Here is a 282,928-nt window from a genome sequence, read left to right on the forward strand (position 1 = left end):
TTTTCAGGTGCCCCCTGATTATTTCCAGAGACTGTTTCCTCTATCCCTATGTCTACCGCACCTATCAAAGCCTGTCCTTCTCCCCTCTTTCCCTCTACCTCCCCATATTTCTTCTAACTGCAGGTATCCATGTCTCTCAAGTAGCTGGGACTTGTGCATATGCCACTGTGCCCAGCTTGCAAAGCACATTCTAGAATCTGTGTGCCATTCACCCTCTCATTCTCAACTTGCTGTATCTAGCTTCAGCTAAGTAAAGGCTTGTGAATGTTGTGGGGATGGTGTTCTAACTATGCTTTCTTAGAGTCTGTGTTCATCTACCTGGCATCCATTAACTACAGGGCCAAACTAAGCCAAGGTTGCTTCCACCTCCCTTGTGATCCAGAGCCCACACTCTGAACCACTTCCTTATCTAACTCACACGCCACCCAATACTCCCCCTGCCCTAAATCAGCCAGGGCCAGGCACTAGACAACTGGAGACTACTCCCATAACCCAGAGCCCACTGATGCTATTCAAACTAGATAGTCCTCAGCTGTTTCCCCTGCCCTGCCTTGCCTTTCCCATGGAAATTCCATTAAGGGTCTGGCCTAGTTCTTCCCCTTACATCGGTTCTGTCTCCTAACCAAACCTTGGTGCTGCCCTAGGTGGCCCTGTGTGGCATGGCATGCCCCTTCCTCTCGGGGAATGTAAGTAGTACCAGTCTTCTTTCAATGGCATTGGCCTCTCTGTTGTCACTCAGTCACCTCCATAAGTTAAAACCCTGCAGGTACAAATGAGACACAATGGCGCAATTTCCTGGGGCGTTTCTCTCTGTCAAGTGCACCTGCATTCTTTATTACATCTCACCAGCAGCTGTTCTTGTCTCATGCTCTTAGAAGCCTGATGCCCAAGGCTTAAAAGCTATCTCAGGCCAGATGCGGTGGCTCACGTATGGAATCCCAGCACTTTGGGAGGCTGAGACAGGCAGGTCACCTGAGGTCAGGAGTTCTGCCTGTCTATTCACCGCTGCAAACATAGTGCACTTGGGCTCAAGAGCTCCACACTGTAGCGCGCTATGTTTGCACCGGTGAGTAGATACCACGCTCCCATCTGGGCAACATAGTGAGACTCATGGCTTTAAAAAAGGTTTTAAACAGACTTTGTGCCATCTATTAATTTCTGTCAGCACCAAAAATAACCTTGAAAAACATTCACTGGCATTAACAAGTACAAATATTTTATAATTCATATCTTTAAAATTTCTTTAACAAAAGCAAATGTACTATAAAACTCATAAGAGTCAAAAACTATACTATAGACTGCAGGGAAGTGTAAAAAATCTAAAGTAAGATGCTCTTTAGAAATTGATGGAATTCAGGCCAGATACAGTGGCTCATGCCTATAATCCCAACTGCTCAGGAGGCCGAGGTGGGAGGATTTCTTGAGACCAGGTGTTTCAGGTTGGCCCGGGCAACATAATGAGACCCCATCTCTAAAAAAAGTAATTTTTTAAGAAATTGGAGGAATTTTATTTCACAAAGAGCATTAGAAACATCCCTTTTAAAATCTGAATAAATAATTGTATCAAATTAGTAACAATTAACGATCCCAAATCATAAATAGGCAATTAGGCCCTGCTCTAATTAACATGGGTCATATCAATATAGACTGTGAAATACAAAAAAAAAAAAAAGCAATAATGAACTTGGTTTTACATACTTTGGTTTAAAAATGAAGGTTACTCTGTCACTCCCTGATGATGTTAAAATATTTTTAGGAAAACAACATCTTTGAGACTGAGTATCTCTGTTCTTGGTGGTCTCAGCAATGCTCAGAGACGTCCACTGAGTCTCATTACTATCCCAATGTTACTTCCCATTTGTGAAAACTGATGCCCAATAAACCAACAGGCATTTATTGGGCTGCACTGGGGTCATCTTGAAGGTTATTCATCTTTTGGCCCCTTGGACTTTAGGAAACACAATGGAGCTCTAAGATGATACGATCTGGATGAAGAACAGGTATGAAATTATGAAAGAAAAATTAAGATCTTAGCTGGGTTTAAGTAACTTATCTAGGGATCAGGTGGGCTGCAATCCTAGGACAGAGTTTCACAGGAAATGAGTCTCAGGCCAGGACCCAGTGACTGGACAGGTCTTAGGGAATGGGCGACCGAGTCTGTCATTTTCCCAGGAGGGAAAAAGGATGCTTGAAAGGGAGAGGGATGGGCATGAGCTGGTGGCCTGGGTGGGAGAGGCCAGAACACACTGGGTCAGATGAGGCCTTTGGCTTGTTATGATAGGTAATAGGGAGTTCTAGAGGGATCTGGGTGGAGGAATGGCCTAAAAAAGCAGCATTTGACCCAGACTGCTGTGAGGTCTGTGTCATTTACAGAGAAGGCTCTTAGAAGAGTCCAGGCATAAGACTAGAGGCCACAGGGAAAAGGACAACTCATGGACACGTTTTAAAGAACAGCTCAATATTCTAAGTGACGAGATTGGGGGTTGGGGCAGGGCGTGTGTACCAGATAGTGGTTAACACCATGGGTCATGGGTTCTGGGAGACCTAAGAATCCCTGCCCCACCACTTACAACTGAGTGACCTTAGGCACACTGATTCATTCTTTCACCTGAGAACTGGAACAACGGCACCTGCCTCATGGGGTGGGAGGTTGGGGGAGGGTGGCGGTTGTGAGGGCTAAAAGAGGGACCTGTGTTAGCAGAGGGTCTGATGCATAGTAAGAAACCAATAAGTGGATAATAATATCTTTGATTATTTAAAATTTAAAAATTAGTATTAAGAGAGAAGATTCACTATAATTTTCACATTTCTGGGTGAGGAGATTGGGGCACGACAGACAGAACGGGGAGAGAAATTCCTTAGTGAGCTGGGCAGTGAGTCCCAACGAACTGAGACCCCAGTCAGGCCCCAGCATTTGCGAAGAGGCTCCTAGGCAATGAAAACACCACAGTTTAGATCTGGGCACAGGAAGAGAGTTCAGAAATGAAAGGTACTCTTCAGGAAATAAAATATTAGGGAAATTGTTCAATTTTACTTCTAACCTGTGTCTTGCAAGACGTTGCTGAAAAGAATTCTATGGAAAGCGTGTTTTGCTCTGTGGATTAAACTTAAAGAGTCCTGTAATTTAAATTAAAAAATAAAAAACAGGAAAGAAACATTTCTGAAACTTGATCATACGGTCCTGAAACTGACCATAGTTAGAATAGATGATTGAATAATTTCTGATTTTTTCTGGAGGTGTTTTTCTGTCTCTGGCCTTCTCTAATAAAAGTTTGCAATAGTCAGTTCTCAATTAGCTTTGTTAATGGAAAGGAGCAGTGACATAGATAAAAACAAACTACAGATAACACAAAAAATGATTTACTGCCACTCAGTTTCCCTCAACCCCCAACCTCTCCCCTTCTCAAATCCCTCCAATCAGCATCTGCAGACCCCCAACGTGTGGTGTCAGAAGGAGACTGTGGGTCACATAGATAATCTACTCAAGGGTAATGGATTTGACTACAATTTAGCATTGATTAATTATAGTGTCCAATTTTAATTCAGTGCTATTCACTAACTAATTAGATAAGGATTTTCTACGTTCTATTTTTGCCTCAGAAAATTCTAAGCATAGGTACTTTAAAATTAGCAGTGCTGTTGAAATTTAATAATTATTTATCCCCCACCTGACAATGAACGCTGCTGTATGAGGGTCAGGAGACCTAGCTTCTTCCCAGCCCTACCCATGGCAGGGACACTGTGGCACCAAGTAATCAACTGCACCCCTCTGTGTTGTTTCCTCGCTTATAAAGTGAAGGTTGGGCAACGGGCTGGCTGAGGTTGTTTCCAGGGCTACCATTCCCATCTAGGTCATAGTTATGATGCATATCTTGTTTTTAACATTTGCCCTTAGACTTGTACTCATAAATTTATGGCAGTGGGTGTTAGCCAGGGGCAATTTTGTCCCTAGGGGACATTTGGAAATGTCTGGAGATTTTTTTTGTTGTTTTGACTTGGGGTTGCAGGGAGTCAGAGTGGTGTGTGATATCGGTATCTAGTGGGTAGAGGCCAGGGATATTGTTAAACATCCTACAATGCCCAAGACCGTCCTCCACAACAAAGAATTATCTGGTCCAAAATGTCAATAGTGCTGAGACTGAGAAACCCTAATATATAAGAAGGTATTTGACGTAGGTCAGTAGTCTAGGAATTATCCTATTTGAGAAGATAAGTAGAAATTTAAATTATGGGGATCAAATATTAAATTTGAACTTACAACTGAAGTACCAAAAATACCATAAATATAAAATTTCTAAAGTGAGGCACCAGACCACCAGGTGGAAATTTCAAAGAGTTATAAAAACTGAGCAGCCCTCAAACCAGCAAGGAGGATATAAAAGGGTTGAAAGCATGAATATTGAGAAAGGATCAATCAAAAGTATCTTTCGGCAGAGGGCTGCTGCCCTATGTGACCCCTAATCCCACTGAACAAGTGAAAGAGTTCCCTGGGGATATTTTGAATTCTGCTCCTGAGAGTCTCCTGGGAGCGAGGGAACTCCAAAGTCTTTGTGGAGGGGAAGTTCTAGAAAACAAGGGATGAAAAGAATGCAGCAGCTAGAGGAAGAGTCTTACTTGGTCCACCTCCCGGGCCTAAAGTTGGAGAAACCCTCAGGGGAACTTCTGAAGGGCCCAGCAACAGCCCCACAAGAGAAAGATTCACCTGTGAGCATCGGCCAGACCCAGACAGTGCAAAGCCATCTCTCAACCACGCCATTCACATCAGAGCTTTGCTCTATCCTTTTTCTTCTGCCCTTCGGGGCTCTGGCCCCACAGGAACAAGGAAGAATGTAGAAAAGCAGAAAGAAAAGGCACCATCTTTCCTTCTACAAAGGCGGGTGGCCTGTAAAAAACAGGCTATAGCTGGGGCAGGGAAAGGAGGTCTTACTTTTAAATATATATTGAAACATTGCTTATATATTAGACTGGAATTCTATTTCTAATTCAAGACTGCGTTTTGGCTTAAGTGGTTAGTAGGACTTGCTACTCCTTAAGTGACTAGAACATTCCTGAAATCTATCCGGGCTTTCATCCAACAGAAAAACCCCCGCACTGAATACATTTTAAAGATCACTGGAAGTCAAAAATAAGTTTCATTCAAATTACATCTTACTCCTTATGCTTGTCAACATACCAGTTATATTTTCATTCCAGAAATGTAATCAAGGTTCCTTGTGAGCTATTTGCCTAAAGCAAAGAAAGAAAAAAAAAACTTGTTAAATATTCTATTTAAACAAGATGCTAAAACATAAAAACTTCTGAGTTCACAAAATATAATTTTTTGGTTCCTAAGAATTTTTATTATTATTATTTTTAAGGCTAGCCAACTTAAAAATTTTTAATCAACTTTATTGAACTTTGCACTCTGAGGAAGAAACAATATCTCACGTCTCTGTCATTAGAGTCGAAGCTCTCCAAAATTATAAACTCCGCTGTGAGCTCCCAGCACTTATGGCCTGACTTTGGTTATCTCAATCGTCAAAATTTGACATTAATAACATTGCCATATTGTTTGAGATGATGTATTTTCAGCTATTGACATATATTAAGTATTTCAACTATTTTGTTAACTATAGAATCCTCGTACACTTAAAAACAATGAAACCCAGAATCTCATATTTCATGCTCCTGGAGTGATTTCTCCTAGGTGTCCTCAAAGGCACAATCGAGAGGTTTGAGATTAGTAGAAATGTCATTCACAGATGGAAAAATGATTTTGTATTTATTTCATCTGCAACCATATGTAAGTCTTCACCTAGAGATTTTTTTGAAATTAAATGTTACTATTGTTTCTTTTTTTATGATTCCCCCTAAATGATCATAATTGAAGAGGAGAATAATAAGTGACTTTTGAATATTTCCTAGGGCCCCAGGATCCTATGTTAAATGTGTGGTCCATGAACCAGCAGCTTCAGCATGACCTGAGAGCTCATAACTTTGTCTCTACAAAAAATACAAAAAAAAGTTAGCCAGGCATGGTGGTGTACGCCTATGGTCTCAGCTACTTGGAAGGCTGAGGTGAGTGGATAGCTAGAACCTAGGGGGTGAAGGTTGCAATGAGTTGAGCAACTACTGCACTCTGGCCTGGGAGATGAGCCAGACACTCTCAAAAGAAAAAAAAAGAAGAAATGCAGAACCTCAGGCTGTTCCTCAGACCTACTTAATCCAAATCTGCATTTAAACAAGATTCTTAGGTGATTCTCAAAAAGCATTCACATTTGAGAAACACTGATGTAGACCACAAATGAAGGTCTGCAACAATGCTAGATAACAATTTAACCCAAGACAATTTGGTGGAAATAATATAGGTAGGATGAATTTATTAGCATCAATAAATAAATCCACAGCAGAAACAAAGTAAACCCATAACAACGAAAATCACTTTTAATGCAAAGAGAGTGCAAGAGACTTTTTAGAAAGTGCCATCCATAACCATAATCAATTTTCCATGGAAACGGAACTAGAATTCAGTGTGTAACTCACAGAACTGTGCTGGCCAACTACTGTATAGGACACACAGTTTTTCTAATAATCCCAACTGACTGATCATTGTCAACACTTTGTGTCCCTTTTTATGAGCTCCTAAACCCATGGACAAGGTCAGGAAGAATATTTTTCTTTTTATGCTGGTGGGTGATACCCACAGCTGTGGTTCTTAATCTTTCCTACACATTTTAGATTCAGTTGACAAACTTCCCACAGTCCTATGCCTAGGCTGTAGGCCATACCAGTTAAATCAGAATCTCCAAGGTTAGGACCCAGGCATCAGCAGCTTTTAAAAGTCTCCAAGAGATTACAATGTGCAGCCTAATTGGGGGACCAAAGACCTATACAAATCAAACTGAAGGAGTTGTTTGACAATTATAGGGTGTATTTATCAAAAGAAATAACTGGCCGGGCACAGTGGCTCACGCCTGTAATCCTAACACTTTGGAAGGCCAAGGCGGAATTCAGGAGTTCAAGATCAGGCTGGGCAACATAGGGAGACCTCATCTCTACAAAAAAAAAAAAAAAAAAAAAAAATTTAAATAGTCGGACATGGTTACACACACCATGTGGTCCCAGCTACTTAGGAGGCTGAGGTAGGAGAATGGCTCTGGCCCAGAAAATCAAAGATGCAGTGAGCCATAATTGTGCCCCTGCACTCCAGCCTGAGTAACAAAGCAAGGCCCTGTCAAGAAAGAAGAGAGAAAGAGAGAGAGAAAAGAGAGGAGAGAGAGAGAGAGAGAAAGAAAAAGAAGGAAGGAAGGGAGGGAGGGAGGGAGGGAGGGAGGGAGGAAGGAAGGAAGGAAGGAAGGAAGGAAGGAAGGAAGGAAGGAAGGAAGGAAGGAAGGAAGGAAGGAAGGAAGGAGGGAGGGAAGAAAAGAAAGAAAGAAAGAAAGAAGGAAAGAAAGAAAGAAAGAAAGAAAGAGAGAAAGAGAGAAAGAGAGAAAGAAAGAAAGAAAGAAAGAAAGAAAGAAAGAAAGAAAGAAAGAAAGAAAGAAAGAAAGAAAGAAAGAAAGAAAGAAAGAAAGAAAGAAAGAAAGAAAGAAAGCAAGCAAGCAGGCTAATATTCAGAACTTATGCCCTCTATTAGACTTGGCAGGGATGGAGTAGGCATAGCTGTCTACACTAACATAGTAACTCCCTCTCCCTGCACTTATCACCCTTACTCAGATCTTCATCATCTCTGACCTAGACTACATCTTGGCCAATCATACTCTATGTTACCCATCTCTCTACACTGCTTCCCCAACCAGGGGATGGGGGTAACAGACCATGCCCCTCCCCTACTTAAAACCCATCAAAGGCTCACCATGGCCTACCTATAAGTTCCAAGCCCCTTAACCTGGCAACACAGGCCTTCCATGGTTTATCCCATGCCAACACCTCCACCTCCATCTCCTGCTCTCCTCACCTCCAGGCTCCAGCCACTCTAGCCAATAGCACACTCCGCTTCGTCAAGCCACTACATGCCCCTGGGCCTTGGTCCATGGCTTCTCCTCATTTCTTGAACTGGCTGCTTCCTCACATCTCAAGGTCCCAGCTCAGGGATCACTCCTCCAGGAAGCCTCCACTGTCCCCACCCAACTCCCTTTAAAAGCTGCTTTCGACAGCCCTCCTTGGTGCTACTAAGTTAAGGGGATAGCACATGAACAGTGGTGAGAAAGGATGATAGGTTCTGAAAAAGCAAATGAGCTCATGATTTCAGGGGCAGGTGAGAGATTGGTGCAAAAGAAATGGGAGTCTCAAGTAATAACCACCTTGTGTCTATTATAAAGCAGGTGCACACAGTCAGGTGGCGGTGGGCTTTCTAAATCATGAGAGCTTGGATTGAAAAACAGGCCCAAGTCACTTAAAGGGAGAATTTCCTCTGCTAAAACAACAAAAACGACATTACTCAATTTTTGAAAAACTAACTGAAGGGAGATGAATTCCTAAACTTTGGATGATAATTAGACTCTATATGACTCTACTATATATATATAACCACCATCTAACCATCTTCACAACTCTCAGACTGTGACGAAGTTTTAGAAACATGTTGGTTTGGGTTGCCATCTGTGTTAACTGTCCAGGAATCTCCTAGCATGGGGGATTCTTACCAAGGCCTGTAGAATAGGAAAAGAGGGCTATCATAGTAATCTGCTACCTAAAACAACAACAATGAAACTACCCAGCTAGATAACAATGCTACCAGAGCCACATGGACTATTTCCAGAGCTCTGTGTGTGTGTGTGTGTGTATGTGTGCATGTGTATGTGTGTGTGTGTGCATGTGTATGTGTGTGTGTGCGCATGTGTGTGTGTATGTGTGCATGTGTATGTGTGTGTGTGTGCATGTGTATGTGTGTGTGCGCGTGTGTGCATGTGTATGTGTGTGTGTGTGTGTGCGCGTGTGCATGCCTCATTAATCACAGTATTTTTTTTAGTCCCTCTTCCAGTTGTTTCAGTTGAAGGATAGGAAATAACTAATGTTTATTGTGCACATATTTATACACTAAGTACTATGTTTGGAGTATTTTCTTGTGTCATTTTTACAACAACCTTGTGAAATAAGCATGATTATCTACTTCTTGCAAACGAAGAAACTGAAGCTCAGATAGCTCAACTAGGGATGGGAGGTGGGTAAATGATGAGAAATCACTTAAGGGTACAATGGACATTATTTGAGTGATGGATACACTAAATGTCCAGATTTCACTATATCCATGTATCAAAGTTGCACTTGTACCCCTTAAATTTATACAAATGAAAAGAAAGAAAAATATAGTTTAAATAAGTTGCCCAAGATCACAGTGAGATACTAATAAGTTCCATAAAGCTACATCTTTATTGACAAAATAACCATGATAATAATATAATAAAAGAGAAAAAAGGACACAAACTCCTCCAAAAATTTATGCCAACTTCCAAGCAAACATGGCAACACATATACAAGTAGCTAACAGTGTGAGCTTCTCTCAACAGAGTGTGAGTTCACAAACAGCTCTTAAAGACACCAGCGAACCTCTGACTGCCCATACTCAACCAACAGAAGGTTCCCATGTTCCTATTTCCTATCAGGGAATGTAATTTCTAACAGAGAGCAGAGCCTGAAAAATAAATACAAAGCCAAGGATATTCTAGGTAAGCACTAAAACATAACTTTTTAAATGTCAATTATATAGATATGTATCCTTCAGAGATCAGATGTTTCTCCTCATCTAAACATGTCATTATCAGACTTCTTTTCTAGAAATTGCCTTTTCCCTGGAAAACGTGAACTTACAAGTTGCCGCAGAAGAGTGTGCGTAGGATTCAGACCACAATATTTCAATAAAATCCCTCCTCGTCAACCAAGCCCGTTTCAATATACAGGTTTTTCAAAAGCAGGTGTCTCATACCTCTTAGATACACTTTGAAAAATGGAGGAAAATCTCATTTGGATCTAGTTTTTATTTTATTTTATTTTATTTTTATTTTTATTTATTTATTTTGAGACAGAGTTTCTCTCTGCTGCCCAAGCTGGAGTGCAATGGGGCAATCTTGGCTCACTGCAACCTCCATCTCCTGGGTTCAAGCAATTCTCCTGCCTCAGCTGGGACTACAGGCATGTGCCACCACATCTGGTTCATTTTTGTATTTTTAGCAGAGACAGGGTTTTGCCATGTTGGCCAAGCTGGTCTCGAACTCCTGACCTCAAGTGATCTGCCCACCTCAGCCTCTCAAAGTGTTGGAATTACAGGCATGAGCTACTATGCCTGACCTGGACCTAGTTTTTTAAAAAGAAATTACTAGTGAAAAACAAAATAAGTAAAAATTAATAAATAAACGTGCATCTCAACCTGTAGTTTGAGCGCAGGTTGACGTTTCAGGGCTGACGTGGCCTATGTGTGGTGATGACTGTATTATGCGCATGAACCCATTCATGTCTTCTGGATATGGTATCGTATCCCATTCATCACATTAAGAATTTAGCAGCTGAAAACTCCAGATACACTGAAATTGTCTGGCCAAAGAACACTGGTCTTACAGGATTAAAATGATAATCACACCCCAGAGACAGCTAACAGTGAACTCAGATTAAAAATAATCTCTTGACAATGGAAACCATGCCAAGATTCAAGAGAAGATCAATCAAGGAGCTACCTGCCCCTAATCTGAGGTCTGTATTTGTTCACCAAGGTTCACAGTTATCTGTTTCCATCCTGGCTTTAAGGAAAATGAACTATTAAAAAATAAAGTAAAATAAAACAAAATGTTCCTGAATAACCCCTGATACCCGAGAAGACCACCACCCTTCCATGTTGTGTGAAAGGAGCTTTTTCCAAGGTCAATCTGAGCTTTACTATACAGATTGTGTTTATATATAAGACATAAGCACTTTTTAAACTGTCTGAAAATACTGGTAATCTGAAAACTATGACTTGCTTAAAATCATACACTCTGTGATGTCTTTTCAATAGTCCCTGTGATCTTCTAATATGGGGAAGTGGTTTTTACCAAGCTAACCACCAGCCTTGAAATACCTAATGATGCCCTGAGACTGGAGGGAATCATTCCAAATTGCTCTAAATTGAACTTCCCATGGTAGGAACAAAGGGTGACACTTAACTCAAGGCCAACAGCCATGGACCTTGGGGGGTCTAATTTTCCACTCAGGATTCCAGTCTTGGGAACTTCAGGATTTTAAAGTACAGTGTCTCAATCTGGCATGCAGAGTGAACTTGCCCGTTTACCCACAGAAAGAGCCCGTGTGGTGGTTTTGTGATTTCCCTGAGATTCCCCATCTTTGCTGGAAGCTGGAGAGCTCCAGTCTGGAGATGGAGCTAACTGGGGAAATGTCAAGTCGCTTTCCCCCGGTGTCATCATTTATTTACACAGACTCACCCTAGATGTCAAAGTGTTCTCCTTAAAGATAAGCTACCTCATTCTCAAAACGCATGTCAGCCCTCTACACCAGACCTATTACAGTAAATCATGAATAATAGAGCAAATCGACTCCCCTCTGGGAAGAATCACGCTTTATTAGGATATTTTTTGGTTGCAAAAAGTAGAACTCCATTTGAGCTAGCTTAAGCAAAGGAAAGGTATATTATAAGAATTCTGGGAGCATCTTAAAGAATACAAGAGCAGGTAAACAGCCAAGCTTCAGGAAGAGCAAGAAGCAGGAGTTGAGACATTGTTGAGAACTCTTCAAGTCTTCTTATCTCAGCATCTGCTTCATTCTTTCCCAGTCTTCCCGGTGGAAAACAGCCACTGCCAACACTTGAATCACTGCTGAGCTCTCCATTTAAGACAGCATCCCAGCTGACTTGTGTGCAGAAGTACAGGTTCTGACCCGTAAATCAGAATTCCATTTTCCCAAAGAAAGAATATGACCAACTTAGCCTGGATCAGATGCCCACCACTCAACTGATCAATTGTGGCTAGAGGCAAGGGTCATTCATTCAAACATGACTGCCCCCACTGAAACAATGGGATGGGAAGATGAAGAAGGAATAAGGTGGACAGACTTAGCAGACAAAAATACAGGAGGCCAGTCAAATGTAAACGTCACGTGAACAACTAATCATTTTTAAGTATCAGTATGTCCTCTGCAGGGCCCTGCTGAGCCATCAGATATTAACTAATATAGCATAGAAAAGGTTTCCATGATTTAAAAGGCTCAGGAAACACTGGGTAACATCTATGCATTCATCGAATATTCAAATTTGTGCCTATATGAGCCAGCCTCAAAATGCAACAGAAGACTTCCCAGAACTTTTAATGGTTCCGTGTGTGCTTTGACTCTCTGAGGGGGAAAATGGAGTAGACAGGGCTTCCCAAACTCATCTGACCAAATGCCTAGTGTTGCTTAGAACCCAGTCTAGGAAATGCTGACATAAGGCAAAAGAATAATAATAATTATTATTGGCTGGGCACAGAGGCTCACGCTGTAATCCCAGCACTTTAGGGGAATCACTTGAGACCAGGAGTTTGAGATCAGCCAGGAAAACAAAACAACATCCCGTCTCTACAAAAAAATGAAAAAATTATTAGGTTGGTGCAAAAGAAATTGTGGTTTTGCCATTATGGCTACTCAGGAGGCTGAGGCAGGAGGATCACTCAGTCCCGGAAGTTCAAGGCTGTAGTGAGCCATGATCACATCACTGCACCTCACCCTGGGAGACAGAACAAGACCCTGACTCTTCAAAAAAAACTTATTATTATAATTATCGTAGATTTTACATACATAGAGAGAGAAACAGACAACAAGAGAGAAGAATTATTTCAATTGGCAACCAGCTCCCAACAATTCTGGAGGTAGCCGAGTGGAAATGCACATTCAGGAAGATCTTGGTATGAGCATTCTCGATGAAACTCTAAGGCCTCGAGCCTGCATCTACCAGTTCCAGACCTGATATTTTGGTTATCCAATAGACATAAGCTAACCCCAAATTTTACAGAAGCTATTTGATTATTTTATTGAGGCCATTTTAGCCGCTTTTCATAGGACTTCTAGCCCCTTTCTGATACCTGCATCCCCTACCAAAATCACTATTTGCATATTGCCATATGAACCAGAAAGGAAGTTCCGATTGTGGCCAGTGACACTGCCTATAAGAAATGGCAACAAATAGTACCAGCAGCATGAGTAACTAATGGCTAAGCATTTCCCAGTCATAAAAATCACCTTCTTGAAACTGCTGTCTCTTCAATACCTTTGACTTCACCCTGAAGTGCCTCCCCTGCTGTCTCTGGTTTTGGGCTTTCCCCACTGCCCACTCTCACTCAGCACTGTCTGTCCCTTTAATATGTCAACTTATACTTCCGTGACTGTTCCTTCTGAGGGCTCTGAAATGCCTCCAAAGACATAAAAGTACAAATACAATCCAGTTTGAAACAACTGTACCATGTATCCCTTCTTGAATCTGGATATACCCGTTTTCAAAATGTACACGTATCATGACAAGTATGCAAATAATCAAAACATGAAATTTGATCCAGTTTATAAGATTCACAAGGATTAGGTATTAGTGAGTTCGACATAGTTCACTGAAAATTTGAAGATTGGATGTTTGAATTTTTTAAATTATTGTGAATGTTTATAAATGTGTTAATGGTTTTTTGGTTAAGTTAAAAACAAAGAAAGGGAAGAAAGAAAGAAAAGAAAGAAACATGTATGTGTGGGGGTCCTTAACTTCTGTGAAAAGTTATGATGTCCAGAATTTGCTTCGAGATAACCCAGGTGGGTGAGTGAATGGATGGGAGCGTAGATGGGGCAGGATGGGCTGGAGGTTAATAATTGTTTCTGTTGAATGTTGGTTCCATGGGGGGTTTAGGTGTTATTCATTATATTACTTCTGTTAATTTTTGTGTGTATTTCAAAATGCTTTTCTGAGATATAGAAAAAAAAAGTGCTTTTTCTATCCCCACTCACCCGTCAACACAACAATGTGACACCAGATGTGGGGAGGAGATGTCCCCACACACTAACAAAGCAATTCTGCAGGGGACACCAGCTAGGGATCACCTAGCACAATTCAGTTCTGACACCATCTACCTAGAAATAGTGTCAGATCCCACAGGTTGAGGGCTCAGTCCCACAAGATTGTTCCCACTTTAAATACCAATCGCAAGTAGTAGGTTGTGGCCTGAACTTCTGACCCACCAGCATTAAATTGGGATTCCCATGATCCCCCACCTCTAGTTTGATTAATTTGCTAGAAAGGCTAACAGATCTCAGGAAGACACTTTACGTACATTTATCCATTTATTTAAAGGATATTACAGAAGACACAGATGAACAGTCAGATGGAATAGATAGATGCATAGGACAAGGTATGGGGGAAGGGGTGTGGAGTTTCCATGCCATCTCCAGGCATGCTGTCCTCCAGGAACTTCCAAGTGTTCAGTAATTTGGAAGCTTTCTGAACCCACTCCTTTTGGGTTTTTATGGAGGCTTCACTAGGTAGGGCATGATTAATTACATCATTGGTCATTGGTGATCAACTCAACCTTCAGCTTCTCTCCTCTTCCAGGAGGTCGAAAGATGGAGCTGAAAGTTCCAATCCTTTAATCACATGGTTGGTTCCCCTGGCAACCAGCCCCCATCCTGAGGCTACCCAGGAGCCCACCAGGTCACCTCATTAGAGCAAAAGATGCTCCTATTACCCAGGAAATTCCAAAGGATTTAGGAGCTGTGTGTCAGATGCTTATACCACTAAGAAAATTACAAAGGAAAGGTCTTAGGAGCACTTTTTTTTTGAGGGTGACAAACCAAATATCAGAACAAAAGATTCCTCTAGCGCCCCTATCTACGAGGCCTTTAGGATTCTGTGCCAGGAACAGGGTGGTGGGTGGGGAGGGAAGGACAGAGACCAAATAAATATATGTTTTGCATTGTATCACAATATCATCGCTCCATAATAAAATATTTAAAGTAAATAAACAGGTGGGGTTCACTGATCAGAAGAACTTGGAGCTAGAGACTGGAAGTTCTGATACAACAGCTCTGCCATTGTCCTAGATGAAATCTGAGCTACCAAGTTGAAAGAAAGCTTGGGAGGTTATCTTTTCCCCATTGTTCCAAGCTGTATCCTGTAGTGCTCTCATTTAAGTATTTCTGCTCTGGTGAGATCCTCTTTGCTCTGACTCCACACCAGCTGAGCACAGATGTTCACTCCCTGTGTTAGGGAATGCGCCCCAGGTCTTGGTTTCTGCTTATGCAGTCACTCAAGAAATAGACATCAAGTACTGAGTCTTTTTCCATTGCTGTCTGTGGAAACCTTTGTTCCCCTCTGCTGGACGTGACAAATCCTAGCTGTTGCGCTGAGGCTGAGCTTTCTGTCATTCTCACACGAGCTCTCTCTCTGGGTTGCTGCAATCTCCATTTTCTCATGCTGAGGTGACAAGAGGTGCTCTTCAAACTCTTGTGGCAGAGCAAGTGCCTTTCTGAGAAGAGCACAAACTTGAAGCAGAGCCATCCCTCAGAAACCACAGACGCAGTGACGGTTCCTATGGGACAGTTTAAACATCTGACAGCAGCGGCCCAGGAACGCCGAGCCCAGCACCACTCACTCCACCAAAACAAGGTTTGAAGGCAATTCTGGTTCATGATTAGGTCTAATTTACTACCTGTCTGTAAGGTAGGTGTTTGGGAGACATTAAGCTTTAATGGAAAGAGAGTACATCCTGTATCGATCCAGTTTCTTGCTTTCAAACCATAGGCACCGATTCTGACTGATTTAAGCAAGGTTAGAATTTACTGGAAGGATGTCTTGGTAGCTTACAGATTCTCCAAAAAAGCTGGGAAACCAAGTTAACAAAACAGGCAGGAACAGAGAAGCAAAGGTTCCTGGGACCCACCTAAAATTAACTGCCCCCTGCATTTAAATACCAAAACCTCCGGCACTGTTGCAGACACTGGTCCTCGGTCTTGTCATGGTCCCTGCTTCATCATTTCACTCACTCCTGATTCAAGTCCAAGTCATGGGCATCTGAGAGACTAAGCCCTGCCTTCCAAGTAGGATGGCAAAGGAGTGTCAGGCCTTTTCTTCCTCCATGCTGGCTTCTACACACAGGTGTCAGTCCAGTGAAGTACTAATTTCACATGTGTTTTCCTATGATGCTGAGCAGCTGATATCCCATGCCCTTTAGATGTAGATCAGACTCCCAGACTAATGCAGAAGAAGCTACGCTGGAGGTTCTGTAGAAGACTATCTGCGGTGTGGAGGGAAAGCCTCCTTCTTAGGGCAAAATTAGGGCATATGAGCAAGAAGAATGCTAAATTGTTATGCTTCAGACCCTCAAAGGGGCTGCCTTCTGTAGTCATCACTTGTCCCCTCCTCACCTGTGAACTTCTAACATTTGCATTCAATGTTTATTACGCAATCATTTTTTATTGTAATTTTTCTTTCATTGACAAGAAAATGATGAAAGAGAAGAGGAAGGGGACCATGGTGATAACCTACCTTTTTCAATCCTTCTCCAAAATAAAGAAGAAATGAAAGATATTTGCTCCCCCCAAAAACAGTTCAAGAGCCTAGATCCATGGGCAACTGCCTTTCCCGATTTGGGAAGAAGATCCCTGCCACTCGCCAATGTGGCCAGAGAGCACAGTGGCAACACAGGCTCCTGGCTGCACACATGTGAATTCTCAGTCACCTTTGCTGCCATTCCGGCAGACACCACACTCACACACAGCCTGGACACAGGTATTACAATGAGCCCGTGCTTACTTTGTAAGATCATCAAGAGTTAAACCAAGTCTGAACTCTTCATTTGCAATATCGCACAGTTCACAGATGGAATAATCCATGATTGTGTCTTGGACTACTTTAGAATTAAACTTGCAAGTTTGGAATACTGAAGCAAACCTGAACTGCCTGTTTCCAGTTCCCTTCCTCATTCATATCAATGATCAATGCCTCTGTGTCTGCATTTATAGCTCTGCTTGACCCCCTGCCCGACATGTGTAATTTGCCATGTGGTATATTGCCTTAGTGCAGCTCAAGGCTGTGATGGGTAATCTCACTTCCCATAATTGAGGGCGCTTGTTTTCCCCTTTGGCAATGAGGAGAGCAACTGGAAATCCTGCTGAATCCACAGTTCCTCCTAGAACCTGAGCTGAAAGTTACAGCCACTTACTTTTTTAACCTATGCTTTTCAGGGATAAGTCAGGTGCCTTAAAATATAAAGCAATATCCAAATAGGCCCAGACCCACACTAATGTTAAACAAAACATCTGATCAGACTCAAAAACCAGGAAGCTATCAAACACTACTTGGGTCATGTCAGAAAGACTCAGGACTGGGCATGGTGACTTACACCTGTAATCCCAGCACTTTAGGGGGCCAAGGTGGGAGGATTGCTTGAGCCCTGAAGTTTGAGATCAGCCTGGGCAACATGGCAAAACCCCTATCTCTACCAAAAAAAAAAAAAATTAAGTTAGCTAGACATGGTGGCACATACTTGTGGTCCCAGGTACTTGGGAGGTGGAGGTGGAAGAATCCCCCGAACCCGGGAGTTGGAGTGAGCTGTGATTATACCACTGGACGCCAGCCTGGGTAACAGAGTGATAGACTGTCTCAAAACAAAAACAAAAACAAAAAAGACTCAGGCGCTAACTTGAATAGGCTCTCACTGATCAAAGCTGACACAATTTGAGTATAAGAAAAAATAATAACAGCAAGAGATTGAATATTTAAATCCATGAGTTACAATGATAGGAAAAAATCACCATCACTAATTGATCACATGCGGGGGATGCTAGGAAACCAACTCACTATTTTTAAAATTGATAAACACAAAGGTAAATAATTGAGCATTTATGTCTCTTTTCCCATTTAAACAGTACCACTGACAACCAAACAAGTCAGTGAAGGAAAATTCCTCTTTACAGAAGTAGTCTACCTAAAAAATAAAGGATATGTGAAAGGAAAATTATCACTTTGGAACTTCTAGTAAATAAAGGCATCAAGGCAATGATCATCGGAGGCTGCTCAGGTCACAGAAACACAGCCACACATCACGTGCCTCCTGATGGAGGAACCCATTGTTATCTATGAAGTAGTCTTGCCCAAAAAAATTAAACACAAGTTTGCTCAAGTTTGCTTCAATTTTCCAACTTATAGAAAATAAACAAGTAGGCCAGGCACAGTGGTTCACGCCTGTAATCCTAGCACATTGGGAGGCCAAGGCGGGCAGATCACGAGGTCAAGAGATCGAGACCATTCTGGCCAACACGGTGAAACCATCTCTACTAAAAATACAAAAGTTATCTGGGTGTGGTGGCGGGCACCTGTACTCCCAGCTACTAGGGAAGCTGAGGCAGGAGAATCACTTGAACCTGGGAGGCGGAGGTTGCAATGAGCCAAGATCGTGCCATTGCACTTCAGGTTGGGTGACAGAGAGACACTCTGTCTCAAAAAAAAAAAAAAAAGAGAAAAGAAACAATTAAGAGGAACATGTTAAATGACATCTTAAAGATACAATCAGTAAAACTCAGACTTTGGGAAATACCACAGACCAAGCAACTGTATTTCTTCAATAATAGCAACAAAAGTTGCAGATAAAAAAAGAAACCCAGAGGGACCTACAGAACAAACTTGCACTTGTCCATTTACCACCAAAATTGGACAAGGAGTGTCCCAAGAGCCACCCCAGCAGACCACCTGGGTGCCAGACACATCCTCCTCGGTCCCCATGTGTAACAGCATCTGTATAACCTTCTCCTGAAGATCAGGGCCAATTCTCAGGATAATGACCCTTCTTCTTGCTTGCTGGTCCCTTAGCACAAGTAGCTACAAATGTTCAAGCAGCAGTTGCAGTCTATAATTCAATAGGACTCTTTCCGTGTCCCCTGGAGGAAGTGTTTCCCATTCAGGAATCTGAAATTCTAAACCAACAGAGCCCAGAGTTGCAAGTTCAGGAAGCACAAATTCCCCAAGTGAATAAGTAGGAGTGGCAGTGAGTGAAACCAGCTCCTGATTCCTCCCTTTGGTTTCCAAATCCATGTGTTCCTCCTGTTGGAACAAGGAAGCATATCACATGTACTACATCCTCAAGGATGATGCCCAATTTTCACAAAGCATCATCTCTGAGCTGGCACTTCAGCTGTGCCTTTTAAAGGCTATTCTAAAATGTTATTAGACCAGCAGTTTCCAGGGAATGAAATACAAGATACAACCAGAGGACATCACAGTCCTCTGGGACCTTGTGATCATGTGTTAATATTTAATAAACTTTAATATATGTGAACCAATGTGTATATATCTATAAATAGATATATAATATATACAATATATTATATACAATATATTATATATTATATTATATTATATATAAATAGATATATAATATATAATATATTGTATATAATATATAAATACACTCTCTATATTTTATATATAATATATTATATATAATTTATATATAATATATAATTTTTATATATATAATTTATATATAATATATTATACATTATACTCTATATTATATACTATATATAATTATAAATATATATAAATATATATAATTAAAAATAAACTCCCAGATGGGAGTTTATTAAATATTATATATAATTATATATATAATTATAAATATATATAAATATATATAATTTTTAAAAACCTAAAAATTAAAAAAATAATTTAAAAAAACCTCCCAGATGGGAGTTTATTAAATATTATATACAATTATATATATATATATTTTTTTTACTTCAGAAAGCATAATATTTAATGCCAATAAAATATATTCTTCCATTCACTATACTAACTTGTAAAAAACAATTTTAATATAAATTGATAAATTTTAATATAAATCCATAAATTCTATTTTCTTTTTTTTATTTTATTTTATTTTTTTTTTAATTTATTTATTATTATTATACTTTAAGTTGTAGGGTACATGTGCATAACGTGCAGGTTTGTTACATATGTATACTTGTGCCATGTTGCTGTGCTGCACCCATCAACTCGTCATTTACATCAGGTATAACTCCCAATGCAATCCCTCCCCCCTCCCCCCTCCCCATGATAGGCCCCTGTGTGTGATGTTCCCCTTCCTGAGTCCAAGTGATCTCATTGTTCAGTTCCCACCTATGAGTGAGAACATGCGGTGTTTGGTTTTCTGTTCTTGTGATAGTTTGCTAAGAATGATGGTTTCCAGCTGCATCCATGTCCCTACAAAGGACACAAACTCATCCTTTTTGATGGCTGCATAGTATTCCATGGTGTATATGTGCCACATTTTCTTAATCCAATCTGTCACTGATGGACATTTGGGTTGATTCCAAGTCTTTGCTATTGTGAATAGTGCTGCAATAAACATACGTGTGCATGTGTCTTTATAGCAGCATAATTTATAATCCTTTGGGTATATACCCAGTAATGGGATGGCTGGGTCATATGGTACATCTAGTTCTAGATCCTTGAGGAATCGCCATACTGTTTTCCATAATGGTTGAACTAGTTTACAATCCCACCAACAGTGTAAAAGTGTTCCTATTTCTCCACATCCTCTCCAGCACCTGTTGTTTCCTGACTTTTTAATGATCGCCATTCTAACTGGTGTGAGATGGTATCTCATTGTGGTTTTGATTTGCATTTCTCTGATGGCCAGTGATGATGAGCATTTTTTCATGTGTCTGTTGGCTGTATGAATGTCTTCTTTTGAGAAATGTCTGTTTATATCCTTTGCCCACTTTTCGATGGGGTTGTTTGTTTTTTTCTTGTAAATTTGTTTGAGTTCTTTGTAGGTTCTGGATATTAGCCCTTTGTCAGATGAGTAGATTGCAAAAATTTTCTCCCATTCTGTAGGTTGCCTGTTCACTCTGATGGTAGTTTCTTTTGCTGTGCAGAAGCTCTTTAGTTTAATGAGATCCCATTTGTCAATTTTGGCTTTTGCTGCCGTTGCTTTTGGTGTTTTAGACATGAAGTCTTTGCCCATGCCTATGTCCTGAATGGTACTACCTAGGTTTTCCTCTAGGATTTTTATGGTATTAGGTCTAACATTTAAGTCTCTAATCCATCTTGAATTAATTTTCATATAAGGAGTAAGGAAAGGATCCAGTTTCAGCTTTCTACTTATGGCTAGCCAATTTTCCCAGCACCATTTATTAAATAGGGAATCCTTTCCCCATTTCTTGTTTCTCTCAGGTTTGTCAAAGATCAAATGGCTGTAGATGTGTGGTATTATTTCTGAGGACTCTGTTCTGTTCCATTGGTCTATATATCTGTTTTGGTACCAGTACCATGCTGTTTTGGTTACTGTAGCCTTGTAGTATAGTTTGAAGTCAGGTAGCGTGATGCCTCCAGCTTTGTTCTTTTGACTTAGGATTGTCTTGGAGATGCGGGCTCTTTTTTGGTTCCATATGAACTTTAAAGCAGTTTTTTCCAATTCTGTGAAGAAACTCATTGGTAGCTTGATGGGGATGGCATTGAATCTATAAATTACCTTGGGCAGTATGGCCATTTTCACGATATTGATTCTTCCTATCCATGAGCATGGTATGTTCTTCCATTTGTTTGTGTCCTCTTTTATTTCACTGAGCAGTGGTTTGTAGTTCTCCTTGAAGAGGTCCTTTACATCCCTTGTAAGTTGGATTCCTAGGTATTTTATTCTCTTTGAAGCAATTGTGAATGGAAGTTCATTCCTGATTTGGCTCTCTGTTTGTCTGTTACTGGTGTATAAGAATGCTTGTGATTTTTGCACATTAATTTTGTATCCTGAGACTTTGCTGAAGTTGCTTATCAGCTTAAGGAGATTTTGGGCTGAGACAATGGGGTTTTCTAAATATACAATCATGTCATCTGCAAACAGGGACAATTTGACTTCTTCTTTTCCTAACTGAATACCCTTGATTTCTTTCTCTTGCCTGATTGCCCTAGCCAGAACTTCCAACACTATGTTGAATAGGAGTGGTGAGAGAGGGCATCCCTGTCTTGTGCCAGTTTTCAAAGGGAATTTTTCTAGTTTTTGCCCATTCAGTATGATATTGGCTGTGGGTTTGTCATAAATAGCTCTTATTATTTTGAGGTATGTTCCATCAATACCGAATTTATTGAGCATTTTTAGCATGAAGGGCTGTTGAATTTTGTCAAAAGCCTTTTCTGCATCAATTGAGATAATCATGTGGTTCTTGTCTTTGGTTCTGTTTATATGCTGGATTATGTTTATTGATTTGCGAATGTTGAACCAGCCTTGCATCCCAGGGATGAAGCCCACTTGATCATGGTGGATAAGCTTTTTGATGTGTTGCTGAATCCGGTTTGCCAGTATTTTATTGAGGATTTTTGCATCGATGTTCATCAGGGATATTGGTCTAAAATTCTCTTTTTTTGTTGTGTCTCTGCCAGGCTTTGGTATCAGGATGATGTTGGCCTCATAAAATGAGTTAGGGAGGATTCCCTCTTTTTCTATTGATTGGAATAGTTTCAGAAGGAATGGTACCAACTCCTCCTTGTACGGTAGAATTCAGCTGTGAATCCATCTGGTCCTGGACTTTTTTTGGTTGGTAGGCTATTAATTGTTGCCTCAATTTCAGAGCCTGCTATTGGTCTATTCAGGGATTCAACTTCTTCCTGGTTTAGTCTTGGAAGAGTGTAAGTGTCCAGGAAATTATCCATTTCTTCTAGATTTTCCAGTTTATTTGCGTAGAGGTGTTTATAGTATTCTCTGATGGTAGTTTGTATTTCTGTGGGGTCGGTGGTGATATCCCCTTTATCATTTTTTATTGCATCTATTTGATTCTTCTCTCTTTTCTTCTTTATTAGTCTTGCTAGTGGTCTGTCAATTTTGTTGATCTTTTCAAAAAACCAACTCCTGGATTCATTGATTTTTTGGAGGGTTTTTTTGTGTCTCTGTCTCCTTCAGTTCTGCTCTGATCTTAGTTATTTCTTGCCTTCTGCTAGCTTTCGAATGTGTTTGCTCTTGCTTCTCTAGTTCTTTTAATTGCGATGTTAGAGTGTCAATTTTAGATCTTTCCTGCTTTCTCTTGTGGGCATTTAGTGCTATAAATTTCCCTCTACACACTGCTTTAAATGTGTCCCAGAGATTCTGGTATGTTGTATCTTTGTTCTCATTGGTTTCAAAGAACATCTTTATTTCTGCCTTCATTTCGTTATGTACCCAGTAGTCATTCAGGAGCAGATTGTTCAGTTTCCATGTAGTTGAGCGGTTTTGATTGAGTTTCTTAGTCCTGAGTTCTAGTTTGATTGCACTGTGGTCTGAGAGACAGTTTGTTATAATTTCTGTTCTTGTACATTTGCTGAGGAGTGCTTTACTTCCAATTACATGGTCAATTTTGGAGTAAGTACGATGTGGTGCTGAGAAGAATGTATATTCTGTTGATTTGGGGTGGAGAGTTCTATAGATGTCTATTAGGTCTGCTTGCTGCAGAGATGAGTTCAATTCCTGGATATCCTTGTTAACTTTCTGTCTCGTTGATCTGTCTAATGTTGACAGTGGAGTGTTGAAGTCTCCCATTATTATTGTGTGGGAGTCTAAGTCTCTTTGTAAGTCTCTAAGGACTTGCTTTATGAATCTGGGTGCTCCTGTATTGGGTGCATATATATTTAGGATAGTTAGCTCTTCCTGTTGAATTGATCCCTTTACCATTATATAATGGCCTTCTTTGTCTCTTTTGATCTTTGATGGTTTAAAGTCTGTTTTATCAGAGACTAGTATTGCCACCCCTGCTTTTTTGTGTTCTCCATTTGCTTGGTAAATCTTCCTCCATCCCTTTATTTTGAGCCTATGTATGTCTCTGCGTGTGAGATGGGTCTCCTGAATACAGCAGACTGATGGGTCTTGACTCTTTATCCAGTTTGCCAGTCTGTGTCTTTTCTGTCTAATTTTCTGACACTGCTTTTCAGATTGTTTAAGATATTCATTAACTCTCTACTACTTGAGAATAATCATTCCCACATGAAACCTGTGCCCCCAAATCAGACTATTTTTAATCCTATTTTTATCCAAATGATGTGTTTCTGCAATATGTTAATAGATGTGCTATAAAAAAGGATTTTATAACCAAACAAATCTTTGGGAAATGCTGGGTTAAATAGAGTTAAATAGGTTTTTACTGCAGGACTTCTCAGAGCCTTTAATGTACCAATATGTCCTTTGAAGCGACCCCCTTCCCAAACCTTTTCACCCAAACACCTGTGTAACATCTAGTGAAGCAGTAGCCAATGAAATATAATTTAGAAAAGGCTGCCCTGGGCTTCTTTGATACATACCTTGTGCTCCAATGTAGAATTGTATTAAAACTAACAAAGGAGGATAAAGGGATAGCTTTTGAGATTTTTCTATGTGTCTGCCTTTGCCCAATCTCTGAAGTGGTTAGATTCTCATCCTGACCATGCCTCTGGGGGTTCCTTCCAAGTGCTGCTTTTTTCTTTACTGTTGTAATTATACCTATGAAGACAGGGAGGATTGTGAGGAAGACGAGGAGGAAGTAAATAAGAGAAAACGCTTTAACCAAGTTCCTTTGATGTTAAAAGTGATGTTGAAAACCAGGTTAGTATCATAAGTAAATACTTTTTATTTAAGGAAGCATTTATGAGTCTTTTTCCCCTCTTAAAGGCTAAGCTTATTAGTGAAAATGATCATAAAATGATTTTAAAGGCTACTAAGTGGATTTGGAACAGTTGATGAATATTCCTCTTTTAAAAACCGGGATGTTCTCCAAGTTTTCATAAGACATAATTTCATTAAGCTTTCCTTTCATGTGCTGCGTCTTTCAGCATTTCCACATTGCACACATGCAGTCTTACGGCCTGAGAAGAGCTAACACTCAGCTCTTCTCACCCCACACCTCTTCTGACATTCCAGAGGCAGCGCAGCTTACTTGGGAAGACGTAGAATGGTTCCTCAGGCTCCCAACATCTAATTGTCTCTGAAGCTAGATTTCTCTTAACAATTGGCAGTCATTGTTCATTCAGTCAACACACAAGAATAGACAGATGATTTAAAACAGTTGCTGCTCTCAAGGAACGTGGAGTTCAGCTACAGAAGGCCAACTGGGAGCGAAAGGGTATATAAAAGGAGAATAGTCAGTTTTACTGAGTAAGGGTTCCCAAGAGGGCTTCTTGGAGGAGGTGGTACCTGAGCTGAATCTTAACAGTATTTGCTTCGTAGACAAAGTAAGGCAGATGCATTCATGGGAGGGAGTGCAGCCTGAGAAATCTCACAGAAGCACATGGCAACCTGGCACTGTTTGGGAACAGCAAGTTGTTTGGATGGCCGAGGCATAGAGCCACAGTCGGAGTGAGAGACAGGTGGGACTACAAGAGGTAGGTTCTCGACTTCATTCTAAAAACAATAGGGGGCCATTCAAGCACGCAAAGCAGGAAGAGACAAGTAAGTTTTGCATGCAGAAGAGTTACTGTGGCGCACAGATCTGAAGGCGGCCCTGTAGAGGCAGGGAGGGCCATGGGAGGTAGCGGGAACCCAGCAGGGGGATGGCAAGGACCTTAGTTATGGCGGCAACAGTGGGACTGAAGAGGAAGAGAGAGGGACTTACCAAGGAGGGAAAGTAGAGGACACCCATGCTCTGCTTTAATCAGCCTGTGGAGAGAGGCCTGGGGGTTCTAGCGTGGCTGAGGGGGAAGACAGTGGTGTCTTTCACCAAGATAAGGAACACAGGGGGAACAGTCAGTGTCATGGGGGCAGCAGAGAGGGAAAAGAGCAGAAAGATGTCTGCATTTCTGAGTGTGAGGGGCTAGTGACACCTCCAGATGAAAGAGACAAAGAACTGGATGTGTGGAACTGATACTTGAGAAAGCTCTGGGCTGGAAATTGTGATTCTCAGATAGTCGTTGTGTGGATGAGTGGCTGGGTGAGGTAGCATGAGGCAGTGGTGCACTCTTGAGCCATTTCTCTATCACCAGCATGATCTCCTTTCACAGTCACTTACTACTTATTCCATTATATGACCAATGCTTTTCTGTAAATAATCTCCCATTTCACTTAATAAAATTTATTTTTTAAGGAAACTGTATACCATTACTATAAATTTTTAAATATCATTTGCCATTAACAGAAAGTAAATATAAAAATAAATACATAACATTTATGTAATAATATAACCTCCCTTACGTATAAAACACACAATGTGGCCAAATTACAAAAAGAAACAAACAAACCCCCAATCACAGTGAGAAATGTTGGCATATTTCCCTCAGTAATTGATAAATCAAATGGATGTAAAAGTAGTTAAGACATAGATCTGAATGCCAGTCATTATTTTCAAGCAAACATAGACCATTGTTTAATAAAATCACCACATACTAAGCCACAAAGCAAGTCTCAACTCATTATCTAAGAATCTCTACCCTACTGACCATATATCCCAACTACAATGTAATAAAGTTAGAAATAAATAACAAAAAAGATTTAGAGTTTTTTTCAATTTCAAAATAATTTATGGACCAAAAATGATATCATAACGGAAATTAGAACTGAAAGACAATTATAAAATTTATGGGATAATGCTAAAGCAGTATTTACACAGAAATACATTCTATTAAACTAAAACTATAAAAGAAGAAAGATTAAGAGCCTGCACTAAGAATCTCATTGAGAAGTTAGGTGGAAGAAAAAGGAACGAACAAAAACAAAACCCCAAAAAACCCTCAACTCAGAGAAAGTAGAAGAAAGTAACAAAGATATGGGCAAAACTTAAGGAAACAGACAACAACAAAAACAAAGAAATCAAAAGCTGGACAACTCACAGACTAATAAAATTGAAAGTTACTTGAAAGATGAATAAGAAAAGAGTTCTGCTACAAATAAAGGCATTAGGAATGGAGGCGGGGAAGGACATACCTGTATACAGAGAGACTTGAAAATATAACTTTATACCAATATCATTGAAAAATTAGACAAAATGGATAATTTTCCAGAAAAAAAAGATATAAAATAGACAAAAAGAAGGAAAACCATGAATGAACCTAGAACAATTACATAATTTTAATTAATAGTTTAAACGTACACACCAAATCATACACAAATATAGTTCCTATACATCACCAACAATCACCTAGACAAAGCAAATTTTCAAAAGATGGATTACAATAGCAACAAAGCACTTAAGATATTCAGGTAAATCTAACGAAAGAAATACAAGGGAGAGTTATCTAACTTTAACAAGGGATATAAAGAAAAGCTATGTAACATACATCAAGCTCACAAGAAAGAAGACTAGATACATAAAGATGATGATTCTCCCCAAATCATTCTATAAGCTCAATGCACTTCTCATCAAAATCCTAAAGGAACATTTCACATAACTTGACAAGGTGATCTTGAAATTCAGGAAGAAGAGGAAAGAACAAAAAATTGCCAAGAAAAAATTAACTAAGAAGGGTAGTTTCATCATGCAGGAAAGATTATTGTAAAATCGCATTTAAATCAATGCAGATAAAGACAAACAAAAAGATGGAAAGCCTAGAAACAGCCTCACGTATGAAGAAGAACGTGGTATAAGCCCAAAGTGGCACCACAAGTCAGTGGTAACAGGATGAACTGCTCTATAAATGATGCTGGACTGTGGTCTATAAAACTAGATTCTTACCTCATCCCATAGATTCAATCAAGGGTAAAAAACAAAACCGGAACTTTTAGATGCAAACTCGTGATTCATTTATGACATCAGGAAAGGAAAAGATTTTTTAAACGTAAGGCCAAATCACAATTCATAAAAAAGCTATTGTTATATTTGACTACCTTTTCTATTTCTATTTCTAAGGTTTTAAAAAAAAAAAAAAAAAAAAGCCATAATCAAGGTGAAAAGCCACAGAACAGAAAAAGACATTTGTCTCCCATACACAGCTAACAAAGTATTAATGTCCAGAATACATACAGAACTTCTACAAATCACTTAGAAAACACAACATTTAAAAAAATACTGGAGGCTGGGCGCGGTGCTTCAGGCCTGTAATTCCAGCACTTTGGGAGGCCGAGGCGGGCGGATCATGAGGTCAGGAGATCAAGTCCATCCTGGCTAACACACTGAAACCCCGTCTCTACTAAAAATACAAAATATTAGCCGGGCGTGGTGACGGGCGCTTGTAGTCCCAGCTACTCCGGAGGCTGAGGCAGGAGAATGGCGTGAACCCAGGAGGCGGAGCTTGCAGTGAGTGGAGATCGCGCCACTGCACTCCAGCCTGGGCGACAGAGCGAGACTCCGTTTAAAAAAAAAAAAAAAAAGACACTGGAGATGAACAGGAAATTCACAAAAGAGGATGTCCAGATGCCCAGTAAACATAAGAAAATGTGCTTAACTTTTCCATAATAAAGGAAATTAAAACCTAATAATAATAAAATACCATTTCAATTCATCATGTTGGTATAAATTAATACATTTGTATCAGCCGTGTGAACATAGACGTGGGGACAATTAAGTTCTTCTGTATTGCTTCAGGGAGTATAAATTGGCACAAAGACTTTGTAAAACAATTTGATAATACTTAGTAAAACTGACAATGTGACTACCTCGTAACCAGGAATCTACTCTTCAGGAATCTCGGAGAAAACATGCACTCAGGTGAGTGTGAGGACACTAGTTATATAAGTTTGTTATAAGAACCGAAAAAGTGGAAGTAAACTATCACTGGAACTCAGAGCATGACACTCCAAAGTACGGCGCCTTGCCATACTGAATATTTTAAGCTGGAGGAATTTGAGAAAACTGCAGAAGCAAGAAGGTCACCACTTTCTAACCTTCTTCCGCCTTTCTCTCTTGAAGCAGACCATAAAAAATTTTCTGCCCTACCTTCCCCAAAAGTAGGTCCTAAGACCCTCATTCCAGAGAGGTCTTGCCCTATACCTAAGACTCCGAACAAACAGGCCTTGCTAACTTCTCCACAGTTTGTTACCACGAGATCAAATCCTTCTGCCCTCCAATTACACTTCTGCACTTCTGTCCACAAAAATAGGCAGTTACCTCAAGGTCTGTGGCTCTTCATTTCTAAAGGCTCCTGTGTCACACAAAACACTAGAGAAATTTGTATGCTTTTCTCTTGTTAATCTGTTTTTTTGTTACAGGGGCCTCAGCCATGACCCCTGTGATGGGTGAAGGAAAGATATTCTTTCTCCTCCCCTGCACTGTTATTGGACAAATGAACAAATCAATTGGTGTAATCAAACATTTGAACACAATAGCGCTGTTAAAAGAAATTATCTCTCGCTGTATATTTCAATATGGAAAAATCTCAAGTATATTTGGAGATTTTTTGAAGGAAAAAGAAAAGCAAGTTGTTCAAGAATGTGTTCAATATGTTGCCATTTATTTAAAACTTCAAACCCCACAGGAAATACTGTCTCTACTTTTCAGTATATAGCAATGTAGCAGGTACATCATGTAGGAGGATACTGGCTATGGCTGGTGCTGTTGAGCCCCCACCCAGACTCTCTCCAGACTCACTGTTTCTGGATACCCCAGTTCCTCGCCTCAAACACCTTCCATTCTGCCTGCAGGCTGCAGGCAAGGGCTCAGCACCCTCACAGGGTAGCCTGAACTCCCAGGGAGTTTACAGCCAATTACAGCGGGAGTTGGCAGGTCAATTTCCCAAAACCTCCCCAGCTCTCAAGTAGAACAACACTGAGGTCCTTCTACACAGCACCCCAAAGTCTCTTGTGGACTGAACTCGTTGCCCACAAAAATAACCAGCCCGTTACCGCACTCTGCACTGGTCTCCTGCCCCGCTCGGCGCCATGATAGGTCTTCCTGGGGTCAACTCTCAAATCGGCTTCTTGCACTCAAATCCTTACCTCAGGATCTGCTTCTGGTAAATCTAAATCGAAGACATGTACCAACATCAGAAGAGGGGCTACCTCTACAAAGGGCAGAAGGGGAATGAATCAAGAGTACATTTTTGCCGTATTTATATGTTTTACTTATTTAAAAACAGAGAAATATGAAGCAAATATTAGTAAAATGTTAGGATAGTGGATTCTTGTGTGTTATTTTTAAGTTGAGAATAAAAAATTTTTAATAAAGTAAAAGCTTGAATCAATTAAAAAAACAAAACAAAACACAGAGACCCTGCCGGGATCACCTCTAGGGTGTCTGAGACCTTCAGTGACTTTTTTTTTTTTTTGCGTTTTAATTTAAAAATATTATTAAATACATGAGCCATGTGACGCAAAGTGAGTTATCAATGAAGATTTAGAATACTAGGTAGAGAAGATGTGTGTGTGTGTGTATATGTGTGTGTGTGTGTGTATGTTATTGTTCAATCAGGGCCTGAAGAGATTAATGATAGTGTCCAGGCACCATTTCTTTTCTTTTTTTTGGAGGAGGGACAGAGTCTCACTCTGTCACCTAGGTTGGAGTACAGTGGCACGATCTCAACTCACTGCAACCTCTGCCTCCCAGGTTCAAGTGATTCTCGTGCCCCCAGCCTCCCGAATAGCTGGAACTGCGGGCGTGCACCACAACATCTGGCTAATTTTTGTATTTTTAGGAGAAACAGGATTTTACAATGTTGGCCAGACTGGTTTCGAACTCCTGACCTCATATGATCCACCCGCCTGGCTCCCAAAGTGCTGGGATTACAAGCATGAACCACTGTGCCTGGCCCAGGCACCTTTTTTTTGTAATTTTTATTGTCAATCGCACCAATCTTAGACAGTTTTGTATCTCCCATGCATTAAGAAAGATAGCAATGGTGTTATTACTCAAAATGCATGGCTCTTCAGAACCTGTTTGTGGTTTGCAGTTCTCTCATACCACTTTAAAAATTCCGAGTGCAGCATTTAAGAAACTGCATGACCTGCAACATCTACCACAGAGACCATGAATACCGGTTTCCAATAACTCCTTCAAAAGCTGTCACAGTGCTTCATTGACCATGACCACAAATGAAGTCTTACCCAGAGTATGTAGGAAAATGCAAACAATCATTCATTTTCGGGTGGAGTCAATTTACCATTGGAATTCTAGAGCATAAAGGTAGAACATTACATCCTACAGCCTCATCTTCTCTTGTACTCCTTAGGCCAAATCGCAGTGAGAAGGATAAGTCAGAGATGTGACCGTGGGCAAGAAGAGCTGTCCTACTAGTGCAATGAATGTCCATTCCTGGCCAGCACGGCTTAGATCAGCCAGGGGGAAGATGACTTCACCCCATCCATATGAGGCAAGAGACAACACAACATTGGTTGGAAGAGTCCACTGGTTTTAGAGAACAAGTCTCAGAACCCTTGGAGCTAAGCACAGCCACCCCAGAGACTACCTGGTATGCGGCACAGAGCCTCTGGAGGAGTTGGGGTGATCAGCAGCAGGGGCCACATAGAGTAAAAGATACCTGCGACCACGCCTGTGGGTGCCAAGGGGCAGAAGAAGCACCACAGCTAGAGCCAACACACACAGCAGAAGTCCAAGAAGTCCACAACAAGGGACCATCAGTGATCCAGAGCCCAAAACACATCCTCACTCAATGTGATGTTATCTTGTAGACCAGGATGTTATGTTCGACTGTCACCCAGGCTGGAGTGCAGACTAGAATATGACTAGAATATGGATGTTATCTTTTTATAAACTACGATCTTTTTAATGTGTGAGGATGTCCCTATATCAGCATGTCAGGGTCATTCTGGCAGCCAATCACATATGACCCAATGAAAGAACAGCTACTGCACTAATAAGCAAGAGCAACCTGTTTGCCAGCATGACCTCCTGTAACATGAGACCGGCCATAGGACCACAGGCATGAGGCCTGGAGCCCCTCAGGGCATCTGGTCAACCCCACAGAAAGGGTAGAGGGTCAGAGAGAAACAGAGGCCCATGCAATCCTGGTCGTGGTTCATGGCAGTCCTGCTGGCCGATTGGTCTCAGGCACCACAGCAGACTTCGAAATTTTTGAGGAAAATACCCAAGACACAAGCCCCACTAAGGTGAGAGGCATGAGACAAGGGCACTTGTCCCTGTCTAGGGGTAGAACTGTGCCCTATTTTGTTCTCTGTACTTGCTTTAGTCATATCCATTTGGTATTACACCTTGATTGGGAATTATTTATAAAGAAGGATTACATCATAAACTCTTTCTGTATCAGCCACAGACCCCAGTATGGTGCTAGATTCATTCCAGATGCCCAGGGGGTAACTACTGACCCAAGGACTGGCCAGGGTCTTTCCCTGTAGGCAAAGAATCAGAGAATTGCTGATTTAAGGGTGAGATGTGTGAAAACACCACACAAGAAACTGATGTTGAATCAACATTTCCCCTTTGCACATAAGCCTCTGGTCCATTGCACAATCATCAAACAGCTCCCCCACTTTTTTAATCATTTTTTTTTTTAGATGGAGTCTTGCTCTGTGGCCCAGGCTGGAGTGCAGTGCCTTGATCTCGGCTCACTGCAACCTCCACCTCCTGGGTTCAAGCAATTCTCCTGCCTCAGCCTCCCAAGTAGCTGGGATTACAGGTGCCCACCACCACACTGGCTAATTTTTTGCATTTTTAGTTGAGGCAGGGTTTCACCATGTTTGCCAGCCTGGTCTCAAACTCCTGACCTCAAGTGATCCATTCGCCTTGGCCTCCCAAAGTGCTAGGATTATAAGCATGAGCCACTGAGCCTGGCCAAACAGCCCCTTTTATAGCAACTAGGACTCCAGCTCTTTCATCTACCTGCTTCTGCACATTCTAAAATATCTTCTTAGCAACACCAAAGCATATGGATATTATCTTGTAGAGTAGGATCTTTTTAATATTCTGAAAAATCATTTTCTGTATTTTTGTACAAATAACATACTCCTCATCCTTTTGCAGTGTGTGTGTGTTTTCTTTTCCACTAGCCTTTAGCAGGAAAGCATTAGCACAATTATTCCTTTATCCAGCCCTCTAATTCTGTCTTCTACTCTCAGTCTTCTGGCCAATTTAGCCTTTGCCTCCCATTTTGCCTTTTCTCCATGAAACAGAAATGTTTCCACTTTCTGAGTGTCATTTCATTAAATTTCTAAAGCAGGCATTCTGCATCCCCAAATTAACTCTTGTCTGGGGAGAAGTGTAAATGGCTTATCAGTGCATAATGTACTTTGTCAAAAAAAAAAATTCCTCACCGTAATGTATATTTCCTCCTTGTTGTGCTTGGGGGCATCAATTAATGTCAGCAGCCTGACAATTCCCTGAACACATTCCTTTGACTACAGATGCTAGGGTGACATTTTCTGACATCTGGGCAACGTTTTCTGCACGTGGCTCACTCCTCTTGCCCTTGATTTCCATGACATTCTTGTACTTCCTTCCTCATTCGCTTCTCCTTCTGGGCACAAAGAGTATAGCAGGAGCAGATCCTCAGCAGACTGGAAGCCCCGTGGTGCACCTTCCTGTGTTTCTTTCTCTCTCTTCCTGGCCTATAAGAAACTTGCTCAAGCTTGAAAAATGGTAAAACAATACTATTTTAACCCTTTCTCTTACATTCTTATAGTTGCACAATGATTAGGCTTTTAAAGAAAGCCTTCAACCACCTAAGTTTCCAAAAATGACAACTTCAGAATTAGAGGTTGAGATTTTCATCAGGGCTTTCTTTTTTCTTTTTTTTAAATAAGGACTACATGATACCAAAAGGACTTCCATTTTCAAAGGAAACACATGAGATACTCTCCAAGAACAGGAATTGGGACGAGACAGATCTACCCTGAATGAGTTAGAAGGGATAGGTTGACCTTCAGGAAAATAAGTCTGATTCACTTTCTTATATTCCATAGACAGAAACTGTGCTGAGGCCAAAACTGAGAAAGGAGTTCAGAGGTGGGCTGTGGAGAAACAGTATAACCTAAGCTCATGGGGGACCTCAGGTAGCATTTCCTGACTCTAAACTCCCCACTGGCCCCAAGCATTCCAAAACCGCCTCCCGGGAGCCTGCCGCCGAATGCCACATAGGCAGGTACTCTGCCCTCATCCTGTATCCTCACTGTCTCCTTCTATTTGGGATGGCAGTGGCAACCCAAGTTACAAAGGCATAAGTGATGCCCAGTGGGAAAACCTAACATCCTTTTCAGAACATAAAATTGTTTCCTCACTGCACAGCCCTATGTGTCTTGAGATGGATAGAAAAACATAAACCAGCCAGAAAGAAACTAAAGGGAAATGTCACCAGAAATAAATGGAGAGAATTGTCTTGCATTCCTACAGAGTTTGAGTGAGAAAAAAAAATATTGCTTGTGTATAGGAATTTGACCTTAAGCTATTGAAAAGAAAGATGCAATGGGGGTCATGAGTGAAGGAAATGACTTTTTCTTAGATTTTTAGTGTCAGTTTTGTAAATGGGTCAAGCCAAAGTGAGCTAAGAGATCAGTAATTTGACTTTTTTTCTGCCCAGGAATCAGCTTAGTCTCACTGTTTTTTATCATGCTAAAGTCTCACCCCAGATAAAAATATTGCTGCTCTTAAGATAAACTTGGAGAAGGAGGAGAATGGGGACCTGGGAGGATTATGGTGTTAAATTTTCAAAGCCTTTCCCTTTTAGGCACAAATCTAGTTAACATTTAAAGGATGCTTCAGAACAATCCTTCCAAAACCAAACCAGGAGAGACACCGAAAGCAGCCCCTTAGGTTGCCAGTCCTAAAGGGATTAGAAGCAAACCCAACAAAAATCTCCGTGGTGATAAATTGCACCAATGCCTTCACCTTTAAGCCCCAGTTTAACTTAACTCCTGACTATGAAATAGCAATTTTGTAATACAGAAACATAAATATGGTCTGAACGCTAATCAAACATTTCTTCCATGCTTTCCCTAACTTCATAAACCCAGGAAGAGACCTCAGAAATTTTACCAGGGTAGTATACCTACGAATACAACCTTGACACCAGTTCCTCAGGTCCCAGGTCGAACAATGTCCAATATTATCTCCGAATATGTTTTTGCTTTGATATTCCAGAGTGCTCGGATACCTGGAGCACATCTACATAGATGAGCAGAGAAAAAAAAAAAGAATTCTAATAACAATAACAACTGCATCCTATTCAGTGATTGAAAACTGCAACTATGTTTTCCAATCTCCTCTCAGTGATGGAAGTGTCATCATGTGGAATGAAAAACCATGGATTGTAGTCCCTGTGCCCATATGCTTATGAGATCCTGTTTGCATCAAGCCCAAAGATGACTTGATTTTCAAATTGGTTTCTGAACTCCTGCCTGTAAAGCTGAAAGACACAATATATTTATTCAAGGAGAGCGCTGTAAAGGTGAGGCAGGTGATCCATACAGACTCTACCATAACTTCTCCCGAACTGCCTGCCCTTCATTAAACATGTTCCATCTCATGAACCGTGAATCATTTCATTTTTAAGTACTCTTTTATTCCCTTTAAATTTATCTAAAACTTTATTAGATTCAACTGGCACAGTCCTGACAGACAGCCTGCATACATTTTAAACCTTCCCAGCGGAGAAGCATAAAACATTTACAATCTATATTTGATCTGACAACAGCAGCACAGTGTTTGAATTAGAAACAGATTAGACATAATTGAAGATAAAGAGGACGCAAGCACCACTCCCATTTTGGTGAAGTGGGCTTTAAATTATCAGATTCATCCAGGATACATTACCGAGAAACATTGAATTGTTATCTTTAGACAGCCTTTTCTAAGAGTTTACAATTTATCAGTTCAGTGAAGCTTACCGCCAGCTTGTTATCAGAACAAAAAATGAAAAATCATTCGGTTCAGAGCACAGAACCGATCTCACCTCAAAAAGTACACATTTCCTTCTGATAACAGACACTTCATTGGACAGCCAAGGGGCCACTTCATGCACAACATTTTCAGGTCCTTCCACTTCCCAGGTCATTCCTGAGTAGTCTGCAAACAGGCATCGTTTACCAACAGGATTCCCTGCCATGCCCCGCCTCCATTATTTAATTAAACAGGACAATGTCACCCACATGGTCACAGTCACACCCATGGGAGCTCACACACACACACACACACACACACACACACACACCCCTTGGCTTTGCCAGAGTCCTCTTCCACCTTTCTCATTAGTAATGGAGCTGAACTCATTATGCAAAGCAAATTTACAAAATTTAATTAATGAAACTTAAATAAATTTGATACAACAGCATGCCATATTTTTGTTTGTTTGTACAAGGAAATCAGACTTTGGAACAAAAATTAGGGCTAGGCATGGTATTTCACGCCTGTAATCCCAGCACTTTGGGAGGCCAAGGTGGACAGATCACCTGAGGTCAGGAGTTCAAGACCAACCTGGCTAACATGGCAAAAACCCATCTTTACTAAAAATACAAAAAATAGCTGGGCGTGGCGGCACTTGTCTGTAATCCTAGTACTCAGGAGGCTGAGGCACGAGAATCGCTTGAACCCAGGAGGTGGAGGTTGCAGTGAGCCGAGATAGCGCGACTGCACTCCAGCCTGGGTGACAGAGTGAGACCCTGTCTCAAAAAAATAAATAAATAAATAAAATCAGACTTTAACAAGACCAGATAATTTCATTAGGAAGCAAGCTACAGTGCATGAACCTGTCTAAGGTTACTTTCTTCTTATTACTCTTTTTTTTTTTTTTTTGAGTATTTTTATTCTCAAGAGTATTTTTACTCATTTTCAATGTTAAGACATATAAATACTTTTATAAGGCATTGAATCTCAAGTTTTCTAAGGGCAAAAATAATGAGGAAAAGAGGGGAGACATTGAATTATTTTGGAAAAATTGAGGGTCTAGCTAAATCATGGAAAGCCCAAAATCCTTTCAGTTAAGCCCATTTTGAACTTTAGTTTTCAATCCAAAAGTTCCTGGTGTAGGAGAGCAATAATTTTTACAGCAACTAGAAGCCTAGTCTCTCTTTTTCTATCTTTCTTTCTGGGGGCGTCTTGTTTTCATTCTGCCAAGTTTTAAAGATTGAAAGAGGATCTAAGGCACTTTAGAAACCTGCTTTCCGACAAATATTAGACCTGGCACAGTAGGTATTGAAGAGGTATTGGTGGAATTCAATGCTTAGTTTAATGGCTATCAGGCTTTGATTTTACCATCTCCTATTCATACTTTAATCTTTCTCTAAAGCACATTGTTTTGTTTTCCATGTTACTTTGCTCCCTGGGAATATTTTCTAATTAGAAAAACCTTGAAGCACTTTGTGATTCCCAAATAATTCAAATTAAATAATCAAGATTTAAATCAGGGAAAATCTTCAAGACATCAGAGTTAGACTGCGTGTGCAAGAGGCCGGGGTGTGGGTGTGTGTGTGTGTTATTAGGATAGTCACTTGAGTTGAAAGTCAGAAAGAATTTTTTTTAACCATGTAAGTCCTAGAAAGCAGCTTTCTTGGCAGGGAAAGAGCACAGATTTGGGAGCCAGACAAACCTATATTTAAATATTCATGCTCAGCCTTTACCCAGCTGGGCGACTGTAGGCAAATTACTAGGCTTGGTTTCCTCTTTACCTGGGAAAAATACCTTCCTCCAGACCTGTCCTGAGGTTTAAATGAGGTCACATCTGTTAAAAAGCTTGGTGCTATGTAAACTCTAAAACACACAGATAATTTAGAGCCTTATGTCCTATGCATACAATGTTAAAAATTGGGGTTGTATTCCCCAAATGCCTTTGAATAATAAAAATATCAAAGTGATCAAACAAAGAAACACAAACACTTTAAAATGTTCACATAACACAAATGATTTTATAAACGTGTATTTAAAATGTAAAAACAAACTCAGATATCAAACTCCTGAAATCACCATTGCAAAATAAATAGCTGAGACAGTGTAAGAAATCTGACTTAACCAGCTCCATCTTGCTTCTAACCACCAAGCTCTCCTTCTTCATTTTTGGACATAGGCTGAACTCACTTTGGAAGGAACTTAGTTTATAGTTTAAACCAAAGTGATAGCAGCCATTTCCCAAAACAAATCCCCTTCTTGCCTGGGGACTAAACTGCCTTTGTAGGACTAATAAATTAGCCAAAAGATTAGAAATTATGGTTTAGGAGTCATGCAGCTGGAGGCTACAAGATTCCAACTCTCCCCAAATTGCTCCTGGGGATAACATCACTATTATAAAACCTAAGATCAGTGCTTGAGATATTTCTCAGACTGGGCACTTGACGGATCAGCTGGCACCACACGGGATGGATAAACTGGCTCATCTGATCTTGTGGCCTCCGCCCAGGAACTGATTCAGCACAAGAAGACAGCTTTGAATCCTTACGATTTCATCTCACCCAACAGTCACCCAGCAGATCAGCACTCCAGATTCACTGTTCCCTATCTACCAAATTATGCTTAAAAACTCTGATCCCTGGATGCTCAGGGTAACTGATTTGAGTAATAATAAAACTCTGGTCTCCCACACAGCTGGTTCTGCATCAATTACTCTTTCTCTATTGCAATTCCCCTGTCTCAATAAATTGACTCTGTCTAGGCAGTGGGCAAGGTGAACCTTTTGGATGGTTACACTCCCATTATAACTTTTCCTTTTCAGGGAGTTTTCCAGGTAAGCTGAAATGGGGGATTTTATACAATACAGTGAGTTTGGAAAGTTGCAGTCTTCTTCCATTTCTGGAAATCCTAAGATTCTCAATGGCTCTAATGACTTTGGGACTGCATTTAACTTAGAATCAATAATCTGAAATGTTTTCTAAACCTATCCTATATGCATGAGTGATTATAAAAGTCTTTGATGAATGGTGGTAAATACTGGAAGAAGAGTGTCCTTGGCAAATTCATATTCTTCAAGGATCTCTCACTCTTCCATTTCAGTAGGTTCTTATTGCTATACCACTGATTCTAACCACTTCCTTTTTCAAGGATGCTGAAGGTACAGAAAGTTCTTTTCCTACAGGAATCAAAATATTCTTTGTTATCGCTGAAAACACATTCGTTTGCTGTCTCTGGGACTTTGTGCTTCAACATAGAAAAAAATACGCTCGCCAAATTTGATACTTAATTCCTTAGACATACAGACAATTTGCTGTATCCAGTCACAAATCCATGATTTCTGATCACTCCCTCAACCTAAGCTCTCTTCACTTCCTTCAGATGTTTTCCCCCGCCCTTCAAAAGCACATTCCCAGGCAAATGCAACAATTGGAAATTGCAGGCTAGCTCATCAGCTTCCAAAGCCAACTCAGGGTGATGAAACTATCTCGCTTTGTTTCCACAGGAATGGATTCTCTTGATGTTTTCAGTTTATCTTTTTTGTACATATTTTCTCTTCTTAAATATACTGAAGAGTATAAATAATCCCAAATATGAAGCAAAAAAAAAAAAAAAAAATACAGAGAGAGAGAGAAATACTCAGACACAGATTCCCTCTGTGAAGGCAGGCTCAGACTGCAGGCTGTATCTTCAGAATCACTTCCAACTGGCATGCACCCTTTGAGTTTTTATTGGAGTCAAAGCAGCCCTGATTATGAGGTACTAATTAAGTAGCCATAATCTAAGCGCAGCCCAACCTTACTTATTTTAAGGTAATAACTTGCTTTTTTGTGAGTGGCAAGCTTAAGGGACCATTTTAATGAGTCTTTAGTCATGCATACATGATGCATAAGTAGACCCATTGTTCTCAGGAAGACTCTGAGGTAGAATAGAAACCCAAAAACCCAGACTTCAGGGTGGGTGGTTTAGTATCCTATTCATAGTGTCAGTTGGGCTTCTTAGCAGGACTCTTCTATGGAGTCTCAGCAGGGCTATCCTCCTATATCCAGGTTTAGACTGCCTAGAGCCTGGGACATATTGGTGTCTTTTGTGTCCAGTCATGTTCTTATGGGAAGCTGAGACTTGAGGCTGAACTATCAGGGATCTTGTAGGCCAAATCCCCTGTTCCCCTGACTCTGGGGACACAGTGAATCCCCTGGGCTAGCCTCGGTACCCGCCTGCCCTGGACTGGATGAATGGTGTCTGTGACAGGATGTTATCCAAGCCTGAACAAGCTGAATTTAGGGAACTGTACGGTGAACTGTATCTGGACCACTGGAGATTCCCTCTGAAGGGAACGGATCCATCACCACTGTCTGTCACCCAGAGGCAGGAAATGAATGGACGGATGTTGGAGGAGGAGAGGACAGGTCCTTCCTAGGACTGCAAGTTAATTGGACTCTAGTTCTAAGTCTCTGGGAGTGCCCATTGGCGGAAGGGGTTGAGTTGCTCCCACCATTGGGAAACCTGTGAGGATTATGAAGGAAGATTTTGGCTTGTGAACTTTCAGAGTGTCATATTCTAGTGTCAGCTGTGACCCACTCTGTTGTCTGCTACCCCAAGCCTTCAGGGAAAGAGCCAAAAACCATGGCCCAACCTGAGGTACTCAGTGGAATGATGGAGGGCAGGAGGTCCTCCCCAGGGCTGGAGTAGCTGGGTGCTGGACATGAGCCCATCTAGAGTGGCTGCCATGCCACCAGTAGTATGCTTAGCCTTCAGGCTAAGAAGGCTACGTAGAAAGATGAATAAAGGGATGGTTCCCAGGAACACTCTGTATGGTTATCAGGGGCCTAGGTTCCCGCCAATTTACAGTGATAACTGAGAGGACACTTTGAGGGGGCTTCCTTTCTGGAAAGGAGGCCAGTGGCAGCTCATCCTGTGTTAGTCTGGGTATTAAAAGGATGAGTTATTTCATTTTGTCATCACAAAATGGTTAAGTATGACTTGGGTTCTGATGGTTACTGTGGTGTCTTATTTGTGACTTAAAATGTACTAAAATCAGGAGATCACCTATAAAAGGCATACAACAAATATTTGTTCTTTTTTTCCCTTTCTCCAAATTCAGATAGATCTCCTTTTCTGAGATTAAGGAGTAGAACCAAAAGGTCTCTATCCAAAAGAATGTTTATAAGATAGTTATATCAAGATAAATAATTACTTACAGCCTAGCACACATATTAGAAAATTTATCACTTATATTTTTGTTGGTATTTCTCATCCCTGGAAATAAGATGCCCTTGCCTTGGGTTAGCCACTTGCAAAGGAAAGTGTGTCTGTGCATCACAGAATACTGTCTATTCACAGATCTTGCTTTTCACAGTAGAAAACTAGCTCCACCAAACAATTTTTTGTGCATGCCAATGCTTTTCATCAATATAGAAGAGCTCAGTGGAATATTTAGCCTGAGGATGAAAATATGAACAGTACGTTCAGCCACAAAAGATATATGCCTTCTCAGAGGCCAGAGAAATAAGGAAGATGACCTTCTATATCCCTCCCTTTTCCATAACTCCAGGAATCTATTGCCGATTTTACAGCATCTCTGCTTAATTCTGATTTCACGCAGTTTTACAAGGTCAGGTGTCAATCAGTAGCAGCCAGAAACCAAATTTGCTTGAAATCAGGCCTTCAATCTAGAGGCACACATCTGTCTATTTCCCCTTGCATTTCCTCAATTTCAACAAAGTTTTGCCCAGATCTCAAGTTCTGTTGTATTTACCCCTGCGTGATAGTAAGGCTTATTCAAAGTGAGCTACAGTTTTCTAATAGATTCTTTTTTAGCCATTTCAGAGTGAGCTTTTCGTAATACAGGAATAATAAAGCCAACTTATTTAGCAAGTTTCATAAACTGGACACATAGGTTGATTTCATTTTTGTCTTTTTAGTTTCATGGCTTTCTTGAGGTCTAAGTGGCATAGAATAAACTGCACTTATTTTAAATGTACAATTTAATAAAATGTAAGATATGTATACACCCATGAAACCACCATTACAACCAAGATAATGAACATATTCATCACCCCCAAAGTTTCCTCAGATCCCTTTGTTTGACCTCATTTTTAACTAAGGAGAATATATCCATAAGCTCCTATTAGACTCTCTGCCTCAGAAACTCAAATTGCTGAGAAACCTATTTCTGAGCCTTATTTGACTTTTATTTTCACAAGTTGAATAAATACACATAATTCGTTGACAATGCATTCATAAATGAGGGTATGTGAAATCTGTCTTCCAATTGCATCTTAAAAGAACATATTTTCATAATAAAGTCTATTTGTCCCAGGAAGCATTAGACTATTTGAAAGATGGAAATGGAAAAGTGAGCAATCATACTTAGAAAAGTCCCTGGATTTTATCTCTTACAGGTCTGCAAATTTCTCAGAAGCTAAGCTTTAGAAAAATTATAGATTCCTGATGTCAGAATTGTATCCTCCATCCTCCCTTAGTCTCAGTGACAGAAGTGAAGCCCAAACCTCAGTTTTTACTCTGGGGAACCACATTTTATAAGAGGTCTCTAATTGAATGTTATTTAAGAATTGCTTGATAAAAATTCTAACATTCCAGATAAAGTCATGTCAACAGCACTGTTAATACTATGGTACAAAGATTTTCCCTTCTGTGGTCTCTGTGGCAACTGGATTCCTCAGTTCCCAGTTCTGCTGCTTACTAACTGTGAGAGCCCATGGCTAAAACATTGAACAGCTCCTCAGTTTCCTCAACGATTAAATGGGACTAATGATAACAATAAGGCTTCTAGGAAGATGAAATCGTAGGCACTCCTTTAATGTTCATTGCCATTATTGCACCTGCATTGCTTTTTCTAGTCATACTACATGCTAGAAGTGAGAGATAAAAGCCTCAAATTTCAGTATTACTGACCTTCTGGAGCAAGTATTTAATACACATTAATCTTTAGTGGAGCTAGCCATCTTCTTACGCATCTGGACATCTGCCTACAGCCAAGCGGTATGTACTCTTCCAGCTCATTTTAATTTGGGACTAGAAGAAAGGACACTCATCTGCCAAAGAGGAAAGTTCCTTCACAGCCTTAGCTTTTGAAGCTAAAGAGAAGGAGCTGGTTGTACAAGTGGCCCCACCCTCCGCTGGAAGGCTTCTGTTCTGGACACTTGAGTTCTCCTGCAGGACCCCAGGCAGGCAGTTTTCTATCTGCCTTTGAAATGTCCCCATGGGGTCCAGCGCATCCTCTGTAGGTAGCCCTGGAAAAACAGAAAAGCCTCCCAGTTGGAGCAGCTCTCTTGGAATGTTTTTCACATTGTATATTATACTGGTAAAAAGTTTAATCCATCTTAGTTCCTGGAATTTATCCTAAGGAAATCATTCAAAAAGAAACAATTGGGCTGGCACTGTGGCTCATGCCTGTAATCCCAGCACTTTGGGAGGCCAAGGCAGGAGGATCAGTTGAAGTCAGGAGTTCAAGACCAGCCTGGACAACATAGTGAAACCCCTGTCTCTATAAAATAAAAATTTAAAAAGTTGGCTAGGCATGGTGGTACATGCCTATAATTCTAACCACTCAGGAGGTTGAGGAAGGAAGATCACTTGGGCCCAGGAGATCAAGGCTGCAGTGAGCTATGATTGCACCACTACATACCAGCCTGGGCAACAGAGTGAGACCCTGTCTATTTTTTTTTTTTTTTTAAGACAGAGAGAGAGAAAGAAGCAGTGAAAAACAGCATACATTAGAAGGTATACATAACATTGATGCTAATAGTAAAACATTCTCAACAACCTCATGCAACATCTAAATTTTGGTACATTCATGGGCTGGAATATAAGGCAGGGATTTTAAATTATAAATATAAAGACTACGTAGAAAGAGAAAATGTTTCAGCTGCAATATTAAGTAAAATAATAGCTTGATTATTGCGCATGCAATCTAACTTCATAAAAATAAATATAATATGACAAAGATGGAAATAAATAATTTTTTTAAAATCTATTTTTATGTTCCAGTAGGTGACTATTTTGGGAAAACTCTGAAACCGGGTTTTTCCTCTGCTCTCACACCACCACCACAATGATCATCAACGCACAAAAAGGACTTCCGTGACCAAATGTCCGCAGGGTTTTCCCCACACACCAAGCAGCAGACCCCAGCTGGGTGTACTCCAATTCAATTTTGACACTATCCACCTGGCGATAGTGTCAGATCCCACAGGTTGAGGTCTCAGTCTCCAAGACCAACTCGCTTCAAGTTGGGGCACCCATGATCCCCTCTTTGGGTTTGATTAATTTGCTGGAGCGGCTTACAGAGCTGAAGGAAACAGGTTACTGGTTTAGTCTAGAGGATATTCGGATACAGATGAAGAGGTGAACAGGGTGAGGTATGGGAGAAGGGGTGTGGAGCTTCCATGACCTCCCTGTTCGAGCCACCCTCCAGGAACCTCCACATGGTCAGCTATCCAGAAGCTCCCAAACTCTATCCTCTTGGGTTTTTATGGAGGCTTCATTACACAGGCATGATTGACAACTGTGTAGAAATGTGACTGGACAAAAAACACGTGATCTAAACCCAGCAGGCCTTGTCTGTTCAGACTTTTCTTGGCCTCTCTGTGTAGCATCCCTTCCTCTAGGGTATGGGGCAGGACCCTCTCTGAGATGAGGGTCTTACGAGCCACAATCAGATTGGAGTCCTGCCTTGGGCAGGTGCAAGGAAGGCAAGAGAAGATCAAAGAGAAAGAGATTTTGTTTCCTGAGGCCTGCTTTTGAGGCCTACAGAGCCCCAGTATTATAACAAAAGACTCTAACAAGGGTTATAGGAGTTATGAGCTAGGAACCATGGACAAAAAGCAATATATATAATAATACCACAGTGACATTTTTCTCTTATTTTCCAGATTTTCTGTATTGTTTTAATGTATTTTTTAATGGTAAAAAAGATGGCTTGCCACGTAGCTTTAAAAGAAATCATCAAGTCCAAGATGCTTTCTATAGGAAAGAAAACTGTGTACTATTGTATGGAGTTTTTGCTTCCTCATTTAGCTAGGTATCTGATGGATGGCGGTACCCCTACACCAGAGTTTGCCTGTTAACTCACAAGAATCCTTCACAGGAATAATCTCAATTGTGAGAGATTCATAAGTGTAGATGGGGCAGTTAAATGGCAGCCAACTTGGCCCCTGGAAAAAGGGAAGCCTGGCAGATCTGGCTCTAGGCATAAATGGAAGTCGTTCTGCAGGGTGTAGTAAAAACAAAATGATTTGGGGGCATTGCAGACTGTGTTCAACTTTGTCTCCTTGGGATAATCAATTCTGGTTCAGTTCAAGTCAGTTTACTTTTCTGACCCTCAATTTCTTCATCTGTGAAATGGGAGTAACTATGATTATGACTTCCTCCTCAGAAAGTCCCAGTGAGAATTTTAGTGAGTTCACTATACTAGTTGCTGGAGATAAAATGATGAGTAAGACACCAGGCTCAAGAAATATACTGGGGAAGAGCATTATTAGCAAAGGGTGCAGACAGGAGAAACATCCCATGCTGGGGGCAATTACTAGCAGATCTGTATCAGGGCACAGCAGATTGTAGCAAAACTAGAGAGGCGGGCAAGAGACAGACCCATAAATCCCATACCATTAAACTTCACCCTGCAGATAACAGAGCCACTGAAATATTTTATGCAGAAGAGTGGTGATATGGTTTGGATTTGTGTCCCCGTGCAAATCTCATGTCTAATTGTAATCCCAGGTGTTGGAGGAGGGGCTGGTGGGAGGTGATTGGATCATAGGGGCAGATTTCCCCCTTGCTGTTCTGGTGATAGTGAGTGAGTTCTCATGAGACCTGGTTGTTTAAAGGTGTGTGGCACCTTCCTCTTCTCTCTCTCTCACTCTCCTGCTCTGCCATGTGAAGATGTGCCTGCTTTCCTTTCCCCTTCCACCATGATTGTAAGTTTCCTGAGGTCTTCCCAGCCATGCTTCCTATATAGCCTGTGGTACTGTCAGTCAATTAAACTTCTTTTCTTCCTAAATTACCCAATCTCAGGTAGTTTCTTATAGCAATGCCAGAGTGAACTAATGCAAGTGGAAATTTCATTTTGCATTTTGTCGACAACACTCTGGCAGCTCCATGAAGGATAAGGCTCAAGGAATAGAAATCAATTAAGAGACCACTGGGTGCTCCAGTGAGAGAGGATGGAGCTAACAGATTCAAAACTGAGCCCTTGGCCAGACACAGTGACTCAGGCTCATAATCCCAACACGTTGGGAGGCCAAGGTGGGAGGATCACTTAAGTCCAGGAGTTCAAGACCAGCCTGGTGAGACCTCATCTCTACAAAAAATTTAGAAAAAATTGGCTGGGCATGGTAGTGCACACTTGTGGCCCCAGCTACTTGGGAGGCTGAGGTGAGAGGATTGCTTCAGCCCAGGAGGTTGGGGCTGCAATGAGTCATGTCTGCCCCACTGCACTCCAGCCTAGGCAACAAAGCAAGACCCTGTTTCAAAAACAAAAAACAAACAGAAACCCTTAATCTCCTCCCTGTCCCTTCCCACTGCAAACCTAGTCCTCAAGCAACCTTCCCCACCTTGGTGGCAGTGATACCCTTCCAACCACTCCCTGTCCACTCACCTCTCATATCTCGCAGCCCCTCCCTCAGCAAATGCTCTGATTGGTTCTACCTTCAGGTTATAGGCAGAATCCAGTGACTTCTCATCATGTCCACTGTAAGCCAGCCCTATTTCTTGCCTGGGATGTGGAATAGCATTCTGACCATTCTCGCTGTTTCTGCCTCTTTGTCTTCAGTTCACCTTCAACACAGTGGACAGGGAGATCCTTTTAGGACTTGGCAGTCATGCCATTCCTCTCCCCAAACTGTCCACCTTCCCCTTCACCCTCCTTGCTCCATTTTTTTCTGAGAACTGATTACCTAGTATCACACTAGGTACTTGGCAGATATATATTTGTTAAAAGAATGATTAAATGATTAGGATCATGGTCCAAGGTAGTAGAAGAGGGAAACAGTGGGAGAAGACTTGTTAAGAATGACTTGGGAGGTGAAATTGACCAGATTCAGTAACTGATGAAATAGTTAGAATGGGGAGTCAAGACGACCCCAGGTCTGTCACTGGGCACTGGGATGGGTTGGTGGTGTCATATCCTGGTGGAGGGAGCAGAGGCAGCAGAGCAGGGATGAGATATGGGGCATCCTGAGTAAGGGGACTCCGTAGGCTGTTCAAATGCAAACATCTGGGTACAGAGGTCACAAGGGCTCCCTCTGCCCAGCTTGACTTCCCCTTGCCTGGTTTCCAGATGATGTCTGGAGAAAGGCAAACTCTAGATCAAAAACTAGGGTACCTAAGAATGCCCCAAGCCTACTATAAGGCTGTCATTACTTTTAATGGTAAAACCCATAATTTACTTCTGCATCAACCTAATAATTAAAAGTCCAGATTTCCCACCCTGTTGACTCTGATTCTGTAAGAGCTGCAGGGAGCCTAAGAATCTTCATTTTAACTAGGGCCCAGGGGATTCTGACGCTGATAATCCACAGGCCTCACTTTGAGAAACACTGACCTCAGCCTCTCTCACTTTGGCCCCATTGATTACTTCTAGCTGTCTGTAAAACGTATTTACATTCCTATCATTTTGTTAAGTCAGGACATTGTCAGGTGGAAACACCGACACTGGTTAACATGTAAACTGTATTCCTTGCATGTATCTGATAAAGAATTTTATAACATTATATGTCATAATTATAGAATGCAATAGCATGTTCCAGTGAGTTACACATAATTATATTAAAGCAGTATTTAGGGCAATTATATCATTTGTTGAACTGTCATTTCATTAAGTGTAGAAACCTATAATGGATTAAATTGAGAAACACTGAAGTTTTACAGTGGCTCCCCTTGAAAATATTAAGGAGATATGGGGTTTGTATCGTTCTGCCAAGTCCCAATTTGGGCCTAAACACAATAGGGAATGAGATGCAATTTGCCTTGCACAACCCTTCGGTTTTGTCCCATCCCTCCCCCAACTCCATAACTCACACCTCCCCTTCTGTCGCCATCAGTCATGAGCTCCAGTCTCCCTGGACCTAAACCCCCCAGCTCCCAGACACCCACAGCCTCTCTCTGCCACACTCTTCATTCAAAGAAAAATACAGTATTTCATTCTCTCAGAGACTCAGAGGTCAAATTTTGGTTTTTTTTTTTTAATAGATTCATAGCAAGTGAAACATTCCAGATGTTAAAAGCGTGGACAGTGAGGCCCATGGACCGGCAGGATCAGCAGCCCCAGAAGCTCCTTGGACCTGCCAGACCCTCTGGCCCCACCACAGCCCTACTGAACCAGGATCAGCCTTTTAAAAAGAACTCCATGCAAATTTGAGAAGCCCAATTCAAAAATCTAGACCAACAACCTGGTCTACCTTCCTGATGAGGAAACCAAGCCCCAAAGGCATGAGCTCCCTGGCCTAGGGTCCCATAGCTGGTGGTTAGCAGAACCATGTCAGAGCAAGAATAAAGGTTTTACTATTTTACTAACTATTGTATTTTACTAATAGCTGCACTTGGGCACCAAACTATGTGCTTTACGTACAGTATCTCTTTTAAGCCACTCAGTAGCCCTACAAGGAAACTATTCATGTTCTCACTTTGCAAAGCAAAAACCAAGTCAGAGATGGAAATTTATTTGAGGTTATAGTTAACCTCAATACCAGATCTTTTCAACTCCAACATCTATGTTCCCGAAACAGTGCTTTTTATTTCTAACCCATGGGAAAACAATGGTTGGAATATGAGCTCATGAGTCATTTCTCTGCCTTCAGAATCTATGCATGGCCCTCCCAGACCAAGGCCAGAGGGCTAAAAAGCTCTTTCTCCTGAAGGTGAACTGTTACCTCTTCTTACACCCACCCTCTATTATTTTCCAAATAATTTACATTGTTTCCTCACGTTGCTAAGCCTTCACTGAGCTGAGATGCAGATGCTCCAGTTTTCTTCAGACTGATTCGGCTGCAACTTCCATGTGAATACAGAGTTCCATCTTAGGACCAATGGGAACCCCATGCACCTGTCACTTTCCTACTACCCAAAGGAGGTGTGGAGACCCTGCAGAGAGATTGAGATCTGCAGTTGAAGATAATTCCACATTTGTCTTAGTTTATTCAGGCTGCTATAACAAAGTACCATAAACCGCATCCCTATGGCTTATAAGCAACAGATATTTATTTCTTACAGTTCTGAAGCCTGGGAAGTCCAAGATCAAGGCACCAGCAGATTTGGTGTCTGGTGAGGACCCATTTTCTGGTTCATATAGATGCCTTTGCACTGTGTCTTCACATGGTAAAAGGAGTGAGGTCACTCTCTTGGGGCTCTTTTGTAATGGTGCTAATCCCATTCATGAGGGCTCCATCCTCATTACCTTATCTCCCAAAGATCCCACCTCCTAATACTATTACCTTGGGGGTTAGGATTTCAACACATGAATTTTGGAGAGATAATTTTTTTTTTTTTTTTTTGAGACAGAGTTTTACTCTGTTACCCAGGCTAGAGTGTAATGGCACAATCTCGCCTCACTGCAACCTCTGCCTCCTGGGTTCATGCCATTCTCCTGCCTCAGCCTCCTTCAGTAGCTGGGATTACAGGTGCTTGCCACCACACCTGGCTAATTTTGTATTTTTAGTAAAGATGGGGTTTTACCATGTTGGGCAGGCTGGTCTCAAACTCCTGATCTCATATGATCCACCTACCTCGGCTGCCCAAAGTGCTGGGATTACAGGCATGGGCCACCACATCCGGCCTGGAGAGATACAAATAAATTCAGATCATATCACCTTCCATGTTGCTTTGGCAATGGGTTCTCCCATCCACATTTCCATGCTGGAAGTCCTTGAAACAATCAGCACAACTTCTTCTTGAATAGGCAGTCTTAGTTTCTGTTTTTATACTGAACTACTTAACCCCTTTCTTTCCCATGTGTATTAGTCAAGGAAAGAGAAAGAGAACCAATAGGAAGGATGGCTAGATAGGTGATAGATACATATATACAAACAGAGGTGATCTATTGGAAGAATTAGCTCATGTTTTTATGGGGGCTGAGAAGTCCCATGACAGGCTGTCTGCAGACTGGAGAAGTAGGGAAGCCATTAGTGTAGCTCAATCCAAGTGCAAAGGCCTGAGAATCAAGGAAGTCAATGGTGTTGATCTGAGGCTGAAGACCTGAGAACCTGGGTGTGTTGCTGGTACAAGTCCCAGAGTTCAAAAGCTGGACAACCTGGGATTCCGATGTCCAAGGACAGAAGAAGAAGGATGTTCCAGCTCCAGGAGAGTGAATTTGCCTTTCCCCTTTCTTTTTGTTCTGTCTGGGCCCTCAGCCAATTGGAAGGTTCCCATCCACATCGGGTGAGGCAGATCTTTCTATTCAGCCCACTGATTCAAATGCAAATTTCTTGTGGAAACACCCTCATAGGCATACCCAGAAATAATGCTTCACCAGCCATCTGGGCATCCCTTAGCCCACTCAGGTTGACACACATCCCTCAGCATTCTACATCAGCTTTGGTTAAAATTTCTGATACCAAAGGGCCTATGGTTTCTATCTTTACCTTTTCTCCCCACTATAAGTCTTCTTGTGGTTCTATTTCTTGGTAATCCGAACTCATTCACATTCGTTATCTCATGTGAAGCAATACTTAAGAACTAGCAATTTCAGGTTCTATAATTGCACAGCTTTTGCTCCTGTGAATCTGAGGCCAGCAAACTTGATGAATAAACTAAAATAAAAAACAGAAAGAAAAAACATTCAGTTCCTTCCAATAATCTCCAGATTCAAGAACTGATTTGAGGATCAGGCACAGTGGCTCATGCCGGTAATCCCAGCACTTTGGGAGGCTGAGGTGGGTGGATCACTTGAGGTCAGGAGCTCGAGACCAGCCTGGCCAACATGGCAAAACCCCATCTCCATTAAAAATACAAAGATTAATCAGGCCTGGTGGCACATGTCCATAATTCCAGCTACTCAGGAGGCTGAGGCAGGAGAATCTCTTGAACCCAGGAGGCAGAGGTTGCAGTGAACCGAGATCATGCCACTGCACTCCATCCAGGTGGACAGAGCAAGACTTTGTCTCAAAAAAAAAAAAAAAAAAAAAAGAATTGAGCTTGAATTCCTGAATAATCCATAATATTCCATAATATTCTGCAACCTAGCCTACTATTTTTAATTTACTATCAACCTTTGCCTTCCTCTGGGCTTTTTTTTTCTTCCCACAGTAATTTTTTTCTTTTTTTTTTTTTTTTTTGAGACAGAGTCTCACCCTTTGCCCAGGCTAGAGTGCAGTGGCATGATCTCAGCTCACAGCAACCTCTACCTCCCAGGTTCAAGCAATTCTCCTGTCTCAGTCTCCCAAGTAGCTGGGACTACAGGCACATGCTACCATGCCCAGCTAATTTTTGTATTTTTAGTAGAGATGGGGTTTCACCATATGGGTCAGGCTGGTCTCGAACTCCTGACCTCAGGTGATCCACCCACCTCAGCCTTCCAGAATAAATATTTAATTTGATGTAGTTTACATGAAACAGTTACTGGAGATAAATAAAGTGAGAAAAATATGAGGGTAATTGGAGGGGCCAACCAAGAGTGAATGTTTGTTGTTCGTTATTTCCAAAAATATTTGCGTAAGTACCCATGTCGCCCCCCAACTCTTAGTGTGACTCCTTCCCAGGCTTGAGCTATTTTGCTTGTCCCTCTGACTTCCTTCAAACGCCCTGTGCTACAGTTCAAATGCAGACCTTAAAACACATTTCTAAATTATAGATAACAGTTGATTGTAAATATAACAAGAGATTTATTTGTTGTTTGTGATATACTTAAGCATATAGAGAAGAATTACTTAATTTATGCTGTGTCTGCAAGATACCAAAGCAGGTAAAATCCTCAAGTTGAGTAAAACAGTCAAGTTGATCACTGAGTGTTGTACAGATGCACAATAGTTTACTTAGCTGAATTCAACTCTTTTATCTATAACTTATCTGAGTGAAAAAGCTAGTAGTCTAGTGATGTTTTCCAGGGTAAAAGTGACACCACATAATGGAAAGCTCAGTTTTTTTAGCCTTGGCATTTGTTTCTTTCTCTTTGTTTCCTTCCTTCCTTCCTTCCTTCCTTCCTTCCTTCCTTCCTTCCTTCCTTCCTTCCTTCCTTCCTTCCTTCCTTCCTTTTCTTCCTTTGAGACAGGGTCTCACTCCGTTGCCTAGGCTGGAATGCAGTGATGCAATCATAGCTCACTGCAACCACAATCTCCAGGGTTCAAGTGATTCTCCAACCTGAGCCTCCTGAGTATCTGGGACTGCAGGTGTGTGTCACCACAGCTGGCCAAATTTTTTAAATTTTTTTGTAAAGACAGTGTCTTGCTATGTAGCCAAGGTTGGTCTTGAAATCCTGGGCTCAAGTGATCCACCCATCTCTGCCTCCCGAAGTGCTGGGATTACAGGTGTGAACCACTGCACCCAGTCTAGCCTTGGCTTTTCACAAGGCGGGGCAACTCCTCCTGGGAGAGCAGAGCTACTCCAAAGATCTCTGCTGCTTCCATTGTAGATTTTCAATGACTTCAGATCTACATAAGAATGTAGTTACTGTTTAGGAGAAGCCAGCTCTCATGGAGGAAACTGTGTTTGTGATCCTCATGATTTTCCTTGAACAGGCCCAGTCTCGCCACATGGCATCATTTCCTCCTCACCTGCAGAATCGCTGTGACTTATGGCTCCTCTGATTGCACCTGCTTTCACCAGCAGCCCTGGAAGAGAGCTCTTCTGCGTGGATGAGAGTTGAGAGACATTGGTTTCATTACTTGTTTAAATTGGACCCTCTCAAATGAATGTAAGCACATAATGGGGGAACTACGCTATAAGATTAAAAGGAATCCAGCTGTTACCAGAAATGGGTGACTGCCAGGTTTATCCACCAAATTCTTTTCACTTGATGTCATTAAAATAAAATTTGAGTTTTAAAATGAAAATTTCTCGGATTGATATGAATTTGTTTCATTGATTTTACTAGTATAGCCAGTTAACATAACAATTCTAGCATACAATTAAATGAGAATAATCCAAAAGCAAAAATAAGGGTAGAGGCTGGGCACAGTGGCTCACACCTGCAATCCCAGCACTTTGGGAGGCCAAGGTGGGCAGATTACTTGAGGTCAGGAGTTCAAGACCACCCTGGCCGACATGGTGAAACTTCATCTCTATTAAAAATACAACAAAAAAATTGGCCGGGCATGGTGGTGGGCACCTGTAATCCCAGCTACTCAAGAGGGTGAGGCAGGAGAATCGCTTGAACTCAAGAGGTGTAGACTGTAGTGAGTCGAGATGACACCACTGCACTCCAGCCTGGGTGTCAGAGAAAGTCTCCATCTCAAAAAATAAATAAATAATAAAGATAGGGGTTTCTTAATTATTTCAGTCAGATATCCTCACATTAATCTGTAAAGGACAAAAAATAGGACTTCACTTAATTTGAAAAGTTATCTCCATTTAAATCTCCTTTGTTTATTTTATTGACCACCTCCTTTGTGCATTTCATTTCCTATCTTTGATTTAAAAAAAGGTTAAGGGCTGGGCGCGGTGGCTCAGGCCTGTAATCCCAGCCCTTTGAGAGGCAGAGGCAGGCGGATCACGAGGTCAGGAGATCGAGACCATCCTGGCTAACACGGTGAAACCCCATCTCTACTAAAAATACAAAAAACTAGCCGGGCGTGGTGGCGGGCGCCTGTAGTCCCAGTTACTCGGGGGCTGAGGCAGGAGAATGGCGTGAACCCGGGAAGCGGAGCTTGCAGTGAGCCGAGATCACGCCACTGCACTCCAGCCTGGGCAACAGAGCAAGACTCCGTCGAAAGAAAGAAAGAAGCGGGGGGAGGGGGGGAGAAAGAGAGAGAGAGAGAGAGAGAGAGAGTAAACATATACCGATTGGCTACCTCAAGGCAGCCTGCATAACTATTACATTTACACCCCACAAGAGCACTGTGAAGAAATGCGCTCAGGTTAACTCACTCATGCAAGATCACAGTGCTCAAAAGTGCTGAGCAAGGATTAGAACCTCTATTTTCTCCTTCCAAGTTCACAGACCATTCTATTAAATCTTTAAATCTTTTTTAAATATCCTGTAAATACACAGAACATACTTAGAAGACCATGAGTCTCCCTTGCCTTGTGGTTCAGGGCCCCGTTGGGGGAAAGTAATACGGACTATCTCCTGGAGATAACCTCTCTTTTTTGAGTCCCTATCACTTATGACCATATAAATCTCTTCTGGATGCTTTAGTAAAGCAGTTAAAATAGAAGAGATTTTAGGGCCATTGCCTGGCATTGTCCAGCTGCCCACAGTCCCCCAATCAGTACTCAATGGGCTGAATTCCCACTTCACGTCCTCCGCTCAATCTTTTCCTATTTAATCAATAAATTGCTCTAACTCAGTTATACTAACATGTAATATGAGAAAATGCCAACAGTTAATTAGGGATGAGCCTGTGAAAACTTGGGGGAAGCTACATGTTTCAATTATATTAAAGAACACGTAAATGCAATCAAATCAAATGGATAAGCATTGTGTCAAGTTTTTACAAGAAGAGAATTGCATTTCACATGCATGAAAGCAACTCTCTTGTAACTTACAGAATACGAGATTAAAAATAAGCACATAAGAGAACCATTAAAATACCTATTATTTGAGTTAAATTAGAATTCTGTGAGGATAGTTTCATCAAATGATTTGTGTTATTTTAATTTCCTTTCACAATCAAATTCAAATTACTCTACCTGCAGGTTACATGGTTAAGCAGAGATCCTTAAACATCAAATCCCATTTTTTGTAACATTCATCATGTATTTTTAAAAGGTTTAATATCAACTTGAAACTAGCCACTAAATATCTTCTGATTTGTAAAGTTATCAATTCCCTCACATAATATTTCATAGATGTTGATCTTAAAGGAAAAAGGGGAAAAAAAGGAAAGATCTCTCAGAGGCAAGAGCTTTATAGCTCAAAGTATTTTATGATTTAACAGCTGTCCTGGGAATTGAAAAAGATGATGCTAGACTCAGCTAAAATTCAATACCTGTTCTGTAAAGTATGCTAACTGCAGTATGGAGTTCTGACACTCATAGTCTGCACACAATTCTAGTTCTTCAGCACTAAGAAATCGCTCATGGAAAAGGAACTGCTTCATGAATTCAATTTTATCATCCATCCATAAGTAGCTGTATTTCTTCAAGTAGCTTTGATACTTGTGAGCATTAATGGTGACTGATTGCACCCTGCTCGGGATTTCCTGGTGCATTTCCTCTGGCACATCCATCTGAGCCATGTTCTTTCCTAATGGAAAAATAAATAAGTGGAGCCAATGATTTTTCATTTAAAACCATGAAGAATTAGAGGTAGACTACTTCAAGCCAGACTGCCGCCGTCCAAATTCCAACCAGTACCCCGTTAAGTTTGAGAGTTTATTTTTTACAAGAGTTCTCAACGTGCTGTATGTTAACTAAGTCTTTGTAAAGATAATCACACTCTAAGTACAACAGAGGATCTTGTTATTTAAGGGAATAGATTGTGAATCACTTGGTAAAGCAGAGAATTCTTTTGGAAAGTGAAAAATCACCAACTTACTTTATCCTTCACAGACTCTGTTGGTTTTCTTAAGACCAGAAAAATATGCAACTGAGTCTCTGTATAAGTGGAAAGTGGATTTTTTCACCATGAACGCTCAGGAACCAGCAGAACTAGACATCAACCAGTGATCAATAGAAAAGGTGAAGGTGAAGATTTCCCTCTGACGGTGTCATCTCCTTACCACCTAAGGAACTCAAGGAAGGCAGAAGAACCCCATTGTCACTGTTTCCAAAGACCTCTCTGATGTCTTTACTATAAGCACCTCTGCCTTCAAGCAGCTAGGGACTGATTTTACGAGGAAGATGAAGCCAAATAAAGGTGATTGCTCATGGGTGTGTTGGCCATGGGATCATTGCCTTATAGTTCCTACTTCTTCTCTTGGCTAGATACATACCAAACCAATCAATGCCTATAATCAATTTGTATACTTTAGGCCTCCATTTTCATGTTTGGTTCAACATTATGTCATCTTTATGAAATAAATAGAGAGAAAAAAGTTATGAGAGAGACTCAAGTATGTTCCAAAAAATATGCCATTTACCCTAGAGGCTGAAATATAATCAGTTATTCAAAACTTGCATGCTATGTATCCAAGACACTGTGCCAGACTCTGGAGATTTAAAAAAAAAAAAAAAAAAAAATGAGACTGGGTGTGGTGGCTCACACCTGTAATTCCAACAATTTGGGAGTCTGATGAGGGAGGATTGCTTGAGTCTGGGCAACACAGTGAGACCTCGTCACCACAAAAAATAAAAAAATTAGCTGGGCATGGGGATGGACACCTGTGGTCCCAGCTACTCAGGAGGCTGAGGTGGCAGGATTGCATGAGCCTAGGAGGATACAACTGCAGTGCAGTGAGCTATGATCATGATCATTCCATTGCACTCAAGCCTGAGTGACAGTGTCAGACCCTGTCTCAAAAAAAATAAATAAATAAATAAAGCAAATTAGAAAGGTACAAATAGCATGGTGAAAATTTAGAAGACAGAGATAACCTTCAACTAGTGAGGTATGGAAAGAAAGCAGGTGAAATTCATGATGGCTTCATGGAGAAGGCAACATTTTAAAAATGGGTAGTATTTGGACATGTGAACATGAAGGAATATAAACAGGAATGTAAATTATACCCCAAGAGTTTTACAGTGCTTTTATACATATTATTTCACTAAATCCTTACCTCGCTCCCATGAAAAAGTTTGAGCAGATGTGGCCAAGACTGGCTAGATTCCCCTAAATCCATTTTTTTCTTCCTTGCAGTTGGGTTGGAGCCATGTTAGTCTGGTCAATAGGATATGGACAGTAGTGAAAGATGCCACTTTCAAGCCTTGTCAGCAAATGCTATGTGATCCTCCACACTTCCTCATCACTTACCAGCCAACCTAATGCAAAGAATCAGCACCAGAGAACTACAAGTAGACCTTGTAATATTGCTGCACCACAAACGAAATGTACCTGGGAATCGCAAGGCAGTGCTAACAGTAGACTTACTCTCCTTACCACACACACAGCCCTGCTCCCACTGACAACTTTAGGAAACAAATCTCTATTGCGCTAAGGAAACAGGATTTGGGAGGAGTTGGCTATCATACCAGCATTAAGTACCCTGACTGACAGAGGAATTTCACTTTATGGTGAAAATTCACTTTATACATGAGAAAAAGGAGGCTCACGGAGAAAAGAGCATGCACAACATGAAAGTAGGAAAGTGGCCGGGCACGGTGGCTCAAGCCTGTAATTCCAGCAATTTGGGAGGCCGAGACGGGCGGATCACGAGGTCAGGAAATCGAGACCATCCTGGCTGACATGGTGAAACCCCGTCTCTACTAAAAAAAAAAAAATACAAAAAAAAAAAAACTAGCCGGGCGAGGTGGCGGGCGCCTGTAGTCCCAGCTACTCGGGAGGCTGAGGCAGGAGAATGGCGTGAACCCGGGAGGCGGAGCTTGCAGTGAGCCGAGATCGCGCCACTGCACTCCAGCCTGGGCGGCAAAGCTCGACTCCGTCTCAAAAAAAAAAAAAAAAAGAAAGTAGGAAAGTGGCCGGCATGGTGGCTCATGCCTGTAATCACAACACTTTGGGAGGCTAAGGCAGTTGGATCACTTGAGCACCACGAGCTCGAGACCAGCCTGGGAAACATGCCAAAATCCCGTCTCTACTACATATACAGAAACTAGCAAGGCGTGGTGGTGTGTGCCTGCAGTTCCAGCTACTTGGGAGGCTGAGGTGGGAGGATCACTTGAACCTGGGAGGTGAAGGCTACAGTGAGCCAAGATTGCACCACTGCACTGCAGCCTTGGTGACAGAGTGAGACTCTGTCTCAAAGAAAAGAAAGAAAGAGAGAGAGAATGAAAGAAAAGAGAGAAAAAGAAAGAGAGAAAGGAAAGAAGGAAGGAAGGAAGGAAGGAAGGAAGGAAGGAAGGAAGGAAGGAAGGAAGGAAGGAAGGAAGGAAGGAAGAAAGGAAGGAAGGAAGGAAGAAAGAAAAGAAAGAAAGAAAGAAAGAAAGAAAGAAAGAAAGAAAGAAAGAAAGAAAGAAAGAAAGAAAGAAAAGGAAGGAAGAGAACGAGTTTCTGTTCTCCCATTCTGCGTTTTTCAAATATCTACTAATTTTTCAAAGTCCAGTGTAAAAGTCACCTCCTTAGTTGGACCTCAACAGCACCCTTCTTGTTGTGATGATTGTGATGTGATGTGGCAGAAATGGGAAAGGATTGGGATCCAGAAGGGAAGGGTGTAGACTTGGGGTTCACTTCTTACTAGCATGACCTAAGAAAATGGCTTCAACTTTCTGAGTCTTTTTCCTCTTCTATAAAATGGATTTAACCATCATTATTTCACAGGACCATTATGAAGACAAAGTGAGATGAAGAATGAAAAACTATCCCTGGTACAGAAAATGTGAAATAAATATTTGTTCCACCTATTCTATAGCCCTTCATTGTGCTACTCACTCATAACTGTGAACTCCAGAAGAGCAGAATCCACACTGCATTCATCTTCATAGTCTGCACCTAATACTTAGGAGGTGTTTTAGTTAAAATTAGGTAGGCTGGGCGCGGTGGCTCATGCCTGTAATCCCAGCACTTTGGGAGGCCAAGGCGGGCGGATCATGAGGGAGGCTGAGGCAGGAGAATGGCGTGAACCCAGGAAGCGGAGCTTGCAGTGAGCCAAGATTGCACCACTGCACTCCAGCCTGGGCAACAGAGCCAGACTCCGTCTCAAAAAAAAAAAAAAAAAAAAGAAAAAGAAAACATTAGGTAAAGCTGCATTTGGCCAAAACCAAACTAACTACGGAGACCTTACATCCACAGAGGTTTTATCTCTCTCATTAAAATCTAGGGACTACCAAGAATCCAGGGCTGCTCAGACAGTTCCACAGATGAGTCAGGATCCTATACTCCTTCCAGCTTTATTGCCTGCCATTCTAAGGATGTGGCCTTCATTAGCATTGTCTAAGATGGCAGATGGGGCTCTAGGCAACATATCTGGATTCCAGATAGTATAACAAAGGGGAAGGGCAGGGCTCTCCCTGGAAAGACATTTCTGGAAGTGCAACCACTTCTGCTTACATACCTTTGGCCAAAACTTGGTTGTATGGCTCCATCCAGCTGCATGGGAGGCTGGAAAGTGTAGTCTTCAGTCTGTGCCTCCATATACCCAATTAATATTCAAAGTCCTATTACTGAGGAAGAAGACAGAATTTGATGCTGGAGAGGCAATGAGTGGTATCTGCCCTATTACACACATGACTGTGCTTTGGGAAGTTGGTTCTGGCAGGGATGTGGAGGCAAAAGCTGAAAGCCAGAAGGAGAGTTGGGACACTCCAATAACACTGACAAGAGCTCCTCTCATTGAATGAGTATTGCATGCCAGACCCCGTGGGGTGCACCTTACCCACACCGGCTCATCTGTCACTTCAACCTCTCAAAGCACATTGGAGTTCAGATTTTAGCAGGCCATTTATTCCAACTTAGGATTGTTAGGTGACTTAAAATGGCCATCATTACATTTCATGATGTTGTGGATTGGAAATATGGGCTGCGCTCAACTGGGTGAGCCCATATAGTGATGGTGTTCTCTCCAAAAAGTGATGGTGTTCATCTATTGTGGGCTCACCTGGAGGATTCCAGACGGCCTCACTCACGTGTCTGGCACCTTGGCAGGGCTGACTAGGAGCCTGGGCTCAGCTGGGACTGTTGACCAGATTGCCTGCCCATGACCTCCCCAATGTGGTGGGCACAGAAATCAGACTTCTTATATGGCAGCTCAAAGCTCCCAGAGAGAATATCCTGAGAGACAAGAAGTTGGAAACCTCAAGTTGTTTGTTTCTTGGAGGTCTGGGCCTCAAAACTGTAACACTTCTGCCATATTCTACTGCTCAAAGCAGTCCCAAAGCCTACCCAGATTCAAGGATGGGGGCAAAGACCCCGCTTCTCAATGGAAGGTAGGTACGAGTATTTGCAGCCATCTTGAATTCTCCACAGGTGACGTGCATTTAATCAGTATCCAGTAAATGTTTGTTGAATGATTCAGAGGTTTGGTTCAGTTATAGATCCTGAAAAATAACACAAAGGAGAAAGACATTGAGTGTCTAGGAGTTTCTAGAACTTAATTCCTTTCTTTTGAAAAGGAGTTCAAAATGAATACACAAATTTAGGACACCGAATTTGATTGTATATTAGCAAAATAAAAGTGGAGTTCACTTCAAAACATGAAGGAAGAAAGTGAACCACTATTCTTCCCCATTTCCTATACTGTAGCAACAGTTGGAATGGGTTGATTACTTTTTGGTATCACCTGGGAATTCCTCCAAGATCCAAGCCGATTACTCCCTTCTGTCCTAGAGACAGGAAAACAGCCAAGTAAGAGTGAGTTATTGCCTAAATATAAGCTTCCTTGGCAAGTCTTGGGTGAAGGAGGTAAAAAGGTAGTAGCTGGAAAATGCCCCAGGGAGAGTCTCATTTTTTGAAAGAAAAGCAGTACCTGACAGGTGTCTCTTTTCCAAGGCATCTAGCAACTCCCTTTACAAATGAGGCAGCACTGAAGTCTTGATGAGATGTTCTCTCCTGCCAGTGATATTTTTATTGACAGCATGGCTCTAACAAGTTTGGAAACTCATCTCATTGTCATTCAGGATGAGTGAGGCCCCAAAGAAAGGGATGGAGTTAGAGCTGGTCTTGAAGTTTTCCATCAGATGCTGGCTCTAACTGATACTGATATGAACCCTTGAGCATCCTGGGCAACCCACATAAAACCAAATAATTGCAGTGACAACTCCCATTCATCAAAATGAGACGCGAGTAAGTTCTGCTTGTCCTGATAATGACTTGAAAATGATAAGTTAGTGAAAAAAAGCACTTAGGAAGACTTCCTTTTCACCTCAGCTAATTGGCCACTTCATTTGTAAGGGAGCCTTGGCTTTCTTTTAAACTAGTTTTTCACTTCAGCTACTACAAGACTCTGCCTAGACTAGATAGCCTTAAATCTTTTCTGGGTGAGGCTAGACTGCACTAGTGTTAAGTTCCTTGAACATGAATTTCACACCCCTTCCATGCCATGCCTTGCAAGTCCTTTACAGGCCGTGAAAGTCAACACTAAACAAGTCCAATCTTGTAAGAGAAATGAATGTGGGCTGAAAGGAACTTAGCCTGTGCATCTAATAAAAATCAATAACCTTTCCAGAAATATAAATATATTGAATAATATGTCTGCTGTTTTCACCTGAATCTGTAAGGGAAATTTCTGTGGTACCTCTACCAAAGGAAAATCAAGATCTAATGGCTTTTGCTTATTGAGTAAGAAAAGCATGAAAAGCTACTGCTTATGTTTACAGAGAAGAGGGGCATTACTGGCCTATGTGGGAAGGACCAATGCAAATTTAGCAAGCCAGATAATAGCTGGGCAGATCTGACTTTTACCATAATGGCGGTGTTGCTCAAGCATGTGGCAGGCCTTGATTGGCTGACCTGTGAATAACCTTTTTTGACTGTGTAAACAGAGCAAACAAGTGACTTCACTGGCCCCGAATGAGTGATTAGAAGCAGTTATCCAGCCCATACTTATATTTATACAACTCCTTTGCGAAAAATCTCCAAGTTTGCCTTTTCTCTCTCACAGAGAGGTAACTTGACCTAAGTTCTGTCCTTGTGGTAAAGGGCACGACTTGAAGGGGACTTTCACCTGAACCAGCTGTACGCTGCTCAAATCCTTAGGAGTTAGTTAACTCAGACCATGCATGCTTTACCATCCAGGCAAGCAGAACCCCTAACACATTCCATCTCAAGGAAAAGAGGTCATTGCTCAATCAACGTGGCTCTCACAGAGGCAGCTCCATATTGCCCTTGGATTTCTGGACTTGGTTGTCCTGATCTCAACTGTGTCCAGGTTTACAAGAGATTTTTCCACAGCACATCAAAACCTGCCAAACCAGACTACATTGTGTGGCATGGTGGGATGGCTAAGGGTGGGGATTTGGCACTGAAATTGCATGGGATGGAGCCAGGCTCTGCTACTCCCTTGCCATTGTAACTTGGAGTAAGTTACTATCCTTTGTCTCTTACTTCTGCATCTGTAAAATGAGGAGCATAATGGTTGTGGGGATTATGAGAAAATAACATATAAATGACTTTCCGTAGTATCTGCATATGGTAAGCACTCAAGAAATATTAGCTATCATTATGATTTCAGTTGCCAGCTCATGATCTTCACTTTGGTTGCCAAAATGGGTGGGAATGGGAGTTCCTAATTGCAAGATGCTCTTTCACAGTCTAATTTCACTCAGTGACTAAATTCAGGCCCTGATATCAAAACAAAAATGTTTTCGTGGACAATAAACATGAAATATTCTTTTATTAACCACATTTTTTGCCTGTTGAAATAGAAAATAATTCCTCACAAAAATAACTTAATTTTTTAAAAGCCCATTAAAATCTGGTTGTAATAATAACCGATGTGCTCCTCCTGTCCCTACACTTCATAAAGAAAAGAACAAAACCAAAGAAAAAATGAAAAAGTGATGGGGGGTTCTCCTGAGGTCATGTCCCGCACACTGGGCTGACACACGTGTTCCACCAAATCTGTGTCTACAACATGCAATGAGGTGCAGTTTAACAATCCCGCTGGCAGGCAGGCTAAACAGGTCTCAATTCATGAACATTCTTTCATTGGAGCTTGGATTGAATATAGATTCAAACTGATTACCCAGGCTGGTTCAGCTCTCCTCCAGTTTTTTGTTCTCACCTACATCTGTCAGAGAAAATGGTCCATATTTATGTCGTGGAGAATTTCTCGTTTAGGATACAAGCATGTCAAAACTTTGGGTATGTCAGGATCTTTCAAAATCTCTGCGTATTACACTTCCTGGGGAACAGCTGAAAGCTACGCACATTCACAGTCTGACTGCTTTTAACCCTTCACACTGAGAAGGTGATGTCTTGTTATAAAGCAGGAGAGATTTCTCACACCGTATGAGAAATATTTACCATCACCATCAGCCGCTGTTAGCCTTTGAGCTGCTCTGTGAAAAGTGTGAAGGAGGGGAGCCAGGGGAACCGAAATTCAGCAGCCAACCTCTGTAGCAGAAAAGATTTATCCCTTGGAAAATGTAGGCTATCACTGTAGAGAGCCACCTCTTAATGGCTTTCAACTCTGCAGAAATTGTTGTCAGGGAGACTGAAGCAGGTGCTTGTCATGCAGAGGCCATCTTGTCAGTTTGCTCGGCCAGAAAGAGGACTTGCTGCAAGTTAGTAGTTTCCACATCCCATTTATCCAGGCTCCATCGTAATCGATATGCAATCGAACATACAAAAGACCTGACCTTGCCCATTAATGATAGATTTGCAGAGTGGGCCAGACGAACCTCACAATCAACTCTCAAAAAAAATGCAGACATCTCTCCCTGGAAGTGGGGCTGTTGGCACAAAACGCTGTGAATTGTTCCATAGTCTTATGCTTCCTTTCTCTGAATCCCTATAGCACTCATTATCCGTACCACACAATTTAGCACTTGATTATATACTGTCTCGTATTGTTCTCTAATTGTTTCTCCACCCAGATAAGAGGTGGAGTTTCTTGAAGACATCATTTTTCCCCCTAACGTGATTTCTATAATTGTCTGGAGCTGCTTCCCTTAAACCACTGTCTAGTAATTTTTCTTCCATCATGGTATGGTCTTCAAATCCACTTAGATGAGGAGAAATAAAAACATCAGCCACCACCCCCAGAAAAACACAACTAATGGAAAAATAAAGAGCACCTGCACACATTATGCACACCTAATCATGTGTCATATGGAGAAAATATTCCTATTGATAAGAAATTCAGGGAACATTTGTTTCGACAGTCACCGAACATCTTAGCCTCATACTAGCACACACTTACAAAAGTCTCTTCACTCTTCTCTGTCTCCCTATCCTTTTCAATGGGGAAAAAATAAAGTTTTTAAAACAATGACAATGCAATATACTGAGGCAGGGCTCCAGCTTACCTCTGGGTTGAAATTAGTGTCATATACTCCACACCCATTGCTCCGGGAATTGGTTGCTGGAATGCCATCTGCAGAAGCAATTAGCACTTCTGTTTCTAGAAGGAATATAATACAGCGCCCCTATCATGGCAAAAACAACTGTTTTCAAGTGCTTTTGGAAAACCAGATTTTTTTTTTTACCCAGACATTTTGTGAAGGATAGAACCAGCCTCTTCATGAATTCCTTTTGAAGTCTTCAGGGTGGGCCCATCCTTCAGCTGCTCCTGGATGACATCTATGGCAGCCCTGGCAAGCTCTCCACGTGCCCTGAAGGAGCAGGAAGAGGGTGCTGGGCAGGAGACTGTCTTGTGTCTCTAGGGATCATTCCAGGATCTCGCTAAGTTTCTGTGCAATGCACTCCTTAAAAAGGGGGAAATGGTTTCGTCACAAAATTCCCTGCAGTTCTGTTTTCACATAGGATTTGTAGACAGGCAGGCAGGTATCTCAAGAAGAATGCCCATATCCCCGTCTTTTGGCAGAACCACACATTTAAGTGTAGCAGAAGAGTGAGGCTTTATACTATTTTCAAAACTCTTCAAAGAAAGATAATTCCATAACCTCCTTCCCAGTCCATGGTTCACCAACTGGCCACATGAGACAATTACTCTATGTACTGCATGATTTGTATTTCAACAACATGTGTTCAGGTTGCTCCGCCTGCCTCCTTCTCCCCTGTCAGGCAGGACCAGGTAAAGGGCAAAATGGAAATGCAAGGCCACTTGTTAAAAAGAAACAAGTGTGAAGACTTTCAAGGTGGTGAGAGCAGAGCATCGAGCCCAGGATGGCCCCATCCCAGGATGGCCCCATGTGACTGGCCTCAGGGGAGACCACGGATGGGTCTGGGTCTGGCCCTTGCAAGCCCCTTTTAGCCCATCTCTGTCATATCATCTTTTCTTGCTTCTTCATAGCATGATCTTGTTTTTGTTGTTGTCATTGTTTATTTGTAGCACTTGCCAGAAGACTCCTACCTGTGCCTGTCCTTTAATACATAGAATCTTGTTGCTTCAGCTCAAATCTTCTGGTTAAGAGAAGCAGACACCCCTCTATATCCTTTAAGAGGGGCTGACTATGGGACCTGGGCTGGACCAAGACAATTCCTGGAACAGTAGGTTATGTGCTCTCTCTTTCTCTCTCTCCTCCTCTTTCTCTCTCTCTTCCTCCACTTTTCTGTTGGCTGAAGCTCTATTCTGCTAACCTCAGCCTTTCAGATTACCCCATTGCTTTCTCCTTATAACTTTGGCCTTCATATGGCCTCCTGAGTCCTGACTGTGCCCCATGACTTTTCAGCTGAAGATCCACTGCTAACACCTCAATATTCTTTAGTCCCAATTCCCAAGAGTGGTTCCAAGTGACCCAGCCATCTTCTTACACCAGGTCACAGGTAGCTGACCAGGCCTATGGATCGGCTACCTCTGGATCAGATGTCATTCTTGCTCCAGCTAACTTTTGCTTGGAGGAGGGATTAGGTCACATGATACATCATTTGACTGCCCAGGGCATGTGAGCAGAGTAACACCATTAAATAAATGAGTTTATGGAGGGGAAGGCATCTTATACGATTGCTTTACAGTGTTCAGTTCTCTCAGCTCCCCCAGCGGGGTGGGCATTATCATTCTCATTCTGCAAGTATGGAGCTTGAGGACCAGAGACTTCACGGAACTTGCCCAAGTTCCCAGAGATGACAAGTGTTCGAGGCAGAAGTCGGGCACGGCTGAGACTGCAAAATCCCTACCTTGAAGCTGTCTCCAAAACAGAGAGGAACAAAGCAGAAGGGACCTAAAATGCTTCTCACCTGCTCAAAACTCAGAACTAGACCTGCCTCTTCATACACAAATCACAGAGGCGAGCGTATCAGTTTGCTAGGACAGCCATAACAAAGGAGCAAAGACTGGGTGCTTAAATAACAGAAGTTTATCATCTCATGGTTCTAGAGGCTGGAAATCCAACACCGAGGTGCCGGCAGTGCTGTTCTGAGAGCTGTGAGGGAGAGTCTGTGCCAGGCCACTCTACTCAACTTGTAGCAGGCCGTCTTCAGGCTCACAGGGTGATCTCCCTCTGCATAGATATGTCTATGGTCTCAGTCCACATTTCTCATTTCTCTTTTTTTTTTCTTTTCTTTTCTTTTCTTTTTTCTAAGGACACAGAGTCTCACTCTGCTTCCCAGGCTAGAATGCAGTGGCATGATCTTGGCTGACTGTAACCTCCACCCCCCAGGCTCAAGCAATCCTCCCACCTCAGGCTCCTGAATATCTGGGACCATAGGCACACATCACCACACCTGGCTAATTTTTGTACTTTTTGTAGAGACAGGATTTCACCGTGTTGTCCAGGTCTGGTTTCAAATTCCTGGGCTCAAGCAATCTGCCCAGCTCAGCCTCCCAAGGTGCTGGGATTACAGGCGTGAGCTACCACATCTGGCCCAAATGTCTCCTTTTTATAAAGACACTGTCATATTGGCTTAAGGCCCACCCTAATAACCTCATCTTAACTTGATTGCCTCCGTAAATGCCCTATTTACAGAGGTCACACTCTAGGTACTAGGGATTAGGGCTTCAAAGTATGAATTTTGTAGGACACAATTCAGCCCATACCAGTGAGGGAATCAAAACACTCCTCACATTCCTGCTCAGTGATCCCACTTCTCATTCTTAGAATCAGGGCCAGGGAGGCAAGAGGCAGCAAAGGCACAGACAGCTGCCAGCAGCCTTCCTCAGCACCAGAGTGCACAAGGGCTGCTCTTGCCTTCCCTCACAAGGCCCTCCTGCCAGCCTCATGATCCAGCAATCTCAGCCTCACCTAAGCTTTCTGTCTCTCCACCCAAGCCTGCTCCTCAGCCTCCATAGAAGGGCTTGGCAGAGCCAATGTCCAGCCACTAGCTCAGTCTTTTGGCACAGTTGCAGAGGCTCCACGTGCTCGGTTGTGCAGGGCTCCCTTTTAACACGTGTCACCTTCCCTGTTCAGTAGAATAAGCAGACTTAAACTGGGGTTCAGGAGACAGCCACATATAAGGTATGAATTGAGGATGTGCAGAGATTTGAACTGAGTCTAGAATATGTCAACCAGGGCATCTTCCCCCGACATCAGTGGTTCACAGAGCAGGGAAGCTGAGGGGAGAAGAGTCGTTAAGACTTTGACATAGGTCAGCTAGTGCTATGTTTTGAATGTGTGTCCCCTCCAAAATTCATGTTGAAACTTAATCCCCATGGTGGTGGTATGAAGAGGTGGGGCCTTTGGGAATTAATGCATGGAGTCCTCATGGATGAATTAATGCCCTTATCAAAAAAGCTTCCAAGAGAGTTTGCCTCTCTTCCTCTTCCACTCTTCTGCCATGTGAGGACACAGCCTTCGTCTCCTCTGAAAAATGCAGCAACAAGGCACCATCATGGAAAAGATGCTGGCCCCTCACCAGACTCTGAGCCTGCCGGCCCGGATTTTGGACTTCCTAATCCCTGGATCTGTGAGAAATTAATTTCTATTCTGTATAAGTTGCCCAGCTTAAAGTATTTTATTATACAGTACAAAGACCACTAGTGTCACCCTTGATGGTTGACACAGGGTTTTAGACCTAAGGCTTGGTTCAAATTCCAATTCTGCCACTGGTTGTATGGCCTTGGACACATTTTTTAATCTCTCTGCTTCATCATCTATAAAATAGGCATGATTATAGCTACCATGCAGAATTATGGCAAGGATTACGTGAGGTGATATGTATAAAACGTTAGCACTATACCAGGCAGTTAGTAAACATTCAACAAGTGGTAAACACTATTGTTATTATCATCACCACAGATTGTGCCTAGAACCTATCTATTTCCATAACAAGGTTATTTCCTGCCACTTCCTAAGTTAACTTGCTTCAGATTTGTAGAGAATATCAACTAAATTTGAATAAGAAATCTAACAGATGAATTGTAAGTCAATAGACAGTTAATCTACTAAGCAAAGATAATAATTCACATCTGGGAAACAATTACTGAGCATCTCCTATCTGCCAGGCATATTTTAAGATATTAGTAAAACATATTTCTCGTTTATGGCTGAATAATAGTCCATTGTGCGTGTGCGTGTGTGTGTGTACAATGCATTTTCTTACCTCTTCTTTATCTATTCAGCCACTGATGGACACTTAGGTTGTTTGTAAAAACACTTTAGTTCACAAAATGCTTTCACATGTATTATCACATTTGGCCTTCACAAAAACTGGTATTGTCTCCGTTTTACAAATGATAATATAGAGTCAAAAGGATTAAGTGACTCACCTAAAACTAAAGCCAAGAGTTTATATATATATAACTCCTGGGCTCAAGATATATACATATATTTTCATATATACCATCTTAATGCTGGCACTACACATATATTTTCTATACAATGTACACATATGTATATAAATATACATATATACTATACCTATGTATTTATGAAGTATACATACAAATGAAAGCATATATATTTATATATTATTTTATATAAACATTTATAATTTACATATTTATAAATACAAACATGCAAACATAGTACATACTCTACATATAAACATTTATTCATATGTTTATAAATATATGTATATATTAATATAATACTACATATTTTACATATATAATCTTAATGCTGGAAGTACAATTTCTTCTATAGCAGTAACCAGGAAAATAGTCTGGAGAAGTCTGCTGGGTGAGGGCAGGATGGAAGGAAGCAAAGAAAAAAAGAGAAAATAAAACTGTTCTGCATAAAAAACCAATAGCCATTTGCAGAAGAGATAACCGAAGAGAGATAATAGCTAGGCAACATGAGCAAGCAGATAAAGGTTCTTCAGAAATAGGAATCTCTTTTAAAAATTAAAAATTTTAAAGATTTTTGCAAACCTCCTCCAATTTCCTAAAACCTTTTTTTGTTTGTTTGTTTGCTTGAGACTGTGTTTTGCTCTATTGCCCAGGCTGGAGTGCACTGGCATGATCTTGGCTCACTGCAACCTCCCCTTCTGGGGCTCAAGTGATTCTCCTGCCTCAGCCTCCCAAGTAGCTGGGACCACAGGCACACGCCACCATGCCTGGCTAATATTTTCGGTATTTTTTGTAGAGACAGGGTTTCGCCATGTTGCCCAGGCTGGTCTCGAAGTCCTGGGCTCAAGCCAGCAGCCCACCTCGGCCTCCCAAAGTGCTAGGATTATAGGCGTGAGCCACCGCACCTGGCCCCTAAAACCTTTTGAAACATCTGCTACATACCTACAAATTCTCGTGAGAGTGGGTTTTAGCAGAAATCCACGTAAAGAAACTGAAGCGTCACTTCAGAGTTGCTATGGGACCTGATGAGATACTTGCCTAGCGAGCCCCAGAAGTGGATAGTTCAGCAGATTCAGGAGCTCAGGCCAGAGGTACAAGGAAAGCAAACAATGTCCCAGGATGCCCAGAGGTCTGGTCAGGGCAGAGGTGTTTCCTGCACAGGGTAGGCCATTCAATACAATTTCATTTGAATTGCAATAAACAGGAAATATCCACTGGCATCTAGATTATAAAGTAATTTGGTACTTTGAAGAAAGATTGGGTATAAATGGCCTTTTGACTGTCATTTGGGGAAGGTTTTCAGTTTGAAGTTTTATGTGGGGATAAGAAGCGATCATTTGAACAGAGTAACTTCAGGCCACACTTCCAAAGAACTTTCAAAGCCCCAGAGTTTCATTGCAAGGGTAAGATTAGGCAGGTGGCTCTCATGACCAAGATAATTCTGGGCACTACTAAGTGGACAACTGCCCAGGAAATAACAAAGTGGCCAAATATGTTTTCAAATACAAAAAACAAAAACAAAAAAAATGGAGCTGAAAGGACAAGAGCATTGGTTTTCAAACTCCTTTTTGCAATAGATTCCTTCACTCAAAGGAAATCTTACACACTCCACACAGGGAACTGCTCTAGCTGAAGACATGATTCCGGAAATATGAAGTCCCCTAACCAGAACCTGGGTAGCACTCTGAAACCCACATTCTGGACCAGGGGTCAAATCAAAAAGAAAGTTTATTTGTGTATGCTGTTTTGATTTTTAGTTACAGCAGACAAGACAAATCCTCAAAATTACTGCCTCGATTAATCTGTAGTGGAAAAACATCAGAATGTAGAGCAGCAGCTGGTGCTGATGGGGACTGGCTAAGAAGGGGCCTGAGGAAACTTTCTAGGGTGATGGTAATAGTCCTAATCTTGATAGGGGTTCAGACTACATTTGTAAAAATGCAGCAAATATGTACTTCAGACTTGTATATTTCATAGATGTAAATGTTATATCCAATGGGAAAAGTTATAAGCAAATATTGAACCCTCGCTGATAAGATGCGTGTTGAAGTGTTTGCAGGTTGTGTACAGAGGGTCTGTAAGTTACTTTCAAACACACCAAAAACAAAACAGGGTGGCTTGATGGAAGGAGGGATAGATAGATGGATAGCGAGGTGACAAAGTATAACAAACTATTAGCAGCAGAATCTAGGTGGTTGGGCATACAGCTTTCAACTTTGCTGTATCTTCAATTTTTTCCTAATAAAATGTTGGGGGAAAAGGATTCTTATCTTTTAGAGACACATATTGAAATACTTATGGATAAAACTACACGATATCTGGGATTTGCTTCAAAACAATGTGGGAGGAACAAGTGTGGGGGAGAATAGAGGAAACAAGATTGGCCAAGAATGTATAATTGAAAATGGTAATGGGGTACATGAGGACTCATTTTACTCTCTCTACTTTTGTGTATATGTTTGAAATTTCTGTAACAAAAAGCTTTTAGAAACGAAAAAAAAACACTGTATTAGATACGCCTTTTAAAGCTTCTTCCTAATTCTACTTTGCAAAATATGATTAAATATTTTGTCAAAAAGTTTTTTAAAAAACAATAAACAGGCCAGATCCAACAGCTCACACCTAGAATGCCAGCATTTTGGGAGGCTGAGGCAGGAGGATCACTTGAGCCCAGGAGTTTGAGGCTGCAGTGAGTTATGATCATGCTATTGCACTCTGCCTTGGGCAACAGAGTAAGACCCCATCTCTAAAAGAAAAGAAGCAATAAACAATACATTTTTGCCTATAATGACAGGCTCTCATTTAGAAGATCAATGTAGCAATTATGCTTTCATCAAATTTATTTGACTAAAACTATGTTTAAAATGGAGAAGGCCCAGTTTCTATTCTAAAAAGGTTTCTCACTATGAAGCATCAGTGAGGAAATTCAAGTTATTAAATTGTATCTGACTCTGGTTCCTGACATGGGTGCCCCATAATAAGAGAATAAGAAGGCTACAACTCTAGGTGTGGCTGCCCTGCCCAGTTTACAGAGCACATCCTCTGCACCACCCACCTTCATTAACGCAACCAAATGCCAAGGAGTTCAGGGCCAGGAACCTAGGTTTTCTGTCTCTGGAGTCACTGCTCTTATTTGTTTTCATACTGCCTTTCTAGCAAAATGCTAGAACTCTCAAGCCAAAAAGAAAAAAAAAAGAAAAAAGAAAACACTTTTGAGATTCATGAAAATGGAATATCTCCTATACGTTTCCTATGAAATAAAGCCTAATTCAACGAAACACCCCCACATTCTGATGTTTAGCCAAACCACCTCGGGCTTTACAATGGGGCCAGAAATATGACAAGATCTGGCAAGATCTTCCATCCTTCCTGCTTGCCATCAAAAAGAAAAGCTTCCCCGCCCCAGCTCCTTCCTCTCCGTGCTCTCTCCCCACGACCCAGACTTTCTTATGGTGTTTCAAAACACGTCCTTAGGAACCTGGATAAAATCCAAACAGTCAAGATTCTGGAAAACTGGAATGTTGTTTCTGAAAAATTTTAAACCTAGAAATAAATAAATGAGTGTCTGTGTGTTTGGTTTGAGTTTTGGATGAAAGCCCAAAATGACTTTCCTTTGCACCTGGACTGGTTTGCCCACGCCTACGCAAGAAAACCACCTGTCCCTCCGTGGAAGCAGTCTTGGTTATTGTTCTGTGGGCTTTCAGCTTTTTGGTGTTTAATATTACTAAAGAGCATTCCTCTGAGGGCAAAAGATGTCCCTAGGCAACTTGATGGCTCAGTGGGCACTGGGTGGGCATGCGGTGAGCTGGGTGTCTCTCCCTAAAGCCTCGCCCTGGTAGGAGACAGCCGGAGGGTATGCGGAGAGAAAAATCCAGAGGGTTGTGAGAATCATCAGCGTTACAAAACGGAGTCACTAATGTCCAATCCTGACAAAATGGAGCCAAGAGGCCATGAAGGAGCATCCCCATGCACATATCCTATGACGGTAACGATACAAGGACTTCCTCTAAACTGCAATGTTCTAGGTAAGCCACCTGCACAGCACATTCGCCTGCCACAGTCCTTGCCAATGCCTGCAGTAAGCCCCCGTAATCCATGGCTGTTGTTGTTTTTCAAAACAGCTAATGTGGACTTCCCTTTGTCTTTAAGCTTCCCCTTACCCCAACCGCTTTGGATGTGCCTATGGTTCGCCATCATGTATATCCCGAATCACAATCCCCTCCTGTTCCCAAACAGACTCTTGGCTTCGGAAAGTCCCTCTCTCTGTCACTCATTTTGTTGACAAGGCGGTGTGGCAGCTGTCAGTGACCATGGGGAGGTGATGGAGCTTGCAGTTGCTGGTACGGCAGATGGCTCAGGGAAACGTTTCCAGAGCCAGACTGCCTTGGGTTAGGAACTGAGCTGAATGACCACGTTGAGCTCAATGACCTTAAGTAAGTGACCTGGGCCTCAGTTTCTCCATTTCTAAAGTGGGGATAATCACAGCTCATAAGGATCAAGCACCTTCCCCTAGCCAAGCCCTGTTCTGAGAGCCCTATATTTCAGCTTTATGACAACCATATAAGTAGATGTATGACCATCCCCACTTAAAGGAGCTAAGGGAGTTCCTGAAAGTCACACAGCTGCTAAGTGTTGGAGGCAAGCAGACTCCAGAGCCTGCTCGTTTAACCATCAGGCTCCCTCACCTGCCTTTTGAGACAACTGCATAATCAGGATAATCCATAAGATCCTCTAGGACTAAAAAGGTATAAAGCAACCGTGGAAGGAGCAGGCCTTGTTCACCTAAGATTGCAGCAAGCATGAGCAACTTGCCCCTGACTAAGTTAGACACGAACCAACTTAGAAAAAGGACCAGGCATTGGGGTAGATGAAGGCACGGCCGGATCCAGGTAGGACACCTGCAGGGAACCCACACAAAGTGCTTTCCACAGGGAGCCCAGTGATTGTCTGGAAAAATTATGCAATCTGGGAAGACACAGTAACCAAAAAGTACTCAGAAGCTAAGAAATTTGGTTCAGCTCTGTGATATTGTGAAATACATATTTGGTCTTCATCTCCAGAGTGTCTTTTATATATGCTAATGAGATGACTGATGGTTGGGAGCCCCTAGATTGCCTTAGGATGGGGACTGGCTGCCAGATAAACAAATGTGTTTAGAGAGTTGGAACTTTTAGTCCCACCCCCTAGCCCCAGTCCACCACCAGGGAGGGGAGTGGGCTGAAGGTTGAGCTGATCACCAATGGTCAGTGATAATATCCATCATGCCTGTGCAATGAAGCCTCCACAAAATCCTATAGGACTGGGTTCAGAGACCTTCCAGATAGTGGAACAAATGGAGGACCCTGGAGGGTGGCAGGCCCTAGGAGGGCAGGGATTCTCTACACCCCTTCTCCCATATCTCTCCCTATGCATCTCTTTATCTGGCTGTTCATCTGCATTCTTTGTAACATCCTTTAGCATAAATGGGTAAATGGAAGAAAAGTGTTTCCCTGAGTTCTGTGAGCCACTCTGGCAAATTAATTGAACCCAAGAAGGAGTAGTGGAAGCTCCGATTTGTATAGGGGACAACTGGGGCTTTGCAATTGGTGCATCTGAAGACTGCACCCGTCTTGTGTGAACCTGTGAGATCTGACACTGCCTGTGGGTAGATAGTTTCGGGATTGAATTGAATTAGAGGACACAGCGCTGATGTCTGCTGGAGAATTGCTTGGTGTGTAGAGGAACGCCCACACCTCTGCTGTCAGAAGTGTTGTACTGAGTGACTGTGTAAGAGAGGAGAATAGGAAAAAAAACACTTTGGTTTTGGGGTTTGTTTTTTTCCTGTATCCCTTGGAAGCATCCAACCCAGAGAAGGCTGGACAGAACAAACAACACAGGCAAAACCCAGAGGAACTGCTGCAATGCCATCTGGCTGAAAGGTTTAGAGAAAGGAGAGTTAGAAGTCCAGGCCTGTTTGCGTTTCAGGCTAAAATTCAGGACAGTGCTCAACTGCTATTTCTTGAGTCTGTTCCTATCCAAATATTTGTAACTTGTGTAACAAGTAACAAGTCCCTAGAGAGACTCACAGTAAAAAGCCCTTAAAAGTGAAATATAGTGTGCACTTATTTTAGTGAAGGCAACGAAGTAGAGCCAATGGGAAAAGATGCAGCTGCTTTGAAGACAGCGCCGAGAAGGAAGTATTTGGAAATCAGAGACATGCAGGCCAACTCCCAAGGGCTTATAGAATAAAAGGCAGAAACATATGGGAAGCCTGTTGAAGCTGCTGAGAGGACCGAGGGGATCTAGAGGACGGGCAGTGTTCTCTGGCTCCATGTGACCCCTCAGTGACACCCACAGGCCTGGAAATGTCCGCAGAGGCTTCACATAGCAGAGCACTGTGAGCTGGCCACGTGCACGCTGAGCAAGGGTGGGGGGGGGGGAAGTGGGAGGCTCTAAATACTCTTTACTTTCCCCCTCCTCCACCATCTGAGTCCACACAGCCTCTGATAAGTCTCTGTCCTTTCTCTGTCTCTGTTCCTCTGAGGGAGACATGAAGGAAAGGGGGAGGGTTTCTGTATCTCTTCAAGACTAAGAGGAGGTAGAAGTGGGGCCTGGTAGGAAGTGAGGGGAGGGGCCGGGAGCTGACTCTGGCAATGCTCCCTCAAAGGGCGATGAGGAAGAAGTGGGAGATGCAGAGGATGGGTCCCCCTGGCCACCCTGCCAGGCAAGGCAAGACCCAAGACCCTCCCGCTCCAGTGCCCAGAGCCTACTCCAGCAAATTCTCCTGTCAGTGCCCGGAGAGCTGGACTTGATGAGCACACACTACCACCACCCTCGGACCCTTTGTCAAGAGGGACTTCAGAGAGCGAGTCCTTGTTCAGGCCCATCTGCCTACTCCACATGTACGCCAGGGTAACGAGACTGAAGAAAAGGTGGGGAGAGAAGGCGGCCCCACTGCAGCTAGTGGAACATAACAGTTGAAGACCTTTGAGGGGCTAGGTAGAGCCCCCCAGCTATGCCCGCAGCAGGCAGTAGGAGCCAGCCTCCGACTCTCATGACCTCCAGGGCAGAGTGACAAGACAGGCTTATCTTTGCTAATATCGATCACCTTGCATGGCTGGGCTGCAGGACCAATTATTAAAAGATTCTGCTCCCACCAGATGGGGAAGATTCCAAACAAAAAGGAGGAGTGACGTCAGAAAACTATCCTGCTGCACCTAAGCCACCGCTGGGGCTCAGAAAGCAATACCCAGAGCACGGTGCTTTGAATAAAGAGTACTCCGAACTAAAGCAGCAGCCTCAGAACCAAGATCTTCCCAACCTTCTCTGGCCCCCATCTCCCGGCCCTCTGCCTCTCCCGAAGCACAGGAAGAACCTCTCTCTGAGGTTCCCTTATCTGACTAAGGGGTGCTCCTCCCAAAGGAATGCAATTTCCTTAAGCCCTCTCCCTAGGATCTCATCACACAGGGAAGATTACTGTCGGGAAGAGTAGAGTTGACAGCACACCTGGAGTCCAGACAAACTTTGTCCCAGGTTGCTCTCTATTCTTTGGGCCCAGTCATCTCCCCTAAAAACCATTTGCTCTTCCTCTAAAAGTGCCCATAGCCCCCCCTTCCACCTGCCCTACGAAGAAGGGTATTTAAGCTTCTGAATCTCATGGGGCTCTCGGGTCCTCACCTTCCTGTGATGTCCCCATGCATGTAATATATTTGTACACCTTTCCTCCTGTTGATCTGTGTGTTTTCAGTTTATTTCAGCAGACTCAATTGTCAAACTTCCACAGGGAAAAGAGAAGGTTCTCTCACCCCTACACCATGCATCAAAGTCAGCCTTTTGGCCTTCCCTTTATTTAGCAAAGGTCAAAAACAATGTTTTACAAAGAATAGTACTTATACCAAAGTTATATTCCAATATCTGGAATGAGGTATAAAGACAAGGACCAAATGAGATAAAATATAAAATATGTTGTGCATCTGAAGAGATCGTTTTTGTGTAATAAACACTAGTCATTTGAAACTGATGTGGAGATGATTGTACGTGATTTCACATTCCCAAAATACCTATGATTCAAGAGAAACATTAAAAAACACACATTGTCCATTTCTCTGTGTTACAAATGACTTGCTTGAGACCACTTTTCTTATAAGCTATTGCTAGAATCAGAAGAAGTAGAAATCTCAGTGAGGGTTGGATAAGCCTTCCCAGAAACTGAGCAAAGATGGATCTATAAAAGCTAGTGTGCAAACACCGAGACTCATGCACAGGCAAAACAAAACAACCAGTCAGCAAACACCAGGTGTTTACTCTGAAAAAAGCACAATGCACCACCAGGGCAGCAATTGCCTTCTTGGGAAAAAAAGTTCTGTCTTGACTCTATCCAGAAAATGTTCTTAGTAATAAATACACATTTTCACGTGTCCATATTAATAATGTGGTTCAAATAGATTAATATAAAAAAAATGCTACAAGTTCAATAGAACTTTTTTTTTCTAGAGACCGGGTCTTGCCAGGTTGCCCAGGCTGGTCTCAAGGTCCTCGGCTGAAGCGACCCTCCCAAAGTGCTGGGATTACAGGTGTGAACCAGTGCACCCGGCCAGAAAGAATTTTTGAGGTTGACTGTATTTCTCCCACACCCATGAACAAAGCTCTGTGACCATTACTCTGCCTGAGAAAAGAAGTATATTATTTTCTATATAAGAACATATGATCTTAGGCTAAGCTGAAAGCAAACTGAACTTTATCGTAATAGAAGGCAATTGGCAATTTAGTGTACAATTCAAATGTCTGAGTTTTGAAGTCAGAAAACCCTGCCTATGGGCCCTCTTCTTCCTCCCTGGATGTGAGACGCTAGGCATCTCTCTCTTCTTGCCTTATCTGCCTTCCCTGTAAAGGGCTCCACCTCATAGAATTGCTATCAGAAATAAGGGAGATACTTGAAGCCAGCACTTAGAGATTCTCAGTGAGATACACAGGGACTTATCTCATTTCTCTTCTAAAAGAAATAAAACAGACATAAACTCAGGAATTGTATGAGAGACAAGAAGATAATGGGCAAGAAGTGTCAACAAATTTTAGGGAGCTAGGAAGTGGATAGAGGAATGGTAACTGACTCACCAGAGTTTATTCAGAGAGATATGATAATGAGAAACAAGCTGAGTTGCTCCCTCAGAAGCCCAGAAAGACATAGGGACTGAGGCTTCAGGGCCTAGGAGGGCATGGAGCAGGAGTAGAATGAAAATGGGGGCTGAGTGAAAGGCTGAGGCAGGGGTGGACCTCAAGATTCCCTCCTGACCCCAAGCAGCCGCCAACTACCACTCTCCCATCTCTTGAGATGATCAAAGCAAGAATCCCTGGAGAAATTAAGACAGAGAGGCAAGAAGGAGGAGAGGGCCAGCTTTAGGGCCAACACTGGGTATCGTGTGAAAGGCTGCACGCTGAATGGCAGACCCAGGGCCATTCCCCTGCTCTGCCCTGCCCTGCCCTGAGAGGCTGACAGCCGGACTGCAGTGCTTCCTCCAAACCCAATCCCACCCCAACAAAAGACCAAAGACTCATTTTTAGAGAAACTGAACAGCTTCAAAGAAACATCCCATATTTGGGTATCCCCTAACAAAAAAGCCAGCTAGCCATTCAATCGCTACAATAGGAGGGAAAAAGAACCAGCTGTCAAGCCTGTGCACTCACTCAGAGCCCCCAGTCAGCTTTCTAGTGCCTCACCTTTGACTATGATGGAGAACCAAGAATCACCAGAAACCTCCAGGAATATACGACCTGCAGCATAAACAACAAACAACAAAACAAGGAAGTGGGAATAAAGGAATTAAAGGGCTAGAAGCAAACCAGGGACCAAAAAAATTTAATCTTCAGGAATATAGAAGATAATGTAGCCGTGAACCAAGAACAGGGAACTATTTTTCTTTAAAGAAAAAACCAGCCAGGTGCGGTGGCTCACGCCTGTAATCCCTACACTTTGGGAAGCCAAGGCAGGCAGATCACAAGGTCAAGAGATCAAGGTCATCCTGGCCAACATGGTGAAACCCCATCTCTACTAAAAATATAAAAATTAGCTGGGCATAGTGGCGCATACCTGTAGTCCCAGCTACTCGGGAGGCTGAGGCTAGAGAATCATGTGAACCCAGAAGGTGGAGGTTGCAATGAGCCAAGATCACACCACTGTACTCCAGCCTGGCGACAGAGTGAGACTCCGTCTCAAAAAAAAAAAAAAAAATTAAAGAATATAACACATGTTCTCTAGTTGGTAGCTAGTGTTATTGTCATTTTTATTAATATGTGTTACCCCATATGGCTGCCCTACGTAAAGACACCTTTTCTCAAGTCTACTGCAGAAAGATTCGTTCACTGTCTATCCTCCAACTCCCTGACCCCCTTGCTGTTTCTCAAGAAGCAAGCCAGCTTCCAGTCCTTTCCACTTGCTGTCCCTCTGCCTGGGCCACTGCATTACTGGATCTCCAGCAAGAGGTCTTCCTTACCACTTAACAACAGCAGGGTCTCCTACTCCCATCGCTCTTCACCCCTTTGCCTCCTCTCCTCCATGGCACTATAGGAATTACAGGATTTCTTGATGGCTTTGTGTCACCTCCACCTCCCAGGAGAGCAGGCCCCAGCACTTAACATAAGGGCTCATATACAGTAGGCTGTCCGTAAATATTTGTTGAATGGAGAGATAGATAAATTTTAATTATGTCAGGAGGAAAAGGATGACTGCAAATATTCAACAGAGCATATTAACCATTTTTTTCTCTCCTCGAGAGGTTAGAAGAGCCAGAGACAGTGAGGTTTCCATTGAAGTTGCTGCTTAAAATACACATGATAACTTGTCCTTCCATTAGTCTTCTGAGTTCTAGTGGAATAAACTATAAGCACCAGCATCATTTACCATGAAGATAACTGGAAGTGCTGGGGACAAGTATATTTATAAAATGTAAAAATTGCTTTCTAAATTTAAAAAATTGATTTTAGGAAAGACATATATCCTGTATATGCAGGTCTTCCATTGGGCAGGAACTCAAATTCAGAATCTCCCAGTTTTCGAGTTTTTCCAAGGGACAGGCTCATCAGGAAAGCCTTTATTTAGCAGCCTGGGAAAATATTCTTCTGTGCTTTTTCTTTTACAATAGCCACAGGCACAAACAAACAAAAAGTAACTCAATCCAGGGTTTTTTGAAAAAATAGTTTCAAAAAAAAAAAGAAAGAAAAGAAAATGAAAAAATAGTTTCAAATTCTTCAGACAAATCTTTTAATTCAAGTCGATGCTCACAAGTAATAATTACAGAATCTTCACACTTGGAAGTCCTCAAGTTCAAACTCATTTTACAGAGGAGAAATGTGAGGCCTAAGGAGGTCATTGTCCAAGTTTACCGAGACTGCCATGACCATCTGGGGTCTCCTGCCTCCCAGGCCCCCCACTCTTCCTGCTCTGTCCCTGGCTGGCAGGAGTTGGCTCTCCTCGGAGCCCCAGTCCCCCTGGGTTGGGTGTTTAATAAGATCTGAAAGGAGGAGAACAGCACCCACCAGGGCCAAATGAGAAAGAGGGTCTGTCCTCAAGCAACTAACACTCCCAAGTGAGAGACAGACTGTGAGCTGGTACAGAAATAAGATGATTTCCATTTCTGAGAAGCACTATGAAGAATAAAATAGGTTAATATTGCAAGAACAACTGGAGTTGAGAGTGTGTGTAAAAGGGCTTCTCAGAGGAGGTGAGAATTGAGACCCCAGTGATGAGGAAGGGTCAGTTGTGGGAAGACTCAGAGGAAGAACGGTGAAGGCCTTGCAAGGAAACCAGCCAGGCACATTCGGGGCCAGGAGAAAGCTGAAGCCTAAGAGAGAAGATCCAAGACAAGATGGCGGCCTGGGCCGTGAATGGTTGAAGATGGCAAGAAGGATGTATCTTGGGAGTAGAACCAACAGGAATAACCAAAGGAGTAGATGTGGAGGTGAGAGAAAGAGAAGAATCAAATATAACCACTAGATTTGTGGATGGTGGTGCCACTCACCAAGATGGGCCGTGCTTGGGGGAGAAAACCAACAGGTCCGTCTGGATGGGTTAAGTGTGTTTTTTAGCCATCGAGTAAGCCTCTGATTTTACTTCCATGTTCTGGCTTTGTGCCCCTCTCCTTCCCTCCCTATGTTCAGCCATCTGGCCTTCTTTCAGTTCCTTAAACATGCAAAACTCATTCTTGCTTCTGAGCCCTCACACAGGCTGTTCCCTCTACAAGAACTCTACACACCTTCATGACTTCTCCTTTTTATCCTTCAGGTCTCAGCTTAAATGTGCCTTCTTCAGAAAGGCCTTTTCAAGCTGTTTCAGAGTTAACTACGTTAAGTAGTAGGGCAGCAGATGAGTCTGTAGAGGCCGTGTGCCTGCTTCACTTCACTAACAGAGACAGGGTGTCAGCATCACTGTCCTGGGATTTGGTCTTCGTTGTGTTGGGTGGTGATCATACTGCAAGCCCTGTAAACCAGGCTGCATGTTTATTTATAATGAGGCACAATCTTTTCCAGTGATTGGAATACTGTCATCCATCCAGGGCTCCTCCTTCCTGAGTTTGAAACACCTGGGAAACCAAAGTAAAAATGAGAAGGTGGCTCAGTGGCCTAGGAGTTGTGGACTCGGAAAGGGAGCAGTACTTAATTTCTGGCAAAACTGGTGTGGGCTGTCAATTGATCAATGACTAGCACTGATCACAGATTTTGTTTACTTCTTCCCAAGTTTTATGCTGAATAATATCTAACTTCCACCTGGTTGAAGTATGTCTGCCTTCTCTAACCTAATTTCTATAAATTAGCCTTTGTTTTGTCTTAAGTTGGGGGAAAAATATCTTTTCTAACTATCCCATCTAAATTAGGACCCTTCCCCTTATTCTCCATCACAGCACTCTGTTTCCTTCAAGGGACTTACCATCATCTGTAGCCACTCATAAGTTTATTCTTCTCATCCATCTTCCCTACTGGAATGTAATTGTTATAGACTCAGCACCTGGCACAATGCAAGGCACTTAGTAAGCGCACCATGAAAATGTGTTCAGATGAATAAAAGGAAAAATAAAAAATAGGATTTGGGTTTGCAAAAATGTACAGGGGCTTTTGGGAAGGGGCAATGCAGATATAAAACTGGACCCATGAGGGTGTGGAGGAGAAGACCAGGAAACAGCCTGACTTCTGAGACTGCTCTCAAAGGCCCTTCCTGCCATCCTGTCCCAGCCAAAGCTGCTCACAGGCAAGAGTCTCAAGGAGAAAGGTACAAGGCTTCACTCCCTGTGCACACTAGCTTCCCTGGGGACAGACAGCCCATGCCACAAAACCTTTCTGAAGGCCAAAAGGCAGCCCAGACAGTTCTTTGTATGAGCTGAAGGTTAAGAACTGGACTGGAACTGCAATAAACAGCATCACAGAAGCCAACATTCCCCGTCTACATGAAGCAGTTTCAGTTCATGCTAAAATTATCCTGCTGATAGAGTTTGGCCTGTTTTTTAATAGACAATTTTTAAAAAGGGTTTTAGATTTACAGAAAAATTGAGAAGAGAACACAAAGTTTCCATATACTCCATATCTAGTTTTCCCTATTATTAACATCTTTGTTCAGATTAGTGAACCAGTATTATTATCATTAACTAAAGTCTGTATTGTATCCATATTTCCTTAGTTTTTACCTTATGTCCTTGTTCTGTTCCGAGATCCCATCCAGGACACCATGTTACACTTTTTAAATTTTATTTTATTTTTTATTTCTGTGAGTACATGGTAGGTGTATATATTTACAGGGTACATGAGATGTTTAATACATGCATGCAACGTGAAATAAACACATCATGGAGAATGGGGTATCCATCCGCTCAAGCATTTATCCTTTGAGTTACAAGCAATTCAATTACATTCTCTAAATTATTTTAAGATGTACAGTTATTATTGACTACAGTAACCCTGTTGTGCTATCAAATAGTAGGTCTTATTCATTCTAACTACTGTTTTTGTACCCATTAACCTTCCCCGCCTCCCCCAAGCCCCCTCACCACATCTCATTTAGTCTTCACGTCTCCTTAGGTTTCTCTTGGCTCTGACAGTTTCTCAGATGCTTTTTGTTTTTGATGACTTTCAGTTTGGAGGATGATGGGTCAGTTATTTTGTAGAATGTTCTTCTCTTGGGATGATGGGGATTTGGGAGATCACAGAGGTAGATTGCCATTTTCATCACATTATATCAGGGGCGTGTAATATCCACATGACATTACTATTGAAGTTGACCTTGATCACCTGGCTCAGAAAATGTTTGTCAGGTTTCTCCCGTGTTAAGTTACTCACTTTTACCCCTTTCCATACTGTACTCATTGGAAAGAAGTTACTACCTGCAACCCACAGGTAGTGAAGGGGAGTTACACTCTCTTCCTTGGGATCATAGTATCTACATTAATTATTCAGAATTCTTGTGCACAGGAGATTTGTCTCTTCTCCATCTATTTATTTATTCAATCATGTATTTATATTAGTATGGACTCCTGGATATTTATTTTATGCTTGGGTTATAACTCAGTACTACTTTATGTATTTTGTTGTTCAAATTGTTCCAGCTTTGGTCATTGGAAGTTCTTTCAGTTGGCTCCTGTCTTTCTTTGACCTACCCCCCAGTCAATGTGAGGTTTAGTTTTGTTTTGTTTTAATCACTTTCTTACTTTCTGGCACTGCAAGAGGCAACTTGTTTCTCAAATCATTCCTTTAGCAGGCCCTGACTTAAGGCAGCCTCAGAAGTAGGTAATTAAAAGAATGTCTCTGCCTTTTATTCATGGAAAGGGATATTTCTAGACTGTTTGGCTCCCTGGTGCTCACTTTGGTGAGACTTTTGCTTTGCCTCTCAAATAGAGGTCATTTGTCAAATGTCAAAGGACACCAGAAGCACTAGACTGTAGGAAGAGGAGCACCAGTAACAGTCACAAAGATTGGGATTAGCTGTGGCCTCTGCACCAGCTGAGTGACCTCAGAGCAGGTCGCGACACATCTCTGAGCCCCAGTTTCCTTATATATTCCTTGCAGCTTTGTGAAGATGAAAAGCACAGTGCCGGGCCCAAGGTTGTTGCTTAAAAAACGGTTAACCTCGAAGGAGAAAGAATGAGAGCGCAGGTCCATTGTACTGGGATCTCAGGGCTGGAAGGAAGAACAACCAGCTTGCTCCAGCCTCTCCAAACAGCCAGGGCTCCATCAATTCCAAGCTGAACAAATGACTCATGAATTCTAATCCATTCTTCTAGTCTCAGCTTCCCTCTTTCATGCTGGGAGACCAAATTACAGTATTTTATTATTTTGTCTCTTTACTGTGTATTTTATTTATCTCTGTTGTGCTGCCTAGTTTGGGTATTTTTTCAAAAGCCCTACTTGTTCCTACCTGCTATTTGTATTCCTGGTAAAACCATCAAATGCTACAGTGCACCTCTCCCAACTTTCAAGATTTCTGTGTTGTATTCTTGCCATGCTGCTGGCTTCATTAGTTTGGAGCTGAATGCTGAAATTCCACTTACGGTTTGGCTTTTGGTCTTCCCTTAGCATGTTTGTCATTTTCCAGACTAGAAATTCTGCTCCTGGACAGAAATTCTCTTCCTGGTAGTATCCACCAACCAACTACTAACCAAATAATGGAACAAGTCTTGATAGAATAGAGGTGGGTTGGATCAGACTTCTAATCCTATCTGAAACAGCAGTGCTATGGTCAGCTGTCTGCTGTGGACAGAGCCCCTGGTACACAGTGGAAATTGATGTCTGGATTTCTGGCTTTTCTTCACTAACTTCTAAGAGGTTGGAGCCACCTGTGTCTTATTCACTGCTATATTCCCACAGTGTAGCACAGTGCCTGAAACATAGGAATAGGTGCTCAGTAAACATTTGTTGAATGAATGAAAGGGTTTTTCCAAAAAGTGAACACTCCGGCTTTTCCTTCATATCCTGATAGATGCAGAAGAGATGCTCTTTTCCTTGGTCCAAAGATGGCTCCATTTTATGTGCCGTGCCATGTGGATTGTTTTCTAAATATTAATTTGAGTTAGAGTTTGGAACGCAGTGCTTTTATAATAGTAGGGGCCCTGGAAAGGGAGATGAATTTGAATACGCATGTCCTCTCACCTGCTTCTCTCTTGAACACTCCCAGCTATCCATACCCCCACATCCTTCCAGGCCTGGCCCCTGCCCAACACCAAGATGCCTCTCTTCCCAGATCTGCTGAAACATCTTCCTTTAAACGATAGTGGTAACCACCCCTGAAGTGCATCCTCATGGTGGAACATACTCTCTGAAGACACCTCTTATACTGTAATCCTCTCTCTTGTCATCTCATCCTTTATGCTGACTTCATTTCTCCTGTGTTCCTATTTTATCTTCCTAACCTTACTATAAATCCCTTGAGAACAGAGATTGTGTCTCGTATTTCTTTATCGTTCTTTCTGTCCTGGCCCCATCTCTGGCCCATGGAAAGTTCTTTATAAAGTTATTCACCTCCAAGCCACTAATTCCTGATCGCTTCCTCCTTTCAAAAAAAAAAAAAAAAAAAGTAGCTAAAGGACTTCAGGAGACCAAGGTGGGTGGATCACATGAGGCCAGGAGTTCAAGACCGGCCTAGCCAACATGGCGAAACCCTGTCTCTACTGAAAATACAAAAATTAGCCGGGCATGGTGGTGCACGTCTGTAATTCCAGCTACTCAGGAGGCTGAGGCACGAGAATAGCTTGAACCTGAGAGGCAGAGGTTGCAGTGAGCAGAGATTGTGCCACTGTACTCCAGCCTGGGTGACAAAGCAAGAATCTATCTCAAAAAGAGCAAAGTAGATAAAGGAGGATGAAAAGAGACTGTTAGAGAAAGGAAAGAGAGAAGATGGGACAAGTCAAAGAATCAAAGATCATCAGAAAGAATTGAGCCAAGATAAACCACAATAATACATTAGGCTACATTGAACTGAAATATTGAGCTGATTAAAAAAAAAAAAAAAAAAAAAAAAAACAGTGCTACTGAAAGAAACAGGGCAAGAATTATGAGCCAGTTTAGCAATCCCCTCACTGCCTTCCTCACACACATTTCACCACAAAATAGTAGAATCCACTTGACACAATCTCCAGTGTACTCCAACAGTATCTCCTTGTACTGAAGGGTATTTTTGGTGGGGGAGGGCTTGGTTTTGTTTGTTTTTGGAGACTTTTTTAAAACCGGGTATTGCTGTGTCACCCAGGCTGGAATTCAGTGGTACGATCATGGCTCACTGTAGTTTGGAACTCCTGGGTTCAAGCGATCCTCCCGCCTCAACCTCCCGAGTAGCTGGGACTACAGGCATGCACTACCACACCCAGCTAATTTTTCTTATTTTATATAGAGACAGGGTCTCACCTTGTTGACCAGGCTGGTCTTGAACTGCTAGTCTCAAGCAATCCTCCTGCCTTGACCTCCCAAAGTGCTGAGATTACAGGGGTGAACCACTGTGCCTGGCCCATTTCACTACTAAATAGTAAAATCTCCTTGACATAATCACCAATGTACTCCAACGGAATCTCCTTGTACTGGAGTTTTGTTGAATTAAATATATTTTTTTTAAATAAACAGACACTTAACTACCTGGAAAGCATTGAACCACAGGTTTTTCAAGCTGGGAGGGATATAAAAGACCAGTCAAAGCTATAATTCTAAATCTAAGGTCCCATGTCTCCTTTCAAAATATGCGTGACCCTCTGGAAATGGTATGAAAAATCAAGTAAAGGCTGTGTAAACTTTTCTGGGGAGAGGATTTATAAACTTTCTCAGAGTCTGAAAGGGGTCATGCTACCAAAAAGTTACAGATCACCGCTCTGGGTTAAGCCCTTGAAGTTACAGACCGGAAGGCTCTGACCCAGAAAGGTTAGGTCGTTTACCCAAGAAAAGACAGCCAGGTGGTAAGAGAGCCAGAATTACAACCCGATTCTCCCGACTTCTGGCTGCCACTTGTCTCTTGCACTGACACCTCCTCGCCTTCTTTTTTTCACTCTAAAGAGAATTTCTTTGTGACAGGATTTGCTCTTGCCGGATTTGACCTGTGGTGTGCTGGGTGCTTTGCTCTGTTACATTTTAAGTATCTTCCATTTGCCTGCTTTCCTTCACCCTAATGATGCCCACAGAGATGTAATTTTCTCACTTTGCTTTTTCTATTATCACCTTCTCTGGCCTTTGCCCACTCTCTCTTCTGCTACATATGGCATGCCTCTGTGTGCCCTTTGTCCTCCCACCCCGATTTTAAGAGAAGTATTTATTCCCGTGTTTTCTGTATTTGCCTGGATGTATTCTTACCGAGCTGATGGTAAGAGTCTTCTGTCTCAGCAGGAAGCTGTTGCTCACGGCAATTACGCCTGCTGTCTTCCTTTTCATTTTCCTTCAGCTCTTGATGAAATTGTGTTTCCAGAAACCCTACGAATTCTTTCTCAGACTCTTACATAACTCAGGGTATTCGGCCATTTCTTTTCCATCCATATTTTTGTTGCTGTTTGGTCAGGTGCTTGACTCATTTTCTCTCCAAATAATTTGGTGGCGATTTGATCTTCAGTTTCTCTCATGCGATAGATGCTCACCTGCATCCAAATGGGTGGCTCAAGACCCAGTCAGTCTGGGTTGGCACTTGTAGCATTAGCTGCAGAATATGGGTGTGAACTTGCCAGTTGTGTTGTTTGTGAGTCTGTTTTGTTGATTTTTTTGTTTTGGGACAATTGCTTGTTTGTTTGTTTACTCTTTGGGGAGAAGCGAATGTTAATTTTGGGTCCAATCTTAGGGTTAAAGTTTGAAATGTGTCTTTTTACTTAAGTTACATCCTTTCTACCTTTGAAGAGCGCACCTCTCAGGCAAATTCAACGTGTGTGTGTGTGTGTGTGTGTGTGTGTGTGTGTGTGTGTGTTCTGGGAATGATTCTAGAGAACATTTCATTAGGGCTGAAATGTGGATTTCAACATTCTCTATAAATAAATCAACACTTGAAGATAAGTTCTCAATTCCACTGCCTCCACCCCACCCAGCCTCAGCCCCTTGCCCTGTCCTACCATCCAGGTGATTCAGCCCCAAAGAAACACCATCGAAATTAAGGCAGAAATCAGGCCCTTACATATCACACTAGCATTCAAAGGAGGCCCACAGACTTATAGAAAGGGATTGGGGATGAGCTGGATGAGGGGGTGCAGCACAGATAGCGACTCACAAATCTGGTGGCGCTTTCTTTGGGTTGTGGTACTGACTGAGAGTCAATGTGCCTTACAAACAAATGAGAGACTGATTGAATGTCTCTGTGCCCCTGGATCTTGGGACAGGGAAGGAGCAAAGTCATACCAAGTCCCAGTGAATAGGCAAGGGAGTCGAGGAGGGGTGACACTGAGTCTCTGCTATATTTCCTTTTTGGTTCCGAAGATAGGGCAGGACAGATTCCACAAGGAGTTCATGGAGACCCCCACTCAGAGGCAATGAGGCAGGGCCTGGCATCCTTGGGCTGTTACTATGGCAACACACTCACTTGCATCACACTCATTTTCTTCCATGTGCCATGGTACTGTGGTGAACCTTGAACCCTGCAGGGGCTGCCATCAAAGTTTGATCAATGTGTAAACTATATTTTAGCTGTCATTGAGAACACATACTGGCAATGTTTGCCAGATACAATCTTGAGCTGAATGGGTCACAGTATGCAGCCTGAGGTCTTGTACAAGTTTCTGCCAGAAGGAAACAGCTTCATTGTAATGTCAGGCCATCCTGGTTCAGCTACCTCATCCATACAATGAAAAGATTCAACCTGATCACCCAGAGCAGACTTCCTTAATAAGGGCTAATTCAAGAAAAATAAACACGTCAGGGAGTGAGTGTGCTCATTTGTTCACTCAAAATGCTAATTGCTTTATTGATCTCCATGGCAAAAAGTGAATATTATAGCAGTTACTTTGTGAATATAAGGATATGAGTGAAAATGTAATCATTGTTTTGTTCTACTAAAATATTAATATCTGGGCATTTTTTAGAAGAGGCAATAAGGACACAAGTTTCTAATCTTTTAATCCTTATGCTTGTTTAATGTTGCACCTGAGAATTCACAAAATGCATTCACCACCTTTATTTTATTTCTTTCTCCAAGACACCCTGAGAGAAAAGCACAATTGCAATCCCTATTTTACACATGGGAAAACTAAGGCTGGAAATAACTTTCTAAGGACAGGGAATGAGAAGTGGAGCTGAAGCTAGAATTCCTTCATTACATACAATGCATGGTGATTTTTCAATATTGTATAATGAAATGTATCAACATATAGAAGATTTACAAAGCTTAACTGATATTTTCCAGATGACCCATGAATGACATCAGAAAATCATACATGCATAAGAGATCCACTCAAAGTACAAGATAGATCAATGCACTTTAATGTAACAGAATAGGAAAAGTTCATTGCTATGGTTTCACAGGTGTGTGTGCACCTTCTGGGATATTGGGAGTACTGTCAGCCTCCACCCCGCTGTATATTAGGAACAACAGACGGGGGGCAGGGTGGTTACACCGCCTGCGATATTGAGAGCAGTATTCTTCTCTTTTCCCTGTACAGTAGGAACTATATCACAGGGGTCTGTACACCTTCTGTGATATTGGGATTAATGTTATCCTCTCCCCCACTGAATGTCAAAAACAATATCACAGAAGGGTGTTCACCCCCTGCGATATGGCCAGTAATATCATCGTCTCTACCTTTGGATACTAGAAACAACATCACAGAGGGTATGTACACTGCCCTGCGATATTGGGCATAATGTTATCCTCTCTTCCCCTGGATATTAGGAACGATATCCCTGGTGGTGGGAGGTGGAGTACATTAAGAACAATTTCACTGGGTGGGTGTACACCCCCTGCGATATTGGGTGTAGTATCATCCTCTCTTCCCTAGGATATTAAGAACAGTATCACAGGAGGGGTGTACAGCCACAGCCCCTGCGTTATTGGGAGTAATAGCATCTTCTCCCCCTCTTGATATAAGGAACAATATCCCAGGGTGGGTGTACATCCCCTGCGATATTGGGCGTAATGTCATCGTCTTCCAACATGGATATTGGGCATAGTGTCACAGGGGGATGTACACCTTCTTCGATATTGGGAGCAATATCATCCTCTCCTCTCAGGATTGTAGGCAAAATATGGAAGGGGTTTTACAACTCGTGTGATATGGGCAGTAATATCATCCTCTCCCCACCTAGATGTTAGGAACTGTATCACAGGCGGCTGTACACTTCTTGCAATATTGGGAGTCATATCATCCTCTCCCATCATGGATATTAAGAACAATATTACAAAGGAGGTGTACACCCCCTGCAATATTGAGAGTAATACTAAGCTCTCCCCTTTGGGATATTAGGAACAATATCGCAGGAGGTGTGTACAACCCCTGTGATATTGGGAGTAATATCATCCTCTCCCTCGAATATAAGAAACAATATTACTGGAGGATGTACACCCCCTGTGATATTGGGAGTCATATCATTTTCTCTCCTTCTGGATATTCGGAACAATATCACAGTGGGTGTGTACACCTCCTGCAATATTGCCACTACTATCATCGTCTCCCTCCCAGGATATAAGGAACAATATCACAAGGGGGTGTACACCCCCTGAGATATTGGGGGTAAAATCTTCCTCTCCCCACTGGCTATTAGAAACAATGTCACAGAAGGGGTGTACACCCCCTGCTCTATTGGGAGTGACATCGTCCTCTCCGTCCCTGGATATTAGGAACAGTATCACTAGGGAGCGTACACCTGCTGCAATATTGAGACTAATATCATCCTCTCACTCCCTGGATATTAGGAACCGTATCACAGGGGTGGTGTACACCCCCTGCAAAATTGGAAGAAATATCATCCTCTCCACCTTTGGATGTCAGGGACAATATCACAGGGGAGGTCTACACCCCCTGTGATATTGGGAGTCATATCATCCTCTCCCACCCAGGATATAAGGAACAAGATGACCGAAGTGATGTACACCCACTGCGATAGTTTCAATAATGTCATCCTCTACTCCCTGGCTATTAGGAATAACATCATAGAGGGGTGTACACTTTCTTTGATATTGGGAGTAATATCATCCTCTCCCTGCCAGATATCAGGAACAAGTCTATTAATTATTAATATTAATAAATATAATAAAATTAATAGTAATCATCGATATTAATAATCACAATAAATATAGTAAAAATTAATACTGGTTAAAAATGTTAATTATTATTAGTATTAATAATTAATAGTAAGATCACTATTAATAATAAAATAATGATATCAGCAATTAATGTTACTTAAATCAATACTAAGTGATGTTGGTAATAAAATAATAATTAATATTAAGAACTAATAATATTGTTAAATGACATTAAAATGAATAATTAATTTCAAGAGTGCATAATCATATATTTAAAATAATTATCCATAATTAATAATGGTATCTTATTAATAGTATCATTGATAATTATTAAAATTGATCATTAATGTTTAATAATTAATCATATTATTACTCCTAATACCACAGGGGGTGTACACCTACCTACCTGTGATTTTGTTCCTAATATCCATGGACGGAGAGCATGATTTTAGTTTTAATATCACAGTAGGTGTACACTCACCCTGTAACACTGATCCTAATATCCAGGGGGGTAGAATATGACATGACTCCCAACATAGCAATGAATGGACAGCCGCCCAGTGATATTGCTACTAATATTCACGGAAGAAGCATATGATATTTCTCCCAATATCTCAGGGAGGGTACAGCTCTTCTGTGATATTGCTCCTAGTATCCGGAGGGGGAGAGGATGACAATAATTCCAGTATCACAGGCTGTGTTCACCCGCCCTGTGTTATTGTTATTAATATCCTGGAAGGGAGAGGATGATATTACTCCCTGTAGAGCAGGAGGCGTACACCCAGCCTGGAATATTGTTCCTAATATCCATGGAGGGGAGAGGCTGATATTACTCCAATATGGCAGGGGGTGAACATCCAACCTGTCATATTCTTCTTAACATTCCAAAGCCGAGAGGCTGATATTACTCCCAGTATCGCAGACACTGAACACCCCCGTGTGTTACTCTCCACCTCTGGCTATTACAATCCATGGTGGACTCACAGCCTGGTGCCTCACCCCCCTGCGATATTGCCTACAATCCTGAGGGGAGAGGATGATATTACTCCCAATATCGAAGAAGGTGTACATCCCCCTGTGACACTATGCCCAATATCCATGTTGGGAGACGATGACATTACGCCCAATATCGCAGGGGATGTACACCCACCCTGGGATATTGTTCCTTATATCAAGAGGGGGAGAAGATGCTATTACTCCCAATAACGCAGGGGCTGTGGCTGTACACCCCTCCTGTGATACTGTTCTTAATATCCTAGGGAAAAGAGGATGATACTACACCCAATATCGCAGGGGGTGTACACCCACCCAGTGAAATTGTTCTTAATGTACTCCACCTCCCACCACCAGGGATATCGTTCCTAATATCCAGGGGAAGAGAGGATAACATTATGCCCAATATCGCAGGGCAGTGTACACACCCTCTGTGATGTTGTTTCTAGTATCCAAAGGTAGAGACGGTGATATTACTGGCCATATCGCAGGGGGTGAACACCCTTCTGTGATATTGTTTTTGACATTCAGTGGGGGAGAGGATAACATTAATCCCAATATCACAGAAGGTGTACAGACCCCTGTGATATAGTTCCTACTGTACAGGGAAAAGAGAAGAATACTGCTCTCAATATCGCAGGCAGTGTAACCACCCTGCCCCCCGTCTGTTGTTCCTAATATACAGCGGGGTGGAGGCTGATAGTACTCCCAATATCCCAGAAGGTGCACACACACCTGTGATATAGTTCCTAATATCCAGCGGGAAAGAGGCTGATTTTACTTTCGAAATCGAAGTGGGTGTACACCGCCCCCAACCCCGGGGTATTGTTCCTAATATCCAGGCGGGAAGAAGATGACATGGCTGACAATATCGAAAGGGGTGGACACCTCTTCTGTGATATGGTTCCTGATATCCAGGGGGTGAGTGGATGATATTACTCCCAATAAAGTAGGAACCGTACAGCCACCTTGGGATTTTGTCCTTAATAACCACAGGGGAGAGGTGATATTACTACCAATATTGCAAGGGGTGTACATCCCTCCTGTGATATTGTTTCTGATATCCAGGAAAGGAGATGATATTACTACCAATATTGAAGGGATGGACTGCCCCCATGGGATATTGTTCTAAAGATACAGGTTGAAAGAGGATGAGATTCCATCCAATATAACAAGGGGCGTACACCCCGCCTGTGGTATAAATCATAAAACCTAGAAGAAGAGAGAATGACATTGCTTCCAAAAACACACGGGGTGTACACCCACCCTGTGATATTGTTCCTGTCATCTAAAGGAAGAGATGATGATACTAATCCCAATACCGGAGAAGGTACACACCCCCCTGTGATATTGTTCCTCATAACTTGTGGGGGAGAGCATGATATTACTTCCGATATGACAGTGGCTTGACACCCAGTCTGTGATACTGCTCCTAATTTCCAGTAGGTAAAGCATGATGTTCCTGCCAAGAGAGTAGTGGGTGTACAGCCGCCCTGTGATATTTCTCCGAATATTCAGGGAAACACAGGACGACATTACCCCAAATCTCCCAAAAAGTGTACACGCATTGTGTGATATGGTTCCTAATATCTGGAGGTGCAGAGGATGGTATTCGTTCTCCTATCGCAGGCTGTGTACACACAACCTGCGAAATTGTTCCTAATATCCTGAACAAAAGAGACTGCTAATAATGGACACACATTGCAAGGGGGAGTAATTGGCTATTACGATCCACATCGCAGGGGGTGAGGCACCAGCAGTTCAGAACACCAGCCCTGCCCCAACCTTGACCCAGACAGTGGGTGTCATGGGACCACGTCAGGGTGGGTGGCAGCTCAGCTCTAAGGTATCCCTGCTGCCAAAGACCAACTGTTCCTGCTAGTTTGAATCTGGCCACAGGGTCTCTGTTGATGAGACAGATGACCATGAGGCAGACACCCTGAAATCTAACACGACAGAGCTCAACGCCCCCATGAGAGGCACCATAGCACGCAGACTTTGCAGACATACTAGCGAAGGCCACAGCAGGTCCTGAGTGAGGAACAATCTGACCAAGATCCTAGGGTCCTGCCACACAGCCCTTAAACCAGGGACTGGAAACTGTTTCCCTAAAGAGCCAAGAGTCAGTATTTTCAGCTTTGCCAACTGATCTTTGCCTCAAGGATGCAACTCTGCCATGGCTGCATGACAGCAGCCTTCTGCAGGTGGCCTGTGAAGAGATGGCCATGACTGCACCCTCATAAAACTTTACTTATGGACATGGAAACTTCTCAGTGTCATGAAGTGTTATTTTTTTATTTGTTCAACCATTTGGAAACGTAAAATCCATTCTTGATTCACGGGTCACAAGAGCAGGCAGGGACAGGCTGCCCCTTGCCAACCTCTGGAATGAGCTTAGAGAAGGAAAGGACAGGCTGGGCCAGTGGAGCCTCCTCACAGTGGATTTGCTGCAGGAGGGTCCTTCTTAGCAACCACTTCTCATCCTTCATCTTGGCTTCAAGTGCAGTTCAGGTGGAGAAAGAGAGAACAGAACTGGCCTCAGCAACAAGAAAGGAAGGAGATGCAGGGTCAAGCAGCCGTGTGGATCGATCACACTCAACATTCACACCAAGCAGAGCACAGGCAGGACCAGCCGGGGGGGCCGAAGTGGAGGCTCTCTGGGGTGGGGGACCTCTGGGTGGGCAAGATTCTCTACGTAAAACTCATATAGAAGTTCTACACAGCAGTAGTTACAGAAAACACACACTAAGAAAAAGGCCAGAATAAAAATAGGACACCAAGTTTGGCCAACCGGGTCTCACAAGCCAGTAGGTAAGAAAGCCCAGGATGGCCCACCAGAGGAGCTGGGGGTGGGTTCCTGCCTGCAGGGGGCCTGAAACACCTCATTCCCACCGATGACGACCCAAGCTTTGGGGAGGAAGCTGTCAGAGTCACCCAGTGAGCTGATCAGAGGTGGAGCCACAGAGCAGGTAAGGAGCCCTGGCCACGTCCCCATGAGGGCTGAGAAGCTGGGGTGGGGGCACACCCCCAGGGGCAGATACAAACAGTGGACCACAGGCCCTCCTCCTGCCCAGAGGATGCTCAGCTCCCAAGGGACCACCAAGGCCTGGAACCCAGGGACACACCACCTGACCATCATGCCCGGGCCTCCTGGACCAGGCAATGTCCAGTACAGGCAGGCAGTCTGGGCTTGGGGCCAGGACAGGGGTGGATGGTCCTGCTAGGCAGGGCTCCTTCTCCCTACCAGCTGGGCTGGTTGCACTGCAGTTTTGGTTCTGGCAACATATTGCTGCCCACTTTGGCCACACCAGTCCCTGGTTCCCTCGCTAGGCCCAGTGCTGTCCAACCCACCTACACAGGCCCCACACACCCAGTGCCCACCAGGCTCCCGTCAGCCAGGAGGACCCATGCTCATCCTCTGAAGTATCCGTGGGAGCCTGCATCCCACAGAGACCCACAGCTCAGGGCCAACCTCCATGGGGGCCTCTTGGTTGTGGTGGCAGGGGCGGGGGGGAGTTGAACTCCAGCCCTCCCATCCTGGCCACTGTGTTTTGTGGGGATCATTCAGTCCTGGGAGCTTCCTGGGGACCCCAGTAGGAAGAGAACAGGGTGGTCATGGCAGCCTCAGCCCCCAGGCTCTGGGCCCAAGTGCAACAGTCCTTTGGTTCTGGTTTGATCTGGGTGGTAACAACAGGTCATGTCATTCACACAAGGATTGGCTTCAATATAATGCATCAAGGGACTGTGGAGGACACAGATCAGTCTCCAGGCCAGTTATACCTGGTGGCGTAGCCAGTGCAGGCTGGGGAGTGGAAAAGCTGACCCCTGACCTTCCCACCTACCCTGCCCACTAGATGCCAGCAGCGGCCAGGGATCCCTGACTTCAGGCAGAGGCAGGCAGCACAGTTGCTGCCTCCTTTGATCCTATCCCAGGGTCCACAGGGCCTGGAGAAACCTGGCAGGGGCTGAGTTGGGAGAATCAGGCGGGGGGATGCCAAGTGAAGAATGTGAGGGACTGGGTATGAGGGGCACTAAGGGCACAGGGTATGCTTCCCCTGGGGAGGTGGCAGTGGGACATATAGTAGCCAAGCCTCCGCAGGTCCCACCCTGCTGCCAGGCACACGTGGTGCCCATACCCACCCCAATGGCTGCAGGAAGTTTCTTCATCAACAAAAGGGGAGGACGCACCCACCTCCACAGAGGCATTGGTGCCCACACACATCAGAGAAGAAAATTCCTGCTGTGCCCAAGGTGTGGGGAAAGGGGCAATGTCCCCTCCCTCCCCATGGTAGGTCCAAAATTACCTGCTCCTGCCCACACCCCCACCCCCAACTCCACAAGCTGCTGACCTCCACCACAGTGCCATGCCACGTGCCAAGAACAGCTCAGCGGTACATCCCAAAGGGTGCTATCCTGGAGCGGCTGTGCTGGGCAAGGGACACGTTTCCTAGTCACAGAGGTTTTCTTTCTTTCCCACTCACTGGCCCTGTGCCTCGGTTTCCCCCACTGTGGCACAGTGTAAACATCCCATCTTGCAGGTTAGGAATCCAGAAAGGTCGCCACACCTGGTGAAATGGGGGGTGAAACTTCCTGCCTTGGACCTCTTGCTCCAGGACTGATGTCCATTGGGACATGGCCAGGCCAGCATCCTGGGGAGGGCTGCATTCCCTGCCTGGGGAACCTCGCTCCCAGTTAGGGATTACTGGAATTGAGGTCCCTAATGGATTGGGGGAGGCACAGGGGTAGAATGGAGGTAGCCCCATCATACGGGCCTGTGTAGACCCCAGAAAACAAGCATTGAGTTGATTCTTATCTGAAGCTGGCCACCTGAAAGTATTTGGGCTTTGGGGTGTGATGAGGGCCTGGGGTCAGGGAACAAAGTGTTCTGGTTTGGACACACAGGAGGTTCTCTGCAGCTCTCTCAGGTACAGGGTATGTTGCTAAGTATATGCTTTTAAAAACCCTAGGAGGAGGGGGCACCCAGAAGGGGCCCTGAAGCCAAGGGCAAGGTCCAGCCTTTCCACCTCGCCAGCTGAAGACATGCTGGAGGACAATTCTCCAGAGTTTCATAACAAAGAAGAGAAAAAAGAAATCAAAAAGACCTGGAGGATAGGCAAGCTAATGAGGACTTACTGGGATTACCCTGCCTAATCCTCAAAACAAGCCTTCCCTCTCTGTCCTCTGGGCCAGGTGAGGAAACAGGTCACAGTAGGACATTCAGACCCCGGGCAGGCAGCTGGCAGCCTGGAGCCCAGGAGGTCCAAACAGACTGTCCCAACCCCAGCCCTCAGCCAGGAGCGGCTCCACCCACAACTCATTCACTGGTAAATCAGGCTGACTGGGCTGCCTGCCCTTCCCCAATCCCCCTCGCTCACCAGGCAACAGCCTCCCTGCTCGTGGCTGCCAGACTGCGGATGGCAGTGCACGCCCCCTTCATTCTGGCTTCTCAGCTGCCCACCAGGCCATCCTTCTCTGCCAGGCCACCTGGAACCTGGCAGTGTGCATGCGGGGTGGACAGCACCTGGAATACTTGGGCCGGCTTGGCTGGGGGCTGTGGTTCCTGTGCAGGGTGGAGTTAGCGCCCCATCCCATTCCCTGGCCCCATGGCCCCTCTGAGAAGACCCTCCTCATACTGCCAGGCCTTGACCACCAGTAGCCCCATATCCAGGAGGCATCGACGTGCTCACCTCTGATTGGCAGTGGGCATGCAACCCTGTGGCAGACCCCTTAGAACCCCAGGTATGAGACAGCCAAGTGAGTGTAAGGGTGGCATCAGAGCGAAGGGGGCCTGCCCCTCCACACTTGTGGGTATTTCTCGAAAGGTGGAGACGAGAGACTGAGAAAGGAAATAAGACACAGAGACAAAGCATAGAGGAAGAAAAGTGGGCCCAGGGGACCTGCGCTCAGCAAACGGAGGACCCGCACAGGCACTGGTCTCTGGAGTTCCCTCAGTATTTATTGATCACTATCTCTACTATCTCGGCAAGGGGGATGTGGCAGGACTACAGGGTAGTGGTGGGGAGAGGGTCAGCAGGAAAACATGTGAGCAAAGGACTCTGTGTCATGAATAAGTTTAAGGAAAGGTGCTGTGCCTCGATGTGCATGTCGGCCAGATTTATGTTTGACTTTAAACATCTCCGTGCAGTAAAGAGCAGTATTGCCGCCAGCATGTCTCACCTCCAGCCATAAGGTGGTTTTCTCCTATCTCAGTAAATAGAATGTATGGTCAGGTTTTACACTGAGACATTCCATTCCCAGGGATGAGCAGGAGACAGATGCCTTCCTCTTATATCAGCTGCAAAAAAGCCTTCCTCTTTCACTAATCCTCCTCAGCACAGACCCTTTATGGGTGTCAGGCTGGGGGACAGTCAGGTCTTTCCCTTCTCACGAGGCCATATCTCAGGCTGCCTCAGTGGGGAGAAACCTTGGACAATACCCAGGCTTTCTTGGGCAGAGGTCCCTGAGGCTTTCCACAGTGCACTGTGTCCCTGGGTACTCCAGACTGGAGAATGGTGATGACTTTTACCAAGCATACTGCCTGCAAACACATTTTTACTAAGGCACATCCTGCACAGCCCTAAATCCATTCAGCCTGGAGTCCATACAGCACATGCTTCTGTGAGCACAGGGTTGGGGCCAGGGTTACAGATTAACAGTATCTCAAGGCAGAAGAATTTTTCTTAGTACAGATCAAAATGGACTTTCTTATGTCTTCGTCTTTCTACATAGACACAGTAACAGTCTGATCTCTCTTTCTTTCCCCCGCACAGAGAGTGTCACCACTGTATGTCAGCCACTGGGGAACAGGCTTCAGCTTACACCCACCTTCCAAATTCCACCCTCTCACCTTGGCAGAAGCTGGCCAGGAATTGGGGCCAATGGATGAGTGGGGTCTGCAGACGACACCGTGTTCAGGTCCCCATGACAGCCTCCCACATGGGTGGTGGCCCTGCAGTTCCAGGTGCCACACACATGCCAACCCCGCTCGGGCCCTGATCTTTGAGGAGGGGGAGCAACAGAACCCGGGCACTGACCCCACAGTGCCACTCACACCCACAGACGATTCTCCACACAGGCATCAGGTCTCGGTCCTGGCCACCACCCCCTGCAGGGCCTCAGCTCTTTCCCGGGACTCACGTGGTCCTTCCTCACATGCAGCTCTGGTAGGATGCCTTGCTCTGTACCCAGGGGCTCTGAGGTGACAATGGCCATGGTCACGCAGAGTGCAAGGGCACAGGTTGGGTGCCCATTGTGGGGACCCTGACTGCAGCACTCCCAGACTATCATCGGGCATGCTGGCCCCCGGCTTAGCTAGGGCACCAGTGGTAGGAGTGCACTGCTCTGGACTCTGCAGGAGGAGGACCACTGTCACCACCTCTTTATGTTCTCCTGCTGGTGTCACTCTGTGCTTCTCATCTCCTTGTTGTAGGATTCAGGGCAGACTCTCTGAACACCATATGTATACACACACACACACACACACACACATACATACAAACATATATATATGTTTTTAATTTTCAAAAATGTATTATTCATGTTAACATGTAATGGGTTTATTACTATTGTTTCTAAGTGAATTAATATTTTAACATATTTTCAGTTTTAATTTCTAATATGGTAAATATGGATATATACAACCCATATAAACAAAATTTCTTTGGAGTTCACAATAATTTTTTTTTTTGAGACAGGGTCTCACTCTGTCACCCAGACCTCCGCTCACTGCAACCACCGCCTCCCGGGTTCAAGCAATTCTCCTGCCTCAGCGTCCCAAGTAGCTGGGACTATAGACACACATTACCACGCCCGGCTAAGTTTTGTAATTTTTGGTAGAGACAGGGTTTCACTGTGTTGGCCAGGCTGGCCTCAAACTCCTGGCCTCAAGTAATCCACCCGCCTCAAGCAATCCTCCCAAATGTGAGCCACTGCACCTGGCCACAATAATTTTTAAGAATGTAAAAAGGACCTTTTGGTCCTGAGACCAAAAAGTTTGAAAACTGTTATACAATCAGCCAGCTGCTATATTGACAAAATAGACTTTAAGACAAAAATCATTGTGAAGTATAGAGAAGGCCATTATGTGATGATAAAAGATTCACTTCACCAGGAAGATATAAAAATTCTAAGATTGTATGCACTTAAAAAAATAGTCTTAAAATACGTTAAGCAAAAATATATTTGTCCCTTGGCATCCAGGAGGAACTGGCTCCGGGACCCCACCTCACCATGGATACCAAAATCCCCAGATGCTCATGTCCCTGATAGACACTGGTGTAGTATTTGCACATAACCTGTACATATCCTCCCATATACTTTAAATCATCCCTAGATTATTTATAACACCTTCTACAAGGTAAATGTTATGTAAGTAGTTGTAATACTGTGTTCCTTAGGAAATGATGACAAGAAAAACAAGTCCATACAGGTTTATTACATGATTTAGCACATATATTTTTTATTTTCAATCTGCAGTTGGTTGACTTCACAGATGTATAACCCAAGGACAGAGAGGCTGACTGTATATATAAAGCATAGAAACTGGCAAATCACCACCATAATGGAAGATTTCATTTCATCTCTCTCAATTATTGTTAAGTCAAGCAGGCACAAGTGAGTCCAGAGATTCTATCTCAGGTTCTGGCAGAAAAGAGATGCTACACTCAGATGGTGAGCGTATAGAGTATAACAAAGAAATATTCTCAAGGAATGGTGAGGTTAAGAGACACTGACTGAGGATGGCTGGAGAGACACATCCAGAGCTAGCAACAGGAGCACCAAGAAACCAGGCCAGGGAGCGGTCACCGACACCAGTACAGGGAGAGCAGCTGAAGGAGAGGGTGCACACCAGCTCAGTGGCCTTGGACAGGGCATTGCAGTCTTTGCCCAAATAGCCTGGCAGGACGGAGTTCGGTGAATGAGTACTCTGACCTTTTTCTCTATCACTTTCCAGTCTCCCATTGGGTGAGCCCACGGAAGCCAGGGAGCAAGGGTGTCCTTGCTACAGATCACACAGGCAGCCTGCTGATGCACAAGGCAGGATGAGGAAATGTGGAGAGGGGCTCTGGAGGGCAGAGGGAGAATTCCAGCGCACAAAGAGATGATCTGAACAACACAATGCACTGGTCTCCTTTTCTGGATTAAAAAAAGAACACTGGATCCAACAATTAAGGAATACACATTCCTCGCAAGCACACAACTGGAACATATACAAAAATCGGCCACAGTTCTAGGCCAACAAGCAAGTCTCAGCAAAAGTTAAAAAGTCCATATCAAACAAACCTTGTTCTCTGATCACAAAACATTTCAGTGGTATGGGATTAAAGTCAATAACAGAAAAAAAAATGCAGCTGAACCCCACATGTTTGGAAAGTTTTAATACACACTTCTAATTACTCAAAGAAAAAAATGCAAACCCAGATGGACTCAGAAATGAATGATAATGAAAATACTGCATATCAAAGTTTGTAGATGTAGCAAAATAGTACATAGAGGGAAATGTATATCCTTAAATGCCCATACTAGAAAATTTTAAAACAGAAGTAATAAGCTAAGCATCCAATTTAGACATTAGGAAAAATAAAGTGATTGTGTGAGTCTGTTTTGCATTGCTATAAAGGAATACCTGAGACAGAATAATTTATAAAGAAAAGAGGTTTACTTTGGCTCATGGTTCTGCAGACTGTACAGGAAGCATGGCACCAGCATCTGCTTCTGGTGAGGCCTCAGGAAGCTTCCAATCACGGCAGAATGTAAAGGAGGAGCAGACATGTCACATGGAGAAAGATCTCATGTGAATTCATAGAGTGAGAAGTCACTCATTACCACAAGGATGGTACCAAGCACTCATAAGGGATCAACCCCCGTGACCCAAACACTTCCCACTGGGCCCACCTCAAATGCTGGAGGCCACATTTCAACATGAGATTTGGAGGGGACAGACATCTAAATTATAATGGTGATAAAAATATGAAAAGAGAAAAGAATGAAATAGAAAACAAAGATCAAATAGAGATGATTAAGCCAAATGTTGGTTCTACAATTAGACTAATAAAATCTTTGTGAGACCAATTTGAAAAAAAGGAGGACTGGCACGGTGTCTCACACCTGTAATCCCTGTATTTGGGGAGGCTGAGATGGGAAGATGGCTTGAGCCCAGGAGTTTGAGAGCAGCCTGAACAACATAGTCAGACCCCACCTCTACAAAAAGTAACTTAAAAATTTAGCTGGGCATAGTGTTGCTTGCATGTGGTCCCAGCAAGTCCAGGAGTTACAAACTGTAGTGAGCTCTGATCATGCCACTACACTCCTGCCTGGGCAACAGGAGTGAGACCTCATCTCAAAAAAAAAGAAGAAAGAAAGGAAGGAAAGAAAGAAGAAAGAATGAAAAAGAATAACAGGGGAGAAAGTAAGAAAACATAAATTAAACATTGCATCTCTGCTTCCCTTTTCACAGCCTCAGACCCACATTCCCAACCTCCAGCCATCCTTTTTTTAGCTCTATGTGAGCTGAAAGGGTGTGTTTGAGATTAGAGGCTAAATGAGCAAAGTATGCATCTGAATTGGGTGACTTTATAGAATCTGCTGAGATTCTGCACGCTCTACCGTATCTTCTGACTAGCCCCTCTGGGCTCTCTGCTCCTGGGTGTGTATGAGGGTCCTGGCTGTGCAGAGAGCAGGCATTGCTATCTAAACAAGAATAACCAGAGCACAGGATGCTGAGCGCCTGAAGTGGAGGAATTGCGCCGACGCTCCTGGAAAAACCCGTGCCGACCTGGGAAGCTAACCGAGCAGAAGACAGATCTGAGCCCGGCGCCATCGTTTTATCTATGGCCGGCTCTGTGCTTGCTATTCATAAGCCGTGTGAACACTGCCATTCAGGTGGGATTTGGGGTGCTGAAGGGCTCTCCATTGCTACAGAAAATCTTTTTGTTGTGCTGTTTGGGGAATTTTCTTTTGCTTTTTGTATTTTCCATTTTTCTTCTGCTGCTTTATAATACCTTTTCTACAGGGACCACAAATCCCTTCACAGTGCTCAGTCATCTTTGTAAAATGGAGACCCATTTACACGTGCTATCTCAAGATGTGTGGACCAGAAATGAAACGCTCACCCAAATCATCCAGACCCCAGGCTTTTATATTCATGGAAGACTGTGAAAGGTAAAAAGAACTGTGAACCAGGTGCAAAGAGTCATTTCCAGCTTCATAATTACTGAGGGGAAACGGTATTTCAAAACCATAGGCATGGAACTGAGGTTGGCAGGGACAGAGGTGCTATAACACACATTAAATCATTGCAAACGGCACCATCCATTATAAATTAGTAATATCAACACTCTATTGCTGAATACGCTTTTAAAACGGAAATGGAGTCGTTTATTTTCTCCCATCAAAAGCTGGTCGAGTCCTTTTGACTCTTGAAATGACCAGTCATTAATCTGCTGAAATGTTGCATGTAGTTAGAAAGAAATCCCTGCATTCCAATTTATTGAAAACTCAATTCAGAATTTAATTTAAAACATCAATATTCTTCATTCGGAGAAACATTCCCCAAATAACTTTTCCTTTCCAATTTTAATTAAAAGAACAGTCTGAGAATGGAATTTTCTGTTGCTCTACACGCTCATTAAAAACAAACATGGACAAAAATTGATTGATATTATCCCTTGTGGTAATGACTTTAAAATTCTTACTCTGGCCATTTATAATCTTCATAAATAAGTAAAATATGTATCTCTACTTATTTAACCACTAAGGAAACGTAACTCATTGTCCCCCAGTCATTTCTTCAACACATTAGAGCTCTGACTTGAAAAAAAATTTTTTTCTGTTTTAATATCTGAGTATGATGAGATCTCCATGGACCATTATTAGTCTTTTCTATTTTTATCTTAAAACTTAGATTACTCTTGTGTAGGCATAAAGCCACCTTCCATGCTTTTTAATTCTATGAACCGGAAATAAGAAACAATATTTATAGATGATCTCTGAAATTGCCCAGTAAATACAGCACGTAGTGATTTGACTGGCCTCCCCGAGGTGTGTGTCATGTCGGTATTTGTATTTCTACTATCTATCAAACCTAAGATATAGACAAGGCAATAGATCTCTAGTCTAAAGCTCATTACACAGGACTGTAATTCTTTTTATTTCTTTATAAGAATTACCATAAGCAAAATCTGAATGTTTTCTTATTTCAATCTATTTTTCCTCTTTTGAAACCTGAATGTTATCCTTCTTAGAAATTGTAATGTAATTCCATGATGATTCATATTGCAAAGAGGTTACAAATACACATGCAGGCCTGCCTTTAGGGTACAAGGGGCTCATCTTATTTAAATTAGAGCATGGCTCCTATACAAGAACAATACTGAATTTTCAACCAAAATTGCATAAGTCTAGCATGTAAGTGATGTGTAAATGAAGTGCTCCCTGAACAGGCATTAAATGCGCATTAAGAGGGAAGACCATAACAGTCCATCATTTCAATGGTCCCAGCCCAAAAGTGCTTGAGTCACTTTGACACAACAGAGTGTGACAGCTTCATAGGCACTGTTTCAGGCTGCTGGGTCCAAGCCCAGTGGAAAAGTGCAAATGAAAATCGGCCCAATGAGTCACCGATGGCCATGGCCCAGGCTCTGAGTGCCAGTGGGCACAGTCCATCACTTTTCCAGACTGGGCTCGCCAACTTGATTCACAGGAGGGAGGATTTTACATGATTTTGCTCTAAGTAAATGATGAGCAACTGATGTGGAAGTAAGCCAATCAGATAACTTTAGGTTTGAATCCAAACCCTGGGCAATGGTTTCCAGGTACTCATCAAAGAGATAGGAACAGCCCCTGGAACAGCACAGAGGGAACAGTCTCTCAGGAGTTGATGTTCCAACCTTTGCCTCACATACAAAGGTATGTGGGGTGAATGCCTAAAAACTCATCTTCCCCTACAGGGTTTCAGAATAAAAGCATTCTATCTTTTTCCAGTCCAGGGCTAATATCTGTATATCTTTCACTATAAAATGAGTTCCCCATGAAACAGTCCAACTTCAGTTATTACTGAAGTAATACATCCATTCATGTAGGAAAATTGATCCAATGCTATTATGGCAGGGATGAGATTGCTACACATCCAGGACCTACTAACAAGCCTTGAACATGATAGAAACTCAAAATTATATTACACAAGTCAACCTTGACTTATTCCTTAACTACCAAAGGTGGATTTGCACCATCTATCTATGCACTTTTATTCAATACCCTAAGCCTACATTTGCACTATGTTTAGCTGGAATCGAGAATGAAATCTATACCACAGGATGCAATGTCATCATGACTTTGTGAGAAAATTACCCATAATATGGCCTCATTAGTATCATTCTCCACTGATATCATCAACCCACTGAAAATTCCACTTCTAGGTTATACTGTTGAAGAAACATATCTTAGACCTAATAATTAAATATCTAAGTGTTGGCATCAAAGAATATATTCCAGGAAATAAATATATACATATACGTACATACACACGGCACAATCATCAGACCTCATATATTTTCCAAATAACCTTTTCTTTTCAAGAGAAATATAAACTTTTGCATTTTTATAACATTTCTTTTTAAATATGCGAATACCAACAATGTAATTTAACTTTTTCTTAATATTTAGGGTTGACCTTAGAAATGTAAATTATCTCCTATAACATAGTGGTGCTCTTGAGGCCTGTTGATGTACATAAAACTCGCCATTTTAGTTACGCTGGCAGACTTCAGTTCAGGAGGAGGGGGTATCTGGTTTTGGCCACTTCTGTGAGCCTCCCTGTCTCCTCCCTGAATAAGAAGTTATCACTCCACCCTGCTGTCATGTAAACTTTTCTTCTCATCTCAATCCAATCCACATCATTGGGTTTTTCTGCTCCTAAAATGCTATTGGAACTGTTCATTCATTCATCTATTTATTCTACAAGCATTTAATGAGCCTCTACTATATGCCAGGCACTCTCCTGGGAATAGCATGAAACCAGTTCTTTTCTTTTTTTTTTTTTTTTTTTTCTTGAGTCACAGTCTTGCTCTGTCGCCCAGGCTGGAGTGCAGTGGCGAGATCTCGGCTCATTGCTACCTCCACCTCCTGGGTTCAAGCGATTCTCCTGCTTTAGCCTCCCAAATAGCTGGGACTACAGGTGCCCACCACCACACCTGGCTAATTTTTGTATTTTTAGTAGAAATGGGGTTTCACCATGTTGGCCAGGCTGGAAACCAGTTCTAATGAAACCCACAGCTGATGGGTGGACAAGCATTAGTCAAAGAATCATGCAAATAAATGTAACATCACCTCGGAGAAACAAGAGGGATATGAGGCAGTAGACAACCAGGAACTGATCCAGAAGGTCAGAGGAGACTCCCTTGTGATGGTTGAGCAGATCTCCTAAAGAGTTCACTGGTGAGGAAGGGTGTGAAGAGCATTCTTAGAGGGAAACACACGTGCCAAAGCCCTGTGGTGGGAGAGAACACAAAATCTGCCACATAGGAAGAGGAGCCCTGTGGCTAAGACCCAGGCCTTTGGGTCTCCGAGAGCAATGGAAGGCAGTTCAGGTGTGTAAGTGGGCGGCTGCATTTTGAAAACGCCACCTTGGCTGCAGAGTAGAGGACATTTTGGACATGGGCAAGCTTTACATCCAGTAGGAGCCTGTGGCAGTAAGTCCGGCAAAAACTATGGTGGCTTGGCCTAAAGGCAGTATTCTCAGTCCAGGCTCCACAATTCTGTGAATTTAGGTGGGAAAACAAGCATATCTTTATCTTCATCAACCTCTGATTGAAATTTAGTATTTCCTTCCATTATAAATGTAGGCAGCAAACCACAGGAGTATTAGCAGCATCTGTGACCTTGCTACCGAGAGAAACCACAGGTGTTTTCAGATCACATTACAGTTGCTGTAGATATATCAAGATATCATTTATACTCGGCCTGTCGTGGTGGCTCACACCTGTAATCCTAGCACTTTGGGAGACCGAGGCAGGCGAATCACCTGAGGTTAGAAGTTCGAGTCCAGCCTGGCCAACATGGTAAAACCTCGTCTCTACTAAAAATACAAAAATTAGCCGGGCATTCTGGTGTGTGCCTGTAATCCCAGGCTGAAGCAAGAGAATCACTTAAAGCTGGGAGACGGAGGTTGCAGTGAGCCGAGATTGTGCCACTACACTCTAGCCTGGGTGACAAAGTGAGACTCCATCTCAAAAAAAAAAAAAAAAAAAATATATATATATATATATATATGTGTGTGTGTCATTTATACTCATCACTACTTGAAAAATTACTGCAGTTGTTAGGCCTGCTACTATGTCATGTTACATAATGCATTTATAAAGAAGCACATATATTATTATAACTCAAAATTATTAATACTTTGATAACTGTATTTTAACATAATTGGTTTTCTTTGTAATCCTGTGTTTTATTTAATGCATTTTAGAGCTTTATTCTTTCTGTGTTAGTTTGCTAAAAAAATTAAAAAGTAAAAACCTTACTTTGAAAAGGGACACATGGGCTTCACCAGACTGCCGAAGGGTTTCATTGCAAAAAGTAGGTCAAGACTCCCTACATGTGAAGAGGAGTGGATGATTTGAGAGCTTTGTAGAAGGTCAGTGTGGCATGACCTAAAGGTGAATGGGTGCACCCGGATGAAGGGAAACAAGGTGCCTGGGAGAGTTTCTAGGGGTCTGGTTTATGCAAGTGGATGAGCAGTGGCACCTTTAATCAAGGAAGAAAACACCAGAAGAAGAAGACCACAAGGACATCTATGGGTAAAGCACAAGGGCTTTACTCACTGGGCTCCGGGCATCTCATTTGGTCATTTTTTTCCTCTCACTTTCTGGTTCTCAGCCAAGTTGCAGACAGTTGAGAAATATCGGTAAGTCGGATGTCACCATGAACAGATACATACACACATAAACAGAAATCATTATGAAGAAAATTACAGGTTTCTAGTCACAACACAATTTCCAGTTACAAGGTATTTTTAATATTTATAAACGAAACCATTATCCAAAAGCTGCCTTTTCCTATCTATTACAAGATTGCTTCCCAAGGGACTGCATTTCTGTTCCCAGAGGACACCAGTTTTCATTAAAACCTTGAAGGAAGCAATGGATGCCATCGCCCCAGTCTCCATTTACTAGGTCCCGATCTCCATTCTATTTATTCAAGACTACTGCAGCTCCTTCAAAAAATCAGAAACATCAACCCAAATATCCTCATTATTTCTGTTTCTACACAAGAGCAACATATTGACTTTGCCAAAACAATTAAACTTAAGCCATGAGTCACCAACCAAACAATTCCCTTGGTGACTTCATCCAAGCCTTCCTCCTGCCAGCTGTCCCTCCTGCATCTGTCAAGTCCTGGGCAGGGGAAGGGCTGCAAACAAGACAGATTAAATTCTGTGATATGTCTTCATTCTTGTTACCTTAGAATTTGTGGAAACCTTCTGAACACAAATTGATTCCAAATCAAGTTTTGAATATCAGAGTCAGGGAAATGAACTATTGATTTGCCCTCGGCTCTGCAGAACTCAATCAAAATGTCCTCATTTTCTGCTGTTTTTTTCCTTTTGCCTGTGGAAGGAATACTTCGGGTAAGAACCAATTCCAAGGCTGGTAGATGATGTTTGAGAAATAGTGGCTTTCCTTGCCCCTGTCATTCTCAGGTGTCGATGCACATATGGTGGCATTTTAACTTTTACAATGATTTTTTCTCCTTATTTTCTTTTACCTACTCACCAGGCCCTAACTCTCTCCTACGGAAAAATCCTAAAGATACTAAAACCACAGGAGATTTTCTTTTTAATACGCCCCATCAAGAACTATGATTTACACTATGCTGAGTGAAATCCATTGCAGTTGTCCTGCCTTCAAGTTTCTAGAATTTAATACAAACTTAAATATCTTATTGGATTAAAGCATCCATTCAATGTTCTGCTGTTACTGTGATCATGTACTCAGACAAAAAAAAATTTTTCAAAGGAATTATTACTATAAATAGGCTGCTTTGTGACAGAGCCAGTTCTGCTCCATAATAGAAAACATTTCAACAAAAACATTTTCATCAAACTGGTTGGTTTTTAAAGAACTTTTCCAGATTAAAGTCAGCTTGACAGACTGGACTGCTTGGCAGCTGGACAAATTTAGCCAGGCTGCTAGACACATTTCTCAAACTTTTTCTAATTTCCTGTTACATAAGTAGTATAGAGTAAACGTCAAGATAGAAGAGAGGAAAAATAATAGAGCATTCTTATAAATATCTACCTCATATACACATTGCAATCTACATTCTGGGATACAGAAGGCACATTTGCTCAACTTGTTTAGTTAACAAAGCAAAACAAAATCTTCGTATGTTAAAACTTGATCAATGATTAGCTGCAAAGCTTTAAAACCCAAACCAGCAAAAAAGAAAAAACAAAAATTACTGGCTGATACTTGGTTACAGGAAGAGGAGAGCCTCATGCACAACTACAACCAGGGCCTCTAACACTGTCAAGGAGCTCTCTCCCTTTCTCTCATCCTTTCTCCTTTCTGCTTCTCTCTGCGGGCTGGCTTCATTCTTGCAGATCACCTTTATCGACCTAAGGCTACAACTAGAGCCACTTCTAAGTCATATTTTCTCAGCATCAAGACAAGAAAGTAAAGAAACTCTTCTGCCTTGCTACCAGCTTCTGTTCTTTAAAAATGGCAAGGAACGAGTCTACTGGGTCTAGTTTAGGACATATGCCCCTTCTCAGAGCAATCATTGTTGCCAAAGAATATGGTAGTCTAATCGGCTCGCCCATGCCAACGTCACACCCAGCAACAATCACAACACCAGCGAGTCGAGGTCGAAGTTTAAAGTGCAACTCCCTTTTGCATCCTATATTAGACCAGCAGTTTCCCAAAACAGTCTCAGAGGGAAGGGAGCAAGCTTAGCAAACAAACAATAAATGCTCACCCGAGGTATGTGGCAATCACAACTCTACAGTTTCTACCAGGTAAGATTTTGCCCTGCTTTGACATTTAAGATACCAGAGAGCAACTTAAATTCCTTTATATCAAAGATGTTGTTTCTCTAACATAAAATTATAATTGTGTGACTTGTTAGCAATGCTTCAACATGAAAAGAAATAATTTTATAGTGACATTAAGTGAACATATTTTCTCCATTTCTAGTATTCTCTGATATTCAAGTACTAGGTCTTTCTGGACATAAAACAAAACATTGAAGTATCTTGTCTCTCTCTCTCTCTCTCTCTCTTTCTCTCTCTCTCTCTCTCTCTCCACTTACAATAGGCTACATTAATAATTTTAGAGAGCCATGAATGATCTTTCCACATAATAATAAATGTTCTAGAATTGTTCTAATTCAGCAATATCAGCAGTGTCTAAAAGCTAAGTGAAAATACCATAAACATGTTCTGAGTGGAAATGGCCATTTCCTTCCTCATGTACGCATAACTGTGCAATCTTAGGAGCCAACTGAAAGGTGGCTTTTCCACTCAGTGTTGGGTACCACAGTCAGATGACCAGAGGAGCCGGAGGCTAGCCCAGCGTCCCCCTTAACAGTGCTGCTGTCACTACTCAGGATCACTGTTTCCTTGCCTGTAAAACTGATAGGACTGGCCAGGTGCGGTGGCTCACACCTATAATCCCAACACTTTGGGAGGCCGAGCTGGGCGGATCACTTGAGGCTAGGAGTTTGAGACCAATCTGATCATCACGGTGAAACTCTATATTTACTAAAACTACAAAAATTAGCCGGGCATGGTGGTGTGCGCCTGTAATCCCAGCTACTAGGGAGGCTGAGGCACAAGAATTGCTTGAACCTGGGAGGTAGAGGTTGCAGTGAGCCAAGATCGTGCCACTGCATTCCAGCCTGGGTGACAGAGTAAGACTCTGTCTCAAAAAAAAAAAAAAAAAAAAGAGTAGATGAACTTTAAAGTTCTAAACTGTTATAATTCCAATAAAGAGTTTTGTTAATTTTGACTTTAAAAAATTAGAATTCTAGGCTGGGCACGGTGGCTCACACCTGTAATCCCAGCACTTTGGGAGGCCAAGGTGGGCAGATCACGAGGTCAGGAGATCAAGACCATCCTGATTAAAACAGTGAAACCCCGTCTCTACTAAAAATACAAAAACAAAATTAGCCGGGCATAGTGGCGGGTGCCTGTAGTCGCAGCTACTCAGGAGGCTGAGGCGGGAGAATGGCATGAACCCAGGAGGCAGAGCTTGCAGTGAGCCGAGATCGTGCCACTGCACTCCAGCCTGAGCGACAGAGCAAGACTCTGTCTCAAAAAAAAAAAAAAAAAAAAAAAATTAGAATTCTAACAGAAAAGAACAACATAGTTGTGACATAAAGAGCATTTGCCAGGTGCCAGTGGCTCATGCGTGTAATCCCAACACTTTGGGAGGCCGAGGCGGGTGAATCACTTGAGGCCAGGAGTTCGAGCCAGCCTGGGCAAGATCCTTTCTCAATTTTTAAAAACTAAATAAAAGAAAAAAATAAAAGAGCCATTTTATTTTAATCTCTTACAGTCCAGCTAGTTGTCAGTCTCTTGGTCATTAAATGGTTACACGGCCCCTTGCCACCTTCAGGGCTGGGTGTCAGGGATACAGATGAGCAAGCATGTTGCAGTCCAAGAGCTGTGGAGGGGAGACAGCGTGCAAACAGACCATGAAAGTGCAATGTCAAAAGCATCCTAAGAAGGTAGTAGGCAAAGAACCCAGTGGGGAGGTGGCAAACCCTCCCCCACAATGACCTAACCGAGGAAGGGATGTTCAAGACGAGCCTAGAGCCTCTGTACAGGTAGCCAAGCATGAGGGAAGAAAATCTGGGCGAGGGAGGAAGTATGGACCAAAGGAGCCCAGCAGGTTCTGAGAAAGGAAGTCTGGTCAGAGTGGGACGGGTGTGGGGCAGAGATGAGTGGTGAGGCCAAGGGACTTTCTCCTGTTGACAGAGAGAGCCACTGAAGGGCCTCCCACAGGAGTTCCGCACACACAGACCTGCCTCCTAGAAAGTCTCCTGGCAGCAGTGCAGAACGTGGATCAAGGGAAGAGTGGCCAAAGGCAGAGGCACTGAGCTATGGCAAAGCTCCTATATTCACTGAATGAGCCGATGAGGATCTGGGTTAAGGCAGTGGCAGGAGCAAGGGAAGAGAGGACAGGGGCTGCTGAAGGAGGAGGAGGCTTTCTGCGGCCCAGTAACTGAATTACATTTATCACTATGGGGAGAAAAAATTTTCCTCTACCCTCCTAGGTTAAGCACCTGGAGCCTGTGAATTAAACTTTAAAAAAAAAAAAAAAAAGAAAGAAAGTAAAAAGAAAAAGAGAGATTAATGGGAAAAAAGGCACAGAGATTTTGTTAATCTTTATGTGCATGAGGGTTCACAGAAGTGAAACTCAAGCAATTATACTCAGGGGCTTATATACCATTTTAACAAAAAGAAGGGGGATTTGGGTGCTTCAAGGGATGATAAATCATAGGGAAGTAACTAGGAAATATATGGAAAACTAATGGAAGATAAAAACGGGCCAGGCATGGTGGCTCACGCCTGTAATCCCAGTACTTTGGGAGGCCAAGTCAGGTGGATCTCTTGAGGCCAGGAGTTTGAGACCAGCCTGGCCAACACAGTGAAATGTCATCTCTACTAAAAATACAAAAATTAGCGGGGTGTGGTGGCACACACCTGTGATCCCAGCTATTCGGGAGGTTGAGCCGGGAGAATCACTTGAACCTGGGAAGTGGAGGCTGCAGTGAGCCAAGATCCTGCCACTGCACTCCAGCCTGGGGGACAGAGTGAAACCCTGTCTCAATATATATATATATATTACAATAAGGTCTGTTTATGCAAATTCACCTCCAGGTGGACTCCTCATCTCCGGTGATAAGAGTGGCCATTCCTTTCCTATACGGGGGCGGGAGACAGAGGGCACCTTCACAAAGGGAAATTCGTGCTTTCAGGCAGATAAGGGAGGGCAGAGCCTACTTCCCGCCTCTGTTGATTCTCAATGGCCTTCCCTTCAAAACAATCCTCATGCCAGTGTCGGATGTTGCAGAGGTATATTCTGATCTGCTTCAACCACGTGTGTGGTTTTTAGTTTAACCTTCCTGAGCTTTACTTTCCTCATCTCCAAAATGGGATAAAACTTTCCAGATGTGCAGTCAAAATAAAAATGCAACAATCCATTTAAACTACTCAAGACAACAGTAAGTGCTCAACAAACACAAACCATCATCATTTTTAAAATCATGCACCGTTGTCCAATCACCCCCAGGGGTAGGGGCAAGCCAAGCTGGCCAGTCCACCCCACATGCATATGAGGTCCTGCAGGCCGGGGCTTAGCAGGCGAGGGCACCCAGATGACCAGGAGTAAAGAGAGCCAGAAAATGAGGGGGAAGTGTCCTTGGGGTGCCAAAGGTCAAAGCTAGAAAAGCCAAAATCTGTCCTCAAGGTTAGGGGACTAGCACAGAGACAGAAATAAGAAACAAGGAAGCTCAGGCAGATGCAGGAACTGAGTAGGAAGCCAAGAGCACAGTGCTGAGAGGGAAGGTCTGGAACATGCTCCTGTGGGCGGGGCTGAAGAGTCCAGGCTGGGGTGGCCCCAGTGGGTCTACTTGATTCAAAAGACAGGAAGGACCTGAGCAGACACCATTGACCATCACCCACCAGTGAGCTTGCAGACACCTGCCAACAAAGACTGGAGAACCTTGTTATAAAGATTCTTTCTACTTTCTAGAAAAACAGAACATTAAACCTTCCCCCAAACCCCCAAGGTAACAGGGGGAACATTCAGTACTTCTCATTGTTCCTCCCATCTGAAACTGAAGGTATGAGGGAAGAGATCATTGAACAAAATAAGAGCCTTTAACCGACAGACTGTGTGCCAAGCCTCTTTCTAAATGTTTTTCCTACATTAATCTTCAAATCCCCACAACCCTACAAAGTAGACACTGTCATCATCCCCACGTTGCAGATGAGTAACATGAGGCTTAGTGATGGTCAGTAACCTGCCCTAAGGCATCCCGCCCTCAGACCCCAGGCTGCCTGACACCGAACCACCCCAAGCACTCTGCTTGACTGCCCGTGCTGAGGTGGAGCCCTGGGGGAATAAAAACCTGGACAGGAGGAAGGAACCCTCTTCCTCTGAGGGCAGAGGGGAAGTGGGCAAGGTCAAGTCTGGCACTGGAGAAGGAAGTCAGTTGAGGTCTGGTTTCTATGAAAGCGTTGAAAGGGGAGTGATCGTGGTGAACGCTAAGGCTGAGGATTTCCTGGAAGGGGCTGGGGCCCTGAGAGGCTGAGAGAAGGAGCCCTAATCAAGAAAGGGCTGCCCGGGATGGGTGCTGCTTATGAAGTCAGGGGGCCCCAGAGGAGGGGTGGGGGGCGGCGTTGACAGGGTCCAGCCCCAGAGCTCTGGCCTTTTTAAAAAGTTTTATTTTTGACTGGGCGCGGTGGCTCACGCCTGTAATCCCAGCACTTTGGGAGGCCGAGACGGGCGGATCACGAGGTCAGGAGATTGAGACCACCCTAGCTAACACGGTGAAACCCCGTCTCTACTAAAAAATACAAAAAACTAGCCGGGCGAGGCGGCGGGCGCCTGTAGTCCCAGCTACTCGGGAGGCTGAGGCAGGAGAATGGCGTAAACCCGGGAGGCGGAGCTTGCAGTGAGCTGAGATCCGGCCACTGCACCCCAGCCTGGGCGACAGAGCGAGACTCCGTCTCAAAAAAAAAAAAAAAGTTTTATTTTTAATTGACAAATAATCATTAAATACATTTACAGGGTACAAGGTGATATTTCTATATACGTATACATTGTGGAATGATCAAATCAGGCTAGTTAGCATATCCAGTACCTCAAATACTTATCATTTATTTGTGTTGAGAACATTTAAAATCCTCTTTTAGCTATTTTTAAATATACAATACATTACTATTAACTATAGTCACCATGCTGTGCAGTTGAACAATGAACTCCAGATGGTATTCATCACATCTAACTGAAACTTTGTGTCCATTGACTAACCTCTCCCCGTCCCCGCACCCTCCCACGGCCTGCAGCCCCTGGTAGCCACCGTTCTCCTCTCTACTTCTGTGATTTTGATTTTTTTAGATTCCACATATGAGTCAGATCATGGGGTATTTATCTCTCTGTGCTCTGGCCTTTTTAATTGCTCACTTTGGAGGTGTGATACAGTATTTGGGGGCTCCATTCTAATGTCTGTCTGTAGAGAAGGTGTGTGCTGGAAGCTTGCTGTTTGTCATGTGGCCCCAGTTCAGCAGCATCACCACCACCTGGGATCTCACTGGAAATGCAGAACCTCAACCCCACTGATCTTCTGAATCAGAATCCGCACTTTTAACAAGCCCCCCAGCTGATCTGCCTGCACATCAGAGCGGGAGAAGCATGCGCTAGGAGGCAAGGTACCCATCCCCAAAGCTGCTGCTCAGCCCTCAAAGTCACTAGAGCTCTACAGTCTCATCGCCAGGATTTGCATCAAGATGTGAATCTCTAGGGAAAGAGACTCAAAGCCTGACTCAAAATCCAGCCATAGTCTATATATCAAATTCCAGATGAGGGACAACATGGGACAATTTCTTAACATTCTCTGAAAGGGAGGGGAAGCTGATCTGAGGGTGTAGCTTTTGCAGGAGGTGTTCCTGCTGCATATTCCGCAGGCTCTGGGTAGTGTTCCCACCAACACTCGGTCATCACTGAGCACCTACTATGCATCAGGTGCTCTCCTAGCTGCTGGGGATACCGCAGCAAACAAACCAGGCAAAAATCCCTGCCTCCAAGAAGCTTGTGTTCTAATGGGGAAAGAAAACAAATTAAGTAAAAACACGCAGGATGTTTGTTGGTGTCAGTACTATGCAGGAATGTAAAGCAGGAAGGGATATAGACGTTATCAGTGGTAGTCTGCACTTTTAATAGTGGAGCCCAGGTAGGCTTCCTTGAGAAGGTGACATTGAGTCAAGACCCAAAGGAAGTGAGGGAGCAAGCTAGACAGCAGGGAGTGTTGCAGGCAGAGTAAACAGCCAGTGCAAGGGCCCTGGGGCAGGAGTGTGCCTGCTTTGCATGAGGTTCAAGGAGCCCTGTGTGGCTGGAGAGGAATGAACAAGAGGAATAGGAGAGGAGCTCAGAGACAGCACAGGGCCAGATCTGCTGGGCCTCATAGACTATCATAGGAATTTTTGCTTTTACTGTGAGTGAGATTCCAGGAGGAGTTGGATTCTGGACATCGTGTAGATAGAGCCAAGAGGATTTCCTGGCCAGTTGAATGTGGGATGACTCCAGGGTTCTTGGCCTGAGTAACTGAAAAGATGGAGTTGCCATCGTCTGAAATAGGGAAGACCCAGGGTGGAGCAGGCCAAACAAAATCCAGAGCAATAGAGAATGTTGCAAAGCACTCAAGGAAAAACGTCATGTTATTATTTCATATGTTCTAGGAGCAACTGGGTTTTAGTTATAGTTGGAAAAGATAGTTAGGTGTTCCCTCCTCCCTTACTCAAAGGATAAACTAAACTATCAGATTACCAAGTCCAAGCCAAATGGCAACAGTGAGCTGGCACCAAGTACATCTGAGCTCGTACATGGCCCTGAACACTGCCCAACAGATACAATCCTGCCAACTGTGATGGAGGCTACAGGCCAGGTCTCACCATGAAGTCGGTTAGCACTCATTAGCCGTCATGTTCTCTGCACACTCCCCACGTCTTGATTCTCTCAGAATGAACTTTATTTTATTTTATTTTTTGAGACAGAGCCTCACCCTGCCACCGAGTACAATCCTGGCTCACTGCAAGCTCCGCCTTCCAGGTTGAAACGATCCTCCCACCTAAGCCTCCCAAGTAGCTGGGATTACAGGCAAGCGCCACCATGTTGGCCAGGATGGTCTTAAACTCCTGACCTCAGGTGATCCACTCACCTCAGCTTCCCAAAATGCTGGGATTACAGGTGTGAGCCAATATGCCTGGCCTCTTAGAATGAACTTTTAATACCATTAGTGCTTGGCTTCTTCCATTCTAGCAGAGAAGAGCCTTTCTCTGCTTCTAGGGTCACCAGCATGGCCAGGGGACCTGCCCAGGGCACAACACAGCCAGGCTCAAAGAGTTGTTGGAGACCTTGCTGGCTCAACTTCTGAGACCCCTGTAACTAACCTTTGTGAAAATCGACAAAAATATGACAGGACCACCCAAATGTAAAAGCTGGTCATCCTCTTTTTAAAAATGCATGAATGTGTACTCAGTTGTCTGAAGAACAGTTGGCTGTATCCTGTACTTGCAGTGCTGGGATCCTCAAGAAGCATCGGTTTCATGATTTTACAGGTCATGAAAAAGAGTCTATAGATTAGCGGGAGGTACATAGCTGGTTAGCGGCCGAGCCTAGACAAAGACCCTGCCCTCTGATCCCCACTCAGTGGTGCCCCCAATACATGAAGTGCAGCCCTCTGTGGTGCAGAAGTGTGCCAAGAAGTGGCCACGCCAAACTGTTCTTATAAAGACAGCTCTGAAACCTCTTAAAAACAGGGAGAGTTGAAATTGTATGCGAATAGGATTTGTATGGCTCTCTCTCTGGAAACATCCGAAGATCCTAATTCTTTTGATCTGTGAGACTTTGGGATAGCAATTTCCTCAGAACATGATCTCGAGCGGCCACATGTCACAGCACTTCCCCCAAGTGCTGCTGAAATGTTTGTGCCATGATGCAGGAAGGGTCAGGAAGCTTCCCATTATTATATTTGCTATTACTTTTTGTAATATCCTTAGAATATATCAATGTTGTTGACCACTACTTTCCAGCACTTCATCCCGCTGGCAATCTTTCTTGTTTCTTGGAGAGCTTGGCAGAGTCATCTCGGAACAGAGAATGTGCACTTCGGTGCCGAAGGAAAGGTGCTCTATGTGGCAGGCAAAGAGCCCAGAGGACATTCTCTGTTGGAAGAAGGAGAACATCCTCTCACTCAGCATCCACCTCATGGTGACTGGACCCCATCAGGAGTACTCAGGTTTAGGAAGGAAGGTGGCAACTTTACCCTGTTAGACTGTGGCTGGTTTCCTTGTAACAAGGTTTTAAAGTTGTTCTGAAGCTCTGAAATACTTGTATTGTCTCTCAAAAATCTTTCCCTCCTCACTTCTAGCTCCATTTTTTAAGTCTTCTAGATCCAATTTTTAAAAATCCTCTTAGGAATTAGATGTGTATGAACTGTGCTGTACTTATAAGTACACATATTTCTGGTGCATGAAGGACATGCTCAATAAGTGTGCACTGGGTGAATTACTGTAGTTAAAGTTTTAAAAGCCATATGACACTGAATGCTAGGGAGGCATTTTTTAAGTAGTAAGAAAAATAGTAATTGGTTCATTCAGCAAAACAAACCAGGACATGTTTGTTAAGCAGTTATCTTTTTCAAAAAATAGACTCATTGAGACTAAATTCAGCAGGTACCATCAATGCATTAACATCAGAATGGCGTCCTGTGATAGGCAGATTATTTGCTTAATAATCCACAGGAAAACCCAAAACAAATAAAATGGTAAAATGTTCTAATCACTGCTTTATTTATTTATTTATTCATTTACTTTGAGTCGAAGTCTCACTCTGTCACCCACGTTGGAGTGCAGTGGCGCCGTCTCAGCTCACAGCAACCTCCATCTCCTGGGTTCAAGCGATTATCCTGCCTCAGCCTCCCATGTAGCTGGGATTACAGGTGCATGCCACTGCGCCCAGCTGATTTTTTGTATTTTTTAATACAGATGGGGTTTCACCATGTTGGCCAGGCTGGTCTTGAACTCCTGACCTCAGGTGATCCGCCGGCCTCAGCCTCCCAAAATGCTGGTATTACAGGTGTGAGCCACCATGCATGGCCCCCTGCTTGCTTTCTTTATCCAAAGATGTTGTAAATACATTGAAATGACAAAAACATTTGGAACACTGCAAAAGCCTTCTATCTGGAAATATGCAGCCATAAATTCAATGAGTTTACATACTTTGTGCCACTTTGCCCTCGTGTGGGATTTTGATTATATGCAGAGTGCTTAATTTCTTTGGAAGAGATGCGTAAATGAAAGTTTCATCCCCACTCTTACATTTCAGCTCTCCTCTACCTCTTTTTGTGTGTGGTTGGTGGGGGGTTACACAAAGTATTATGTCTGACTTCATATGGATATGCAATCAATATTAACCCCAAATAGCTTAAACAATATATTCTTCATTAAAAAACAGGCCTTCATCACTCTTCATACTGTGAGTAAGCAGTCACACACACAAAAAAGACAAATACTCTGACACCCTCCAAATTAACTCTGGCAGTTTCCAGGAGTATTCACCAAAACGATACTGTAGGAATCACACCGGCCTGGATTCCAGCCCCTTTAACACACAACTGATTTGTCCCACCTGGCAAAGGGCCAGTTTCATGCCAGACAATGACCTTCTAGGAAGACTGTGCTGTATTTATAAGTACACATATTTCTGGTGCTTCACTATCCCTCCATCTCCTCTGTATTGTCAGAGGTTGTGCTAAACTGTTCTTTCATAAGTCACCCCTTCAGCACTGCCTGGTGACCAGTGCTTGACTGGGGCACATGGCGAACTCCCCATCTGAGCCCTCTTGCAGTTGGGCAGGGCATGGGGTTAGTCCTACCCAATGAGCTTCAAGGAAAAGGGAGTGCCATTGATGGGATAAAGCTCAGAAAAGTCCAAGTGGGCTCCTCCAGGGCGATGCGGAGGCAACACACCCCAGATAGTGCAGCTACAAGGTAGTGGGGCCTCAGTTATCGTGGGGGTCTTTGTCCAGGACTGTGTGGAGCACAGCCCCCTGCCAGCTTCGGTGAAACAGGCAGCAGAGCTAGGAGTGAAGGCAGCTGTAGGGCTGTTCATTTCTACGGTATTCTGACGAATGCGATGAGTTGGCGTTGCTCCTGAGACACCTGGACCAGGTATCTCCCCTGTAAAGGTTCTGCCCACTCTCCAGCAAGCCTACTTTCCTGCCCCGGAACAGGTCACACAAATTAGTTGCACAGACCCAGGATTTCCCGGGGGGTGCCTTCAACCTCAAGAAATGCCACCTTCCTCTAGCCCCACCTCAGCACTCCTCTCCTCTTTCCAAACACATTTGTGGGCATTCTTGGAAGACGATTGCTGGTAATCCCTGTGCAGCCGGGACTCATTTCCAGGACCCGCCTCCCAGGAAGCCCAGGCCCAGACACCAGCTCCCGCAGGAAGTTCTCTTGCCCTCAGCCGGCCCCCTGGCTCCTTTCCAGCCCCTCACTGAATTCAGTTCACCGCCAGCTTTTCTGAAAAGCACACAAAGACTTGCCTCCCTACCTATCAGAGATGCCACCTTCTCCCTCTGTTCCTAAGTAAAGACTCATGTTTCTGCATTTTTCTCTTCCCCCTCTGGTAGAAGGAATCAGCCGCTTTCCACTGGGATCCAGAAGCTGAAATCTGAAATCCAGTCCTGAGGTTACAAAGGACGATCTCACAGATTGTCTCGTCTGTTCCAACTCAGGCAATTTCTGCACAGATGCTTTCAGCTAAACTGCTTCCATGCTCCACTTCTGATTTTCCAGAATTTCCTTGTTAGTTTAAGCCTGCCCCCTCCTGTTATTTTTAGATTTGATTTTACTCCTTTTAAAAGGCCAGGGGTGGGGAGTTTTTGTGGGGATGGAAGAAAAGAATTGTTTTTGTCTTTTTAATTACAAGCAGCTGACAAAGACAACTCAGTGGTAGAAAATGGTTGAGTCGAACGGCCTCTAGCTCCCAATGCTGCGTCTCCTCCATCAGCCACAACTGAGCAGAGCAGCAACAAAGTTAATCAAGTGTCCTCTGCCTTTTCCAGAAGATGCATGTTATCTGAGATATCTACAGGGATTCCGACAGAATTGGAATCCTTCCCTTTCCATTCATCCTCATAGGTCAGTTGTTTTGTAAAGCCAGAAGGGAACGTCTATGACTATCTTCATATTAGCAGGGAGGGGTCCAGCACCAAGGGAGGTTAAGGGAGTGACTGAGATGGTCCAGCCTATTGAAGTCTCTAGTGCCCCCTTCCAAATACTGAGCCTGTCTTTTGAATCCACACTTCTCAGCTGACCTAATATTTAAAACAGACAAAAGTTCCTTCAAGCGAGGAACCTCTTCCTTGTATAGTCTATTTCCCAAGTCCTAAGGAACCAGAGCAGTGTTGCATGTGCAAACAGTCAGAGGACCACTGGGCTTTCACTTATCCTCCCCTACCATATTGCTGTTGTTAACCTTCTTTCCAAACACTTTCTGCTTTTCCCTCTCTCAACCAAATGTAGCCCTGTGCATACTTTATGAGCTTGGAGAGTTTATTTACATGCCTTTTTGTTAACTCTAAGACAGTATAATTCCAGATTTTCTTACAAGACTTCATTTAGTTTCAGTCTTCAAAGTCACATTATTAAATGTGCTTGTAATTAGAGTGTTCCATAATTACATATAATAATTCAAAAGTCCTGTCTCTGCTCTCAGGTAATTCACATTCTGAATGGAACACAGCATTTGTTGTGGCCCTAGCATGGAATACAGTTTTATATTGGCAAACTCTTGCCTTCTTCCTTGTTCCCCCAGATGTAAGAAGGTCATGGGGTCGAAGTGACCAAATGAACTGATTACAAGTTGTCAATGGAACTAATCCAGGAAAGTCCTGATGATGATAAACTCAATGCACGTCATATGGCAGACAGAAAAAAACATGTGATCTGGAAACTCTGTCCTGCTCACCAGCAAAATTAGGACACTCGATAGTAAAAGACAGAAACTCAACCCAAGCTAGTTGCTTGAGCAAAACGGGAAACGTATTAGAAGGTTCACACCCACCTGGAAGGAGGAGGTGCCACTGGACATCAGAGACGGGATCAGAGACTCGCAAACCCCAGCGCGCATCATGCTCGCATGTTCGTGTGCTCGTGCTCTCTCTCTCTTCTCTGCATTTCTCTGTGATTTAGCTTTATTTCCACCAGACTGGCTTTGCCTATGTAGTGAAACTGGGAGCCAGTCTTCATTGCCCAGCTTAACCATCAGAGTAGGATTAACCCTTTTTCTGCAATTCCAGTTGCAAATCCCCTGAGAAATGACTCGGTTGGACTGACAAGAGTCAGGTGCCTATGTCCACTCCTGGGTATTGAGAGCCTTGCTCAGATGAGGGGAGATCATTGAGCCCTACAGTCACTTCAGTTTACATCTACCCCAATATGTGGCAATAGGCAAGTTCCTTCACTCCTCTGAGCCTTGGTTTCTCCATTGTAAAATGAAAAAGTGAGTGAGTGGTGACAAAAATAATACCTTCTTCAATGAGCTGTTGATCATTTTACATAGATAACCAACGTCAAAGCCTTGGGCTGCGTTGGTACATGAAGCATCAATAAATGTTCATTTTTCTTCCAAGGTGAATCTTAAAGTCAAGGAAGAAGTCAGCACGTTAAAATGGAGAGGAAAATTATTTGAAGCACAGGGAACGGAATGGGAAATGCAATACAATTCCGAGTAAGAGGCACTACAGGAGTTGTTAAATGGAGGGTAATTGAGCCTTAAGTCATTCCCACCCATAAATCATCCACAAGATCCGTGTTCTAGGAAAAGGGGCACTAGCATTAGCTATTGGGAACATGGAATGTCAAGTTGACCAATTAATCTGTAGCTTATAAGACATTCTTTGCTATCGAGGGGAAGATTATTTCAGTCAAGTAGCATTTTAGGGCCAACATAAAAAGAATTGTAAAAGATATGGATTTTGATGAACTCTGAGGAGCAAAAGCTGCATTTGCTCATATTCCCTTGATAACTTTTTGGAGTCAGTCCAATGAGCATACCTGGCTATGCAGTCAGATAACTTGAATTTACTACTAGTTCTACACAAATATTCCCTATGTTGTCTTCCCTCATACATCTCATCCTTAAGTTTTATGAAAGGAAAAATAGACTTCATTTTCTGCATTTCTTAGGTAAGAATACTACACTGATGGAGTATTAAAATCAGCAGATTATAAAATTTCCAGTTTCCCCAAAGCTTTGCAAATTTAGTGCATCTACATCTTGGCCTTTCTGCATTTGAATCAATTTGACACACCAACATCTGTTCTTGATAAAATAACATGAAATGTAGTATCTCAATGGTGGCACAGAATCAAACTCCACTCCCCTCTTGTTTCACATCACTTTCTTTGGTATTCTCCACATCATCTTCTCCTCCAGTTTGTAACTGACCATGACATCTGTCAACTCACTAGAATTCACCTGCCCCAGCCTTTCATTTCCCTGGGCACTCATGGGCTACTGAGGGCAATGGCCAATGCTTCATCAGTGTGGGGGGTAGAGTCTTATCCAGTTGTCTCACCACTTTGTCAGCTTCATTCCCCTCCTTGAGCTTTGGCTTGACCCAGACCTACTGTTTCAAAGAAGTCTCCTCTTACTATTCCAGTGCACGGTCACATTCTTATCTAACACTTACTTAGATCATCGGTACTTTGATCTTAATTAAAGGCTGCCTGGTTTTGCAATTTTATTTTTGCATTCCTATGTCTGGGACCTTTCTGTGGTCAGCAGCACCCAACACAAAGCCTAGCACAATGCCAACGCACAGCAGAGGCTCCACAAATACATGCACAAATGCAGACATGAACAGAATGCTTTCTACATGGGTTGGCGTTTCTAGTCTTTAGGAATTGAGTTGTATGTCAGACCTGAGTCTAAAGACAGCAGATTTTGGCTCAACTCTGTCAGTTCTTCCTATAACAAATTGTCTCTTGGATCTGGAGAAGCTAAGATCAGCATATGGAGGTAGAAAGAAACAGGGAACCATGTAGAGATGGCATGGAGTTACGGCCAAGCATAGGGTGGGGACAGAGAAAGGAGATGAGCCAGCATACCAAATCCTGCTCCGGGAAGCAAGTGACTTGCATTCTGTCCCTGGTCAATCACTAAAAAGCAGGTTCTGTAATACAGCGAAAGTCATCTAAATTCCCAAGCCCAAGAAAATTCATGGACATCTACCAATGTGTATACAGGTTCCCACCTCCCCATCAGAAGAACATTTCCTGCAGGGCTTAGAAACCATCTATTTGAAGGTCTAAGAAACAGAACTATTGTCAGCCTAGCAAAAGACTTTCCAACCCAGGAGAAAAATCACCTGCAGGCCTGAGGACTGCTGGAATAATCACAGCAATGTGGCCTGGGCCATTAAGACCACTGGCAGATGACCCTCAGAATTAGGGACCAGCTATCCCCTCTCCCTTGGCACACTGGACACCTAAGCATTCCCTGTTCCAGAAACCAGCTTGACTAGAAGAAGGTGGAAGAGGGAGAAACTCCCAAAGATTGAACATTGACCAATAAGTGCCTGATCTAACTGCTTTAAACCAGAAAATATTGAGGTATATGTCTTTAGCTTTCAAATATAAATTCTTCCCCAGCCTCCAAACCATTTGCTGAACAGGGTTCAAAAATAAATTGAGATCAATTATATTATATTTTGTTAAAGGTCTACAATACTGATCAATATTCAGCAAGAGATGTATTGCTTTGCCTAACTCATTTCATGCCATCCACTGGAAGACCCAATAGTAATGTCTAGGGCTTGAGTGTGGGATGAAAAGAAGGGGAAGTCCTACAATATAAGGAAAGAACACTGTCAGCATTGCTCTACTAATATATTCACTTTAGCCTTTTGTTTTTCTCTGCTTGGTCAATACATTTATTGTCTTATCTGCAAAATCTTCATAGAAAATCGTTAAGTTTAGCACTCAGCAGACCTCAGAGCTCCTGAGCTCTAAGGAAGCCTGCCTGCTTTTGAGCTACCTGATCATTCTTCTGGGCAGGGGACAGTTTGGGAGACAGGTCCCACCTCTTCTTTTCAGCTTCTTTCTTGGGCTTCTTGTAGACTGAATTCTCTCCTTCAGCAGCATGAGCTTTCTTATATCTCTCCTCCACCAAGTCTGGAGTTACGCAGTTCTTTACGTATTGTGAGAACCGTTTCCTGTAAGCATCTTCATCTTCTATTAGGTGATGCATATAATCTGCAACATTCTGACCTGTGATGTGCTTCTAATGCACTTGTGCATTAAATTCCTTGCTTTCAGAATCATATCCAGGGAATCATTTGGTACTTTGTGGGATAGACAAGCCTCCATCCACAGCTTCCAGGGCCCCAAAAACTTTATTGTCAGTGGTGGTTCTGGCAAGGCCTGCATCCAAATAGTAGGTGAAGGCATCAGGCTGACCATCAATGCTCTCCGTATCATATTCATCTCTGGTCACCTCCTCTTGGCCTTCCTAGATGGCGTCCATGCCAAACGTGTTGAGAAGCCTGCAGGCCACTACGACGTGCTGAAGCATAATTTGTCAGGCCAGCCTTCACACCATATTTTGGTACTTTATGTGCATAAACTGCACAGACAGTCACATGCCCTTGCACACAGGCATAAGCAATCTGACAAATGATATCTCTGTTAGGAGTTACATGAACTATCATCCTGGATTTGGACATGTTGTACTTATTTTTATCCTGTATCACCAAGCGTTTCCAAGCATAGTAATCAGTTTTACCCCCTCATCTTCTAAATGTCACTTGGTATTGTTTAAAGTAGGCCTATTCCTGACAACTGTACGAAATGCCATCCTGAGGAACAGAGACCTATGTCTGAAGCTCGACACAGACCTGCAGGCCCAATATCACTGGGGGTGTTGGGGGGATCTTTTTGTCCTTTTAATTACCATCTAAACCACTGTCAATTCTAAATGTGAACATTTGTTATTCTAACCTAGGCTTGTGTGTCTGGTTCCTCACTTGGTGTTGTTTTAAGGTATTGGTTCCAGGCCCCCTGACAATAAGAACCAAAAGATGCCTGGTGACCAGACAGTCCAGGCACCTTCCCTGGAGACGCCAATTCAGCAGGTTAGAGTGGGACCCAAGAATCTTGGCTTATTAACAAGTGCCCAGGGAGGGTAGAGAAACTCCGCTTTAAGGTGGTGGTTCTCAAAGTGTGGTCCTTGGGCCCGCAGCAACATTTCCAGGAAACTGGTTACAAATCAACCACCTCAAACCTGATAAACCAGAAAATCTGGGTGTGGGACTCAGTAACCTGGGTTTACACAGTCTTTCAGGGAATTCTCATATGCTTTAAAGTTTGAGAACCACTGCCTTCAGGAAATGATAAACAGGCAGTAAATAACAATTTATTAGCTTAAACCATTCATTCATTAGTCCACAGCCCGCCCGTACCAAAAGACTCAGCAAGAATCTCTCCAGTGTCCTGGTGCCCCCATGGCATTAGGTTGCTGTGACCATGGTTCTAGACTCAGCCACACATTTAGAGTCACCTGGGGAGCTTTTAAATCTCCCGCTGCCCAGACAGCACCCCACACCCACCAAATCAGAACCTCTGAGCGTGGGAACCAGGCATCTGCAACTGCTTAAGCTAGCCAGGTGGTTCCAATGTGCAGACCAGTTTGGGAACCACTGTCAGAGCACCTAAAAAGCCCCTGAAATCAGACTTGCCAGAAAAGATAACAATTACGACACAGACAAGCAAGGGGGTAGGAGATCATAGAGGAGGCCCAGCAGGGAGCTTCCTTCATTTATTCACTACTGTGCTTCAAAAGAAGTGTTTAGAAGCAAGGGAGGGCGTGTAGGAAGCTATCTTTTACAGGATAAAAAGACTAGACAGGTTTCCCGGAAGTCACTGGGGAATTTGGAACACGCCCTCATTCTCCTGAACGTGCCGCAAGACTCAAGAAGTGGATAGGTTGAAGCAGGAAGGATAAAAGTTTTCACCTGCCCCTCTCAACGCTTCCTGAACACACTTGAGCACTACCAGCCCTTTAATTCACATCTCCCTCCCTAACGGGGCTTGGCAAACAGTGGCTGAGAGCAGGACTGGGTCCCAGGGTGCAGGATGATGGTGAAGGTGATAGTGAGAAAGAGAGTGGGGGAAGGGGAAGGAAGAGGAGAAGGAAAAGGAGGGAGCTCACCTTCCTGCGAGGTTCCCATATGCTAAGCCCAGGGCCTCAGTCATTTTCTTCTTTAACTTCACACGGCAACTCCATTTGGCAGTGGATGATCTGAGGCCACAGGACTTGCCCCAGGTCATTTCTGTGAGTGGCAAAAGCACTCTCCAGTAGAGACAGTGAATGCCCCGGAGGAATCAAGGATGTAGGGGGCAAGCAGGAAAGAGACTCTGAGAGGGGAGACACATGAGGCCGCTGGGCCAGGCCCACAGTATAGTGAGGCCGTGCAAAAGTCAGCCTTACCATCTACTTTAATCCCGGGGTGAGGTTCTGGATCGTGGGGAAGGAATGGAGGCTTCCTGTGGCATCCAGAGCAGCTGGGGTGAGGGAAAGTGCACAGGAAGCGGGCCTGGGGCAGTGGCCACGTATTGGCGCACATGGATGGATTTCCACATCCAGACAACCAATGCAGCTACATCGGTGAGTGTCAGCGAAAGGTGAGCCCTGGTTTCACCCGGTGCAGATACAGAGCATAAGGTTTTTTTGTGGTTTCAGAGATTCATATCTTTTAAAAGCCCTTTGGCATCTTCCTTAAGCCTCATTCTTCATGAGGTCCCAGATGTCTCAACTGGGCCACAAGCACAAGCATGTCTAACTGCATCCCTGAAGATGGGGCTCCCTTCCCCTCCACCAGAGGGCCCATCCTGGGGGCTCTTTTCGAAAGCCAGTGCATATAATTGTTGAATAGGAAGAACCTGATGGGTACTGTGGTAGGGAGAGCAGGGGATAAATTCCTAAAACATTACACAAATGTATCTCAAATTTCCCATCTGAGCTGGAAGAAATGCCCCAAAATATAACCAACAGGAGCAGCTCTTCGCTTCAGTGTTGCAAGTTTTCAGTCTGTTAGGCAGGAAAGCCTCAGCTTAGGCAACTTTAGAGAAAATCTCATTCAGTGAAGAGGCCCACGAGATTGGGGCCCGGCTGGGAGTCTCAGGAGAATACAGTGAAAACAAATCACAAGGCTGCTGCTTCAATGATGTAGATCAAACTGTGGAATAAACATTCATAAAGAAAAATATGGACTGATATATATATTGTCAAGCAATACCATGACAAGCATTTTGCACAGATTTAAGGAAATCAGAGCACAAGAAAGGGGAAGCACCCAAGCCAATGCCTATGCCAGGCAAAGGGCGAAGAATGATCAGCCAAGCGTTCAACCACCAGTTGATAGTTACAGGGTAAAGTGAAAACTAAACTGTTTGGTTGTGAAATGAACCTAGCACTACATAGACCCCAATCACTGACACAGCATGTACAGTAATAACAGCCAACAATTACAGAATGCTGGAAAGTCCTTTGAGAAGCAGTCAAATGAAACTCACAGCATCTGCCGTGGGAAAAATGTTGAGGATATTGTCCACTGTATCACCCAGGTCCCCACAGGAAAGACCCCATTAAAAAATTTCTTCTTCTTTTTTTTTGAAAGCTGAGACAAGCTTTACTTCCCTTGAGGAAACAGTCTGTCACTCCTGAGCATGAAAGTTATGTCCTAACTGTTCATTTCTCTTTCTTTTTTTTTTTTTTTTTTTTTTTTCCTGAAACGGAGTCTCGCTCTGTCGCCCAGGCTGGAGAGAAGTGGCGTGATCTCGGCTCACTGCAAACTCTGCCTTCCGGGTTCAAGCGATTCTTCTGCCTCAGCCTCCCGAGTAGCTGGGACTACAGGCATGCACCACCACGCCCAGCTAATTTTTGTATTTTTAGTAGAGATGGAGTTTCACCATATCGGCCAGGCTGTTCTCGAACTCCTGACCTCATGATCTGCCCACCTCAGCCTCCTAAAGTGCTGGGATTATAGGCATGAGCCAACGCGCCCTGCCACTCTCACTCTCTCTCTCTCTCTCTCTCTCTCTCTCTCATTTTTTAAAGCTTTTAGGAAGCTCACAGTCAAATCAAAATTCAAATATAGCATAGGTCTTGATTGCCTATACCATTAATCTCAAAACCACTCTTTAATCTCACCATCCCCATAGGGAAAAATTTAAGGACAACTCCCTACTAGATGTGTATTTATTTATTTATTTATTTATTTATAAATCATATACATGGCCAGGCATGGTAGCTCATGCCTGTAATGATGGCACTTTGGGAGGCTGAAGCAGGCGGATCACTTGCATCCAGGAGTTTGACACCAGCCTGAGTAACATAACAAGACCCCATATCTACAAAAAAATTAAAAATTAGCCAGGCATGGTGGCACATGCTTGTAGTCTCAGCTACTTGAGAGGCTGAGGAGGGAGGATCACTTGAGGCCGAGAGGTTGAGGCTGCAATGAGCTATGATTGTGCCACTGCAGAGTGAGAACTTGTCTCTAAATAAATACACAAATAAAATACATGTACGTCTATTATTACCTGATATTTTAAAGCATAATATACACAGAGGCCAGGGCTCATTGTCAATGACTGAGGATATAAATCCATATTTCAAAGGGTCTTCTAGGGGCCGGGCATGGTGGCTCACGCCTGTAATCCCAGCACACTGGGAGGCTAAGGTGGGCGGATCACCTGAGGTCAGGAGATTGAGACCAGCCTGGCCAACATGGCAAAACCCCACCTCTACCAAAACTACAAAAATTAGCCAGGCGTGGTGCCAGGTGCCTGTAGTCCCAGCTACTTGGGAGGTTGAGGCAAGAGAATCCCTTGAACCCAGGAGGTGGGGGTTGCAGCGAGCCGAGATCACACCACTGCACTCCAGCCTGGGCAACAAGAGTGAAACAGTCTCAAAAAAAAAAAAAAAAAAAAAGTCTTCTAATAATTTCAAATTGTTTTAATTTCTTCTTTCACACCCAGTTAGATTGGACTGTCATAACATTTACTTCCAATGAGGCTAACAAAGAACTTGTCTGAGTAGTAGGAGAAGCACCAGCTTTGCTATTTTCTTATTTGCTTGAATATAATGCTAGCATGTGAAGTGAAAGAAGTAGTTTCTGTGCGGAAGTAAGTTTCAGCTTGCTATCCTCCTTCTCTGAGGATTCACATAAACATGAAGAGTATAAGCCACAAACCCATGGAACCGGACACAGGTGACATTAAATGAAGACCCAAAGGAAGTGAGGGAACCAGCTAGACAGTTGTCTAGGGGAAGAGCGTTATAGGCAGAGTCAACAGCCAGTGGCAAAGCCCTGGGGCAGGAGTGTTCCTGGTTTGTGGGAGGAACAAGGAGCCCCAAGTGGCTGGAGAGAAATGATGAGAGGAGTCAGAGAGGAGCTCAGAGACTTCACGCAAGGCCAGATCCCGCTGGGCCTCACAGACCATAGTAAAGATTTTTGCTTTGGCCATGAGTGAGATGACAAGCATGAGTGTACTGCAGGATGCCACAGCCTGCCGAGAGCAGCCAAAGCAGGGAGGTGGCCCTGCCAGCCTCCCTGTGGTGTGGAGCTCCTGCCCGCATTCCTCAGGGCCCTGTGTCTTCCCTTGGTGTTGTGGGCTGGTAGAGTGAAGCATACGCCAGTCACCATGTTAAATATGACTAAATCTTCATGCCTCTCCTTTTGGAATGAAGAGTGACTCTGGCTAAACATACCTAAACATTCTAGTATGAGCATATGTTTTCCCATACCACAGTTGAGTCTGTGGATACACACCACTTTGGAACTCACTATCTGTCCCTCCATCCATTTCTACATTTTCCTGGTCCTAACTCGTCCTGACTTTGGGCCCTCACTCTTGAGTTTTATTTATAGTAACCATTATTTTTGCCTGGGTTCTCATTAAACCATTTATGGAATGGAAGTACATATTTCTACATGTTGCAAACAGAATGGATGCAAGAAACTGAATGAGGCCTCCCACTCTCAATGTCCATCTTGTTATTTTGCCTAATCACATATTTGGGAATCTGTAAGTTTGGGGTTCTTCCATGCACCTTTATCTGCAAACCCTTCAAGGTCATGTTCAGAGGAATAAATGAAACGTGATTATCCACTGCAACATGATTATCAACTGAGGAATAAATGTAACATGATTATCAACCAGCATTGATTATCAACTGAAACTGAAATACCTAGACTTTAAGAAGATGTTAAGTATGTATCAAAATAAAGATTAAGGCCAGGTGCAGTGGCTCCCACTTGTAACCCCAGCACTTTGAGAGGCCCAGGCAGGCACACAGCTTGAGCTCAGGAGTTTGAGACCAGCCTGGGCAATATAGGGAGACTCCCACCTCTACAAAAATTACAAAAATTAGCCAGGCATGGTGTCATGCACCTGTAGTCCCAGCTACTCAGGAGGCTGAGGTGGGAGGATGGCTTGAGCCCAGGAGATGGAGATTGCAGTGAGCTGAGATCGTGCCACTGTTCTCCAGCCTGGGCAACAGAGTGACACCCCATCTCAAAAAAAAAAAAAAAAAGTACAAAAAACAAAATAAGGGTTAGGACCAGTGACAAAATTAGGATTAGGGTTAGATTTGGGTGATGAAAACCCTTAGAAAACAGTGACTTTAACATACTAGGTTTTATTCATACATGTACAAAAATGTCCAGAGCAAAGTTCTCTAGGGTTAATCTGGACACTCCATGAAATTATGTGGGGTGCAGGCACCTTCCAGGTGTTCCTAGGATGTGATCCTCATCCCTGGGATTTAAGGTGGCAGCTAGATCTCCAACCACCATGGCCGCTTTGCAGGTGGCAGGGAAGGGGAGCAGGGGATATGATGGTGCTCTGTAAGGACACCATCCAGGAATGCCCCACGCTGCTTCCCCCTTCAACTCATTGGCCAGCAGTTATCCAGCCATACTGGTGAGTGGGAAATGCAGGCACTAAAAATCAGGGAGAATGGTTACTGGGAGAACAACAAGCAGTCTCTGCCACATCTGCCTTAAAACTTGACATTTTCATTAGCAAAAGATAGGATCCCACATCAGAATTGCATTCAGTAGATTCTGACGCTAGACCATCAAGTTAGAACTGATTCTGATTTTGTATGTGTGCATCCATTCAAAGATTCATTATATATTACCACCGATGGAATATTTAAAATAAGAAATATATTGGGAATATATTACACATGATAGAGGCCCTGAACATTATCTCTCTGTGAATGTACAGTTAGTATTATCCATGGTGTTTGGACATGACTGAAAGCACTTTTTCTGTCTGATAGAACCCTGCCATTGCTTTAGACAATCAGAAGCCTTCTTGATAAGTACGTTGGGTTTTGCAAACCTGATCCTCCTTCAGATGCATGAGGGAAGTCCACTGAGTGAAACCCACAGTGAATTTTGGAGGTTAAGACTTCCGTCTTATAATGTGAACAATCACACTCTAGCACATCTGCATCAGAATTGGAAATGTTCACTTATTCAATTTTCCTAAGGCCGTACAATTTCACTAGTGATTTTAACAGATTAAAAGAAAATCTCTAAAACAAACCCAATGCAAACCTAATAATGGCTCATGATTTCCCTTTTGAAGTCTCATCTCAGCCACTGCTATGTGTCCCCTAGAGACCTCACTGGAGAGTTGGTCACTGGGTTTTTGCAACTTTCCCATAGACCTCACTTCAACAGCTAGAGATGTGGGCAGATGCTGAGTGACAATTTTCCTTCCGTTGCGGAACATGAGTCAGGGAGGGAATTCACTGTGCAATGACACACGTTTCGCATCTTTCAGGTGCCAAATGTTCAAAGGATAAAAATACCTCCACTGGCCACTCCCCAGAATAAGATAGGCAGTGGCCCAATCGTGAGCTCACACTGCACCCATGACTTCACACTCCAATTGGGAGGGCTGTGCTGTTTCGAGCTAATCAAAGAGGGAGCCTAAAAGAGACAGGTTCTCCTTTCCTGGGCCACGTTCTCCCTCACCAAATCTGGAATACCTGCTCACTCAAGTTTATAGGAATAGTTCAGGAATCGGAATCGTTCCATTGAGCTGAAGAGTAAAACGTGTTGGAGACGGGGATTGAATGATCTGTGTGCTTCATGAGTGATGGAATTGCCATAGCAAGTGGTGTGGTTTCCAGAAAGCTGACAGCATCTGAGTACATTTGCCCATCCCACGACCATTACCTCCAACCCATAAGGAAGGGAGGAAATCTCCGCCTCTGTTTTATATTTCTTCCCCTCTGAAGGGAAAGAAGAAAATGATAAAATCAGGAGGCTGCACACTGCCTAAGACATTTACATTTAAGCTGGACCAAGCACTACCCATGTATCACAGGCAACAATTTCGCCCTAACAGAGAAATGGACTAAGTGACTTAATGGGTATTTTCCATCTTTAATTTCCATGATTAAAAGAAAGAGGTTGAGAGGGGTACATGTGGAGCCTATTGTGAGTTTGCCAATGAATCCTAATTTAGATCAAAGAGAGTCTATGTGACACTGAACCATAAACACCCTAGTGTGCGTTACTTCAAGGAAGTTGTTAGTGTGCCCCCGATGGCTATTATGTGATATAGTTGCGCTCGATAGCCTGCACCCTTTAATTACTAATATAGAAGAAAATCCCATATAAGAGGGAGGAATGTAAATGAGACCTCTGCTCTTTTGAACATTTTATGCATTTGCCAAATTAAAATTTGCTGTGGACTTTGGTTTTCCCTGATCACTGTTGGTAGTGATCATTTGGCTCATGGGATTAAATCCAACTTCCCAAAAACTATTTCCGATCAGTGTGCAGATTTCAGATATTTATATGTGCTTTGCGTTGAGACATGAATCATCAGAACCAGATTGGAGACAACTTCTTTGAAGTTTTGAAAGGTATGGAAGAAATTCTCTTTCTTCTCTTTCATTCTCATCTTTCTGCCGATCATTGTTCAAGGGCAGGTTGAAGGGGCTGCAACTGAGAGAGGGGCCCCAGGATTCCAGAGGTAAGATGTCATACCACACTCATGCACTGCCTTCAGTTTGTGCATGTAGCTTTCATGCACAGAGGACGCCACTTGAAGGACTCAGGTATGGATCAGTAAGCGTGACTGTACTCACTTCAGTGGGGGTTGCTTACATTGAGTTTTAAAGCACAATTATATGATGAGCGTAACCACAAATGTCAACTGGATCAGCATGATTTTAACGATACTTCCATCTTTAGGATTTTTCTGTCCTCAGCACACCTGTAGAAAAAAAGAATTGACTACTCGGGAGGCTGAGGCAGAGAATCATTTGAGCCCAGGAGTTAGAGGCTGTAGTATGCTGTGATCACACCTGTGAATAGCCCCACTGTGCTCCAGCCTGGGGCAACATAGTGAGACGCTGTCCCTGGGAAAAAAAAAAAAAATAACAGCTTTGCACTTAAATTAGCAGCTGAGTGTAGAATCAGACCCTGTACAAAAGCAAAGATGCTTATTAGACTGAGTGACTGTAGAAGATGTTAACCATTCAGGGAGATCTGCCATGCCCAATACTGCATCTTGTTCAATAAAGCAAACTCCTTCTTTGCCATCTGTCTCATACTACAAAGAGATAATAATAATAAAATCATTGCTTAATGAGTAAACTAAGTAGATGATAATTCCCTAGTAGATCATATTGGTGTTCTTCTCCAAAGGCTGCCATATTCTCAATGAGGCAGAGAACACGGGGGAGAGCATGTGATTGTGCTCAGACGGGGATGCCTAAAATCAAAAACCAAGGCAGCATATGTCAGCATTTAAAGCCCCATCAAAGAAACATCCAACTTTTCAGCTGTAACCCAAATATAAATTTTCCTTACCCTGTCAATTAGCAGATTACAAAACTTCTGTAGCAGGAAGACCATTCTACCAGCAAAGCCGTAGTGTTTGGAATGGGTCCAGGTCAGACAGATGGTGTGGAAAAGGGGTGCAATGAGACGTTCCCTATCAGCAAAGTCAACTGTTCTTCCATGCAGCACATGCAGCCTTTGAAAGGAAGAGCCACAAGGTGAAGTGTGTCTCCCACGCAGCTGGAGAAGTGTACAGATGTCTAGAGGCACCCAAGTGACACGACAAGCACAACAGTAGGCTGCCTTAGGAGAAGCATTTAGAAAAGAAAAACATGCAAAACATTCAGTAACTGGAAACCTTGTTCTTTGGCACCTAAAAAGTGCCCCCCACCCTAAGCTGATGAGCATAAAAAGCAGAGTCATATCTTCTCCAAGCATGATATTAGGATAACAGAGAGTTCTTGACTTCTTTGGAATGCTGACTATGCTATGTATGGTCAAATGATATAAACATGGGAAGAACACAAAGGATATTTGCTATACTATTATTAAATGTCACCTGTGCATGTCACAGACTATTTGCAAAACTTGTTCACTTATAAATAGCACCTACTCGGTTGCACAGAAAAGCTTGATTCAGGAGTGAATGATTAATAAAGTTATTATGCATAGTAGCAATAACAGTCCACTGAATCTTAAGTTTTAAAATGAAAATATTGATGACAATTTTAACAATTTTTAACTTAAATTTCCTTTCATTATGATCAAAGAAGCAAAGCTACTTCATTAACTTAAATATTTTTAGGCCAATAAAAGTGTCTTTGGGCTGGGCTTGGTGCTCACGCCTGTAATTCCAGCACTTTGGGAGGTGGAGGCAGGTGGATTGCTTGGGCCCAGGAGTTTGAGACTAGCCTGGGCAACATGATGAAACCCCGTCTCTACTAAAAATACAAAAATTTGCTAGGCATGGTAACACATGACTGTAATCCCAGCTACTTGGGAGACTGAGGCACGAGAATCACTTGAACCCAGGAGGCAGAGGTTGCAGTGAGCCGAGATTGTGCCATTGCACTCCAGCCTGGGTGACAGAGCAAGACTCCATCTCAAAAAAAAAAAAAAAGAGTCTTTGTTGCTGTCTCTCTGAATTAATCATGACCAGTCACTTGTAAGCACCAACAACGCGCGAGGCACTTAACCTGTGTCAGCTGACTTCATACTCTAAACATCACTGCAAGATGGATTTATTGTCATCATTTTAGAGGTAAGAAATTAAAGACCCAAGAAAGGAGCCTGGCCATGCACTGACAGTAACTCATAGCACCACTATTCTGATTCCAGGAATCTAGTTCAAAAGCCTGTTTTTTTCTCCATTCCATCACCATGCCCCCCCAAAGTGGGAGATGGCTATTTGTTGCAAGTTCCAAGTCAAACTGTCTTCAGATGGAGAAGTACCATGTGATGATGCAGATCGATTGGCCTAATGCACAAGGGCCGGTTGTAGTTCAGTCATAATTCCTATTTCAGCTAGCTCCAGGTGTTGGCTCTGGTGCATAATTTCGCACCATGAAGTGTTTGTGCCCAAGCACAAGCTGGAGTCCTACCTTGAGGTAGTTCCTCCTGAAGGTGTTCCTGCATGACCAGGAACCTGGGTCCACTTGGCCACCTGTCTTCTACCAAGTGAGAGCGATAGAAACACAAAATGTGGCTGTGGCAATTTTGACTTTCACAATGCCCCTCCTCCACCAAGTCCTGACTCTTTCTCTGCGGCACATTTTGCTCACTCACCCACAGAGGCTTGGGGTGAGGGGACTCTCAGCTGAAATCATGTAGACATTGAGGCCATTATCCTGACGATACTGGGTTAAATTCTTTTCAGCTGCTCTAGCAAAAGTGGACTCTGCCTTCATACAGAGGCTGGGTTTTCTTTGACACAATCTTGATCGAACAGAATAGGAGAGAACTCACATGTCATGCTCTGTCTACAGCAGGCCCTGATTAAAGGGAATAGGACCTGGCATCACATTTGATGCTACAGAGATTTCAAAACCAAGGCCAGGTTGACCTGCCAAGCCTGGAGTGGAATTTTATGACTAGTACCACTATTTTCACTTCAGAGTAACCTATAAGGAAGAGGATCTAATGATTAAAACAACAAGTAACTTGGTCATCAGTTTAAACTTTTCAACCCAGGCCCCTACCCTATATCCACACCCTGCGGAGGAGGAGAAAAAAGCACAAAAGCCTCATAGAAGTAACAATTGCTTATTTTAATGTTGGCAACTTATAACTGACAATTATGTTGTTAATTGATAGTTATTTCAATGAGTTGTCATCCATGTAGATTGTTCAGATTAGCAGTGTTGTTTTTGCATTGTGATTAAACCACTGGGTAGCTGCATAAAAACTGTTGTCATCTATTATAGATACATTCTAACATCTCAGAAGAAAAAAAGGGCCTAGCCCCTTTAAAGATACAGACCATTTTTAAAAGAGGCTGGTAGTCACAAAGTCTTGTTAAAACACGATTTTTAGCAGAACTCTAGATTAATGAAATGTAACATTTAATTAGAGAAATTCCTTTCTATGTAAATGAAGTATTAACTACACAAATGGCAGTAAAAGAGGGAGCAAACGTCAGCAGCAAGGTTACCAGACACACCAAGGAAACATTCCTCCTGCCTAGAATGAGGCTGACAGAGACCCTAGGCTTGTCCTTGGAACTAACACTCTCAAATTCAGGACAGGTGGCCAACTGCAGGATACAGCTGGTTTCTTTTTAGGACTGGAGACCAGAGCAAGTAAAATCCCACAAGTTTAGCCTGAAGGAAAGGTTTAGAATAAGTTGATAGTCCAAGACTAAATAGCATTTATTAACTCTACATATAAAAACAAAACAAAACCCTCTACTATATCTTACTTAAAAGTTTTCTATGGCTTTCAAATCTTGAAAAAAACAGATTGGATTTCTAAGTTGTTCCACTGCATAGAAGCTTCAAGCTGTAGTTATTTTATTAGCAATAGAAAAGTGATCTTGGACATCTCCTGGCAACAACACCAGAAGCCCAAGCTGCCCCCTCCTAATCCATGGGGCAGTCTTGGCCACAAGGTGGCAGTTGCCCAAATCTCAGGCAAAGTGACCTGTTGGAACTAAACAGTCTAGAAGACATGTCATAGAGTTTTAACATAAATCTGGATGAAAAGCATTCAAGTTATCAAGTTATTCAACCACCTATTTCCTTTTAACAAACCTGGCAGTCATTCTTGTTAAATTGGAGCAAGATTCCTTTTCATATCAACTGAATGTACTTTTTGGGTTTTTTTGGGTTTTTTTTTTGTTTTTTTTTGTTTTTTGAGACGGAGTCTCACTCTGTCGCCCAGGCTGGAGTGCAGTGGCGTGATCTCTGCTTACTGTAACCTCTGCCTCCCAGGTTCAAGCGATTCTCCTGCCTCAGCCTCCTGAGTAGCTGGGACTACAGGTGCATGCCACCACGCCCAGCTAATTTTTGTAATTTTTTAAAGTAGAGACAGGGTTTCGCCATATTGTCCAGGCTGGTCTCAAACTCCTGACCTCGTGATCCACCCGCCTCAGCCTCCCAAAGTGCTGGGATTACAGGCGTGAGCCAACGTTCCTGGCCCATGCATCTTTTTAAACTGCTGTTTTGTGGGAGTTGCATCTATGCAGTATTACCTACATTTTTCCAACTCTCCACTCCTGATGTCCCCACAATATTGCTACCCCCTCAATTGGCATTGCCGTGCTACTGTCTCATTTGAGGATGCAGTGGATCTGTGTGGGTTTACACTGCACAGAATTTTTTCCTTTCTTCTGATAAAAGGATTCTTATTTTCTTTAGATAACCACTCCTCACCTACACTCTTCTCCATGGGTTGGGTGGGCCAATCACCACCTCTGAGGCTCAGAGCTGGGCGTGTGTCTCGGGTCCAACCAGTCAGGTTATTCCATTCCTCTGGTCACAGTCAATATATTAGAGATAAGCATAGAACCCAGTCAGTCCAATAAGAACCCACCTTAGGGCTTTTTCTGAAACTTCTGGGAAAGAGAAAGGAAGCATTCTTTCTTTAAGGTGGGGAGAATGTAAGCTTGGAGATGCTAGGCCAGCACATGGATAGAACCTGATGAGAGACAAGCTTTCACAGGACAAAGCAGAATCAAGATAGAGGAGTTCCTCATAGGCGCATAGGTTAACAATTGGAAAACTGCTTTATATATTTGTACTAGGGTTGAGTAAATAGGTAAATATATTGTAGATTAAGAAAGCCAGGTTTCTCACTATCAAAGAAAGAAATTAAAATCAGGAAAGGGGGGAAGTCTAGAATGAACCTTGAGATTTGGGGATTAGAATTGGAGGTACCAGTATGAACTCATGGTTTTTCTCCCCAGTATATACCCAGATAGATAATACAGAAATAAATACAGATATATGTATGTGTGCATGTATGCATGGGAAAATACATATATTTGCTCGCCATATCTGCTAAGCAGGCATAGATGCAATGACATCCCAGTAATGATGAGCACACCTACCAGTCAGATCTTGGGTTCTAAATACCATTCTCCAATAAAAAGAACTGGGACTCCTTGGAGAAGTGAATGAATCCATGGCTGGGGTAGAGAAAATATAAAATGAGCCTGTAATATCTCTTGGTGCTGGAAAGTAGGCAAGAGCTCAAAAAAATGATGAAGGCATATCAGACAGCATAAAAGAGTTCCCCAAAGCAAAACCTGGAACCATTTGAGCAACAAAATAAGTATTGGATTATAATACTTGAATAAAACAAACATTTATGATATCAATAAATTTTATTTTTTCAACAAATAACTGAACAAATCAACAGAAAAGACACAGCTCTTCTTACAGAAAAAATCCAACTAATAAATGCAGAAGAAACGAGGGAAATAGAAAATTACTATTAGAAAAGTATAGTAAGAAATTTTGCAGGCAAGGTACACCAATGGTCTCTAAAATTAGTGGGGAAAATTTTGAGGAGAAATAAGATAGTTGCATAGTCTCAAAGTATCTAATTCAAGGTATTTAGTAATGACAAAGGGTATGATAGCTTTCCATTGGAGAAACCCAGCAGACATCACTTAAGGTTAACATTCTCCATAATATGATATGTTGACATCGTGTACAACTAATTTGATGGCCTCAGAAGCCTATAATAATTCCTAAGATATTCTTAACACAAATGCATAACCTCAGGCTAATCATAAGAAAAGGGTAGACAGGACATTCTACAAAATAACTGGCCACTGCTCTTTAGAAGTGTCAAGGTCATGAAAGGTGGCAAAGATTGAGGAAATGTCATAAAATGGAGGCCACTAAGGAAGCATGACAACTAACAGTGACATGAGACCCTTGACTAGATGCTGGAACAGACTTTAATGGAAAAACTGGTGAAATTTAATATCTGGTTTTATTGTATTGTACCAGTGTTAAGGTCTTAGTTTTGGTCACTGTTTTATTGTCATGTATGACTTTAATGTGAGAGGAGGCTGGATGCAGGGTCTCCAGAAATTTTCTTTACTATTTTGTAGCTTCTCTATAAGTTTTAAATTATTCCAAAAGAGTTTTTTGTTTGTTTGTTTGTTTGTTTGTTTAATGTAGAGGGTGAAAGTAGAGGGTCACTGAAGATTAAAGGGCAAGGAAAAGAAGGAAAGGGACCCAAGGACCTGAAGACATTATATGAGCTTCTGAACCACGCTATGATGGCAGCCAATTTACTCCAGGACTTTCTGGTAGTTCCTGGACAAGGGTGCAAATAAATTCACTACACTTAACACAATACTAAATTTAGATAAGTATAGTAAATTCATAGGCCATTGAAAAGAAAGAAGGGGAAAAGTGTTCAGCCAGGAAAGCAAATAAGAGCGGCAATTTACAAAATGTTAGAATAGTGCCATTAGTATTTTTTTAAATGAAAGTTTGAAATGTTTGTAAATATGCCTCTTCAATTTGCCCAATACTTTTGAATGCCACTTTGGGTTATCAACTGAATTCACTTTTCCCATAAGTAGACCACCTACCTAAATAGTGTTTCTGAGAAATGTAAGAAAACTCAGCCCTAAAACATGATTCTATTGGTCATGCCACAGAACATGAAATTCACTGCATTCATCTCATTTTGGGTTAAGACCTCGGTCTCTTAAAATGTAAATGCTATGGTCTAATCTATAAATATTCATCTCAGTGCTCTCTGAAGGAGTAATATACTATTAACATATTATTAATCATTAGCAACTTAGCCCCAATTTATTAATCAAATTAATTTATGTCCCATGGTAGGGTCTTGGAGGGATGGAACATAGAGTGAGTAGTTTTTAATGAATGACTAGAAGAAAGGAAGGGTCTGAAGTCTAAGAGACATGTGCTGACTCTGGGGATCCCATTCAAAGGTACTAGGGGAGAAAAGTTAGAGTAACAGAGAGAAAAGGAGCAAGAGAAAAAACAGCACAGTGTCAACAGCAACCCTGCCAACAATACCTGTTCATAACTACCATTTTCAGGAATAATACAGGCATTCTTTAAGGGACACACAGATCAGGGCCATTACTCAGTTATTCAGGTTGTTCCTGGACAACCTGTTACAAGTAATGACTAAATCCAGCCCAAGATCCCTTTGCCAAGCTGCAAGTCCTGCAGGGGCCTGCAGCTGCCCAGAGCAATGCCTTTCTCTAATTCATGCAAAAGTTTTGCAAGGGCAGCCCTTCACCAAAATTATTTTTAAGGCTTTTTTGCCCAAGGAGGAAAAGGGCATGTTGACATTTTCTGGTTATACAATCCTCTTCCACTTTGAGACTGTGACAAGAAACCTCATTGCCTTCCTCCTTGATATGGTTTGGCTGTGTCCCCACCCAAATCTCAGCTTGAATTGTAGCTATAATCCCCATGTGTCATGGGAGTGACCCCATGGAAGGTAATTGAATCATGTTGGGGGGTTTTTCCCATGCTGTTCTTGTGAAAGTGAATAAGTCTTATGAGATCTGTTGGTTTTATAAAGAGCAGTTCCCCTGCACATGCTCTCTTGCCTGCCACCATGTAAGACATGCCTTGGCTCCTCTTTGCCTTTTTCAGTGATTGTGAGGCCTCCCCAGCCACGTGGGACTGAGTCCATTAAACGTCTTTTTCTCTATAAATTACCCAGTCTTATAGCATGAGAACAGACTAATACAGTAAATTGGTACCAGGTAGTGGGGCACTGCTATAAAGATACCCCAAAATGTGGAAGCAACTTTGGAACTGGGTAACAGCCAGAGGTTGGAACAGATTGGAGGGCTCAGAAGACAGGAAAATGTAGGAAAGTTTAGAACTTCCTAGAGACTTGGAGAGCTCGGAAGACAGGAATGTGTGGGAAAGTTTGAAGCTTCCTAGAGACTTGTTGAATGGTTTTGACCAAAATGCTGATAGTGATATGGACAATAAAGTCCAGGCTGAAGTGGTCTCAGATGGAGTTGAGGAACTTATTGGGAACTGGAGCAAAGGTAATTCTTGCTATCCTAATTTAGCAAAGAGACTGGCAGCATATTGCCCCTGCCCTAGAGATCCATTAAACTTTGAACTTGAGAGAGATGATTTAGGGTATCTGGCAGAAGAAATTTCTAAGCAGCAAAGCATTCAAGAGGTGACTTGGGTGCTCTTAAAAGCAATCAGTTTGGTTTGGAATTGGAACTTATGTTTAAAAGGGAAACAGAGCATAAAAGTTTGGAAAATGTGCAGCCTGATGATGCAATAGCAAAGAAAAGACCATTTTCTGAGGAGAAATTTAAGCCTGATGCAGAAATTTTGATAAGTAATGAGGAGCCAACTGTTAATCACCAAGACAATGGGGAAAATGTCTCTAGGGCATGTCAGCAGCCCCTCCCATCACAAGCCCAGGGGCCTAGGAGAAAAAAATGATTTTGTGGGCGAGGCCAAGGGCTTGCTTCTTTGTGCAGTCTCAGGATTTGGTCTTATATCTTAGCTGTGGCTAAAAGGGGCCAACGTACAGCTTGGGACATTGCTTCAGAGGGTGCAAGCCCCAAGCCTTGCTGTTTCCACATGGTGTTGCAGGTGCACAGAAGCCAAGAACTGAGGTTTGAGAACCTCCACCTAGATTTTAGAGGGTGTATGGAAATGCCTGGATGTCTAGGCAGAGGTGTGCTGTAGGGGCAATGCCCTCTTGGAGAACCTCTGCTAGGGCAGTGCTGAAGGGAAATGTGGGGTGCAAGCCCCCACACAGAGTCCCCATGGGGCACTGCCTAGTGGAGCTATGAGAAGAGGGCCACCATCCTCCAGACCCCAGAATGGTAGATCCATCAACAGCTTGCTCTGTGTGCCTGGAAAAGCCAGAGACACTCAATGGCCAGCCCATGAAAACAGCTAGGTGGGGGGCTGTACCCTGCAAAGCCACAGCAGCAGAGCTGTCCAAGACCACAGGAATCCACCTCTTTCATCTGTGTGACCTGGATATGAGACATGGAGTCAAAGGAGATCATTTCAGAGCTTCAAGATTTGACTGCCCTGCTGGGTTTTGGACTGGCATGGGGTCTGTAGCCCCTTCATTTTGGCCAATTTCTCCCATTTGGAATGGGAATATTTATCCAATGCCTGTACCCTCATTGTATATAGGAAATAACTAATTTGCTTTTGATTTTACAGGCTTATAGTGGAATGGATTTGCCTTATCTCAGATGAGACTTTGTACTATGAACCTTTGAGTTAATGCTGAAATGAGTTAGGACTTTGGGAGACTTTGGGGAAGGCTTAATTGGTTTTGAAATGTGAGAACATGAGATTTGGGAGGTGCCAGGGGTGGAATGATATGGTTTGGCTGTGTCCCCACCCAAATCTCAGCTTGAATTGCAGCTGCCATAATCCCCACATGTCGTGGGAGGGACTCAGTGGGAGGTAATTGAATCATAGTGTTGGGTTTTTCTCCTTCTGTTCTCATGATAGTGAAGAAGTCTCATGAGATCTGATGGTTTTATAAAGGGTAGTTCTCCTGCACATGCTCGCTTGCCTGCCACCATGTAAGATGTGCCTTTGCTCCTCCATCACCTTCCGCCAAGATTGTGAGGCCTCCCCAGCCACGTGGAACTGTGAGTCCATTAAATGTCTTTTCTTAATAAATTACCCAGTCTTGGGTATTTCTTCATAGCAGTATGAAGATGGACTAATACATGCCTTAACTGTATATGCAGGCTACTGTCACCCCATCACCCTCTTGGTACTCAGGCCTGTTTTGAAGGTGGCAGAATGCAGAGCACAGAAGGCTCTCTAGCTCAGGAAAGAGCTTTAAAGCAGTCATCAAATTACCTCCAATGACAGAGCTACTGGTGCAAACTCTACTGATAATTTTTGTGCATATTGATATATTGTTTAGGGTGGTTAAAAGTAAAGGACAATGGAAGAAAGAATCTGGCTGAAATACTACTCAATAAAAAAATCAAAACTAAAACATTGTTGTCCCCTGCTAAGTTACTTACTGCAAGAAAGGCTAGAGTCAAAGTTAGGGAAATTAAAATAAGGTATTTCTTCCTACTGCTTTCAGGACAATGTTAACTGCTTCTGGTATATTTTGACCAGGAGAAAGTAGTAAATTAGCACAGTTTTCTCTTTAGAGCAGTGTGGATATATTAGTTCCTCCTATCATTTCACTAACACAGAGGCTCAAAGAAAATCCCACTGGCCTTAGAGAACATTACCAGGGGATGATAACCAGCAAATGCTTGGCTTTTCCCAACCTCTTTTCTGCAGCTTTTCTCTGGCTAGTAGTTGAAGGTGAGCCTTAGTTTAGGTCAGTGGTTATCTGGTGTCCTCCCAAGATTACTGCCACCCCCAGAGAGCACGATACACTTGTAGTGAGCCTGAATGAGAGCCCAATTTCCTCTCAGCTAAGCTTCAGAGGAAGCTTAGCAACCTTGACAAGCACTTACCTCCTTGGTTTTTTCTTCCAGTTTTCCCAAAGACATAACACAGGTGTTAAATATAGATAAGGCAGCCACATAGGGGACATTAACTTGAGGCACCATCTGCTCTTAGCTCTGCCTCCCAAAGTCTGCTGCTGCCCAAAATGTTTGATTTGGATGAAGGTATCATGTCTCCAGAGGGTCTGATGCAAGCATATTACTTTAGAGGAATAGCACACCGTTAGCCCTTCCCTCAATCATGCAACAAATACTTATGGACTATCCACTCTACTGAAACAGGTTCTCTCTGCCAAGCCTGAGGAATTAGTGCTAGGCAAAATAGAGACATTGAGTTTCCTGTCTAGTTTGCCATTCTTGCCTAACCGACTCTTCATCTTTGGCTTTTATCACCCCTCTGGGAAGTCTTCCATGAGCCCTACCTCTGGCTTGAGGAACTTCTCTTCTATTCTCCTATAACATTCAGTACATAAGCCATGGCACTTAGCACTCAAAAGGAACTCCGAGTTCCCAGGATTTCAAAGGAGGACAAAGGTTAGTTTGCGCATCTCAAAATCTCCTGTCATTTTCATTTCAGTTGTAAAATATCACATAAAATAACTCTCAAAACATCATTCTTAAGCACTACTCAAAGGAAAGAAAAATTGATATGCAGTGCACAAAATCTGGAAAAATAAAGTCTATACTGCTCATAATGGTAAACGCAGTTGTGGGTCATGAATCTGATCTAAATCACTGAAATCCATAAACAGTGATAACTTGCTCATAAAACAACTCTTGCGAGACTTTCCATAGGAAGCCTTAGAAGGTAATGAAACAGCAGCTAATTAACTCTGGTAAAGCCTTGATAGGTTCTGCTTTATTATCTTAATTAGGAATATCATGAACACTGTCCTCACAGCACAGACACAATTGTCTTCTTCACCCAGCTTTCCACTCCTGACGGGCAAAGACCTAGAGCTCTTCTTGCCACCAGACTTTAATAGCCCAGATTTTGTCTTTGAGTTTTACAGTGTACCTTCTTACAACTTCCTGCCTGTTCTTGGGTCACCAGATGGAATGATTTTGGCAAGCAGGCCCTATCACTGAGAATTAAGATTGTGCAGGGGCCAAGTCCCATGTTCAAAATTTTAAAACCAGACCTAAAAATCATAGCGAAAGATGTAAAACCAAAGTGAAACTAAAGTAGAGGGGGGAAAAAATTATCAGACAGACTCAGAAAACCTTTTCATGTTTAGTTTCTCTCATAAAATATAGAGTTTTGGGGAAAATCACAGTATCTTGCGTTCAGAAAGTGTTTTTTTTTTTTTTTTTTTTTTTTTTTTTTGAGTCAGGGCCTTGCTGTATCACCCAGGCTGGAATGCAGTCGTGCGATCTTGGCTCACTGCAACCTCCACCTTCTGGGCTCAAGCCATCCTCCTACCTTAGCCTGCCAAGTAACTGGGTGGGATTACAGACATGCACCACCATGCCTGGCTAATTTTTTGTTTTTTGTTTTGTTTTGTTTTTTTGAGACAGAGTTTTGCTCTGTTGGCCAGGCTGGAGTGCAGTGGCACCATCTTGGCTCACTGCAACCTCCAACTCCCAGACTCAAGCAATTCTCCTGCCTTAGCCTCCCGAGTAGCTGGGATTACAGGCATATGTCACCACACCCGGCTAATTTTTGTATTTTTAGTAGAGATGGGGTTGCACCATGTTGGCCAGGCTGGTCTCGAACTCCTGACCTCAGGTAATCTGCCCACCTCAGCCTCCCAAAATGCTGGGATTACAGGAGTGAGCCACCTTGCCTGGTCACGCCTGGCTAATTTTTTAAAAATTTTTTGTAGAGACAGAGTTTCTCCATGTTGCCCACACTGGTCTCAAACTCCTGAGCTCAAGTGATCCTCCCATCTTGGCCTCCCAAAGTGCTGGGATTACAGGCATGAGCCACCGTGCCCGGCCCAGAAAGCCTTTTGTACTGTTTCTGTTCTTTGCATTGAAAAAAGAAAAGAAAAGAAAAGAAAAAAAAACCCTGATGGTCTTGGCCCATGTTCCCAGGTTTCCCAGACCCATTAGCCATTCTGTATTACCTTGGCATTTATGATCATCTTGAGCTCATGACAAAAGCAGAGAGGCAAATATTCAACATGGTAAAACACTTGCTAAGTAATGACAAATACCATTTGCACATCTCCAAATGGAGCTAATTTTGACAAGATAAAATAACTGAGTATGTAGGCTTCATAACGACACATGTGATTTCACAAAATATTTCAAAGGAAGGTAGATAAATTCACCAATTACTAACAAAAACATATTATACTCAACTCATGGAGAGAATTGAAAAAAAAAAAAGATTAAAGACACAAACTAACTAAAACATATTAAGAGGCATTGTAGCCAGTGTAAAGTTAGAGGTGAATCTATGGAAACTTTGCTTTCTCTGGATTTTCCGCCGATCTTCTTTTCAATACTTACTCTGTTGACAGTATCTTTTAATGCCTAAGAACTGCTTTAATAATCTTGAAACAGGAAAAATAACTAGCATATGCTTGTAACAAAAGGTGTGTAGACATTGATGCTATAATTATACATCATAATAAAGGATATAATTCAATGTCCTAGAAGACAGCTTGCCTAAAAACATGTAGGAGATGATTTGGGACATCTTCAGGGACATAGCAATTTGGTAGTTGGAAAATAATTTAGGCAGCAAGCAATGTGGTCTGCTTACCCAAACCACAGAACAAATGTAATTAAAAGGAGGAATGGAAAATATTGTGGGTTTGACTTAAAAAAATTGGTTAGGAACTAGGAACTTTTTCTGACTATAATCTTCTCTTGTTACAAATGTAAGCATAGGGAAGCACTGATGCAAATAACATGATCCATCCAAACCCTTCCTTTTAACCACCTGGTATGCAGACAAAAAAGAAAGACAGAGGTAAGTCTAGAACATAAGGCTGGTACATTTAGGTTCCTTTTTAATAAAACCTCATACTAGGTTCTGTGATTTAACACGCAAGAAAAAGAAGAAAAGAAAAAGACTTTTGAGGTTAAAATTAAAAAAGAAAGAAGAGTGTCAAACAAAACACAATACTCCTCTTCATTTTCTGCTACCATTGGGTTGCTGGAAAAATACTAGAGGAGATATATGACAGAGTGCTAGAGAAAACCTCATACCCTCTAGTTTAATTTTTTTTTTTTCTTTTTTTGAGACAAGGTCTCACTCCTGTTGCCCTGGCTGGAGTGCAGTGGCATGATCACGGCTCACTGCAGCTTCCACCTCCATTGCTCAGGTGATCCTCTGCATAGTAGGTGCAGTGCCTAGGCTCACAACACATTTAGGGGTCCATGAACATGTTTTTAATTTCTTTTAAGATCAGGAGAGTAATGAATCCAGCAATCCCATTCCTAGGTATATACCTGAAAGAATTGAAAGCAGGCATTCAAACAAGTATTTGTACGTGAATGTTCACAGCAGCACTGTATTAGTCTGTTCTCATGCTGCTGATAAAGACATACCCGAGACTGGGTAATTTATAAAGGACTCACAGTTTAATTGACTCACAGTTCCACATGGCTGGGGAGGCCTCACAATTAAAGTGGAAGACAAAGGAAAAACAAAGGGACATCTTACATGGTGGTTGGCCAAAAACAAAAAAAAAGAAAATAGAGGTTGTTCAGGGGAGCTCTTGTTTATAAAACCATCAGATCTTGTGAGACGTATTCACTACCACGAGAACAGCACAGGAAAGACCCGCCCCCATGATTCAATTACCTCCCACGGAGTCCCACCCACAACATGTGGGAATTATGGGAGTTACAATTCAAGATGAGATTTGAGTGGGGACATAGCCAAACCATATCGAGCACTACTCATAATAGCAAAAAGGTGGGGAAAAAAACACAAGTGTCCATCACTGATGAGTGGGTAAACAAAATGTGGTAAATACATACAATGGAACATTATTCAACCATAAGAAGGAATTACTAGTACATGTTACAATGTGAATGAACCTTGAAAACATTACACTAAGATTCCAGACACAAAAGGCTACATATTGTATGATTCCATTTATATGAAACATCTAGAACAAGCAAATCCATAGAGACAGAAGACAGATTAACGGTTCTCAGGGGTTGGGAGAGGGGCTTATGGGGACATGTCTGCTTAATGGGCACAGGATTTTCTTTGAGTTAATGTTTTGGAAGTAGGTAGATGTAGTGATTGCACAATATTATCAGTGTATGAAATGCCACTCAATTGTACGCTTTAAGATGGTTAGTGGTACAGCATGGTGATTATGGTTAATAACGTATTGTATACTTGAAAATTTCTAACATACTAGATTTTAAGTGTTCTTGACACAGAATAAGCATGTGAAGTAATGCATATGTTCATTGGCTTGATTTAGCCATTACACAATGTGTAAGTATATATTTCAAAATATGCTGTACATCATAAGTATGCAAAATTCTTGTCAATTAAAAATGTTTAATGCTAATGGTTCATTTATGTAAATTTCTCAATAAAAAAGAAACCAACCTAGATTATATTCATTTTTGTACCAATATAGTCATAATTAAAAAATATATATTTATGAAGAGGTCTATAAGGCAAAAGTGCCTAGGACCTATGAAAGTCGTAATGCAGCCCTAACCGAGTGCACAGGATGCAGAGACAAGCAGAATGAACCTGAGCCATCTGAGTGAGAAAGGGTAGTTGGTCAGAGCACAGCAAGTAAGGGACAGGCTCACGTGTGTGGAGGCTGGGGAAGCCGGCAGAGGCCCAGCCAGGCATGGCAAAGCCTCGGGATGCTAGGTGAACTGCCAATAAAGAGTTTTAAGGAGACTGATATTTTCAAAGATCACTCTGGGCTGCTGATTGGAGTGTGGACTAGTCAGAGTCAGGAAGAATGGTTACGAGGAGCCCAAATTCCAGGATACTGCTGTAATCCAAGCAAAAAATGATGGCTCTTGCTCGGATGCTGGTAGAGGAGATGTAGAGAGATGCATGGCTTTGAGACACTTGGACAATCAACAAGATCACTATGGGAAATGGGAAGGAGAGGGCGTCAACATTAACATTCCCCTTTCTGGCATGAGCATCGAGAAGCATATGGTGTTATTCATTGAGACAAATACTGAAGGTCCAGGGTTAGGGGTAGACATTCAGAAATTGAATTCTGAACACATGAAGTTTGAGGTACCTGTGGAAGTTCCAAAGCAGGGGCCAAATAGGTAATTCAATATTTTACCTGCAACTCAATTGAGGAGTGGAGTGAAGATGGAAAACTTGGGAGTTGCCCATGTCTGGAGTAAAAGGAAATCCCCAGAACAAATGAGATCATCCAGTAAAAGAGTGCAGAGTGAGAAGAGAAATCAGCTCAGGATCAAGCCTGGGGAAAATTCGATATTTAAGGGCCATGTACAAGAAGAAAAGCTAGCAAAGGAGAGAGAAGTGGAAAGAGGAAGAAGGAAACAGCTGCGCCATGGGTAGATATCAGGAAAGAGTCCACTTCAAGAAATGGAGAACAACCAACTGATGTGAACACTGAGGTCAGGCAGTATGTGAATCTTTAAATGTTACATGGGTTAGTGACAAGGAGGTCACTGTTGACCTTTTCAAGACCATCTTCAGTGAAGTGAAGGAGCAGAATAACTCAAATGGGAGTTATTCGAGAAGAGTGGGGGAAAAGGAAGTGAAAAGTGTGTGGGCAACTCTTTCAAGAACCTGACTGTGAGTGAGGAGGTGACAATGAGACAAGCCAAACCCCGACTTCACTCACCTAGCTGCCTGCCCATGGGGCAATAGGAAAACTAAGGCAGAAGTAACTGCCAAAAGCAAAGGAGTAAGCAACCTGATGCTGCTAATTCTTAGAGCTCAATGACAAGCAAGGCCTAGGTCCTTCTGCAGCTGGTTGCCTGACAGTCTAGCAAGTTGATAGAACCCATGCCATGATCCTGTTAATTTTATGACTGTTTGCAAAGGGACAGTTTTCTCTGCCCTTGTAGAGCAAAACCAGGGAGAAATTTAAGTTTGCAGTTTGCTCCCCACCAGATCTCACCGTTGTTGTGGGGAAAAGTCCTCAAGAACAAAGAAGGTGCAATCACACTGGGTCAGAGTCCAAAAAGCCAGCTTCAAATAATGTTAAGACTGTATACCACCTTTGGTGGTTAAGTACAGAGTGTTAAAAGAGGTCACTCAGCACTGGCGCTGCAGGCTGAGTCCAGCCCCATGATGCTCCCACACATTCTAGGACACCTTTTCTCCACAGCCATAGCTGTTAATGGCTCACTTCTTTCCTCCGAGGCTTTGCCCTCTGTGTCCTAAGTTTAAATTCCAGGACAGAGAAATATCTCAAAAAACTGTCCCTTTATCCTTTGCCAATTGAAAGAGAAACCAGCCCAGCAGCGACGAGATTAGGTAACACAAGACCTTGGTTCTGGGTGGTGTTCACACCTACTATCGCTTTTGCTGTGCATCATCAGTCGAATAATGATTTCTAGGGCAGAATATTGCTTTAAAAAGTTGGTTTTGGCCAGGCGCAGTGGCTCACGCCTGTAATCCCAGCACTTTGGGAGGCCAAGGTGGGCGGATCACGAGGTCAGGAGATCGAAACATGGTGAAATCCCATCTCTACTAAAAATACAAAAAATTAGCTGAGCATGGTGGCATGTGCCTGTAGTCCCAGCTACTGCAGAGGCTGAGGCAGAAGAACTGCTTGAATCTGGGAGGTGGAGATTGCAGTGAGCCAAGATCACGCCACTGCACTCAGCCTGGGTGAGAGAGAGAGACTCTGTCCCAAAAACAACAACAACAACAACAACAACAACAACAACAACAGTTGGTTTTGTGCATATGTTGCTGCCTCATAGTTTCTAGTCTCCATTTCAGGGTTGACTCACTGTCTCCAATATTGGAGTAGATTTCAGGAACACTTTGGTTAGAAAGATACATTCCTATCATCGACTTTTCTTAGTTTTTTCCTGCCCTGAATTTGGCTTATCAAGTGAGCCTCAAGCTTAACACTAGAGCCTGAGCAAGTAAGGCCCTATGTTCTTTCTTTGAAAGTCATAAAAGGTTTATTAGGTCTCCTCATGAATCTAACCGTGCCAAGTAGACAAGGCCTACATGCAGGCTCTCCTAGGCTTGGGGCATGGTGCTCCAGATGTCACATCTGTGGATATTTAGCAGAGTTACACTGTAGCTCTTAGAGGATCATGTTTAAGGAAAAACAAAAAACAAAAAAAGTAGCCCTTCCCTAACATTGAAATAAAAGGAATATGTTGTTATAATGAAAAAAGTATAAGAAACTAGAGAAGCCAGATAGATTTTTTTTTTTTAAGTCAGAAAGGTGATTATAGTCAGAATGTCATCAGCTTCTCTTACTATAACCTTCAGGTTAGAAATTATGAAATGATCATTTCATCTTGAGTATCGGGTATACAACATGCACTCAAACGTTTGTTGAATAAATAAATGCCATCAATCCTGTTTTAGGTTGTATGAAAACAGCTGTGATACTTGAGATAATCACACAGGATTTGAAGCCAGAAAATCTGGAGTCCATATTCTGACATCTACTAGCTGTGTGTTTTTGAGTGATACTCTGGCCCGCTAAGCCTTAACTAGAAATGGAGATAATACCTATTCCACCTATCTCACCATGTTATAAGAATTGAATAATGTTATAGTTGCATGTGAGAAAGAAAAGTAAATAGTAATCAGAATCAGGACAGAGATGTCTGGCACCACCACTTCTGTTTAACATTAAGCTGTTGATTAAAAGTAGAGGCATAAGACTTGGAAATGAAGAGACAAACATTTTCTTATTTGAGGACAACATGACAGTCTCCATAGAAAGTCAATAGGATCTACAGGCAAACCATTAGAATATCAAAAGAATTATGTAAGATTATTAGACAAAATCATTTTATAAAAATCAATAGCATTTATATACTCCAGTATTGATCAATTTAACATTTAATTTTTAGAAGCCTATTCTCCAAAGCAACAACAAAAACATAAGCTACATAGGAATCAGTGCAATAAAGGATGTGTAAGGATTTTCAAAGAGACAATAATTTATTTTTTAAAATCATTAAATACTTGAATTAATGGAGAGATACAGAATGATCATGGATAGAAAGACAACATTCTTTTCCCAAATTAATCTATAGATTCAGTGTAATTCTAATCAAAAATCTTAACCTGATTGTTTAATTCTACGTAATCATTTAATCCTAAAGTTCACAGAAAGAGCCAGGGGTGAAGAACAGTCAAAACCATTTTGAAATACAGAGAAGGGTGGGCAGAGGAGACTTCCTTACCGGATATCAAGAATTTAGGATAAATGACAGAGAAGGCATTACAATCAGCAGTGAAACACTGGACTATTCAATAAACTGCTAAGACAACTGATTATCCATACGGAAAATAATGGACTTCATGCCATAAACAAAAGTAATTTCAAAGAGAATTAACAAGATAAATGGAAAGGCAAAATCATAAAATTTTTAGAGAAAAATTTGTATGACAGTAGGTAAAGAATTTCTTCAGAAAGACAGAAAAGCCACAATTCAGATACAATAAAACTTCTGCAAAACAACACACACAAAACACCATAAACAAAATTAAAGATAAGCCTTAGACTGAGAAAAGATACTATCAGCATATATGTCTCTAAAATATATATAATATACATATAAAATAATATGTACCTGGGATTTATTAACAATGTTTAAAGATCAATGCAAAAATTGCAAATAACCCCAAAAAGCAAGAGGGCAAAGGATTCAAACAGGTGACTCCCATCAGAGGAAAATGGATTATGAACTTGTAAAAATATGCTCAACCTCATGAGAATATAGAAAAATTAGAATTAAAGTCCTGAGTTATCATTTCACATCCAGCAACCCATCATGTGCAGTAGCCTATATCCCCAGTTCTCCGATAAAATGAACAGCAGGGAAACAGTTGGATTTAAGCCTTTTTTTTTTTTTTTTTTTAGACAAAATCTCTCTGTTGCCCAGGCTGGAGTGCAGTGGTGCGATCTCAGCTCACTGCAACCAATGCCTCCTGGGTTCAAGCGATCCTCGTGCCTCAGCCTCCGGAGTAGCTGGAATTACAGACATGCGCCACCACCCCCAGCTAATTTTGTACTTTTTATACAGATGGGTTTTCACCATGTTGGCCAGCTGGTCTCAAACTCCTGACCTCAAGCAATCCGCCTGACTCAGCTTCCCAAAGTGCTGGGACCACAGGCGTGAGCCACTGCCCCACACCAAGCCTTCTTTTCAATATTCAACTCAAGAGAGCTGTCTACTATGTGAGAAGACCACCTACAGTAAGAGACTATGAGGAGTACCACACCTGGGCAGGGCTTGACTGAGAGCTAGAAGGTGGAACCGCTGAGAAAAACATGCATTGTTTCTGCTACAGCTAACAAATATTTGATTATGCCTACTGGTACCAATTTTTAAATATACGCACGGCTTAGTTTTTCAGGTCCCTTTGAACTTTCTTACTTATACTTGCTTTTCTTCCAGATGAATCTAGAATCATTTTGTCAAATCCCAAAACAAAATTTCATTGTCATTCACTGGAAAAAAAAATCTGCCAAGGCAGGATTGGGAGGGTATGGAAAAAATGCGAACTATAAACTGCTGGTAGGAGTATAATTTGGTATGTATGTTATGGAGATCAATTTGGAAGTATCTGGTGAAACTGAAGATTAAGAATATCCTGTTGGTCAATGATTCAAGTTCGAGATACATATCTCAAGAAATGCTCACATGTGCACAAGGAAATATGTCAAGTATTTCATTGCAGCATTGTTTATAAGTCAAAAATTGGAAATAACTGAGATGCTCAAGAAGAAAATGAATACATTGTGATAATGAACTACAGCATTTAAATGAATGAGTTAGAGAAACATGTTAGTGTGGATACATCTCAAAAACATGAGTGGTAAAACAAGTCCCAGAAGGTTTTGTACAGAATAATAGCATTTATATAAAGTTTCAAAATCAGAAAAACAATCCTAGGTATGCATATATACATATAATAAGGATATAAAACCATTCTGATAAACATCAAATTCAGAGCTGCAGTTACTTAAGTGGGTAAACGGAGATAAATGAAATGAGACAGGGCTATACAGACTTCAACTATAATCATTCCTTTTTAAAAGAAAAAACATATAGGTAAAAATAAGATTATAAAAGCTGGATGACAGATACTTAGGTATTTATTACATTGTTTTCTGCATTTTTCTGTATTAATTGAAATGTTTCATAATAAAAAAGGCACAATGCGAATACTAGCAGTTAATACTGGCTGATAACTACGTGGATCAAGGTGAATTAACTCATTAATACACTATGCAGACAACTATTTTCAAGTGTAGGAAGAATACTGATTTTTTTAGTGCTTACATTTACTAATACATAATATGTGCCAGGCATTATGGAAAGTGCTTTACATGCATTAACTTATTTATCTCCATAATCACTCTGTGAAGATGATGCTGGCATCAGTCTCATTTTATAGTGAGAGAACAGGCTGAGTGGAAAGGTAAAGAGTGAAAGGTCACATAGGTGGTAAGCAGCAGAACTGGGAGACAAGCAAGCCCACATGTGTTTAAGTCCCAAGCCTATGCACTTAATCACTATATTGTGCTATGAAAGGTTTCAACTTTACTAAATGAATAAAGATTAAAAAAACCACACAGAGTTACAAGGAGTAAACTTGAGAAAAATGCAATTAACACAATCAAGAATTTTTAAAGGATCAGGGTGTGAGTAGGACTAAGTAATTGGGTATACCATAATTAAAAGGCCCAAACTTATTCTGAGTCCAAATACACAATGAAAATATACACGATGTGGTGTGAGATAGAAACATGGGCTAATGCTGGCAGAAGGTCAGTATTCCACAAGACCAACCACAGATAAAGATACAGCCATCTGTTAAGAGGGTGTCCTGAAACTGTAGAGGGACTTCTAAGCCTTTTAATCAGTTTTCTTGGACACATTCTACCAGGTTTCAAGGCCCACCCTTTCTGATTCATCCCAGCTCTATACTAAGTTCTGCCTCATCTAAATCTGACTCACTTGGCAGACAATAAACGTGACGTTTTGTTGGTATTTCTCAGAATGGCAGTCTCCAACCTTTTCGGCACCAGGGACTAGTTTTGTGGAAGACAATTTTTTCATGGATGGGGGACGGGGGGGCGGGGATGGTTGTAGAATGAAACTGCTCTATTTCAGATCATCAGGCATTAGATTCTCTTAAGGAGGGCACTCCCTAGATCCCTCGCATGTGGGGTTCACAATGGGGTTCGCACTCCTATGAGAATCTAATGTTGCGGCTGATCTGACAGGAGGCAAAGCTCAGGCAGGAACGCTCCCTTACCTCCTGCTGTATGGCCTGGTTCCTCACCTACCAGGTACCAGTACCGGTCTGTGGCCCAGGGGTTGGAGACCCTTTTCTAGAGGATCAAGTCACCAACCCTAACTATGGTGTTTTATGAGAATATACTGTATCTCAGTTGTCTTAGTTGGCATTATTTGGTAGCAAGTAACACCCTACTGATTTGCTTAAGAAAAAACTAAGTTGGGGGGTCTCTCTGTAAGGTTTTAAGGCTATCTTGTGGATCCCCAGAAGGATGAAATGCAGACAGTGAAATGCAAGACACTGCAACAAACACTGCCAAATTATCAGGAATCAAGAAAGCCATTTTCTTTTTCTTCTCGGGTTGAATGTCATCTTTGCTTTCTCTGCCTCCCATATATGTTCCAGATGTGACCTTCCAAGACATCAGTTTTCCAATTCCAAATTCTCAGGAGAAATCATCTAATTGGCTCAACTTTGACCAGATGTCCACTCCTTGTCTGATTTCTGAACAGCTCCTCATGGAAGGTGGCAGAAAGTAATGCTCAGAAAAGGGATGTAAGTTGGCAGGTATCCTAAAAGGTCACTAAGCCAATACTTCCTGTATTCCCTGTTGTCTATTAATCGGAGGCTTAGACTTTTTTTGTGGGAGAAGGGTGGTGGGGAGAAATGACTGCATTTCTCTGATGGCCTTTCCCAAGGAAAGGCCACTTAAAAACCACTTAAAAACCACTTCAATACTAAATTTTTTATCTTTCAGTCAAAATGAACCTGAAGATTCTCCGGCTGGTTTTTAGAAATGTTCAAATACGATAGAATCTTACATAGGGGTATAATATCCTCAAGAAAATACACATTTATGTGCCTCAGTCTTTTCTTCTTATTCCATCCTTTTCTGATAGGGCAGTCACTTCAGACACTTTATCCACTATCAATTTAGGTCTCAACTGTTCACATTTTTGCATTATAAACAAGATTCCCCCTCATTTTGGAAAAATTAATGAACCATAGTCAAACAATGAAAATTCTAAAACACTTCACTACAGAAAAATGGAATCTCCAGAGTTACAGGGGGAGGAGGGCATTGGAAGGTTACCATTTGAATCTCTACCATAAGTCAGGCACTATGCTAAATTGCTTATATTTTAATACAACAAAATTGCTTATATTTTAATACAACAATTCTATGAAGAGGGAGTACTATTGTTAGCCTCTTCATGAATGATGAAAATCACGTTTTAAGGTAAGAAAACTATCAATATCACACATCTAGTATGTAGCTTAGCATAGATTTAGAAGAGTTAAAAGGTGAAAAATGGAGAGAAGGGCTGAAGGAGATAGGCCTTCTCAGGATATCATTCTTAACATCAAAAACTGTATCCTAAACATATTTAATACAATGAAGTGGCATGACTTGTTACATAACAATATACATGACAGCTTTTACAGTTTTAAAAATATATTCGTATCATCAAGACTTCATAACATCAAATAAAAGCAACGGGGGGGGAAAAAAACTTTGTATACCCTTTAGACTCCAATTTTGTTATGTGTATTCAACTCCGCACATTTGGCCAGGCGTGGTGGCTCACGCCTGTAATCCCAACACTTTGGGAGGCAGAGGTGGAAGGATCACTTGAGCCCAGGAATTCAAGACCAGCCTAGGCAATATAGTGAGACCCCATCTCTAAAAAAAAAAAAATTAAAATTAGTCGAGCATGGTGGTGCGCACCTGTGGTCCAGGCTACTTAAGAGGCCGTAAGTGGGGAGGATTGCTTGAGACCAGCAAGTGGAGTCTGCAGTAAGCCATGATTGCACCACTGCACTCCTACCTGGGTGACACAGACAGACCCTGTCCAATATAGGGAAAAAACAAACAACAAACCCTGGACTTGAATGAATTTTTCTGCGGAGGTGTAGGATCCCAAAAAAACTAGGAATCACTCATAAAAAAAATAAATTCTTCTCTTTTGCAATTTGGCAGCCCCTCTTAAAATTTTATCCACTCTGTCCCTCACAAAGTACCCCCATCACCCAACATACCACACTGTAGCTTTGCAAACGCCATTTCTGCTGCTGAGTTTCCTAGACTTCATGCAGAATTCTCCCTCTTTTAGGTTTCTACAGTACTTTACATCTGCCACTAATATATATTTACATCATATGCAAATCTGTCTGAACAAGGCAAAGGGTCAATGTATTTTTGTTTCAACACTAAATAAAATTGTGATTTCACTAAAATATCAAATTTTGTACCCAAGATATCAATTAATTTGTTTCGTGCTTATTGTCAGACAACAAAAGACTTAGTACTCATTCATGGCAGTAAGTTTTAAACATACTGTTTAGTGAAAAATAATTATTTTACAATGAAAACGATTGTTACCAGCTTCATATAATTAAAACTGAAAACCAAATTCTTTAACAGGTAGCATAACATGTCAGTTTATATATTTTAAAACCAAATGTTATTCCATAATCATTTATGCAACAACCCCAAATTTCAAATATTGAACACAATACAAATTTTTCAAAAAAACAAAACTTTTGGATCTCGAGTAGGCAGTACTGGAATTTAAACTACAATCAAGAGCCTAAGGGGATGCTTGCTCTATTTTTAGTGATTGTAACACAGTAGTGTTTAACAGAACCACTTGAGCAGCTGTTTCAAAACACATATACACTCCATCCCCAGAGATGTTGATTTAGTAAGCTGAGGCGGCTTACCAGGCCTATGGAATCTTTAAAATGCTCCCTAGCAATTTCTGATGAACAATACTGTTTCAGAACTATTTTCTATGAAATAGGTTTGACATGCTTTCAGCTTGTATGTTATGTGTATTTTTAAGTATCTTAAGCATTGCCACTATTTTGAAAGACCAAAGTTATTTACAGGGCATCCAACTTTCTGTGGTAGGTGTAGCTCCTTTAAAAGGTTATGTGCTTTTTGGTTGAGTCACTTTTCAATAATTAAGCCTCAATCTATAGAAAATTAGATGCTCTTCAAGTGATTATTTTCTTAAATTAAAATTTGAGGTATACAGATAATCGAGTCCACTAAATGTTACAATAGGATTTGTACATAAATATATTCAATATGCACTAACTCTAGCCTTTACAAAAATAAAGCAATTAACACCTATTAGAGTATACCTACCCTGAGAAATATTATACTCATATACAATATTAATAGATTTTATAACCAGAAAAAGTTGACATCAGAGCAAATCTTCAAATGTTGTTTCCAGAGTATATTCAACATTTTAAAATATAAAAATAGAACTATTTAAAATTATCTACACCAAGGTTACATAACTTTGGTAAAAGTTCCAAAGTTCACTAATATATTCCTAGTGGGCACTAAAACAATCTAAAAATTTAAATAATTTTCAAGCCTACTTATTTTCTTCATTGCATTCATTCTCTATGAATTCATAACATATGCATGGACACCTATGGATTCAAAGTACACCATAAACTTACTGTAAAAATTCAGTATTACTTAAAACATCTCTACTATCACTCAAATGGTTTAATTTGACTTAATGGGCAGTTTGCTCAAATGAACCACCTGCTGCTCACTTCATTCTCTTCACATTAATCTTAATTTAAAAATTCTAAAAATTACCTAAAGGAGTTTAAAGATTCAAAATCTAATCCCTGTAACTTCAAAATAATTGTAAATTCTAGTGGTTCATTTATATTATTTCAAGTAGAACTTCCTATTTTACATCACAAGCTTAAGTCTCACATTTAGAAAAACTGTCCATGTTTATGCGTGTCTAGAGTTCTCCAATGCAATCAGCTATTACAGACAGTCAGACTGGGCCTGGAAAACAGAAAATGGACATATTTACCCCCACTGTATACATGTGTTAATAAATTTTTTACTTTAAAATATCTAGAATACACAATCACATTAATACTTTCTTCCTACTCTGCCTTTATCATGATCAAACACATGCAAATTCAAAACACAACTTTTTCAAGTAACTCCTGCCATGGTTACCAACGCTTGTCTTATCATTTTCAGGAGCTTACACGTAAATTCGGGTTTTCGATAAATCAAAATATTCTGCATTGCTTTAAAACGGGAAACAAAAAAAATTTGCAAAATAGTACTGATAAAACTGATATGAATCAATGTGGGCTAACACTAAGACTTTTTTTCAAAAATTGTATTTAATAAGCTCAATCTTATTTACTCTAAGTAAAAAATTAGTAAATGACCAGTGTCTCCATATATCTCTTCTTCAAATAAACATGCCTGTTTACAATTCAGTGTCTAAAATCAAGAATCTAAAAATAAAAAGCCAAGTTGAAGAAAAATAAACCACCAACTCTTACCCCATACCACTGCAATATTTTTAATGCATAGGAATACAACAAACTCAAAAGAAAAAAAAATAGTGTTTTATTAACTACCACACTGTTATAATACACTTTAAACGTACAATAAGGTAGCCTTTAAATTTGAGGTGGTCTTAAGAATAACAAATGAACACAATTCCAAATTTTTGAAATAGGTGAACTGCTGCAGTTACAGGTATACATTTAGGAAAATTGTATAGCTCTTACAAGACCAGCAATGTAACTTTATTTTGTACATTTTTAAATTGAAAATATAAACAATAATTAAAAAATAAAAAGAAAATACAGCATAATAAAAAACATACGTTTCTCAATTAAATGTACTGGATACATATAAATTTTAAGGGAAGAAGCAAAAAAGGAAAATGATTGATATTTAAGTGCAGACTGACTACCTAGACAAAAAAAAAAGACTTAAAAAAATATCATAAAACCTCTAGTTTTTCTATGACTAATATCCATATGGTTGGAGTATCGTCACTATGGAAGTGATTTTGTTATGTTTGCATATGTTATACTTTACTGGTAATTTACATGATGGCTTTTAAGGCCCTGGGAGACATATGGTTTTTGGAAACAAGATTGGATAAAAATCACTGCTAAGACGCAATACACCTTATTTTTTTGGTCCTCCAATAGTCAAGAAAAGGGATAATTCACTATAACATTCTCTTACCACCCAAATGCCTCAACTTATACATTTTAAACTTTTTCAAACATTGGTTATATTGCCCAACTTCGTTATTGAAAGAATATTAACAAGACATTATTTTGGCAAATTAAATCTTAAACATGGCTTTTCAACAGGATTTAAAAGGTGACTATCCCTAGAGTTCCATGTTAAAATGTAGTTTTCAAAATCTTACAAGAGTAATGCTTAAAATATTGTACATAGTTAACCTAATTAAAATAATTAGCCTCAAAATGACAAATTGATAAGCTAAGTAAAGCCTACACTATGTAACATTTGCTTGGAAACTTGATTTGTCAGTTATGCATAATAAAAATTCCAGTCATCAAGAAAATTACAAAATTTTTTATCATAACATGATTTCTTTCACCCACCAGCTTTTTTATCTTACAATAGATAAATACCAACATGTTCTCATTTTTACACTAAACCACACAGGATTGATGCATTTGGTTAGACTACCATTCGCATTGTTAAATTCAATTTTCTCTTTATATAACTTGGTAAAATTTCATTTCTTCTAGATTCCAAAAGTACCTACAAAACCCATGCAATTTTACCATTTTTAATATACTATGGAATATCATACAAAGTAAGGCATTTCAGTGTCATGTATAACCAAGTTACTGTCAATCCAAAAATTTTTGCACATCAATAAAAAGATATCTAAGAACTTAGGAACAATATTCTTCTCACTACTGTATAAAAATAACCACAATGAATAAGTATTTGTGTAATATTTACTCCATTGTCTCATTTCCAGAAACTGTGACAAGCTGTAAAGGTATTTCAGTGTTGGTAAGGATATCTTGATTGCTGGTGGCGGAAGTATTAACAGTTCCTATCCCTGAAACAGAACCTTGTTGAATATTTGCAAGGATAAGCGTTGTTCCTCCTGCAGTAATCAAAGTATCATCTCGCGCAGCTTCCACAGATGCCAGCACTGTACTGCTAGAGTGAATACCTTTTTTATTCTGGTGTGTTTTAATATGTTTGGCAAGATGGTCACTTCTCATAAAGCGTTTTGAACATTCTGGACAAACAAATTTCTTCTCACCTGTTAGGAAAAAAATTGTTACTTGGTTTTAAAAATTCAACTTTAACAGCTCAATCATTTCCCCCAAAACATAAAGTCAGTCAATGCTGACAGTTAAGGATGGGAGCAGGGGTCTATTAAAACTGTATTTTTACAAGCTACCCCTGCCAGATTTCTCTTACAGAATATTTCTCCTTAAAATAAATCATCTTTACTTTTTGATGAATAGCAAAATTCAAATATGTATTATATAATAGATGGATATTCAAATAAAACTTTAATATCTCAACTATGCTGTTTTAAATACCTGTGTTAAGATGCCAGCTAAAAAAAAATCATCTACAACACATTTTAAAGTCTAAATAAAAGTATATTCTTTCACACTATAACTAAAATACTAACGTGCCATGTTCATGACACTAAACCTTCAACTCTTAAATATAATTAAAGCAACAGGGTATTTCTAGATGAAAGAAATGACACGATAAGCTTGAGATCCAAAAAGAGTAAGTAATCCGTAGAAAAAATGAATCTGGCTAGCTGACTTGATTTCAGCTACAACAATCAAGAACAAGGATAATTAATGTCAAGATGTTAAAGTTGATAAAACCCTGATGCCTAAATTTATTTCCCAGCATGAATAAGTTTAAATACAAAAGACAGACTGAATTTCTATTATGTTGAAGACCGACTCTGCAAGAGGATTACCAAAAAAGACAAAAGGCCAACCTAAAAGGAATTCAGAGAAATCAATAAAAATCAATAAATCTAGGAAATATTTTAATTCTTTTCTTCAAAAATGTCTTACCCTGTATCTTTTGTTCTAGCACCTCTACTCTACATAGGTCTTTATCAGACCTCACGCTTGAACTATATTGCAGTCACATCCTAGTCTGTCTCTCTCGACATTATTTACCTTAAAGACCAAATTTTATTACATCAGAAAACTTCAAGATTATATTAAGTGATATGGAAATGCAAGGGTAACTTGCAGATGATGTAACAGTTTAGATGCTCCACTGCCTAATTTACAAGGAACTTTAAAATGTGCCTCAATCCTACTTAATTGAAATGTTATGTAAAATCTCATCCTCATTCACCGCTACAAAAAAAAAAGGGGGGGGTCTCTCACTTCTTCTATTAACATACTACCATTTTTCTAGGAAAGTATTTCCCAGTTTCTCTTGTAACATTAGTCCTGAGAGGTACTCCATGGCAAACGGCACAATGATCAAACAAGGTTAGGAAATGCTACACACGTTACCATCACTAATTTATAGATGCAAGCTGTCCATCTAGCATTTAAAGGTCTTAAGAGGTACTGCCTTGAAGGTACTTTAGCCCACTATTTCCTACACTTGTTTGATCACTGACCTTTTTCTCCGTTTTACATTATTCCTTTTTACAACCTGCTGATAAAATCCTACTGAGGAAAATTCTGTTACAGGGCCATCGTAAGGTCTATTATCCCATACTTCACTATCCCAAGCAATAATTACCTGTTTCTGAGCCTTTTCAACAGCAGACTGCAATGCAAAATCTTTTATCTACCTTTTTTTTTTTTTGGAGACAGGATCTCACTTTGCCACCCAGGCTGCAGTACAGTGGCATGACCATGGCTCACTGCAACCTCAGCCCCCTGGGCTCAAGCAATCCTCCCACCTCAGCCTCCTGAGTAGCTGGGACTACAGGCACACACCATGACGCCTGGCTATTTTTTGTCTTTTTAGGAGAGACACAGTTTCACCATGTTGCCCAGGCTGGTCTCAAACTCCTGAGGCTCAAGGAATCTGCCTTCCTTGGCCTCCCAAAGTGCCGGGATTACAGGCATGGGCCAGCATGCCCAGCAGCCTTATCTACTTTAATTGTCTGTTGCAGTTTCATATAGGTTAATCTCATCTCTCTACCTACCCAATGAGAGACAGGAACTAAAACAATTAGAGCATCTGTGTACTACTACAGACCTCATAGGTAATTTTATACAATACTGAAGGGCCAAAGTAGGAGATGTGTAGCAATGTCAGAGAGAGTTTATTCGCTTAACCTAATAGGGAACTTGAGTTGGAATCCAGATGACTTCAAAATCCATGTTGTTCTCCATTTCACCATGCTTCTTCCAAGCTCTCTAGGGATTGTAAATACGTATTTTTCAATTCTCCAGTGTTGAGCATAGACTGATGAACACTTTAATCATTTACATGGTAGTAGGAGAAAACTATCTCTAAGTTAATACTGTTAGGTTTCAGTGTAGATCAGTCATAGGTCCATTTCATTTAACAACCACACAACACTATGTAAAAATAATATGATGAGAGAAAGTCTTCACATCAACATTGCCTTGGTTACTCCTCGGTGAAATACCTTTCCCTTACCTCCGAGATACTAAAAACAAAAGAAAAGGTGAAATGCCCAAATATATCAGAAGAAACAAATATTTTTTGTTACAGTGTTAAGGGTAAAGAAAAGAATAGGATAGATCAAGAGTAAAAGCTGATAACTAATTAAAAATGTTAACAGAATAAAAATAGCATAAATGTGGCTTAAAGCATTCAATAATGTCAACAAAAGCTACCCAAAGTCTACTTAAATAAAACTTTATTTTAGAAGATGAGCCATACTGACTTGTTCTTTGGAATTAGTGATATTAAGATGGTGTTCCTAAAGGTAAAAACTGGATGTAATTCATTGTATTTTAAAGATTCAATTCAGTAAGAAATGCTAATTAAAAAAAAAAAATGTCAAGGCAGTTATGTAGCCCTATAATTCATTTTTGTCTGTTAAAAGTAAATATTAGTAACCTGTATGTGTTCTTCTGTGCCTCTGTAATTCATCACTTCGAGTAAATCTTTTACCACAGTACATCCAGTTACAAACAAAAGGGCGTTCTCCAGAATGCCAACGCAGATGAGCTCTCAGATGTGAGGTCTTCCCATAGACTTTACCACATCCTGGTATGTGACAAATGTGTTGCTTCTTTTTCCCAAGATTGGTACCTCTAAAAAACACACACAGAATAATATATACCTTATATGAAAATATTCAAATGGACATTACCATTTATATCATATATCCCCATGTTGAATTTTAAATAAGGAAGACATTATCATTACGAAGTCAATCAGAAACCAAAACCATTTAAAATCAGTTTAAATGAAAATTTATGTATTTCAGGCATATACATTTTATATATTAACCTTACTCCCGAATTAATGTGATTGCTGTCCAAATGTAAATATGCTCAAGAATTATGTAATTAAAAGGACATTTCATATGTAAAGAATGTACAATAAAGCTATTTATTCTTCTATCAGAACCATTCACAAATTCTACGCATAAGCCTTATCCAATTAATTATATAGGAAACTAAATGTGGTCTGTATTCAAAAGTCATGGTGTCAGATAATCAAAAATATATTTAAACCAAAGAATGAATGCATAACTGATCACAGGTACAATTAAAAGATACAGGAAGTTTTAGCAGACTTTAACATGATTTAAGAGTATTTATTCATATTTGTGTGGCCACACCCTGAATATACACTGACTTGGAGAAAGCTTTTTTTAAAATCTAGCTAAAGCAATGGTCTGAACTCCCTTAGCATTAGATGAAATAAATATAAATCAAAATTATCTTTACATTTAAAATTCCCATTATATTAACCATGTAAAAGCCAAAATTAGACACAAGAGATAAAATACAGTTTTCTCTACATCACCAAATTTGACATTTATTACATTTCAGTATTTGATACCAAGAGCAGGGTTTAGAAGATATGAGATTAGATGGGTGAACAGAGGTATCTTAGCCTAAGCAAGAAGAAAACTTTTGATCCCAGAATTTGATAATCTGAATAGTATTAAACACTACAGAAAATGTTATTTCTCAACCTTTTAAAATAAATTTTAAAAAATTAGGCTAGTTACTGAATAAATTATTTTTAAAAAACATGACACTTTGGACAAAACAACTTTTATAAACTTTACAATGTTTCTGAGTTTTTTTAAAAAAAGTACATTTAGCCCCCTCCCCAACTCCCCTCCTCCCCCAGTCTCACAGTTTAGTCATATCCTGTAAAACTTTCTACAGCCTGTAAATCCTCCTGTATACAATACACCTATCGTTTTTCAAATTTACTGGAAAAATGCATATTTCCCCACATTTATATTTTAATGTACTCACACTCAGTAGCATGTGAAATTGCCATAGGACAAACAGTGCTAAACGGTGCAGTGCTGGCTGTTAGATGCCATAGGTGTTCTGAACAGGGAGACATCAATGTGGGCTCCAGTAGTTAGAGAAGGCTTCGTGGAGGAGGTGGGTAGGATTTAGATAGAAAGGAGGGAAGGCATTCCAGGCAGAGGAATAGCATAAGTAAAGACAAGGAGGAGTCATGCTGTTGTCTCAAGGGCAAGGATGTCATAATCTAACACAATTCTAGTTTCTGCTCCAGTCCACCCCCAATTTCTACAACTCTCTTCAAAGAGCTGAGTTGAGTGAAACAGGTTTTTCTGGCTCCCTTGCAATGCCAAAGTCTCATTAACCAAAGCCAATATTGATTCCATTTAATTTAGATTTTTAAATTTATTATTTAAAAAGCCCTAAGAAAAACAGCAATGTTTGTGGCTACTGGTGTACAAACCAATTTTACATATCGTGTTCACCATAGCAATTTCACAGAGAACCCAATTCAGTTCACTCGTGTACTCATGATTTCATGCCTCTCCTCTAAGCCTACCACTCAGGTCAATCAACGCGCTTTTACAAACTCAAAAGTTATTTCACAAACCTAGCAAAATTTAGCATGGGAACACTAACACAGCACAAGACTAACAAATTAACAGCAACAAATCTGGGTTCTCAAAGAAGCAAGAAGCTAGGGAAGGTATTTTTAACTGAATTATTAGGAGATAAGAAATATTATTTGAAAATGGGATAGGCATCTAAGAAAGAAAAAACATAGGGGCGGGTTGCACACATATATAATTTAAGGAAAAAGCTCAACATCCAGGCCCAAAATTCTATTTAAAAAGAAAATTTGATTCAAGATAAGATATAGATATGGTAGATGTGGATTTACGGCATGTTATATGAAGGCTTGAAGGGAGAGAACTGAAGTGAATTTCTCAACAAACTTCACGTAAGAAAAGACTTAAAGTTTTCTTCTTGATTAATATCCACACCACTAATGCCTATAATATAGGAAAAACTAATAATTTTACATTTCTATTCTTGAGTGTCTAAACTTGTTCCCAATAATTTAATAATGCTAAGATAGAGTGCAAGTTAAACTGTGGGTAGAGGGGTTAAGAAAAGTTAAGTAAATACACTCTCTTCTGCTCAGGGTGGGAAAAACAGGACATAAACTGAAATGCTGACAAAGAAAACAGATTGTGCACAATTTTAAAAATATGGACTGATGTTTAATCCATACAAAACCTATTTAACAATCATGCCTCTAGAACGTATTTTACTTACAATTATTTGTCTCTCACTAGGTTATCTCTCACTAGTTTCAACAGTCTCTGAAAGCTGGTTCTGCTCAATAAATATTTGCTAAATAATTACAATTTTTAAATATTTTATATTTTACACCTTACTTTAAAAGGTAAACAAATAAATAAAATTTACTTCTCTAAGGATGAATAAAATTAGTTCTCTAAAAATGCCATCTTGCCCATATTCTTTGAAAAAAAAAAATGGTTGCAAAAAAAGACAAATATTATTAAAAAAATTTTTTAACTACTATCTGTATCACCTTGCAGAATACTTCAGAATAGTCTGGATTTACTACATATGTTATGCTTCTATTAATTAGGTACAACTGTCATTTATACAAGTGTATCTATCACACATATACTACTTGAATTTTGTTCAAATAAGCTCTAAGAAACAATATAGTTTCTTTTCTTAGGAATCTCAATTTTTATTGCTTAGAATAAGTGAGCTATTGAAGAATGAAGTCACAAAAGTTCTAGAAAAAATATAAATGAACATTTTTATAACTCTCAGAATACAGAAAACTTGTAATAGCATGGTAACAAGGCATCTAATAAAGGAAAGGCTGATCAACTTAAAATTTTTGTGCTTTGCAAGCTGTAAGTGATGGAACTGTTTCTTTACTTGTGTAGTAACAATGCCTTCTGTAAACCACTGAAAAAGTTAAAGGCAATGTAAAACTGGGAAAAATATTTCCACATGACAGTTACATAAATTAATAGATTTACAAAAAAAAAAAACAAAAATTCAAAAAATAAATTTTAAAATGGCAAAATAACATCCCCAAAAATGCTCAACCTCACCAAGTAATTTAAAAATATACTAAATAAGACAATATTAAGGTATTTTTCATCTGTCAGACTTTCAAAGGTTAAAAATAATGTAAAATTCATTGTTGGCAAGGATGTGGGAAACTAGATACTCTCACACACTGCTGGTTAGAGTACAAACTAGCCTTTCTAGCAGACAATTACCTTTAACCCAGCAATTTCACTTCTGCCAACTTATACCAATAAAATATTCAGACAAATGTGCAAAGACATACATGTAAGATTATAACAATAAATTCCCAACAAAAGATGTTAAATCACTCTACATCCACACAATAGAATACAACAGAATACTATACAGTCATAAAAACGATGCAGACTATACAGACTTGAAAATATGGTCACAAAAATTATCAAAACAAGAACAGACATATAAAACAGTGAGAAGAAGATGATTCTATTTTAAAATACATGTAACATCTTGAAGGACATATACAAACATGTTACTAGCTTATCTTGAAGTGGGGTCAGATTCTGGTGTTTTTAAATGTCCTGTATTTCTGCATTTTTATGAGCATATCTTAGTTTAATAAACATAAATTAAAACATTTTCATTTTAAAATAAAGAATAAATGAAACAAAGGCCAGGCCTCCATTAGATTTTTTGTGAATAATTTATCTTAAAAGTCCCTCTAAAATGAGTTTCAGAAAAGTTACTGCCTAGCTAGAATTCACAATTTTAATTGACCAAAATATGTCAAAAAACAAACTTTTAAACTAATTACAACAAACATGAATACCTAAGGATCCGATGTAGAAGGAGAGTCACTTGGGAGGCAGCATAGTTTAACGGTTAAGGCTCTGGGTAAAGCTAGGTCCGAATCCCTGTTGTGCGTGCTCTTCAGAGTCATTCAACCTCTCTATGTCTCACTTCTAACACCATTGGGAATATGGTAAGCTCTCAATGTTACCAGTTGTTAGCAATTATTATTACTGCAAAGGGCTGGCCAATGTGTAACTCAAAGGCAGACAGAAAAGCTCTATTAGATCAAGTTTGTTAACTGTATTAAAAGTACATTTTATCTACTTAAACAGTGCATTTCTAAGAAAGGTATGTTAACTTTCACCATGACAAGGTATTTGGTTAAGTATGGCTTTAGAGTTCTATCCATTTTTGCTCTATATATTTCAAAGCTGCACAAAAAAGGGACCGTGACTATTAAATCTTCTTGGTGGAAATTTAGTATTATTAACAAGAAATACATCTCTGTCTCATTTGGGGCTTTCACCTCAATCCCATCTCGTGTGATATATTAACTCTGCTACCCAAGTTTTCTTTTTGTTAATACTTGCCTGATAAATCTTTTCCTATCCCTCATCTTCAATATTTCTGTGCCAATTATTTGAGGTATTCCTTATAATCAACATCAGTCTGGATTTTTTTTTTTTTTTTAAATATGATCTGAGTCTCAATCTCTTAATTATTAAGCTTAGTACATCCACATTTAACATAATCTCTGATCATTTTGAGTTTACTCCAGTCATGTTATTCTGTCTTAATGTTTACCTTTAAAAAGACTGAATTGAAATACAATCTCATTTTTTTTAAAATTCAATCTATTAAGGCTTATTTTTCACTTCTACTGAAAATGGAAATATTTATGCTTATCTGCCATAGATGAACTTAATCTTTATGTAACTACTATTCTCAACCTAAAAATCAATTTTTTATCTATATTTAAGGCAAATTCCATTGCTGGTGTGCAAACAGGCTAATTTCTGATTGGTGTGGGCCTGTTAAATGGCATCTGCTATACTGTTTTTGAAACAGCAAACTAATAATTTCAGTTTAAAAAACATTTAGAACTGAAAAATCCAATTCCATATATTTTGTTCTCTAACTTCTGCCACACGCATACACACACACCCAAAATGATCATGTAATGAATAATTTCTCATAATTAAATGACATAGCATGCAGTATTTCAAAAATTAGAATATTAGCACTCTTAAAAATATGTATGTTTCATGTATGCATACCTTCCACCACCTTCTTTACAGTTGGGACAGGTGCAAGCTACCCTCCGAAGTCTTTTTCCTTCTTGATGTTGTTGGTCCCCTTCTTCATCTACCACCTGTACTCTTAAGTGTGTTAGGTCATTGGTATTCAAGGTAGAATCACCACTGAGCTGCCACTCTTCAGGATCAGGTTCTTCTTCCTTGATCCTAATATCTACAGGAAAAAACAAAAATAAAAACAAAAAACAAATACAGATGAGAACCAAATGGCCCAAAAAAATAGCATGAAATTACATGTCCTCTCCCAATGTCACACCCTTGCATGCACTACTTCTCCTGCCTAGACTATTTTCTAGTTACTTTGTTCTTCATCTAACTAACCTCTCTATCTATCCTTCAAGACCAGTTGGAGAGTAATCTCCTGTATAAATGCTTATAGTAGAATTAATTACATTAATTAGTTCATATGTCCCTTTAGATAATAATTGCTTCACTCAAAGTTCTCAGAAAATACAATCTCCCTAGATGAACAAATCTTCCTTAAGAAGGAACTTCCAAAATAGGTAATAATCGACCTGGAAAAACTTTGTCCTCTACTTTTCTATGCCTTCTATGTGCAAATAATACATAGAGATGTTACAAGATTAAGCTGATACAGATGAGACCACAAAGTGCTCACTAAAGACAATAAATTAATTGCCCAAAAAGTGTTATACCCAATTTCTAATCACTGCATTCATTCATACACATCTGGGTATACTTTCAAATTCTCACCATAAAATCAATTAATGTAGTAAGCCCTAAATAATTCTCCTTTGCATACCAACTTAATACACATACCTTAAATATAAGTCATCAGTACCAGGCACATAAGTTTACATCTTCCTTCGTATCTCAGTATAGATGAAAGGAAAATACTTTTTTTTACTGTGCTGTATTAATGTCCTACATGGTAGCTAGTCATTCTTAGAAATCCACTATTTATCAGGCTCAGGAGAAACGAAAGTAATAATCCATCAAAATGACCCATAAAAGTAAGAAAAGGTATTCAACATTGTTAAATATCAGGGAAATAAAAATTTAATTAACAATGAGGTATCATTACCCACCCACAAAACGACTAGAAATTTTAAAACAGACCGTACAGACTGTTGGGAAAGAAGTGTAACAACTGAAACTCCCACAGTGATGGTAAGTGTGTAGATCAGTACAACCACTTTGGAAAATCTTTCGTCTATATCTTCTAGAAGTGAAACTATGTATTCCCTACAGCTCAAACAATTTCCCCTAGGTACACACCCTACAGAAATGCATACACTTAACACCAAAATACAAGTATAAAACTTACACAACGTCATTTGTAATCACCCTAAACTAGAAAAACTCATATATCCACCAGTATTGGAATGGAAAAATAAATCATATTTGTTCATACAATGGAACATATTAAAACAATGAACATTAACAACCACCTACATGCAACAGAAATGACTCTCAAAGCATTTCGAACAAAAGAAGCCCCCTGCACCCGGTATGTATTCCCTTTATACACAGGGAATGGGACCGTGTGTGATATTTATATAAAGAAATTTTCATTTATGTAAGATTCATAGCAACTGGCAATGATTCCAACCATATGACACGTTGGAAACAGCAAAACTATGGAGACAGTAAAAAAGATCAGCGGTTGCCAGGAACTAAAGGGCACAGAGAGATGAATAGGCACAGCACAGAGGTATTTTTATTCTAGAGGAGTGAAAATACTATGTATGATGTAATATAGGTGGATGCATGGCATACATTTGTTCAAACTTACAGAATGTATAAACACGAAGAGGGAACCCTAATGTAAAGTATGGACTTTGGGTGATAATACATCAAGCAAATTCATCAACTGTAACAAATGAACCACTTTGAATGATGGGGGATGCTGACATAGGGAAGGGTATGCATGTGCAGGGGCAGGGGGGTAAGGTGTATCTCTATACTTTCCTTTCCAGTTTACTAAGCATCTAAACTGTTCTTTAAAAATTTATTTATTTATTTTATTTTATTTTATTTGAGGCAGAGTCTTAACTCTGTCACCCAGGCTGGAGTGTGGTGGCATGACCTCAGCTCACTGCAACCTCTGCCTCCTGGGTTCAAGTGATTCTCCTGCCTCAGCCTCCCGAGTAGCTGGGATTACAGGTGCCCGCCACCATGCCCGGCTAATTTTTGTATTTTTAGTAGAGACAGGGTTTCACCATGTTGGCCAGGCTGGTCTCGAACTCCTGACCTCAAGTGATCCACCCACCTCAGCCTCCCAGAGTGCCGGGATTACAGGCATGAGCCACCGAGCCCAGTCTAAAAAAACATTATTTAAATGTTAAGGGAGTGGGTGCTCCATGGTGATAGAAGAGTGGTGACTGCCTACTTTTGAGGGAAATATATGACTGAGTACAGGGAGATTTCTGGGTTGCTGGTAATATCATATTTCTTGATTTGGGTGGTAGTTCTTCTATGTGTTCATTTTGTAAAATTTCATCAAGTTATATACATATGATCTGTATATTTTTTGAATGCACATTATACTTCAATATAAAGATTATTCTAAATTAAATACTTTAACGTAATTTATAGGTGATTAGGAACTGTTAAAGACAGTTTTTTTGCTTTACCTCTAGTTCCCACATAGTTTACTAAACCTTCCCCCATTTTTATACAAATTAAAAAAAAAACTTAAAATGAGTGTGTCCCACAAATTAAATTCATAATATGAAATTTAGAATATAATTTTATTCATTCAACAACTATGTGTACGGCTACAATGTGCCAGTCACTGTTCTAGGTTCTAAGGATAAGGCAGTTAGCAAGTTACAAGTTCAAGCTGACTGGGTGTGTTGGCTCATGCCTGCAATACCAGCACTTGGGGAGACTGAGGCGGGAGAAACGATTGAGCCTAAGAGTTCAAGACCAGCCTGAGCCAACAGAGAGAGGTCCCGTCACTACCCAAAAACAAAACAAAACAAAAAACAAAACAAAACAAAAGGCAAGGCAGACATGGTGGCACATGCCTTGTGGTTCCAGCTACTCAGGAGACTGAAGTAGTAGAATCACTTGAGCCCAGGAGGTCAGGTTGCAGTGAGCCATGATCACATCACTGCCCTCCAGCCTGGACAACAAAGCAAGACCCTGAAATAGTTTAGATATTTGTCCCCACCCAAATCTTATGTTGAAATGTAATCCCCACTGGTGGAGGTGGAGCCTGGTGGGAGGTGACTGGATCAAGGGGGCAGATTTCTCATAAATGGTTTAGCACCACTGTCCTGGCACTGTTCTTGCAATAGTTAAGAGATTTGGTTAAGCATGTGGCACCTTCCCTCCTACTCTCTCTTTCTCTGTCTCTCTCCTCCCCCTACTTCTACCATGTGACGTGCCCATTCCCTCTTTGCCTTCTGCTATGAGTAAAACCTTCTTGAGGCCTTCCCAGAACCAGATGCCAGCACTATGCTTCTTGTACAACCTGCAGAATTGAGTCAATTAAACCTCTTATAAATTACCCAGTCCCAGATATTTCTTTATAGTAATACAGGAATGGTCTGACACAGTCTTAAAAAGAGATGATGGTGGCCTGAAGCTAGGGTATTGATGAGGAGGGGCAGAATTGGTCAGTCAGAAAATATGTTTAAAGTAGAGTCAAAGACATCTGCTAACAGATTGATAACAGGTTATCATGTGAGGAGCAAGAACAGGAAGAAGTTAAAAACACTCCCAAGGTTTTTGTTTTGTTTTGTTTTAATCCTGAGCAACTAGAAAGATGGACTTGCCATTGACTGAGATAGGGTAAACTGAAGGTAGAAAAGACTGCAGGGGAGGGGTGCCAGTCAGGGGCCTATTTTGAAATATGAAAGTTCTGAATGCCTATTGAATATCCAAATGAAGGTGTTGATAAGGCAGTCAATGGATTTGGAGTTCAGGTAGAAATATGGCCTGACAATATCAGCATATATGTTAGGTACTGAGAGTCATCTGGAATATAATGTAGACAGGAGGAAACCCCGTAGCACTCCAAAATTAACAAGCAGAGATTAAAAAGAACCAGCAAAGGGGACTGAGAGTGGCCAGTGAGATATGAGGCAACTGGTGTCAGAAGTCAAACTGAAGAAATCATTTCGAGAAGAACATAACTGTGTCAAATACTTAAAAAGTCAAGTAAAACAAGGACTAAGAAATGATCCTTGGATATAACATTGTGGTAATCACTGGTGATCTTGATAAGAACTGTGAGCACAAAACTCCGCTTAGTACAGACTCCAGAAAGTGGAAGGAGATGAACTGTAAACAAGTACAGGTAACTGTTTCCAAGAGTTTTGCTGTAAAAGCAAGCATTATAAAATTGGCAGTACAGCTCCTAGGTTAGCCCACAAAGGTAGATTTGACACATAAGGGTACCTGAAATATCTGTATATCAGACTTTATATTCTGTAGCAATAGTGCATGCTAGCAGTATAAAGAAACGAATGTGCTTATTTACATTTGATTAATATTTGAGGAAAAGTATGCAAAAAATTTAAGCAATGAAAAGAGAAATACAAGGAAATGTGCATGACACATTTAAGAATTTTATAAACAGCACTTTTTCTTTATGTCTATTTTCCACCTCAAAATGTTTCCTTTTCATTGGGCGAGGTATTGCACTGACAGTATCTCTGTCCTGTGATTATGGTTGTTTTCAAGGCCTACCAATAAAACAAGCTTGCAAAAGGGATATGTACAAAAGAAAAACAATTTCTGCACACCTGGGCAAGAATTGAAGAGAAGAAAACAGAAAATTTAAATAATGAAATATACACATACACACACAAACACAACATGGTTACAAAGATAAGGCTAATTTTCAATATTAGTTAAGTATCAATAACTCAGGGCATGCCTAGATTTCTATTAAAAATATTACAAGAAAATCCTAAATACCTCTTCCTAAAATTAACTGCTAATTATTTATCAATACAGCTAATAGAACATTTAAGATAAATTCTTAACCAATTTATCAAGTCTGGAACACGCGTATTTAATTTAAATAGCTAACATTAGATAAATATGAATTACAGTATAGTTGATAAAATGAGACATTATCTTTTATCAATAGTGTGCCATTAAGATTTTGTTGTTCTTATCAAAGTCTTTCATATTTTCTGCCTTCGACTTTTTTAAGCACTGATGAAATTACTTCATTTGATTCTAAAAATTTACATTTTCCCTTTAATCAGCTTCACCTGCCATAAAAATCATCTAACAGAACCACTGGATAATCCTACAATATCTCATGTATTATAAAGTTTCATTATTCCTCAGATTCCTATGGATATTTCAGAGGTACCAAGCTTTTTTCCAACTTTTCTTCTAAGGGGATAGTTCTAAATTATAGATATGAATTCCTAAAAATATTCCTTCACTAATGCTAAAAGAAGTTAACACTTTAGGGGTAGGTTTTTAAAACTAAATGTTATCCCCTTACCAAATATAATAATAATTTTAAAAATATAGATGGATGGATAAATAATCACCATCTCTGCTTTAACATCAAGCAATCTCTTCCCCCAAATGCCATCTCCTTAGATTTGGATCATTATTCTTCTATAAACTGCTCCTGTCCTCCCATTTGAAATTAATCTTTTATTAATCTTTCATTTTTATAGTTTTCCAAATTATCTTACATACACATACATATGAACATAACCAGAAATGACTGATTTCCTAATATGTATTACAGAAGATCTCATTTTATAGTCTTGCCACAAATATGTGAGAAAAAGACTATGTGACCTGTAATTAGTACACTGACTAGTGAGATATTCACTTCACCTTATTAAATCTGGAGTACTAGTTAAGCCCTTGTTAAACAGTGTCCTACTCTCCCCAATGATAAATATGATGGCTAAACACATAAGATAAGGATTTACTACTTGTTGAGCACTATTCTAAGTACTTACATATATTAACTCATGTCATGCTCCCAACTACACTGAGGTTATTATTTTTCCCCTTCCTTTCTAGATGAGAAAACAAAGAGGTTATGTAGTTTGCCTGAAGTCACACAGTTGAAAATGGATGCAGCCAGGATGTAAGATGGAAAACTGTGCAAAACCATATTGCATATATTGCTAAAGATCAACTCCCTACCAGGGCCAGTTCACAGGAAGAGAAGCTTTAAGTTAGCTTCCCTGTATATAAATATATGCAATTTTATTTAGTTTTAGTTTAATTAAATCAAAGTGAATTAAAAAATCTAGGAAGGATAAAGAAACTTTATACATAGACTATTTTTGTCTGTTTCAGACAGAGTCTCGCTGTTGCCCAGGCTGGAGTGCAGGGGCGTGATCTCAGCTCACTGCAACCTCCACCTCCCGGGTTCAAACTATTCTCCTGCCTCAGCCACCCAAGTAGCTGGAATTACAGGCATGCAACACCACACCGGGCTAATTTCTGTAATTTTAGTAGAGACCAAGTTTCGCCAGTTGGTTAGGCTGGTCTCGAACTCCTCACCTCAGGCGATCCGCCCACCTCGGCCTCCCAAACTGCTGGGATTAGAGGCGTGAGCCACCGCGCCCAGCCACATACGCTATTATATGTGAAATATTCTATTGTATGTATATAGTATGTGTATGTAGCATGTGAAATCCTGTCACACACTGCAACACTGATGAACCTCAAGGACATTATGTTAAGTGAAATAAACTAGTCACAAAAGGACAGCTATGATTCCATGAATATGAAGTACCTAAAGTAGTCAAAATCACAGAAACAGCAAGAAAAAAGGCAGTTGCCAAATGGGGGAGAGAGGGAAAGGGAAGTTGGTATTTAAAAGGTAAAGAGTCTCAATTTTGCAAGATGAAAAATTCTAGATATGTGTTACACAACAATGTGAATATACATAACATTACTGAACTATACACTTAAAAATTGTTAAGATGGTAAATTTAATGTTATGTGTTTTTTACAATTTTTTTTTTTAAATCTGGCAAATCTCCCCTATTGTTTCCCACTCCCACAGAGGACTTATTTTAGAAACCTAATAGATAAAATCCTCAATGTCACAGGTAAGAAGGTCAGAGAAACTATGAAGGATACACAGCAATATTACAAGTTATTATGACACACAATACGCTTTCCTAAGGCTCCACCTTGTCCCCGTAAGCTCTGGGCACTAGTTTTCCTCTCCCCTTCAGATAAAAAAAAAGAGACTACTTTAAATTTACTATAAAGGTTTTTTTTTTTTAAAGCCATTCTACCAGGTTAAAATAGTACACACACACAAAAAGATAGTTCTCAGTAATTCCTAACTGCTATCCAAGAAACAGCAGGAAAGTGATCTGCTATAAGCAGCAGTAACTCACAACTCTCAAATCAAATGTATTAAAATGTACTAAATGTTCATCTTAAGAGTAGACTGAATTTTTAGGGACAATTAAAGATCTGAAGCTGCCTATTATGAATAAGGTTAAGTATTCAAACTGCTCTTGATTCAAAACAAATTATGACTACAACAAAAACTGGATCTTAATGTAGTTTAACCTCCTTTCCCACCTCCCAATCACCTAATCTAAGCATTGTATCACAATGTCTAGTCTAACTTAGTCTAACTACTTGAGGACAAAATACATTGCTTTTCAAGCCTCCTTTAGTAAGACCAATGAAGGAAACATATAAAATAGCAATAATATATATTATTTTTTAACCTCATCTCTTAGTGTTTAATAGATGTACCTATTATAATCTTATTCTCAGTTTTTATGCCTTCTAGCAAATAGATATATGTTTTCTTCCAGGTTCTATACATGTATTTATGCTACTCACCAAGAATGCAAAAATGAGGCACGTGGTTCCCAGAAAAGCCCTGTCTTCCAACAGGACAAGTGCTAAGCATCCTATAGAATGTACCAGAGGAGGGGCATGGTGGCTCATGCCTGTAATACCCAGCACTTTGGGAGGCCAAGGAGGGAGAGTCACTTGAGTCTAGGTGTTTGAGACCAGCCTGGGCAACACAGTAAGACCTGTCTCTATCAAAAATAAATTGGGCCACAATGCCCAGATAATTTTAAAATTATCTGGCTTCCACATTAATTCTATTAACTAAGTCATTCTAATTGCATACTGCAGTTAAAACTTTTCAAATGAATGGCCTGAAGTCATTTAAAATATTCTAAAAAAATAGCCATGACAGAACAGAGCTGGTTATGCTTTTTAGATACTATTGTATTAGTCTGTTCTCCCACTGCTATGAAGAGATACCTGAGACTGGGTAATTTATTTTTTAAAAACATTTAATTGGCTCATGGTCCTGCAGGCTGTATAGGAAGCATGATTCTGGCATCTGCTCTGCTTCTGGGGAGGCCTCAGGAAACTTACAATCATGGCAGAAGGCAAAGGGATAGATGGCAAGTCACATGACCAGGGCAGCAAGAGGGTGGCAAGAGGTGCCACATACTCTTAACTAGATCTCACAAGAACTCACTATCACCAAGACAACACCAAGAAGGATGGTGTTAAACCATGGGAAACCACCCCCATGATCAAATCACCACCAGGCCCTTCCTCCCACACCGGAGATTACAATTGAACATGAGATTTGGGTGGGGACATAGATCCAAACCATATCAACTACATATCTTTTTTTTAAGACAGAGTGTCACTCGGTCACCTAGGCTGGAGTGCAGTGGTGTGATCTCTGCTCACTGCAACTTCCACTTCCCGGGGTTCAAGTAATCCTCCTATCTCAGCCTCCTGAGTAGCTGGGACTACAGGTGTCTGCCACCACGCCCGGCTAATTTTTGTATTTTTTAGTAGAGACTGGGTTTCGTCACATTAGCCAGGCTGGTCTTGAACTCCTGACCTCAGGTGATCCACCCGCCTCGGTCTCCCAAAGTGCTGGGATTACAGACGTGAGCCACCGCGCCCGGCCTGTATCATTCTTATAACTTGTTGAAATGTAATAGTAATGGCATATATCACAATATAAATTCATTTTCTCAAATTTAACTTGAGGTCCTTTTAAGCTTTAATTATAAAATATTTTAATTAAACTACTTTTAATTGTGTATCGCTTTAAAAATACATCAAAAACTTCTAAAATTCAAAACCTTCAGGACATGAGTTATTTAAAATAGTTATCATATCTTGAACAAAAATTCCTACAGAATCAATTACACATTTACCTACTTTCCTTGGCAGGAAGCTCAGAATGTTATTTAATCTTTGTCTAATGATTCCAATTCATTATTAAAAGTAATTTATGGTATCAAATAGGCCCTAGAACACTGAACTAAAAACATTCATAATTATAGTTTTTCATTTCTTCTACTTGTTTTTCCTGCCTTCTTCCCAACTCTGGTGATAATCCACTCTCCATCCTCCACTTACCAGGTTACCGTACCCATCATCCTTTCTACTGTACATTTTCCAAGCCAGTTTTAAACTTGGAAATCAGTCGGAACTGTTAAAACTGTATATAAACATTAAATAAATCAGGACTAAAGAAAGGATCTAAGGCTACTCTTAAGAAACCCAAACCCTTGAAAATGAAGATGGCCACGGCAGGTATATCTGCTTCATATAGGGAATTTCAAACTGTTTCCATAAAGAATACTGTAAGTGTCAGCAGAGAAGAGGGCCCCAGGCCCTCATAAAAGTCAGAGCAGCCCCATTAATATGGGTTTTATACACTGGAGTTCTGCCTAAGATGTCATTTGAAGAAAAGGCTCTGCTCTAGCACTGGACTAAAACTGATGTTTCTGCCACTGCTGCAATGGCTAGGGGAAAAACAACCAACCAACAACAAAAAAACATGGTTTGGGCATTTCTTCCTTCATTAAAAAAAACTGCCTTCAAACAAAACAATTCCGTTCCAACACTTTCTGCAGACTGTAAACAATCCTAATTTGAGTTAGTATCAACAGAAATAGAAGAAACAATGCTTTAAATGATCCACTAAACCACACCTATGTACTGCTTTGAACTCCTATTTACAAGCTTGTTTTCTATTTTCCCCTGTGTCTGCTACCTGAATAATCCCTGCCATATTACCTATATAATTAGAGGACCCGTAGTCAACATGTGAGTTGGCTATCACACAAAGAATAAAAGCCAAAGACCTGGATCTTGGCAGTTTTATAATTTTTACATTTTTCTTTTGCCCTCACATTTTTACATATTTGATTCAAACATTTATTGAACAACTATATTGGGTGAACATTTGTTGACCAAAATTACAATCTAACACATTAATGAGAATCAGTGAAGTTGTGCTACAGTAACATCAATCACAAAAGCTCAATGGCTTTGATAAAACAAAAGTTTATTTTTCACTAATTTCAAATGTCCAATTCAGGTTGGTAAGGGAGATCTGATCATGATAGCACCTCAGGAGTCCAGGCTCCACTTGATACATGCTTCCAAGGTTACCTTGCCAAAGGTGAAAGAAAACGTGGAAAATCACATTCTGCTCTTAAACTTCCACTCACGCTTTGTCACAAAAAGGCGTATGGCCATGCCTGACATTAAGAATTAAAGGAAAGGGCAATTCTATGATTATTTTATGAAGAATCATGACTCCCTAGTCCCCCTGCTGTCAAATATTTATTCTTCCCACATGAAAAAACACACCTGTCCCTCCATTCAGAAGGCAACCCAAATATCCCATCCAATCTCAGCAGTAAGTTCAAAGGACAGGATCTGTGTTGATGGGGAAATCACCTCTATATCAAGTCCAGATGCAGCCCCTCTTCACAGAGACCTATTAAAACAAGTAATCTACCTCCCTTCAAACACACAATACACACTGACAGAATACAAAAAATGCTCCAGTTCAAAAGAAGAAAATAAGACAACAGTCAGTCGTTCATAGCAATTCATAAGCCAGGCTGAACAGACTGTGCAAGGGCTCTCTGTCCTGGAAGGTGGGGAATGCTCTGATTGACCCCTGGGAGGAGTTTCTAAGTGTGCTGTTCTCTGTGCCTCTAGGTTCTGCCTTCTGGAAGGCTTTTCCTGGTCTGTTATCTTCTACTGCTAAAAGCGAAGTGGACATCAGAAAGTGACTCCTTAGCAGAGCAGAATTCTCAGGAAGCAAATAGGTTAGGCAGGCACGGGGCAGAGAGCAAGATCATTATGTATCAAGCAGTTATACTTTATTCAGACTTCTGGCTATGCCTCTCCCTGAAAAAATTAGAAGGCTTATCTATTTGATACTATCCAGTTTCAAGCGCCAATGTCCAGAACCAAAGCTTTTTTCTAAGATATGCCTCTTAGATTTACTACTTTTCTTCGCTTTCTTGCCCCATGAGACAATGTGTCTATTTCTCTCTACCTAACTATGGGTACTTTGAGTTTACCTGGCTTTAGCAGGGAATCCATACCTTTTAGTCTCTTTCCCCTAACCCAACTGAAAAGCAATTCCCTCTCAAGTTGGCCTTTACTCTGAATTACCTTAATCCTTTCAGACATTTTAACAATGGAAGTGATGTTCATAACCCTGACTGGATCCTGCCAACAAAATGGATTTTAATTATTTACTCAAAAGCCTTTTCAGTTGTGTCTCCTACTGATTGGAGGTAAAAAGCAATTACTGGTCAGGCAAAGTGGCTCATCCCAGCACTCTGGGAGGCCAAGGTGGGAGGATTGCTTGAGCCCAGGAATTTGAGACTAGCCTGGGCAACACAGGGAGACTGTGTCTCTAATTTATTTAAAAAGGAAAAAAAAAAAAAAGGAGCAGCAGCAACTGCTTCTTCTAATCCTACAAATTCCCAAATTTCTGGACCCTTTGTATTGCTTTTCATTCATACTTGGAAACTAAACAATTATTTTCTAGCTCATCTCTTTCCGTTGTATAACACCTTGTCTAATGAAACCAGTACCAGTTAAAATACAATTTGTTTTCCAACCTTATCCCAAAAGCTACAAATGCATTAGGTATACTACTTGCCTTCCAAGTTATTGCAGGAAAGTTTTATATAATATTGTTCTCTGCATCATAATGTTCCTAGCATCTAACATCAGTTTCCTTGCTGCCTGATTCTCAAGCCAATGCCACAGTTGAAGTTTTTTTGTTAGAGCATACTATTCTTTGTATAAATTTTGACTTAAGTGATGATAGGCTGTAACAACACAGATGCTGTCCAACAGAAATACAATGCAACTCACATAAGTAACTTCAAATTTTCTAACAGCTACATTAAAAAAGTAAAACTCAAAGGTAAAATATTTCATTTAACCTAATATAGACATACCTCAGAAACACTGCAGATTTTATTCCAGACAAGTACAATAAAGCTAATATTGCAATTAACAAAGCCACCCATTTTTTTGGTTTCCCAGTACATATGTTTATACTATACTGCAGTCTATCAAGTGTGCAACACCATTATGTCTAAAAAAACAAAAAGTACATTTATTTTAAAAAACTTTACTGCTAAAAAATGCCAACAATCATCCGAGTCTTCAGTAAATTGTAATCTTTTTGCTGGTGGAGGGTCTCGTCTCAATGTCGATTGCTGCTGACTGATCAAGATGGTGGTTGCTGGCTGGGCATGGTGGTTCCCATCTGTAATCCCAGCACTTTGGGAGGCCAAGGCAAGTGGATCACTTGAGGTCAGGAGTTCGAGACCAGCCTAGCGGTTTGTTTTGTTTTGTTGTTGAGACAGTCTCGCTCTGTTTCCTAGGCTGGAGTACAACGGTGCAATCTCAGCTCACTGCAATCTCTGAACCACTCAACCACTGAACCGCCTTCTGGGTTCAAGCGATTCTTCTGCCTCAGACTCCCAAGTAGCTGGGACTACAGATGGGCGCCACCACGTCTGGCTAATTTTTGTATTTTTAGTAGAAATGGGGTTTCATCATATTGGCCAGGCTGGTCTCGAACTCCTGACCTCGTGATCCTCCCGCCTCAGCCTCCCAAAGTGCTGGGGTTACAGGCTTGAGCCACCGCGCCCAGCCGGAAAATCTGTTGTTTAGCGTGACCCTTTTCATCAATGATGTTAATTTCCAGATAACTTCTTGCAGCTTCTACATCAGCACTTGCAGCCTTGCCTTTATGTTATGGAAACAGTTTCTTTTCTTAAAACTCATGGACTCATCTGCTAGCTTCCAACTCTTTCTGCAGCTTCCTCACCTCTATCAGCATTCACAGAATTGAAGAGAGTTAGGAGCCTTGCTCTGGATTAGGCTTTGGTTTAAAGGAATGTTGTGGCTGGTATGATCTGGCCAGACCACTAAAATTTTCTCCATATCAGCAATGAGACTGTTTTGCTTTCTTATCACATGTGTTCACTGGAATAGGACTTTTAATTTCCTTCAAGAACCCTTCCTTTGCATTCACAACTTGGCTGTTTGGCACAAGAGGCCCAGCTTCTGGTCTATCTGGGCTTTCAATATGCTTTCCTCACTAAGCTTAATTATTTCTAGCTTTTGACTTAAAGTGAGATATGTGCAATTCTTCCTTTCACTTGAACACTTAGAGGCTACTGTAGGGTTATTATTAATTGGCTTAGTTTCTTCTTTTTTTTTCTTGAGACAGAGTTTTGCTCTTTTGCCCAGGCCGGGGTGCAGTGGTGTGATCTCAGCTCACTGCAACATCTGCCTCTCGGGTTCAAGCAATTCTTCTGCCTCAGTCTCCCAAGTGGCTGGGATGACAGGCGCCTGCCACCATACCCAGCTAATTTTTGTATTTTCAGTAGAGACGGTTTTCACCATGTTGGCCAGACCGGACTTGAACTCCTGACCTCAAGTGATCTGCCAATCTTGGCCTCCCAATGAGCTGGGATTACAGGCATGAGCCACTGTGCCCAGAATTGGCCTACTTTAAATATTGTTGTGTCTCAGGGAGGAGGGAGGCCCAAGCAGAGAGATGGGGAAATGGCTGGTTGTTGGAACAGTCAGAACATACAACCTTTATATCAATTAAGTTCACCTTCTATGGGGGTGCATAGTCTGTTGTGCCCCAAGACAATTACAACAGTAACATCAAAGACCACTGATTACAGATCACTGTTAAGAAGTATAATAATAATGAAGGCCAGGCGCGGTGGCTCACGCCTGTAATCCCAGCACTTTGGGAGGCCAAGGCGGGCGGATCATGAGGTCAGGAGATCCGAGACCATCCTGGCTGACACGGTGAAACCCCGTCTCTACTAAAAATACAAAAAATTAGCCAGGCGTGGTGGTGAGCTCCTGTAGTCCCAGTTACTCAGGAGGCTGAGGCAGGAGAATGGTGTGAACCCAGGAGGCGGAGCTTGCAGTGAGCCGAGACTGCACCATTGCACTCCAGCCTGGGCGACAGTGGGTGACTCTGCCTCAAAAATAAAAAATAAAATAAAATAATGGAAACATTTGAAATATTGCAAGAACTGCCAAAATGTGACACAGAGACACAAAGTGATCACGTGCTGATGGAAAAATGGGGTCAACAGACTTGCTCAAACATGAGGTTGCCACATCCTTCATTTTTTTTTTAGTATCTGTGAAGCACGATAAAGCATGCCTATATATCCAAAGAATTAAATTCCAATCTTTTATCAATAATATTCATGAAATGTTTTACATTCTATTTTTTATACTAAAACTTCAAAATTCAGTTTGTATTTTATTACACTTAACAGCACATCTCAATTCAGTCTAGCCACATTTCCGAGTGCTTAACAGCATCACAGGGCTAGTGGCTCCCCTATATAACAGAGCAGGGCAAAATTAAGTTGTACTAACAACCTCTCAAATCACAGTGGCTTAAAACAAAGGTCTATTTTTTATTCATATCCATCATAAATCAGCTGAGGGTGTACTGCATGCTTTCTTGACTAATGGATCAATCACCATGACATATTTCATTGGCCAAAGCAAGCTCCATGGCTACACCCAACTTGGGTGAAGAAGAGAACCAGATATATTAGGAAGACAGTACAAAGAACATTTATAAAATTATATATATATATATATATATATATAAATAAAACATTTGTAAAATAACCTTTATAAAATCACAATTTAAAACTTTCAAACTATGTTTTCAATAAATTCTACCTTTATTTTCCTTTTGTTCTGATATAAGCCTGCTTCAAAAAGCAAATGAAATGATAAAGTGGTAGAGCTCTACTTGAATAAACTACTACTACTAACTAGATCAAACAGTAAATCTAAGACAAAATTTCTTTACCATGGAACATCATTTGCCCTTCAACAAAATTCCTGAAGATTTAATAAAAGCAAATGAAAAGAGGAAATAAGAGTTGGATTATGTAGTCCCAAGTATTTGGGAAGCAGAGGTGGGAGGATAGCTTGAGCCCAGGTGCTCAAGACCAGCCTGGGCAACATAGTGAGACTCCACCATTACAAAAAATCAAATCATAAAAAAATTAGCAAGGCACAGTGCTGGGCACCCGTAGTCCCACCTACTCAGGTGGCTAATGCAGTAGGATCCCTTGAACCCAGGAGTTTGAGGATGCAGTGAGCTATAATTGTACCCCTGTACTCCACTCTGGGTGAGAGAGAACTTGCCTCTAAAAATATAAGAGCAAAAACTTAACTGATTAGAATGGAAAAAAAGCAAAAATGGGAATAGACATCAAATACAATTTTTTAAAATTCATTTTGGCCATCAGGTACTTCAAATCCTCTTTAAAACTTTCTTACCAAGTCTTTTTGAGTGGTTACTGCTGTTGAAACAAGCGTAGGCTGAAAGAAAATTAAATAGGAGTGAAAAAAACTATTTATAAAAAGTAGGGAGAAAGCAGGAAATAATAAATGACATAATGCTAATCAAAACTAAAGATATTTTCACCAATTTTCAAAACGATTTCCTTACACCCTTTAAAGTTAACTTCTGCCATTTATTAACACTGTAACATAGAAAGTCAACTGCCAGGCCTGTAATCCCAGCACTTCAGGAGGCACACAGGATTACCCAAGGCCAGGGGTTCAAGACCAGCCTGAGCAACACAGCAAGACCCCATCACTGTAAAACATAAAAAGTAAATAAAAAAAAAAAATTTTAAATCAGCTCTCTACTTATTTATCAACAAATATAAGGTATTACCTTCAAGGTCAAAAGCTTTGCTTTTACAGTTCTAAGGCTGAAACTTTCTTCTAAAAATAAATACATTCTCTTCCATCTTCACTTAAACATTCAAGAAGGAATTTTGGCATATAAGAGGATCCAAGGTAATGAATGGCTGAATTACATGAAGTAACGGGAATTAAATACTTTAAGTGGCAGAAAATAAAAAAGCACCAAAAAGAAGGGCTTATGTAAATATAGCGGCAAATTTTCCTTAGGGAATAAGTGTACTGATATGTTAACTGGTATCAGATACCAGCAATTAATTCTTTCTTACAAAACCTGTTTTAAAGTCGATGTTCTAGGACAGGTGCAATGACTCACACCTGTAAATTAGAGGCCGAGGCGGGAGAACTGATTGAGCCCAGGAGTTCGGGGCTGCAGTAAGCTATGATCATGCCACTGCACTCCAGCCTGGGCGACAGAGTGAGACGCTGTTTCCAAAAAATACAAAGCTGGGTATTCTAACTTATTAATGATCAGTTCAGGCTAAAAGAAGCTCTTTTAAATAAAGCAGAGGTGATATCTAGAATTGACAGACAATTCATGTAGATGCTTTCCTGACGGAAAATAGTAAGACAAAACCAAAACCCAACCAACAAAACCACCAACACCAAACTAATCAGCTGAGTCCAAACTAAACTTTCCAACGCCAAATGTCAGGTGAAAGAGAAATCCTGTTTTCCTGTTACCCAAAGAAATATATTACCCACTAAAACTTTACTATCCCAAAAGAGTATCTTAGAAATGGTAGAAAATACACATTTCCTGCATGTTTTACTGATGCTAATAAGTTTTATGGTCCCACTCCACCCCCCCCAAAATTTCCCAAAGCATCTTCCTTTTTATAATTCCCTTGTTCAGTTTTATCAATTCTCCTGACCTCAATTGTGTCTATCACCCCTCTCCTACAGAATTCCATTCCTTTGTCCTAGGCTCAGCCCTCCATCTCTGCTAGCAACAATTATTTCAACCACAAATTCAATCCATTCAAACTACTATCATTTTGGGGTCACCAGATCAGTTTTCCCCTCACAAATGTGCCAATGATACAACTTTAAATGGATTCATCTCTTGTATTCCTGACAGTTAATCACCAATCCTATAAATCCGTATTTTGAAATGCCTGGCATTCTGCCTTCCTTCCTTCCTCCCTCCATTTAACTAAAGTGGCCTGTTACCACCTTCTTTTTTTGAGACGGAGTCCTGCTCTGTTACCCAGGCTGGAGTGCAGTGGCGCAATCTTGGCTTACTGCAACCTCTGCCTCCTGGGTTCAAGCAATTCTGTCTCAGTCTCCCGAGTTGCTGGGACTACAGGTGCATGCCACCACACCTGGCTAATTTTTTTGTATTTTTAGTAAAGACAGGGTTTCACCATATTGGTCAGGCTGCTCTTGACCTCAGGTGATCCACCTGCCTTGGCCTCCCAAAGTGCTGGGATTACAGGAGTGAACCACCACGCCTGGCCCCGCTCCTACCTTCTTTGGTGCTAGTTTCTTCCCATTCCACTCTGTTCTGGAGATACGTCTTCCAAACATTGATTTACTCACATTATTCCTCTGTTCAAAAACTTTCATGGGCTACTTAAGTAAGGTTAAAAATAGTGAAACCCTCACCAATAGTATTCAGTGCTTTTCATTCTCTCACCATACTTACTCAAATGTGTCCTATCAGCACTAGTCACCAAACCGCCTAGATTTCTATACATGCTATAACAGCATTTCCCAAAGTAGTTCCTCACAATTAACCCAATGAAATACTGATCACTACAGAGGTATAATCTAAAAAAGAAAAAAATGCTGCTTCCTTTCCTTAAATAGGTTCATTTCCCACAGAATTTCTCAGAAACTTTTAACATGCTAATGAGCATTTTTATAACATTTAATAACACCTATTAATACCTTACAAACCATTTTTGGAGAAATGCTTTGCCTTGCCTCTATTTTTTTTTTTTTTTTTTTAGACCTTGTTAGTAAACATCTTCCTCTCATCTCTCTACCTATACAAATCTAGATTCCCCATTAACCTTCTCTTCTCTCTTCTCTATTAGGTCTCCTGGAGCCTTCTTTGATTTTCTATTCCTCTGAAATTCTACACAGTTATCTGTATCACGCAATTTAGTGACTTATTACATTGATTTATATTGCAGATCATACACCGATTTATACTGATTACTGCTCCATGTATCTATCTTACTCCAATAAATCTGTAAGCTTCCTGAGAAAATGAATAGGTACATACTTTTACAGACAATACAAAAAAAGTACATATTTGACTAGTTTCAATGTAAGAAACTTTTCACCCGCTCTCTCAAGTTCTTGAGGCTTTATTATCCCCGTGCCCAAACAAGGCTGCCAAATGAAAGCAGCAAAGAGATTTATTAAAAATGTATCTGACTTTCCCCTTCATATGCAAGAAAAACCAAGAACACTTCTACTGCAGCTTTATGTGACTGGCTATTCCCCGAAATTTATCAACTACCTTCTTCATTAACACAAGAGATAATGCAGGAAAATAGCCTAAACAGTAAAAACTTCATCTTCAAGGCTTTCACAACAGAACCATAAAATCGTCTTCCACTTGTGAATCAAGGAAGTATTCAAACCCTGCCCAAGCTGTTACTATGAACAAAGTTTACTAACCCAAACATCACAGGAGATGTTGGAACCAAAATTAAAGTCCAATCTTAGTTAACGTTAAATTTCTTGAAAAAAAGTTTTTAAATAATCCTTCTGATGCTCACTAAAGTCTGAGAAAAAAAATGTTTAAAAAGAAATTTTATAATATTTTTAATCCAAATTTTCTACTCATTAAAAACATGAGGCTAAAACTCACATTCTCAAAACCTTTTTATTCTAGAAAATCTCCAATATATACCAAAGTAGAAAAGTATAACAAACTCCCATGTGCCCATCACCCAAATTCCACAAACTCTGGGACAACTGTATTTCATGTATAACCCAAACTGCCATTTTGAAACAAATCCCAGATATAACATTTCATCTGCAAATATTTCATTATGTACTGCTCAAAGATAAAGAATTTACGTTTTAAAAATCTCTCATCATGTCATTAGAATAAAAATACACAAAATCTACAGTGTTAAAAAATGACTTTGGGGCAAGTCATTTAATTCTCCTAAATTCTCTCATATGCAGGTAAGACTAAACCTAACGTTCCTTTTGCTTAAGTTTCTTCCGTCACAGGTTTATATGTTGGCTTCTGAAACATAATTCTGAACGTCAAGAGTTTTTAAAAAGCTACAAATTTAGCACAATTACAGAATTGGTAGAAGTATGAAACAAACAGAATGCAACTTTCACATCTGAACAAAGTTATAATCCCAGCACTTTGGGAGGCCAAGGAGGGTGGATCACCTGAGGTCAAAAGTTCCAAGACCAGCCTGGTCAACATGGTAAAACCCTGTCTCTACTAAATATACAAAAATTAGCCAGGCATGGTGGCGGGCACCTGTAATCCCAGCTACTCGGGAGGCTGAGGCAGGAGAATCGCTTGAACCCAAGAGGCAGAGGTTGCAGTGAGCCGAGATAGTGCCGCCACTGTGCTCCCACCTGGGCAACAAGAGCTAAACTTTGTCTCCAAGAAGAAAAAAAAAAAAAAAAAGCAAGCAAGCAAACAGGTAAAATTTAAGGTAAAATTTACATTATACATTTCCACACAAATCTACGTTTATTCTGTATCTATTACTGGTATCTCTTCATTTTATCCATTTAAAAAAAAAGGAGGAAAAAAAAGAGTAAGAAATGACTGCCCAATTCCAAAACAAGAAATACATGTTAGCTATAATACGAGACAAAGGACAAGGGCTATTAAACAAGCAGTAATTCAAAGCTGGCAAGAAGAAAGGAAGGCTGCGGGATAAGGTAGTATCTGAGCTAAGTCTTGAAAGATGTCAACCTGAAGGTTACTCCACTATTCCTGTTTCTAAAGTGCTGTGGGGTTCAATGTTAACATACCATTTATCACATTATACTAGAATTGTGTGCATGTCTGTCTAACCCAATGATTCTTAAGGGGGAGATGAAGAACTGTCCTCCAGGGGACATGTGGCAAATGTGTGAAGCCATTTTTTTTTACTGTCACAACTGCAGGGGGTACAGAGTGCTACCAGCGTCTAGAGGGTAAGTCAGGAATGCTCCTCAATATCCTACAATGCAGAGGACAACCCCACAATGAAGAATCACCAGGCCCAAAATATCAACAGTGCAGAGGTTGAGAAATCACAGTCTAACCTGTTAGATTATGAGCACCTTTAGTGCAAGAATTATCATACTCATCTTTGTAACTCCAGTATCTGGCATGCACAGCAAGAGCGCTGTAAGTATTTGTAGACTCAAGAGACCTCAATTCAAAGGTAAAGGAAGAGCCAGTCAAGACTTTACAGAAAGCAACAACATGATCTGTGTTTAGGGAAAATGAATGATACAAAAATGATGTATTGGAGCATTTCTAGTGTCTTACAAAATTAAAAATGCACATATTCTCCAACCTTGGGATTTTGCTTTCAGATGTATATGCTTCGGATATGCATACTAAAAAGAAATGATACATCTGCATAAGGATATCCACTATAGCATTTTTGAAGTAAGATTAAAAATTTTTGTGACATCTGGCCAGGCACAGTGGCTCATGCCTGAATTCCCAGCACTTTGAGAGGCCAAGGCAGGTGGATCACCTGAGGTCAGGAGTTTGAGACCATCTGGCCAACATGGTGAAACACTGTCTAGGTGTGGTGGTGTGGGCCTGTAGTCCCAGCTACTCAGGAGGCTGAGGCAGGAGGATCACTTGAGCCAGAGAGGCGGAAGTTGCAGTGGGCCAAGATTGCGCCACTGCACTCCAGCCTGAGCAACAGAGCGAGACTCCATCTCGAAAAAAAAAAGTTACATCTGATTTTGGGAGAGGAATTAAAAAGATAAAAAATGTAAAATTGTTTTAAAAAAAAATAAATTTGTGTTGATGCACCAGAAAGGAGGAAAGATTGGAGGCATGGAAAATAAAAGTTGTTTTTTAAGAGAGAGTCACCCAGGCTGGAGTGCAATGACTCAATCATAACTCACTGTAGCCTTGATCTCCTAGGTTCAAGCAATCCTCCCATCAGCCTCTCTGAGCAGATAGGACTATGGTTACATGTTACCGTGATCAACTAATTTTTTGTTTTTTTGGTAAAGGCAAGGTCTTGCTTGGTTGCCCAGACTGGTTTCAACTTCCTGGCTTCAAGCAATTCTCCCAGCCTCAGCCTCCCAAAGTGCTGGGATTATGACACCACACTCAGCCTAGACTAGATGTCTTAACAGCAGTCTAGGACAGTGCTCCCCAACCTTTTTGGCACCAGGGACCAGTTTCATGGAAGACAATTTCACCGCTGAAGGGGAGATGGTTTCAGGATGAAACTGTTCCACTCACTCAGATCATCAGGCATTAGATCTTCATAAGCAGCTTGCAATCATTAATTTGTGGCGACATTCTTAGAAAACCAACCGCCTCAACCAGGTCCACCTCCAGCTACCATCTATTTCTTTTCTTTTTTTTTTTTTTTTTGAGACAGAGTCTTGCTCTGTCGCCCGGGCTGGAGTGCAGTGGCCGGATCTCAGCTCACTGCAAGCTCCGCCTCCCGGGTTCACACCATTCTCCTGCCTCAGCCTCCAGAGTAGCTGGGACTACAGGCGCCCGCCACCTCGCCCGGCTAGTTTTTTGTAGTTTTTAGTAGAGACGGGGTTTCACCGCGTTAGCCAGGATGGTCTCGATCTCCTGACCTCGTGATCTGCCCGTCTCGGCCTCCCAAAGTGCTGGGATTACAGGCTTGAGCCACCGCGCCCGGCCAAATGTTGCTCATAACACGAGAAAAAAAAAAAATTGTAATTTCTCTCACCAAATCCTCTTCTCCTTTTAAATCATTCTACTCATGCTTTCCCCCTCAGCACTCCAATGAAACCACTTGTTAAAAGTCACCAACAACCATTATCTTGCTAAATCCAATATCCCATTCTCTCTCATCTTATGTACCCTCCACGATATATGAATAGATGATGCTAGGTACAGTGGCTCACGTCTGTAATCCCAGCACTTTGGGAGACTAAGGCAGGTGGATACCTTGAGCCCATGAGTTCGAGACCAGCCTGGTCAACGTGGCGAAATCCCATCTCTACTAAAAATTACAAAACATAAGCCAGACATGGCAGCACACACACGCAGTCCCAGTTACCTGGGAAGCTGTGGTGGTAAGGTCATCTGAACCTGGAAGGTTGAGGCAGTGATCATGCCACTGCACTACAGCCTGGGTGATAGTGAGACCCTGTCTAAAAAAAAGAAAAGAAAGGGATAAGCATTCCCTCCTCCGTTCTTAATTTACTGACTTGGCTTCCAAAATATACTTGGCTTTCATGGAAGCTCCTTCTGTTTCCTTTGCGAGCTCTTCCTCTACTTCTCACCCTCTAAATGTTGAGAATGCCCTAAGACTCACTCTTAAGGCTTTCCTTCAATTTTGGATACTTAAGTTTCAGTTCCTGAATTTCTATTTGGTTCTTTTACAAATCTGCAGTGTCATTTCTGTTACAGTCTCCAACTGTTAAAATTTTTTCAAGCGTGGCTTGTATTCCCTAGACCACAGTTAGGTAGTTTTTAGTCTATTTCTATTGTTTCTGCTGGTTCTCATTCCTGTTGTCTTACCTTCTCATATGCCTGGTGGGTTACATTTGATACTTTGCCAGACCCTACATTTAAAAAGTCTAGAGAAATAATCTGAGGGTCAGAATATGATTTCCCAAGCTCTTCTCTATGTATATTCTTTCTCTATTAAGTTAGAAATTCTTAAACCAGTTGCACTTCAAAATCACTTGGGGACTTTTATAACACAACTTTCGTGGCTTCACGTAGAGCAATTAAACTAGAATTGTGAGGAGGATGAACACAAGTCGTTGGCATTTCTAGAAAGTTCTCTGAGAGATTCTACAATGCAGTCGAAAGTTGGGGCCAGGCGCGATGGCTCATGCCTATAAGCCTGTAATCCCAGCACTCTGGGAGGCCAAGGCAGGCGAATCACTTGAGGTCAGAAGTTCAAGACCAGCCTGGCCAGCATGGTGAAATCCCATCTCTATGAAAAATACAAAAATTAGCTAGGCGTGGTGGCGCACATCTGTAATCCCAGCTACTTGGGAGGCTGAGGCAGGAGAAACGCTTGAACCCAGGAGGCGGAAGTTACAGTCAGCTAGGATCATGCCACTGCACTCCAGCCTGGGCGACTGGAAAAGAAACTATGACCTGAATGATTTCATCGAGTCATATATGTATACACTAATGACACCCTAAATTCTACCTCCAGGCCAACCTGACCACTAGATTCTGATATTCTACTGTTTACTGGAACCATCCACTTGTAGATCTAATAGTCATTTCAAATTTAACAAAGCCATAACAGACTTAATTCCCACTTTACTCCACCCTTCCCCAGATTTTCCCCATTACTAGCCTAGCCAAACTATCATCTTTTGATTGTACAGTCAACCCTCCACGGGTTCTGTATCTGTGGATCCAACTAACTGCAAATCAAAAGTTTTTTTAAAAACACAAAAATAATAAAAATACAAAATTTAAAATACAGTACAACTATTTATATAGCATTTACATTATATTAGGTATTGTAAGTAACCTAGAGATGATTTAAAGCTTGTGGGAGGATGTGTGTAGGTTATATGCAAATACTACAAGAGACTAGAGCATCTGGGGATTTTGATATTCTAGGGGGTGTAGGAAGTATCCTAGAACCAATCCCCATTGGATACTGAGGGATGACTCTGTTGCTCCATCAGCCTTATGCTTACTCTGAGGCAGGGACCTGCTAGAGTGATCTTTTAAATACATAAATTATATCAGTTCCCTGCTTAAAACCTACCAATGTTTTCCTATGAGACATGAAATAAATCCAATTTCCCTACCATGGCATATATTATCTGGCCCCTGACTGATTACAATCTTATTTTCTAACACTCCTCATTCACGAAATTCCAGCCACCTTGCTCATTCCCTCTTCCTGGAATACTCTTTCCTCCAAATGTCAGTGACAGGCTCCTTTATCAATGTTCAGATCTGTAGCTTAATTTCATTTTCTTATAAGGTGGGATTTCCTAACCATCATATTTAAAATAACCACCATACTCCACGGTTATTCCATAACTCTGCTTTATTTTCTTTTTTAATTTAATTTTTATTTTGTTATGAGATGGGGGTCTCACTATGTTGCCCAGGCTGGTCTCGAACTCCTGAGCTTAAGTGAACCTCCCACTATGGTCTCCCAATGTGCTGGAATTAAAGGCGTGAACCACCGCTCCCAGCGCCGCTTTATTTTCTTCATAACACTAATTATGTAAAATTATTGTACTTGCTTACTTGTCTTCATCCACTAGAACACAAGATTCATGAGAGCAGGGACTTAGTCTTTTTCACTGCTGCAAAGAATACTACCTAGAATATTGTAGTATAAAACCATTTGTCACTTAATGACTGGGATACATTCTGAGAAATACATCATTAGGCGATTTCATTACTGTGCAAACATTGCAGTCTTTCTTACACAAACCTAGATGGTATAGTCTACTACACATCTAGGCTATAGGTATAGTCTGTTGTTCACAGGCTAAGAACCTGTATAACAAGTTACTATACTGAGTACTACAGGCAACTATAAACATGATGGTACATGGTACGTTATCTGTGTATCTAAACATAACAGAAAAGGAACCGTAAAAATAAAAGTCTTACATCTTATGGGACCACCATCGTATATGTGGTTTGTTGCTGACTGAAACATCATTATGCAGCATGTGACTGTACCCTCAAACATTTGTTGACTGAATCAATGACTGACTAACCTAGGTTACTGAGAGAATGATGGTCCTATGTACACATGGCTCCACTGTACACTACTTGTGAGGTGAAAGAGGTAAATAACATCTTAATGTTATGAAAATAGCTTTGACTTCACTCTCCCATTAAAGGATCACAGGGACACCTCCCCCAGGGGTCTCAGACCACACATTGAATCAGAGAATTAATGAGATTTATGAAAACAATGTCACACATTAAGTACCCTCATAAAATAAAGCCGAAGGCCTGGCATGGTGGCTCACACCTATAATCCCAACACTTCGGGAGGCCAAGGCAGGCAGACTGCTTGAGCTCAGAAATTCGAGGCCACCCTGGGCAACATGGCAAAACCCCATCTCTAGAAAAAATACAAAAGATTAGCCGGGTGTGGTGGCACACACCTGTAGTCCCAGCTGACTCAGGAGGAATGCTCGAACTTGGGAGCTGGAGATTGCAGTGAGCCAAAACTGCACCACTGCACTCCAACCTGGGTGACAGAGCTAGACCTTGTCTCAAAAAACATGAAGTTGAATACAAAAATTGTACCCAAGAACCACTAAAATGATGAGGCAGTTTAGAGAACAAGCTGTAAAAAAGTTCTCCTCTTGGATTAAAATACGGCATTACTGAAAAATGTAACACTCTAATGAAGAGCACACATCAGGTGATTTCCATTCTTTTATGTTCATCCAGAATCCTTATTTGCATTATTGTTGCTGACTAAATTATGGGGTAAATTTGGTTAATTATAAACTAAATACACTATTCCAGAAAACAAATTAAAGAGAAAAGTATTAAAAAAAAAAAAAAACCACCAGTGGTGGGGCAGTGGTTCACGCCTGTAATCCCAGCATTTTGAGAGGCCAAGGCAGCTGGATCACTTGAAACTAGGAGTTTGAGACCAGCCTGACCAACATGGTGAAACCTTATCTCCACAAAAAACAAACACTGAGCAGCCATTCATTCAAGATGCATTTAAATAAGTTGAATTATTTGAGCTCTCTAAAATTATATGGTTTAAATCACACAGCTATATCAGAACAAGTAAATGGTTATAGTATTTACTAATATTAAATTACATACACTTCAGGTTGATGGAGTATCATCCTCAAGGATGGGTCTCATGGAATTATGAACACTATTTTTCCATAGAATACTAAGAAACCAAAGTGTGACCAAAACCATATATTTAAAATTACTTTAAAGGTCACACAATGCATTTTAGATCTTCTAGTCTAAGAAAGTATAATTTAAAATTCCCAATTTCTTCCACATACTGTTCCCACTACATCAGAAGACGTGTAAATCAATACAAACTAAATTCAAAAACTACACCTCAAAGTTTCTAAGTTATTATACTAAAAAAGAGTCTAGTAAGAATTTATGTATACCTCAACCCAACATGACTAAACTTGAAGGCAAAAAAATGATGACATTATTTGTAGTGTGGGACAAAAGATTAATATCCCGGACATATAAAGACGTTTTACAACATCTTTATGTATACAGTATACAAGAAGTATGCTATATAAGTGGGGGAAAATAAGCAAAAAACGTAAAAGGCAATTTAACAAAAAAACACAATTAGCCAATAAACATGCAAAAATGTTCAGCTTCCCTAATAAAAACTCCACTGTACACTACTTGTGAGGTGAAAGAGGTAAATAACATCTTAATATTATGAAAATAGCTTTGACTTCACTCTCCCATTAAAGGATCACAGGGACACCTCCCCCAGGGGTCTCAGACTACACATTGAGAACCACTCCATTAGTATTTTGGGACAATATTATATGATGCCAGATTTGCTTTGAAATAACTCAGCAAAGGTCAGGCCTGTTGGCTCATGCCTTAATCCCAGCACTTTGGGAGGCTGAGGTGGACGGATCATTTGAGGTTGGGAGTTCAAAACTAGCCTGGCCAACGTGGTGAAATCCCATCTCTACTAAAAAATACAAAAATTAGCCAGGCATGGTGGCAGGCTCCTGTAATCCCAGCTACTCAAGATGACGATGCAGGAGGATCACTTGAACCCAGGAGGTGGAGGCTGCAATGAGCCAAGATTGCACCACTGCACTCCAGCCTGGGTGACAGAGTAAGATAGGGTCTCAAAAATAATAATACATTGATTAAATAACTCAGCAAAAATAAAACTTTAAATGGTAGAAATAAAAGAAAGAATAGCAGGGTGATCATCATTGCTAAAGCTGGGAAAGGGGTAAGTGGAAGGTTCATTATGTATTGTTTTTGTGTACTTTTGAAATTTTCTACATTTTTAAGTTACCAATATTATCATTTTTTTTTTTTTTAAAGAGATGGGGGTCTCTCTTGCCCAAGCTGGTCTTAAACTCCTGGCCTCAAGCAATTCTCCCACCTCAGCCTCCTGAGTAGCTGAAACTAAAGGCATATACCACCACACCAGGATTCAAATTACCAATTTTTAAAATCCATTTCTGTAATTACTGTTATTTCCTCATTTTCAACTCATTTCCTCAGGATCCATTTTTCCTACTTAATCCTATAGTAGTCAGTTCAATAAAGGTCTTTGAATAATAGTATTTTAAATATCTTCACTAAACTCTAAATCTTGAGTAGTTTAATTGCTCACTGAATTCTGGGCTGCTGGTTATTTTCTCTCAGCACTCTGAATACTACTCTATGATCTTCTGACATTTGTGTGGCTAAAAAGAAAGATACACCTTATTTTTTTTTTTTTTTTTTTTTTTTGAGACGGGGCCTCACTCTGTCACCAGTGTGGAGTGCAGTGGCACAATCACAGCTCACTGCAGCCTTGACCTGCCAGGCTCAAGCAATCCTCCCAACTTAGCCTCCCCAGTAACTACAACTACAGGTGCATACCACCACACCTGGCTTTATTTTTTTGGGGATTACAGGCATGATCCACCATGCTTGGCTGGGCTATCTATCATTCCTTGTAAGTAATCTGTCTTCTCTCTGTTAACATTTAAGATGTTAATGTAACATCTCTGTAATGTCTGTGATTTCAGTTTAAGTCAGAGATGAACTTATTTCTACTTATCTACATACTTGAAATAAAACTTGATCTGTAGATTGTATTTCTTCAACACAAGAAAATTCTTAGCCATTATTTCATCAAACGTTGCTTCTCTTGCCATTCACTTTATTCTTTTTCTCTGAAATTTCTACACTGGTGGCTCTCAATCTATCCTCCATGTCTTAATTGCTCGTTCATTATCCGTGTGGTATTCTGGATAAATTCCTCAGTATATTACTATTTGCTCAATCCATTCTAAAGGTTGTCTTTTTTCTCCCCAAAAAACTTTTATATTTCATCTAAGAGAAAGCACTACCAGTTTAAAAAAAAAAAAAGAGACAGAAACACTGACATGTCTTGAATTGCAAGATGCACCCCAATTTCAGAAATGTGTCTTAGAATCAATGAAATGTGTTTCTCATACCCAGGATTTGATTGTTTTTTCATATCTACTGTTTTTGTTTCACTTCTTTTCTATAGATGCTACTGCTTCTTTTATCTCACTGACAATTACAAGCATACTGATTTTTAAAATCTTTAACAGAATGGTTTATTTTCTTTAATCTGACACGAATTCATCTCCTAATTGTTGATTTTATCAGCTATCTTTCATAGATTTTGCCTTCATGTATTTTGGAATTTAGGTTTTCAGGATCATCTTGAATATAATTTTTTTCTATCTTTCTCAGTATTACTATTATGGGTCTGCCATTTTTGCAAGCCCCAGAACTCATATATATAAGTCTTCCAAGTAGTAATACTGGCTATATCACAAATCCAAACACTCAGCTAACAGTTCAATGGTTCAAACTGGTTCATACGTGGTGGTCGTAAGACTGTGCTGATGTCCTCCTATTTCCCTGCATCATCGTCTCATCTCTGTAAATCTTCATTTAAGTCATACCTCAGGATAACAAACAGCAACAACTTTCTGTAGCTCCCCCTTAACAAAAAAGAGCTCTACTCTAGGCTCTTGTTTTCAGCAATGAATCTAACTCTGGACTTTTCTGCATGTGGGGAGGGGGGAAGGATAGCATTAGGAAATATACCTAATGTAAATGACGAGTTACAGGGTGCAGCACACCAACATGGCACATGCATACATATGTAACAAACCTGCACGTTGTGCACATATACCCTAGAACTTAAAGTATAACAAAAAAAAAACAAAAACTTAAATATTAAGTTAAAAATTCCTACCTTTTGGGCCGGGCGCGGTAGCTCAAGCCTGTAATCCCAGCACTTTGGGAGGCCGAGACGGGTGGATCACGAGGTCAGAAGATGGAGACCATCCTGGCTAACACGGTGAAACCCCGTCTCTACTAAAAAACTACAAAAAACTAGCCGGGCGAGGTGGCTGGGCGCCTGTAGTCCCAGCTACTCTGGAGGCTGAGGCAGGAGAATGGCGTAAACCCGGGAGGCGGAGCTTGCAGTGAGCTGAGATCCGGCCACTGCACTCCAGCCTGGGCGACAGAGCGAGACTCCATCTCAAAAAAAAAAAAAAAAAAATTCCTACCTTTTGTAAAGTTTCTATTTTCTCTAATACAAAAAGACAGCTACCAGTTAACCTGCAACTGTCCAGTTTTTCATGAATAACGGGGAATTCTAAACATTAAGTTGTTTGCTTTTAAGAAGAAATGACTTCTATAAACTCTTCTTCCAACTTCAAACACCTGACTCCATTTTAAATGTGCCCAGTCTTGAAAAATAAACTGTATTTTAGATAAAACAAAATCTGGTAGAGGGCTAAAATTTGAGACTGAATTAAGTCTTGGCTTAAATTGCGGGAAAATTTTGACATTGGAAAGATACATACATTCATACTTTGCCTCCTCTTACCCAGTTTCAAGATACAGCAATGATAAAGTAAAAATGAGACAACAACAAAGTTTCCTAAAGCAGCATGCTTTTCTCAGTGAGCCACAAATGGACAGATATATGTAAGATTAGCAGGGTTTCAGCTAGGCGCCTGGTGTTTCCAGGAAGATGGAGATTTGGTTTCGAAAGGATAAATAGTAAAAGTACCCCAAAAAAGAAGGGACCAAAGTCAGACTTACTGCTTAAAACAGGCTGGAGTATAGGTCATTTTTATTAAAGGGGTCCTTTAAACTTAACAAAAACAAACAAAAAGGCAAATTCCAGAGCCCTGGTTTAAAAAAATAAATAAATAAATAAATAAATAAATAAGTACTTTCTCCTTTATTTTGGGAAATTGTTACATAAATGTCATGCTTATCAAAAGTACAGTACAGGCTAGGCACAGTAGCTCATGCCTATAATTCCAACGCTTTGGGAAGCCAAGGCAAGAGGACTCCTTGTGCCAAGCAGTTCAAGACCAACCTGGGCAACATAGCAAGATGCCATCTCTACAAAAATTTAAAACTTAGCTAGGCATGGTGGTGCCAGCCTGCAGTTCTACACATTCAGGAGGCTCAGGCCAGTAGTTTGAGATCACAATGTGTTATAATTACAGCACCGCATTTCAGCCTAGAAGACAGAGACCCTGTCTCTTTAAAAAAAAAAAAAAAAAAAACGGGGGGGGTGCCAACCAAGGATGTCAAAGTTTTCAGCATTTTCATCTGGGCATACTACACGTAACACTGAAACAAATGTTTTGCTCTGATTTTCTGGTGAGAAAAAGCATCTTAATGTATCTCCCTTCTTGCCAATTAGAAAGTATACCAAGAGAAAGTTTATATCCTCAATATGAAAACTTCCTGGTTTTTATTACTAAATATGCTATGTCTTATCCAGCATTTTTATTCTCACTTGCTTTAACTTTTACTTTCTCAAATAATATCCCCATTCCTTTAAAATCAGGACAAAATTCAAATTTAATGGCTTTCTGGAGTATTTATTTTACCCTTCTTGAGCACCATTCAATAAACTAAAATTCCATTTTGTATTAAATACATACAGTGTTTCTATTCTGGTAACATTTGAAAAGAAATTACTTGACTGAAGAACTTAGCGCTTCATAACAACATCATTTCATGACCAACATAAATACACAAAAATCAAAGTTTCTAGAGATTTTTTTTCTAACACCTATAGAACTCTGTAACATTAATTATGTAAACACATTAAAAACTGGTTTCTAAAAACTATCTTTCATGTCTTTAGTAATCTGTCACCTAACTCTCAAACCTTTTAGTCTCAGAACTCCTTTCCAAACTTACATATTACTGACGTTCACAAAAAACTTTTGTTCATGTAGTATATGTGTAAATTGATATTTACTGAATCATGAACAGAAATTTAAATTTAATTCATTTAAAAATAAATCCATTACATTAACATAAATTAACTTTATGAAAAACATTTTTCAAAACAACAAAAAAAGTTTAATGAGAAAATCATGTTTTACATTTTCACAAATCTCTGTAATGTCTAGAGTGAATAAAAGAAGACATTTAAAGTCTCAGATCTGCTCCTGCATTCAATCTCTTGCAATACATGGTTCGGGCTGAAGCTTATGAAGAGTATCTACTCTCACAGATATGTACCTGGAAAGGGCAAGAATAACTTAGTACCCTTTCAGCCAATTGTGGGTTTTCTTTGAATACTACACCAAATTTAAAGGTGGCAGTTTCTTAAAGTTCAGTACAAATGTGGAACCTGACACTACTGTAAACTTTCTATACTGTTATTGGTCTATCTTGCACTTTGAATGGATCTTTTACCCATGCACAATTTTGTAATATAATGCGTTGGTCATTTGAAATCTGCTGGTTCACTGAACTATCACACAGATCTTCCAAGTGTTAGCACATTTCATTAAAATACAATATCAAAAAAGCTGTTAGTATCACTACCCATCTCATCAGAAAAATATTTAGTATTAAGAAGGTATCAAGCTCATAATAGATTTGAGTTTCTCAAAATTCTAATTTTCACTGGAAAATGCAAATTTTGTCATCAGCAGCAAGCGGTTTCCAGTTTTTTTCCTTCACATGACAGGCTCATTTCATTTTTTTTGAGGAAATATCTGTCACTTAACTACATTAATCTCAAAACCAGTTTATCAGTCATTCTTCCAAGTAAAAATAATATTTGATGAAAACAGCATCTAGTTCAGCTTGCAACTCACAGAACTGCATAACTGAGGGAAAAAAGTGGTTTTTTAAACAATTCTTATTTTGATATGCAGCAAAAATGCTTTATTAAAGCGTATTTCCCATTTCATCACAAAGAATACTACAAAGACATGTAGTAGTAACTACAAACCAAAACCATAAAGAGATACCACTTCATACCCATTAGGATGGCTGTAATCAGAAAGATGTGCAATAAAAGGTTGGTGGCGCTAGAGAGAAACTGGGACCCTCAACATACTGCCAATGAGAACGTAAAACAGTATGGTCTCTTTGGAAAACCAGTTAAACCCAACTGCCACACAACCCAGCAATCCAGTCCCAGGTACATACCCAAAAGAAAACATTTCCACACAAAATGCTACCTACACAAATGTTCACAGCAGCACTATTCATAAAAGCCAAAAAGTGGAAACAACCTAAGTGTCTATCGGTAGATAAATAAAATGTGGTATATGCATACAATGGAACAGTATTCAGCCATATAAAGAAATGAGGTTCTGACACATACTATGACACAGATGAACCTTGAAAACATCATGCTAAATGAAAGAAACCACAACACCAAAGGTCACATATTATACAATTACACTGATATGAAATAACTGGCAAATCCGAAGGGACAGAAAGTAGAGCAGCGGTTGTCAGGGTCTGAGGGGAAGAGAATGAAGAGTGACTGCTAAAGAGTATGGGTTTCCTTTTGGGGTAATAAATATGCTCTAAAACTAGATAGTGATGATGGTTGTACAACTCTATGACCACAGTTAAAACCAGCGAATTGTATAAAGAGTGAGTTTTATGGTATGTGAATTATATCCCAATAAAGCTATTATTTTTTAAAAGACATGCAGCCCTCAAGGGTCAAGATTTAGTAAATATCTTTTCTTACTGTTCATCAAGGTCATTCTTGAGTGAAGCTGGGATTTTTCTTTAACTGCAAGTGCATGGTCATGAAGAATACAGCAACAACTATTACAGTCTGCTGTCACTGCCTTGATTTACGCTAAGACACAAGCAGTCTTACCACCACCACTGAAAGTGTCAACACAGAGAAAAAGGCAAGTAATTTCTTAGTGTAGCTTGATAAGAAGGACCTCTCAGACGGTCTTAGGGATATCCAATGGTCCACAGATCACGTTTTAAGAACTACTGCTCTAGGCCAAGAGCAGAGTAGTGGCTCATACCTGTAATCCCAGCACTTTGGGAGGCCAAGGCCGAGGCGGGGGGATCACTTGAGGTCAGGAATTTGTGACCAGGCTGGCCAACATGGTGAAACCCCATCTCTATTAAAAATACAAAAATTAGCTGGACGTGGTGGCATGCACCTGCAATCCCAGCTACTCAGGAGCTAATCCCAGCTACTCGGGAGGTTGAAGCACAAGAATTGCTTGAACCCAGAAGGCAGAGGTTGCAGTGAGCTGAGATCGCGCCACTGCACTCCAGTCTGTGTGACAGAGCGAGACTCCATCTCAAAAAGAGAAAAAACAAAAAAACCACTGCTCTAAACCAGCTTCAGAAATCCTAATCCCAACCCCTAAAAAAAATCATCACAGCTTCAGAAGGCTCAAATGCAATTAAAGGATTTCCAAATACAGATCTGAGGTTCTAAGGCCATTCCAATTTTCTAAGCATGTATCACAAATTTATCAAAAGAAAACAGATAATCTTTAAAAGGTGATGGGAGTTATGTGAATCAGTTCAGTTAAAGTGTCCCACTTTTAAGAGTTTAGAATCACTGACCTGGTGAAAGAATGTTAATAGTACAATCTCCACAGAAATCCAAATACAAAACTGAATTAAAGTAATAAAGTTCAGGACTTACTGCACAACAAAACATTCAATCAAATGTTATCTAGACAGACAACATTCATAGGATAAAAATTACACTATCTCTTTTTAAACTTTATTATTTAATTCTTATACAACATTCAAAGAGTAGACTTCTGAAATGTCTACTAATACTATTGACAACTATTTCTAGCACAGTTAAGATTAATGTAATGCCCACTATCACAGAATCAAAGAATTTTTGGTCTGGAAGGTCACCTAGACAGTTACCTAGTCCAACACCTCCATTTTAGACAACGAGGAAACCGAGTTTGCAAAAGAAAAATAACCGGGCCAAAATCACACACCTAGCAAGTGGCTGAGGCATATTTACTCCCTGTACCATGTTTTCACTGTACCAACCTGACTCCTCAACCAAATATAATGCATAAAATTTTTAATTCACATTACACTAAGGCCAACCAAGACAGCCTACCTGCCAAATAAAAATTTTATAATGCCTGAATCAATCAATCAAATGTCAAAACAAATAAAAAATTAAGAAAAAACTATAAATGTAATTGGCATACTAGAAAAATGAATCCCTAACTTCAAAAACTACAAACTTTCAAAGAACAATAATTTGGAAGCTACTTTGATGTCTACTTTCATACAAACATATTTTCACACAAACATTGATCATTACTTCTAATGTAAGCCTGACGCTGATAAATACCTGAAGCAAAAAATTTCCCTCTGTGTATTTTCAATGACCTTATTTATGGCATGATATAACTTAAGACTCACCTGCAGGACTGTCAGCATTCTCTCCTGGATGTAGCTGTATACCAGTAGAATCTATAGAGTTTACTGTAACTGTTTGTAGATTTGGCAACTGACCAGTGCTTAGACTAACTGGAGTTGAAGTGAAGGCTCCACCTGCCGCAACTTGACCAAGTGTGAGGGTTTGAACAGGCGTCAAAGTTATTTGTTGGGCAGCAGTATTCTGTATTTGCAAATTCTGCAAGTTCTGGACCCCTTGTACTTGAAACGTTTGCCAAGTTACCTGTCCAGAAGGGGTCACTGTCTGTGCCTGAATTAAAAAGGTTCCAGGATTCAGCTGCAACTGAAGATTTTGCAAAGCCTGTTGTGATATATTTTGACCACTGGCTTGCACACCATGGATTGTCTGTGGTGTAATACCTTGCACAATTTGGGCTTGACTGGTTGGCTGCTGAGACTCTTGAAGTTGTAGATGCTGTACAACAGGCTGTGCTGTAGAAACCTGAATATTCTGTGCCTGTGTCTCTTCAGAAACAGGCGACTGGATATAATTTCCCTGAAGATCTGAAGAATGAACTTGCCCACTAGATGTAGTCAAGCTATTTGTGTTTTGTTGTAATATACCTGTACTATCTATCGTAACAGGCAACTGTGATGAAGAGGATGTTGGCACAAATAAATCTGTATCAGTATTAGTTTCATTAATATCAGGAGAAACCCGCTCACCAGTCCTTTCTGAATTGTCTGAACTATCCATAGCTTGTCCTGTGTTTATCAAATGTCCATCGGCATTAATGCCTGCAGTCATTGTCTGAGAACTGCCCGAGAGTCCCAAAGAATCTAGATCGACACTATTGATTGGTACAAATGTAATATTCCCTGGCAGACCAAGAGGCACATTAGCAACTACTTGGGTTTGACCAGGAAAAGATGAACCACCAATTGCAACTCCCTGAACCTGGACTTGACCAGTCTGTGGTATGAGATTCTGGATGTTAGCAGGAGGTGTTCCAGAGGCAAGTAAGGTTTGATTAGAGCCAGGAATGATCTGAATTTGACTGCTTTCTTGATTTATACCCCCATTATCTGAAGAGCCTGTGAAACCAATTTGAACCTGCTGACCATCTGTTGACTGGATCTGTGGTATCACTTGATACTGAACATTGGACACTGTACCATTTGATGAATCTGATCCTGGTGCAACGGAAAATATTTGTTGATTCTGCAAATTCTGAAGGGGAAGAACATACTGCCCACTTGAAGTAGCAGCACTTGGAATCTGTACTAGATTACCAGCTTCATCTTTTATAGTTGTAGGTGTGGCTGACAAAACCTCCCATCGGTTTGGTGCTCCTCCTAACTGTGCAGAAGCCAAATCACCTGTCTGGATGAAGAAAACAAAAATGTGATGTATTTGTGGTATATTTAAACCAACTCTCAAAAAATTCTAATAACTGGTATAAATCCTACTACCTGAAAATTCAACTTATCTTAAAACACAATAGGGTTCAAATACAGTAGCAGTACTATATGAACTACAATTATCACTTCTAGTTTTGTTATTGCAAAGACAATTCATCCTATTTGAGTGGGACAGAAAAAATTCTCAGAATGTTCATCACAACCACAGACCAATCTTCTAATCCTGCATCTATGATCTCTAACACTACATAGTTAAAACACAAAACACAACAGTGGAGATAGCTATGACTAAATTAGGTGCATTATATTTGTGTATAAAAAGGAAACATTAGCAAAGTGTGTTAAGTCATCCGAGTTAGAAAAGATTTATTATTGCTATAAACCTAAAACCAAACAATGAAATCTACTCTTTTGTGGCATCTATTAACATACTCTGAAGTAAACTCATTGCTAGAGCTATTCCATTAAGCTATCAAACTCTTTACTTTTTCCATGAACTATTGAAAAATAAAGATGTTAAAAAAACTGAATGAGAAAAAGTCATTGCCCTGTGACTACATGACAACATAGCCCCATTTGAAAGGTTTTTCTAGAATCAGAAGCTGGAGCATACACACTGTGACTTTACCTACTACTGTAAGTTTTCAGTAGAATGCCTGGCATATATCTTTTGTATTCTGGTATATGCCTGGCATTCTTCTGCGAACTTAGAATAGTAGGTAAAGCCACAGTCTGTATGCTTCTGGACCTACTAGCAGCTCAGTTACCATCCCCATAGTTTATGGATTAGGCAAGATTGGAAAAAATCCAATGTAGAAAAACAGAAAGAAATAAAACCCTACATGTCAACGTCCAAGAGTAGATTTTCTTAAGGGAATAATAGCAATAATGTCTAACATTTAAGGTTTTCTTTTATATGCCAGTACTATGAGAAGAGTTTACAGAATTATGTAATTTACTCCTTAAAATAATCCTATGAGATAGGTATTATCCCTATTTCACAGCTGAGAAAATTGAGGGACAAAAATCACATGGCTATCAAATAGGTAAGACAGGATTTAAAACTAGGCTAAGCTTAACTCCAAAACCCAGGCCCTTAAACACCGGATCATGTTTGTGTCATTCCTACCCCCAAGACCAATGGCAAAGATAGGGAATAAGACCTATGTAATTTATCATCAAAATAAAGTCATCCTTCTCCTACTTCCTTCTAGATCTACCTGTGAGTTCAGTAACTCCATATATCATTAGACAATGGGAACATAAGCATATCTAGCCCAGCACTGGAAGCCCTTTAAAACAGCATGCCAACTTTCTGACAAAGTACTAATACAATTTGAGGGAGAGAAAGATAATCTAGGGTTTCATTATATTCTCAGTGAGAATCTATGACCAAAAAATCAGTTAAGACATACACAGTTATCTCAACATAAACCATTCCATATAACTTAATGCAAATAAGATATACAAAAAAAATCGTAAGTTTCTTAAAGAAACTCACTACCTAATTTTCATGAAGACATAGTTGAGAAGTATATACAGTTAGTTATTTCAGTGGATGAACCACAGTTAAATGACTAAATTCAAATATTTGAAAGTAATTTACCAAGATGAAATACACATGTGAGTAAACCCATGACATACAATCCCAATCTTCAAATGGTTCACTGTCAATCCAAGCAGACATACACACATCCATGCTAATACAATGTGAAAAGTAGCACAGACTAGTCATATGATCAAAACACTCTGTGGAAGATACAAGATTGAAAAAAGATTTCATATAGATATATTTTAAAGTAGTATTAGAATATAAGATTTCCCTGTAGTGAGTTAAAAAAAGAGGCACTAATAAAGGCACAGAAACAATACAATCACAGACAAAAAGAAACCCTAAAAAATAATATGAAGTTTGAAATTGAAGAAAAGATCCCAAAAAGGCTCATATTCATAAAGGAAAACAATGGGGAACAGGACTAGACATTTTTATCAAGGCTTGCAAATGGTTTCACAGATCTCACTAAATTGTTTGGACTTTATCCTGTAGATAGCGAGTGAAAGCTATAAAAGGTTTATAAGCAAGTGAGTGGTGCAATCACATCTGTGTTTTATAAAGATAAACTAAGACTCAGTGAAGGAGACTGAAAAGAAAGGGAGGAGACACTAAAGGCTGAGAAATTGTGGAACCCAATACAAATCTCTAGGCCTGAACTAAAATAGTGATCTGTCTTAAATACACTCAAATTGTACTTACTAAACAATTTTAAAACGAAGCATCAGACATTAAAGTCACATGTCACTCTGCAACTTCTATCTGGTATAGAAATTACAATGTTAAGTCACCTTTCCTAACATTACAGTGACGAATGTTTCATTTCAGTCTCTTGGCATTTTGAGTCAACCACAAATATTTAAACCTATATACTAAAATCTAAAGGGTGTCTAAAATCCAATCTTTATCTTCTTAAGGTTACTGCTCACCTGGAGGATCCACTGAAATTTTTTCTGACCAGCATAAAATTTACAAGTATTGAGCTTTTATCAAAGAATATAGTAACTCAGACACAAATTAGTTTTACAATACTGGCATTATGTCCCCTTTACTTTCTTTTAAAAAAAGTCAAATTTACAGCATGTAACTTTTTTTTTTTTAACAAAATAGTAATAAAGACAGATATTCAACCATCATTGAACAGCTTTCTAATCAAGAAATTCCTTGAAAATAAATAGAGCTACTCAAATGACAAATCTGAGTAAATACTGCCCAAGTCATCCCCTCTCCAGAAGCTAGATAAAAATAAACTGTAGTGCCATTTTTCCCAGCAAGTCAGGCCATTAATTGAAGGAAAATCTCTAAACCTAGAGCAAAGTGATGTATTCTGAATTTCTCTGCATAAGCCTGAAATGAAAACCATATATTAAAATACCTGTGAAGCACAATGATGGGAAAAAAAAAAAAAAAACCCAACAGGTAATTTAAGGAAAATAAGCAAGAAAAGGGACTTTTTCAATATAATAAATTTGCAGTTGTAAAAAATTTGCTAACTACCCTATTTTCTAAATGGAATGGAAAAAACACACTCAATCAGAAAACTACTAGATTAATTATGCCAAAACTACACTCGACAAATAATATATTACACTAGAAAAAAAAGAGCTCAGAACTGAGTTCTAGTTCTGACTACACTGTGGAATTGTGTGAGTTAGAGCAACTCAATTTCCTCATGTGAACAACCAGAAAAAATTACTTTGCCGGGTCATAAGAACCAGAAGAAAAATATTGAGTTTTATAAACTACTGAGCACTGTGCAATCCCAAGATCACTGTGATTGCTAAGATTATGAGAATAGATTTGAAAAACATCCACTAAAATGCCCAGCACAATTCCCAGCACTAAGATCTATATATATTTACTGAATAGTTATTTTACTTTAAAATCATTGCAAACACAATGACAGAACAGATCAAAACAAATTTTGAGGTATTAAGAGCCTTCTATGAAAAAGTCTAAACCAATTTTAAACCTATTTCCACAATTCCACAATGAATCAGCTCCAAATATTTCAAAACTACAAAGCCTTGTAAAGCACCATCATGTGTAAATTTCATCACCAATATATCACTAAAAGAGATGAAGTACACTAAATACCAAATGGGAGAAGAATAAATTAGAAAATCATCTGAGACAAAAAAAAAAAAGTAAAGTATGAAAAATGTTTGATGTTAGACTACTGGAAACACTACAAAAACAAAAGAAAAGGAGATTTAAAAACATACAACCATGGCCGGGCCGGTGGCTCATGCCTGTAATCCCAGCACTGTGGGAGGCTGAGGTGGGCAGATCACTTGAGGTCAGGAGTTCGAGACCAGCCCGACTAACATGGTAAAACCCCGCCTCTATTAAAAAGACAAAAATTAGCCGGGCATGGTGTACATCTGCAGTCCCAGCTACTCAGGGGCTGAGGCAGAAGAACGGCTTGGGCCTGGAAGGCGGAGGTCGCAGTGAGCCGAGATTCTGCCACCACACTCCAGCCTGGGTGACAGGGCGAGACTCAGTCTCAAAAAAATAAAAGTAAAAAAAATTAAAACAGGCAACCTAGACGAGAACTAGTATTTGATTTAGAAGCAAGATAATTCTCTACATAACTTATGTCTACATAAGTTTACAAACTAAATTAAAAATCCACCAGTGTTTCTCTCAGTACCTAATATTCTTACTGGACAACTAACAAACAAAACATGGGCAGGTGGATTCTTTGAGTCTAGGAGTTCAAGACCAGCCTAGGCAACATGGCGAAACCCCATCCCTACAAAAAATACAAAAATTAGCCAAGTGTGGTGGCATATGCCTGTAGTCTCAGCTACTAGGGAGGCTGAGGTGGGAGGATCAATTGAGCCCAATGGTTGAGGTTGCAGTGAGCTGTAAAAGTGCACCTGTACTCCAGACTGGGAGACAAAGTGAGACTTTCTCAAAAAACAAACAAAACACCAACTAACATGTATGGTAAGAAATTGTAACTAAGGCACTCTAAGTCTCTCTACATACAAATATACCTGTGGAAACAAAAAAAGAAAAAATTCACACCAACTATTGCATAGTATTTGGAAATGATCATTAACTTATTTCCTACGAATGCCTTTATGAAAGCCAGAAACAGGAAAGGAAGGAGCATAATTGGAAACAAGAACAAGTGTGAAGCTGAGGTGGAAACAAACTAAGAACTAAGAGCAAATATTCAAGTTTCTTAAAATCTTCAAAGAGCACTAAAAGAACTGAAACAGACTTCAAATAGAATTACCCTACCCAATGAATTAGTTACAACGACAGCATAGGTCTTATTTAAATAATGGCAAAATAACATTTTTTGAAGTAAGCTATTACTTATTTTTTAGCTCAACAACATTTATGTGCCATATTAAGGAACACTAAATTTACAACCTAAACCAAAAATCAGGCAATCACTTTCATAATAGTCACTTATTTTAGGCCAAATGCGGTGGCTCATGCCTGTAATCCCAGCACTCTGGGAGGCTGAGGCGGGTGGATTGCTGAGGCGGGTGGATTACGAGGTCAAGAGATTGAGACCATCCTAGCTAACATGGTGAAACCCCGTCTCTATTAAAAAATACAAAAAAAAAAAAAAAAAAAAATTAGCCGGGCATGGTGGCACACGCCTGTAGTCCCAGCTACTCAGGAGGCTGAGGCAGAATGGCGTGAACCCCGGGAGGCAGAGCTTGCAGTGAGCCAAGATCGCGCCACTGCACTCCAGCCTGGGGGACAGAGTGACACTCCGTCTCAAAATAAATAAATAAATAAATGTCACTTATTTTATTACACTAAAGTGCAAATGAGGTAAATTAAAAATCCACAAGTTCACATAAATGCAAACTGGTCAAAGTTAATACTTGCACAAAGGTCTACTTTTTTCCATTTCCTGGTTTACTACTAAAATTAGCCACACAACTTAAGCACAAAGGAGCGCTGCTATAAAACCATCTTTGAGAGTCCACATTGTAGAACATTACATGTGAGACTGCTTTATGACTAGACTTCTTCAGCAATGTACTGTGGGTAACCAAACACCCTTGGCTAGGATCCTCTTTTATGACAAATTCCAAATTCAAAATCCAAATATTAAAAGCAATCTTCAGCACAGTTGATTGGCTTTTCAAGGCCCTTTTAATCTCAAAATACCAAGCTAAACTGGCATAAAGTTGATCTGTACATGTGTATTTCCACTTGTTAAAACACAATATATAAGCAACGTGGAATCCTAGACTGGATCCCAGAAGAGAAAATGGACATTAGTGGAAAAGCTGGTGAAATGCAAACAAAGTCTAGTTAGTAATATCATACCAATGTTCATTTTTTAGTTTGGACAAATGTGTCATCATGATGTTAACATTAGGGGAAACTGGATGAAGGGTATGAGACGATTCTCAGTTCTGTATTTCCAACTTTTCTATAAATTTAAAATTATTCCAAAATACAATTATTTAAAAACACAGCTATAACCTCTCATAATTCCGAATCATTTGAGTAATAAAAGATTATCTAAGCCCATGAACTCACGTAAATTTCCCTCCTTTTCTAAGATGTGCTGAAAAAATGTCAAGTTCATATTTGCACTGGAAAAATGATTTTTCTATTTGCTAAGGCAAATATACGCAAGAAAGTCTTACCAATTTTACTCAAAGCGAAAAATCTTGGGCGCAGGTACCAAACATCATAAAGAAATATATGATTTAGGATTTTCTTTTTTTAGGCAAAACTATTTTCATTTTACTATGATTGGCAAATTATGATTTGAGATTTATCAGATTGATTCTAGTTCATGTTCATCTGGCAAAATATGTGTTGTTAGGAATGATTTGGTAATTCAGAGAAGCAGCTAAAGCAGCACGGAAACTTCCCTACAAGCATACGGCCACAGCTGGCTAAGGCTGGAGACAGTATTCTATCCTTGGGCCTCAGACTCACATATATATGTACATACACATTTTTCACCCATAGTTCCTTACTTCTCCCCTCCCCCATCTGTAAACTGATACCTAAACTTTACAAATTACAGCTACAAGAAAAGTTTTGTTCCATTTGAAATACAAAAAAGATCAGTAGAAGCAATCTGCTTTTCAATTTTACTTATGCAGTTTAAGATAGTCAATTTCTTTTGGCACTTAGGAACTAGAGGGATACAGTTCATAAAAAAGGTCTACCAACCCTTAGTGAAGCTGAAATGAGGTGAAATAAAGGCCTACCAATCCATAAATGTATTTAAAAATAACAATGCCTAATACAATTTTACATTTTTACATCTTAATCTGCTTATAAAAAAGACATTAAAACTATTCACATCCCCTATAACGAAACACTAAAATTACAAATCTATTTACCAATAATAGCTTAACATTGGTTTAACTTAAAAAAAAAAAATCTGGACGTACTAAGCATTTGCTGTAGACTATACCAAATACCAAACTTCTCTTTCTTCAGTGACTATTCAAAATATCACTCCACAAATCAATTCCTATGATATACCCCCCCCCCACACACACACACACACGAGAGGGTTTTCATTATTTTAACAGGTGAACAAATCTACACAATACAACAGTGATGATCCAAATGTAAAATTCACAATTAACAGTCTAAAAACTATTCCTACCCTATTTGTATTAACCCCTCACATAACACAGGCGAGCTCCTCCCCTTGCCCCGGACACTGTGAAAACACTACAGAAAGAATCCCACCACATCTCACCTGACTAGCAGTCGTAATAAAACAAAAATATACTTTTGCCAATCATATTCAACTGTAAGTATTGCAGTATTAGCATGCATGTAAATACAATTTCTTACATATACTTTTCTAACACTGATAGTCATATTCAATTTCAAAAGATAAAGTACTATCTAAGCAACTTGCCAATTTCAGAGGCTGCTAAATGTTTCACTTACGCCCCTTACAAAAAAAACTCACTGCAAATTTAAGTAGTCTGCAAAAACTAAAATTCAACGATTTTGAATGGTCACTAAAAAAGCAAGAAGTGTTCACTCCTGCATACAAAAGGATAATTCAAATAATAAACCCCCATTTTTTAAAAATAATGTATGATTTAAAACAGTAAGATCCTGTAACTTCCAACAGAAAATGCTCCAGTTTCAAAAATACTAAAAACTAAAGACATTCCTTCTAGTTGATACTATCTATGGCCGATAGGCTGTGCTTGAAAATTTTGTAGTGTTCAGCGAAGGAGTTTTCAGCACTGATAGGAATTGCTCAAACATCCATTTTGGAGTCCTCTACCCCCGCCCTCTCAGACTTCATTTTGTGAAGAATTTTGCGCGAGGTGCCGCAGTGACAATTTCGAGAAAGCCTGGGCTGGCTTCAGATCCAAACAGGGATGCGAAAGAGCAGGAAAGGGCGCCCTGGAGCCCAGCGGCCCGTGCGGCTTGGGAGAAGCGCGGGCGCCGGGGAGGCCTTTTGGGCGGGCGCGCTACGGGCCCCGGATGGCGGGCGCCGGGCCTCAGCGGGGGCGGGCCGCGCGCGGGACTTACCGCTCCGGCGGCGGCGGGGGCCCCGGCTGCGGCGGCCGCCTCCTCCTCGTCGTCGCCCGGCGATGGCGGCCCTATCTTGCTGCAGGTAGCGGCCAGCAGAGCGAGCGGTGACGGCTGAGTGTCCTACCCCCAATGGGCGGGTTCAGAGAGGGAGACAGGGGGAGGGGGTGGCGGTTAGGGCCGGGCGGCCTCTCGCACAGGAAGTGCGACTCGATCCCCGCCGACTGCGCCCGGGCGAGCGCCAACCCGCACTCTCCTCCTCCTCCTGGTCCCGCCGCCGGCCCCCGCCTGGCGTCCCCCGCTCCACGAACCCCGGCTCCCCGGTCTGCGGGCAGGCGGGCGGCGGGCTAGCGCGCCGGGCCTCCGCCTTCCGCCCGGAACCCACCCCCGAGAGGGCACGCTGGGGCCCACACTCACACGCGCACAAAAAGGCGGCAGGCGGGCGGGGCGGGGCGTCGCGGGCGGGGTCGGAGCGTTGGCGCCTCGGGCGGGCAGCTCCCGAGGCGGGGGGAGGGGAGGGGTGGGGAGGGGAGGGGTGGGGAGGGGAGGGGAGAGGCGAGGAGGGAGGGGTGAGGCGAGGAGGGAGGGGAGAGGCGAGGGGAGGAGAAAGCGGCGCGAGGGGGGAGCCGGGCCGGGGCTCAGCCGCTCCTCACCTGGGCCGCCGCCGCCGCCGCCACCGCGCCGTTTCCGTGCTGTTGCTGCTGCTGCAGATACTCGCCGTGGCCGCCGCCACCACCACCGCCGCCGCCGCTGTCCACGTCCAAGGCAGCCATTTCCTCTTGTTTCACGGGCTTTTCGGGAGCTGCAGGCACAGCGCGGGGGGGTGGGGGTGGGGAGGAAGGCGGGTGGCGGAGAGGGAGGGGGCCCGCGGGCCGAGGCGAAATTACTCCCAAAGCCCGGACCCAGGCCCCTTCCCCTCCCCCACCCGCCCCCCGGCGGCGGCGGCGGCGGCGGCTCCCTCCTCCCCTCCTGCTGCTGCCCCCGCCCGCCGCTGCCTGTAACCCTCCTCCTCCTCCTCTTTCCCTCCTCCTCCTCCTCCTCCCCGCGCTGCCCCTGCCCCCTCTCCTCTCCTCCCCTTTCCCTTCGCGCCGCTCGCTCTCACTCGCGCTCGCTCCTCTCGCACCGTCAGTCACTCACACACGCCCGCCCGCGCCCGCACACAGGGGGATGCGCTCCCGGCGGACCGGGCCGCCCGCCCCGGGGCCTGGCGGGGAGACGGTGTTGCTGGGGCTTCGGGGGTGGACGGTGGCTGGCGGGGAGGGGAGGGAGGCGCAGGGGAGTGCAGCTTTCTGCCTCTCACAGACACTCGGTCGCACACACGGGGCCAGGACCGGCGGCAGCGGCCCCGGGCTGGCTGTGGTCGGCGGCAGCGGCGGCGGCGGCAGCAGCAAGGGTTGCTCTCTCGGCTTTACGTACCGGTCATAGTGTGTTTAGGGCACCTCAGGCGGGGCTCCCCGCCGCCTTACACATGGTGAGGAGCGAAGGCGGCGGCGGCGGGAGAGGATGCGGGAAGCGGCGGCGGACACGGCCGGAGCGGTCCGGGGATTTTTTTTTCCTATTTTGATTGACTGTGCGGGAAACACAAAAGGTGGAGCCTCCAGCCCAAAAGGGGGGAAGAGGGTGACAGCCTGCCCGGAACTCCCGCCCCTCTTCTTGGCCCTCATTCGCCGCCGTGTTCTCCGTCGGATGTGCTCATTGGTCCAGGCGCCCGTCCGTCGCTGTGCCAGGCGGCGCGCTTCCTGTTTGCCCCCCGGGTGGAAGGGGCGAGACAATGAGCGGCCGTGGCAGCGTAGGTTTCCGAGAGCGGCTACGGCTCGCCGGTTACCCCGCTGTGTCCGCCTCTCTCGCCGGCTGCCGCTGCCAGGCCCGAGGCGCAGGCCTCCTCCACCTCGCAGGCGCTCGGAGCAGGCCTAGCCAAGCTGTAGGGGAGCTGAGCTGGGGAGGAAATTCGTCCCCGGTGACTCCGGCTCCACTGGAGGCTACCTCCATCCCGGCAGCAGCCTCGGCCGGATTTCCCCAGGGCCTCGCGCTCTTGGAGCCGCCGCTTGCCTGCGCTGCCAGGAGGCCACCGCCGCTCAGCCCCGGGGCTGCTGCTGCGGCCGCTGCCGCTACTGAGCAAACCAGACCCGCCCCACGAGCCCGGGGGGAGGGAGCTGGTATTAGGGGAGACACCCCCTCCGAGGCTGGAGGAGGATTTTTCTCACACACATCCAGCTTTCTGATTCACAGACAGCCATCTCGCTCCCAGCCCCCTTAGCCCCAGCTTTCCAACCGGTCTCCCACTTTCACGTACCGTGAAGGCAGGCATTTAAAGCAAAAAAATTTCAAGTCACCTCACATACGGAAGGAGAGTTTTAATTTTGGTCAGTGGCACCAAAACGGGCACTTAAAAGTATATTTCATTTTACCTGTGGTATGTGTATGTATCCAATGGGGCAGAATACTGTTTTTCTAAAAAGTCAGTCACATAATCATTTTGCTGCACAAACGTATTATCCCCAGCCTCTTAATCCTCTTGGTACCAAGTCAGATATCTCCTGAAACAAGCCCATCAACCATTGCCAACGTTTTTAAAGTCGTGAACTGGTGAAGTACCTTTTTTCCCCCATTGGAACATTTTTGTTGTATTTTAAAATCTTGTTTCACTCATTGGATTAGGTTAAAACTCCTTCCTTCTTTGGCAACCGTGATATCTTGCTGTCATCCTGGGGGAAAATGCTGAGGTTTTATGTCTGTGTTTTGCCAACTAAGAGATATCTCTCCCTGTTACCTTCAAGTATAGTTGCCAACAAAGAAGTTAAATTCAAGAGGTGGAAACACTGTCCACAATACCTCTTTTTTAGAAATCTGGCTCAAGAATCAGTTTTCCCATGACTGTGATGATTGTATTTTGTGTGATACGTGATGATGTGCTGGTGGATGAGGTTGTGAAGCACTTTCACTAGATTTTGTGTGTACTAACTTAATAGGTAATCCATTTGTGAGATAGCGAGTTTGCATCCCAGTTCCAAAGCAGTTAACCGCCTATGCTCACAGGATCAGAAACATTGTATGGTTACTTTGCTCTTAATTGTACAAAGATCGAATTTCTAGGGAATTGACCTAAAAACCACAAACATGCGGAAACGAGACTCAAAATTCTGAGTCCAAGAATAAGGTTCATCTCTCCTAATAGTGAGACCTTGTAGTCTCATTTAATTGGAAAAATAACTTCCAAGTTGAATGGTATAACCTGTGTACTATTTTACAACAAAAACTTTTAAGGAAATAAAAGTCACAAAATAACCTGATTTGGGGTGGGGGGAAGGGAAAAAGAGATGGGTGCCCTGAAGAGCAGGACAGGTGAAAAGTGAAAAGTAGACTGGGAGAGAGGAAGGGAAGTCACTATTATCACTCTGTTCCTACCTGCATCTGTTGGGTGGAAGGTAGCTCTTTCCCTAGAAAGGATATTTCAGGCATTTTCAGATTTTTTGTTTGTTTGTTTTTTCAGGAGTGGGGATATGTTCTACACTATTGCCATACCATTTTTGCAAAGTGTTAGTCCAGCCACCTAGAGAGCAAAGTATTTGGCCACAGGAATTAAATTCATTTCTTCATTCATACCAGTTGGCAAATGATATAAGACATGAAGTCTTTTTTCTTTCTTTTTTGCGGGGTGGGGATGGCACGTCCATAGACCATTTTAACAAACAAAAAAACACGGAAAAAAAAAAAATAGCCTAGCTGGGCACGGTGGCTCATACCTGTGATCCCAGCACTTTGGGAGGCCGAGGACGGCAGATCACTTGAGGTCAGAAGTTCGAGACCAGCCTGACTGCCATGGTGAAACCCCGTCTCAACTTGAAATACAAAAATTAACCAGGCACGGTGGCACACACATGTAATCCCGGCTACTCAAGAGGCTGACACAGGAGAATTACTTGAACCTGGGAAGTGGAGTTTGCAGTGAGCTGAGATGGCACCACTGCACTCCAGCAAGACAGAGACTGTCTAAAAAAAATTTTAAAATGACCTACCTGAACTAACTATACTGCTTTTGATGGGATGCTTTTAAGAGATATATATAGAGGTGGGGTGACAAAGAGAGGTTGGTTAATTGGTACAAACATACAGTTAGATGGAAGGAATAAGTTCTAGTGTTCAGTAGCACAGTAGGGTGACTATAGTAAATAGCAATATATTATATATTTCAAAATAACCAGAAGGGAAGATTTGAAATGTTCCCAACACAAGAAATGACAACCGTTCAAGGTGACAGGGGAGAGAGGGCAGAAAAAAAATGTCCAAAGTGATAGATACCCTAAACACTCTGATTTGATCATTACAACACTGTATGCGTGTATCGAAATACCACATGTACCCCGTAAATGTGTACAAATATGTATCAATTTTTTAACAACAAAAGATGCATATACCAAAAGCATCACTCGCTACTTTAGTCAGATTCAGAGAACCCTCTTAGACCACGCTTGAGTTACTGTCATGGAATATCTTTTAAAAATGGCTGGAAATGAAGATAGTCTTTTGAAAGAACACCTTTTCCTGCCTATTTCAGTATTGTAGTCAAGTCATGAAATATAATTTTTTTTTATTTGAGACGGAGTCGCACTCTCATCCAGGCTGGAGTGCAATGGCATGGTCTTGGCTCACTACAACCTCTGCCTACCGGCTTCAAGCAATTCTACTGCTTCAGCCTCCCCAGTAGCTGGGATTACAGGCGCCCGCCACCACGCCTGGCTAATTTTTGTATTTTCAGTAGAGACAGGGTTTCACCGTGTTGGCCAGGCTGGTCTCAAACTGCTGACCTTGTGATCTGCCTGCCTTTGCCTCCTAAAGTGCTGGGATTACAGGCATGAGCCCGGCTGAAATACAATTTAATTAAAATACTTTCTTAATAGAAACTGCCTCTCAGTGGCACCTACTGCTACATTTACATAGTAACCCAAAATTGCAATTGCTTAACAGGGAGAGAATCACAGTGCTGGATATTATTTATACTTTTTCTTCCAAAACAATTTTAGGAAATTCTCTGCTGGCAGTTTTTACCCGCCTTTAAGGAACATAATTTTTCCAGTTCCCCCTAAAATGGCTGAGTGCTGCACCATAACATCACTCCATTCCAACCAAACAGCTGGAATAAAAAATGCAATTATACACACATATATATGTATAATCTATACACACATAAGTATGTACAATATATGCATTAATATATAAACAGAACAATCCATAATAAAAGAGATGACCATCATGGATAAATCTCAATATTGTGTGAAAAAAGCTAGTTATAGAAGGATAAACATTACGCTACTACTGTATTTATATGAAGTTTTTAAATGTACCAAATTATATTCTATACTATATATGGATATATACATATGTAGTAACATTGTAATTGCAAAGGAATGATGTGCTAAATTTAAAATGGTGATTACCCTTGGTATGAAGAGAATGGGATTTGAATGAGTTTCCCTTGGGCTTTGTTTACATTTGCAAGTTTTACTTAAGCTAGGCTGAGTGTATTATTATTGTATTCTCTATATTGTTCTCTTTGCCTGAAATGCTATTTTAAACTAAGCATTATTTTAAACTAAAAAAAAAAAAAAGTACCTGATAGAAGAAGTACTGCAATAAGTAAGTATGCTCAGGTAACTGATCAAAGGGCTGGAGGCAAGAGAGAATAATTCAAATATAACTAAGTTTGCCAGCTTTTAGTAAATGGAAAGATGAACTGAAATAAAGGATTTTAAAAGGGCATGAGTAAGTGATGGGCCATTATGAATTTGGTCTTAGATGTGCTGAGCTGGAGGCGCTAGCAGGACTTCCATGAGATGGATAGCCAACAGACTGTTGTCAAATTGAGTCTACAGCCACAAAGAGAAGCAAGGGCAGGCTTGGATTTGGGGACTCTTACCATCTTCACAGGCCTTTGTCCATTTGTCTTCAAACATAGCTATGTTTGAAGGATAAACATTCCTTCCTATCTTTAAAAATCCTCCATGTGACTGGTTGTCCCTAGCTACTATCTTTTTTCTTTCCTCCCTTTCCTTGTCCAAAGTCTCAGTAACTTGCTGTCTTCTTACTGCCTTCCTAATATAATTCTACACCCAGTTTCAGCATCTGACACTGTAAACATTTCCTCCTTAACACTCTCTCCTCCCTTGAACATTATCAGCTTTCTGGTTTTCTCTCAAATATATATTTCTCTGTATTTTTACAGTGCAGTCCCATAAAAAGCTACCTGTGGTTGGCCGGGCGCGGTGGCTCAAGCCTGTAATCCCAGCACTTTGGGAGGCCGAGACGGGTGGATCACGAGGTCAGGAGATCGAGATCATCCTGGCTAACATGGTGAAACCCCGTCTCTACTAAGAAATACAAAAAACTAGCTGGGCGAGGTGGTGGGCGCCTGTAGTCCCAGCTACTCGGGAGGCTGAGGCCGGAGAATGGCGTGAACCCGGGAGGCGGAGCTTGCAGTGAGCTGAGATCCGGCCCCTGCACTCCAGCCTGGGAGACAGAGCGAGACTCCGTCTCAAAAAAAATAAAAATAAAAATAAAAAAAAAAAGCTACCTGTGGTGATGGAAATATTGTGTGTGTGCACTGCCTATTACCATAGCCACTAACCACGTGTGACCATTAGGAACTTGGAAATGTGGCTAGTGTGACTGAGGAACTGAAGTTTTTTTTTATTTTAATTAAAGTTAAATGCGAATGGCCACACATGGCTAGTAGCTATCATATCAGACAGTGCCACTTTAGGGTTTCTTTTCAGTTTTTGGTTCCCCGAGCTTTTCTTCAGAAGCTGGGAACACAGCGTTCTGTAATGTCAGCCCTCATCTCCAAACTCACTCCCAAACCTCTAGTTATCTCCTGTCACCTGAGTTCTTGTTCTATATCCTTTTTTTTTTTTTTAGACAAAGTTTCACTCTTGGTCAGGCTGGAGTGCACTGGCATGATCTCAGCTAACTGTAGTTTCCACCTCCTGGGTTCAAGCGATTCTCCTGCCTCAGCCTCCTGAGTAGCTGGGATTACAGGCGCACGCCATCGGGCCCAGCTAAATTTTTTTGCATTTTTAGTAGAGACGGGGTTTCATCATGTTGGCCAGGCTGGTCTCAAACTCCTGACTGCAAATGATCCACCTGCCCCGGCCTCCCAAAGTGCTGGGATTACAGGCGTGAGCCGCCGCACCGGGCCTTGTTCTATATCTTTAAGCACTGTGAATTCCTCTTGAATGTCTCACTTTCACCTCAAACTCAGAATGTTTAAAGCTAAACTCATAGCTTTCTCTACACAACCAGCTCCTCCTCCATTCCGAAGCTTCTGTCTGCGACAGTGAGGCTATCATTCTCTCAGAAGCCCATACGGGAAATTACCTTTGACACATCTCCCTTCCCTCTCCCATAGGCAGCCGCTTACCAGGTGCTGACTGCCAAGTTTTCCTGCAGACACTCTCAGCTACCTGTTCATTGAAATCACATTTATTGAACCCTGCTCTACAAGATGCTGCATGGTCCCTATCCTCAAGGAGTGGATATCCAGTTAAGAAACAAAATATAGGGCCGGGCACAGTGGCTAACGCCTGTAATCCCAGCACTTTGGGAGGCCGAGGCGGGCGGATCATGAGGTCAGGAGATTGAGACCATATTGGCTAACACAGTGAAACCCCGTCTCTAATAAAAATACAAAAAAATTAGCCAGGCATGGTGGTGGGCGCCTGTAGTCCCAGCTACTCAGGAGGCTGAGGCAGGAGAATGGTATGAACCTGGGAGGTGGAGCTTGCAGTGAGCCGAGATCACATCACTGCATTCCAGGCTGGGTGACAGAGCAAGACTCCGTCTCAAAAAAAAAAAAAAAAGAAAAAGAAAAGAAACAAAATACAGGCCAGGCACAGTGACGCATGCCTCCCAGCACTTCGGGAGGCCAAGGCAGGAGGAACACTGGAGCCCAGGAGTTCAAGACTAGCCTAGGCAACATACTGAGACCTCAACTCTACAAAAAATTTTTTTAATTAGCCAGGCATGGGGGTGCATGCCTGCAGTCCTAGCTACTTGGGAAGCTGAGATGGGAGGATTCCTTGAGCTCAGGAAGTCAAGGCTGCAGTGAGCCGTGATTGCACCACCGCACTCCATCCTGGGCCACAGAGCAAGAACCAAAATATAAACATACACAAATTCAAATAATAGAGAAGAGAAATAACAAAGCCTACAATACATCAGATGCTTTGCCAAAGGACTGTCTTCCGAATTCAGAAATCACGGGGGGGTCAGTCAGCTCCTTCTGGAAGGGATCAAAGCATGCTTTGCCCTGGCCCACTTTTGTTGCCCTAGACAGGCCTCCAGACTTTCCTGCTCCTTTCTGTTCTGTGTCTACCACCAAATTAATCTTCCTTAACCTGGCTCAAAAAATTTGAGTGATTCAAATGATCTAATGCATATCAGGGCATCTCTCCCAACTCCTCACTGTCCTGTAGACAATCTAACCACGGAAAATTTACTGGCCCTCTGCCGCCAGGATTTTCCTTCTCCCCTCCCCATGCTCCAATTCAAGTCTTAACCTCTTTCCATAAAGCCCCTGCTGGCCAGGCATGGTGGCCAATCTCAACACTCTGGAATTCGAGACCAGCCTTAGCATCATGGCAAAACCTCATCTCTACAAAAAATACAAAAATTAGCTGGGCATGGTGGTGTGCACCTGTAGTCCCAGCTACTCTGGAGGTTAAGGCAGGAGGATCACCTGAGCCCGGGAAGGTCAAGGTTGCAGTGAGCTGTGATCGTGCCACTGCACCGCAGCCTTGGTGACAGAGACCGTGTCTCAAAAATAAAAATTTAAAAAGCCACTGCTTCCAGCTATTGGTCATTCCCTCATCTCTAACTTTCCATTAACCTTATAGTATACCCCCTAATATCACTCTTAATTCATGATTTAGTATTGTCACCACGATTTAAATCATAAGTGCTTTGTGCACAAGCAATATCTTACTCTTTTTCTACAGTTCTTAAGCAGTGATTTCCAAGGAAGGAGAGGTATCATTTGAAAACAAAACAGCTCTTTGTCCCATAGGGACGTTTTTAAAAGCTATGACACTTAACTTACTGGAATTTCAAATATTAAAGGAAAATGTGAGACTTTTATGCTTTATGAAAGCAGGCATGTTGTGCAGTGAAAGAGTAAGGAGACAATTTTTCAGTGTTGAGCAAATAGAAGATAATTAATGGATATCTGTTGAACAATGCATTGATTTCAACAAGCCATGAATTTGGATTCTTTTAGGATTAAACGTTCAGACTTCTTATTTTAATGGAGAAACTGTTAGTAATATGACCTGCTGATTGTAAAGGGGCCACAAAACTGGTACCAGTTGAACCAACCATCAAAAACATAAGGATATGTTTGAATGTTTTTATGAACCATTTGATATATAATATATGCACAATGTATACATAAACTATAAAACAATAATAGATGATGAAGTCACCTAATTTAAGAGATTTCTGGAACTAATAAACACCTATTATTTATTTATTTATTTATTTATTTATTTATTTATTTATTTATTTTGAGACGGAGTTTTGCTCTTGTTGCCCAGGCTTGAGTGCAGTGGTGCGATCTTGGCTCACCGCAACCTCTGCCTCCTGGGTTCAAGCGATTCTCCTGCCTCAGCCTCCGTAGTAGTTGGGATTACAGGCATGCGCCACCATGCCCGACTAATTTTGTATTTTTAGTAGAGATGGGGTTTCTCCGTGTTGGTAAGGCTGGTTTCGAACTCCCAACCTCGGGTGATCCGACCACCTCGGCCTCCCAAAGTGCTGGGGTTACAGGTGTGAGCCACCGTGCCTGGCCAACACCCATAATTTAAAGCTTCTGTTATCTTTAACAGCAAATGACTTTATTTTTGCTCTAATTACATATATTTCACTGAGTTTTTTTTAAAATCTAGTATATTAAAAATATGGCGTTTCTTGGCCAGGCGTGGTGGCTCACGCCTGTAATGTCAGCAGTTTGGAAGGCTGAGGTGGGTGAATCACCTGATGTCAGGGGTTCAAGACCAGCCTTACCAACGTGGTGAAACCCTGTCTCTACTGAAAATACCAAAATGAGCTAGGCATGGTGGCGTGCGCCTGTAATCTCAGCTACTCAGGAGGCTGAGGCAGGGAAATCACTTGAACCCAGGCGGCGGAGGTTGCAGTGAGCCAAGATCACCCCATTGCACTCCAGCCTGGGCAACAAGAGCGAAACTCCATCTCAAAAAAAAAATAAGGCATTTCTTTAAATTCTGTAGTCAATATGCCTGTCTTACTCATTGCATTGGAATTATTTTGTTTCTAGCATGCTTGCTAACTCATGAGTTTGTACTTTTTTACTCTATTTTGAACATTCTGATTTCACATTACTGAGATAATCTTTCTTTTTTGTTGTTGTTTTTTTTTTTTTTTTTGAGACAAGGTCTCACTCTGTCACCCAGGCTAGAGTGCTGTGGTGCCATCTTGGCTCACTGCAACCTCCACCTCCTAAGCTCAAGTGATCCTCCTGCTTCAGCCCCCCCATGTAGCTGGGACTACAAGCGTGAGCCACTACATCTGGCTAATTTTTGTATTTTTTATAGAAATGGGGTTTTACCAGCTCAGGCTGGTCTCGAACTCCTGAGTTTAAGCGATCCACCTGCCTCAGCCTCCCAAAGTGTTAGGATTACAGGCATAAGCCACCAAGCCCAGCCTACCGTGAAATAATCTTTCTACCTCATATTTCCTCCACACTGAATTGAATAAGCCACTTATCTGCTTATGTCCCTAGTCGTCTTAAGTCATTTCATTCCTTCTTTGTATTGACTGACCCTCCCTCTAGTTTTGTATAACAAGCTTACTGCATGTTACTTCTTCCAAATCACTGACATATAAAAATGAACAAAATTGGTCCTAATATTGATCCCTGGAGCTTTGTAACCCATCCATTCCAAACTATTCCACACTTTGATATCAAAGTCAATGTTTAATCTACTTAAGTATTTCATCGCTATACCATACTTGTCTAACTTCTAGATTAGTTGTTTGTCTGGTATTGTTTTCATGGTACTTTATCCTAAAATATAAGTAATTGGTTCATGGCTTCCCTCAGCTGATACTTGTTATTAGACCCAGAAGTTATTTCATATCACTGAGGCAGATGAGATGTGAAGCCATGCTGACTCTTTAAAATTAAATCATAACTTTCTGATATTTCCATTTGCTGATTTCCTACAAAATTTACCCATGTCACCTTCTCTACGGAAGTTAATACTTCTGAGTCTCATGCTCAAGAGAAAAAGGGATATTTAAGGAATGAATAATAATTTAATGAGGGTTTTACTTATTATAACTGACATAGACCTAGTCAAAGATAATGTATTTCAAATCACTTTTCTCCTTATTGATGAATTCAAACATCTATTAAGAATAAAGAAGCAGGCTAAGCGTGGTGGCTCACGTTTGTGATCTCAGCACTTTGAGAGGCTGAAATGGGTAGATCATTTGAGTCTAGGAATTCAAGACCAGCCTGGACAACATAGGGAGATGCTGTCTCTACAAAAAATAAAAAATTAGCTGGGCGTGGTTGCACCCATGGTGGCATGCACCTGTGATCCTAGCTACTCTCAAGGCTGAGGTAGAAGGATTGCTTGAATCCAGGAGGTTGAGGCCGTAGCGAGCCGTGATCGAACCACTGCATTCCAGCCTGGTCAACAGAGCAAGACCTTGTCTCAAGAAACAAACAAACAAAAAATCAAGAAGAAGATATTTGCATTACAATAGTGAAAATGTATCAGAGTAGTCAAAATTCATAGAACTGTATAACTAAATAAGGTAAATTTTACTATATGTAAATTATACCCTATTTTATAAATAGAAGAAAAAAGTAAATAGAATCTTCATTTTATGTTTGTTTTGTTTTTTTGAGACGGTGTCTCACTTTGTTGCCCAGGCTGGAGTGAAGTGGCACCATCTTGACTCACTGCAACCTCTGCCTCCAGGGTTCAAATGTTTCTCCTGCCTCAGCCTCCTGAGTAGCTGGGATTATAGGAACCCACCACCATGCCCCGCTAATTTTTGTATTTTTAGTACAGATGAGTTTTCGCCATGTTGACCAGGCTGGTCTCGAACTCCTGACCTCAGGTAATCCACCCACCTTGACCTCCCAAAGTGCTGGGATTACAGGCGTAAGCCACCACACCTAGCCAGAAGCTTCATTTTTAAAAAAACCTAGTAGAATACTGAAAATGAGACTCTGTGAGAATAGCATAGGGGATGGTCCAGGCTCCTGTACCTGGGAGGTTTAACATAAACTAATTTAATTGTGGAAACTTTTTTGAAGAGGAGATGGAAGCATATGAACAAAGGCTTAGAAATGAATATTTTGAAAGAAAGAAATCCATGGATAACAGTGGAATGGCAAGAAATGCACATGTTAGGCTGGGCACGGTGGCTGACACCTGTAATCCCAGCACTTTGGGAGGCCAAGGTGGGCGGATCACCTGAGGTCAGGAATTCCAGACCAGCCTGGCCAACATGATGAAACCCTGTCTCTACTCAAAATACAAAAATTAGTCAGGTGTGGTGGTGCATGCCGTAATCCCAGCTACTTGGGAGGCTGAGGCAGGAGAATTGCTTAAACCCAGGAGGCGGAGGTTGCAGTGAGCCAAGATGGCACCACTGCACTCCAGCCTGGACGACAGAGTGACATTCTGTCTCAAAATTTAAAAAAAAGAAACAAAAGAAATGCACACTTTAAAAGTGTGTTTAATGTATGCTAAAAGCAAATGCATAAAAAGGCCAAATGAATAAACCCACAGAGTTCCTCACAAACACATATATTTCTGCAAATATAACAGCAAGATTATAGAAAGAAAAATGGTGTATATAAACACACACACATATGTGTGTGTGTGTGTGTGTGTGTATATATATATATCTGTTTTGTACACTTGAAAGCAGGAACCATCAGAAAACATTGCACCTAGTAGGACTTTAATAAATTATTTGACTAAAGTGATATTTAACTTCTTTAGGCCTGTTATCTCATTATTAGTCAGCTATTCCTAACTTGTTTTTAATTTGTTTTATTATTTTTAATAAACTTTTTATTTTGGAATGCTTTTAGATTTACAAAAAAAGTTACAAAGATAATATAGAATTCCCATACACCTCTAATCCAATTGTTAGATTACAGCCAATCATTCCAGTTTGCACAGACTGTCCTGGTTTTAGCACTGAAAGTCCCACATCCCAGGAAACCCGTCTTCCACACAAACTGGAATGGTTAGTCACCCTACAATGTTAGTATCTTACCTTACCATGGTACATTTGTCAAAACTAAGAAACCAACAGGGTGCATTATTACTAAACTCTAGACTTTATTTGGATTTCATTAGTTATTCCAGTAACATCCTTTTTGTATTATAGGATCTAAATCAGGATACCACATTCATGTGTTTAGTCATTATGTCTTAGTGTCCTCTAGCCTGTGACACTTTCTGAGTCTTTCCTTGTTTCTCATGACTTTAACTCTTTTAAGGAGTACAATAGCCCACCCTTATCTGTGAGGGCCATTCCAAGACCCCCAGTAGGTGCCTGAAACCTCAGCTAGTACTGAACCCGATTGCCATCAATTGGAACACGTTTTTGTTCATGTCTTCCACCCACAAACTTAATGCCTTTTGCATCTTAACTAGCATTTATCATGCACAGTGGCCATAACTTTTGCAATCTGAGGTGTGATGGCAAAACTAGCAGGAATTACTTTTCCGTTCATCACAAGTTCACAGATAGAAGATTTGTTCTTGTCTTAGATCTCAGCAACCCCAGCATATGATTTTTTTTTCTTTTTCTATTGAGAAGGTTCGCCTTTTCATTTAAAGGAGGTACTTTATGGCTTCTCCTTGGCATATCTGAATTACCAGCATCACTACTCTTGGTGCGTTGGGACCATTGTGAGGTCAAATAAGAGTGACTTGAAGGCTGGGCTCACGCCTGTAATCCCAGCACTTTGGGAGGCCAAGGTGGGTGGATCACAAGGTCAGGAGATCGAGACCATCCTGGCCAACATGGTGAAACCCCATCTGTACTAAAAATACAAAAAAAAATAGCTGGGCTTAGTGGCATGTGCCTGTAATTCCAGCTACTCAGGAGGCTGAGGCAGGAGAATCGCTTGAACCAGGGAGTCAGAGGTTACAGTGAGCAGAGATCTTGCCACTGCACTCCAGCCTGGCAACAGAGCAAGACTCCGTCTAAAAAAATTAAAATTTTTTTTTAAAAAAAGAGTGACTTGAACACAAGCACTGCGGTACTGTGACAGAATCCATGAGAGGGCAATTGAGTGACTAACAGGTGGGTAGCATTGACCATGTGGATCTGCTGGACAAAAGGATAATTCTCATCTGGGTGAGATGGTGTGGGATGGCCTGAGATTTCATCAAGCTACTCAGAACAGCACACAATTTAAAATGTATAATTTTTTATTTCCAGAATTTTCCATTTAATATTTTTTGCCACGATTTGCTGAAGATAACTAAAACCACAGAAAGTAAAACTGTTGGTAAGGAGGTGCTATTGTACTGGTAAAGTATTTTGTAGAATGTCCCTCAATTTGTGTTTGTCTGGTGTTTTTCTGACATTTAGACTGGTCTTATGGGGCTCGAGGTCCTAATTTTATTTATTTATGTATTTACTCATTTATTCATTCACTTTTAGAACCGAAGTTTTCCTATGTTGCTCAGGCTGGAGTGCAGTGGCTATTCACAGGTGCAAACATAGCAGCTTCAAAACTTCTGAATTCAAGCCATCCTCCCATTTCAGGTTCCTGCATAGCTGGGACTACAGGTGCGTACCACCTCATCCAGCTCTTATTTATTTATTTATTTATATTTTGTTTATTTTTCTTTTTGAGATGGGGTTTTGCTCTGTTGCCCAGGCTGGAGTGCAGTGGTGTAATCATGACTCACTACAGCCTCAACCTCCCAGGCTCAGTTGATCTCCCCACATCACCCCCGCAACAAATAGCTGGGACTGCAAGTACATGCCACCACACCTGGATAATTTTTGTATTTATTCTAGAGATGAGGTTTTGCCATGTTGCCCAGGCTGTCTGACCTTATTTTTAATACTTGCATAATATTTCATAGTATGTAACTTGGAATATATTATATGACATTCTTGTAACTAAACATTTGCACAGATCCATGATAATTTTTAAGGTTGAATTCCTCTAAGTAGATTTGCTGTACTGAAGTGTAAACACAATTTTAAGGCTTATGATATGCATTGCCAAATTGCCCTTCAAAGTGCATAAACTTACCAGTTTATACACTCACAAGCAATTTATAAAAGTACTTATTTCTCCACACACTCAGTTTTCATTTTTATTTTTAATCTTTGCCAATTGGATCATCAAAAATATGGTGCTTTTTTAAAGTTTCATTTATTTGATTACTGGTGAGAGTGAGCATTTTTACACGGTTAGTGCCATTGGTATTATTCTATGAGTTTCTTGTTTATACCCTTTATCCAATTTTCTATTGAGACATTCATCATTTTCTTTTGATTAGAAAGTGCATATTAGGCCGGGCGCGGTGGCTCAAGCCTGTAATCCCAGCACTCTGGGAGGCCGAGGCGGGCGGATCACGAGGTCAGGAGATCGAGACCATCCTGGCTAACACCATGAAACCCCGTCTCTACTAAAAAGTACAAAAAACTAGCCGGGCGAGGTGGCGGGCGCCTGTAGTCCCAGCTACTCAGGAGGCTGAGGCAGGAGAATGGCGTGAACCCGGGGGGCGGAGCTTGCAGTGAGCCGAGATCGCGCCACTGCTCTCCAGCCTGGGCGGCAGAGCAAGACTCCGTTTCAAAAAAAAAAAAAAAGAAAGTGCATATTAATGATGTTAAACATTTTCTTTCAATATGTTTCTAATTGTTTTCCAGATTTTCATCTGCGTTTTAATGTCTTGATATTCAGAGGTGTGAACCACTCTCATTTGTTTTCTGCCTTTGGATGTTGTTTTTGTTTTTCAATTTGTTGTTGGTTTGATTTTAATATGGAGCTCAGTTCTGAATCCTGCTTGTTCCGGGACAGCTCACATGAGTCTTCAAGTCCTGCAGCACAGCAGTCTCATCACAGATTGACAGTGCTCCCCTTCCTAGTGAGGCAATATCCCTAAGTCCTCACAGTCCCAAGCTTTAGGAGATAAAAAAGAAACAAAAACAAATTCAAAAGCACACTCTTCTGAAAGCTGCCAAATTCAGGCTGCCATTGACCTCGAAGGAAATAAATTCCAAAGATAGTAAAAACCACAGAAAAAAAAAAAAAAAAAAACACATCTTTTAACACAGTTCAGCTCCAAACCCCAAAACAGTCTGAAACAGTCTGTTTTAATGGCTTTAGTGCAGTAGAGAATAGGGGTTCCCAGCATCCTCTGTGAGCATCCCTGCCATCGAGTCTTTCCCTAAGGCTTCGGCTCTCTCTGAACAGGGATCAGAAGCCTGGACTCTTTAAGTCCTGCTCAGGGAGGCCAGGATTTCTCTTTCCTGTTTCCCATTTTCTTTGCCTCCATTTTAGAACTTTTAAGGTCCTGACAATCTCAGAACAGATGTCAGGACTGAAAGTTATTAGAAAGAACCAGAAAGGGGTGGGAGGAGGGAGAGCATCAGGAAGAATAGCTAATGGATGCTGGGCTTAATACCTGGGTGATGGGATGATCTGTGCAGCAAACCACTGTGGCACACATTTACCTATGTAACAAACCTGCACATGTACCCCTGAACTTAAAAGTTAGAAATTAAAAAAAAAAAATTACTCCTAAGTATTTTATTATAGTGAGACTTGATACTTTGTGGAGAAGGTCCTCCCTCCTTAATTTTTTTTTTTTTTTTCCAGATAGAGTCATTTTCTGTTGTTTAAGCTGGAGTGCAGTGACATGATCACAGCTAACTGCAGCCCTGACTTCCTAGGCTCAAGTGATACTCCCACTTCTGCCTCCCAAAGTGCTAGGATTACAGGCATAAGCCACTGTACCCAGCTCTTACTCTTTTTATTCAGGAATGTCTTGGGTGTTTTGTTGTTGTTTTGTTGTTGTTGTTTTGGGTTTTTCTTTTTTTGTTTTTTGTTTTTTCTGGAAATTTGCTCTTAGATGCACATTTTAGAGCCAGTTGTCAGGCTCCATGAAAAATGTAGAATTTTCATTAGCATTGTTATTGGATCTATAGATCAATTTTGGAAGAATGGACATCTTTATTATATTATTTCTAGCCATGAAGATGGGATATGTCTTATTTAGATTTTCATAATGTCTTGCAATAAAGTTTCATAATTTTCTGCAAAAAAAAAAGAGAAAGAACCAGCATCTCATGCCTGTAATCCCAACACTTTGGGAAGCCAAGGCAGGTGGATCATGAGGTTAGGAGTTCGAGACCAGCCAGGCCAAGATGGCGAAACCCATCTCTGCTAAAAATACAAAAATTAACCAGGTGTGGTGGCGGGCACCTAAAATCCCAACTACTTGGGAGGCTGAGGCAGGAGAATCGCTTGAACCTGGGAGGCGGAGGTTGCAGTGAGCCGAGATTACACCACTGCGCTCTAGCCTGGGTGACAGAGCGAGACTCCATCTCAAAAAAAAAAAAAAGAAAAGAAAGAGAAAGAACCAGAAACATTAAAAGATTAAAAAGCCTTATGCCTTCTCTTTTTCCCCACTCCTCTTAATGAAAACATTTAAGACAGCAAAAGCTTTACATTAAATTTAAGTAAGGAAAAATAAATAAGAAAAACTTGAGGCAAAAAGCAGGCCTAGTTCACAGATGGTATAGTATTTTTTATAATTGACAAAAATTGTATGCATTTATGGTATACAAAACATGATGTTTTGAAATCTGTATACATTGTGGAATGGCTAAATCCAGCTAATTAACATATGCATTACTACACACACTTATTTTGATATATGTGTATGTCTGATGAGAACACTTAAAATCTACTCTCTTGGCAATTTTAAGTGTAGAATATGTTGTTATTAACTAGTCACCATGTTGCACAATAGATCTCTTGAACTTATTCCTCCTGTTGAACTGAAATTTTGTATTCTTTAACCAACATCTTCCCAATCAACCCCCACCCCACCACCAAGCTTCTGATAACCACCATTCTATTCTGTTTCTAGACTTTTTTAAGTTAGACTTTTTAAGATTGCACATATAAGTGAAATCATGCAGTATTTGTTCTTCTGAGCTCAGCTTATTTTATTTAACATAATATCCTCCAGGTTTATCTGTGTTTTCACAAATGACTTTTCTTCTTTTTTAAAGCAGAATAGTTTTCCAGTATGTGTGTATATTTATATACACACACAGCAAAATGTGACATATATATCTCTCACACACACATTTTCTTTATCCATTCATCCACTGATGGACACTTAGGTTGATCTTAGGTTGATTCCAGTCTTAGCTATTGTTACTAATGTTGCAATGAACATGGAAGTGCAGGTATCTCTTTGACACACTGATTTCATTTCCACTGGATAGATACCCAGAAGTGGAATTCCTGGATCACATGGTTTTTTGTGGAACCTCCATACTGTTTTCCACAATGACTGTACTAATTTATATTCTCATCAATAGTATACAAGGGTTCCCTTTTCTCCACATCCTTGCCAACACTTGTTATCTTTCACCTTTTTGAATAATAGTCATTCTGACAGGTGTGAACATAGCTTGCTTTTCTATTATGAGTCAAGGGATCTTAGGAAGGTCGCCTTCTCACATTTTCCCCAGAATATCTCCCTTCTACAAACTCACTATAGATGTTTTGTTTCTCAAGTGTCTGAACAATATCCAGTAGAAGTGGGTATGTGTGAGTAACTGCAATAATTCTTGGAAAGTACTGAGATGTATGAACTAGATGTCTGTCCTCAAGTCTTCAGAGATACAGATTATCCTCTGGAAACAAAGAGTACCCACAGTTTTGCCTGGATTGTGCTTTTCGGTTGAGAAAGGGGGTCTTGACAGAGAAGAGAGCTCATATGGCCTTGATTAAGGTGGGAGCAGATGATGATGGGAGGAGGTGCAGCTGGTGCCTTAAACACATGCTTACTCTCTCTACTGGGTAATAGAGCTTTGGTCCTGAGGGAGCTACTACTCTGATATTCAATGGTATAAAAACTAGTAACGGGGACGTGGTTTTCACCCCCACCTCCTCACTATTCCCAAAAGCTGGTCCAATTCTAAAACTACAAATCAGAACAACTCAACATTCAGTCAGCAACCCCAGGTCACATTCTTCATTCCAAAAGGCTGCAACCTAGCCCTGTTCAATGCAGCTGTGTTATAGAAATATTTTCTTTAACACTTGTAAACTGCCTTTTTTCTAGAGTTTCCTTGTTGGTGACCTTATTTTGCCATCCAGTTTCAATGTAAATGCAGCACGGAAGGGGAGTGGGAGGGATGTCCTAGCCTGAGCCAAAGCCGGGCTCCAAGCCAGGATACAGATTCGTCTGGGCATGTCTGATGGGCTTGCCAGGAGTATCTCAGCATGAGGGATGGAGGAGGCCCATAGAAAATAACATCCTAAGTCAGTAGGTGTGGAGGGATGCATCACAGGTATCGGAATCACCAGGAAAACATTAAAAATGTGTGTACCCTGCAAACTACACTCCTGATTCTGATTGTGTGCGTACGTACATGTGGGAACACTCTAGTGAGGAACCCTGCTTTAGCACCAAAATTGGCCCTAAGAGTTATACAGATCAGTCTGCACTAGAGGCCTGAGAGCTCAGAGAAAACAACAGGGCTTCTGTGCATAGCAAGTGTTCCCAAGCCACCGGCAGCATGGCCTTGCTACAGTGTTGTAAACACCAATAGCTTCAGTACTTCAGGTATAGTCTGCATCAGGATGCTTAAACTAGAAACCATGGACCACTGGGAGTTCAAGAATAGGCTGCAGGGGTCCATGAACTCCCGAAAATTGCATCAACTTACTGCGTATACGTTTGTGTTTCTGGGAAGAGATTCTATAGGTTTTGTCAGATTCTCAAAAGATAATGTAATCCTCAGAAGGTTAAGAACTACTGCCCTGGCAACTGCCAAAAACATACTGGGGAGAGCAGATTTTGTAAGATTCTGAGAATGCTATGATGGTAAATCTTGGCCAAAACCAGAAAAATGTTGCTTTTTCATCTAATGTGACTTATTTTTACCTCGAAGCATCAGTGACCTGGCAAAACATTCGTTGTGTGAAATCACACCCATCTTACCCATGCTTTAAGCCCACTTTAAATGCTTCTACCTCCTCCCTAGCCAAAATCATTGCATCCTCACCTAAACCTTGTGTATCTCCTTTGTAGTAACACTTTTTACCTAGCATGAGTACATATATCATATCTCTTTCACAAACTATAACTTTTTTTTTTGAGACAGGGTTTTACTCTGTCACTCAGTATAATGGCATGACCATGACTCACTACAGCCTCAAACTCCTGGGCTCAAGCAATCCTCCTGCCTCAGTGTCCTGAGTAGCTGGGACTACAGGCATGTGCCACCATGCCTAGCTAATTTTATTTTATTTTAAGAAACAGGGTTTCACTATGTTGCCCAGGCTGGTGTCAAATTCCTGAGCTCAAGCAATTTTCCCACCTCAGCCTCCCAAAGTACTGGGATTACAGATAGGAGCCACCATGCCTGGCCAAAGTATAACCCTTGAGAGTAGGAATTATGTTTTATCCATTTTCTTTCTATCTTACAGTGTCCAGTGTAGCACATTTACTTAGTTATCATTGGATGAGGAATGAACAAGTCATAAATCCATCCATCTGCCAGATCTTTTTACTCTCTCTACTAAAAACAACCAATCTTTTTTATTTATTATTTATTTATTTTTATTTTTTTATTTTTTGAGACAGGGTCTCACTCTGTCACCCAGATCTCAGCTTACTGCAACTTCTGCCTTCCGGTTCAAGCAATTCTCCTTTCTCAGCCTCCTGAGTAGCTGGGACTACAGGTGTGCACCACCATGCCTAGCTAATTTTTTATTTTTTATATTTTTTTGTATTTTTAATAGAGTCAGGGTTTTGCCATGTTGTCCAGGCTCGTCTCAAACCTCTGAGCTCAGACAATCCACCCACCTCAGTCTCCCAAAGTGCTAGGATTATAGGCATGAGCTACTGTGCCTGGCCTAAAAACAACAAATCTTATTTCCTTGTAAATTATGTATTTTAAATATATTCCTTATAATCTCCATTGTCCTAGCCCATTTATTTACTTATTTACACATCATCCAATGTTTACCTGCCTTATCTGTTTACTTGGTTGCACACTGCTTGGAGGAACAGGATCCCATATAACCCACACTACGGAAACCTACATGCCTCTTGGGAAGAATGCACAGGGCTAACCAACATGTCCGGTATTCTGGTGTATGTGCCTCACAGTACAGATATACCATGAGGAAATGTTTCATAAAACACAGAACAGAGGCTGGTAGGAACAACAACAACAACAAAAAACAACTGCTAATGTAGGAATTAAGCAAAAGAAGCAAATCATCAGGTTATGGAATTGGATTGCAGATAAACCAAATGAAGAGAAGCCTGAACCTGTCTGAAGAAGAGGGCCGACAAGGCAACGCAGCCTCAGGGGGTAGAGCTCAGCAACAGTTCAGAGCTTTGGAACTAGCCGCATGCAGGTTTTGCAGGAGCTGCCAGGTTTTTTCTAACCCTATTACCGTATTTGGTTTGTTCCATATTTGTGTCAGGCTTTTCCTGTGTTCAGAAAGACCTGACTGCAGCTATTACATGTAAAATGCTAAGAAAATCATTTTATGTACTCTGTTTTCAAAGTAGAACGCAGAGTATTTTTAAACTGATCCGAGCACATTCCTGATTATCAAAGCAGCAGAGGCACAAAGATAGGGTGGCTTTCTTCTCTTTGTCTCCTTTTCTTCACAGTTTACTGTTTGTTACTTACATATCCACTCAGATGTCAACACACCCTTAATTCTGTACAGTCAGTGTCTCCAAAGGTCAGTGTGATCTTGGCGACCATTTCGGCTTACTGACTGAATTGTGTTACAGCATGATGATTATACGCAAGATGTTGATTAACTGATAATGGGCAGTCATAAATGTCAGGCCAACCATTCCACAGGCGAGGGTCAATGCAAGTGGTACAAGGCTACACCATTTAGTGGCTACATGGATAGTAGCTTAGCTAGTGATTTTAAATACACCACAACTACACAGAGATCAGCCCTAGGACTCAGGGTGATTTTAGAGGGAATGCAGTTAGATAAGTCAGATAATCTCACATTGCTCATGTAGCTTATCACAAGTTTATTTGTCATTCAACAAGCATGTATGGAGTGCTTATGTGTGGAAACCATCATTAAATGGAACAAAAGTCCTACCTATTAGAATGAAGTTTACATTCCAACAGAGAAGAGTCCCATCTGGGCATCATCTGTCAATCCTGTGGTAGTTTTGCATTTTCTCTAAGTCTCAATTCTTGGAGGTTATTACCTTGCTTGCCCCTAGTATTTGTATCTCTGGGCCCCAGATGAGTTTGTTTCCAGCACCTCGGGTATTTGCAGAAGTAGGGTCTCTGCATTTCTGGGCCCCAGGTCCAACCCAATCCTCTCTTATGTGTTAAAGAGGCCCCTTTCCTTACTACCTTAGGGGCTTCTTAAGCTCTTAGGCCCTGGCCATTGGGGGCTTGTTAGGCTCTGGCCCTCAGGGATCCCTGAGTACTCCCAGAGACTTCTAGGACAGAGGGTAAGAAAATATGAGTGAGTCCAGCTTAACCAACTTACTTCCTAGATGAAGAAACTGAGACCAGAAAAGCAAAGTGACTTGCAAGTGTCACATGGAGGGACCTAGATGTGTCCCCTGCTTCCTTCCTCTCAGCCTAGTGTTTTTCTGTCACATTAAATGACATGCCCTGTGAGGTCTAACAAAAGCGGCAAAGGTGGCTGGAGAACAGAGGTGACTATAGCAGGATGCGTGATCAGATAGAGCTTATGCTTAAGAATAACTAGAGAGGACTGATTTCTTGTTAGATGGAAAATCTTGAGTACTTTGGTATCATATCTTCTTCATCACCCCAAACAGGATGAAATCAAGGCAAAGAAGCTGGTGTTGGGTGTCCTGAAAGCTACTGCAGATATAGGCCAGTCAATAGTTAAGTTATAATTTAAAAATCTTTGTTCCATCAACTCATCCATTTATATGTTTCCGTAATTGTTTACCCAGTTTACTAGGATGAGCCAATTTTGAAAGGGTCCAATGTTGTCACAGCTGGGCTGGACTATGCTAAGAGGAAAGAATTTTTCTAGATCTCATTCAATACTGGGACCAGGAACAACAGCTGCCTGAGCCAACAGTTCTGATGAATATGGGACAGAGAGAACTGAAACCATGAGAAGCTTGAGCTTGCTTGCCATCTGAGAAAACCCTAACAAAATTTAAAACTTTAATAAGAAACTGTATGATCCAAGATACCAACACTCATTAGCTTTTAACCGTCCTTACCAACGAATCCATTAGCAATTAAACAACACCATGGGCTTCGTGTTAGATTTAATTTCTTCAGGGTACCAATTTTATGGCTTGGGGCAAGTTCTTTAACTTTCCTGAGGCTTTTCTACCCATGAAGTGGAGATAATAAATCCTCTCTGATCTTCCTCTCTAGGTTGTGAAAATTAAATGAGCAAGCATATGAACACTTTTTATAAACTGTACAGCACTGTAAAAATTTAATTATCATTATCAATTAGCATTTAACTATAAAACGTTCTTAATTAAGCTCAATTTAAAATTTTAAATTTAGTAACAATATGAACTTGAAACTTTGCTTTGGGGGGCTTACATGTTACCAATGTCAATTTTTTTTTTTTTTTGAGATGGAGTCTTGCTCTGTTGCCCAGGCTGGAGTGCAATGGCACGATCTTGGCTTGCTGCAACCTCCACCTCCTGGATCCAAGCAATTCTTCTGCCTCAGCCTCCCAAGTAGCTGGGATTACAGGTGCCCACCACCATGCCCAGCTAGTTTTTGTATTTTTAGTAGAGATGGGGTTTCACTGTGTTGGCCAGGCTGATCTCAAATTCCTGACCTCGGCCTCCCAAAGTGCTGGGATTAGAGGCATGAACCGCCATGCCCAGCCCCAATGTCAATACTTTAAAATTCAAAGAAACAAAACAAATTCCTTCAGGTATAATCATATGAATGAAAATAGTCTTTCATTCATTCATTCATTCTTTTTAAATAAATATACAATTTATTTTCCTTATCACAGAGAAAGTTAAAAAGAGAGCCACTAGGGTGAGTTCATTTTACACACTTTATGGAACAGATAAGGTATTGTTTACTCAATTGCTGAGTTCTAGAGGAGAACTCCAATCTGAATTCTACTCAGTATTAACTGCCTATCCTTCAGAAGGCCTCATACTTGGATGACTGAGAAACTATCTTCTTCCTTCAAACCCTGTACTTTTATTTTTTACCACGGAAATGTTTATTCCTCTGTCCCAAATTGCAGAAAACCTTCTTTGCTGAGATAAGCAAAGCTTTGCCACTTTTGGTAGCTTTAATCAAAAACTGATTCTACAGATTTGGCTGCCCAGACAAGTTGACTGATGGAAAGATATTTATTAACATGCACAGGACTGAGGGATACCTGTATATGATGCAATAATTCTTAAATCCACATCTGCCAACCTTTAGGGCATAATTAACATTATTTTATTTTATTTTTTATTTTCAAAACTGTACCCTGTGCAATATCGCCCTTGGGTGTTAGTGGAGAAAATGAACACATTGTAACAATAAAATATTACAGAACAGTAATAGTGTTCACTAATAAAAATGAGAACCCACAAAACAGTCTTATTGCCAAACTGCTGCGGAGAAGCAAAGTCCTTTAACCACTAAGACTGGGACAGAGTAGAAACAAACTCTTCCAAGCAAGGTAGGATGGCGCATGCATGCAGTCTCAGCTGTGCGGGAGGCTGAGGTGGGAGGATAGTTTGAGCCCAGGAGCCAGGAGTTGGAGGCTGCAGTGAGCTATGATTGTGCCACTGCACTTCAGCCTGGGTGACAGAGCTAGACCCCATCTCTTAAAAAAAAAAAAAAGGAAAGGAAAGAGAGAGACTTTTCTTAAGCAATGCAAGGGACATAGGAGCTGGTACAGGGAAGAAAGGCTGGAGGAGGAAAACAGCAAGCTTTCTTAGGAGCAAATGATTTCCCACCCAGGCCTACAAAAAGTTCTCGAGTATGGTAATGAGCCAGAACTGCCTTGGTGACTGCAGATGCGTCAGGTCATATTTGATACTTAAGTGGTATAGTCCAACTTTAAATCTCTAACTGAAGACCTCCCTGTTTAACTTTCCCACCAGACTTACCTGATGTTATGGCCCTCATTTTCCTAAATAGGAAAAGGTCTATATTATTGTAAAACGTAAATAAAACTAATCTAATCCATATATACAAATCACAGTGACCGAGGATATGTATTATAAACAAATGCATGCATACATACAAATACGCACACACACAGTATATACACACACTCACATGTGTATATCCATGAACTTACAGGCCCTTCCGAAGATCTGACAAACATAATAATCTACTGGCCAAAATACAGAACCAGTCCACTAGGCGTCCTTAAAATAAGAGTGTACTCTAGTTTTTCTTCAAGCCTCCACAAAGTTTTGCATTGCTATCAAAATATTTTTGGAAATTCTGTAATGTTTCTCCTTTTCCCTTGGCTTCTTATTTCTGGCAAGGACTAAACCCCAAAATATCTTTCCTCTGGGACACTGAAATAACTGTCCCAATGCAGCTGCCAGAGCTATAGCTATTCAGAGATTTGAGACAGATTTCCAAGGAAGGCCACTTGTAATTTTAATTGTTTGAGTCAAAAGACCAACTTTCTGAGATATTCAAAGAACAGGTGTATGAGAATTTTTAGTCATTCTGGATGCTCTCATTTTCGTTCATGATTCTATCTGCTGTTTCACTTCTGTTTCATCCCTCCTTTTGTCTTCATCCCGCCCATCCTCTGGGTTTTATTTTAGACCTACAAAAAAAGTCAGCCACCCTCCTCCCTCCCAGTGCTCTGAAGTCGTATTTCTCCTCTGCCGACTGCTCAAAAACTTTCTTGTTATAATGATGCCACAGAATTGGGGTCTTTGTACCCAACACCACCTCCCTCAAGTTTAGGCCAAGGAAGAGGGTGTATCTGGTAGATAAAGGGAGGAAGCAAGCTGTCTCTGCCAACAAGCGCGGCTGCTTGACCAGCCCAAACTGGGAGGCTTCCTGCAGATGAATAAGGTTTAGACCCATCACACAGCACACAGGAACCTTTCCTGTGCTTATGCCCAAGTTACTCACCTTTAGGTCGGTGCTTCTCGTCTCTGGTAGTTGTTTTTAAAAATATCTTTGTAAAAAAAAAATTTTTTTAACAAAACCTTTATTTAGACCCATTGAACAAAATCTCTGGGCCTCGGCCTGAGCGTTGCAATTTTTTTAACAGTTCCCAGATGATTCTATTGTGCAGCAGGGTTAAGAACCACTGATTGAGATTCCGTTCGTGGAAGTTATCCAACCCCAAGCTTACTCCCTTCCTTCCAAATACACCCCAGGAGATTCCTCTGCCTGTTCTCACACTAAAGATTTCTGGGAGCCAGGAAATAAAAGTAAGGCGGCCTAGGGAATGCAGTTAGTTTTAGAAAGGAAGAGGGTTGAAAAGAGAGGGGGTGCCACAGAGTGGAGGAGGCTGTGCTTGTGACTCTCTCCCTACCCCTCTGTGGACATGAGCTGCACACAGCTGGTGTAGATAAAGCTACCACCTCTCTCGAGGACTGGGCCTCCGAGGATTTGAGGATGAGATACTCTAAGTGTCAGCATGTTCAGTTACTTTCCTGCTGGGGTGGGAGAAGAGAAATCATAAGTGCTGGAGGATGCTGGAGACTTGAGAACTGTGATGCAGAGACTCTGGGGAGAAGAACATGATCCCCAGCCAGCAAGAACAATTTAGAAATTAAGCCGGGTGTGGTGGCTCAAACCTGTAATCCCAGCACTTTGGGAGGCCAAGGCAGGAGGATTGCTTGAGGCCAGGAGTTTGCAACTAACATAGCAAGACCTCATCTCTACAAACAATACAAAAATCAGCCAGGCAAGGTAGTGCACACCTGTAGTCACAGCTACTTGGGAGACCGAGGTGGGAGGATTGCTTGAGCCCAGGAGCTGGTGGCTGCAGGGAGGTGTGATTGAACCACTGCACTCCAGCCTGTGCAACAGAGACCTTGTCTCAACAACTAGAAAAGTAAGTCCCACCCATGCCAAAGAATTAGGATACAGTAACGATATGATTTTCCATGCAGAACCCAGCTTGAGAGCCACACAGCTTCTGCGGTGACGCATCCACAATGGCCAGAGACTCTGCTAGCCAGGGAGGAAGCAGCTCTCAGAGCCCAACCCACATGGTCCCTTCAGACCCTCCAACTGTTCCCTGTGCAGTTAGGAAATAATAAAGAAGTCCCTTCTTGGGGTCCAGAGCTTAAACGAACCCCCAGAAATTCTAGACACCCCCGGGTTGCTTAGGCAACTGGTGGGCACCATCCAACACTTCCAGGCCAGTGACTCTGCTGGGAGAGTGGCTTGCCCTGCTGCTCAGCTTTTGCTCAGAGAATCCTGGCTATCTGCCTGCCTGCCTCTGGCACGTTCACAGCTGCTGTTGCGCTCTTGGCTTTTTCTGTCTAGAGGTCTCCCTGCCTCCACCCCTCTTTTTTCCCCCTCTCTCTCCCCAGATGTCTCAGTGTTTATGTGGGAAAGCATGTTCGTACAGCCTGTTAGAGACTTTCGAAGTCATGCCTTCCCCTGCAGCTTTGGGAGTCCACCATGTCTAAGCAGTGTGTAAAGGGGACTGAACAGGAAGGTGTATTTTGCATTCTCCGGGTAGAGTTGCTAAATGCAACTCTGGGTTTCCCCTGGCACTGTTCTCTGATTTGTGAGCATCCAAAACTCAGGTCCTTGCCCTCAAAACAACCATCAGCAGCCAGAATAATGCAAATGTGCAATATGGCTGAGTTCCAGCTATGGAGGAGCAAGGGTGTTTTACATTTTCTTGTCCAGTGAAAATCCTCCCCATTCCTGCAACCTTGGTGCCTCCAATTTAATGATGTTCCATTACCTGGAATTTGGGGTGTGTTTCTCTTCTTTTTTTCCAAAACAAATTCAAGCAAAGACCAAATGCGAGTGAGTGATCTCAGATAATGAACTGCCAAGGCTCGTGACAGATGCTGTCCCACCATCAAACCAGCATGCGTCAGTCCGTGCTGGTCACCACTGCTTCTTCCTGTGGTCAAGCCAGCCAGCCCAACTCCCCTGGGGCTGGGAGGGCCCTTAAAGCTTCAGGATAATATTGGCAAATGTGTGCACCTCCCAGCTTTAAAAAGAGGTTTTTTTTTTTTTTTAAATAAAATTAATTCATGCAATCTACTGCATTTGCACTCTAATCCAATAGTCAGACCAGGACACACCTGAAAGGCTGAATCTGATGTAGCTTCAAAAGGTGTCAGAGCAATCACATACGTAGGATGGGGAGCGTGACTGCCCTAAAGGTAAATCTTCCTCCTGGAGGAAGCTGACAGGAAATGCCCTGCCTAGAACAAATACTCTTGCTGCAGGGATTTCTTGCCATTTTCATTTTTAGAAACCAGAAAAACATGGCATGTAAAAAGGGCCCCAGTTCTAACCATCTTACTCATACCTGGCCACAGGCAAAACTAAGAAATGGGCCAGGAAGGTAAGGCCAGGTTTTCAGCCCCTGTCTGCACCAAAGGTAAGGACCCAATCGGTGCCACCCCACTCCTCAGCCCAGGGTAGACTAAAGCAGCTCTGGAGCACATGCATTACTGAAATCTCTTTATACAGGACAGCAGAGCAGAGAAATCAGAGAAGTATGTCATGGAGTCAATAGAATAATCGTTACAATAGTAGTAATGGCCACTAGGATTCTTGTCCTACTTCTGCTCTTTATAGGCTTTGTGACCTTGGGCAAGTCATTTACGTTTTCTCTTTGTTCACCTGTAACATTGTAACACTGTCATAATTATCTATTCTGCCCTTGTCCCAGGCTGGTCTTAAGAGCAGGATGAAGCCAGGCACAGTGCCTCACGCCTGTAATCCCAGGACTTTGGGGGGCCACTTCGGGTGGATCACCTGAGGAGTTCGAGGCCAGCCTGGCCAACATGGTGAAACCTCATCTCTACTAAAAATACAAAAAATTAGCCAGGCGTGGTGGCGGATGCCTGTAATCCCAGTTACATGGGAGGCTGAGGCAGGAGAATCACTTGAAACTGGGAGGCGGAGGTTGCAGTGAGCCGAGATCGCGCCACTGCACTCCAGCCTGAAAAACAAGAGCGAAACTCCATCTCAAAAAAAAAAAAAAGAATCAACCCAAATGTCCATCAGTGACAGACTAGATTAAGAAAATGTGGCACATATACACCATGGAATGCTATGCAGCCATAAAAAAGGATGAGTTCGTGTGCTTTGTAGGGACATGGATGCAACTAGAAACCATCATTCTCAGCAAACTATCACAAGAACAGAAAACCAAATACCGCATGCTCTCACTCATAGGTGGGAATTGAACAATGAGATCACTTGGACACAGGAAGCGGAGCATCACACACCAGGTCCTATTGTGGGGAGTGGGTAGGGGAGAGGGATAGCATTAGGAGATATACCTAATGTAAATGACGAGTTAATGGGTGCAGCACACCAACATGGCACATGTATACATATGTAACAAACCTGCATGTTGTGCACATGTACCCTAGAACTTAAAGTATAATACAAAATTTTTTTAAAAAAGAACTGGATGAGATTGTATGATCGAAGTTTTTTTGAAAAGATAAAAGTTTATTTGTAACCTATTTACAATATTTATTCTTATTAAGACTACTTAACACCAAATAGGTATTTCAAAACAGGTACCACACCTAAATATTATACCTGTGGACAATATCTTAGTTATCTACTGATGACTAAATATGCAGAATCTGATGGGTGCATCTGTCATGCTGTATTTTTCTTGTAATATTCCAAACTGTTACTGGGGATATGCAAATAGCCTCACTGCATAAAACCCATGATCATGGCATTTGGTAAAGTGGGCTTCTACCTCGTGATGTGGTGTAGTTTCAAGGGTCCCTAAGGAGTGCTCTGTACAACTCTGAGTGGGTGGTACAAGTCTTTAACTAGAACACATAAAAATTATATCTATTCTCATGGAATGCAGCTATCTCTGTGATTTGTGAGTAGGCTGCTCAATGAGTTCAGAAAAACATTTCCCTTCAGCTCCAGCTGGCGAGATGTCAAGATTGAAAAACACATTTTCTATCTCTCCTTCTTGCCCCAATTGGGATAGATGACCCTAATTCTCACCACCCCATTTCCTTAAGCCATTAGCAGTGATTGAATCTCTGCCCATCCCAGTGAGCCTCATACAGATGATTTTAATGCACAGAAGCACCCATAATAGAGAGAACTATGTTGTGAAACTTCAAATTTACTTTTAATTCCATCTTTGACAGACCAAATTGAAGCCGTGCGTTATACTTTGATATGGCCACTTAACGCTAGCTGGAAATTCAGGCCCCCTCCAGTTTGTAAAAGTTTTCCTCTCCCATTAGCCTCAGATCAGACAGAGGCATCTCCTTTTCTATCTTAATGGCTTTCAGTCCACAGAATGAGTTCGTCTGGCCTGGGAGAGGGTATGGAAAGAACAGTCAGAAGCTAGTGTCCCTGAGGAATTGGGGATCCAATAGTAGAGATGAGACAGCGCAGTGTCCTCTTACTGGGCATGCATTCACCATGCATTTGTTAAGTACTACGGAGCAAGGAAGGAGTTTCAAGAGACACACAAATACATCACAAGCAAAATTCACTCATTCTTAACTGACCAGGCATCATTTATTCTGCTATATGTTTTTAGAGAAAGAAAAGTTAATAACAGCAACATCACTATTGATTATTATCTCTCTTTATCCTCACAACAAATCCATGAGGTACCTATGATCCCGATTTTATAGATGAGGTAATGGGAGGTTTAGAAAGATTGGGTACATTGCCCAATATTCCACAAGTATTCGGTGGCAGAGCAAAATTCTCACACTAATTTATCTCCTAAGTCTTTACTCTTAACCAGTACACTTGGCTGCCTTGCAGAGTCAGGGAACCATTGAGAAGTTGAGGTTTGAATTGGCTCTTGAAGGCAGTCTATGGTTTGGATCACCTTGGCTTGAGGTGAAAGGAGAGGCAGTGTCATTCAAACTGTCTAGATTATATCCCCAGAGCTTGGAACACTGCCTAGTATATGGTAGAAGCTCAATATCTATTGAACGAATGAATGGGTGGATGGATGAGAAGAAGCATCAATAGAGTCATAGAGATGGGGTCAGAGTCATGGAAATGGGACCAGAATGGAGAGCAAGGGCTGAGAAAGGGAAAATGAGAACCTGGAATGGAAAGAGAAGTCAAGAGACCAGTTTGAAGCACAGTGTTCATTCTGGTTGGGAGTAGGAGTTCAGGTCACCTAAACCTGATGGATCACTTGATGGAAGGGTGAGAAGTCTGGATTTCGTTCTATGGATTGTTGTCAAGTTAATTTCTAAAGAGATGCCCAATAAGGTGAAAGCCATGATTTAGAAGGATTAATCTGGTTCTGACATGCAGTGGGGGCTAGAAGTGGAGGGACCAGAGACCATGGGACCAGACAATGAGCGTATTGATCAGGTGAGAGCACAGCGGAACATGCCTGGGAGGACCTGGGGGCTCTGATTGGGAAGCTAGGGTAAGAGTCAAACACAGACTTGTGTCTTCATTAAAGAGACAAGAGAGTTGGGCATCCAATTATGACTGAATCATTTACAGCAAGTAGAGGACAGCAGGGAAACATACAAGCTATCTTCCTCACAAGAGCACCTAGATACAGAGATCTAGAGATTTGAAAATATTCAGCTCAGTCTCACTACACAAATAATAATTACTTTAAAAGTTCTTGGTCATCAGGCCAAAGGAATCAGTCACTGGTCTAATAAAATGATTACAAATGCTTTTAATGATCTTCATTGGCCTAGAGAAAAAAAACCCTCAAATTAGAGCAGTTCCTTCCTCAAACTTAGGTGCATCCTCTTGCTAGTAAGAGTCAAGATCCGTAAGGCAGCCCTTACATGAAAACTTCCCCAGCCACATGGCAAACTTTGGTGAGAACAATGGCAGAGCACACTCCTTTTCAGGAAGTATCACAATGAGTTCACACCAGGTACACAGAAATGAGTGGTTCACAAATATATGCTGCCTTGACTTACTAGTAACTGAGAGAGCTTCCTCCTTATGTCCTAAACCAAGTTGACACTTAGCTGCTTCCATAAATGCTCAAAGAATGACTGGAACTCCAAACATTTGTGTTCCAACATCAGTACTCAGACTATACTTTGATCACATACACCCACAGGGATTTTGTCTTTAATAAATACACCTAAAACAATAATAATAATAAAAAGAAATGCACCTTACGGTTGTTGGATGTTGGTAGTGTTCTATGATCTGAAGAGGATTTGAAACTGCATATATTTAGCTGTCCATCCAATCATTCAACGAATGTTTACTGTGTGCCTACTACAAACCAGGCACTGTTTATGGCACTAAAAATATGTCAGTGAATAACACAGGCAATCCTGCCTTTGTGGAGGTTACCTTCTAGTAGAAGGAGACAGATAATAGCTAATAAACATAACAAATAAGTAAATTCATAGGTTAGAAAGTGATATGTGCAATGAAGAAAAGCAACAGAGTGTAGAGGCTGGGTGTGATACCACAATTTTAAATAAGATGGTCAAAGCAGGCACTGATTAAGATGTGACATTGATGAAAGACCTGAAGGAGACCATTGTCTATGTTGCTACTTATACTTACATTTAAAGTCCTTCCTAAAACATCAGACTTAAGGCAAAACCAATGCATCAGCTTATATCTGGTATAAGCAGAATTGGGGACTTGCCCTCTTATCATGAAACTAATCAGACACGTTTTATCCATTTGCATTTAATAACAAAAGCAATTAGAAAACCTAATTTTCTGAGGCAGAATGTGTTAAAATACCATCCCCCAAATCCTTTTGGTATAACAAAGTTCCCCCTATTAAAACTCTGGCCCTACTTGTTGGTGCCACTCTCTCTCTCAAGTACCATTCTTTCTCTGAAGACAATAACAACTGCTCTCTTATCAAGATTAAGAACAGAAACCAAATTTTTGTAGGTGATAAATAGCCAACAGCGAGTCTAAGCATTAATCCAGTAGTGTATGAATAAGTTATGAACATTCTCTTTGCCAGAAAAACAATCAGCTGTCTCACTGCTCACCTATCAGCGTTTATTTCCTACTAGGTACTATATTTATGGCTCCTATCTAGAAAAAAAAGAAGCTGGGAACAATTCAAGCTTAAGTGCATATTGTTGAAACTATAAATCTCTATTCCAGATTCTAAGCTATTATCATGTACTTATTTTTAAGACTTTCAGATTCCAGTGTTTCTCAAATGTAGAAAATTATCTTACAAGTCAGCAGGTCAGGGTTTGATCTTGAACAGAACCAGTTTAGAGAAAGTTCCCATGGGGAGCTTTCAAGATTCCTGAAATACAACACATGTCTGAGAAAGTAGAAAGTCCACAGCAAGTTTCTGTTACATGGATTACAACTGAGTTTGTGAGTGGTTGGTGTTGACTGCTACTAAGTGGCCTTGCTCAAAGATTCTTCCCCAGGCCTCATGTGGTGGCTCATGCCTGTAATCCCAACATTTTGGGAGGCCAAGGTGAGCAGATTGCTTGAGCTCAGGAGTTCAAAACCAGCCTGGGAAACATGGTGAAACCCTATCTCTATAAAAAATACAAAAAATTAGCCAGGCATGGTGGTGTGTACCTGTAGTGAGGTGGGAGGATGGCTTGAGTCTGTGAGGTGGAGATTGCAGTAAGCTGAGATCGTACCACTGCACACCAGCCTGGACAACAGAGCCAGATCCTGTCTTAACAAACAAATGAAGATTCATCCCCAACACCACCCCACGTGTCTACCTCCTGCCTGCATGCCTCTGGCTGCTCAGCTGTCTGCACTTCTGACTTTGCTCAACACAGCTCTGGCCTTTGCCAATCATGAGCTGCCAAGACTAGAGTGTGTGGCTGAAACACTCGAACACTCATGTGAAAGAAACTCAACTTCTGCTTTTGGGTAATTTGCTGACAGTTGCTTTATTTCCTTTTCTCCTGTTAAGCAATTCTGTTTGCACAGAAAAATATAATCAAGAAGTGATTTTCTTAAGTAAACACATAAAAGCAATGATAATAAACTAAATGATGACAAACTTTTACAGAACCTACTCTGTGCTCAGAGTACACACTTGGCAATGTGTTGTGAGCCCTTTCAGAAGAGAAATGATAAAGAACTTAATTTTTTAAAAACTGTCTTTACAAACAAAAAGAGCATAGTTTCACTGTGATTTGAACTGACAAGAAGTACTTCTTGTTTCAGGCGAAAATACTTTGGACCACTAGGCACATTAGGTATTGAAATGTCAGGTTAACACTGAATACTCCTGTTTATTTTCTCCCTCTTTTGGCAGATGCTGAATTCCAAGGCTTGGTTGAGAGCCAATGTATCCTGTTCAAGTACAGCACACGCACACAAAATGGACACTTTCTTTCATAGGAAAGTTCAACATATAAACACTTTCCCTTTGACCTGTCCATTCTCCAGGCTTCATGACTTTCTACATTCACCAAGCAGCCCTGTATCTCACCATAACCTTAACCATCCTCTTTTACTGTGTAGGCAAATTAACTGTGACAAGATGAAGTGACTTTGCCCAAGACCCAAGTACAGGTGTCAGTACCAGACTAGAACTCAGGTCTCTGGCTCCAGGCTAGTACTCTTTTGTCCAAAGTTACGCAAGTAATTAACAAAAGGTGAAATGATTTTCCCTGCTTTCCAGGTTCCAACACCTGGCTTCTCCATCTTCTCTCACCTCCTTCAACGAGAATGTTTTACTGCCATAACACGCATTTGTATCCAGTGTCTCTTTAAAGTCATCTGGTTGAGTGCTGCCTTCCCTTGCATGCAGGGCTGATATACAAAATATTTCACAACTTGGGTGGCCTAGGCACTGACCAATCAGAAGGAACACTGGTTTCCTGCTGGATCGAGGAGCTGGAGGCTCCCTTCCCCCCCTGCAATGGATCCCCTTAGCTGCAAGTGTGTGAGGAAGTCAGAGGAATCCCCGGAAGCCCTGCTTAGAGGCAGTTTCAGAAGGGAAAATTGTGAAGGGCCCAGGCTTCTGTCATTTTTGCACCATATGCACAATGCTTCTTGTTTATTATTCACTCAGCAAGTATTGATTAAGTACCTACAATGTTTAGAACCTTATGGGAAAAACAAAGTCAATAAGACATGCCCTTATGTCCACTTTATTTCCTGGTATAATACATAAGAAATGTACATCAATAGCTATAATTGAAATAGATTATAGCTGTAATTGAAATATAGCCATAATTGAAAGAGCTATAATAGAATGTTGTTTGTTTTTGAAGATAGGTCCAGGAAAATGGGTATGGCAGTTGGAAAAAAAAAAAAAGGATTCTTTCTGGTTATGGATCACAGAAGGCTTCCTGGAGGGCTCGTTTCAGCTGTGGCTCTTCAAGGGTGGGGAGGATTTGGTGAGGAGGAGCTAAAATAGACAAGCAGTCCAGGCTGCGGGAAGAAGATAAGCCGCATTCACAGGTAGGAAGTGATAGGGCAGATAAAGGTGACAGCAGCTGTCCAGCCCGGCTAGACTGAAGAGCACGCTGGTGCACCTGCACAGGTGTCAGCACTGAGTAGGTATAGCAGACAGGTAACAGAGTGGTCCACTGACCACAAGCTCCCCAGCAGCACTCCCAGGCAGCCCTCTCATTTCTACAACTATCCAGGCACCCTTCTCCCTGGTTCTGACCATGCTAGAGAACAAACACGCACTTGCCAAGCAGTGTGAGGGATTACATGCCCTTTCTGGGCTCTGAGGGGCCTGGGAAGAATTGGCGATTGAAGGCTGTGCCCAGAATCACTGCCTGGGAACAGTAGGCATTCTCTCAGGCTGCTTGGAGGCAGCCCAGTGCTGGGTCTGGCTGTAGTCCAATCTGGCTCCTGAGCCAGGATGGAGTATGTGGCAGTGGGCGGTGGGTGCTCCCTAGTTCCTAGCACTGACTCCATTGAGCCTGTAGGTGGGGAAAGGGAGGGTTGGTCAAAGGTAGATGCCAAAAAAGGGGTAAGTCGAGAACACTGGAAGAAGTCGTTTGAGAATAATGAGTGATTCTCAGACTGTTGTAGACAAAATGGAGAAAGAGATAAAAGGTTGCTTTTCCCATCTTCTATAGTATTTAAAGATCCCTCATGATTTAGTTCAATAAGAGAAACTAGCAACATGCTAACTGGAAAAACCAGGGGCTCTGGAGTTCACTGATCTGGTCCAAGTCTCTTCCTTGTCAAGTGGAAAGGGCATCCTATTTACCAAGAAATTATGCAATGGCAGGGAGAGTTCACAGCTTCAGAATGAAGTCTAGGAAAAAGGAAGTTAGTGAGTAATAATTTGTTGGTGCTTCTCTACCATGATGCAAGAAAGATGGTGCTCTGTTCTTCATGATGGGTAGAATCTTTGTTTGATTGGTTGGTTTTGTTTTTTGTTTTGTGACAGGGTCTCACTCTGTCACCCAGGCTGGAGTGCAGTAGCATGATCTCAGCTCACTGCAGCCTCAACCTTCTAGGCTCAAGCAATCCTCCTACCTCTGCCTCTCAAGTAACTGGGATGACAGGCATGCGCCGCCACACCCAACTAATTTTTGTATTTTTTGTAGAGACAGGGTTTTGCCATGTTGCCCAGGCTGGTCTCAAATTCTTGAGCTCAAGTGATCCACCCACCTAGGCCTCCCAAAGTGCTGGGATTACAGGTGTGCACCACCATGCCTGGCCCAACTGGTAGAATCTTAAACAGAAATACTTGTCCACAAATGCAGACAGGATAAGTAACTGCCCTTGTCTGAGCACCACATTCACTGGGAACAGCAAACTCCCTTTGTTCTTTTTCTACTCCCACCAACCCACCTTCTAATCTGCAACTCAGTTTCCTGAGTGGACTTGCTTTAGAGCATCCTTATCTATAAACAGCCACAGTTTTCAAGAAAGCCTTGGTCTTATTGCATTGTTTTTAAAATTGGATTCTTAAATAATATTTTCAGAGGTCCACGAATGCTTTAGAAGAATTTTTAAACGTGGCATTTTCATTTTAAAGATAATATAACCCCATCGTCTCAGCCCAAAATCTCCTTAAGCTGATAAGCAACTTCAGCAAAGTCTCAGGATACAAAATCAATGTGTAAAAATCACAAGCATTCTTATACACCAATAACAGACAAACAGTTGCTTCACAATTGCTTCAAAGAGGATAAAATACCTAGGAATCCAACTTACAAGGGATGTGAAGGACCTCTTCAAGGAGAACTACAAACCACTGCTCAACGAAATAAAAGAGGACACAAACAAACGGAAGAACATTCCATGCTCATGGATAGGAAGAATCAATATCGTGAAAATGGCCATACTGCCCAAGGTAATTTATAGATTCAATGCCATCCCCATCAAGCTACCAATGACTTTCTTCACAGAACTGGAAAAAACTAAAGTTCATATGGAACAAAAAAAGAGCCCGCATTGCCAAGACAATCCTAAACCAAAAGAACAAAGCTGGAGGCATCATGCTACCTGACTTCAAACTATACTATAAGGCTACAGTAACAAAAACAGCATGGTACTGGTACCAAAGCAGAAATATAGACCAATGGAACAGAACAGAGCCCTCAGAAATAATACCACACATCTACAACCATCTGATCTTTGACAAACCTGACAAAAACAAGAAATGGGGAAAGGATTCCCTATTTAATAAATGGTGCTGGGAAACCTGGTTAGCCATATGTAGAAAGCTGAAACTGGATCCCTCCCTTACACCTTATACAAAAATTAATTCAAGATAGATTAAAGACTTAAATGTTAGACCTAAAACCATAAAACCCCTAGAAGAAGACCTAGGCAATACCATTCAGGACATAGGCATGGGCAAGGACTTCATGTCTAAAACAGCAAAAGCAATGGCAACAAAAGCCAAAATTGACAAATGGGATCTAATTAAACTAAAGAGCTTCTGCACAGCAAAAGAAACTACCATCAGAGTGAACAGGCAACCTACAGAATGGGAGAAAATTTTTGCAATCTACTCATCTGACAAAGGGCTACTATCCAGAATCTACAAATAACTCAAACAAATTTACAAGAAAAAAACAAACAACCCCATCAAAAAGTGGGCAAAGAATATGAACAGACACTTCTCAAAAGAAGACATTTATGCAACCAACAGACACATGAAAAAATGCTTATCATCACTGGCCATCAGAGAAATGCAAATCAAAACCACAATGAGATACCATCTCACACCAGTTAGAATGGCAACCATTACAAAGTCAGGAAACAATAGGTGCTGGATAGGATGTGGAGAAATAGGAACACTTTTACACTGTTGGTGGGACTGTAAACTAGTTCAACCATTGTGGAAGACAGTGTAGTGATTCCTCAAGGATCTAGAACTAGAAATACCATTTGACCCAGCTATCCCATTACTGGGTATATACCCAAAGGATTATAAATCATGCTTCTATAAAGACACACACATGTATGTTTATTGCAGCACTATTCACAATAGCAAAGACTTGGAACCAACCCAAATGTCCATCAATGATAGACTGGACTAAGAAAATGTGGCACATATACACCATGGAATACTATGCAGCTATGAAAAAGGATGAGTTCATGTCCTTTGTAGGGACATAGATGAAGCTGGTAACTATCATTCTCAGCAAACTATCACAAGGACAGAAAACCAAACACTGCATGTTCTCACTCATAGGTGGGAATTGAACAATGAGAACACTTGGACACAGGAAGGGGAACATGACACACCAGGGCCTGTCGTGGGGTAGGGGGAAGGGGGAGGGATAGCATTAGGAGATATACCTAATGTAAATGACGAGTTAATGGGTGTAGCACACCAACATGGCACATGTATACATATGTAACAAACCTGCATGTTGTGCACATGTACCCTAGACCTTAAAGTATAATTAAAAAAATAAAGATAATATAAAATTTTTAACACAAGTGTTGCCACCTTTTTACAGAGTACTGCCACATAATATCAATGCCCATGCTGCATTTTCATTCATAACTGTTTTGATCAAGTGACCTAAACTAAAGTCTCCTAATGGAAGTTTGAATGCAGTGTTTCTCAAATTGGGACATATTCAAGAGTTTACGGGTTCTCACGTGTGAGAAATACTTCCTATTATAAATCATCTGACAAACTGATTTACACATCAGTCTCTTATAAGTTTGGCTATGATGAATTGATCCTTTCTAGTTTAATCTCCTTGAGCACAGGGCCCAGTAGTTATTGGATCTGTAAAGCTGAGGATCAGATCTGTGGTGTCTGTATCAACAAATTGCCAATCAGTGAAGCAGCCAGCCACATGGTCTCCTCCTGAAAAGCTCTACTCTCTTCTACGTGACAGATGGATTGCAATTAGTTAATCAGACAGACTAATCTTAGGTTTGAAATAGAAGACTTTTCTGATCCTGAGTAAGTCCCTTAATCTCTGTTCTCAACTTTGCGGAATACAGGCAACAAACTACTACCTATCACATGGGGATGTTGTGCTAATAATTTCAGGCTTTCTGCCATGCTGAGCTGGTCTGGCCCTGCTCCTGATACAGTGCTCTAAAGAGTTTGCAATTTGCCAAGAGACCAATTCAGTGAGATGGGAGAGGCATAAGAAAGAATGTTTTGGAAAAGTCGTCCCTGAGGTCTGAGGTTTAGTGGGGGTGGAACTGTGAAAATCTTCTTTAGGTGGTGCTAGAACAACTGAACATCCACATGCAAAAAAATTAATCTAGATACAGACTTTACACTCCTACCAAAAATTAACTCAATAGGGATCATAGACCTCAATGTAAAATGCAAAACTATAAAACTCCCAGAAGATAATATAGGAGAAAACCTACATGACCTCGGGTATGACAATGACTCTTTAGAAACAACACCAAAGTCATGATCCATGAAACAACTAATTGCTAAATTGGACTTCTTCAAAATTTAAAACTTCTGCTCAGTGAAAGACACTATCAACAGAATAAGCCAGGCATAGTGGCTCACGCCTGTAATCCTAGTACTTTGGGAGGCCACAGTGAGAGGATTATTTGAGGCCAGGAGTTCAGGACCAGCCTGTGCAACATAATGAGACCCCATCTCTATTACAATAATTTTACAAAAAAATAAGAATGACAAAACAAGCCACAAAGAGAAAATATTTGCAAAAGACACATCTGATAAAGGATTGTTATCCAAAATATAAAAAGAATTCACAAAATGCAACAATAAGGAAACAAATGACCAAATTAAAAAATGGACCAAAGACTTTGACACCCACCAAGGAAAATACACAGATGGCAAACAAGTACACAAAAAGATGCTCCACATATGTCATCAGGGAAATGCAAAGTAAAACAACAGAGATACCACTACACATCTATTTGAATGGTCAAACTCTTGAACACTGAAAAAATAAAATGCTAGCAAGGATGTGGAACAACAGGAACTCTTGTTCATTGCTGGTGAGAATGCAAAATGGTACAATCACTTTGGAAGACACTTTGGCAGTTTCTTACAAAACTAAACATACTCTTAACATATGATCCAGCAATCACACTCCATGATATCTACCCAAAGGAGTTGAAAACTTATGTCCACACAAAAACCTATGCACAGATGTTTATAGCAGCTTTATTCATAACTGCCAAAACTTAGAAGCCACCAACATGTCCTTCAGTAGGTGAATGAATAAATAAGTTGTGGTATATCCAGACAATGGAATGTTATTCAGCACTAAAAAGAAATTAACTATTGAGCCATGAAAAGACATAGAGGAACCTTAAATGCATATTAACAAGTGAAAGAAGCCAATTTGAAAAGGCTATATGCTGTATGATTCCAACTATATGATATTCTGGAACAGGCAAAACTTGTAGACAGTAGAAAGATCAGTGGTTGCTAGGTTTTGGAGGGAAGAAGGAATAATAGGTGGGAACACAGAGGATCTTTAGGACAGTAAAAATACTCTGTATGATACTATTGTATCATAATATACAAAGTATATATAATTATACACTTGTCCAAACCACTAGAATGTACAACACTGTAAGTGAGCCCTAATGTAAACTATGCACTTTGGATGGTAGTGATGTGTCAATGTAGGTTTATCAGTTGTAACAGATACCACTCTGGTGGGGGATGTTGATAGTTAGGGAGGATGTGCATGTGTGGAGGCAGGGGATATATAGAAAATCTGTACTGTCCTCTTAATTTTGCTATGAACCTAAACTGCTCTTTAAAAAGTCTTAGCCAGGCACGGTGGCTCACGCCTGTAATCCCAACACTTTGGGAGGCTGAGGCGGGTTGATTGCTTGAGGTGAGGAGTTCAAGACCAACCTGGCCAACATGGTGAAACCCCCTCTACTAAAAATACAAAAATTAGCTGTGTGTGGTGATGCACACCTGTAATCCCAGCTACTCAGGAGGCTGAGGCAAGAGAATCGCTTGGACCTGGGAGGCAGAGGTTGCAGTGAGCTGAGATCGTGCCACTGCACTCCTGCCTGGGTGACAAGGCCTTTGGCCTTGAATAACCACAAGTGGCAGTCATGCAGATTGGCCATGGCCCTTGGATGAGCCCCAATATTGTGCTGGTCTTCAGGGCTTCAGATGCAACTCAGCACAGTTCCAATTGTGGTGGCTACAGGAGTACCTGTGTCACCCACCTCCAACACTGGGCAGGCCAGTACAGAGAAAGACTCCTGACTGAAGGAAAGGGAAGGCAGAGAGCAAGACACACTGCCTGGTAACCTAGGGAATTCTCCTAATTATCTGCCCAAGTCCGTCAAGACTGTGTATGTAGGAGTAAAGTCTTTCCAAAAGTTTCTCTGGCAAACTGCATCTGAGAGACTTCTGTGACTCCGGATCAGAATAGCAGTAAGCATGCTTTTGGATGCAAGTAATAGAAAATAACCAAGGGAGCTCCTTAGGGATGTAATTGAAAGTGCAGAGGTAGATCAGGCTTCAGGTGTTGATCCAGCGGCTCAGCACTGTCCTCAGGACCAGTTTCTGCCACTCTGCCCTGCCACACGCAGCACTGGCTCCACCGTCAGGCTGGCTCTGCTTCTGGGTGCAGGATGGTGGCCAGAAACCTGCAGGCCATATGCTCTATCATTTGGGGATGCTTCTGCTCAGCATTCCAAGCCAGAATTCCAAGATTTATCCTGCAGAGAATCCTCCTTGACATCTCTCTTCTCTCACATTCAACATCCAGTCTGTTGGAAAGTTGTTGGCTCCACCTTCACAATACATCCAGCATCACCACCTCTCACCGTCTTCGGCTGCTACTAGCCTATTGCCAGCTACCAATGTCTCCCACCCGGCTTAGTGGGTCACCTCCTAAACAGTCTCCCTGCTTCCACTCCTGTTCCCCTTACAGCAGCCTGAGTAATACTTCAAAAATGTAAGCCAGACAAAGATTGGAAGCCATAGACACTGGGGACCCCATTAGTGAGGAGGGTGGGGGGTGGTGAGGTTGAAAAATTATCTATTGGGTACAATGTTCACTAGGTGACAGTTTCACTAGAAGCCAGACCACAATATTATACAATATATCCATGTAACAAACCTGTACAGGTACGCTCTGAATCTTAAAAAAAAAAAAGTCGGTCAGAGCATGTTACTGCTCAAACCCTCGAGTGGCTCCCCATCTCACTCAGAGGAAAAGCCAGTGACCTTGCAATGGCCACCAAGGGCATGATCTGGCTCCCTTGTAACCTTTCTGAATTTAGGTCGGCCACCCTCTCCCTCTCTCACTCCAATTCAACCATCTTGGCCTCTAAATTGTTCCTGGGAAACACACCAGGTGTGTTCACCTTCCGACTGGGGACTTTATACTGGTTGTCTGATTTGCATAAGACACTTTTCTAGAGAGCCGCACTGCTCACTTTTCAGTCACTTTTTCAGTGAGGCCTACTTAGAACACTCCATTTAAAATTGCAACCCGGCCCAGGGTGGTGGCTCACATCTGAAATCCCCGTACTTTGGGAGGCTGAGAAGGATCACTGGAGGCCAGGAGTTCCAGACCAGCCTTGGCAACAAAGGAAGACCTCATCTTTACAAAAAGAAATTAAAAAATAAAACAAATGTGACACCTGCAGTCCCCCACACTCACATCTTCTATCTTGCTTATTTTTTCCCCACAGTACTGCTTACCTAGTATGTTTATGGATTTAACTCACTATTTTTCCCAGCTAGAATTCAGGGATTTTTGTCTGTTTTATTGACATTTCCCTAGACTCTACAACAGTATTTTGTTCATAGCAGATACTCAAAAAGTTTTGTCGAATGAATGAATGCGACTGGCTCAGGACACCCACTCTATTTCTGTATGCTTAGGGAGGAAATGCCTAAATCCTAAATGCTGGGAGTATTTCCAAAGTAAGACCAAGCTTGATGTGTCCAGAGCTTGGAATTTGGATTCTGCTCAAGAAAAAAAACTGGTAAGAATCAACAGATAATCCAGGAGGTTAACAGTACCTGTGGTGCTTAGTTAATGTGATCAGTCTTGGATCACACAAGATACCACAGGTATCTTAGATATCTTGGATACCACAGGCCTACAAATCAAAATCTCTAGAGATAGGAGTCATAAGTCTGCTTTTCTTCCTTTTCTATAACCAGCAGCCCCCAGGTGATTCTTCTAGTCACTAAAACTGAAAACAGTCCCGGACTGTATGCAAAGCCTTGGCAGGAGTGACACAGATGTGCTGTGAGACATAACTGGAGCATGACTAAGAGAACTGAGATAAACGAAATGGTACTAGCACATCAGAAGAGGCCAGGAGCTGTGGTTCATGCTCATAATCCCAGCACTTAGGAAGACAGAGGAGAGAGGATTTCTTGAGCCCAGGAGTTTGAGACCAGCCTGGGCAACATAGCAAGGCCCCATTCTCCACACACACACACACAAAAAAACGTTTGCACATCAGAAAAAAAGGATGTAGATACAGAAAAAGGAAGATCTTGGATTTAGGAAAAGGAAATCCAGAGACCAAAATTTCAGGAGTGTTTTTTTTGTTTTGTTTTGTTTTGAGACGAAGTTTCACTCTTATTGCCCAGGCTGGAGTACAGTGGCACAATCTTGGTTCACTGCAACCTCTGCCTCCCGGGTTCAAGTGATTCTCCTGTCTCAGCCTCCCAAGTGGCTGGGATTAAAGGTGCCTGCCACCACTCCTAGCTAATTTTTTGTATTTTTAGTAGAGACAGGGTTTCATTATGTTGGCCAGCTGGTCTTAAACTCCTGATCTCAAGCAATCTTGAGATCCCAAAGTGCTGGGATTCCAGGCGTGAGCCACCGCGCCCGGCTGTGGAGTGTTTTTCCACTCCTGTCTGAGGAAAAAAAAAAAAAAGACTTAGATCTAGAGATTACAAATAATTGGGTCACAAGTCAGGGTTATAAGGTAATTTGTCAAGCTCCATAATGTGAACTAGTCCTCAAAACCATCTGTATTAGTTTGCTAAGGCTGATGTAACAAAATACCATAAGCTGGGTGGTTTAAACAATTTATTGTCTCACAGTTCCGGAAGCCAGAAGTGTGAGCTGAAGGTGGCAGCAGGACTGGTTCCTGCTGAGGCCTATAAAGAAGAATCTGCCCCATAATACCTCTCCCCTAGATTCCAGTGCTTTGCTGCTGTCTTTGACATTCCTTGGCTTATGGACACATCATCCCAGTCTTTGTCTTCATCTTCCCATGGTGTTCTCCCTCTGCAGGTGTCTGTGTCCAGATTTTCCCTTTTTACAAAGATACCAGTCATATTGGATTAAAGGCCTACCCTACTCCACTATGGCCTCATTTTAACTACAGTTGACCCTTGAACAACACAGATTTGAACTACATGGCCTCCACTTATACACAGATTTCTTTTCTTTTGTTTTGTTTGTTTGTTCATTTGTTTGTTTTTGAGACGGAGTCTCACTCTGTCACCCAGGCTGGAGTGCAACGGCACAGTCTTGGCTCACTGCAACCTCTGCCTCCCAGGTTCAAGCGATTCTCCTTCCTCAACTTCCCAAGTAGCTGGGACTATAGGTGCGTGCCACCACACCCAGCTAATTTCTGTATTTTTAGTTGAGACAGGGTTTCACTATGTTGGCCAGGCTAGTCTCAATCTCCTGCCCTCATGATCCACCCGCCTCAGCCTCCCAAAGTGCTGGGATTACAGCCAGTGAGCCACTGGGCCTGGCCAGATTTTTTTTTTCCAACAAATACATTGGAAAATTTTTTGGAAATGTGTGACAAGTGTATGTATAAAATATATGTAGATAATAGTCTATTTTATCACTACCACAAAATATACACAAATTATAAAAAGCTAAAATGTATTAAAACTTACACAAACACAGATTGTATGAGGAGCCATTCAAAGTTGAGAGAAATGTAAACAAATGTAAAGATGCAGTATTAAATCATAACTGCGTAAAATTAGCTGCAGTAATATTGCACTACTGTAATAATTCCATAGCCACTTCCTGTTGTTATGGTGGCAAGCTCAAGTGTTGCGAGTATCCACTTAAAATGCCGTGTGATGCTCATCATCTCCGCATGAGCAGTTCATCTCTCCAATAAATTGCATATTGCAGTAAGAAGTGATCTCTGTCAGTTCTCACATATTTTTCAATGGGTTTAGTGCAATACTATAAACCTTGAATAACACCATGGGACCCATGCGAAGTGCCACCAGTGATGTTCAAAGTGCTCCCGAGAAGCAGAGAAAAGTCATGAGTTTACAACAAAAAGCTGAATTGCTTGATATGCACTATAGATTAAGGTCTGCAGTTGCTGTTGCTGCCAATTCAGACACACAATTCACCTTGTAGACAGGTGATGTGAACTTACAGTATCAATAAATACAGTACAGTACTATAAATGTATTTTCCTTATTTTCTTAACACTTTTCCTAACTTACTTTATTGTAAGATCATTGTATGTAATACATACAATATACAAAATATGTGTTAATCAACTGTTTCTGTTATTATCTGATAAGGCTGTGGTTCCACAGTAGGCTATTTGTAGCTAAGTTTTTGGGGAGTAGAAGTTATACATGCATTTTTAACTATGCAGGTTGGCATGTCTAACGCCCACACTGTTCAAGGGTCAGCTGTAATTATATCTGCTACAAGTCTATTTCCAAATAAGGTCACGTTCTGAGGTACTAGGGGTTAGGACGTTAACATATGAATTTGGAAGGGACACAGTTCAACCCATAACACTAGCCATTTCTCTTTCGTGATTTTGTGATCACCAAACAACTTTCTGGTTACTAGCATGATTCCCCAGGTACCCAGGACGTAGCCATGGGGGTCCTGGAGAACAATCATGGAGCTTTTTGGTCACCAGAGACAAATGTCTCCATCATAAACTGGAGTTCTGTTCACTCATGAGTCTTCAGCAAGTCTGGCTAGATGAAACCATCCCTGAGGGTCTGGTCATTCTGGTCACATTGACGACATGAGTTTTGGGGACTACAAAACTGTGATGACTCCCCCATTAGGGCACGTTTGCAGAACTGGTTGTCTTCTCTCTATGATATTATTGGGTCATCTTTGTAACTGCAAGAGGGAGCTCCACCTGAGAAGATTCAGAAAAACAGCTAGAGGAGCCAAGAAATGTGCCTAAGTGCACATCTCTCACCAGCCCTGCTTCCCAGCCATCTCCACATCAAACCTAAGGGTCCAGGGCTGCCATCCTCAAAAATGAAAGAATTCAGAGTGTGTGCCCTCATTAAAAAGGGATATAGGTACCTGAGTCGTAGGTAGGGATTCCCAGACATTTTGCAACAGATAATCTACCCTCTCTCTGGCCCCTTCTTTCCTGAATGACAGGTATTTTGAAAAGGGGTAAATTCCTGAGAGCTATCCCTACAGACCAGGGTAAATAAAGCTATCAACTCAGGAAAATACTCACCTGATTTGACTATGCTTTCTGGCAGGATAGCCCCCAGTATCTTTTGATCTGGGAGCCTCTACCAAGGAGGAGGAAGATCTCGATTTCAACTTAAACAAATATTCTTGCTTGCCATATCCTTCTCTGGCTCCATCAAATATCTTTCAAGTCCCATGTCCTTGCAGAGAAAACAGAGCTAAGTAAGAACTTAAGTGGAGGTTCTTAAAAGCCTTAGACATTGTCATAAACTAGGAAAAGTGTTTTCTTAGATTAGCATGCACATTTAATCAATCAATCTCCTTGTTTTGTCTTTAGAAAAGGATATAATCAAATGGCCTTAAAATGGCGCAGTTGTGGTCGGTTACATATGTAATGTGAACTTCATAGGCAATTAGCACTGACTCTAAGCTTGAGGGCTTTAGGCCCAGGCCCAGTATCTGGAAAACTCAAACTATAACAGCCAAAGCTTGAGTGCAATGAGATTTCCAAAGCCTAGTGGTTGACCCAGAAATCTAATCCAACAGAATTTTAATACAGCAGAAGCTCTCTTAATGGAACACTACCTAAACAATTCAGTGCATTAACAGACACTCTCTATCCCTCTCTGACACTGATGCCAGTGTGCACTGAACACTACACTACTCTTTAACACAGCATTTTTCAAATCACAGGTCTTCATACCAATTTACTAGGTGAAATACATTCATTGGATCATGACCAGCATTTTTAAAATGAAACAGCACAGATCAGTTGAGTTGTACGTTTACAGTTAGTGATTTGTCTGAAACTTCTTCATGCCTATTACATAAAAGAATGAAATATGAGTACAAAAAAACCCACCATGAAACAAACAAACAAAAAACAAATTATGAAAAGCAAGTTCAATATTTTGAAAAGACTAAAGGCAGTTTACAAAAAAAAAAAAAAAAAAACAGTAAAAATTGTTGTCAAATTAGTGATGGGCTAGAAAACTAAAAGATTAGGAAAAGAAATTGTAAAGCCTAAAAGACTCCACACTGATATTGTTTTTTAAGTGTCTAAGCTCACTCCTCTCTATAGAAAAACAAAGGCTGGAAACCATAAACCCAGTGTATCACGGGTAGGGTTAATGTAAGAAAAACAATGAGTAATTTCAATCAGAGGATTCCAACACTGAGCCCAACATCTAATCATTGAGGAATGAATGTACAATTATATGCTTTAAGTAAAACTAAAAAGTTTAGGGTTTATATATTTTACAAATTTCTATCTTACTTGATAAAATGATTGATATATTTTTAAAATTTGGTCAGTTCTTAGAATATGATGGAATAGGATTTAAATGTTATAAACTCATTGCATTTCTCAATGATGGAAAGAATCATGAAGCATACCCTTAATGTAGCAGAGAAAGTTATCAGATAGATAGTATATATGACAACATGATTAGGACAAAGTACAGAAAAAAAACAACAGCCTCACGTCGGGAAAGACTACCCACTTATAAGCTAAAGATTCATAATCAGTCCAGATAACTGGTTGTCTCTGAAGTTCTGTTCTGCTCCCTCCTCTTTGCTGTCTCCCTGCCCCACTAGAACTGGCTTCTTCTTTTTGTCCCACTAGCTGCTGTAAGTCTGTCTACCTGGATCTACCGAAGCCCTTGAGACAATTTTCTACATATCACTGTTTATATATGAGTGTTCATCAACTAGACCCTAAGCTTCTGAAAGGTAAGGATCAGGTCTTATTTCTTGTTTCTAGCATCAGCACAGGGCCTGACACTTAGTAAATTTTTACTGAATGAATGACTCTATGCACAGATAAATTGAAGTGTTGTCCTAATTTTCAGTAAAAGTGGAAGGTAACTCTAGTTGAGTGAATTATAACTTTGTAAATTGTTGTGTGCATGTTTTTTAATGTTATAGTAATACAAACAGAAGATCACTGTTACATCCTAAAGCATTGTAAGAAAAAATCAATCAATCAATCAGTCAATCACAGGAGGCCAGCACGGTGGCTCATGTCTGTAATCCCAGAGCTTTGGGAGGCCAAGGCAGGAGGATTGCTTGAGACCAGGAGTTCGAGGCCAGCCTGGGCAAGACCCCATCTCTACCAAAAACGTAAAATATTAGCTGGGCGTGGTGATGCATGCCTGTAGTCCCAGCTACTTGGAAAGCTGAGGCAGGAGGATCGTTTGAGACCAGAGGTTCAAGGCTTCAGTGAGCTATGATTGCACCACTGCACTCTAGCCTGCACAGAGCAAGTCCCTGTCTCAGAAAAAAAAAAAAAAAATCACTGAAAAGGTGAAAGTTCACTAAGCTAGCTGAAATAATCATTATGATCATTTGCCTCACTTTGCCTTGGCTCTGAATTTAGCACAAGACCCTTCCACAATTTTGATTCCCTGCCTGGAATCTTGACACTTCAAAGGAAGTCCCCTAGATAGGAAAGACAAATATTCTGGTCCCTGAAAAGGAAATATCTCTACATTTCAAACTGACAAATTGATTTTCTGGCACAAATCAGTAAAGGGTGGCTGCTCTGGGGAAAAAAATGAAGGAAAACTTAGAGGAAAGCTATTGTTTTGTTCTCACGATTTTTTTTTTCCTCCAAGGTCATCACATCTCTAAACATCCAAAATGTGATCATTTTTATTGGCTAAATTATATGGATAATTGAAGTACTTTTCCTGAGCAACTCAGAAACACATATTGACCATAGAAAAGCTGGAAAGGACTAAAAAGTATAAAACAGGAGGGGGAAAAATCACTCATACTCCTCCTACACTAAGACATCAGCTATAAAATCTGGCATGTTTACTTCCAGTTTTGTTTTGCAGTTTTCTTTACATAGTTGAGATTACTCTACATGACACATTTTTATGGTTCTAAACTCACAAAGTTGACTTCATATCTCAAGTTTTATTCTACTCCTCCTGCCCTACGAAGAGCTTTTCTTTTCCATACCTTCAAATTTTCTAGAAAAGTCTCTTTCTAGGTATCACTGAAGTTTTATTTATCACTCAATCAACAAACATTTATTGAATACTAGCTGTGTGCAATGCACTAAGTTGGTGCCTTTAAGTATACATAGAAATAAAAGTGACTGTTGAAAGAACTTAAAATGTAGGTTGAAGAAACAAGCTATCTGTACACAAAGAAAACATACTGTCAAGCAATCCCATGTTTAATGAGTTAGGATGCAAAGTAAAGGAGGCGGACGGGGGGAGATACCAAGGTCAGCTTAGGAGAAAGGAGGCTCTTGGCTCTGGCAGATAAGACTAGATAAACTCCACGATAATTATTTCATTTAATCAATTCTCCAGGCAACCTTGTGAGGTGGCTATTATTATCATCATCCCCAATTTACAGCAGTGGAAACTGTGGTGTAGGGAGGTTAAGTAACTTGCCCCAAGTCACAGAGCTATTAATAATTGGTGGTGGAGCCAAAGTCCATCTCCAGAGTTGGGCTCTTAACACTGCCTTCCAGATGTCCAAAGGCCTAGGGGAGACTGGATAGTCACAGTAAGAGGAATCTGCCGATCAACTGTTAATAGAAACAAAAGTATGAGTTTTTTTTATTATTTTGAGACAGGCTCTCACTCTGCTGCCCAGGCTGGAGTGCAAGGGGCAACATCTCACTGCAGCCTCGACCTCCAGAGCTCAAGCGATCCTCCCACTTCAGCTTCCAGAGTAGCTGGGACCACAGGCGCGTGCCCACCACGTCCAGCTAATTTTTAAATTATTTTTTGTAGAGACGGGGTTTCTCCATGTTGCCCAGGCTGGTCTCGAACTCCTGGGCTCAAGAGATCCACCCGCCTCGGCCTCCCAAAGCGCTGGGATTACAGGTGTGAGCTAATGCACCAAATTCTTGTGCATTCTTTAAGATGCTCAGCACTTGTTCTACTGAAAGACAGGGCTTCCCTGGGAGCCACCTGCTCCACTGAACTTCGACAAGCTGCCCCCTATCTTTCAGATAGGCCTAACCCTTCACCCCACCACTCGCTGGAGGTTTGGGGAGAGGGCTTCCTGAACCGGGGACCTTCACCGGCTGGCTCGTGTTCACACCCCTTCCACCCTGGGAGAAGTGAGCTCCCTCCCCTTCCTCTGCAAGTTTCTAACTTGGGGCCCACAGAAATGAAGACCCTGTTTTCAGGTCCGGAGCCCCCTGGAGCGGGTGGCTGAAGAGTCTGATGAGTCACACTGAACCCCGCTTTCTGGGTCTAAGCTCAGAACCGGGACGCACTCTGGGCCTCTGCTGTCTACAGAAAGCACGGCCCGGCCACGCTCCGAAGTCCCGAACCCACGTGTGAGAGGCTCCAGCCTCTCTCTCCCGCGGGGCCCGGGCTCGGCTGCTCCTCCGCCTTTGGGGTCCCCTTGGACTTCCGCTCCCGGCCCTGGGTGCCTCCGGCTGCGCAGTAAGAAGCTGAGGTTCACGCTGCCCTTCGACGTTAGAAACTGCCGGCGGCCTAGACCAGCGACTTCCCAGGGCCCGGCCCGACCTACTCCCCTCCCGCGACCTCTCTCCTCCCGCACCCAGGCCTTCGCCTCTTCCCGGCTCCGTCCCAACCTCCCGCTCTCCCAACCCCCGCCTCGCCCCTCCTCCTGTCCCCTTTTCTTTCGCTTCCTCCTCCCTTTCTCTCCCTCATCTCCCCTTCCCTCTCCCGTCCTCCTTCTCCCCCTCTCTTCCCTCTCCCTCTGTCTCTTCTCGTCCTCTCCCCTCAGGCAAGGGGGACCCTCAGGGAAGGGGGACACCGGTAGAGGTGAAGGCTCCTCTCCTCCCCTTCCCCGGAGCTGGAAGCTGTGGAACTCGGATCCCCGCAGCGCTACCCGCCAGTGTCCTGGCGCTTCTGGACCCAGGATCTGCAAAAGCTGAGCAAGTGGCCCCTGCCCATCCCGTTAAAGGTTCCCACACGGGCTTGGAGGAGGCCCTTTCCGCTCGTGAGCTTTTCACTTGAGTGGCTCCTCCTGTAGGACAGGGAAGTAAGAGGCAAGATTGCAACTCCTTAGAGAAAACGTTTGGACGCAGATGGTATTTGAGGCCCCGAGGCACAGTGGAGACTGGGAAAGATTGTAGGTGAAGGAGCAAAAGGCCCAGGTCAGCCCCAGCTCGCCTGTGTTCTGGACTCTTCAAGGGGATCTGACGTCGCTGTGTGCCTTCCAAGCCCTGGAGGTCCAATCTGAGCGCCTTCCCCTGGTGATCTCTGATGCTTTACTACAGAACAGCAATCAGTATTTTACCTTGCCGGGAGAGATTACAACCCGCGCCCCCACCCCCACCCCACCAAATCACAGAAATTTCCAGCCAACACTGTGATTTGGCCCAAAAGCTAAATAATGTGTTCAAGGAAAAATCCGTTGGAGGTACCAGCAGAGCAGCAGATCTAGAAGAAAGAGTTTAGATCTAGACATTGCCTCTGGCTAGCTTAGGGCCTTAAGCAAGCAAATGGAGTAATGATGCCTACAGTTCCCGTTGTTTTGAGGAGAAACTGAGATAATGCATGTGATAATCTAAACTATAAAATGTCATACAAATGTAAGCTATTGTATCTGCAGAGATGTATGGCCAGCCAAAGAAGAAAAATAGTTTAACCCTGACTTTCAATAAGACTACAGTGAACCATGTTTCCCAATGCTGTTTTAGCAATACCCTAGGGAAGATCCCAGGGGCCTATGGGACTGCCACAAAATTCTTACAAAATTGCCTTAACCAGGACACTTTAATTTCACCATCATTAAAAAAAAAACTTGCCATTGAGTACATCTGGGAACAGATGTCAGAAAATCAAAGATTGGGTGTCAAAATAGTGAAATGGTAGATGAAGATTTAGGAAGCATTCGGTTAGACCAAATAAAACAAGTTCTTTGCTCCTGTTTTACTCCAGAATTCCTCATAGCCTTTGGTATGCATATTGTGACTCAAAAGAGCCATTGCATCAGCATTTCAGGACTAATCTGCCAAGAAATGCACGTGAACACCAGCCTATCCTCACAAGCAGGTTGGACTAATCTCTTACTCTGGATTTCTACACTCTCTACCCGAGGATCTGACACTGTGACTTCAGTTTCTTCATAGGTAGCCAAATGCTTGCAAAGAATTGAGCCTTCTAGATTCATTCATCAAATTTTCTTGAGTGTTTTTGTGCCAGGCACAGGGCTATAGACACACAAGCACACAAAACAAGTAATACTCCAGCCCTAGTGTCACTGGAGGAAACAAACACAGTGACCATGACAATATAATTAGCCATTCACCATGAGCAGCTGGCAGTTGGCCTCACATAAGGGTCTGGTCTCAAATTCAAGTGCTTCCAGAAACCAGACACAAAGGTGAGGGGCAGGGGCGGTGGGGAACTGGGGAAGGTAGGCCTGGTCTGAAGGGGGAGCCCCATGAACCATGCACCCATCGTTGGCGTGCCTAGCCAAGTTACCACATCGCCCACTTTTTCAAGAGAAGCCAGCAATCTGAATTCTTGTGTGAAATCACCTAATTTTTAAATGTCACCTGATCCAAACTTTTAGAAGAGGACCATCAGAACACATTCTGTGAGCTGCCAGTTTATAACTTCTACCCTCCCTGTGTCATCAAAAATGATTGAAAAATAGGATAAGAACCCAAAAAGAATGAGAAATACCCCTCTATAGTGGCTATCACTAAAGGAGGCATAAATGCCAAGTAAATAATTTCTAAGCTTCATAATTATCCAAAAATATTTATTATGGGTTTAATATGTGCTGACATCTCTATGAATGGGTCTTACTGTTTCAGTTACAGTAACATGTGACTAAGTCATCAGACTGTTGTACCCCAGGTTATCCATAAAAAACAAAAGCAAAAAACTTGGCTCCACCTAAGTAGCAAAACATTCTAAATTTTCCAAAGCAAATGAATAGGAATGGTGAGAAGAACCTATTAATACATGTTTGCTGAAGCTAAAATACTGTTTTATGATCCCATCCCTTTGGGTTCTCAGAAGAATTGAGTTTTAGGGAGGAAGCCTGGGGTGCACACATATTATATTTATATCTGCCAATCTGTTTTTTTAAATTGCTGCCTAATACGCTTTGTATTTGTTTTGCCAAACATGTCACTAAATTATAGTTTGGTTTTGTTTTTTAAGGGATTGAAAGTAAAGTTGCTGAAGGCATGCCAGAGAGGGACCCAAATACTATCCAGGCAGCTTGACTAGCAACGTGGCTCAGATTATATCAAGGAGGAAAAAGTAGGGAATTGATTTGTTTGGTTAAGACTAAAAATAAATTATTTTAATTTTAATGTTGTTGAGGGCTGGTGCTGAATTTTTTGGGAAAGGAAGGAGAGGAAAAAAAGCCCTAATACAGCCCCTACTCATGCAGGCTATGAAAAGTACTAGTATCCTAGTTTCACAGACAGATGGTGTAAAATACGTACAAGACTTACCCCCATCGTTGTCTCTCAGCAGATAACCTGGCCTGCTTCATTGAGAAAATTAATTTTAAATCCCACAGCTTTCTGGCTTTCACTGTAAACTCACCTACATTGTAGCCATTCTCCCTCTGGTCTTAGCATAACGGTGTCCTTCCTTCTAAGGTCATCCTCAGCAAGTCTTTCTCAGTGGTTCTCAGCCCCAACTCTCTGATATCTTCACCTGGGGACATTTTTAGAAAACACTAATGATGCCTGGGTCCCACCCCCAGGGATCTGAATTGAATTGGGTGGGATTCCCAGGTGCTTCTAATGTGCATCCCAGAGCCTTTCATTGCCTCTCCCCTTTGGAATTTCCTCTCTGGCTTCTCCCGACCAGCAAGTAAACATGCTTCCTACTATCCCATATTCATATCTCATCCTCTCCTACTCTTTCATGTCTCTTATAAAAGTAGTGCCTTCCCTGCCCCAAACCACATCTCCTGTTCACCATCCAGCTTCTGCCCTCACCTTTCCACAGAAAAACTCCTATTATAAGGTCACCAGTCTTCTCTTTGGCCAAACCCTCAACGGTTGACTCTCAGAATTTTTCTGAATTATCCGACACTGCTTACCAAACCCTCCATTTCTGAAACATCCTCCCTTAGAGTCTGTGTGTCTTCTATGTCTCTGACTTCCCTTTCTCAGTCTCCTTAGTCACCTCTTTCTCCTTCCTTGCTTTATTAAAAGTTTACATCTTGGTGACTATAGTTTTTCAAAATGGATAAGAAAAGAATTCAAAATCACAAGCATAAAGAAAAGACACAGGCCAGGCACGGTGGCTCACGCCTATAATCCCAGCACTTTGGGAGGCTGAGGCAGGTGGATCACCTGAGGTCAGCAGTTCAAGACCAGCCTGGCTAACATGTGAAACCCTACTAAAAACATGTGAAACTCTACTAAAAATACAAAAATTAGCTGGGCGTGGTGGTGCGTGCCTGTAATCCCAGCTACTTGGGAGGCTGAGGCAGGAGAATCACTTGAACCCAGGAGGCAGAGGTTGCAGTGAGCCGAGATCATGCCACTGCACTCCAGCCTGGGCGACAAGAGCGAAACTCCATCTAAAAAAAAAAAAGGCCAGCATGTTGGCTCACACCTGTAATCCCAGCACTTTGGGAGGCCGAGGCGGGCGGATCACCTGAGGTCGGGGATTTAAGACCAGCCTAACTAACATGGAGAAACCCTGTCTCTACTAAAAATACAAAATTAGCCGGGCGTGGTGGCACATGCCTGTAATCCCAGCTACTTGGGAGGCTGAGGCAGGAGAATTGCTTGAACCTGGGAGGCGGAGGTTGCAGTGAGCCGAGACCCCAAGACCGTGCCACTGCACTCCAGCCTGGGCAACAAGAGCAAAAAAAAAAAAAAACTCCGTCTCAAAAAAAAAAAAAAGAAAAAGACATAAAGTGCTAGCAGAAAGAAAAGGGAAATATTTAAGGTGATGGATATCCCCAAGTACATGGATTCAATCTTTACAAATTATATGAATGTAATAAATTATCACATGTAATAAGTTGTTTCACTTCGAAACAATATACATCTATTATGCATCTATAAAAAAGTGAATCCCTTGGAAACAACCTAATTATCCATCAGCTGATGAATGGATAAACAAATTGTGTTATATCTATATAATGGAATATTCTTCAGCCATAAAAAGGAATGAAGTAAAAATATATGCTACAACATGGGTGAACCTTAAAAACATTATGCTAAATGAAAGATGTCAGACACAAAAGGCCACATGTTGTATCATTCCATATATGTGAAATGTCCAAAAAAGGCAAATCCTTATAGACAGAAAGCAGACTACTAATTGCTAGGGTCTGTGGGTGCAGAGGGGATGTTTAACTGGTGCAGAGGTTTCTGTAGGGGTGATTAAGGTGTTCACAGATTATACAGTGATGATGATTGTACATCATTGGGAATGTGCTAAATGCCACTGAATTGTATACTTTAAAATTATTAGAATGTTGAATTTTATAGTATATGGATTTTACCACAATAAAAATGCACCTTGTTTTGTTGGGGAAAAAAAAAAACAAACTAATCCTTGCTTTCTGTCTCTTCTTCCTGGATGAGGTCATCCATACCCACAGCTGCTGGTGCTTCTTCTTTTATTTATTTTTTTTTCAGACAGTCTCATTCTGTCACCCAGACTGGAGTGCAGTGGCGTGATCTCGGCTCACTGCAACTGCCTCCCAGGTCCAAGCAATTCTACAGCCTTGGCCTCCTGAGTAGCTGAGACTGCAGGCGTAAATCACCATGCCCAGCCATTTTTGTATTTGTAGTAGAGTCAGGGTTTCACCATGTTGGCCAGGCTGGTCTCAAACTTCTGACCTCAAGTGATCTGCCCGCCTAGGCCTCCCAAAGTGCTGGGATTACAAGTGCCCACAGCTTCTTTTTATCATATGGACACTAAGACTCAGATCAGTTTCTCAAGCCCATCCATCTGTCCTGAACTCTAGGTCATGGTCTTCAAAGACTAGACATCTCCAAAAGGGTATCCCACAGATCCCTCCAACTCTTCATGTGAATAGCAGAATGCATCAGCTTGACTCCAAATCCACTCTTCCTCCCCATTCCTATCTTTGTTTATGATATCTGTCACTTGTGTTAGAAACCCAGGAGTCATAAGCTCCTCTTCTTCTTACATCCCCCACATCGGGTCAGCCATCAAGTTTGATCTAGGTAGTCCATTATCTCCTCTTTGCTTCCACAAACTACTTTGGTTTAGTTCATCCCTCAACTGGACCATGCAGTCAGTAGTAACATCACTGGCCTCCTGCCTCCACTTGCCTGCCTCCACCCCACAGACTCTTGAGTCATTTAACAACCTCCATCCCTTCTTTCCCCAGCCACCTTGACTTCTATCCTCTTGGACATCGGGAATCCTAATGTTTGTCAGTGGGAACAGACATGCCCCTTGGTGTTAGAAGGCCTTGCCACCAGTGTCATTGTCTTATTTTGGAGGAAACCAAGAGCCTGGTTTTCTCCTGTAGGCCCACATTGTCCATTCTGTTCCTGTTCCCAGCCAGGTCACAGTAGATTTTTCCAAATAGAGAGAGGAGACCCCACGCAGCCATTGGCAGAGGTCAAGTGGCATTTCTCAGTGTCATCAGAGCCCTGTGGCTCCATGGATATCATTGGTTAGGAGGAGGTGAAATTGGGCATTCATGTTTTGAAGTGAATTTATTAAAAGAAAAATGTTAAACAAATAATAACCCATAGGGTTTGTGGATAAAGCAAAACCTGAGGGTTGTTCACAAATGACTGCATTTGTGGAAATGTTTGTCAAATGAACTGCTCAAATCAGCTTCAAGGGGGCAGGGCACAGTGGGGATGAGGAAGGCAGAAAAGAGTGAGATGAAAGGGAAAGGGACTCTGCTCCTGAGCCCGGAGGACCTTCCCTCACCTCAGTTCCCCCCTACACTCCTCCTTGAGGGCAGCTTTGGCTGCATTTTCACCCCAATAATAAGAAAATCCCAATCAGGCACAGTGGCTTGCACTGGTAATCCCAGTACTTTGGGAGGCTGAGGCAGGAGGATTGCGTGAGCCCAGGAGTTCAAGACCAGTCTGGGCAACATAGGGAGACTCTGTATGTGCAATTTAAAAAAAAAAAAAAAAAAGCCAGGTGTGGTCCCAGCTACTCATGAGGCTGAGGTAGGGGGATTGCGTGAGCCCAGGAAGTCGAGGCTGTGGTGAGCCATGGTTGTACCACTTCACTCCAGTCTGAGTGACAGAGCAAGACTCTGTCTCCAAAAAAAAAAAAAGGAAAAGAAAAAGAAAATCCCAACATTCCCAACAAGAAAACTCATTGGGGCTTTCAGTGGGAGGGAAAGAGTTTTCATGACACTCTCTCCTGCAATTAAGAGAGAGCAGGAATTGCCTTTGGATGCTTGACTCTTTGTGCACAGAGGAGAGGCCACAACTGTCACCCTGAGGCAACAAATTGCTGACTTAATTACCTATTAATGTCCTGCAAATTGTAAGTCATTTGATATTTTCTCCAAGAAAACATCTCCAAATTGTCAGCAGTCTCCCCTGCGTCCTAATTATTGTGTCACTAACTGTGTTGGTTCCATTTCTTTTTTCCACAAAATGGGTCCCTCAGCATTGGCTGATCATAGTTATCATTTTTTAATGGCCAAATTTGATGGATTTACAAAGAGTTTCCCCCAAGCTGCTGGCCGTTTGGGCCTCATGCATCAGTGTGAGACAAATGTGAATTGAGTAATTCCGTCACAGCCATTTGTCAACACCTCCGAGGAGAAAATGTCAGCAGCACATGATGGCAATCAAACTAGTTATGAATTTGAATTTGGCTGTTCTCCTTCCTCCTCAGGAGAAAGGATGTATGATCTGAACCATCTATTACCTTTACATTTCATAGTTCCCTTTTAAAACTACATACATATTCTACTATACTGCTTGGTCCACCAACCAAGGGTAGGATAACACCAAAGGAGCCAGAGATTTAGCCTGCAAGAATAATAATCACAGGCCTGATATGGTGGCTCACACCTGTAATCCCAGCACTTTAGGAAGCTGATGTGGGCGGATCACTCGAGGACAGAAGTCCAAGACCAGCCTGGCCACCACAGTGAAACCTCATCTCTACTAAAAATACAAAAATTAGCCATGTGTGGTGGTGCATGCTTGTAATCCCAGCTACTTCAGAGGCTGAGGTAGGAGGATCACTTGAACCTGGGAGGCAGAGGTTGCAGTGAGGTGAGATCATGCCACTGCACTCAGCCTGGGCAACAGAGTGAGACTCCATCTCAATAATAATAATTACAAAAACAGTAACAGGTAACAGTTAACAAGTGCTTCCTATACGCTAGACCCTGTTCCAAGTGCTTTGTGTATATTGACTCATTTAATCCTCCAAAAACTCTATGTGATTATCCCCATTTTACAGATGAGAAACAGGCACAGGGAGTTTTACTAAGATTGCAGAACCAAGCAGTCTGCCTCCAGAGTCCAGGCCCTTAAAACCAATCACCTGGACCAGAAGCAGTTGTATCTTCATTATCGTCAACACGTATTAGATACTTATGACGGGCATGTGACCTGCTTCACATGCACTTAATCCTCGCAAGAACCCCATAAGGAAGGAGTATTGTCATTTTCCGTTTTACAGACAAGAACACTTAGACTGACATAGAATAACTTGCCCAAAGTCACATACCTCCTATGTGCCAGGGCAGGGACAATGGGCCTGTCAGACTCTTTACCACTGTGAGAGCTGTGCTGGTAAGGAAAGGATTCTAATCCTGGCAGAGCAGCAGGCCCTAACTAAAATCACTAGTATATCAGCAGGGAAGTCTGCAATGCACTGAGAGGCCCTCTGAGAAAGGGTGGATTATAGGGCTGGGGCAGCTGGGGCAGAAAATACACAGTGAGCCTGGTGCATTTGACAGAAAGTAAAGGAGTGCTCAAAACAAACACCAACCAGAGCAAAATGCAAAAAGGGAGGAAGCCATGTCAAAAAGGACACAGGAGCAAGCCCAAAAAGCTTGCAGAGTCATAAACAGAAACCAATTGAGCAATAAAAAAACAGTACCGGATTCTAACCCAAAGAATAAAATACATCTCCATAGTGCATACTGATATAAAGAAATGATTGAATGAACAAATAAACAAGTAGAAGAGAGAAACCGTCCTTACAGAATTCCAAATGATAAAGGTAGAAGGCACGAGGGAAGTAGAAAATCACCATTTGAACACCATAGTAGTAACTGCTGCAGCAAAGATTCACTGATGAATGCTAAAATTAGTGGGTGAAACTTTAAGCAGAAATAGAATCGTTGTATAGCCTCAAAGTATCTACCCAAAAACATTAATTAGTCACTGTGGTGGTTTTAACATATGTCCACAAATTCTTTGATACTCCTTCCTCTAGAAAAGGAGCTTAATTCCTTTCCCCTTGAGTATGGGCTGGACTTAGTGACTTACTTCTGACAAATGGAGTATTGAAAAAGAAAATTAGTAACTTCATAGTGGCAAAACCTGGCGGACACCTCCTTAACCAAGTGATCAAGCTTAACATCACCTGTAATCTTTCAGGCTGATACCATGTCCCCCAATATGATGTCATGAGAAAGGCACTTCCCCTAGTGATATTCTTCCCCAAAATTCATAAGAAAACATCAGTCAATCTCAAACTGAAAGACATTCTACAGTATACCTGACCATAACTTTTAAAAGTGTCAAGGTCATGAAAAACAAAGAAAGCCTTTAAAACTGTTGCATATTGGTGAAGACTAAGGAGACGTGACAACTCAATACAATGTGGGACCCTGGATTGGATTCTAGGACAGAAAAAAAGGATATGAGTGAGGAAATTGGTGAACTCTGAATGAAATCTGTAGTTTAGCTAATAGTTCTGTATTAATGTTAATCTCTCAGTTTTGATAACTGTGCCATGGTTATGTAAGATACTACCTTTAGGTGAAGCTGGGTGAAGGGTATAAGGGAGTGCTCTGGGGTGGCTTTGTGGAGGGGAATGCCCAGAAGTTGAGAGACCAGAGGTGAGGCTCAGTGGCTCATGCCTCTAATCGCAACACTGTGGGAGGCTGTGGCAGGAGGATCACTTGAGCTCAGGAGTTCAAAAGCAGCCTGGGCAACAAAGTGAGACCCATCTCTAAATAAAAATAAAAATAAAAATAAAAAATTAGCCAGGCATGGTGGCATGCACTTGTAGTCCCAGCTACTTGGAGCTGAGGTGGGAGGATCACTTGAGCCCCGGAGGCTGCAGTGAGCTATGATCATATCACTGCACTCCAACCTGAGAGGCAGAACGAGATCTTCTCTCAAAACAAAATTTTCAGCAGCCTCCTACCTAAAGCACAACCTCCTACCTAAGCCCCTGTGCTTTAGGTAGGAGGCTGATGAAACCACCTTGCCTTTGTTGATTGCTTTGTAACTATGCAGTGCTTCCTTTTTTCCCTCACTAGTCTGGACTCACTCACCACAGTTCTGTGATTTTTCTCTATTAGTTTCTGAAGACCTGGAAGAGAATTAGAGAAAACAGGCAGCAGAGTTAGGAAGTGGCAGAGTAGGCAAGGAGACAGGCTCAGTTGATGGTATAAACTAAGAAAATCAGAATAAAATATGGATTTTAGGTAATAAACGTCATTATTTGTTCATTGACTGCAACACTCATACCATGCTCATGTGAGATATTAGTTATAGGGGAAGCTGGGCCAGGTATGGTGGCTCACCCCTGTAATACCAGCACTTTGGGAGGCTGAGGCAGATGGATCACTTGAGGTCAGGAGTTCAAGACCAGCCTGGCCAACATGGCAAAAACCCTGTCTCTAGTAAAAATACAAAAAATTAGCCAGGTGTGGTGGCAGGTGCCTGTATTCCTGTCTACTCGGGAGACTGAGACAGGAGAATTGCCTGAACCCAGGAGGCAGAGGTTGCATTGAGCTGAGATCATGCCATTGCACTCCAGCCTGGGCAACAGAGTGAGACTCTGTCTAAAAAACAATAATAATAACAGGGGAAGCCGGGGTGAGGTATATAGGAACTCTCTCTGCAATGTTTTCAGTTTTTCTGTAAAATTAAAACTATTCTAAAAAATAAAGTCTATTTAACATAAAAAACAAAAAACATTCCTGTCTATGCTCCTAAGGTGAACAGAGCACAGAGACTCAGGTTCAGCAGAGTGGCCCTGGTTTGGCTCTAAGGCACTTGTGAGAGTGCCCAGAGAGAGAGAATGTGACATGTGGCAGAAAGCAGAGCCACAGAGATGACAGAAGGGCCTGGGGAAGGGGACAGAATGTTATAGGAAGACAGGAAAAGGAGGGGTCAGGGGGATGGCAGTGAGAGAGCCCCTGTGCTTCAGGCCATTTCTTTTGCTAGTTGCCCTTCCCACAGGACCCCTCTACCCCAAACTCTACTCCCACCCTGCCGGGTTTCCTAGACTGCATGATTTTGCCACGTACCTCCACTCCTCTCCACCCGGCCTCTGGCTTCCCTGGGGCTGGGCCAGTGGGAGGCCAGGGAGGGAAGTGGGATGAGAGCACTTAGGCCCCTCCCCCACCAGTTTGCCTCCAGGGCCGCCTCTCTTGCAGGGGCGTTGCTCCGGTCAGGCAGCCCCTCCCTGGCTCTTCTCACTGGTGCCCTGGCTGGGAACTGGAGCTGTGCTTGCCCCTGCAGGCCTGGCCACGGCGATGGTTCCTGCAGTGAGGACTGCACCATGCCTTGTTTCCCTGATCTCTGCCCACATCTTAGTAAATCCTCCCATTATTAAACACTTCTCAGTTACTCAATTGAGTACGTCATCGGTTCCCCCCCGGGACTGCAATGGACAGAAAAAAAGGTTGACTCACTTATGGTGTTTCTTTAGTGTTCATCTTCCCCTTTAGAACAGAAACTCCACGAGGGCAGAGATTTTCTATGCTTCACTCATTGTCACTACCGTGGCACTCCATAAATACTTGTGAGATGAATGAGTGAATGCTGATCCGCAGTGTCTCATATGGCAGTCACTAGCACGAAATGTGGCTGGTGAGACTGAAACACTGAATTTTAAATGATAATCTACAGAGCTACCTGTGGCTAATGGCTACAGTCTCCTCTCTAAGGGGATCTCCTGCACTTAGGCAATTTCCTAGCTATTCAAGTCTATTCCGCCCCAAAAGGGGTTAAGAGAGTTGCTCAAGGCTGAGGCAGGGAAAGTAACTAAATCACTTTAGCTGTTTCCCTCACCCTAGGGGACTGGGCTGCTGAGTTTTCTGGCTTCTCTCTGGGCAGGCAAGCTCAAGAATGTGTGCCTTGCTTTGGGAAATTTGCATTTTAATTTCCCTGCAAACTTTCTCTTTCTTGGATAACTGTGCTCACCAGGCCTTCAAAAACTTGCAGCTTATAAGAGCTCTGGCCCCGAGCCAGGGGAGTCTCCAGCTGCTGACTGACCCTGCCTGGAAAGTCAACTTGGAAGAGCCAGAAATGTCCTAATCCTCTTCCAAACCGCCTAAGCAGGTTTATCCAGTGACCTGTAAAACCAAATTAGTAAAGGGACACTTTAATTCCAGCTCGTTAGAGAGCTTCTAAAATCGTTGAGAAAGCCAACACAGCAAATTCTGCGCTGGGGGGCTGAGAAATGCATCCCATTTTCAGAAGAAGATGTCCTTGCTTTCTCGTGGTTTCTCTCACCCACGCAGTTCAACACACAGAAAACCTTCACAGGGATCTTCAGTGAAGGTGGGAAGCGGTTCTTGGGAAGGAGAAAATACGGTGGCCCAGCAAGGTCAACTAATTTTCCTCAAGTTCTGCCAAGTCCAGTCCCAGCTCTGGTCTCCTGACTCTGGCAGGGGGAACATTTGCACTGTTCTTGTTCCTTACCCAGGGAGCTGGCCTATTGCACAACCTCAGGAAACAGCCCCTGTGCAGTCCTGGCCCACAGAGCGGACATGTTCTGGTTTTTATTCAGCAGCTTTTTTATAAAGTGTGTTTTCCTTTCCCATCATGTCATCTGGAAGCAATTCCTCCCAACAGCTGGATTTGCTTTCACAATTGGTAAACACAGCGCATGGAAGGCCGGGGACGATGCGGAGCTCCCCGGAGGAGCCTTGTCCCCACCCGCTTGGCTCGCCTTCTGAAGCTTATCGCGGGTCCCCTCACAAGCCTCATCAAAATCGAGGGCGTCCTCCAGCAGGCGACCCACATTGCATTCTCCGCTTCAGAGGGTCAACGTGTTCTTCGGGGAAGAAATTTTCTGAATGCTTTGCAGATAAAATTGATCAGATGCAGGCCGGATTGCCAGCTGCCGGGGCCGCGTGCGCCTGTGGAGGCCCCACCAGCGTGGGGCACCAGCGCCTCGGGGGTCGCAGGAGGCCTCTCTCCGCACCGCCGCCACCAAAGCCAGTAAGAGAGGACAAAAGCCCAAAGAGCACTGACTGAGCCTTCAAGGAAGATGAATGTCTCCCCAAAAGTGCTCCTCGGGGACAAGTTTCCACGCAGATGCAACCGGAACGCCGGCCAGGCTCCGGAAGGCGAGGCCCAGAGCGCAGCGGCCTCCAAGCGCCGGCTCAGCCTGTAGCCTCCGCAGCCAGGGCCCGGGAGGCCGCTCTTCCGGGGTTACGAACACGGCGCCTTCTGAGCCTAGAGGCCCAGGGCACAGTGTGAGCCGGAGTAACGTGTAGGGGACACAGCCTAGGCCCCAGGCACTCCCTCTTGTCGCGGAAGAAATGCTGTTCTTTGATCAACGTTTCTAATGTGGGGAAACCAGCCGAGCACGTGGCTGAACTCTCGTTCAGGGAGCACGGAGTGCTGGTGAGCGCCTGCCCTGATGCACGCAGACGCTGCTGGCCAGGCTGAGGTGGGTTGCAGAGGCTTCTTTCCATGCACCACCAACCCTGTGGGCAGCCAGGGCCTAACTCTCATGAAGGGGCCTTCCCAGGGGGCAAAGTGGGCCCCTGACTGCAACGTTTTCTGGGCAGAGATAGGCATCCTTCCCACTGGACAAACAGAAGGAGACCGTCAAGAGGAGAGGCTCACCAGAGGACCCTGGTGAGGGCGACGCCCAGCTCCTCAGCACAAGTCTGTGCTTCTTCAATGGAGCCTGTTTGCCTTGGCCCAGCGCGTGTGGAGTGCGTCCCTTCTAGCTCCCTCTGTCCTGTGGGCCCTCCTCTCTCTCCCTCCAGCCTGGTGGGAGCTTTATTCTTGTCGGGGGCCAGAGGACAGAAACTACATCATACATTTTCCCGTGCATCATGCTATCTTGCCTGGAATTTTGAAAATCTGTGAGTTTCTGGTTTTTCCATGGCAAGGCTCATTCCTCCAGACCTTAGTCACGCTGCTCTGGCTGCCTGGACTGCTAGGGAGGGGCCTCAGGGTGCACCTGGAGAAATTCACTGGGGCTCAGGTCAGAGGGATGGGTGGGTGAGAGCAACCCCTTCCTTAATACTTCAAAATGGCCCTCTAGCTTAAAGAGACCGAAGCCATGTAACAACCAAATGCAATGTTTTGGCCGTGATTGGATCCTGATTCAAACAAACCAACTGTAAGAGGAGATTTGGGGACAATCAGGAAGATTTGAATTGGGACTGCGTAGTAGAAAACAGCAAAGAATTATTGTTAATTTTGATATGTGCGATAATGGTGTGGTGGTTATAGAAGAAAACATCCTTATCTTTTAAATGGTGTTTGTTGAAGTATTTAAGGGTGAAATATGATGTCTGGAGTTTGTTTTCAAATACAAAGAAAAAAAAAGATGAACCAAACATGCCAAGGTGTTAATGGTTAAATCTAGCTGATGGCTATATGGGATTCTTTTATACTATTCTCTCCTTTTTTTTTTTTTTTTTTGAGACAGAGTTTTGCTCTGTCACCCAGGCTGGAGTGCAGTGGTGCGATCTCAGCTCACTGCAACCTCCACCTCCTGGGTTCAAGTGATTCTCCTGCCTCATGCTCCTGAGTAGCTAGGACTACAGGTGCCTGCCACCATGCTCGGCTAATTTTTGTATTTTTAGTAGAGACAGGGTTTCACCATGTTGGCCAGGCTGGTCTCGAACTCCTGACCTCAGGTGATCCACCCACCTCTGCCTACCAAAGTGCTGGGATTACAAGTGTGAGCCACTGCACCTGGCCAATTCCCTCCACTTTTATGCACACTGAAAATTTTTTTATATTAAAGAGTTTAAAATATAGGTTCCTCTGGGCACATTGCCTGTGGAGTAGCCTGGCTGTGCAAGGAGCAGTAAATAAGTAAATAAAATAGACAATTTTATCACAAAAACTCATAGAGGAGAACCAAATACACACTTACGCACCTGTTTGTTTTGTTTTGTTTTGTTTTGTTTTGTTTTGTTTTGTTTTTGAGACGTAGTCTCGCTCTGTCGCCCAGGCTGGAGTGCAGTGGCCGGATCTCAGCTCACTGCAAGCTCTACCTCCCAGGTTTACGCCATTCTCCTGCCTCAGCCTCCCAAGTAGCTGGGACTGCATGCACCTGTAAATTTACACATTGGTTACTCAATTCTGTATTTAGGTCCTTAATCTTCCCAGGGGTCAGCTCCCAGGTATAGCAGGAAAGTGACAAGGAAGGGCAGTCAACAATGACTCCTGGAAGCTTAAAAAATTTTTTTTGATATTTACTTATTTATCTATTTATGTATGTATTTATTTTTACCCTACTTGCCAGCTAATCCTACAAGCTTTGACAAGGGACTGCAGTACACCCTGAGCCCCTCTGCCTGGCAAGAAGTGGGAAGGGAGCTTCTCACAGAATCCCAGATCTCAGCAGCTGTTAGGGCTGTGGCTTCCTCCTGCACAGGCTGCATTGCTGCAGGAGTGGTTCAGGGGCCTGTGTGAAGGAAAGTAGGACACAGACCATATGCCACGGAGTCAGGACTCAGTAAAGTTCCTATTATCATAGCTTTGGATTTCTCCTGCTGCCCTCACTCCCACATTTCTACATTGTCCCATCAGTGTGCCACTGTCATCCTGCCCTGACTTATTCAGGACTTGAATCCAGAAATAATCCTATGCCAGTCCCCTTGCTAAACACCAGGTACACAGAAGGGCAGGGTAAAGACTATCCATTGGGGCAATGGAGAAGCCTCCTGTTAGAAGAGTTAAAGCAGGGCCTGGCCCTGGCCCCAACTTTCACCTCCCCATTCTAGGTCGGTCTGTGACCTTTAGGCTTATCCTGATCTTGAGAAGGATGAACTTCTTTGTTGTTTTCTTATCTCCCCTTTCTGGCCAGTAACGTAGGCTTTTTTTTTTTTTTTCCAGAAAGCCCCTTTTCCCCTTCTGCATTGAAATATGCTGGCTATTCTATTTTCCTTTATGTCCATGAGTAAAAGGTAAGTTCCTGATGTACTGGGCAATGTCTTGGCCCTTTCTTGGTACTGACCACAGCACCCAGCCCTCCAGCATGGAAAGGAAGGCCTCACGCATAGAGGTACAGAATGCCATTGCTGAGAATCTAACAGAGTGATTGCCAATATATGTCATAAGAAAAGACTGCTCTTTCATAAATGAAAAATCATTTTTAAAAATCCTAATTATACTTCATCTGTTTGGCTCAATATTTAATATCCCTACAGTATTTTAAATGGGCTCTCTAATTTTGCTTTTTTTTTCCCCTTTCTAATTATTTCTATCTTTGTTTCAATTGTAAGAAGTTAACAAGAACTACAAGTCTTGCCAATAGCATCCACACTTTCCGTTTTAAAATTTCTGCTCGTTTTTTGGTGAGCAACAAGGCTATTGACACCACAGAACAGACAGGGGGCTGACACTGCAGCAACCAAGCATAGTCGCACTGGTGTGATGTCACGAGACAACTGAGAAGTTTTGCTTGTCCATGGGCACTCGAAAGTCCAAATTCAACCTACAGAAGGTGATTGAAGAGGGTTAAAGTACAAAGTTTGAAAACGTGGGTTGTTCACAAGCCAAATATATAGAAGTTGAAAATGTTGTCCAGCCCCACACAGAATGTAAGCACCTTGCAGGCAGGAACATTGTCCATTCTGTACATTGCTGTATCCCAGTGTCTAGAACAGGGGCTGGCTCATAGTAGATGCTCAATACTTACTGAAAGCAGCAACTGCCTATGCTTTGGAGTTGTTGTAGCCACTTGTCCCATTCTACCTTGTATTACCATTATTGTATTTTATTTCAAGACCAAAAGTTTTTGAAAGCAGAAATAAGTCTTCCCTCCTATTACATGGATCTCATTCACAACTAGGATTCAATCACTCTATAGTAAGTTATCTAATTTAGCCAATGATTAAATAATTTAGAAACAAAGTCCTAAATAGGTCATGAGGAAAGCGATGGCCCATGCGATAGAAATGGACAATTTCTGGAGCCCCTAGAAGGCCTAAAGTAACTGTGTGGCAGGGAAGTAAATTTCCTGCCCCAGAAATCTGGCAAAAGAATTCACTTGAGGATTTAAGTCTCAGAAATAAAGACCCAAGGTAAGAGGCAGAGAAGGGGAGGTCTTTTTCAGGGCCTATAGATTAAGGGTATTTAGATACCAGTTAAGAAAGGGACCAGATGCCAGCCAGGTTTGTGCTTCAGTTTAACCATGTTCCTTGCAAAACTTGCTTATGGGAAGATCAGAAGCTCTGATGATCATTACTGAAGAGGATTCAGAGAAATTATCGCCTACTCCCGGTTGAAGAGAGAACAAGTCGTGGTCTTTTTTTGGTGTCAACCTCTATTGAAATGTGCTGTTGTCAAATCAAAAAGGGGACAGATTCGGAATTTTACAACTCTGATAAAAGTGAAATAAAAGGAAATCTGTATCATCTTAATCAAAGCATGTGCCACCTGAGTCGGCTCCCCGTCTCGTCCCTTGGCCTTGGTGACTCTCGTGTGCTGGAGGTTAAGGGTTTGTTAAAGAAGATGGGTTTTGATTAAGTGTCACATTTAGTGTGATGTGACATGCTCTTTATCATTGCAAGGGAAGACTGGGGGCCAAGGGGAGCTTTATAGCTAGTTCCCAATATAAATTAGGAGTCTTGGGGAATGGGTGCTTTGGCAGTTGGCCTTGATGTTTCAAGGGCCCAATGAATGTGTGTATGTGAGAGTGTGCACGCATGTGTGTGTGTGTGTGTGTGTGTGTGTTTGGAGAGATAGCAGAAAAGTCAGTTTCCAGGTTCCT

General features: G+C 41.7%; 2 protein-coding genes, 2 long non-coding RNA genes and 1 pseudogene across 11 annotated transcripts; 2 read left to right on the plus strand and 3 right to left on the minus strand.

Moving 5' to 3' along the window:
* Nucleotides 1-123,986: 123,986 nt before the first annotated feature.
* On the minus strand, nt 123,987-124,862 carry LOC105483361 (large ribosomal subunit protein uL18-like; annotated as a pseudogene).
* A 7,956-nt stretch (nt 124,863-132,818) lies between these two features.
* Nucleotides 132,819-215,212, minus strand: LOC105483219 (Sp3 transcription factor). Of its 6 annotated transcripts, none has more exons than XR_011609867.1 (10): nt 215,077-215,212; nt 214,314-214,462; nt 213,661-213,783; nt 204,204-205,563; nt 185,216-185,257; nt 169,583-169,775; nt 164,074-164,270; nt 158,929-159,006; nt 133,900-134,172; nt 132,819-133,300 (listed from the first exon to the last, which is right to left on the minus strand). XR_011609867.1 is itself a non-coding variant. In XM_071072964.1 (8 exons), the coding sequence occupies exons 1-8, from the start codon at nt 215,081-215,083 to the stop codon at nt 158,996-158,998; spliced, it is 2,082 nt and encodes a 693-aa protein (XP_070929065.1). In that variant the 5' UTR covers nt 215,084-215,212; the 3' UTR covers nt 157,504-158,995. The 6 variants fall into 6 exon arrangements, 4 of the variants coding, with proteins under 4 accessions (XP_070929065.1, XP_070929063.1, XP_070929064.1 ...); XR_011609868.1 differs by having other exon boundaries at nt 132,820-133,300; nt 133,900-134,168; XM_071072964.1 differs by lacking the exons at nt 132,819-133,300; nt 133,900-134,172 and having other exon boundaries at nt 157,504-159,006.
* Nucleotides 213,639-241,224, plus strand: LOC139357148 (uncharacterized). The gene is made up of 3 exons (XR_011609870.1): nt 213,639-213,745; nt 228,376-228,504; nt 241,041-241,224. It is a non-coding gene; the product is annotated as an uncharacterized lncRNA (long non-coding RNA).
* Nucleotides 241,225-254,442: 13,218 nt separating this feature from the next.
* Nucleotides 254,443-276,294, minus strand: LOC105483218 (uncharacterized). 2 transcript variants are annotated; one of them, XR_988112.2, is made up of 4 exons: nt 276,261-276,294; nt 275,280-275,317; nt 260,908-261,064; nt 254,443-260,571 (listed from the first exon to the last, which is right to left on the minus strand). It is a non-coding gene; the product is annotated as an uncharacterized lncRNA (long non-coding RNA). The 2 variants fall into 2 exon arrangements; XR_988113.3 differs by lacking the exons at nt 275,280-275,317; nt 276,261-276,294 and adding an exon at nt 261,568-261,797.
* Nucleotides 276,295-276,660: 366 nt separating this feature from the next.
* LOC105483217 (uncharacterized) lies at nt 276,661-282,553 on the plus strand. 2 transcript variants are annotated; one of them, XR_011609869.1, is made up of 2 exons: nt 276,661-278,635; nt 281,050-282,553. XR_011609869.1 is itself a non-coding variant. In XM_011743948.2 (1 exon), the coding sequence occupies exon 1, from the start codon at nt 277,783-277,785 to the stop codon at nt 278,215-278,217; it is 435 nt and encodes a 144-aa protein (XP_011742250.1). In that variant the 5' UTR covers nt 276,661-277,782; the 3' UTR covers nt 278,218-279,486. The 2 variants fall into 2 exon arrangements, 1 of the variants encoding a protein (XP_011742250.1); XM_011743948.2 differs by lacking the exon at nt 281,050-282,553 and having other exon boundaries at nt 276,661-279,486.
* Nucleotides 282,554-282,928: the final 375 nt, after the last annotated feature.

The sequence above is a fragment of the Macaca nemestrina genome, chromosome 11 (assembly GCF_043159975.1).
Source record: "Macaca nemestrina isolate mMacNem1 chromosome 11, mMacNem.hap1, whole genome shotgun sequence".
NCBI classification, from domain to species: Eukaryota; Metazoa; Chordata; class Mammalia; order Primates; family Cercopithecidae; genus Macaca; species Macaca nemestrina.

What these genes read in the sequence shown, in the direction of transcription:
- LOC105483219 (XM_071072962.1), bottom strand. An exon ending in CGGCGGCGGCGGCGGCCCAG is followed by an intron (nt 213,784 to 214,313) that starts GTGAGGAGCGGC and finishes CATTGGGGGTAG; the next exon opens with GACACTCAGCCGTCACCGCT. An exon ending in GAATGCTGACAGTCCTGCAG is followed by an intron (nt 185,258 to 204,203) that starts GTGAGTCTTAAG and finishes ATTTTCTTTCAG; the next exon opens with CCTACGCTTGTTTCAACAGC.
- LOC105483217 (XM_011743948.2), top strand. Translation starts at nt 277,783, where the DNA reads ATGTCATCTGGAAGCAATTCCTCCCAACAGCTGGATTTGCTTTCACAA.